This window comes from Aedes aegypti, chromosome 2 (genome assembly GCF_002204515.2).
Source record: "Aedes aegypti strain LVP_AGWG chromosome 2, AaegL5.0 Primary Assembly, whole genome shotgun sequence".
Taxonomy (NCBI): Eukaryota; Metazoa; Arthropoda; class Insecta; order Diptera; family Culicidae; genus Aedes; species Aedes aegypti.
In genome coordinates, this window is record NC_035108.1 from 74287001 (window position 1) to 74553686 (window position 266686).

The 266686-nt window shown below is 37.6% G+C and overlaps 4 protein-coding genes and 1 long non-coding RNA gene across 7 annotated transcripts; 3 read left to right on the plus strand and 2 right to left on the minus strand.

Annotated features, from left to right (window-relative positions):
- The first annotated feature begins 96246 nt into the window (after positions 1-96246).
- On the plus strand, positions 96247-98989 carry LOC5573763 (uncharacterized protein C12orf31 homolog). Its single transcript, XM_001654740.2, has 2 exons — positions 96247-96550; positions 98561-98989. Exons 1-2 carry the CDS (start codon positions 96380-96382, stop codon positions 98855-98857), a joined length of 468 nt encoding a protein of 155 aa, XP_001654790.1. The 5' UTR covers positions 96247-96379; the 3' UTR covers positions 98858-98989.
- An 8475-nt stretch (positions 98990-107464) lies between these two features.
- Positions 107465-111673, minus strand: LOC5573786 (syntaxin-17). Its single transcript, XM_021841221.1, has 3 exons — positions 111526-111673; positions 111082-111477; positions 107465-108353 (listed from the first exon to the last, which is right to left on the minus strand). Exons 2-3 carry the CDS (start codon positions 111395-111397, stop codon positions 107737-107739), a joined length of 933 nt encoding a protein of 310 aa, XP_021696913.1. The 5' UTR covers positions 111398-111477; positions 111526-111673; the 3' UTR covers positions 107465-107736.
- A 4128-nt stretch (positions 111674-115801) lies between these two features.
- On the plus strand, positions 115802-116769 carry LOC110677127. The gene is made up of 2 exons (XR_002500967.1): positions 115802-116043; positions 116099-116769. It is a non-coding gene; the product is annotated as an uncharacterized LOC110677127 (long non-coding RNA).
- A 3523-nt stretch (positions 116770-120292) lies between these two features.
- LOC5573764 lies at positions 120293-129842 on the plus strand. Its single transcript, XM_001654743.2, has 3 exons — positions 120293-120458; positions 120511-120747; positions 128529-129842. Exons 2-3 carry the CDS (start codon positions 120569-120571, stop codon positions 129676-129678), a joined length of 1329 nt encoding a protein of 442 aa, XP_001654793.1. The 5' UTR covers positions 120293-120458; positions 120511-120568; the 3' UTR covers positions 129679-129842.
- Positions 129768-223464, minus strand: LOC110675656 (epidermal growth factor-like protein 7). Of its 3 annotated transcripts, XR_002499680.1 has the most exons (9): positions 223292-223464; positions 222420-223121; positions 154110-154220; positions 145636-145736; positions 145335-145556; positions 145171-145262; positions 144779-144889; positions 144006-144179; positions 129768-130105 (listed from the first exon to the last, which is right to left on the minus strand). XR_002499680.1 is itself a non-coding variant. In XM_021841222.1 (7 exons), exons 1-7 carry the CDS (start codon positions 222971-222973, stop codon positions 144132-144134), a joined length of 1239 nt encoding a protein of 412 aa, XP_021696914.1. In that variant the 5' UTR covers positions 222974-223464; the 3' UTR covers positions 143913-144131. The 3 variants fall into 3 exon arrangements, 1 of the variants encoding a protein (XP_021696914.1); XR_002499679.1 differs by having other exon boundaries at positions 222420-223464; XM_021841222.1 differs by lacking the exon at positions 129768-130105 and having other exon boundaries at positions 143913-144179; positions 222420-223464.
- Between the last annotated feature and the right edge of the window lie 43222 nt (positions 223465-266686).

The following is a 266686-nucleotide window of genomic DNA, read 5'->3' on the forward strand; positions in this document are numbered from 1 at the left end:
TGAATGCGTCGAAAACAAAGTACATGCTGGTTGGCGGAACTGAGCGCGACAGGGCCCGCCTAGGAAGCAGTGTTACGATAGACGGGGATACCTTCGAGGTGGTGGACGAGTTCGTCTACCTCGGATCCTTGTTGACGGCTGACAACAATGTTAGTCGGGAAATACGAAGGCGCATCATCAGCGGAAGTCATGCCTACTATGGGCTCCAGAAGAAACTGCGGTCAAGAAAGATTCACCCCCGCACCAAATGTACGATGTACAAAACGCTCATAAGACCGATAGTCCTCTATGGGCATGAGGCGGGGACTATGCTCGAGGAGGACTTGCAAGCTCTTGGGGTTTTCAAACGCCGAGTGCTAAGGACGATCTTCGGCGGCGTACAGGAGAACGGCGTGTGGCGGCGAAGGATGAACCACGAGCTCGCTTAACTCTACGGCGAACCCAGTATCGTGAAGGTAGCTAAAGCTGAAAGGATACGCTGGGCAGGGCATGTTGCGAGAATGCCGGACAACAACCCTGTAAAGATGGTGTTCGCTACGAATCCGGTCGGAACAAGAATGCGTAGGGCGCAGCGAGCTAGGTGGATTGACCAGGTGCACCAGGACCTGGAGAGCGTGGGTCACAGTCGAGGATGGAGAGAAGCGGCCATGAACCGAGTGAATTGGCGAATTATTGTTGGCGAGGCTTTATCAAGATAATTGATGTAAAGCCAAATAAGTAAGTAAGTAAGTAATGTTTGACATCGGTGTAGTAAACCGTATTTTTCTGAGCGTCCGAAATCAAAATACCAAATTTTCACACGCGTCCATTCGTCGATAAAATCGTCAACAGAATGAAGAAAGCGTCTTGCATATGTTTCTTTTAAAGAATTCGTTACTCGCATTACACTTTACAATCGGATGCCAGATTAAAAATAAGGGAAAATAACAATTTATAATGTCTATTTCTTTACGAAATATACCGTTTTGATTCATATTACGGACACTTAAGGACTCAGTAAAGTATAACCCATCAGGAAGTATATAAAATAAATCAATCTGTATGATTCCTCGGCGCTACCGAGCCTTCAAAACACTTAACTTTCGAATGGTGGGTGGAAATTTTGTTTCTGATACATGAATAATTTTAAATAAATAGAAATGTGTGGACTTTTCATGATTCTTATTCCGGACGCTTCCTTACTTTTGCCCCATATTCCGGACACTTTGATTCAAATTCCGGACAGCTCATGAAAATCATAGAAAGACAAGTCAAATCATTATTTGAAATTGGCAAACCACTAAAGAGGTGTTTAATGCAGTTGAGTATTAAAATTTTTCATAGTTATCTATAGAAAATTTTGATTAAAATAAATCTCGAAAGTGTGAACTTTTGAACGGCAAAAACTGAAACATTTCATGCGAAATGTTTCCCATACAAAGTAGAGTGTCCGGAATAAGAAGCTGTCCGTAATATGAATCAAAACGGTACATATTTTCCAGCCTGTCAAGCTACGTCTACATGAGCAGTCAGTTTTGGTGGCTAGTGTGACATACATCTATTATTCAAACTTTTATTTATAAAGTGTGACGACAACCATATAAATTCGTAATAGAGAATATCGTAATATCGAAAAAATAGTAACACAATCAAAATTGAAATCAAATTGAAATATGAAGGGATTGTTGCGAATAACATTATAGAAAGATGTGTTGCAATAAAAGTTGCCGTTGTAACGAGCCTCGACTGTACTGCATGCTCAGGTTGAGCACCACTGCAGTATACCATTGAATTATTGATCGAGAGGTTAGTAATATTTAGTAATATTATAAATAATTATTTTCATCTTATTAAAACATATTGGTTTTGCTGTCAAAAATGTTATGTGTTTGAGTGTGTGGAGTTAACGGTTGTGCTTTTTTTTTTCGTTGGATTTGATAACAATATTAAAGCCATGCATGATAAACTTTGGATTATGGCCAATATCACCCTAATCAATGGTATGTCTTACGCACTTTATTGGCGGAGATTTCTACATTGATCTGATTCACGTTTGTCTCCAAAAAAGTCTCTATACAGAACTCTTCACACAAGCCTTCACCAAAGTCTCCACATGTATTTAAACAGAATGAAGTATACACAGAAGTCTACAAGTTTCCATACAACTATCGACTGATGTTGTGTCTCTACGAAGGTCTCCTAGAGGTCTCAACAAATTAGTGTATAGTAGTCTTCCGAAAAATTTCCAAATACTCACAGATATCTCCACAAAAATAATACATTGTACATTGAAGGCTCTTCAGTACCGTCTTAGAAAATGTGGAGAACAGCTATCTTTCATCAAACATTATATATGGAAAAACGACTTTGCTGCATTTTTTCTGCCCAATGCTATATTGCAACTTCTACACCCATTCAGAGTCACCCATAATATCTAATTATCACACTCGAATCTCGTACACGATTTCGCAACAAAAATTTATACAAGCATGTCTGTCATAAGATAGGTTGTTTCAGATTTTCGATAGTTGGCCAGTGACCCTACTTACTTAAACAGACCTTTCTGTGCTCAATTGTGTGATTTGTGCGCAGTAAATCGCACTGTAATACTGTTAAGTCTAATCAAGAGAAAATGTTGCGAAATTATGCTTGGAGGGGTGTCAAAATTATCACAGAAATCTGAACATACGTGAAACATCCAATATGTATTGAAATCCTTATTCCTGATTTTAAGAACTTCAGAGTAGTACTGAGAATCATGTTCGTTTATAATATACAGAATGACGTCTCCTATAACTAAATTATCATCTCCAATAGCCGTGAAAATTGAACACCACTGTAATAAAGCTAAGGTAAACAGTAATTTCATAAACGTGCATGATTCATTCGACAGTGTAGGTACACTGAGGATTCGCATCGAATCAGTGCGGTTCGGAGAGCCACGCTCAAGCACTGTAATTCTATTAGGATGTTGCCACAGCTAGTCATTTTTTCACCAAACAATTTATAATAAAGTGGTAGATTGAAAAACGTCATGTGCCACTCCTTCGCCACGTAGGTACCTGGTAGTGCCTCAAGGCAAATGGCAAACGACGACACTGTGGACCCGAGACCCAGCACATTGATGATGAACCACGTCTGGTTCAAGCTGCTGCTGCATGTGGCAGCAGGAAGATATCAGCATCATATTCAATTATCCTTCGCCGCTCGCTCGGATGGAAATTGGGATCCGCGCCGCATCCAACCCAGGCAGCGCTCGGCTCATCCGTCGGCCGTGGTGCGCATGTAGGGGAAAATGGTTCAAAATATTAACTTCGGCTCAATCGCAAGTTACAGAGAAATAACAAAGCTTTACTAGAAACAAGTGACGGAACACAGTAGTTTGGAATATTTTCTATTCAACGTGGATAATTTTCTTTGAAAATATCTTTCATTGCTAAAACAGCTGAAACCGAGCAAAAGTGTTAAGTTATCACAATATTTCACCAGTTGTACAATACTTGACGGTGTGGCATAGAAAACTCTAAGTTACTAACTGTGGAAGTGCTCATAAGAACACTAAGCTGAAAAGCAGACTCTGTTAGGACGTTAAGCTAAAAAGAAGAAGATGTAAACTGGGCCATTTTACCCCATTGGTGTATTTTGAACCACTTTGCTCTATTCATAGTTATTGCAGGCCCTACACGGGACGACCGGGGCTCGAGTTAACGCTGTTGTTGTCGTCTTTGACGATGTGGCAACTGGCTCCGTCTCGTAGAAAAGCATCGCAGGTGTGGGTTTGGTGCTCCGTCGATCAGGTGGATTGATCTTAACGACTTTGTGGCTATGATTTGCCTAAGTATATCCGCCGGGCCGACCGGTAATGAGTAGATTGGGCCAAGAATGTTAGCATAGCCCAGTAATTGAAGATGCACGGTATACTTTGAGATTGTTTTACGTAAACGAGAAATTGATGGGCTATGGGAAGATAGCAGACTCGATGATCGCATTGCTTAACAAAGCAGCAATTATATCTAAGCCTAGCGAATTCGTCACATATCGCTCCATATCAGTGATCTACAAATAAAGATTTTTGACACCCTAGAGATATATCAGGTAAGTCAGATGTGGAAATATTGTATAATATTGGTCCCAGAATGCTGCCTTGAACACCATATCTTAGAGGATGATTGTCAGACTTGGAGTTTTTATAATTATCCTGAAGTGTACGACTTGACAGATAAATTTGGACTATTCTAGCAATGTACGTTGGAAAATTAAAGTTTTTTTAATTTAAAATTCAAACCATCATACCAAACACTGGTCTTTAGATTTGTTAGAACGAATCAAATCCGAGTTTTTTGAATTTTACTTCACATTCTTGTATTGAAATGTGATTTGCTTTAACCATGAAATTTGCAATGAATTGTTATTGTCAAGATTACTATAAATTTTTCTCCTCATTCATCTTCTTCTTGGCATTACGCCCTCATTGAGATAGAGCCTACTTCTCAGCTCAGTGATCAATGAGCATTATTACACAGTTATTAACTGAGAGCTTTCTTTGCCAAAGTTGCCATTTTCTCATTCGTATATCGTGTGGCAGGTACGATAATACTCTATACCAAAGGATGTCAAGGAAATTTCCATTACGAAAAGATCCTGGATCGACCGGGAATCGAACTCAGACACCTTAGGCTTTGCTTTGTAGCCGCGGACTTTAACCACTCGGCTAAGGAAGGCCTCATACACCCGATTCTGTTTTTGCACGGATTTTTTTTACACGGCCGTGCAAAAAAAGTTTCCATACATTTTTTCCACCAAAACCTTATTTTTGCATGAAACGTCGAGAAAAGATGTTACTTTTTTTGCACGGTTTTTGAAATTTTGAACTGAAAACTTTTCAGAACAGAATCGGGTGTACTATCAATGTATGTTCTACAGTAATGTCCCGATTTTGTCAACCCCATGCTGAATTTAGGGTTGACAAAATCGGAAAAGGGCTAAAATCGGGAAAAAAAATTTCGACTGGTTTCAAGCTTTATTTTAACTTAAGGACTTAGTTTTAATATAAACATTGTGTTTTTTACTTCAATTTTGTATGTACCGTGATGCAAGGTAACATTGATCAGTTTCATGGATAATTATTGAATTATTATTTCAGATTTCAAATTTTTGGTCTTTAGATGATTGTCATAATTGACTTAATGCACCCAATATTGCCAATATAGACGAGCTTACTCTGATTAAAATAAATTTCAATTTTAAGGCTGACAAAATCGGGAAAAAAGGATGCTAAAATCGGGGGTAGTCAAAAACGGGTCAAAAAAGGTGCTAATATCGGGGGTAGACAAAGTCGGGGGCTGACAAAATCGGGTCATTACTGTATATAGTCGGCGTTAAGTCATGCCATATTTGGATGGGTGATCAGAAATTGCAACAATTTCTGTGCAGAAAGAGCGGACCAAGTGTTGAAAAGCAATAAACTGGTTGATTATTGCATTTTTGGAGTCAATTTTAGAGTCCGATAGATGGTTATGATAGTTCAATGGTGTATGTATCAAATGTCCTAGGACTCGCTTATTGGACCAGTGTATTTTGGTCGTTACTCAAGATTTTTACTTGGTCCACTCTGACTGAACGTATATTTGAATATGTCTGGTCTTCAATGCCTTGACCCTGCAAAACCTTAATTTTCAAGCTATCGTAATGCCACTATCTTTCCACGACTCAGCTTGATGCTCTTCAGGAGGCCCTGCTGCTAAAAGTGGAGAAACAGCGTAATGAGCCGATGAAACCAAAATTCTGCAACCTGCTCTACAAGTCTGGATACATGGTCCTTGTCTGCAAGGATCTCGAGACTGCAGACTGGGTAAAAGAAATAACTCCTTCACTCATCCCTTGGTAAGGTGCCGAGTTGGAAGCAATGGACGAGGAGAAAATTCAGCGTCCAGGATCAATTCGTGCGTTCTTTCCCCAAAGTGCGAAATACTGTGATGAGCGCATAAAAACGCTCATCGAGAGTCAAAACAAGATCACAACCTCTAGTTGGCGTATTCTCCAAAGAAGCACACCAAACGATATCCATGTCGAGTGGATATTTACGGTTGATGGGCCGTCTATGGCGAACCTAACAAAATCCAACTTTATCCTCAACTATCGCTTTGGCGAAATACAGCTGAGAAAAATAAAGGGCAAAACCACTCAGTCGAACGAAAATTCAACTAATAGGGTGCCCCAAGAGAAATCTAAGGCAGCCTCTAGCAAAATCCCACAATCAAACCCCATTAAAAAGGCCAGTCTGCCTGTCTCTAAAGATTCAAGCTCCAACCAAACTCCTAGCTCTAGCGGTGGCAGATTGGTGCCATCTAAGAGCAGTGGATCTGGTAAAAGATTGAATTCGACTACAGAGACAAAAAAGGCTGGCCTAGGGAAGAAGATTGACAAACACGAACACCCGAAACATCATCCAAAACAAATACAAGATGATCCGCAGCATCCAAAGAAGAACGACCTCCGTCCTGGAAACTGCGGCACACCTAAAAATGACTAAGATCATTCAAGTGAATCTCCATCATGCTCGAAGCGCAACGGATGTGCTTTGTCGGAGATTCACAAAAGAACTGTTCACTGTGGGTCAACCAATCTCGAATACAGGGTATTCATGTAAACTCATGCAAGTTGGTATATGATGACAGCCAGCTCTCTCCAAGAGCAGCTATTCTAATACGCAATGACACTAAATGCTTTCCAATTACAGAATTCATTAAACGCGACATCGTAGCAGTCAGGGTGGAGGTTCCTACCGCTAGAGGGATGGCTGATATCGTCATGGTCTCGGCGTATTTTCCAGGCGACACGGAAGATGTTCCTCCTCCAGAGATTGCTGCGCTAACCTCTTACTGTGAAACAAAAAACATTCCCCTTGTCATCGGATGTGACGCGAATGCGCATCACACTGTATGGGGAAGTACAAATATAAATCCTCGAGGTGAGTACCTTTTACAGTTTCTATCCTCAAACAACATAGACATATGTAACACAGGTGACAAGCCTACATATGAAAACGCCATACGACAGGAAGTGCTGGATCTGACTTTATGTAGTCAGTCCATCTCCCACAAAATAACAAACTGGCATGTTTCTGATGAAATATCTATGTCAGACCACAAACACATAGTCTTTGAATGGGAAGGGGGTCTAACTATTGCAAAATCGTTTAAAGATCCTAAGAAGACTGATTGGGAAACCTATTCAGCCACTCTCCGATCCGAAGACTACATCATAAATCCTAATATCAAAACAGTTCTAGAGTTAGAAATGGCTTCTGACTCTATACAAACTAAAATTCTTAATGCATATCAAGAAAGCTGTCCGACTAAAACTGTTAAGTCGAGCAGAGATGTTCCGTGGTGGAACAACCATCTTGAAAAGCTTAGGAAAACGGCACGAAGGGAGTTCAACCGTGCCAAACGCTCTACTGATTGGAGCCTATACCGAAAGGCTCTGACAGACTACAACAAGGAAATAAGCGGAAATCATGGGTCCTCATGTGTGAAAGCATTGAGAAGACTCCCGTAGCTGCCAGACTTCATAAAACTCTATCGAAAGACCACTCCAATGGTCTGGGAACTCTCCGAAAGACTGACGGTTCGCTCACTGTGGATCCCACAGAAACACTGAGTGAAATGCTGAGGACTCACTTCCCTGATTCAATCCCTGAAGCGATCGTGAACGCTAATGGCAACAGACATGGCGTCTCTGGTCAACAAGAGCTCCTGTCATGGGACTCAAGTACCAAAAGAGACGCATTGAAGGTTGCCAAAGAAGCCTTTACGCGAGCAAGGGTGGAAAGGGCAGTGAGATCCTTTGAGCCATTTAAATCTGCTGGCATGGATGGAATTTTCCCAGCGCTTATCCAGAAAGAGGAGCAAACGCTTATTCCTCCCATGATAGAGATTTTTAAGGCCAGTTTAGTCTTAGGACATATTCCAGATGGCTGGCGTCAACTTCGAGTTGTCTTTATCCCGAAGCCGGGAAAAAAAGACAAAACCAATCCCAAAGCATACAGACCGATTAGTTTGTCGTCAGTGATGCTTAAAATAATGGAAAAGGTCTTAGGAGAGTTCATAAATTCAAAATTTATGGAAGCAATGCCTCTTTCCAAATACCAATTCGCTTACCAAAGTGGAAAATCTACGATCTCAGCACTACACATGCTAGTCAACAAGATCGAGAAAACATTTCATGCAAAGGAAATCGCCATCGTGGCATTTCTTGACATTGAGGGTGCATTCGATAACGCTTCCTATTTGTCTATAGTGTCAGCAATGCATAGGAGAAAATTTGACCCATGCATTGCTACCTGGGTACATGCTATGCTAGCAAATCGCCGAATCTCATCCGAGTTGAGCGGATCGTGCGCCACTGTCATGGCCACAAAGGGGTGTCCTCAAGGAGGGGTACTTTCACCTTTGCTATGGTCTCTAGTGGTGGATGATCTACTTAATAGCCTGAAAAAAGAGGATTCGAGGTTGTTGGCTACGCTGATGATGTTGTCATCATTGTACGCGACAAATTTGAAAGCGTTGTCCTTGCAAGAATGCAATCAGCTCTCGATTACACGCTCTCCTGGTGTCTGAAAGAGAAACTGCGGATAAATCCTTCAAAAACTACGAAAGCGCAGAAAGGTACAGCTGCAACCTCTTTTCCTTAATCAAACACAATTGGTTTACTCAAATGAAGTCAAATTCCTTGGCATTACGCTTGATGCTAAACTCAATTGGAACACACATCTTCAAAACTTGGTAAATAAAGGTCTCAATTCTCTGTGGGTCTGCTCAAAGACCTGTGGAAAAAAGTGGGGCCTAAAACCTAATATGATCATGTGGATATATAAAACCATCGTTCGGCCTAGAATAGCCTACGCTTCCCTTGTTTGGTGGCCAAAAACAAGCGAGGTTACGGCTAGAGCCAAGCTGAACAAAATACAACGCGCCGCGTGCGTCGCCATTACTGGTGCAGTTCGCAGCACCCCTTCATTCGCCCTAGCTGCAATACTTAATCTGCCCCGGCTAGATCAATTCATAAAGCTGGATGCTGAGAAAAGCGCTCTGAGGCTAAAACGATCAATAAACCTGCTGCCAGGTGATTTAACCGGTCACCTAAGCATACTAAACGAATTTTCTATAAATCCAATTGTAAAAAAATGCAGTGACTGGATGGAAATGGTTGTGAATTATGACATATCATATACGGTGTTCATTCCTTCTCGCCAAGAGTGGCAAGAAGGTGGACCGAGTATTCCTCCAGGCTCAATCAAATTCTACACTGATGGATCAAGAATGAACAATCGTTCTGGATCTGGAGTGCACGGACCAAGAACCAAAATCTCTGTCCCTCTCGGACAGTGGCCTACAGTTTTTCAGGCTGAAGTGTATGCTATCATTGAATGTGTGCAGCTCAGCATAAAGAGGAATTACAGAAATGCCACAATCTGTATTTTCTCCGACAGCCAAGCAGCTCTTCATGCTCTGAAAGCTTACACTTTTAACTCAAAATTTGTGTGGGAATGTGCTCTTGCTCTAAAAACCCTAGCCATCCGCAATCGAGTTAAACTATATTGGATCCCCGGGCATATGGGTCTAGAGGGTAATGAAATTGCTGATGAGCTAGCCAGGAATGGATCGGCCAATACATTCATTGGTCCTGAGCCATTCTTTGGCATATCAAACTGCTCACTAAATATTGAACTGAACAGCTGGTTGTCCAGGCAAATTATATCCAATTGGAAAACAGTTTCCAATGCGAATCAATCTAAAAGATTCGTCACAGTTAATTCGAAACAAACACAAAAACTCATTGGTCTCAACAAAAGGGACCTCAGCACCTACACCGGTCTTATAACTGGACACTGCCCCAGCAGATACCATTTACAAAAGATAGGAGCCATCCAAAACCCAAATTGCGGTTTCTGTAGTGAAACGTGCGAAACCTCACAACACCTTCTCTGCTCCTGCAGTGCACATATACAACGAAGATCCAAAATATTTGGCAAGCCCTTTTTGGAGCCGGCCGATATTTGGAACGCATCTCCCAGGGAAGTGGTCGGCTTTATCAGGCTGATCGTACCAGATTGGGGGATTTACAATGCTGCAACTTAGGACTTCTGCCCATCAATGGCAGATGGCCAAAAGTTCAGTCACCGCGCAAAGTATTCCGGTGGCGTTCCCGCCACTGAGGGTCTTTGTAAAAGCAAAAGGGTATATCAAAATAGTTCTAAAAAAAATGGACGCAGTGATCTCACACCCGACAGAAGGAGAGAGAATGCCACTGATTTCGGTATTGATTATATGAATTATTCAAGAATTTACAGATATGCACCCAGTTTGACCATGGAAGCATTAAATGATTGTTATTTTACCAGAAAGTGTTCAGTCAGAGTGAGCCAACTCAATGAACGGTGGTCTTTAGTGCAGTCAGAGTGGACCAAGTACACATAGTCCATCAAAAAATTATTCTATCAGAGGTTTGGAATATGATTTTTCACGACTATCACTTCACATTATATTGTTTGAAAGTAACAAAATGATGTGTAGAAATATTGAACCAAAATTTAAACGAGTTCAAAAATTACAGAGCGTTAGACTTTAAACCCATTTATCTCAAAATATGAAAAATGTCACTTGGTCCACTCTGACTTAACGCCGACCATATGTATTCCAATTAGTTGTTAAATAACTGAAAATTGAGCTTACATGATTGTGAATAGCTTTCGAAATTTAAAATTTGAGGACATTTGAAATGTGACAGGGACATGTTAAGAGTCAAAGTCAGTGTGAGAAACAAGTTTGGTAGAAATTTGACAAGAGTCGGTCAAGACCAAATCAATCATATAAGGGTTTTGTCCACGCAAGGGAACCCTCTTCGACAGGTCTTTTCGCCTACAACGGCGGAACGGACAATCTGGGATAGGTCACTGGTTCACGGGGGGAGAATCACTTCACTGCGGGTTTTCGGTCGGGCGAAAAAGAAATTCACTTCGTCACTGCAACGGACGGGGAAAAAGTGCGATAATAACTGCTGATTGGGTGTAATATGCAAGATCGGGGTGCGATCCTACGATCGATTGGATGCTGGGGAGTACTTTTTGGAAAATATTGAGTGCAAGTGTTGAGTATGAGATCTGATGCGGGTGATCGTGTAAAGTGCAATAAAAAAATTAGTTTTGAGAATTTGTTGCGCATTCTATTACGGTGGCTGTGTGGTTAGTGTTACTAAGCATGTAGCCGCATCGTGTCCAGGAGTGTGGGTCCGATTCCCACTTTAGTCCGGAAAACTTTTGTCAGGAACATTTCCCGATTGTGCCACTGGGCGTTGCATGCTAGACCGTTGTCTATTGTGGTGCTTTCTTCAAAGAACAAATCGTTCACTTGAAGCATTGACATGTAGGTGTCTTTTTTAAGACAATTTGAAGCAAATGAACTTTCTGTTCAGTGCATTGAAAAGACAAATAGGCAGCTATGAAAGTTATATTTATCAAGCTTTGATTCAACAGCAACACACAATAAAAAAAACTAATTTGGTAATGGTGATCTTTTATAGAACTTAAAAAAAAATGCCCTCCATCGTCATTTTTGACACGTTTATCGGAGAATGAGCGAGGCTCTGGAAATCATAATGTAATATTGATTTGCTTGACATTAGAGATCTCAAAATCTTGTTCCTGAAGCTTTCGCACCACATCAGAATTTGATCAGACGCAGATCTAACGAATAGTTCGCAGCTATTGATCAGATCTTGTTATTCCAGGAGTAAATTTATATATTATTTCCAGATATTATATTTCTTATGAAGCCCACAAACGCTCAGACGCACCAACATCGACTCCGGCCCCAGGTGTGTTGGTGCTATGTTTGACCGTGTGTGATGCTGCTTGACGATCCAATTTGACAGTTTGTGACACCGATTTGATGGTTGGCGAATCGGTCGGCCAAAATTAAACGAGTATGATTTTGCTCAAACCATCGGTGGGTGGAACCAAATGTTTGACGAACTGATCGTACCGTTTGTTGGGATGTTGCACGAACATTGACGTCAGCATGTCAAATTGAAGCTTCAACGTCCCATGAACTGTCGATGCAGATGGGTGCTTATGAGTTGTTTCTTATATATTCCACTGGCGTTTACCCACAATATTTAACATATTTCTTTAGAAAATACACCAGCAATTTTACCGGTAATTCCATCAAAAGTTCTAAATGTACGGAATTCATCCATGGATTGAACCTTGAATTCTACAAAGAATCCATCAGGAATTTCACCAGGAATTCATTCAGGTAATTGGATTCCTTATAAATTTCTTCCAAAGATTTCACTTGCTAAAGTCTTCATGAAAATTGGTGGAACTCCATCCGGTCCATTATCATTGGTTGCATCCAAGTTTTTCAAACCATTCAATATTTCATGATCATTTATATGACTGATACCAACATCGTTAGGAAATTCAGGATGGAAATCGAAATATTCATAATCACGATCAGCTTCAGTGAATGTTGTGTAAACTTCTTGAAAAAAATTTGAAAATAAGTTACATATTTCTCGTGAGGTATGGCCAACCTTATCATTAAAATACATTGTAGAAGGAAAGTTATTGGATTTAAGTTTAGATTTAACAAAGTTGAAGAAACTTTTTGGACAGTTTTTGATTTCTTGCTCAGTTTTGGAGTTGTAGTTCTCATATGCCAATCGCATTGCTGAATTAAGTTGTTCGCTCATGTTCAGATATACTTGTAAATTCTCTTGACTTTTATGATTTTTGTGAATTTTATATAGTTTCTGTTTACGATTCTTCAAATTTATTATTTCTTTATTGAACCAGACAGGATGTCTTGAAAATCCATTACACCTTCTATTAATGATTAGTACTTCTTCTAATATGATTTTGAACAAACAATTGTAGAAAACTTCAGTTGAATTATTAACATCATCTCAACTTCTCAGAATCGATTCTTTAATTTATTTCTAATGTTGCCATAGTTTGCTGAATTATAGTCAAATACTTCCTTAAATTCATTGTCAACATATAAATCTGTATTAGAAATAAACTGAGAAAATTCTATTGCCGTGTAAAACACTTCATTTCTCTAAAAAGAAGTCAATGCCTTATTAACACAAAAGTCATCAGAGACGTTCGTTAACAAGAGATCAAGATAGCAGTTTTGTTGATTTTTTACATGGTTGATTTGATTAAGCCCTAAGTTTGCAATTTTGTCAAATATAAACTATAGCAATTTGCTTTCTCCAATGATTGGGAGTAATATATTATCATTGTTCATATCTGGTAAAAATTCAATATTGCGTTGATTAAAATCACCGTAAATATGAACCTTAACTTCAGGGGGTAAATTAAACATATCATTTTCCGCTACACTAAAAAACTTATCGTATGTTTCTTTGCACGCATTGTTAGGAGGAAAGTATACGGATACAAAAATATGTGTCTCACCAGACAATTGCACTTTTGCCCACACGTGCTCAAATTCTTTAAATTTAGTGGTAACGATAATTTCAGAGTTCAATTTTGCTGAAACTGCGATTAAAACTCCGCCACCCGACTTTTTTTCAGACCATTGATAATTACGGTCAGCTCTATAAACATTGTAATTATTTCCGAAAATTTCTTCACTCCGTATACTCTTATCCCAAGTCGTTTCAGTTCCCAGAATAACAGAGTAAGCGCAACCTAATACTTTGCGATGAATTTCAGTCAATTTGGCTGCGCTTCTCATCCTGTTAAAACTTTGATAATAAGTTATAATTTCTTTTACAGAGTTAGAAGAACCTGGTGAGTTAACAGAATTTCATTAAAACTATCTAACGCTATCTGGGTCGTTTGCTTATACTCTACCTCTGAAGATTGATTCAGATGATTCAAATTATTTAAAAGAATACGTTATCTTATCAACTTTGCAAAACTTAGAAAACAATAATCAATTTTACCAAATAATCTTTCAATTAACCATTTCAAAATAAACTTTCAATCTTATTTCCGTTCAAATAAACATCGTTCGACCAAAACAAGTGTTCTAAAGCCATTCGACCAAATGTCCTTTCGACCATATGTACTTTAGACCAATATCATAAAGCCGGATATTCCACGTAACTCAATAGTACTATACCAGGAAAAGGGCTTCAGAATCATTTTCAAATTTCATTTTGAATCCTCTGCAGAGCTTTCTTCTACTGCAGCCAGGGTATATGTACCAATAGTGGAGGCACTAAGCACGATTTAACTTCATTAAACCACCTAAATTCAAGAAGCGCAATTAATTTAGATGATAATGTTGTAACGGGAAGTAATGACCATTGACATAACGAAAAAAATGATTTCATCGCAGTAATCCACGGCATATCAGTGAAAAATAGTACCTCCACTATCGGTACACTGTTCCTTTAGTTGCAGTATATTTTTAATTTGTGTTCCTATAGTTGCGGTATCCGTTGTTTTCTTATGGGATCCTCCACTATAGGAACCCTTTACCGCAACTATTGGTAGGTACAAGTAAGAAAAGTTATAGCATTTTTTGTGATATTTTATCAGTTTTAAAGCAATTAGAACGCTCTTTGCAACTCTTCCGTGTAACAATAGGCCAATACGTCGATTAGCAGTGTCGGTTCTGTGGCTAAAGCAATAAATTCAGTGAAAATGGCACTACCGCAACTATGGGAACATCCACAACTAAGGGAACACTTACCCTAGTCCATATTTGTACAGCAACACTACATGGCTGGTCTGAAAATTTTTTTGATGAACACAAAGCTTGTTCTTAAGACAGAGATTTGCTTTTCTGTTAATAAGTGGGTAAAGACATTTTGCATATTTGTTACATCAAGCCAAAAGTACCAAAATGCCATCAATGTGATTTTTGAAAGTTAGATTTTTTCTAGCATGAGTCCTGGTACTTAACTTCATTTGACCAATTTATTGGAACCCCTCTCATCGTGACAACATGTCTACTCGAAGGTTTCAAATGAGGAGTATTAGGTTTGAGAGAAAATATTATAAGTTGATTTTTGGAAGCATTTGGAGAAATCTTCCATTTTTGCAAGTAGGTATTAAGAAAAAATATCCGAACTTTTTTGCAATCTACTACAGAAGACACGTAGGCTTCGCCCTTTGACGGAGAGGCCTGTGTCATCCGCAAATGAAGATTTTTGACATCCCTGAGGTAACTCAGGTAAGTCAAATGCTAAAATATTGAATAATATTGGTCTCTAAATGCTGCCTTGAGGAACATCAGCTCTAACAGGAGGAAGTCTTTCAGACTAGGAGTTCTGATAATTAACTTAATATATACGATTTGACAGATAACTTTGTATTATTTTAGTAATGTATGTTGGAAAATTAAAGTTTTTTAATTTTAATTATGTCAAACACTGTCGAATGCTTTTTTTATGTCTAGAAAAGCAAGACCAGTAGAATAGCTTTCAGATTTGTTGGAACGGATCAAATTTGTTACACGTAAAAGTTGATGAGTGGTCAAATGTCCATGTCCGAGGCTATACCTCATGATTTTGCAGAACACAAAGGGTAAAAGCCTATTCAAAGTCATTACCATTATTCATTCCCAAATAATACACCCATAGTATTGCTCAAATTTAGCAAAGATAAAATATTTCCTTTCATGTCATCTAATTGAGCACCACACTTGAAGATAAAACCTCCGTAAATTCCGATTCCCACATTCATGCAAATATCCCATCGGTTGGTATGCGCATAGAAAACATTAATCGCCATAGACCTTGTCTCTGTCACAGCCACCATACCACGCTTTTAGTCCCCCCAAAGAGCGCAACGTTGTCGCCGTCATCGTCACTTGAAATGGTGTCAATTGATATTAGCATGAGTATGCTAAAAGAAGTGAAGTGTGCTAGCCTTCTTCTGCCCCAACATTATTGCATTGCCCACGCTGCCACGACTATGGGCGCAATGAGCGAGAGGTCAATCCGTTAGGGTCAACCTCACTCACAGATCACCGGGCACTCAGAAGACAAGACGCAATATGAATATGAAGAAGTAGTTGGGAGTGTTTGATCAGTTAAACACAATTTAGATAATTTACCTTAATACATTCGTTGATATGGCCATGGAGGGACTAGATGACGAGAGGAAAGGAGCTAATGATTTTTATTGAAACCCACCAAACGAAGCCAATGCGGAAGACGATGATGATGGCAGCCTATTCAATGCACCAATAAAAAAGTAAATATGCTCCATATGAAATTTAAAACTGCTCGCTGGAGGAACCGAGTGCGATAGAGCTCACATTGTCAGACATGTGATGATCGCCGGAGATGAGTTCAAGGTGGTGGATGAATTTGTCTAGTTCGGATCAATGGTAACGTCAGCAGAGAAATTCGAAGACGTATCATAGCCGGAAGTCGTGCTTATTACGGACTCCACAAGACCTCACGGTCAGGTAAACTTCACTTCCGTACTAAGTGTACAAGACGCTGATAAGACCGGTAGTCTCTTACGGGCATGAGACGCAGACAATGCTCGAAGAGGACCTGCAAGCGCTAGGAATTTTTGGACGACGTGTGTTTAGGACGTATTTGGCGGAGTATGTGAGAACGGCATATGGAGGAGTAGAATGAACAAGAAGCTTGCGCAACTCGACAGAAAGTCGCCAAAGCTGGAAGGATACGATGGGTGAGACACGTTGTGAGAATGCCAGAAAACAATCCCGCAAAAATTATGTTCACCTCGAATCCGGCCGGTACACGACGAAGAGGGGCGCAACGAGCTATATGAAAAGTGAAGCAGGGTTTTGGAAATGTGGGACGATTGAGAAACTGGAGGCTGGCAGCCATGGACCGAGTTTGTTGACTAACATTGTGGTGCAGGTTATGACCTGAAGGACGTAGCGCCATCAAAAGTAAAGTAAGTAAGGGTGAGCTCAAGGATCCCCGAAGAACAAGTCTTTTCAGTCTCACTTATATTCATTTTTTTCTGTAGAGCATACTTCTATATTTATGGTGGTCTATGGACAAAAGGTCGAAACACAAAAAGTCGAAAGGACAAAAGATCGAAAGGCAAAAGGTCGAAAGGACAAAAGGTCGAAAGTGATTTGCTTGGTGGGATTTTTTTTCTTCTTTGAAAAAAATATTTTCGACCTTTTGTCCCTTCTTTTTTGTTCTTCGACCTTTTGTCCTTTCGACCTTTTGTCTTTCGACCTTTTGTCCTTTCGACCTTTTGTCATAGATTCCAATTTGGATTATTAATGGAACCTGATACAAATAGTAATGGTAAATATTTTTCTTTATCATAGAGCATTGTTCAATTTTCTATGGAGCATTTTATATTCCCTCACAGTCGTGAAAACCTTTTGCCCTGGTCCAACCGAGATGATGCTGGATGATGTCCATTTGGCTAAGGGTCACCGACGGTGGAATTTCTCTCTTCGATATGCGAAACGAGTCGGCTCAACAACAACAACGGTCGGGAAAGGGTTACGTTGCAATTTTCTTACATTTCTGCGGTTTGATGGTCTTTGGTGATTTCCATCGCATGGGCGAACCATAAATTCATGTGGGAATGACCCTCCCCGTTACATCCTAGCGAGACCGCAGTGATACGTAACAATTGCGCAAAGCATCGGTCGCCGTTCAATAACCAATTGATTAAGAGCTAATAAACACACTTTCTTACGGGGGATTAAAGCGAAAAGACACACTCCACATTGTGCTATGGCGAGGCGTTTAGCCCGACGGACCGTGACGGCTTTCAACGTGAAGGCGTGATTGGGTTCACTGGGATCCGAGGAGAAGACCTACATCATCGAAGTACAGACCACACGAAACAGATTAGGCCGGCTTAGGGGATCCTGGCCGTTTTCGGGTCATGGGTGTAGCCAGAAAATATATTGGCAAGTGGTGCTTCTAATACTTCATTTAAAACTACGTTTGTTCCAACTTTCCCGTATCAATATGAACAATGTGGACTGAGTTTTACCACTTTGAAATTACGAGCTACAATGCCAAAACGAACTACGGGCTACTTAGCCTTAAAGTGAATATGGAATTTTTCTTGATACTGCTTCAAAACTCGTTCAATCACACTGGTAAAATGTTTGGAAACAGGAATCATTCTTTTTTTAGAAATGGGTTTGAAGCAACTGATCCTTTAAGTGGTAATCCTATAGAGTGGTATGCAATACAAATATATTGTCAGTCAAAGAGCTCAATTTTTGAGAAACTGCGCAGCCTCGTCGAGCACTATACCCATTGTGCTATAGAGTGTACGTTAAATTTCCGCTCCATACTGAAATATTTGTCTGCAGTATTTTTCCGACCATGCCACTGAGTGTTGCATGCAAATACGTTGTTTAATGTATTATTTTATTTACAGGGCAAATTGACTATTTTCCATATTAAACTAAAAGCTTGTGGAAATTATCCTTATAAGATAGGTTTTTCACGAAGTTGCTCTGCACAGCTTCTAGGATTCGTAAACTGTAAGTATATAGGTTATGATCCTGTTGCACATAAGTACAAAAATCATTTCAAGACATTTTTAGATTAGTATTAAAAGTTTCCAAATAGAAAACTATGAAAGATTTAGCAGTTAAAATAAAATTATTTGCGATTGAATGAATTCCAATTTCGACAATATTTATGTATTATCTTATTAAGGTTTAACATAGCCTATGAAATTGAACAAAATCATGGAGCTTATTAATCAAAAATATTATGTTTTGTTGTTGGTAAAATGTGGTTTTATTTACGAAACTCAAATTCCTTGCCACCCCATTTTGCATTTCCGTCAAAAATCACACATTTTCATTTATCTCAGAAATCTGTCATAGGATCCTCATGATTGTATTTGGCTTTTGATATACACTCCCGTGCAAAAGTTTGGGTTCACCCCCTAAAAAACATACAAAAGTGTTCATTCCATATCTCTGGGATTAGAAGTCTAATTGAAACTCTCCTAGCCGCATTCGAAAGGCAAAGAGTTATTCTTACTTCGTATGTATTTTTCCAAACAGGTTTCTTTACTTGTTTTTAATTATGAATCGTGGTTTACGGCCAACCAGCCGAGTGGAAGTTTAACAACTACCGAAAAGCTAAACATTACGTATAATTTGCAATTGGATTAGATGGACAAATTGATGTGAAGATTTGCGAAAAAGTTACACGTCTTCTCAGTGAGAATCGAACTCACGACTCCCCGATCTCTAGTTGGGGCGCGTTACCACTACGCCATGAGAGGACTCATGAACGCATAAGTTAACCTGAATTCGATTTCAGCTCAATAATCACGTGGTCCTTTTTCGCAAAGTGCACCTCTTTCGGAAGAATTAGATGCCCATCCAAACACAACGCTTTCTGTATACATCCAATGCCTAGCCCAAGAGCGCATTGTTTTTTAGGTTTTTTTAATTTTGTATACTAATTTTTTACTTAAAGTTGTGACATTTTTCAAAAAAACACACTGAAAAAACATAGCTAATTTCCTCAGCATTGGATCGACCAAAATTTTACAACAAGGTGTCATTAGAATCCTAATCTTATATTCTTAGAAGAGTACTCACGAAATGTTTGCGGAAAAATCTGAAAACTATTCAAAATCAATGAAACAGTCATTCAAGTCATCGGGCCAAAATTGTTATGTTCACCCTTCAGTATGGTGTATCGTTCAAAAGTTTGGGTTCACCTAAACTTACTTAAAACACAAAAAATCTGTGAAATCTCAAACCATTCATGTACGCGCCATTAATTGCGTTTGAAAAAGCTATGAATTATTGAAATCGGTTGAAAAATGGCAGAGATATTGACAAAAATGATTTGCGTGAGGCTCAGGTGAACCCAAACTTTTGCACGATTTGCATCATACTGAGGGGTGAACCCAAAATTTTGCGCGATGACTTGAATGACTGTTTCATTGATTTTGAATAGTTTTCAGATTTTTCCACAAAAATTTCGTGAGTACTCTTCAAAGAATATAAGATTACGATTCTAATGACACCTTGTTTTAAAATTTTGGTCGATCCAATGCTGAGGAAATTAGCTATGTTTTTTCAGTGTGTTTTTTGAGGAATGTCACAACTTCAAGTAAAAATTTAGTATACAAAATTCAAGAAATGTTTTTTGGAAAAAATACATACGAAGTAAGAATAACTCTTTGCTTTTCGAATGCGGCTAAGGAGTTTCAATTGGATGCGTAATCACAGAGATATGGATTAAACACTTTTTTATGTTTTTGAGGGGGTGAACCCAAACATTTACATGGGAGTGTACACGACGAGGAGAGAATGGTAGGGCTGTCTTTTGTTCAATTATTGACGTACTGGAAGTTGCTTGAAATTTGATTTGATATTTGTTTCATCCATTAACTCCCCATTTTACGGTAATGAAAAAAAAAATGAGAAGATGACAAACTAGATAAAAAAAAAAATCCACAAATTTGGTCTTATTTTGCCAATAACTCGAAAGCAGTAGGCAGTTGAATTTTGGCGTCTTAGAGAGATTTGTTTATATTATTATTAAAGAAAAACTTTGCCGAACATGCTAAGTTTCTAAAACGTCACAATAAAAAGTTATATTGTGGCGCCACCTATGCGAACGTTTTACGAACTATCCGTTTATGTCAGTAGATGGTCTTCGAAGTTACAAAAAACTTTGCCGAAGACACTAAATGCCGCAAATGCTTCGTTATCATATTATTTATTTTGTCAAGCCATATTGCGTCCCTGGCCCATATTGCAGTGGTTTTTTTTTTTTTTTTGAGTTAAACCAGAAATGAAGTTCAAGTCTCACAGCTTTAAACAAAATAAGTTTTGGTAAATAGAAAAAAAGACTAATGTCTAAAAAAAACTTATAACTTTGTTTAAAACATTTTTTTTTTTTTCTATTGTTGCCATGACAAATGGCCCATTAAACAATCACCTAAGTATTTATTAATTTTAAAACAACAAAGTTGGAAACAACTAAAATTCAAGTTTGAAAAACAATACACAATTGATTGTTTAATGCTATACTGCCTTTTCTCTGTGTAAGAGGTTGCAAAGAACTCTGCAGCATCTTATAGACATCACAAGAAACTGAATATTTTTGGTGGGAATGTTATTGTCATAGATCTTCAGGCTTTTTTACGTTTGGGATGGGACTAGGTTTGAATCCATGACCCTATGCTTAGTAAACACAAGCAATTGCGATTAGACCACTGGAATCGTCAATTCGAGCATTTCTTACTGATAAAATCCGACAACTAATTCGAAAAGTCGAAGATAAGTGAACTCCAAGCCCCGCAGCATAAATAAGCCAGTGACGCCCATGCATTCCTAAACCGCAAATGTGCGACGAAATGTGTCAACCTCGCTTGTGGAATCGAAAACGCCGCGGTTTGCCGATAGAAGTGGTTGTGGTCAACGCTGGAGGAGAATTGTCTTCGATGGTGGTCATAAATATTGGTTGACGATAGGTGGAACAAAACAACGTGTTCGATGATTTATCTTCTAATCGCCACATTGAAAGCGGTCGAGTGTCGAACGAATCTGTCTCGTGTCTGCTGGGCCTTGCAAGAATCGAATTTCGTAAGCATCGCAAAAAAGGAAATAAACAGATGACAAATATTTATTATGTAGCAATTACCACAAGCTGTTCACACACCCTGTTCATGGGGTTCGCAGGTGTGGGCAGAGTCTTAATCCTTCTCCTTCGCGGGGCTGTAAACTATGCGCATATTGCATCGAACCGTTGGTTGATGCGCGTGAAGCCATTTAGCATAATGAAGCACCCGCGCGCGCGCGACTTTTCGCTCGGTTACGGTTCAACTCCATGAATGAACCCAGCCCCAGAGTCATAATGCACACCTCAATGAGTTTATTGGCTCACAGGGCCACGAATAATAATAGCATTGACAGCAGCCAGCCGCCACAAAGTACTGACGGAAGACCGCGGCGACGGTGACTTCTCCGTTGGCGTTTAATCCGCTCGAAGCATAAAATGAGCTTGGGGAGCGACTCAAGGGTATGCGATATATTTGAATGATTTCGTCAAAATTCTGCGGTATTCCATCGAATCCAATAAGGTTTCCCAATACAGTTTCATTTTGTCAAATTTAATATGTTTTCTCGATATAGGTGCATTTACGTATTCTCGGCAATCTAAGCCGATGACACGCTTCTTTTGTAATTTTCTCGGACATCAACAGACAAATTACTTGTTTGTCTGTTTGCATTTATGCGCTGCTCAATCCTCTATCGATTCACACCGACAGACCTGTTAGAAGCTTTTTGGATACGTTTTTACAATGCATCGAACATCCCATGTCCGTGTGACTATTGTCGGCAGCCCCATTATCTTCGACAGCTTTCCCATAAGAACTTCAGGCAAATCTTCCAGTTCCAAATCAGTCGCATTCTGAGGCGTGTTCATTTGAATAAATGACATCTCTGGTGAAAATGTATGTTCAATCTCGGGAATTTCGTCAGCGGGAAGCTGATAGAATAAAGAACCATCTGAGTGTTTTCGATGGTGTGTTTTTATGAAAATATAATGTGTATTTGGTGTTCGAAATTTGGTTGCCGATAATAGTTGAAAGGTGCCAAAGCTGTAAGTCTCCCAAATTAAAACAACGCAAACCAGCGTCAGAAATATAACAGCACTTCAAATACACGCCTACACTGAAATAAATCTAACAACTAATTCATTAGAAATTTCATATCAATTCAACTGAATTTTCGTTGCATGAAGTTTATATGGATTACTATGCGTATCATCTGCAAAACACTTCTTAATCTACTGCGTCTTATTGAACATCATAGTCCTTGGCTTACATTGAAGCTATATGCGTACAACATATAACTGGTACATGTTCCGTAAATAGTTTCGACAGGTTCAACGGCGTCGCGTTTGTTATATGCGTATTCTTCATATAATCTGTATGATTTCATTTAGTGAACGCAATGGATAGAGAGTGGATGCCAAACTAGCAGGATTACTACTCCCTTTGCTTTTGCTGTTCTGGAATTTTGAACGGTAAGTTTGGCATTTCAAAGTTTCATGTTTTTCTTTTCTTGTTCAGTTACAGGGCACATTTCCTTGGTGATTAACACCGAAGAGAGGTGGAACAGCATTGCTATCAACCATATTGAACTTCACCAACAGCTTGTCGATGAACTGTTCTTGGTCTATTGACACAACGCCGTCCAATCTGGTCACTTGAAGAACACCTGTTTGACCGGTCCCAGATCCTTCATCATGAACTCCGCACAAAGCTGCTGCTTGGTCTGGTTTACAATCCACTGATGATTTCAAAGTATCAGGAAATCTTCCACGTATATTGCGATGATGACGATCTTTCCTTCCACCACCCGATAGTAGACGCACGTGTCATATTTGGAAGGCTTGAAACCCATTTGCTTGAGCTTCTTGTCCAGCTTCCGGTTCCAAACTCTGCTTGCCTGCTTCGGGCCGTACAGCGCCTTCTGAAGCCTGCAAACCATCCCTAGTGCTCCATCGTCCCAAAACACTTCTGGTTGTTCCATGAAGATCTCTTAGTCGTCCAAATCGCCCAGCAAAAAAGGGATCATCGCGTCCGTTGTATGGTACCGTCCTTTCGTGCCGTATTCCGTTATTTTTCAAGAAATCTTGAAACTGCTTACCTCATACATTTGATCATCCTCCCCGTTTGGTTTTCCACGTATGCCTCGATAGCATCATCGATGCTTCTGCCATGTGACGCCTTCTCCATTGGTCCACACAGGTCGGAGTGGATTAGCTCCAGCACTATCTTCGCTCGAGCACCACTTGACTTGAACGGAAGCTTTCGGTGCTTGCCTTCCGCGCATGGTACATAGCTCTGCACAGTGCACTGGTACCACTGATGTCCATAATTGTCACCATCCTAGTCAACCGCTTCACACTGTCGACGTTGCGATGTGCCAGACGTCGATGCCACAGCTCCCAATAGTCGCCACGAGAGCTTTGCTAAAGCATCGGCCACGTAAATCGATTCAAATGTCTTCTTGGGAGCCATGAGATCCGTTTGGGATCTGCACATATGCCGCTTCGCTCCAGATTCCAGGATTCAGTCTTCCGTCTGATGCACCAACTTGTGCAACGCTAGCAACGCCACCTGCTTATGACGACCAGAACCTCCGACTGCCTTGCATTTCTGTTGACATTCTGATGCGAAATGCGCTAGCCTCGCACTTGAAACACCACACACTGGACTTGTTCTTCTTGCCGATGTTCTTCTACTTGTTGCGTACCAGCAACGCTCCGTACGAATCATCGCTTCCTGCATCTTGATCACAGGTTACACCTTGAAGAATTTTCGATTTAAACACATCTGCCGCCAGATTGACTCCTGGCGCGTTGAGCCCATATCACCTTGGCAACCATCAGCAATATCAGCGAAAGCCACTTGTCGTCCAATTTGAGACCAATTTCTTCGAGCTTGTGGCTAGTGGACATTTTCTAGTCCACGAATTTCTTCACCGACAAGCAATCTTCAAGCTCCAACCGAATCAGCTTGCAAAGCAAATAAATCTTCCGAGTTCTGCCGAGCATGTTCACCTTGAAAACTGTTTTCAGATTTGACCAAATCGTCACGAGGGCTCGCTCCGAAAAATATACATCCACCTGAGTGCTCTCCAGAGAATCCACTGTCCGCCTTCCTTAGCGGACCATCACGCCTGTCAAACGCCCACAAAACGTAATTCTCCCGTCCTTTTAATTTCTAGAAATCTCGGAACGCTATCCACTTTTCCGCCTCCAAGTCGAATGTCTCCTTACTTTACTTACTTTTGCTGGCTCTACGTTCTTCAAGACATGACCTGCGCCACAATGTTACGCCAATTAACTCGGTCCATGGCTGCTAACCTCCAGTTTCTCGATCGCCCCACACTTCCAAGATCCTGCTCCACTTGGTCAAACCACCTAGCTCGTTGCGCTCCCCTTCGTCCGGATTTGAGGTGAACACCATTTTTGCGGGATTGTTGTCCGGCATTCTCACAACGTGTCCCGCCCATCGTACCCTTCCAGCTTTGGCGACCTTCTAGATACTGGGTTCACCGTAGAGTTACGCAAGCTCGTGGTTCATCCTTCTCCTCCATACGTCGTTCTCACATACTCCACCGAAGATCGTCCTAAGCACACGTCGTTCAAAAACTCCTAGCGCTTGCAGGTCCTCTTCGAGCATTGTCCACGTCTCATGCCCGTAGAGGACTACCGGTCTTATCAGCGTCTTGTACATGGTTCACTTAGTACGGAAGTGAAGTTTACCAGACCGCAAGGTCTTGTGGAGTCCGTAGTAAGCACGACTTCCGGCAATGATACGTCTTTGAATTTCTCTGCTGCAGTTGTTATCCGACGTTATCAATGATCCGAGATAGACAAATTCGTCCACCACCTCGAACTCATCCCCGTCGATCATCACGCGTCTGCCAATGCGAGCTCTATCGCGCTCGGTTCCTCCAGCCAGCAGATATTTCGTCTTCGACGTATTTACCTTCAATCCAGCCCGATCTGCTTCACGTTTCAGCCTGGTATACTGTTCAGAAACCACCTGGAACGTTCTTCCGACAATTTCCACGTCTTCAGCAAAGCAGATGAACTGGCTGGATTTATTTAAGATCGTGCCCCGCATGTTGAAGCCCGCCCGTTCCATAACACTTTCTAGCGCAATATTGAACAGGAGCCAGGAAAGACCATTGCCTTGTCGAAGTCCTTTGCGTGTTTCAAACGGGTCCGATAATGCACCCGATATCTTCACACAGCACTGTACACTATCCATCGTTGCTTTGATCAGTCTAGTTTGTTTCCCGGGAAAACCATTCTCGTCCATAATCTTCTATAGCTCTTCGCGGTCGATGGTATCATAGGCCGCTTTGAAATCGATGAATAGGTGGTGCGTAGGGACTTGATATTCGCGACACTTTTGGAGGATCTGCCGCAACATAAAAATTTGGTCTGTCGTCGATCGCCCGTCCACAAAACCGGCTTGATAACTTCCCACAAATCTGCTTGCCAGTGGCGATAGACGGCGAAATATGATCTGGGAAAGCACTTTATAGGCTGCGTACAGAATGGTGATCGCTCGAAAGTACTCACATTCTAACTTGTCACCTTTTTTGTATATTGGGTATATTATTCCCTTCTTACAGTTCTATCGTTGCTGCCGTTGAGCACGGACGCAGGTAGTTGTATCTCTGGATCGGTTTCTTGCTCCCATCAGAAGAGTTTCCAAGCGCGCTTTGTTTGAAGGTCGTTCACTTGTGTGCTTCATCTATCGTTGCTGCTTTTTGTGGCACAGAAACAACATGAGTGATATGGTAATCAATACCGTACAGTTCCGTTTTCCGGCGGGTTGTCCACAACCGTCATGGGTGGAAATAGCGAGCTTCTTGAAGCTACTGGATACCGACGTGATGTTTATGGAAACCACCTATAAAACAGCAACGGATCGTTCGCTGTTTATTAAATTTACGTCCATGGAAGCTATGATGGAATCGTTGCGAAAAAACAAGGAACCACGGCAATTCGTTTACGCGAACGGAAAGTCAGTAGCAGTGAGAATGTCGATCGCGGGTGCGAATATGCAGTACGTTCGTGTGTTCGATCTGCCACCGGAACTGCCGGACGATAGATTGTCATTGATACTCGGAGAGTTTGGCAAGATAGAGTATGTGGTACGGGAAAAGTTTCCGGCGGACCTGGGCCTGGATCACATGTACACAGGAGTGCGGGGGGTGTACATGGACGTCAAAACGAGTATCCCACCATCAATTGACGTGGGGAACAGGAAAGCAAGGATTTTTTATAAAGGCCAAAAAGATACTTGTTTTCTGTGTCGAGAATTGGGACACCGGCGGGACACTTGCCCTCAGCGGCAAAGTCGTAATAAAAAGGATAAAGGAAAATTAAGAAACTCGGGATCCTGCTCATATGCTGACGTTGTGTCTGGCGAAGTAGGTGAATCGGAAGCGAAGGAAGCAATTGTGGCATCAGAAGATGACATAATTGAAGTACTTGAGGAAGAAGAAGAAGAAGAAGAAGAAGAGTTTATCGACCAATCCATGGAAGTATTAGAAGAGGAACAAGTGAAGCAATCCGACGGGGACCCAGGAGCAGGTTCGGAAAAAGAGCGACGGCGTAAGGAAAGCATGGAAAAATTGGAAGAGGTGGCCAAGGCAATTCATGCAGCAATGCTGAACTCAAAAGCTAATCAACGACGAGCGGAATTTGCGGCTTCACATTCTGGTGCTGGGTCCAGTACTGGTTCCGGACCAAAAATAAAGGTCGCTCGCAAGACCCGCTATTGACAGCTTAGCATGTTTTTTTTTTTAGAATAACAAATTATTCTGTATGAATATCGGCTCCGTAGAGTTTTAAGAAAACAAATGAGCCTTCCAAATAAACGTTTAGTAAAAAAAAAAAATTCCCTTCTTACACTCCTCTGGTAGCTGTTCTGTATCCCAGATCCTGGCTATCAATCGGTGTAGACAAGTGGCCAAACTGTCCGGGCCCATTTTAATAAGTTCCGCTCCAATACCAATTTCCAGCTGGTTTGTTGTTCTTGAGCTGATTGATAGCATCCTTAACTTCACCTATTGTGGGAGTTGGCACGTCTCCTTCGTCCGCCTTACTGATGAAGCCATTCCTCCTGCTATCTTGAGCTTCCTCCTCTGCGCCGTTTAGGTGTTCATCGTAGTGCTGCTTCCAATCACCTCACGTTCGTCCGTCAAGATACCTCCATTCTTATCCCGGCACATTTCGGCTCGCGGCACAAAGCCTTTGCGGGATGCATTGAGTTTCTTGTAGAACTTCCGCGTGTCTTGAGAACGATACAGCTGCTCCATCTCTTCGCACTCCAACTCTTCCAGGCGGCGCTTTTTATTCCGGAATAGATGGGTTTGCTGTCTTCGCTTCTGTTTGTATCGTTCCACGTTTTGACGGGTGCCTTGCTGCAGCATCATCGCCCGCGCTGCATTCTTCTCGTCCAAAACCGTCCGACACTCCTCGTCGAATCAACCGTTCCGTCGATTTCCTTCCACGAACCCAACGGCACCTTCCGCTGCGTTGTTAATGGCTGCTTTGAGACTACTCCAGCAGTCCTCAAGAGGGGCTTCGGTGAGCTCTCCCTCTTCCGGCAACGCAGCTTCAAGGCTTTGCGCGTAATCAGTTGCGACTTCGGGTAGCTTGAGTCGTTCCAGGTTGTACCGTGGCGGGCGTCGGTACCGAATGTTGTTCACAACGGAGAGTCGTTGGTGCACTTTAACCGTCACTAGGTAGTGGTCCGAATCGATGTTTGCGCCGCGATAGGTTCTGACGTCGATAATGTCCGAGAAGTGTCTTCCATCAATCAAAACGTGGTCGATTTGCGATTCAGTCTGTTGGGGTGATCTCCAGGTGTACCGATACGGGAAGCTGTGCTGGAAGTAGGTACTACGTATGGCCATGTTTTTGGAGGCAGCGAAATCAATCAGTCTAAGGCCGTTTTCGTTCGTAAGCTGATGAGCGCTGAACTTCCCTATAATCGGTCTAAATTTCTCCTCCTGGCCAACCTGAGCGTTGAGATCTCCGATAACGATTTTGACATCATGGCTTGGGCAGCCGTCGTATTCACGTTCCAGCTGCGCGTAGAAAGCGTCCTTATCGTCATAGTCACTTGCTAAGTGAGGGCTGTGCACGTTGATTATGCTGATATTGAAGAAACAGCCTTTGATCCTCAACTTGCACATTCTGTTGTCGATTGGCCACCACCCAATCACGCGCCTCTGCATTTCACCCATCACGATAAAAGCTGTGCCCAGCTCATGTCTGTTGCCGCAGCTCTGGTAGATGGTATAACCATCCCTATACGTATGTACCGTCGACCCTTTCCAGCAAACCTCCTGCAATTATACGATGTCGAACTTGCGGAATCTCAATAATTCGGTAAGAATGCGGGTACTTCCCAAGAAATTGAGAGACTTACAATTCCATAATCCGAGTTTCCAATCGTTAGTCCGTTTTCGATGCCTGGGACTATGCCGATTGTTCCGGTACGAATTTACATTGTGTGCTTCCTGTACTGATGGTTTTTACGGCTGGCTTGTAAGGCCTGCACAAACCCCCTGTCTCGCCGGAGGATCATCGTGCACAGCACTGTTTAGAGTTCCACGCTGGCACTAGGACGATGATCAGCCGCTCCTAACATGGAGAACAGACGCTGTTTTGAGCCGCCCCTGACATGGAGAACAGACGCTCTGATAAGCTACACTCTCAGAAGAGAGGAGCTCCCCTTCCCTGTCAGCATACGACCAAGGTCCGACCAGGGTTGGTTACCCGATCTTCCCTACGGTTACTCGTACCCCAGGCGGCACCACGGGGAGGTAGGGATAGGAGCTACTGGACAAAAGGCTAAGGACCACAAATGGGGTCTATTTTATACCTGCAGGTACGCGAAGTACCAATGGTACGCATTGTCCAGTCATTTACCACCCCATGTCTCCACTTCCGTCGATTTGATTTCCAGAACCCCTTTGACCTGCTGCATCACCACCGTTACCGTTTCCAGCTGAATTTCCTTTTCCGTCATTTGCTCTTGATTTTCAACTCAAATCGTAATGGGAAAAATCTTAAAGTGAAAAAATCTAGAGGTGAGAAAACATGTTCGGCTTGTTGACCGGCTGTTTCTATGGTTACTTTTGCTAGCGACCCATAAACTAGCAGATAGCAGAGAAAACTTGACAGGTCAGGCAGAGAGCTTACACAAGAATGACTTTGTTGCAAATTATAAAACGTAACGCTTACTATGCTATCAAAATTACTGCCGTGCATATTAATCTTCTTGTTGCTTGGGTTATGTGAGGGATCTATTCCGAAGTTGCCTTTCAATTATTGTATTCAAGACATAACATAACATTTGCTTACAAGTCCAAAGTTTTACGTATAAAATGTTGTTAACAGATCTTATACGTACAAAAGTGATATTCATGCACGTTTGATTTGATAAAATGTGGCATGTAGTATATAAAATGTGTGACAACAAAACCGTTTAGGCAGCTTCCAAGGACTGATTCGACTTGTTATGTACGTATATGTGAAGTGATGCGAACAAACTCAAAAAGTAGCGTTTGTTGCGAGAAGACTCATCTAAACTCATTTAATTCGCAATGTAGTGCGAGTGTGATTGCGTTTACGACTTTCTATATAAATTCTTGTGCGACTTTTTTTTTTATTCTTAATTCTTTAACCCCCAATAATACTTTTGGAAGCCCCTGATACCCTTTTATTAACTATTCAGATGAAGAAGAAAACTAAACTGAATAAACCCTTGTTTAGTAGTTCAAAATGTGTCAAATTCTCAGGGTTTCAACAATTTTCGTTTCGTCACTATCAGTGCTAGGAATTCCGTGTATCGTTTCGTTCCGTGTCGACTAGAACAAAAATTCGCATATCGCATACCCTAATGGAGCGTACGCGCATATCCCATACACGACTGTGACTCGGCATCCCATAATGCTGGCAGCTGAGCTTTGAGATGCTGATTAAGCCTCCCCATTCAGGGCATCCTGTGCGCACATTAATATCGTCACTCCGCATATCGGCACCTCCTTATTAGATTAGCTTTATTAGCATTATAAGTTATGACGATCGGCTGCACAAATGGGCGCGTTAATCTCGCGCGGTGGCGGAGGCTTTGGTTGGGATTTATGACGGGCTCGTGGAGTCGTGTGAATGCAAAAAAAAAAAATGGTATGCCTTCAGAGCAAATGTGCACCATCGATGCCATTGATGATCCGATCGCGATGTGCCCATTTTTAATTATCTTTTGTGGAACCGATGACACGGAAAGGCGCGGCACGTGAGTAATAAATATGATGAATTGCGTTGACTTGGGGTGGATACTTTGAAACCACATTAGTACATCTAATGTTTGAACCTAATGAAACATTGAAACATCTTTGCCATGCTCCCTAGAAGCTGCCGGCAGCTATTGGCATAGAATTCATACTTAGTAGAATTCTGCATGAAAGCAAGATGATTGGACGATAGATAGAGGCTTCTGCATGATTTTTCATTTGTCAGGAAATATGCCAACTGAAAACATTTGTTAAATATATCAACCAAGAATGATAAGATACTCTGCGGAAGTTTCTTGATAAGGATGTAATATATCCTATCAATTTCCTATTTCTCTTGATTGTGAATGCTTTCGAAATCCTGAGTAATTTGATTTACAATTAAACTATTGAGTCCTAAATTGAAAGTGTGCGAGTTATAAAATACATAGCAAGTTTTTGAGCTATTTCACAATTAGTAATTTAGTAAGTTTTATTTTCTATTATTTTTATTTGTTTTTTTTTCACATCCTGTCATACCATTTTCATAGAAGGATCGCAATTGCGTTAAAATTGCCTTCTCCTCACGTTTTAAGACAGATCAAATGTTTAAGATCATCATTTTAATCACGGATTCAAATATAACTGCATATTTTGGTATTGCAATGCCCCTTGCCTCAACGATGGAATCTGTTAACTTTTTAAGAGCATTGTCAATATCAAGTTTTGTTTGCAAAGAAATGTTAATATCAATATTAGTATTGATGTATACATGTTTCATATGTATTCCAGTCGGCTCGTAAATGATTACCGTAATTCGGGGTGTAGTTGATCAGTGGGGAAAAGTTGATCATTCCCGTACCCAAATGTATAAACTCTCAAGAGAGCTATGATCCGATTTTAATTATCAAAATTTTTGTGATGTCATATTACCTGATATCTGCTCTTTATGTTTTGAAATTCGTTTTTACATACAAGATGATTATACCATGTAAAAACAGATTTTTATGAAATGTTTGATGAACTGTTGAAGGGTTCTCCTTCAAACAATCGACTGTTGCCAAGGCTATATAAAAACACCATTTAAATAAACTGTTTCATACATTCCAGGTAGGGGAACTTACGTATTGTCGGCAGCCTAAGCAGTTGAACTTTTAGGAAGGCAATTATACACAACAACAAAGCACAACAATTACCAGGAGACACCTGAACTACACTTGAGCACACTTAATTTATTATTTAATATGCACAATACACTATTTTGTTCTCTAAATCGTCTATTTTTCCTCATCAAAGTCACGAGGCACTTGTTCTTTTATCGGCAATGCAATTACTATTGTCGGCAACAAAATTGTTCTCTTCGGCAATCCAAAAAAGTACAAAAACTAGGTTATGTATTGGTAACTTTTCGTATTTGTTGACAATGCCTGAAATTGAACGTCACTCATTATGTTCTACTCGTTGAAAGGGCCAATGCAGACAAATACAGACTACACTGAGAACAGCATTGCAGTTATACATAGAATAGCTGAGAGTCATGTTGAATACACAACGTCACTAAATTTGTGCAGACTAAGGCGCCGTCCACAAATTACGTAACGCTCTAGGGAGTAGGCTCAAACGTTGCGGCTCAAACACAAAATTTACTTTTTCATACAAGGACCGTTGTGGAGGGGGGAATGGTCGAACATGGTTCTCTTGATTTGTTCTTATTGCATATCAATTATACATGCGGCGATCTGGACTATAGAAATTCGTACATTTTGCCTTAAGGAATCTATGACAAAAGGTCCAAAGGACAGAAGGTCGAAAGACAAAAGGTTGAAAGGACAAAAGGTCGGAAGAACAAAAGGTCGAAGAACAAAAAAGGGGAGACAAAAGCTCAAAAATCTTTTTTCAAAGGAAAAATTTCCCACCAAGCAAATCATTTTCGTCCTTTTGTCCTTTCGACCTTTTGTCCTTCAACCTTTTGTCCATAAACCCGATAGACGAGGGGAGTGCGCACGAACCTATCGATCACAAGGTTCTTGGTTCGATTCCAGGTAACTGGCTTCAAATTTATCCCTCTCATTTAACATTATCACGTCTATCTTTTGATACTATGGGTAGTGATAGGGGTAGGGATAGGGAACCAAAATCTTGCGCATAATGGGAAAAGGCCAAAAAAATAAATCAAGGTATGTTCTTATGGATATTTTCGGAACGGGCACGACGAGGGAATGACGGCAATCGATGTCCGACGTCATTTCGAAATCTAAGATGGCGACCTCCGGTTTGGTAAAATCTTTGAAAATCCATGCAATATGAGTATTTTCAGAACGGGCACGATGAGGGGGGATGACGAAAATCGATTCCGGAGGCCGTTATCTTGGATTTCAAAATGGCGTCGAACATCGATTTTCATCATCCCCTCGTCACGCTCGTCCCAAAAATACCAATATTGCATGGGTTTTCAACATTTTTTTTGACCAGATGCCGCCATCTTGGATTTCAAAATGGCGTCGGATATCGATGTTCATCATCCCCTCGTCGTGCCCGTTCCGAAAATACCCATATTGCATGTGTTTTCAACAATTTTCCTTGACCAGATGCCGCCATCTTGGATTTCAAAATGGCGTCGAGCATCGATTTTCGTCATCCCCTCGTCGCGCCCGTTCCGAAAATGCCCATATTGCATGGGTTTTCAATGATTTTACTAATCCGGAGGCCGCCATCTTGGATTTCAAAATGGCGACGGATATCGATTTTCGTCATATCCTCATCGTGCCCGTTCCGAAAATACCCATATTGCATGGGTTTCCAACAATTCTTACACTCCTGAAGCCGCCACATTGGATTGCGGTTAAGTTATGTCACCATTTAAAAATAAAGATTTTCTCGAACAAAATTTTTCGTTTACATTTTGCCAAGTTGTAGATATATTATCCACTTTTTGTCCATCCTACTGTAAGTCAAACAGTACAGGAACAGTTTTACCATAAAGTTGGCCAAAGCACGAATAATGTATGTTATTTGGTTAGTTCATAGTGCTTTATGGTATTTTAACCGTATACGGTTCTGTTCTGATATATTGAAACTATATAATTATAATTATTTAATAAATTTTATGTAAAATAATGAAACAAGGAAATACGCGTAAAACATCTCTTTTAACTATTTACTTCTGAAGTAAATAATGATTGCTCGTATTTTCAGTTCCATTATTTTATTTTATGTTTTATTTTAAGCACATCTTTTCTTCCATCTATTGCATTTTTCAAAAAGGTAAATTTAACAAATATCATCATGCTTATCTAAAATTTACTTACCAGCCTACAATCGGTTGCTAATGTTACTACTTATGTTTATCTATATAAATAAAAATGGAGTGATGTTTGTATGTCACGAAATAACTTTGGAACGGATCAACGGATTGCTGTAAGTTTTTCATTGTTGCACTCGACAAGGGAAGCTACGTGTTCGTGCAAGGAAAAATTTTGGGAAAATCTCCGGAATAATCGGGAAAACGGGAGAAGACTCAGGTGTCGTTTTGTATGGGGGATTACATGACGTTTTGCAACAGCCTACTTGATGGCAAGACGAAGTTTGCCGGGACCACTAGTTTAAAATATAAATTAATTATACAAGTCAATCAATCTGAGGAATTCAAGTAAAACACAGTAGTTGTTCTCATCTCAGACGATGGCATACGGGCACACCTATTATGCTGATGACTGATTTACTGATGTCAACTCATCCGGAAGCAGGAATAACGGGGCAATTACGACATCTGTACACTAGCAACGAGTTCTGGAGGAAAAATAAAATACATGTTTTTAGAATATGCCTCTACACCGCAATATTCTTTTATGTTACTTACCAATTCTTCCTTCCATTGTTCGAATGCAGTTTCAATCTGCACTTTTTCGATGATTTCCTATAGGCACCCACATGCCCACCGAATTTACAGTTGCAGCATGTGGATTTATTTATTCCGCAGGAAAACGACCCGGTCTCCATGACGTTCCGGCTTGTGGGGCAAAAATACTCCTGTCTGGTGTGCAGATCACAGCGCAGCTTTACAATATTGTTTTTATTCATTAAATTTCCACTCACTTTTCGCTTATGGGCGAAGAAAACAAACATGACAGCACAGCTAAACGGAAATTTGGGAGTACACATCGCTTACGAACACAAATTCGTTCTACTATTTGCCAAATTGTTGTTAATTGATATTATATGTTGAAATGCACATGCGTAAGTGTGTTGTGCAATATATAAAAAATAACCATTTGGCAGAATGTGAAGACACAGTATCACTATTTCTCACACTTTTTGATATTTATATCATTTTACAATATTTGGATAATATATTTTATTGTAATTGTTTGGCATTTGGTATACAAACCGTTTCTAATAGTCTGAATCTTTAGTATTTATATTGTTCAACATAAATCAGACAGTTTGTGATACAGTAACAATAACGGTTAGAAGAAATTTATTGTTGACAATGTTAGACAAATTGTGATTTTCTATGCGGGCATTCTCTCATTGATACTATCAGGATGGACAAGAAGTGATAGTATCATCTGGCTGAACTGGTAGTATCAGTTGTCTATCAGATAGATGATAGTATCATCGTCTATCTGATAATTTTGATGCCTGCCCGTGAAATATATTTTTGCAATGAGAATACATATTTTTTTTTTTAGCCGAACACATCAAGTCAAATTGCGAAATTTGTTCAAAAATAAATGAGGACTTACGCATTTTTGGCCAAATCTCACACCCAACGACGCTACTTGCACATTTGTTTTCAATGTTCCATGATTTTTTTCTGGTTTATGAATATTGTTCGATCCATTCGGATCAACTTTGCCAGTAAAATTGATTTGCGTTCCTATTATTCTCAGTGTATGCGAAAATCAGAATAGGCCCTTTGCAAATTAATTCACTCATGACTTGACACAAAAACATCATCCTCTGATAGCCTGTAGAACAACAGGAGTATTGCCAAAATAGTTCAGCTATTAAAAGACGTATCTTTTATATGTTTCTCAGTATATTGAAGATGTAGGGCAATCTACTAATAAGAAAGTATTGAAAGGCTCAATTGTTACCAATGCATGCTTTGTTGGCAATAAATTAATTAGTTGTGTTCTATTTTTTCGGTGAATTTAAATCGTGAATAATAAATACACCGCAATTGAATATGGTTTTCTGGCAACCTAGTCCAGCAATAAAAATTGATTGCCGAGGAAATCAAAGTGCATTAATTTCCATTTGTGATTTAAAGCATAAAAATTAAGTATTTTCGAGTGCTTTATATACAAATCAAAAGTTCAATAGTGCATAAGTGAGCGGTGCGTAGCTTGTGTGAAAAAATTGGCATTGGAGCTGAGAATTGGACCTTTTAAAGTGGTGAGCTTTGTAAGCTGTTCTTGTGTTGTTTTATTCGGCAGCTCACGAATGACGATAATTTCGTAAGCATTTATTTGATTTAATGATAAAACCCATGTTATATAATATTTTTGTGAAAGATGTGATTTACATGGAAGATTATAGTTCAAGGAATATGTTGAGTACATTGAAGTTAACTCTTGTTCCATAGATAAATTTAAACAAGGACGATAAGTTAGTGTTGCCGAAAATACCCTCAGGGTGCCGAAGCCATCATTTACCCTATATTCTGTGAACTCAGTTATGAATTTGCATTGACGATAAAATTTCATTTTCAGAGAAAAAACACGTTCTTTTTGTGAGCGAGTTGTTAATTAAAAGGAAAATTGCATACCTTAAGGCGGTTAATGTGGTGTATTCTGTAATTCACAACTTACAACTCTAAAATTGACCGATTTATCAATAAGTTGTAAGATTTTTGATACTTTATTCAGACCCCAAATCTTTTGATTAGCATATCGCTTTATTTTACGACACCTATCGCAGTAATTAATCAACTTCACCGGAATCAAAAACTCCACTTTTTGGTTTCTAAAAACTATTTTTATTATTATGATAACATTTCGTCAAAATAACGTTTGTATAATTCAATAAACATTTAACCAGTACAGTTTTTGAAACTATTTGGATGATAATACATGGATCCTACTAGGAATTATAGAACAGAATGGCACACAAGTGATCAACTTCTCCCCATTTTACGGTATATATATTTTAATAATTTTGCTATTTCCAAAGCTTTTACATTACTTAAATCGCTTGAGTCAAAACATACTGAATTAAACTGATAATAAATCTTTGAGCTGTTTAGCGAAATACCTATACATAAATGAAAAACCTAATTTAGTACTAGGATCAGTGTTCCCTTAGTGGACAGTCCCCTATAGTCGCACTAGTGGCTTTTTACGGCCGTTTTGCTATGAATCTTTTCAAAATATTTTTTGACATGAAGGTCAGGAGCTATTTATCTAAGTACCATTGATACACAGCTTGATTTTGTTCAAAAAATGATCGAAATAATTAGTTTTGCTTAAAATTTGAGCTCCCTTGCGCCTATAGTTAACCTATTGTTCCTATAGTAGCACTACTGAGAGAAACTATTTTTTATTATACGAAATAATTAATGAATTAAGTACTTTTTTTTACATCAAACGAAAGCTTTTGATCCACACTTTGAAGGAAAAATATAAAAGCTTTGTAAAAATACGGTTTTGATTAGTATTTTGCCAACGCCGTGATGCTAGTGCTACTATAGGAACAGAAATTAGAAATAGTGCTACTATAGGCACATGTATTCCTATAGTGGCACAAGCGATAATAAATGCAAACATATGAATTTTCGAAGTTTTCATATTTTTCCCACAAAACCAAGATAAAAAGCTTTCAGATGATGTAAAAATAATGACGCTAGCGTTATTTTTCGATTTTATACGAATATTTGTTCTTAGCTATGCGGCTATTGGTACATCGACCCTATATACATTTTTTTTCCACTAGAATTTGTATCCTTTGACAGATGCGCGTATTTTGACCTCAACTGTAAGGCCGTCTTCAGTCTCGTGTACTAGACTCGAGTCTAGTAAAGACGTTTGCCTTATTAGGTTTTCTTACCGATTCGGTTAAAACTTCAATCATAGCTCCAGAAATACATGTCAAATCTCAAGTCTCATACGAAATAGAATGAACATCTATCATTTCGTAGATCCACCATCGTTGTGCGTTTCTCCATGATCAGGCAGAGAAAAAAATGCAAGATCCCGCTCCTGACAGATGGTCCGGAGTAAGTATCGAATTTCACCACACAAAGATTGTCCCCAGATTGATGGTACGAAATTTTGCACATCACATATCTCATCATGCATGAAACCACGGCACAGTCACCGCTCCTCAGCAGCATGTTCTGCGATGATCATGATGCAGGCTGTGTGATATGTGGAGCAGCCTCGGACCAAGGTGGTCCAATTGTCATCCACTTTGTTCGAGTTGTTCAAATTCCTGTCGATTGTCCTCCCCGGTCCCTCTCCCTGGCAGTGATCAAGTCTGCGAGTGGTGTTCTTTTATTGCGATCTCGACCGCTGAAGTGCTGCAATAGGGCGGCTAAAATTTCAAAATCGGAAATCCCATCTCCCATATACACCTTACATTTTTTAATGGTGAAAATAGAGTTCTTTAATTTTCCAACATTTTCTATGGTAATTTAAAGGTGGCCTTAAAGTGATATAGATTTGTATGGCAAATATTTTGAAGAAGTTAAGTAAAATGATTCAATCGAAATAGAGCTGATATATACACGGTGCTCCCCTGACCGTTATTATCAGAAAAAAATCTCCATCAAATCTGTGCTCACCAGTCGTTTCCTATAGCTAAGCTGCATGTCCGGGCAAAATAAAAAAAACCGTAGGGCCAGTTTTGAAGTTACGCCCTTTTGATTGTATAAGTTCACCAATTGATATTTAAGCGGATTTTTATTAGCTGAGAATATCAAAAGAAATATAACATCAAAATTTGGTTGAAATTTGGTGTTTTTAGTTATTTGAAACTTCTAGGTGGAGTTTTGAATGAAAATATCAACAAAATATGGAATTATGCCCTTTTGGAGGTGAAGCTATTAAAGACACTTATTTTCAATATATTAATTAGGCATTTTAATACCGTTATGTATATTTAAATTCAAATGACATATTGCACTTACATGCAGCAAAAGTCTTCCACAATTAACTGATTTTTCATAGGCTCAAGTGCTATAAGGCATTACGGAGCCTTATGCTCACGTTTCTAGTTCTGACGACTATATTCCAGAGTATTCTGGAATTGAGGGCAAGCATGACCAATAATATGTATTAATGCTTCATCAATTAACCACGTCTGAGCAACTAGGAGCAAACGTAATAAACAAATCACGATATTTATGCAAAACTTATCATTCCACAACGTTTCCATTGAGTTGTCTTAGAAAAAAAAAATTGCGTAAATTGCATTTACGTAAAAAATACTTTTTTTTAGTATCATTCCAAACATTACATTAATTTCTTATATCTAGGTGTTCTGTGTCGTTGGACAACTCTATCATCCTAATATGATAAAACAAATTTAATACGCAAAAAATACTTCGTAAAACAAGGTTTCAGTGTATATCATATCCCAATAAAGATTGTAGGAAGGATATATAAGATATAATTTTCAAACTTTTCTGTTATTTGAACTACCCTAGTGCTGCAATGGTGCAATTTCGATCCTCTTCCGCAAATTAAGTGCATGTTTCTGATTTTCTTCGGTCTTCTTCGCTGCCGAGCAACCACCGGTTCAACTTCCATTTTCGAAAGTAATTTTTCGATCTCTGATAAATGCCATACAAAAGATGACGAGAAAATTATCTTCAGTTAATTAGTTTGATACTGGCCGGCTCGATGATGCTGGCTGGGGTTTCGATTTCGGGCTCGGTGCGTTGAACCCACCGTTGAGTGCGTTGTAATTCCCTTTTGGTGTGTTTTAAATTGGTAAGGCTGTTAAGGAGTGGTCCTCTCCAATCAGGTTACTCAGGCCAGGCGAGGTGATAACAAAACTCGAATCGGACCTTGTTTGGGCGAAGGACTTTCACTTTGACTGTGGGGAGACACATGTACCACTCGTGAATCCGATGATAAAATTTACTCTTTATTTCTAGATCAATTGATCAAAGAGGTAAAACGTAATTAGAATTGGGAGACGCCATAATGACAGTAATCAGACCTTATTCGGGCTGGGCATGTTTGGTTTGCTGAATGAGAGGCAATAATTTGCTGTATCTGTCCATTGCTGGGAGCTGCCAATTAGATTTGCATTGGATGGACAGACAAATCAAATTTATATGGACGGAATGAATCGTATAGATGGCGGACGATGTAACAAGGAAGCATATAATTCACTACTTTGTGAGGCTTTGATATTTGCATTCTTCAATAGTTGTCAATTGATTGGTAATTGAATTTTATAAATTTACAGTTAAAAAGATCTGAGGATACAGTGCCCGTTCGATTTTGGCAACATGTCAAAAAATTTCATGTTGCCCAAATCGAACCGTGCCAAAACCGAACGGTTGTTTTTATTGCAACTTTTATCACTGTAATCTTCTTTTTCTTGCCATTACGTCCTCACTGGGACAGAGCCTGCGTCTAAACTTAGTGTTCACTGAGCACATCCACAGTTATTAACTTAGAGGTTTCTTTGCCAATGTTGCCATTTTTGCATTCGTATCTTGTGTGGCGGGTACGATGTTACGCTATGCTCAGGGAAGTCAAGGATATTTCCATAACGAAAAGATCCTGGACCGACCAGGAATCGAACCCAGACACCTTCAGCATGGCTTTGGTTTGTAGGCGCGGATTCTGACCGCTCGGTTAAGAAAGGCCCCATCACTGTAATATTGATCACGAATTAAATTTACCTATTGTGAACATAGTAAGCCGCAAAAAAGGTCCACAGAAACATTGAGATTAACAGGATTGGTGACTGACCCATGTTTTGTATATGCATTGCCGTGTTGTGGAAATCGAACTTCTTCGTTGTATTTCTTGCTACTCTTGTATTGCATGTGATTTTCATTCCAGATTTCTCTCGGTGTCGATATGCCCATTAGCAAAGGTTAGTTTTAAGGGATTCAAAACAATTTGCAAAGACGAAATGACGTCTATTTGTTTTCAATTTTCCTGGTAACAAAGTGATTTTCAATCTAGTATTCATTATTTTTTTTTATTTTTAATTTCTTTATTAGTATCATTCCAAACATTACATTCATTATTTCTTATATCTAGGTGTTCTGTGTTATTAGACAACACTATCATCCTAATTTGATAAAACAAATCTAAGATTTTATTAACATTTTGTTAACAACATATTACATTTCATTTGCCGTAGCAGTTCAGATTTTTTACAGGTGAGTTGATTTCACCTGCTTATAAGAGAAAAAAAAGCGCTTTGAATATACTTAACCTAACTTAACCTTGACGCATTAATCGTGGCAATAGAAGATTGCAACGATTTTTGCTTGAAATTATTAATGATTGTATTTGACATTTGTTCCAATGTTTCAACATTGGATATTCTATGTAACTCATTGGTACTATACCAGGGAGGAAGCCTCAGAATCATTTTCAAAATTTTATTTTGAATTCTCTGCAGAGCTTTCTTCCTGGTATTACAACAGCTAGTCCATATTGGTACAGCATACAACATGGCTGGCCTGAAAATTTGTTTGAATATCAAAAGCTTGTTCTTAAGACAAAGTTTTGATTTTCTATTAATAAGGGGATAGAGACATTTTACATATTTGTTACATTTGGCTTGAATGCCCTCAATGTGATTTTTGAAAGTTAAATTCTTATGCAGCATGAGCCCTAGATACTTAACTTCATCTGACCAATTTATTGGAGCCCCTCTCATCGTGACAACAAGTCTACTTGAAGGTTTCAAATAAAGAGCTTTTGGTTTATGTGGGAATATTATTAGTTGAGTTTTGGAAGCATTAGGAGAAATTTTCCATTTTTGCAAGTATGAAGAAAAAATATCCAAACTTTTTTGCAATCGACTACAGATGACACGCAGGCTTCGTCCTTTGGCGGAGAGGCCTGTGTCATCCGCAAACAAAGATTTTTGACATCCCTGAGGTAACTCAGGTAAGTCAGATGTGAAAATATTGTATAATATTGGTCCCAAAATGCTGCCTTGGGGAACACCAGCTCTTACAGGAAGTCTTTCAGATCTGGAGTTCTGATAATTAACCTGAAGTGTACGATTTGAATTCATTAAAAATTTGTTCTATGTCTCGAACTCTCTCTATCTCGATGGTCCCTTCGATATCGAGATGTGGAGAGCAGACTGTATTTGTTTTGCGAAATGTCATTATGCAATGGGGCTCTGCACTGTTTTGAATTTGTATGAGATTTTGACTTTTACTGGCCTTGATGTTTACAAATTCTGTGAAAGCGTGAAAGAGAAAGAAAGATTTTTATGCATAGCAGGGATGCCAGATTGGAAGACATGTTTTGCATTGGAAGACATTTGAGTAGTGTGGAAGACATTTAGAAGACGGAAGATTTTTGGAAGACTTTTCAGAATTTGTGAAGACATTGGGAAGACAATTTTAAATTATTGGGATTTTTAAAATTCCTAGATTTGGAACAAAAACGTATGAGTTGGAAATTACGGGAACTCTTCTTATAGATTTTTGCACGTCTAAATCAAACTATAGAGATCCCACTCCGAATTCCGTTGAAAATTCCCCAATGATTCCTTCATATATTAATCTGAGAACAGTGTTGATAGACTCGCACTCAAATGTCAATCAATACGCTCTCCCGAGAGAGCAAAATCATTAGAGATCTCTTTCGTAAATCTCACGCTTGAGATTTTGATGCGAAATCAACTCAATCAACTCAAACCATAAAAAAAGATTCAGTCGCAAAACCCGGCCAAAACTCGTGAAACCCGAATATTGTTGTTTACGGTAGAAATGATTACTATAATTTTACAAGACTAACAAGTAATTATTGCCGTGTGTGAGTTAACTGTTGAAATATTAGACAATGAGTCAAAAAGGGGAGCCAACTCATCCATGATTTTTTGACTGCTGAGTTGCGTGATTGACAACTCACGCATGAAAAATCTCAAGCGTGAGTGGTGAGAAATTGAGTTTTTCACAACACTGTCTGAGAATTCTGTCAAGGATTCTTCCAGAGTTTCTTCTAGGAACTCTTGAAGCGATTTATCAAGACATTCTAGTAATGTATTGAAGTATTTTTCTATAGAATCAACAAAGTTATTCAGGGATTCCTACAAGGACATTTTGTAATTTGTTTTAGTGTTTCTCGTGTATTTTTCACGAATTCATTAAAAAAAGTATACAGATTATTATACGATTTTGTCCTGAGATTGCTACAATATTTGCTCCTGAAATTATCCCAGGGATATTTAGAATATCTGTCAAGATTTTTTTGACTAGTTTTCCTGAAACTCCTCCAGAATTCCTTCAACAATGGGTAATCCTAGAACAACTTCACCGGTGGTCCAAATTTTTAAGCCATGTTATAAATTGGAGTTTGCACCGGTGTTGCAAATATTGTTCCAATATTATTTTATACCAGTTTTTTGGTCTATTTTTTGGAACAAGCTAACTGTCAGGTTCATTTTTGGTCGGATTTGGACCAAGATTTGAACTGTGGAAAAGAGGAGGAAACTGGTGCGATACATATTTGTTTATAAGTTCGGATTTTTCTCGCCGATACTGCCACCGTCTGTAGTTCCTAATCATTTGAGGTAAGTAAAAACAGGAACAATATTCCATCGCAGCTGTTATTTAAACAACATTTATTCCTCTTCCAGCGATTCCTCCGGGGATTTACTTCAGGAATTCCTCCAGAAAATTCGCTGGAGATTTCCATAATATTTTTTACCGGGGATTTGCTGCAAAAATTGATTCGGAGATTCTTTTGGAGCTCCTCCATAGTTCGCCCTCGATTATTTTATATCTCCAGGAATTCTCCACAGTTCCTCAAGTACAGTCAAACCTCTCTGAGTCGATATCTGAAAAGACCATCGACTCATGGAAATACCGGAACAGAAATACTTTGGAAAGTTGTATGAGGGGACCATCATAGTAACCATGAAATGATAGGTTTTTGTATGGTTTCATATGTCGATATCGAATAATAGAACATCGACTCATGAGCATAGATTCCTCGGAAATGTTCCAGAGCTCCTCTAGGAGTTCTTCTGTAGTTGCTCCGAAAAAATATCAGTCCGGGAGTTTGTCTAGAGTTCCTCAGGAAATTTCTTAAAAAAGTTCTCCGGGAATTTCTCTAGACTTCCTCCAGGAATTCATCCAAGTTCTTCCAAGTTTATTTTAAGTCCTTCGGATTTTCTCTGGCAATTCTTCTGGATTTCGTCGAGAAATTCCTTGGAATGTCCTTCGGATTTCTACAGGCAATTCTTCTAGATTTTTGACAGCAATTCTTCTGGAGTTCCTCCAGCAATTCCTCGAAAGTTCCACCGAAATTCCTGGAAGCTTCTTCCGGTGTTTTTTTCCCAACAGTGGGAATTGCATAGAATATTCCCCTTAGTTTCTCAAGGAATTTCTCCGGAGTTCGTCAAGTAATTTTCTCGAAGTTGCTCTAGGCATGCCTCCGGAATTCCTCCAAGAATTACTTCATAGTTTCTCCAGGAGGAACTCCAGAGGAAGAATTTCTCCGGAATCGCAAAGGAATTCATGGGGGACTCCGGAAAAAATCCTGGAGGAATTTTTTAAAGAACTACGCAACAAGTTCGCCAGATGATATCCTCCGTGCGATATCTCTGGAAGAATTTCTGGAGGAGAAGAAATCTCAGGAGAAATTCTATGAAAATCCTCAAAAGAATTTCTGGACGAAATCCTGGAGGAAATCTCCGAATGAATTCCTGGAAGAATTCTTAATTTAATGAAATCTTTACAGGTACTTCTAGAGTAAAACCCCGAAAGAATTTCTAGATGAAATCCACAGAGGAATTCCTGGAAAAAATCCCCGAAAGATTTGCTGTTCTGAATCTCCATGAAAATTTCTGGAGAAAATCCCGGAGGAGTTGTTGGGGGAAATCACCGGAACAATTCTTGGAAAAAATCTCCGGAGAAATTTCTGGAGAAAATCTCCGGAGAAATACCTGGAGCAAATTGCCCGAGAAGTTTCTGAAGGAAATTCTCAGAGGAAATCCTTGACAAAATCCCTTGAAAAATTTCTGGACGGAATTCCCAGAAGAATTCCTGAAGAAAATCCCAGGAGGAGTTTTGGGAGGAAATCCTCGGAAGTGCTTTTTGATGAAATCCACAGAGAAATTCTTGAAGGAAATACCTGGAAGTATTTCTGGACAAAATCCCTCGAGTAATAGCTTTTGATAATCCTCTGAGAAATCTCTGGAGAAAATTTTTGGAGGAGTTCCTAGAGGTATTGCCGGAGGAATCCTTAAAATCCCCGAAGGAAACCCCAGAAGAATTCCTGAAGAAACTAATCGGAGAAATTCCTGGTTTAAATCCTTAAGAAATTCCTGGAGGAAATCTCCTGAAATTTTTCTGGAAAAATCCCCGATAGAATTTCTGGAGAAAATCCTCAGAGGAATTCGTTATTAAATTTCTGGACGAAATCCCCAGAGAAAATCCTGGACCAAAACCCCGCAGAAATTGTTATCCGAAATCCTCTGAGGAGTTCCTGGTGCAAATCGTTGACGTAATCCTTGGAGGAATTGCTATTGAAATTCCTGGAGAAAATCCCGGAGGAGTTCTTGAGGGAATCTCCGGAGGAATTTTTGGAAAAAATCTCCCGAGGAATTTCTGGACGGCTCAATTGCGGATTCCATTCGAGCTCCACTTGGAGCTCCTTCGAAAAATCCCTTGAGCTACACCGGGAATATCTTCAAATTTTTGCCATAGTTCATCCATGAATTTAATCGGAGCTTCTCAAGGAATCCACCGGTAATTCCTCGGGAAATCCTCCAGAGTTTCTCCTAGAAATTTTCTAATATTTGTCCATGAATTTCTTACGAGTTTCTCCTAGAATTCCTTCAGAGTTCCATCTGAAATCCCTACGGATTCCTTATTTTCAAAAATACCTCCAGTAATTTTTTCGTAGTTTCTCCAGAAATTCTTCCTATGTTCCTATGGAGTTTCTCTGAATATTCCTTCAGTCTTCCTCCTGGGCTTACTCCAAAGTTCCTTCGGAAATCCTTCACAGTTACTTAGGGAATTCCTCCACAATTGATCTGGGAATTTCTCCAGAGTTTCTCCAGGAATTTCTCCAGGGTTTACCAGAAATTCTTCCAAAGTTCATCTGAAATATGCCATCAAATTGCAAGGAAATAGCAGTCTATTGGAACTCAATTTTAACGTCTTCCAATCCATTTTATACGTTATGAGTAGTCACGATTCTCTAATTTGAGACCAATAGAACCAGCTCAGATAAGTTTATTTGCGAAATTGTTCATTTGAATTCAAATTATTCCTGCTGTTCGGAACTTAAATCAAAGTGTTCGGAATATGAAACAGAACGAACACAGTGTTCGGCATTTGAATCAAAATGTGGATCCATAGTTTTACGTAAAAACAATACTTAACAAGTTTAAACAAACAATTTTATCGGCACACCCTACAGCTAACAGTTAGACTTAGCAGAGCAAATAAAATTTCCACAAATATCAGCTGATTTATGCTTATCAGATGCATTTGAAGTCGCTGTTGGCCTTAAGTGTTCGGAATATGAGTCAGCACGGTAATTCAAAACGCCAGGACAACCAAACAAAGCTATATTTTCTGAACAAACATCAATCAACGTTACAGCAAGAGGAGCAAATAGTGTTGTCGACAATTTCGATCAATTAGTGACAACGTTGCAGGGTAAACGAATCATATATTCGTTACCCAAATGCGCCATAAACGCATGATAGGCGCAAAATTTAATTTGTCGCGCTCGTTGGGATCAAATTTCGGTGCAATATTCGGTCCCTGGAAAACGGCAACGACGACGACGAGAACGACGCAGTCAAAGTTTAATGAATTCAACAAACTTCAACACTTTAGGTTTACTTTATCGTCACCGTGTCGCCATCATCAGACTAACTGTTTGTCATCATTCACACATGCCAGTTCCGTAGTAATTATATTTTCGCGCGTGCAAACACATAAACACGATGGGTGCTGGCACTCATCATCTGCGATGGGCTACGGGGGTGAGTAACCCACATGGATGCTCAAATTATGGAATTTTGCTTCCTTGATTACAAGAAATCTTACGACTCTGTAACCTAACCTTAACATTATCTGTTGATAGATTTGGCATAATTTAAATAAGAATGATATGTTTTTTTTTTCATGACATTTGTAATATTGATCACTTTCAAAACCAAAGATAGAGTTCGTATAGCAAGTTGGAAGGTGCATTAGATGTATTGAAATACGAGTTTCACAGTGGTTGTGCTCCATGGAGGAAAAAGGAGGAGCCCAAAATAGAACAGGAGCCATAAACAATTTGGTAATTTTCGCCTTGCGTAATTTTGGGGTGCTGTAATTCGATTGTCGGCTGCTGAAGGCTGTTTCCGCAAATAAGGGGTTGAAACATGGTTGGGTGCTTGAAGCAAAATCATGGCATCAATAACGTACAAGTAGATGACGTGGCACTGGATGTGAGTGAATTATGTTGTCGCCTGAAACAGATGACCGATTCCGGAAAAAAAGTGAAGGTAAATTTTGTAGGTTATCATATTTGAATAATGTAAAAGTCTGAGTGCATCACTTGAACATCTGCTTTTATTACGCCGTGTATACTACTTAGGGTTCAACGCCATAAATTTTATTTAAAAAAAAAACGAAAATCGCTCTTGGTGGTCAGTGGTGGTCAAACTTGTCAAAGATGACAACGTTCAGCTGCAAGAGTGATGACAATAAAAATGCTGAAACATTTATTAAGCGTGAAATAAACATGCAAATTACCCGAGAATGTATGTACTCAACGGAGCGCAAACTGTGGCATGCTTCATCTCAACAGGTTTATCCAGTGCAACCTTATATGTAAGAGTTTTCGATTGCATTTCGATTAAAGATTATTGAATTTTGATTAGAACTTCGATGAAATTTGTCGAATTATTCCATCGCTGGTCATTAGGCCATGTCGATTTTCACAAATTTTCTAAATCGCAGACCCGCATGGTCACAAACAAAACCATGCAAAATTAAAACAAAATCTAAAAAATCGTTAAGCTACTCGCCAAGCGACTTGAATTTAGTATGGGAAAATGATTTATTTAGTATAGGAAAACGGACCCTTTCATAATTAAATAGAAAAAGGTACTTTAAAGACGTACCGTAAACTGGGGGAAGTTGATCACTTTTGAGCGATTCTGTGCTATAATTCCTATTATCATCTAAATATTTTTAAAACCTGTACTGGTTGAATGTTTAACGAATTATACAAACGAAATTTTGACGAATTTTTATCATAATAACGAAAACATTTTTTAGATATCAAAAAGTGGTGTTTTTAATTCCGGGTGAAGTTGATCAATTACTGCGATAGGTTTCCTAAAATAAAGAAATATGCTTTTCACTAAATTTGGGGTCTTTGAATCTGAATCAAGACTCAAAAATCTTACAACCTATTGATAAATCAGTTAATTTTCTAATTGAAAGTTGTGGATTACAGATTACACCACATTAAATGCCTAAAGGTAGGCAATTTTCTTTGAAATTAGCAACCCTCTTGCAAAAAGATCATTTTTTCTCTAAAAAAAAAAGAACTTGTATCCTCAATACAAATTCAAAACTGGATACACAGAACATATCTGGAATGTATGAAACAGTTTATTAAAATTGTAGCTTTGTATAGTCGTGGAAATAGTCGATTGTTTGGAGAAGAACCCTTCAACAGTTCATCAAATATTTCTTAAAAAATCTATTTTTCCATGAAATAATTACCCTGAATGCCAAATCGATTTTATGAAAATCAAGAGTAGCTATCAGGTAATGCCACAACTCAGAAATTGTGATAATTGAAAAGGGGTCATAGCTCTTATAACATTCTATACATGTGGGTACAGGAATGATCAACTTCTCCCCGCTGATCAACTACACCCCGAATTACGGTACTAAAAATTATCTCTCCAATCACAATTTTCTATTAGCACTTCAAATAAACGAGTTAAAAAATTGGAAGCTCCGAAAGTTTTATACGCATGATTTGCCACTTTTTAGTCTGGCATCACGGTGCATTTTATGTTGGAAAGTGGGTGGCAGAGTCGTTTTCGGCATCACCGCCCGCTGGATGGAGGTACCAAGTAGCTGTTGATATTAGTTTCACTTCAATGTTAAATATTCTTGTGATTTTCACTAAGTAGAAGAACGGTGTCTTCAGCAAAGTTGTTTCCTAGTTTAAAGATTACCCCGTGGTGAGCCTATTTTTTGGGAATTCATCTAAGCATACAATCTATGCACAAACTGTACAGATATATGCTTGTATCTCAAGATCATGATCAGAAGATTTTTTCGACAAGTTTGTCCAGATTGAAAATTGCTTTCAATTGAACATTTTGGAATCCAAGATGGCGGCCTAGAAAACAAGATGGCGACATCCGGTTCATGAAAATCGTTATCTCTCAAGATACTGCTCATTTAGAAGGGCGACTTCTTCGACGGTAGTAGGTCATTTGGCATAGAGCCATTTGGCATAGAGCCATTTGGCATAAAACCGTTTGGCATATAGGGTCATGTGGCCTGGAAAACAAGATAGCGACTTTCGGTTCATGGAAATCATTAAATCTCAAGATCTTGATCATTTAGCAGGACGATTTTTTTTTCGAAAAGTTTGTCGATGTTGAAAGTTGCTTTCAATTGAATGTTTTGGAATCCAAGATGGTGACCTAGCAATCAAGATTGCGACTTCCGGTCCATGAAAATCATCGTAGCTCAAAATCCCGATTATTTAGAAGTATAATTTTTTCTACAAGTTTGTCCAGTTTGCTTAAATTGAAATTTCAATTGAACATTTTCGAATTCAAGAAGGCGGCCCAAAAAACAAGATGGCGATTTCCGGTACATGGAAATCATTGTGTTTAAGGTCCTGTTCATTTAGAAGGATGATTTCTTAAAAGTTTGTCCAACTTGAAAATTGCTTTCAGTTGCACGTTTTCAATTCCAAGATGGCGTCTTAGAGAACAAGTTGGCGACTTCCGGTCCATGAAAATCATTGTACAGTCAGGTCTGCTATTAGACACACGGTTGGGAAGCGTTATAGGAATCCGCATTATAGGAGACTCAGGGCTTATGGGATTTCATCACTTTGGGAGTGTTGTAGAATATCTCGTATGCCAAAAGAGATAGCACATTACTGTCTTCGGCGAAGTTTCAGTGCTAAGTACGATCTATCTTTAGGAGTTGAGGATCATCCTTTTAGTTTAGAACTTGGCCGGTAGGGACGCTTTTTCTGATTTGCACTATATGAACCATGAGGGATAAGAATGCAAAATTATGTAACATATGATATCTCTAGAGATTGATGTTTTGGAAGGATGGTGTCTTCGGAAGAGTTGTTCAGTAGCTCAAAGGCTGACAAGCGGTGGTCATTCTGATCAGCCTTCCAGTGCCCAATATAAACCTCTTGTAGCTGAATATTGATCATGCTTGAGCTTTTATTCAACAATGTCTAATCAACACGTGCTATGCTGATCAACAACTGAACAAGCGCAATACTTCTGCTGATGTTCAGTACTGATGCAAGCTGAATTCAGTCGGCTATTTATAGCGCACAGTGAGAAAATTTATGTCAATGCTGATCAAAAATAAAGTTTATTCACAAAGTAAAAACAGTCTGAAATGATTATTCGAATTTCCTAATAAGTTTTAACTTGTTAAAACTTTAATTTAATTGTTCATCTAACTATACTAAAAACCATTTATTTCATATATTGTATTTTAATTAGGGTAATATTTTAATCGTTTGTTGTATTTTTTCTATCTATTAAGTATTATAGATATATAAAAAAGATTTCAATAATATGTATGTTAAATGTGCTCTTTTTGTTTTTCAAAATAATCCTATATCAAAAGACTGATTTGAAATATTTTCTAAACATAATTGAATAGTTGTATTGAGAAAGTATCAGTTATGATTGTATCTAATATGTGTTTATACATTAGTAAGTAAGCGTCAAATTCGCGGCTAAAGCCACTTAAATAGAGATAAATAATAATAATATTAGTAAGTTGAACATTGCAGGAATACAAAGAAAATTTTTAGATATTTTGTCCATTCTTCGAAAGTTTGGCTATGGTGTGACCTCCTTCGTAAGGCTTATTTGTTGCTGTACAATGTGTTTATTAATCGTTATTTTGACCCACTTTGGATTAACTGCTCGGATTATGTATCTATGTTGAATTAAGATTTTATAAAATACCTAATTATCTTTTAATCATGTCCATGTCGAGCATGGAAACAGCTGATGTGTGAAGCAACCAAAACGTTAGTTCGTCTCCTATACATCTGTTTACACAAATATATTTGTTTGGTGGAATATTGGCTTTTTAATAGAAGGAAAAATGATTTGTTCAACTTATTATTCATTCCAATGGAAAATGTTGAACATTGACTAAAATTTGGATCTAAATAACATCTTCTCAGCTCTTTGTAGGGCATTTTTTCAGATGTCACCATTATTCATCAATAATTAAATATGTATGTTTATTTGTGACTCTGGACTGTTAGTTGGGTAACCACTTTCATGTAATTATTGTTAAATTATTATTTATTCTTCGATTATCATTAAAAATGTTACGATTAGTAACTATTTCCGATATCAATAACGTCGCAGATGATGATCAGCACATTTAGAAAATTTTAATTATGATCATTTTGATCCAATGTGATTCGAACTTCACCCTCGTTGATCCATACTCGCCTACATGTCTGAGATTTGATTTGAAACATTTGAAAATAACATAAAAAAGACATAATATGTTTAGCTTGAATAAAAGCATACTCATATACAGCCATTCCATGAAAAACCGATCTAGTGGGTCACCGAATTCCATTAAAATTTGCTATTTTGTTCCTTATCCGAAATAAGGATACACGTGTTTTTGGATTTTTTGATTAGGGTGACCATTTCCGAAATAAGATGACCAGAAAAATCGCGATTTTACAAAATTTTCATTTATAAAAAAATCATAACCGTTTGACCGATTTTCAATCTTTTTAGATGAAATGAGAGATTTTGACTTTTCAGGAAAAATATCAAATTCCACAAAAATTGTTTTTTTTTTACATGAAAATAAAATCAATAATTTCCGTTTTTTCGTGTTTTGACGGCCTCGGGACCAAAGGGGCTATTGCTGTTCTCATTTTTTCTTGAAAGTTCAAAAAAAAAATCACGTTTTCTGTCAAATTTTCAGCGATGTATGTTTTTTAGTTTTTTAGATATATTTTTTTCATAAAAAAACAGTATTTTTTCATCAGCACACACTGTAGGTCTCAGCGCATTAGATTTTTTATTTTAAAAAAATCATATCTTTTGAACATCTCGACCGATTTCCAATCTTTTTCTATGGAATGAAGCTTAAAATTTCAACTTTTCAGAAAAAAATATGAAACTTTGAAAAAATATTTTTTATTTACATTAAAATCAATGAAAATTCATAAAAAAAAACTAGAAATTTTGAAAATTTCTCATGTAAAAATGTACTTATTTTTTCAGTTTTTTTTAATTTTGTCTGAAAAGTTGAAATCTTAAGCTTTCATTCCATAAAAAAGATTGGAAATCGGTTGAGCTATTCAAAAGTTATGATTTTTTTTAAATAAAAAATTTAATGCGTTGAGACCTACAGTGTGTGCCGATGAAAAATGAAAGATTTTTTATTTTCAAAAAATAAATATATCTAAATACTAAAAAACATACATCGCTAAAATTTTGGCAGTAAACGTAAATCTTTTTGAACTTTCAAGAAAAAATTAAAACAGCAATAGCCCCTTTGGTCCCGAGGCCTTCAAAACACGAAAAAAAACGGAAATTATTGATTTTTTTTTTTCATGTAAAAAAATAAACAATTTTTGTGAAATTTTATATTTTTTTCTGCTAATTCAAAATCTGTAGCTTTCATTTCGTCCAAAAAGATTGAAAATCGGTCGACCGGTTCAAAAGTTATAATTTTTTTAAATATAAAATTTTTGCAAAATCGCGATTTTTCTTGTCACCCTATTCACCTTAATCAAAAAATCCAAAAACACGTGTATCCTTACTTCGGATAAGGAACAAAATAGCAAATTTTCATGGAATTCAGTGACCCACTAGATCGGTTTTTCATGGAATGGCTGTAAACTGTTATTCACATTGTTTAAACGTTTTACTAATCATGCTGGTCAACATTTTAAGTATTAGACACTGAAACTTTTGTACGATTTGTTGTTAATCAAATGTTCAATATTCTACTAAAGTGATGGCTACAACTTATAGAAGCTTTTAATCAGTCAATTGTTAAGCTTCGTATTTGTTGTAGAACAAAAGCTACTAGCACTTTCGGAGGTTTATTCAGCTCTTACTCAAAACACAAACTTCAAGTGGAATAACAGCTTTTTTATAAGCGGAAATTAATTTTATACAGTTAATGACTCAACTACAAAATTGTTCAGCAATGGTTGCTGCTATGCAGCTTGTATTAAACACGTAAGCTAAGATAAAAGAAGAATGATAAAAGCTACCAATTGTTCCTTGGGGCGTCCGGTCCATGAAAATTGTTGTATTTGTAGATCATGATCATTTAGAAGGATGATTTTTTTTCACAAATTTGTCCAGATTGAAAATTGCTTTCAATTGAACGTTTTGGAATCCAAGATAGCGGCCTAGAAAACAATATGGCTTTAATCTGTTAAAGGATATCGTGTTTGAGTTGAAGAGAGCAAAGTGCTAAAAGTGTAAAAATCTTTCAAAATTGCTTACGATATTCTTCATACATATTATGAATTAGAAGCTTACGTTTGTAGTGTATTTTAGTACATACTTTTCATTTCTATTTTATCAATTTCTATTAAGTTTAGTTTAGTTTAGTTTTAGTTTAGTTTAGTTTTAGTTTAGTTTTAGTTTAGTTTTAGTTTAGTTTTAGTTTAGTTTTAGTTTAGTTTTAGTTTAGTTTTAGTTTAGTTTTAGTTTAGTTTTAGTTTAGTTTTAGTTTAGTTTTAGTTTAGTTTTAGTTTAGTTTTAGTTTAGTTTTAGTTTAGTTTTAGTTTAGTTTTAGTTTAGTTTTAGTTTAGTTTTAGTTTAGTTTTAGTTTAGTTTTAGTTTAGTTTTAGTTTAGTTTTAGTTTAGTTTTAGTTTAGTTTTAGTTTAGTTTTAGTTTAGTTTTAGTTTAGTTTTAGTTTAGTTTTAGTTTAGTTTTAGTTTAGTTTTAGTTTAGTTTTAGTTTAGTTTTAGTTTAGTTTTAGTTTAGTTTTAGTTTAGTTTTAGTTTAGTTTTAGTTTAGTTTTAGTTTAGTTTTAGTTTAGTTTTAGTTTAGTTTTAGTTTAGTTTTAGTTTAGTTTTAGTTTAGTTTTAGTTTAGTTTTAGTTTAGTTTTAGTTTAGTTTAGTTTAGTTTTAGTTTAGTTTTAGTTTAGTTTTAGTTTAGTTTTAGTTTAGTTTTAGTTTAGTTTTAGTTTAGTTTTAGTTTAGTTTTAGTTTAGTTTTAGTTTAGTTTTAGTTTAGTTTTAGTTTAGTTTTAGTTTAGTTTTAGTTTAGTTTTAGTTTAGTTTTAGTTTAGTTTTAGTTTAGTTTTAGTTTAGTTTTAGTTTAGTTTTAGTTTAGTTTTAGTTTAGTTTTAGTTTAGTTTTAGTTTAGTTTTAGTTTAGTTTTAGTTTAGTTTTAGTTTAGTTTTAGTTTAGTTTTAGTTTAGTTTTAGTTTAGTTTTAGTTTAGTTTTAGTTTAGTTTTAGTTTAGTTTTAGTTTAGTTTTAGTTTAGTTTTAGTTTAGTTTTAGTTTAGTTTTAGTTTAGTTTTAGTTTAGTTTTAGTTTAGTTTTAGTTTAGTTTTAGTTTAGTTTTAGTTTAGTTTTAGTTTAGTTTTAGTTTAGTTTTAGTTTAGTTTTAGTTTAGTTTAGTTTAGTTTTAGTTTAGTTTTAGTTTAGTTTTAGTTTAGTTTTAGTTTAGTTTTAGTTTAGTTTTAGTTTAGTTTTAGTTTAGTTTTAGTTTAGTTTTAGTTTAGTTTTAGTTTAGTTTTAGTTTAGTTTTAGTTTAGTTTTAGTTTAGTTTTAGTTTAGTTTTAGTTTAGTTTTAGTTTAGTTTTAGTTTAGTTTTAGTTTAGTTTTAGTTTAGTTTTAGTTTAGTTTTAGTTTAGTTTTAGTTTAGTTTTAGTTTAGTTTTAGTTTAGTTTTAGTTTAGTTTTAGTTTAGTTTTAGTTTAGTTTTAGTTTAGTTTTAGTTTAGTTTTAGTTTAGTTTTAGTTTAGTTTTAGTTTTAGTTTAGTTTTAGTTTAGTTTTAGTTTAGTTTTAGTTTAGTTTTAGTTTAGTTTTAGTTTAGTTTTAGTTTAGTTTTAGTTTAGTTTTAGTTTAGTTTTAGTTTAGTTTTAGTTTAGTTTTAGTTTAGTTTTAGTTTAGTTTTAGTTTAGTTTTAGTTTAGTTTTAGTTTAGTTTTAGTTTAGTTTTAGTTTAGTTTTAGTTTAGTTTTAGTTTAGTTTTAGTTTAGTTTTAGTTTAGTTTTAGTTTAGTTTTAGTTTAGTTTTAGTTTAGTTTTAGTTTAGTTTTAGTTTAGTTTTAGTTTAGTTTTAGTTTAGTTTTAGTTTAGTTTTAGTTTAGTTTTAGTTTAGTTTAGTTTAGTTTAGTTTTAGTTTAGTTTTAGTTTAGTTTTAGTTTAGTTTTAGTTTAGTTTTAGTTTAGTTTTAGTTTAGTTTTAGTTTAGTTTTAGTTTAGTTTTAGTTTAGTTTTAGTTTAGTTTTAGTTTAGTTTTAGTTTAGTTTTAGTTTAGTTTTAGTTTAGTTTTAGTTTAGTTTTAGTTTAGTTTTAGTTTAGTTTTAGTGTACTCAGAACATTGCTAGCCAAGTACGGGTTTTCCCTTCTTCCATATTTTACCGGTTCAATCGCACGGTGGCAACCAATATCCCGTAAGCTATAAATAAATAGTTTCGATGGCTTTGGTATGTTATTTATGTTAATGCCCCTTCCGAAGAAATGAGGTCAACCCGTTTCGCATCGCATTTTTCGCAAGCATTCGGCAGGACGCTGTAGTCCGTTACTGCGAAGGAGATTTTTTTTTGCGGTCCTTTTTCTCAACAACAGGGAAGCGAGACGATTGGCAAAAAAACATATTTTTATTCCAGGTGCTCTCTCTGTGGCGGCCACTTGAGTTGAAGTCTCCTCGCTAAGAAGATCGCAGCAAAAACCGGCAAGCACTTTTCTTTAATGGTCGAGTGCTTACGCACACTTGGGCTGAGTTTTAAGGTGGGTATTTACAGAACGATGTTTTTGCCGGGCCTGATCCTCAAAAGCAAAGGAGTGTATTTCTGTAATTAAGCAGTTTATAATAAATGTTTGCAAATTATAATTATTAGAGAAATGTTTTTGCTGGCCACTCTTATGGGGAACCGATGATCATGTGCTTCGTTGGCAATTTGATGATGATATGATGATGATGGTGATGTTTATGGGACCCTTAAACATGAGTGTCGGGCTTTTCGCTGTTTGTATATTGTTACCACAAAACCCTTTTTTTTTTGCAACACCCGTATTGGTTTTCCACTGTGGTTAACCTTGTTTTTTCGCATTTATTTATTTTTTTTTTCATTTAACTACCCATATGTTCAATTTAGGTCGACGTCCAGCCATCCGATTTTTATGAATAAAGGATACGATGCATGGTTTGATAATAATCATGTGTTTTTTTGAATGGGAGTTTGATTGACGGGCTAAGTGGGGGTTGGGCTTCATCATTGCCGGGTATGTGATTGTTTTGATTTATTTAGATTTAAATAATGAGTTCTTATTGAGGCATATTGTTCGTGTGAGCTATTGAGTGATAGTTACTTATATCGCGAAATGTTTATGCTGTGGGAATGTTCATTTTTGATAATTTAACATCATCAAAGTCAAAATTTTCTTTATTGAAACAGGAATTTTATTTGTGGTGTAATTTGGGACAAAATTTCGTCCTTGATGAAATAATAATCATTTTCAGATAAACTTTAACAGTTAAAATAAAATAAATAACATACTATGCACTTTTAATCCATTGACTACAATTTCGGAAAGCAAAATTAAAGCATTTTTTTAAATACATTTTTAGCTATAAATATTTTTACATTTGATAGTCTAAAGCGAACTTTTACCGTGCACTCCCGTTAATTTGAACGGTACCTCATGCAAACCCTACAGCCGTGTTTCTAGTTGTTTCTTTAGCTATTTTGTATAGAATCTGTGCTTCGTTCGATGAGCTGAATGACGTTGGAACCACTTTCAATTTGAACGATATGCAAATTCAGCGTGCATTTCTATGCAAACATAACTTCATGGCTGGTATCAAATATTTCTGCTACAGACAATTTGCACATCGTTCAAATTAAAAATGAATAAAACGTGATTCAGCTCATGAAACGGAATACAGCGATTCATCGTGAAACGAAACGCAGAATCAAAATAAAACAGTGAAAGAAAAACACGGCTGTAGGGTGACTAAAAGTTAAATTTATGGATGATTTATACCCAAAAACCACTTTACTCTAATACCACAGTTGTTGACATAATTGCCTGTGTTAATACTACTAGCACTGTGATAATTTAAATAATCATTGCTACAACTTTAAACCACATTACATTGCATTGCAACTACCGAGCTTCTTCGCCAAGAACTAAAATTGTGAATAGCTTAAAATTTTCCATAAAGCTATGCTCTGCCAGATGCACGTTATTTACTACAAAAACGTAATAATCATATCTGATGATCCATACAATATCCAGCAGTTGATATCTTAGAATTGTCGAGGTGAACCAGCAGACAACTGAAAGCTTCGTTGGTTAAGACAATAAAAATAAATCTAAGAATTGTATAATCATTAGACCATTTCACAATTTCGAAAAGTTTGGGACCCAGCCAGTCCCCCTTTTTTATTTCCACGTCAAAACAAGCTTCTAGAAAAATGATCATCCAATTTGGAGAAGTTCGGAGAGTGCTTCAAGTCGAAATAGTGGTTTTTTAACTTTTTTTACTTTAAAAATTCTAACTAAAAATTGCACAAACGACAATCAAAACTGTAAAAAAATGTATGATGTTCAGATAGTTTCATAAAAAAAGTATTACAAGTTTACTCAAAAACCATCTCTAATTGTCTTTTAATGTTCACGAAAGTTGTTCTAGTGGTATCTAGATAGAATTTTTCAAAGGTAAAAGAACACAAATTCGACGTGCGGTACCTGATTATCTACCAATTGGATGAGATTTATCTGAAAGCTCTTTTCGGCGTGACAACTAGGAATAGGGGAAACTGATTAAATCCCAGACTTTTCAAATATTGTGAAATGGTCTAAGATTCAGAGAGACAGGAGTGTTGATTAGGGACCCGAATGATAGCCATAAAGATAAAATGTGATAGCCATAATCATATCCATGATCGATGATAATTACTATCGAACGTCTTCATCTTTGAGATCGCTCCAAACTATTTTGTCTGATTGCACAATAATCAACGTTACAAAATGGAACTGAATTGGTTTGTATGGTTTCCCAAACTGTCATCAAAACCCATTAGCAGCATTAGCGCGCACTAATGACGAGCACCATCACCATCCCAAGTTTATTCGTCGCTGTCATGCCAGTTGGGTGTTTATTGGTTATGCCATTGCATAAATATATGCATGCATTGATGTACAATAAACCCATAAAACCAGCAACAGCCTCGCCAACGAGTCCTTATTTCCACGAGTTTCAACTTTATTCAAACGTGTGCATTTGAGTGCTATTATTTATATCAACCATGTGATTCTCATCACTGCGTTGCGTTGCATCGTGTTGGAGCCTTGAGGAATGATCGTATACTTCATTAAAACCTACCTCTCTGATGGAAAGTAGCGTGGCACATGCTGATGAGATGTGTGAATGGTTCCTTCAATGTTGTTGGCAAATAATGCTGCGATATAAACATTTTATTGCAGTTATGGATGTTACGAGGGGCAATAACGATCACACGATGGCAGGCGCAAAATTGTGCTGGTCGTAAAATGTATTTGAAGTTTTTGACGATGGCTATGTTTCTGTGCAACATGCGTGCATCATAGGTATAGGATATCCCAAATGATGATGAAGATGCTATTAGTAATAGATATTGACAAAAACGTTCAGTTTTGTTTTCAGGAACTTACTCACGGTTGCGTCACATATAATCAGATGCATATCGAACGATCTTTCTGAACATTAAAAAAGAATCATATTTATAGTGACCCAAACTAATTTTCGTACGGGGAACTGCTTTCACATCAAGTTGGTATAAAACTATTAAACGATCTAATGGACTTCGATATACTTTATCGGTAACGAAGGTCATAGGTGTCATCCATTGTTCGGCAATCGTAAATTGTATCCATTTGGTTGCATCTTTGGAATAACGGAAATGTATTGAATTATATCTAAAATTAAATTTTACATTCGTACACCTAACAAGATTCAAACATACAGCATTCAAAACTATGTTTAATGTTTAATACTAGATGATTGCTCAAGTACTTTATTGAGTAACTCAGTTATAGTAGTACATTTGGAATACATTTGGACAATTTATAAGTTGGCTTTTACCTAAAAATTCCAGTAAGTTGAACAATAACGTACATTTTATTAAATATTACTTCCTTAAGAATGATTACTGCGAAAACTGAACAAGTTTCCAAAATTTATAATTAGTTTTTGAGTAGCTACGAGTGAGTATTGGCATCTTATACTTTAGAATCTTGAGTAATATAACATTCATTATATATCTAAAACTAAAGGTTTTAGTGAATTTCTCTCAGTTTGGATCTTAAAAAGATGCGACCTCTTTTTACGATCGTTATTAAGGGGTTGTAAAAAGAATCATTAAAAAATCAGGGCTAGGGTGTTTTATGTACTTGTGACAGAGCGTTACTCGTATATAATTTGGCCACCTCCATTTGATTATGCACCTGAAAGGAAAAGTAATCGCATATCTTGATGCGTGGGAAATTTCTTGCAAGAAATGTCAAGAAAACCATTTTTCATCGTTCGCAGCGCGCAGTTGAAAAGAAATGTCATTTCAAATGGAGCCTACTGTAGAAAATTTCTTGACCATTTGGTCGGCGTTAAGTCAGAGGGGACCAAGTACAAAATTTGGGAAAATTGGATTATTCTCTCATTAGATGCGAAATTACTTTACCTCCGTTTCACTTTGACCAGATTTGATAAATGCTGTAAACTACGAGATATATGTGGCAAATTTACTTTGGATGATCAATAAAAATCGATGAAGTGTGCAGTCAGAGTGGACCAAGTGCTTATTACCATCACAGCTAAAATGATTAAAGCGCTGAGGAATGCTAGGAAATGAAAAACATTTCAAGAGATTTGTCAGATTTTTCGACATCGAATGATTCTTTTACTTATCCATCAATAGAAATTTATGAATGTTACTTAATTCGATGCATTTGATTTTGATTTTTGACTATTTACCATATTTGGATGGGTGGTCAGAAATTGCAACAATTTCTGTGCAGACAGAGCGGACCAAGTGTTGAAAAGCAATAAACTGATTGATTATTGCATTTTTTAAGTCAATTCCAGAGTCCGATAGAAGCTTATGGTAGTTCTGTGGTGTATGTATGGAGTGTGCTAGAACACTCATATTGGACCTGTATATTTTGGTCAGTACTCAAGATTGTAACACTTAAATATTTTGTGCCAGTCTAAGAATATTCCTTTTTGTTCATAACCAAAAGATTAGCAAGCTTTCAGTGTAGCTTTTGTGCCCGAAGATTTAAGCTAAAGTAAGTGTTGCGCACGGTGCATAACCAAAGGCGAATGAACTGGACGCTTATTAACATTCGATAAGTTACGGAATTTTCCACTAATTAATTTGTACCTGGCCTTTTGAATTTGCTAAAATCACCAATCGGGAAAGCGAACCAGTGGAAAATTTTTAGATTCCTTCGAAGTTCTCCAGAGCTGACCAATAAAAATCATCGTACAAAAAAGAGAGTACACGATAAGGTGGAAATTGCGTCGTAGCTTTAAGGCTCGAACAAGTTTATTATGCGCTTTCCATTTTATTCTGGTAGAGTCAGTGAAAGCGAAAAGATCATTTTCCGAGATTGTGAAGCTTGGAAAGTAAAGTGAAGCCACAGTTATAAAGTGAGCTTTTAGATAATTTGGTGAACTTTTATCCGAATTCGAAGTAAGTTCGCGAGTTTTAAAAAGTTGCTCGAATAAATTAATTAATTGAGTTGTCTAGTTTTTCGATTTGAATTTACAGAGTTCAATAGTTTGACTTGGTAATATAGTGATAAAGTGAGTGGTTTATTGTGACTATTCAGGTAAGCCTTAGGTGGAGAAGAATTATGGAAATCAAATTAGTGAGAATTTATCACGTTGAATAGGCATCGTCAAGCCCATCCAACGTGGGCAGCTTGTCCAGGCTGGTGCAAATTGTTCCTGGATTGTCCTGAGTCACTTCGAATCCACGTGATCGGGAATCGTCCACGTGTTCCAGTAGAGTTCGGACTACGGAGTCCCTTCCTGTGTCTAGCCAAAGATTGTGCCGGCTAGTGGGCCATTGTGGGTGGAAAATCTCGTCCCACAATCAAGCTTTCCTCCGAATCGATAAGCTCAGACGTGAGCTTGTGCCCAAGTGTGTGCTCGAGTCGTCGGTCTGTAATCGAGTAGAATTATCGACGATTGGACTCGTTTCGCCAAAGCGTGAGGCGTAGAGCAACAGCAACCTGCTCTCACTCCACCAACCTCCAGGGACGCATCTACCCTGATGATATTGCCCACGCGCGAGTCAAACTACTAGCACACGTTCCAATTAGATTCCGACGAAGCTTTTCTGCCGTCGAGGGACGATCAAGCCATCGCCGTTGGAGCACCACACCGATGCAGCTAAGGTCAGATCCACACTAGCTCTTGAACTGATTAATAGTATCCGAAAATTGTATATATAGAATAAGAAAGCTAAATGCGTGACGTCACCAGACTAGATACTAGGTTTTAATGAATTTTCACAATAAATTGAGAGCTTGCATATCGTTTCAATAGGTCCTATGCAAATAACTCTCTAAATTCATTTTTCTAAAATAAATTCGTTTAAATTTACTTTGTTTCATAATATTTATTTCGAGTTCGGATTGAAAACGACTCTACTATTCTTTTACGTTTATTTTTAGTAATTATTTAGATTTGTTGGTTCCTTAAGTTAAGACCTTTTCTGCCGCTCAGTTCTGGTTGACTTTTTCTTTTCTTTTTTGGTTTAGTTTCCGGTTTACAGTTGGTTTGTAGTTAAATTTTCGTTCATTTGTCCTTTCGTGTGTGCCATTTTGGAGTTTTTGCCTCTGTATTGAACTATTTGCGACCTGCCCTGAGAAGGGTCGTCTCATACCGGGCTTAGACATAGTAACGGTCCTTCGGAAGTCGAAGGTGGCGCTAAAGCCGTTGCTTGAGGAGCAGAGTAGAACGTTACATTTTGGCGCCCAACGTGGGGCCTTCGGAAAGCAATAGTTTCAAATTTCAAATTTAATTAATTATTTTTCTTTGACTGGCTTTGTACATATTAAATTGAATTCATTGCTGAATTGAACTCTTACATAGTATTTTCAGTTACTTTTTCAACATATTCTGTCAATTTCATTTTGTTTTTTCAGTATATGCGCGGCTAGGTTAAAGTTTGATTGATAATTTCGGTAATTAGTGATTAAGTTCGGTCGGTTTTTAGTTTTGGTTTTCGGTTATTAGTTTCGGTGATAAGTATGTCCGGTTTAGTGTAAAATTTTAAGTGAATTGTGTTTGAATTTGTAAAAAAATCTTTAAATTAAGTTTTTCTTCTTTAGAATTGAATTTTGGTTTGTTTGACAATGGAGTGGTATAAAATAAACGCTTGTTACTTGGACGAAAGTGAACTTAATTATGAACTTTTGTTACGTGACTATTCTACGCGAGGATCGCTCGAAGAACGTAGACGAGATCTCCGTGCGTTACTTCGTGATCCACAATCGGAACGATTAGTGCGAGTAACGGAGCACATGATGGTTGATGACCTCTGCACAGTACCAAGGAAGTTGAAGGAGATTGCGGACATCCTGTTTCGTGGATCTGATCCTTCATGCCTTTCTCGCTTGGTGCACTACCATCAAAGGATTCGACGCTACCAGCCCCGTACTCGTCGTCAGCAAGAAGATGTGCAGTACTTGCTCGATCTGATTGCCAGGATAACCATGCATTACTATGGCCTTAACTTCGACGATACCGTGCGTTCAGTACCAATTGCTGAATCCACAGTTCAGGTACCTCGGTCAGACGAAAATACCGTAGGTGCACCGTTCAATGTGATCATTGAACCTCAATCCATTTCCGAAAATACCGCTGTTGAACATGAGATTACGCAGCGTAATCCAGAGTCTCCCTGGTTGATGACCTGGAATGAGGCAGAAGAAGCGGTTGGAGGAAACAAGGAACGATCGGATGATACGACGGGTGTGATACCAGCACTCGTTGAAAATCTTTTGAATTTTCGGAACCAGGATCGAACACAGGCCACCGGAGTGGTTCCGCGTCAAGCTAATCCACCGGATGCCTCCCCAGAGCAGTGTGGTAATCCTTCCTCAATAGCACATGGAGATGATCCTACATTTGACCATGTGCCGAATGTCCACGGAGTGGAGACTGGAGCCGTAACTGAACCAAACGTGTTCCGTCCTACAATTCCATTGCGGGGAATGTCGGCGACCATCGATCGTTCAAGGTCTGGTTTGTCAACGCCAGTTCCGAACCCTATCCGGTCTAGTCCGGTATCGAATGCCGTACCTGAAAATATAAATTTGCAGAATAATGAGTATGTCCATGTATCCGAGATTTCAACGTACGTCCAGAGATGCTTCGATCAGTTGGTTCGTCAGAGGTTCTCAACGGTTCGGTTGGACCCAGCCGTTGATGCACTTTCGAATAACCTGGCCGAAATGAATTTACATCCTAGGACTCAAGCTCTACGTGACAATCGGAATACCAGCGTAAATCAGACATTCAGATTCCCTGATCCTTCGCCTCCGTTGCAGTTATCTGGTCCTACTTTGGAACATCGTAGTACCCCTGTTCCAAATCCAAGTGGCTGGAATACGATGAATTCCACTAACCGACCAAGAAGTGATTTCCGATCTGCAGCTAACTCAGGTGTAGGAAACGTCACGTTTGCTCCGATGAATCAGATGAATTCTGGCAGATCGTCTGCTAGCGGTTACCCCAGACGTTTGCCGCATCAGCAGTGCAGCATAATCGAGAAGTGGCCGAAGTTCACTGGCGATACCAATTCGGTCCCTGTCACGGATTTCCTGCGACAAATAGACATTTTGTGTAGATCGTATGATATTACAAAACCAGAGTTACGAATGCACGCCCACCTACTTTTCAAAGATGGCGCGTATGTGTGGTACACAACGTATGAGGAAAAGTTTACGTCGTGGGAAATTTTAGAATCTTATCTTAAGATGCGGTATGACAATCCCAACCGGGATCGCATAATTCGCGAAGAAATGCGTGCAAGAAAACAAAGACCTACGGAGTTATTCAGCGCCTATCTTACGGAGATGAAAATGCTAGCCCAAAGAATGATGAAAAAGATGACTGAAGCTGAGAAGTTTGAAGTCATTGTGGAAAATATGAAGCAATCGTACAAACGTCGACTTGCGTTAGAACCAATTCACTCGATTGAGCATCTGGCGCAATTATGCTTCAAATTTGACGCTCTCGAGTCGAATTTGTACTCAACTGCAGCACATTCGAGGCCAGCAATCAATCAACTAGATTGTGACGAGAATTACGAAGATGAACAACGTGAACTTGAGGAGACGGAAGAATTGAACGCTCTTAAGGCGAGACTCAATAAACGGTTTCCAGTGACCAAGCAAACCCCCGGAGATAACAAGGATAAAACTAAGCAAACGATGTGTTGGAATTGTCAAGGCGTTGGTCACATGTGGCGAGAATGCGATAGAAGAAAGACTATCTTCTGTCACATCTGTGGATTAGCCGATACTACGGCCTATAGGTGTCCAAACAAACACGAGTTAGGCCAGAAAGAAGAATTGCCAAAAAACGAGTAGGCGTGGGCAATTCTGGGAATCCATGCCCTCAACGCAGCGATCCAGAGGTTCCCAAACCCTTCTATAACATCTTCAATAATGTTCATCAAATCAACACAAAGTTTCATCGTTGTCCACACTTGAAAGTCAAGATACTCTCAGAAGAAATCGAAGGCCTTGCAGATACTGGCGCAAGCCTAACGATAATTAGTTCGGTTGACTTAGTTAACAAATTAGGTTTGAAAATTCATCCGATAGCTGTTAAAATCTCGACAGCTGACGGTACAGCATACCGATGTCTAGGCTTCGTCAATGCACCTTTCACATATCAGGACAAAACTCATGTGATTCAGACAGTTATTGTTCCAGAAGTTTCAAAATGCTTGATATTGGGCGTGGACTTCTTGAATAAATTTGGATTTCGACTTCTTCCTCCATCTCCAGCAACAGTAGCAGGAGGTCAAGATGAAACAAGTAGTTCAAACACCATGCCATTTGCAGATGACTACTTTGGAGATCGCAGTAAAGAAGTTTGCTTCCAGATCGTGCCTAGTTCGGATAATAATTTGTCAGATCCTACGGAAAACATCGATGAGAGTTTGGAGATGCCAACCGTAGAATTACCACAGAAGACCTTTGAAACCTTAGATGACCTAAGTACAGAACATCTCCTTTCGGACATGGAAAGAAAAGCCTTGTTTGAAGCGATCAAGCAGTTACCAGAAACTCATGAAGGCAGCTTGGGTAGGACGCAGTTGATACAGCACCGTATTGATCTGTTACCAGATGCCAAATCCAAACGTATTGCATATTATCGCTGGTCACCTAATGTCGAAAGTGTCATCGATGCCGAAGTGGAACGAATGGAAAAGTTAGGAGTTATTGAGGAGTGCCATGGTCCAGTTGATTTCCTCAATCCGCTTTTACCCATAAAAAAGGCAAACGGTAAATGGCGTATATGCCTGGACTCCCGCAGGCTGAATCAATGTACCAAGAAAGATGACTTTCCATTCCCGAACATGATGGGAATTCTCCAGAGAATTCCCAAATCAAAATACTTTTCGGTGATTGACTTGTCGGAGTCATACTACCAAGTGCCGCTCGAGGCTTCAGCGAAGGACAAGACTGCGTTCCGTACGAACAAAGGTTTATACCGATATACTGTCATGCCATTCGGGTTGACAAACGCCCCAGCAACCATGGCCCGATTGATGACGCGTGTATTAGGTCATGATTTAGAGCCATATGTATACGTTTATTTGGACGATATTATTATCGTGTCCAACAGTATCGACGAGCATATAAGGCTTATTCAGATCGTGGCAGAGAGACTACGTAGAGCAGGATTAACGATAAACCTCCAAAAAAGCAAGTTCTGCCAAAAGAAGATCAAATATCTAGGCTACGTATTATCGGAAGAAGGTCTGTCCATGGACGTAAGCAAAATTCAACCGGTTCTCGATTACCCAGCTCCGAAAACGGTTAAAGATATTCGCCGGTTATTAGGACTTGCCGGATTTTATCAGAAATTCTTGCCAAACTATTCGGAGATTACAACCCCTATTACGAATCTGCTGAGAAAGGGAATGAAAAAGTTTCAGTGGACTGAAGAGGCAGACGCTGCTCTCCAAAAACTTAAAACGGCCTTAGTATCTGCTCCCATATTGGCAAATGCAGATTTTTCATTGCCATTCATAATTGAGACTGACAGCTCTGACTTGGCTGTAGGCGCAGTGCTAGCTCAAGTTCATGACGGAGTACGCAAACCTATTGCGTACTACTCCAAAAAACTTTCGAGTACTCAGCGACGCTATAGTGCCACAGAGCGTGAATGCCTTGCAGTTCTCTTGAGCATTGAAAACTTTAAACATTTCATTGAAGGGTCGCAATTCATCATCCAAACTGACGCGATGAGTCTAACGTTCCTAAAGACTATGTCCATCGAGAGTAAGTCTCCAAGAATTGCTCGATGGGCGTTAAAACTCTCAAAATACGACATGCTCTTGCAGTATAAGAAAGGGAGCGACAACGTACCTGCCGATGCACTCTCTCGTGCAGTTAACACTATTGATGTGACTTCTAGTTCGGACCCGTACATCACCCAACTAATGAAGATGATTCAAACCGTACCCGAACGTTATCCCGATTTTCGTATATCAGACGGAAAGGTCTATAAATATATAATTGGTTCTACTGTATCTGAAGATCCATGCTTCCGCTGGAAATACGTTGTTCCAGTTGTTGAAAGGAGAGACATCATCAGAAGAATTCACAGCGAAGCCCACCTAGGGTTCGTCAAGACACTTTCCAAAATTCGCGAAAGGCATTATTGGCCACGCTTAGCTTCAGACGTTAAGCGGTTTTGCAGCCAATGCGAGATATGCCGTGAATCAAAAACACCTAACATTAACGTTCAACCAATTTGCGGAAAGCCCAAGCATTGTTCTCGCCCTTGGGAACTAATATCAATGGACTTCTTAGGCCCGTATCCAAGGTCCAAGAGAGGTTACGTTTGGTTGCTTGTGGTTAGCGACTTTTTCTCAAAATTCGTCATGGTACAATGCTTGCGTTCTGCGACAGCTGCGTTCACTTGCAATTTCGTTGAGAATATGATTTTCAATGTATTCGGCGCACCATCAATTTGCATTACAGATAATGCAACAGTTTTCAAATCTGAGCTGTTCCAGAAAATGTTGCAAAGATTCTCCGTGACCCATTGGCCCCTGTCTGTCTACCACCCCAGCCCTAATCCAGCTGAGCGTGTCAATAGAGTCATCGTGACAGCCATAAGATGCTCGTTGAACAGAGAAAAAGACCACCGCGATTGGGATAAGGATGTACACCAAATCGCGAAAGCTATACGGACTAATGTTCACGAAAGTACGGGTTTCAGCCCCTACTTCCTTAATTTTGGGCGAAATATGACAAGTTCTGGTAGTGAGTACGAAGCCCTGCGAGAAAGCGAATCACCTAAAAGTCCCCAAGAAGTCAGCAAAGACATGGAACTTCTTTACAGCAAAGTTAAGGAAAACTTGCTTAAGGCGTACCAAAAGTACAGCCATCCATATAACTTGCGTGCTAATCGGAAACACCAGTTCGAGAAAGGAGACGTGGTGTACAAGAAGACCATGTATCTCTCAGACAAGTCTCGAAATTTCGTAGGCAAGTTTGCTAACAAATTCGAGAAAGTTCGCGTGAAAGAAGTCGTTGGTACGAACACCTACGTCTTAGAACGTCTGGATGGCCAACGAATAGCAGGAAGCTATCACGGGTCATTCTTGAAACGAGTGTAATACGTAAAGCTATGTCGGTCCTTCGCGAAAAGGTACATAAACAACGAAACTATTACTGAAAATACTCAATGAGGTTCCTAAACTACGTCCAATGTTCGAGATGTCAGCTAGTTCTGTTTCCTCACATTGTCGACTAAAAATATTCTGTCCAAAAACACAAGCTATGACTGCATTACGGCCGCGTAATGCATATACTAGTCAAAATCTAAAATACACATCTTTGGTGCAACGATGCAGTCCGATCTGAGACGTCCAAGTGTTCCCTCGATCGTTGACGAACTGATAAGCACTAGAAAACAACAAGCTATGACGGTGCATCGTAATAGGCACATAAACCAAAAGTCTGCAATGAAACACTCTTTGAGGTGAAAAACACATATTTCCGATGTTCGAGAAGTCATCCTAAGGGTTTCCTCACATCGTAGACCACTTTTATGAAGTAGGATAAGCCAAACAAACCTAGAATAGAAATCCAATTAGAATTTTGTTTAACTCATTTCGTTTATGTTTGTGTTGAGCTGTGTTGCATTGCTTGCAACTTATATAGGTCAATGATGCACTTCGTTGACCTTGACCCAAATCGAATAATTTCACTTTGTTTACAAATTGCAATAGCCCGGAATCACAAAATCTGGTCAATATTTCCAATCTTTACCCATAAATTTCATCCACAATTCACTCAATAGTTAGCATAAAGTCGTTTTAGAGTAGTTTCCGTCGTCGAATCGCAGTTTAAATCCTTAATTTTGAAGAAATTAGGTAGAATTAGTTTACCTCTATCCCATCAGCACAGCTCGCGTTCGTTTTTTGTGTTGATCGCTTTCGTGTTTCGCTTTTGACAGATCGTCTAAAAGCTTTCGTGTTAGAACCCGGTACTGAAAGTTCGGGATATGTGTGAAGCGTTTGTCGAGATGTTTATGCGTTCGTGATTCGTGTTTTTGCTATGACATTTTGATATGAATGATTGCGGTTAATTAATTAATGAGTGATTTTGCGTTAGGTAAGTTCTTAAGAAATCATGTATATTTTCAGACCATTGTTCTGAAGTACGTTGGTTATTCGGAAGAAAATATGCTCAGACATTTCTGAGGGTAATTCGGTTTTAGTCGGTAATTCGTTAGTTGAAGATGCTCAGACATTTCTGAGGTAAATTCGGTTTTAGGTATTAGTTTCTCAGACGTCTCTGAGGTCATTTCGGTTAAGATAAGTTGGTTGAATGAGTACGGTTGTTTGTAAAGCATGTGAGAGTTCAATATGGCATAGCAGGACCAATCATTTGTCGTATTTGTTTAGTTTACTAGTTCAGAATTATTGTATGTTCTTCGATGTAGTTTGAATCAAATTAGAGTTTTTAATCTGTGAAATTAATAAAAATTTTGAAATTAATTTCAAAATTTTTATTATTATTAGTGTAGGCGAATATGTAACACTTAAATATTTTGTGCCAGTCTAAGAATATTCCTTTTTGTTCATAACCAAAAGATTAGCAAGCTTTCAGTGTAGCTTTTGTGCCCGAAGATTTAAGCTAAAGTAAGTGTTGCGCACGGTGCATAACCAAAGGCGAATGAACTGGACGCTTATTAACATTCGATAAGTTACGGAATTTTCCACTAATTAATTTGTACCTGGCCTTTTGAATTTGCTAAAATCACCAATCGGGAAAGCGAACCAGTGGAAAATTTTTAGATTCCTTCGAAGTTCTCCAGAGCTGACCAATAAAAATCATCGTACAAAAAAGAGAGTACACGATAAGGTGGAAATTGCGTCGTAGCTTTAAGGCTCGAACAAGTTTATTATGCGCTTTCCATTTTATTCCGGTAGAGTCAGTGAAAGCGAAAAGATCATTTTCCGAGATTGTGAAGCTTGGAAAGTAAAGTGAAGCCACAGTTATAAAGTGAGCTTTTAGATAATTTGGTGAACTTTTATCCGAATTCGAAGTAAGTTCGCGAGTTTTAAAAAGTTGCTCGAATAAATTAATTAATTGAGTTGTCTAGTTTTTCGATTTGAATTTACAGAGTTCAATAGTTTGACTTGGTAATATAGTGATAAAGTGAGTGGTTTATTGTGACTATTCAGGTAAGCCTTAGGTGGAGAAGAATTATGGAAATCAAATTAGTGAGAATTTATCACGTTGAATAGGCATCGTCAAGCCCATCCAACGTGGGCAGCTTGTCCAGGCTGGTGCAAATTGTTCCTGGATTGTCCTGAGTCACTTCGAATCCACGTGATCGGGAATCGTCCACGTGTTCCAGTAGAGTTCGGACTACGGAGTCCCTTCCTGTGTCTAGCCAAAGATTGTGCCGGCTAGTGGGCCATTGTGGGTGGAAAATCTCGTCCCACAATCAAGCTTTCCTCCGAATCGATAAGCTCAGACGTGAGCTTGTGCCCAAGTGTGTGCTCGAGTCGTCGGTCTGTAATCGAGTAGAATTATCGACGATTGGACTCGTTTCGCCAAAGCGTGAGGCGTAGAGCAACAGCAACCTGCTCTCACTCCACCAACCTCCAGGGACGCATCTACCCTGATGATATTGCCCACGCGCGAGTCAAACTACTAGCACACGTTCCAATTAGATTCCGACGAAGCTTTTCTGCCGTCGAGGGACGATCAAGCCATCGCCGTTGGAGCACCACACCGATGCAGCTAAGGTCAGATCCACACTAGCTCTTGAACTGATTAATAGTATCCGAAAATTGTATATATAGAATAAGAAAGCTAAATGCGTGACGTCACCAGACTAGATACTAGGTTTTAATGAATTTTCACAATAAATTGAGAGCTTGCATATCGTTTCAATAGGTCCTATGCAAATAACTCTCTAAATTCATTTTTCTAAAATAAATTCGTTTAAATTTACTTTGTTTCATAATATTTATTTCGAGTTCGGATTGAAAACGACTCTACTATTCTTTTACGTTTATTTTTAGTAATTATTTAGATTTGTTGGTTCCTTAAGTTAAGACCTTTTCTGCCGCTCAGTTCTGGTTGACTTTTTCTTTTCTTTTTTGGTTTAGTTTCCGGTTTACAGTTGGTTTGTAGTTAAATTTTCGTTGATTTGTCCTTTCGTGTGTGCCATTTTGGAGTTTTTGCCTCTGTATTGAACTATTTGCGACCTGCCCTGAGAAGGGTCGTCTCATACCGGGCTTAGACAGAGTAACGGTCCTTCGGAAGTCGAAGGTGGCGCTAAAGCCGTTGCTTGAGGAGCAGAGTAAAACGTTACAAGATTTTCACTTGGTCCACTCTGACTGAACACATATTTGAATATTTCTGCACGGTGCCCCGACAGACCGTTATTATGCAAAAAAATGTCCATCAAATCTGAGCACAGGGCTCGATTCCTGAGGTCATTCTGCACCTCTGGGCCAAATTTTAAAAAAATTCCTAGGAGGAATCTCAAGAAATCTTGATGTGAAGTTTTTTACTTAAAAAATTAATATAATCCATATTAAAATTTTGCAATAGCATTGAAAAAAACCTACAAAAATGCTCAAAAAGTTGACCAAACTGTTCTCGACTGGTATATAATTGATACCGTTGTTATAATTAGAAATATTTACAACTGACTTAAATTACCAGAGTAGCTTAAATATGTGTTTACATGGCTTAAACCAGTAAGCTTAGATTAATAGAACGAAATCTAAAAAATAAATTTGAGTATAATATTGATGGTATGTTCGATGAACGTAAAACATTCAATGCTAAATGTTATTTATTCAAAGCTTATTTTTTGGCTTTCACACTACGTGACCAGCCCAATAAAGTCTGCCGTATTTATTTTACTTAACAACATTCGTTTCTTTGTGCATCTGATGCTACTTTTGATGTTACGTCAAGTTTTCCACCGAGTATTGCTTTCAGCATTTAACGTAAAACTTATCATGTTCTTAGCCACAACAGGATTTTAACTACACGGAACACATGATTGTCATATGTCGCAAGTGTTCGAAGATTAACTAATTCTTTAACCAATAAGTACTACTTAACTATCAACATCATTCACGGTGTCTCTGGTAGAACAACATTAATATAAAAAAATCAGTATCGCTTAAACATCCACCAAACGAAAGCTTAGGCTTTCCCCTTTCATTTGAGACCTGTTTGGAAATGTTCTATCGGGGGGTCCTGAACATTTTTTTCAAAACAGTACAATGCCGTTTTTTCAGCACTGATTTCTTAATTATGGTTCACACAGTCATTTTCTTTCATGCTTATCTAGGTAGCCATGAGAAATTTTACTACGAATAGTTAACCAATTAATAAAAAGGATTTAGATTTAGCATTATACCATTCTATTCAAACCAATTATATACACGACATATCGATAAAGTAAATACGGATAATACGGCTTACAAATGCTCACTATTGTACATTACTACAGCTCAGAGAAGCTGTCGATCATATGCTTCGGAGTTCTCCGGAACCTTAACATGATTCCAAGCAACTTGAAAATCGAAATGCACGGTTTCACTGGCTTGTTTCTCGTATTTGCTCAAACCACTTCCTGTGATTTCACAAAACTCCGGGATATGATAGCGGATATATGGAACTTTGAGCTATTGGGTAAGCAATCCACGTTTTTGAAAAGTTCTCAACTTTTCTGCAAAATCATCATCCAGACTCGTTTGAAAACAACTTTTATGTACTTGATCAGAATGATCAAGCGCCTGAAATACATTTTTTTCATATAAAAGAGATAATTTACAGAACAGTACGATAAATTACAATTGCTAGCAAACTTAGATCCCATTACACTTCCAAAACATGCCGATTTTTCAAAAACTTCTGACAGTTTCATCTGGTGAATCCACATTTGTTGTGGCGTTGGCAACTGATGATCCTCACCTGTGATAAAAGAATTATTTTAAGGTCATCTTTATGAATCACACAATCAAACTGCTGATACTTACCCATTCCTCGACATTATTTGGATCAATGTATTATACTTTTTTGTCAATTGGATTTACAACACCTAGTGTCATATGCAAGGAAGATGGTGGGCAATTTGTTCATCGGGTGATCCATCGAGCAGTGATAGTAAATACAATTGAAGACCTGCTCCGGCAGTTTATGGTCCGAGCCGAGACTTTTCCATTTCGCGGACGCGTATGTGACAAAGTATTCGTGGATGACCAGCTAAATTGGATAATTTTTTTTTGTGTGGTACAGTATGGGCAAGGAAATGTTGAACTACCTCCCATTATTACGAAAAACAGATTGACGATTTTCAAATCTCCAACAATGGAGCACCAAAAATTATTTAAAAGAAACAGTGTCTTCCACATTTTCTCAATATTGCCATATTTTTCTGGAACGCCAGAAGCAACAGCAAGCAGCAACAGTATTTTTACGCCAGTATCCTTACATCGGCCTTGAGTCCCGATGACGTCGGAATTATGCTCGATAATCGACAGGGTAAATGATTAAAGGACCCTTCACCATCGCTTGCAGATCGAACTGCCCAAGCCAACCCCCCTTTTTGGACGTCACATAATCAACTAACCCCTGAACGTTCTTCTTCTTGGCATTCACGTCCTCACTGGGACAAAGCCTGTTTCTCAGCTTAGTGTTCTTATGAGCACTTCCACAGTTATTAACTGAGAGCTTTCTTTGCCAATGTTGCCATTTTCGCATTCGTATCTCGTGTGGCAGGTACGATGATACTCTATGCCCAGGGAAGTCAAGAAACTTTCCTTTACGAAAAGATCCTGGACCGACCGGGAATCGAACCCAGACACCTTCAGCATGGCTTTGCTTTGTAGCCACGGACTCTAACCACTCGGCTAAGGAAGGCCCCTGAACGCATTTATATGCATTTACATTTACGTTATTACAGTTTCTGCATTATCGCTCAAATCAAAGTGCAAATGTGTTACATCTAAAAACCCCTGAACTGATTGGTTAGGTCTGCTGATTTTGAAAGCGATGTTTGGGCGATTGTAACATCCAGACCCCTTAGACAGCTGCTCAACTGCAACGCTCATCTGGTGCTCAAATCAATTTTTTTTTAAATCAGAAACAAGTCATCAGCGAACAAATGGGTTTTTTAGGTTGCACAGATGTTGAATATGATTCTCAGTTGGGTGGTAAACCGTGTAGATTTGACAACCAACCAATTCAATTGGCACTTACTTTTTGCATTACTGGTGTCTACCACGTTTTCCATTTAGTTTTGGTGAGATTGTTGTTCTCACATCATTACATGCTTCGAGTGGTAGGTTTTAAATTGTATTTATATTTATACAGTGCTATATTCAAAAGTTTGAACTGGTTACTGAACGAATAAACGTGCAAGTTCGACATATTTTTGTAGGACAATACCAGACTGTAATCCTAATGTCGTGAAGAATGTGCTGTTCAATTATATCAACCACTATTGCTGATAACGGTTGCAGACACAAATTTTTTAAACACAATACGCAAATCTTCGAACGATTGTCTTCATGGCTTTTCGGTTTCATGTTTCAGGTCTCCTGACAGAGTGTAGTGTAAATATATATATATTTATTATTAGGTATGAAATTGGGATATATATTTATTGTAATTATTAACAGGCATACCTCTAATCATCAAACCAAAATGTTGACCCAAAAAAAATGAATTTATAAACATATCACGCGATACAAGCACCAATTTTCGCTATACCACCTTAGAATGCGACAACTTAAGCAATGAAGCGTTATAACGCAGCACCGATTTCCCTACCATTGATGCCAATGTAGTTGTTTTCTGCAATCTGTGAAACCATTGGTAATGTAATGATCCATGAGTAAATGTTTTCAAACGCTTTGGTTATTACTAATCGTAAAAAGCAATATCTTATAAAAATATATTTGAATTTTAGGACGGTAGCATACAACTGAATCTAAATAATGGTTATTTATTGGAAATCTTTCAAATCTAAACATTTTTTTATTCAAAATTTTAAATACTATTTACAACCATTTTAGTTTTGTATAAATGAATACATTTTGATTATTGTTCTCTTTACTGAATTTATAATCAACTGAACAGCAACACTGCCAAAACAAAAACAAGCTTGTTTTATGGAAATCTGAACAAACATTCAAAAAGGGCACATCGACATAGGTAAACAATGTCTTTGACAACAAGACGCTGTTGAGCCCAATTCAACTCGATCACGCTTACCAATACATTGCTTATAATACTAATCAGGAAGAGCTAACACTAATCTTTCTGATAGTGGTGTTAGTTTGTATGGGCGAGCTAAAAAGGGCTCAACAGCAACGTTTCTGAAAAAAGGCTCAAGACCTCACCAGCCCTTTTCAAATGTTTGTCCAGAAATATTTGTCATGGCCTTCTACGGTTCTATTGAGTTGTCATCATATGGTACAAGCGATTCATTGTATCATACTATTGGACGGATTTCACGCCAACTCGACACGCGATTGGCAGCACCCCTTCAGAATTCAATGAAACTTTCTGGATGTCAAAAGTATGTGAAACTAAGATACTTTGCATACTTTGTTTTTCAAAATCGATCTAGACTAACATTTGGGAAGGGTCAAAGTTTTTTTTACTTTTTTTAAAAACCCGTATAACTCAAAAACGGTAAGACCTACAAAAAAGTGTTGTATGGGGGACTGTCGTGATATTTCCTGACGTTTTATAGAAAAATATTAAAAAAATAAAAACACATTTTCTACACTGAAAAAAAAATATTCAAAACTTTAAAGTCGATTTAAAAAAAACGGCCACTTCAGATTTTGATCATCCTTAAGCAAAAAGTTTCGTAATTAAATTTACTAAAAGTCGCCCATACATTGCAAATTGGGCATATTTTAGAGAAAAAAGTTTTTCTAACATCGGAAATGGACGACTTTTAGTAAATTTAATTACGAAACTTTTTGCTTAAGGATGATCAAAATCTGAAGTGGCCGTTTTTTTTAAATCAATTTTGAAGTTTTGAATATTTTTTTTTCAGTGTAGAAAATGTGTTTTTATTTTTTTAATATTTTTCTCTAAAACGTCAGGAAATTTCACGACAGTCCCTCATACAACACTTTTTTGTAGGTCTTGCCGTTTTCGAGTTATACGGGTTTATAAAAAAAGTTAAAAAAAAAAACTTTGACCCTTTCCAAATGTCAGTCTAGATCTATTTTGAAAAAAAAAACAAAGTATGCAAAGTATCTTAGTTTCACATAGTCTTCACACCCAGAAAGTTTCATTGAATTCTGGAGGGGTGCTGCCAATCCCTTTGTCGAGTTGGCGTGAAATCCGTCATTGGTGGAAGAAGATCACCTATGGTACGTATCTCTTACTAAAATTAAAAAAAAAATGTTCAGGACCCCCCGATAGAACATTTTCAAACCGGTCTCAAATGAAATGGGAAAGCCTAAGCTTTCATTTGGTGGATGTTTTATCGATACTGATTTTTTTATTTTAATGTTTTCTACCAGAGACACCGTGCATTAGGACTTCCGTTATCTATACATGCAATCATTCACTTCGTTAATAATAGAATTCATCGTCAATCTGTCATAGGTCTTGCTCGAGTCAGTAACGAAAATCTAGCTGTGGCATGTAATATCATAGACTTTAATAGAAGATGGTAATATCTTAACATGAACTGGGAAAAGTGATTACATGCAATCGAGTGTGAGAATTGTAGACGATGTGCCTACTTCTTTTTGGAAAATTACATGGAATGAAAAGGAGATCAGTTTCCGAATTTACTATTCAATATTGCGTTTTGTCGCATATACTCTTTGATTTGGTAGACGATGACTTTATTTGAATTGATCGCAGTGCTAAGGGCAGGGTTTCACTATTTTAAAGAGGGACAAGCTTGTAATGCCATTTACTATACCCAAACGTATATGGTTGCATGTAGAGGAAGAAGCAGGTTCAGTTGTGTTGGTGCTTGATGGCAGTGCTTGATGGGAATGTAGTTATAGAGTCATAGAACACTTGTGACGTGTGAAAAAGATGTTTCCCGTATAGTAAAAAACACGTGTTCTTGCTGCGACCACGTAACCAGCTTAAGATACCGCAACTTACAATGGGAAACGAAATGTCTACACTATTGCTTGATGAAGGCTCATCTGACTTCCCCTTTTGTTTATTTTATTAAGCTGAATTCGCCATTAGGCATCACGCCAGCTGAGTACAGTTTGATATCTGAACACTTGAACAGTGTCTGAATACATACTACTACTACTATGATGGTCTATTTTTGGATCTGACCGCGACGATGATGCTTCTTTACCTCTGTACGCAGGTAGAGTGAAGATCACGTAGATGTTGTTTGTGATTGTTGCCTGTCAGTCCATCAGGAGGGAACGATGAGAATTTGTCCATTTTTCATTGCCATTGGTCTGGTTGCCGATTATCAGGATCATTAAGAGCAGATGCTCTAGAAGAGGGGCAAGGTGCCAAGCCGCTTTCATGCAGCTTGACGAAAAGTTGTGTTGGGGGGGCTGGGAATCAATCCCATGACCATCCGCATATGAAGCGAACGTGCAGCCAACTACGCCACGTCGACCCCCTAGTCATCTGACTTCATAGATCCATTCTTTCATTAATAAGTTCGCCAAAACACCTCGCGATCCTTTATCGTACAACATTGAAAAGTTTTTCGAAAAGTAAATCAGTTTTCAATAATAATGCAAAGATATCAACGAGGAATGCAAGTGTGCCCAAATGAAACATAATTGTCTATTTGCCCTTATAAAATGCCGATGCTTGGCTCTCTAACCACATTTATTTAAAGACTATTAACACTTCAGTCGTCGCGCTGTTGTTTTTTGTACAACACTGCTGAAAAAACCTCGCTTTCCGTTCACAACTGCAGCGCGGTGGCTCTGAAGGTGCTACACCGCGCGACGACTGGAAGGTTAAGCAAATAAAAAACGGCAAACTTCAATGGGCTGGTCATTTAGTGCGAATGCCGGAATAAAAAGTTGCATCAATCAGATTAAGGTCAGCAGGCCTGTGGAAGACATTCGCGTATGTTCATTATTATATTGACGTGAGTGTACCAGAGCAACCAAATCATTACAGATTTGAAACAAGCATTTGGTCCGTGCTCTAATCTACTATAACCGTAACCACACATGGTTCATCTTCTAATTATAATTGTGTTACATTCATATTAAGGTCCTTTTTCTCGAAATAACGACTATGTTAACTGTTAATTTATTTGTTTGACCTTGCAATCGGTTAAACAGAGAGAACAACAATCAGTTAAACTTAAACTAGTAAATTATGAAAAAAATAACATACTCAAGTCACTCCGGTAAGTCAAGTCAGTTGTAAAAAAAATCAAATTATAACAACGGTAACAATTGTATACGAGTTTGAGAACAGTTTGGCCAACGTTTTGTGCATTTTTGTGCGTTTTTTAGCGCTTTTACGTAATTTTAATATGAATTATATTGAATTTTTAAGTCAAAAACTTCAAATCAAGATTTCTCAAAATCCCTCCTAGGGATTTTTTTAAAAATTGGCCCAGAAGTGCAGAATAACCTCAGGAGCTTTACTCAGATTTGATGGACAATTTTCTTTCATAATAACGGTCTGTCGGGGCACCGTGTTCTGGTCTTCAATGCCCTGACCCTGCAAAACCTTAATTTTCAAGCTATCGTAATGGCACTGATCTTGGTATTGACCAATGGAATATAGAAGAATTTACAATACTGGTGTCGAAGGGTCTTGATAATCTGCTTTTCCTAGAGATATGTACCCAGTTTGACCATGCAAGCATTGAATGATTGTTATTTTCCTAGAAATTGTTCAGTCAGAGTGAACCAACTCACCGAACGGTGGTCTTTAGTTCAGTCAGAGTGGACCAAGTACACATATTCCATCAAAAAATCGTTCTATCCAGTGGCGCGGGAAGTGGGTAGGACAGGTAGGACATGTACTACGCACGAAAACACCTGCGTAGGACAGTCAATGGATTGTCCTACCCACGGTTCAACCAAACAAAACGCTAGATCAGCAGAAACACGATCAACGTCGAAAAGTTTATCATTGTATACTCATGTCCTGTAAAATATGACGTGGTTTGTACATGACTCCCAAAAGATCTGGCTCTTGAGAAGAACGATTGAGAATATCTGTAAGGAAAAACTTTTGAAACTTACTGTAATAATTGCTACAATAAACTTCTTTAACCATAAGAAAAACAAATGGAGCAATCCTCTATGGCATTCCTCAATTAATCAATAATAGTTTCTTAAATATATCTACGGTCAACAACATTGTCGTGAACATGGGTTAATCTAATACCAGTCGCATCGTGTTATAAACAGCGCAAGTGTTCAGCTTGCGATTTCTGAAAGTGCGAACTTTCTTGATATGATCTATCAAAGCATTGCTGAATCTTTTAATGATTTTCAGAGCAATTCCTATCCCACAGCATACTGCCTATAAATTCTTGGTTGATTCAGAATTGCCGTAGAATTTTTTGGAAGTAATTTTTAGTTCATTCCTTAAACATAATTTGATTAAATTCCTACTGACCGTTTGTGGCATCATTGATAGAAATATTTACAACAGATTATGATGATTTTTCAAAAGATTTTTTTTTTGTTCAAGAAATTCCAGTGAAATATCTGTTGGAATTTCTGGGCGATGAAGCATTTTTCGAGCATCTTCGGTTTCTCTTAAAAACTTTTGCGAATAGTCGAGTCTCTTCGGTGCAAAGAAAAAAAACTACTCAAACTCACATAAATTTTGCTGTTCATCCATATGTTGTCTAGAAATAAATGAGAAAATTAGCACAACCTCACTGGTTGTAAAGGCAAGAAGTATCTACTTTTAACGGAAGGTCCTCAGAGTATATATTTTAACCAAAATGGTCTCCAAAGTCTCTGTGTTTACTTATTCTGCTTGCATTGAATTCTGATTGTACAGGCTCCAAAGAAACTTTCAGAGACTATAATGGGTTCAACAGGTACTTCAAGAATTTCATCTCAGATATCCCGAGGAAAAACTCCAGGAATTATCAAAGTGACTTTATTTAAAAATCTGTCAGGGTCTTCCAAAGGGTTCTCTTCAGAAGGTTTTTCTTAAGATTTCTCTACCATTTCGCACAGAAATTCTTGCAGCGATTTTTCAAACGATACTTAGAATAATTTCTCCAGAATTTTCTCCAAGAAATCCTTGGGCATTCCAAAGCAACTACCTCCAGTAATTTACTCTGGTATTATTTTTATTTTTTTTTTTCAAAACTATCCTGGAATTTTTTCCAGATATTTTTCACTAATCATTCAACCAAATTATCCACTTGTTAGTCTTTAAGAAATCCGGCAAGAATTCATCCATGTTTCCTACCTGAAATCCAATATTCCTTTAGGGGATCTTCGAACAAATCTATTTTTTTTTTAGGAATTTTTCCAACATTTCATCCAAGTATTACGCCAACAGTTTTAATAAACATTTAAAAAAAAATTCTCAAGAAAATTCACCACCAACTAGTGACCAATCGATTAAGTTTTCAGCCTAAACGGATGTTTGGTTCTCCATCCAGATCCGTGCTCTTGAAAATTTGAACTTTGGCTTCGATCCACCTTCACCTTAAGTCTCCACACCAGCTTATTCTACAGCAATTTTTACAACAATTCCTCCGAATATTCCACAAATTTGTATAGAGCTTCTGTTCATTATTTTTAAAGAAATTTGTTTAGAAAATCCTTCAGTACTATCCCGAGATTCGATTGATTTTTTTATTATCTTAGCAAATTATCTGGGAAATCTTCTGAAATTTCTTTAAGAGTCCAGGTGTTATTTCAGAGATCCTAGTACATTAAGGGTGACTTCAAAGTTTTTTGGAAATACCTCACTGAATTATTTTTCGGAAAAAAATCCTTTGCATTTCCCTGGAGATATTCCTGAAAAAAACTTTCGCTTTGACGGGGAATCTTTTTTTTTTCTTAAACATTTATTTTAAAGGCTCAAGCGCCGAAAAGCATAACGGAGCCAAAAAATTGGATATAATTATTATTACATCATATTTTGCTGTCTGATGATTTCCTCAATACGTCTGGATTCCTCATCAATGTATTCCTGCCGAAGCTTTTCATCCTCTACAAACGAAAATGAGTTGCGCCTCCAAGTCCGATAGCCATACGGTGCAGTTTCAGGTACTGTTGTCACGCTGCTTTCGCTTCCACTTGAGGTTTGAGGTGCCGGTGGTGTTTTTTTCGTTACTTGCTTGTCGGTATCTGAATCGTGTGATAGTTGTCGCTTTGTTTCGGATTTCCTATTTAACGCTGAGGGTTTGCTGGTCCCTTTGTCATCATTCGCAGTGGTTGGTTTGGAGAGATGTGGCCATTCTTTTTCATTTACAGCCAGTGGTTGTTCGACGGAGTTTTGTTTGGTGGCTGGTATCGCGGTTTTAGAAATGATACGCTGTTTTTCGGCGGCAACAATTTCTGTGCAGCGCTGTTTTGGGTGGGATTTACGATCGCAATGTTTACAGGTGCGAATCTGGTTAAGATGACTCACCATAGTGATTTCCTGGTCCACCGTGATGTATGATGGGATTGGTTTCTCAATTTTCATTCTAACCACACGTACGCCGTTGCTAAGGCCCGGAAAGAAGTCTCTCCATACCTCACTTCTTATTCCAATGACCTCGCCATATTGTCGCATATGATTTACGATGACGAGATTATCCATCTCTTCAGGCAAATCATGCAAACGAACGTCGATCGCACTGCTCTCCACGTAGATCGGTAAGGGAATAGTAGAGCGTTTCCCTTCACAAACCATGTGGTGCTCGAAGCAATTCTGGTGGCCACATCCTCACTTAGAAAGCTGATGTACACAATGTTTTTAACATTGTGTGGCTGAACGGTTTTGACGACGGACATATCTAACTGAAGTTCATCTTCTAGAAATGTCTTGATTTCGCCAAAGCTCGGTCGTTTTGGGAGCAACGATATATCTATCACGACACAATTTTTCCTTTGCACCGGCATATTCACGGCAAAATAAACCAAAATTGGGAAGAAAGAGAGAAACCGAACACGACTGATCTCGTTGATTGTTGGAGAGCAACTGACGGAGAATCTTGAAGGATGTTGCATAGAAATCAATGGATGAATCACGGGATATAATCTTTGAGTAGTTATGACTTTCTTGGAAAATTTCTCGAAGAATTAATTACAATATGGTAAAATTACATTTCAGTGTCAAAATCCAGGTTTAGGGAAATATTTGATGCTATGAAGATTCAAACTCTTATCTCCTGGCTCCTATTCAATTTCTTTTTGTTTTGTTGGATCCTATTTGGTCTCTTTATGATTCCTTTTATATCTCTTTTTGGCAAGAGGTCTATTTTTAAGGCACTCAGTCGCTACCAGCCCGACAAAAAGTTTTCTTAGGTAAAGGCTGGCATGAAATTGAGAAGTTGTCTGCGACAAAAACCTAGTTTTGTGATAATCTTCTTCTTCTTCTTTCTGGCGTTACGTCCGAACTGGGACAAAGCCTGCTTCTCAGCTTAGTGTTCTTATGAGCACTTCCACAGTTATTAACTGAGAGCTTTCTATGCCAATTGACCATTTTTGCATGTGTATATCGTGTGGCAGGTACGAAAATACTCTATGCCCTGGGAAGTCGAGAAAATTTTCAACCCAAAAAGTTCCTCGACCGGTGGGATTCGAACCCACCCTCAGCTTGATCTTGCTGAATTGTGATAATCTACTTTGAAGTTTTTTCAACTATTTTCATTCTACCAATATTGTATGGTAGTCAAAAAAGAAACAAGTCTTCCAAAATTAAGGCTCCCCCAAATCAATGCCATTTTTATCAGCGATAGCGATGCAAAATTCCGTCGTTGTGTCGCTGCAAGCACTGTTATTTGATACTATCTAGATCAACGCGACGAAAATCGCTGCGAAATCGCGTCTCCGTGGCTTGGGCACGCTCATAAAACTGTGCATGCACTGAACCATCAGTAAAATTGCGGCGATATTTTGTCGCTGTCGCCGCAAAAAAATCGCCTTGATTTGGAGGAGCCTTTATGCATTTTTTAGTTGAGCGGAAAAGTTACCTGAAAATATCCTTAGAACACTGTACACAAAAAAATCAAACGTTTGTCCTACCCATGGTTTCGAACGTGGACGCGCCTCTGGTTCTATCAGAGGTTTGAATTACGATTTTTCATGATTATCACTTCACATTATATTGTTTGAAAGTAATACAAAGAGGTGTAGAAATATTGAACCTAACTTCAAACGAGTTCAAAAATTACAAAGCGTTAAACTTTAAACCCATTTTTCTCAAAATATGAAAAATGTGACTTGGTCCACTCTGACTTAACGCCGACCATTTCTTCCTCGGAATGTTTTACTTTTCTTGAGCGAAATAGCATATCCAGCTAAAAATGATCAAACTATATAAGGACTGTTCATTTTATAAAGTGGACACCTTGTGCATGCTGTATCTTTTTAATTTATCAATGAAATTTCAATCGGTTTTCTATACATCGTTCGACTTGTGTTGTACAATGTTGTACAGTGGGATTCCGTTTTTGGCATGCTCCGTTTTTGGCATGCTCCATTTTTGGCACCCCCCCGATTTTGGCAACAAAATGGATCCGTTTTTGGCAACATTTTTGAATACCATATAAATTTGTAATTTTTTTGTAAATATTATCGTGTCTGTTGCTTTATTTATCTAAATGGCAGGTAAAAATACGCACCGATTACATTCTGGAGCTCTATTTCCGTCGATATTCCTCAAAATATCATTAACAACTAAGAGCTCCCGTACGTGCTAATTTACTTCAGAATGGTCATTGGTCATGCATTCGCAGCGTTTCATGAGGCCATTAATCTCCACCAGCATCTCAACTAGAGATTAATATCTTAGGCATTCATACTGAGTGACCAGTCCACTTAAGTCTGCCAGTTGGTGATACACTAAAAACACTTCTCTTCAGATTTGGAACAGCTTGTTTGAACAAAACACAAGCACATAAGGGCAACAAAAGTCTATGACTCACATTTTAAATTTTGTCTCACCTTTCAGCTCACTGTTCTTATTATTATGGAATTACAATTATTGCGTATGAAGAACAAACTGCAGTAATAGATGCAAATACAGCAAAATGTCGTGCTCATAATTTTTGAGGAATTTCATTTAATAAATTGCGTTATTCTAGTGAATTGCAGAAGTGTCAACTTATAATCCATAAAAAAGTATATATCTTACTATTTTGTATATTATTTTTCAAGAATTCTAATGTTCCATTCAATACCTACACCAAAACGAATGCAAACACAGTCCAAACTAAACTTTATTCTCAAAAATATCATTGAAGCGTGCGATAAAAACGATTGAGAGTATTTTGTTTGTGGTTTTAATGTGTATATTAATCTTTCTGCGAGCTTCTTTCCCTATTTGTTAGAGATTCTTTAAGACGTTAGATTTGTTAAGAGATGTGTTTGATACAAGATTTTTAATCAAGGATACGGGTCTCAATATAATTAAAATGTTCTTTGCGAGCTGGGACTATGAATTTCCTAACTGAACCCTGGAGAATCCTTATGGAGTTCTTAGTTCATAAGGGACTTCTCAGAAATTTTAACGGTTTCTTGATAATGTCTGCAGATTCCTAGCGTACACTGAGGGTTTCTTGCGGGATCCTGAGAATATATTGTTATTGAGGATTAAGTCCGAAGGGTTTTCTAGGGCACCAGGATGCACCAGAATTCCTAGCTGGATAATGTGGATTTGTAGTGGTATTTTGAATATTTCTGGCAAAATCTTTTAAATTTTGGAAAGGTTTCCAGAGAAATTTGAGGAGTGCTAGCGGTAGCCTAAGAATAATGAATTTTTGAAAATTTTTATTGAAGACTTGAGAATTTTCGGTAATATCGCAACAATATTTCTAACAAAATGCTTCTGAGCCCTAGCGGTTTCTTGTAGATTACTTTTTATAGTTGTTTATGTTTGCCCTTTTGATTGCAGTTAATCATTAATTATGAAATGCTTTACTTTATCAGAAACATAAATTAAAGGAGGGTATTCTAAACTTACCGAATATTGTAAAATTTTACGCTAAAGCCTTAAAGTTAAACTGATTTTCAATATTCATTAAATAAAAAAAACTCATGCCGTTTTGCAATACCCAGCGCATTTGTTTAGTAAATACAGGGGATAGGCAAAATGATTGAGATAGGCAAAATTTTGCCCAAATTCAAATGCTTATAACATTATGAAAAATGGATGAAATTAGATGCATCTGGAAGCAGTCAACGGCAAATTTGGTCCAGTTTTAGGAACTTCCTTGGCCATGCATATTGGCCACTGGACACCGGAGATGTTCCGGATTTTCTGAGATCATGTCCAAATGTCATTTTTTTTTTGTCGCTTGTATTTTTGTGTGGTGTAAAGTTAGATAGATGTTTGCAATTTTCCTAGAAACTAGAACTAATAGGAAGTTGAATGCCACCGGACGCATTAAGATTGGTTGGAAATCTTCAGAAATATGACCATTTCCGTAAAACTGGTTCCGGAAAGCATGGTCAGTCATGTTTGTATTTCCAATAATGTAAATATTATCCGGAGCTATATCCAAGCGGACACCAACCTTAAAAATGATGTTTCCTGCAGCGTATTCAGAACCATTAGATGCTCAGACCACTCTATAGAACGTTCCAGGTGCCCTGGGGGAAGTGGTCAATTAGGAACATATCCGGAACATATCAATATGGGCATCAAACTTCATGATTTTCAAAGGTTATGCTTTCCGAAGCATTTCCAGCATCACCGGCTGCCATAACCACTTTATAGTAGGTTCCAGGTGCCCCGGGGGATGTGGCCAATTCGGAACATGTCCGTTCATCTGTTTAGAATCACATTCTACCATAAACAGTAAGATCCATGTGACTTGGAAAATGGCGAGCATTTTCAGAACCACAAGATATAATAATCACTCTATAGTATATTCCAGGGGCTCCTAGAGATGTGGCCAACTCGAAACATGACCTCATCCCCCAGGGCCCATGGAACCTACTATACAGTGGTCATATAAATAAGTTGCGCTGTAAATACTTCTATTAGCATCACCTTCAAAAATCTTGATGTTTTTACCCATATTGATGTGTTTTCGGACATGTTTTGAATTGGCCACATCCCCGGGGCACCTGGAATCTACTATAAAGTGGTCATGTCAGCCGGTGGTGCTGGAAATGCTTCGGAAAGCATAACCTTTAAAAATCATGAAGTTTGATGCCCATATTGATATGGTTCCAGATATGTTCCTAATTGACCACTTCCCCCAGGGCACCTGGAACCTTCTATAGAGTGGTCTGTGCATCTAATGGTTCTGAATACGCTGCAGGAAACATCATTTTTAAGGTTGATGTCCACTTGGATATAGCTCCGGATAATATTTACATGATTGGAAATACAAACATGACTGACCATGGTTTCCGGAACCAGTTTTACGGAAATGGTCATATTTCTGAAGATTTCTAACCAATCTTAATGCGTCCGGTGGCATTCAACTTCCTATTAGTTCTAGTTTCTAGGAAAATTGCAAACATCTATCTAACTTTACACCGCACAAAAATACAAGCGACAGAAGAAATGACATTTGGACATGACCTCAGAAAATCCGGAACATCTCCGGTGTCCAGTGGCCAATATGCATGGCCAAGGAAGTTCCTAAAACTGGACTAAATTTGCCGTCGACTGCTTCCAGATGCATCCAATTTCATTCATTTTTCATAAAGTTATAAGCATTTGAATTTGGGCAAAATTTTGCCTATCTCAATCATTTTGCCTATCCCCTGTATCATGTTATTTCTGGAGCAACAATTTTACAGATATAATAAAATCGTGTTTTCCCGATATATAACATTGCCTTTATTCGACATATTTCAAGAGCTGTCAAGCAATATAGCATTAACTCTACATTACAAATGTATCAATGCACTAATATCACTTTATAAATTGCACTGCTGCACTAATGTTACTTTATAAATTGCTTCATTGCTTTATCGTCATTTTTGCATTAGTGAAACTGTAAAAGGGCCCTTTTCCACTTTTAAACTACTTTAATGGTAGGCTTACGACAATGCGGCTACATTATGTATGCAATGATATAATGCTCCATGGTTACTTGGGTTATATGTCTATAGCATTGTAGATTAACAGTTGAACGATGCACAGAAAACCGATTACGACTTTATCAATAAATAAAAAAGATGCAGAATAACCAAAGTGTCCACTTCATAAAATGAACAGTCCTTAGGCGTCACGGTCTCTCCAAATTGGGGCCGTTATTATTGGGGCCTTCCTTCCTTTGATTTTGCATTAGAATCAATATGATTTGCTTAAGATGTTCATTTTACCACCATTTCCCCTGAGCTGAATATAGTCAGTTCTCCTATAAGACATATGGTTGGAAGGCTTTAGAGGAATACGCATTATAGGAGCCACAGAGCAGAGAGCATTGTTGTATATCTTGTATGCGTTAGCAGATAGCATTTAGGAGTTGAGGATCATCCTTTTGGTTGGGAACTTGGCCGGTTGAGGCGCTTCTTCGAACTAGCATCATGTGAACCTTGATGGATAAGAGTGTTACCTTTGATATCTCTAGATACTGATTTGAAAGGTAAGTGTCTTCGGGACAGTTGTTCAGTAGGTCGAAGGCTGACAAGCAGTGGTCCATGAGATACGGAATACCGCCGCCAAGCAGCGCTATTGATTCAAAACTTTGCCACAAGGTGACGCTAAGAAGTATAAAACTTTTGTTTTGATTATTTCTCGGAAGCCTGACTACTTATAAAGATCACCATCTAATCTAAATCTTTCGGCAATGTTGTTCAGTAGCTAAAGAGCTTTCATTATTAGAGTTAAGATATTCGAAACATTGGTACCATGTGGTAAGAATGAAATTTTTTTTACAAATATCTCAGTATTCTGACCATTTAAAGAAATAGCGTCTTCGGAAAAGTTGTTCAGTAAGTCAAGGCCTAGGTTCAAGCCAGATAATACAAAATTTTGCCATACGGCGCCAGTAGAATAAATATACCAAAGAAGCCACATTTTCACGTAGTCAGCATCCTGAGATATCTACCAAGCAAAAATTTAATGATCATTAGCATCACTTGGCAAAATAAGAAATTAATCTACTGTATCGGAAAAACAGTTCTTTACTTACGTGAACACTTTACCACAGACAAACAGACGTAACTCCGAAGAAATTTCTTTCAACCATTTATTTATCGTTTGACGTTTCATACTATCGCCATCTGCAGGTCTTGTTGCACAACACAGTAATTCGTGCAACTAACTGATGATGGTATGAACTGGGCGATGGATTTCTATGAAATTTGTTCTTAGTGTTGCGTCGTTTGTCGCGAGAGCTCCTTTTGTTACGAATGAATATAAATTCAATACTGTACACACTTAAATTATTTCACCGACCTCAGTAAAATTTTTCGCCGAGAACCCAACAACTGAGAATTCGGTAATTTTTAACACCGAATCTCGGTACTTATTTTACCGAGATTTCGGCAATCCGAATTTTTTGCCGAGATCTCGGCAAACGTTACCGAGATTCGGTAAATGTTAACCGAGTTCTCGGTAAAAGTTTTACCGAGATTTCAGCTGTTGGGTTCTCGGCGAAACCGTTTAAGTGTGTATACGAATCTTTTTTCTTTTTCCAATAAAAATGAAAACTAAATGCTTGGAAAACATTGGCACTTTTTCCACTTTTGTCCAGAAAGATCGAAGGTACACGAAAGAAAACTAGCGATTTTCATCAAGTCTGCCTTGATTGACGTTGGCAAGTTTTCTTGCAGTTTGAAAACACTTTGTTAAATTTTTCGTGCGTAGTATTTGTGCCTCCCTCCCAGGTACCACATGCTCGCAAAATTTTGAATGACATGGTTCGAACATTGATAGCTCTTGAGAGCTCTTCATAGTTTACAAAAAGTGTCATATTTACAAGTAAACAGGATCTTGAGATATTTGCAGAACAAAAATTCGATGCTTACTAGCTCACGCCCACCAAACATTTTTTTTTATTATAACTTCCACTCACAAGAAATTTGAAGTTATGCCTTTTTCCATACAAAACCAAATGGGCCCATTCACATATTTCATAACGCTAAAGGGGGTGGGTATGTGTCTTCAAGATGTTACAGGTCATACAAAATTCGGAAAATATTCTTACATTTTTATTTTTGAACCTGATAAAAATCCTTTATTAGTAGAAAGTAGAACAGCTATCAGTTTAGTATCGTGCCTTCGTAAACTAATGGAAAGAATTATTTTAAATTGTCTTGAATTATAGGCTGAGAAAAAATAATATTTTTTATCATATAGGGTTTTATTCTACTTCGTCGTAAGCGCTACAGTTCGTCGTATCAAACTTTAAATGTTCCACTACGGCGGATATTCAAACTTACCTGCAACATAGATTCATTATCCAAGTGTAATTTTGTTAAAGCTGTTATGGTTTGTACACTTGTACACTACGGATTTAGAATAGGCCGTGGAACTCGAGATTGTATTGCTAAACTTGCTTTACATATTATTTTTTTTTTTTGCGTTAGGGATAGTACACAAATTATGTCACGGTAAATTTCAACTATTTTGACCCCCTTCCCCCCCTTTGTCACGTTTTGGTATGAGTCCTCCAATTTTTTTTGTAAGGCTTGTCACGCTTGGCTTGATCTCCTCCCCCTCGGAGCGTGATGTAATTTGTGCATGACCCCTTATGAGAAGGTGGGTGGGTGTTTAAAATGGTCAATTTTCGCGTTATGAAATTCGTGAATAAACCCAATGAGGAAACTCCTGATGATCAACTGTGGACAAGCGCAGAGCAGGTAATCCATTCTGTTTATGTTTACTTTCTCACAGCAAACAAAAGTAATATAGTGACAGTTCTCACAGCAAACAAAAAAAAGTTTTTTTTTAACATTACACCACTACGCAGGCAATTGGATTGGTGCATATCACGGCGAAAGTCTCTCTCTTTCGCTCTTCAACAAAACTTGAAAACAATGGTGCCAGTACCTGTCAACTTTGACAGGTACTGGCACCGTTGTTTTCAGATTTTCCGAAGAAGGGAAAGAGAACGATTTTCTGATGACGTCACCGTGCAATGGGCAATAGGCCATTTCAGATGACGTTTTAAATAAGCTGACTGGGGAAGCTTTTTGACAGTTCTTCTAATGAAATTACAGCCTCGTGTTTGCACCGGTTCTCCATCGATGTAAACAACTGCATAGACGGACCTGTCACATGAAAAGGCCAATTGGGCAATGTCTGGGAGTGTCATCGTGCCAAAATTCTGGACAAACTTTTGAAAAGGACATAAGAGGTCTTGAACCTTTTTTCCGACACGTTGCTGTTGAGCCCTTTTTAGCCCGCCTACGCTAACTACACTATCAGGAAGCTGGAAGATCAATGTTAGCTCTTCCTGATAGTGGTATTGGTGAGCGTGATCGAGTTGAATGGGGCTCAACAGCGTTTTGTTAAGCCATTGTTTACAGGCGACTGACAAGACTGTCATCCTGCATAGGGTAAATCTGAGAGAGACTCGCGAAGAGGAAAAATATCAACGTCATATGCAGCCCAGATTCCCCTCTCACGAAACGTCAAATGCAGCCCACCGTTTTTATGGCTGAAAAAGTGAAAAGTATTGTGTTCAAAGTAAATTGTTATTAAAAACCTCAGTCAGCGGAGCAGTTTTTTCCAAATGATAAATCTAAGCAGAAGATTAATTATTTCTAATTTCTTCTACGTTTGCTGGCATGAAATTTCACTCAAACGGCTATTTATGATTCGATGTGATGCAAACTCAATCATTTTTTGCTGAGAGGTTCATGTGAGGATTTGAACGGCTTGCGCATAATTGGTATAAACACAAAGTGGAATAAGATAAAAACTCAGCAATCACAGAAAAAGAAGACCGATTTCGCGAGTCTCGTCTCAGGGGTAAATTATGTATTTTGGACAGGCTAAGCATATGTCTGGAAACGGCGATCGATTAACTGCCTTAGATACTAATATTTTATTACGTTATGACTTATATGCTTAATGTATCATTGTTTTTTGAGTTTCTGGAGAGAAAAAGCTTACAAACTGTAGCAATAGGTGTCAAAATAGCGTTTTTTAATTGCCTGTCTGTTATACATTTCGGACATCAAATATACATTTTGGACACCCTCATGTGAATATAATTTGGACAGGGGCGTTATCTCACTATCTATTCAATGGTTTCTTAAAAGGACGATCATATAATAATGTTTGAAGAGTTTACATGTGACTTATGCATTTTTTCGCTTATTGGTTGTATATATTGGTGATAATCAATAATTTCATTTAATGCAAGCAAATATCATCAGATCCACGAAATACGCCTGCAAGTATGCATGCATGCGACATTCCAGTGCGTTTCATCAGATGGCCAAAATATATCAACTGAACAAAAACCGTAATCTATTTTGGACACCACCTGATTTATGCTTTATATACTAATGTTAAGATTTTAGATGAACTTAGGGCTTGTTCACAAATATCATAACGCCAAAAGTGGTCATTTTTGACACCCACCCACCCCCTTGTAACGCATTTTGTATTGAGATTCTACACAATTTGTATGAGCTGTAACAATTTCAGGATACCCATATTGCTGCCTTTAAACTTTTTATGAATGCCTATTCTGAGAGGTATTATCAGGCTTGATAATTCTCCTCAACATCATCAGAGTTCGGTGACATACTCTAGAGCAGCGTGCTGCCAGTGCCTCTTTGCGAGGGAGCCAAATAATGCTAAGCAGCGAGGCAACGAAAAATGAGCGAGGAAGATGCAGCGCAAAAAAAAGCCGAGTTAAATTCCATCAAAAAAGGGTGCTCTCACAACTCCCCGAGGACTGTCTGTTCGGGCGGCAGACTCGAGAGTTCGTTTGAAGTGTGAGTGATGGTGAGCATCGCAACGAGAGAGAGAGAGTGTCTGAAAAAATCCTCGCATTTTTCTGCACTCTCACTCGAATCGCTTGACGATCTGTGTTGAAAATTTTGAGTTTATTTTTTTTCTCCTCAAAAAAACGGCAAAATCGCCTCCTCTTTGCATCGCAGAGGAGTTTCTATCAAGCCTGGGTATTATTGCGTTTAAAGTAAGTTCTTGAAACGTACATCCTCTTGCATTCGTAGGTTTCACAGGTGTTCTTTTGATACAATTTAGGGGAACCTGGTCCAATTCGGACTAGAGATGGGCAAATTGGTCCAATTTTGGGAGCGAATCGTGGGTGACTCACTCACAAAAATGAATCGACTCTTTTTATTGGTTCAGTGACTCATTGAAAAAAATCAAAAACAAATCATGAACAAAAAATAAATAAACATAACGTCACATTTTCTGAATGATATCATTTTTAATGTATGAAGCTACTCCAAACATTCATTATGTCTAGTACTCTTGATTGCGATAAATCCAACACAAAAATTCTTGAACTCCCTTCCGAATATTGCAGAGCTAGTGAATCGCAACTCTTTTGAAAAGAATCGTGATTCGTTCACTCATTTTTGAGAGTCGACTCTTTTGAACGATTCGCGAGTGAGTCGCCCATCTCTAATTCGGACCCTGTTCTAATTCGGACCATCAAGCATTTCTCAATACTGGCAAAGATCGTGGGTACCGTTTTTCTGCTCACCGTTTGGCTTAGATCTAACACAATAAATTTGACGCCTTTCAGTTATTACGTTTGCTTTTTATATTAGTTTATTGTTTTGAAGTGCTCAGGTGTACTGTCGGTTGGCGTTATTTCCAAGCTTCTATAAGCGACAATAATTCTCCAATCTCTCTGTTATTTTATAATCGAATCACCCTAGCCTAAGCTTTCATCTGACCATATGGTTTTGATATGTTTATGCACCGTTTGTGCTCAACGAGTTTGAAAATCTCAAAATGTGTGTTGGTCCAATCCGGACCTTTTGATATGGTTCAATACGGACCTCTTGATTTTCAACGTGTACTCAGTCTATTCTAAGAGCTCCACCCCGTGAAAATCTTCCTGACTCGATCGAAATTCACAGAAGTTGTAATATTGATTAATAGTGCCTTTGTTTCTGTTGCGGTCAAGAAAATGGCTTCGCAAAAAATCTAAGAAATGAGGTAGATTAGCAAAGACTAAAGGAATCAATAAATCAACTACTTGAAAAGCATCTCCATCAATACCACAGCCAAGCTTTATCCAAAATAGTTTGGCAATACGCTATTAAAAACGTTTACGAGTACTATATAAGAACAATACAATCAACTATCCCTTGTCCGATTTACTGTGTTTTTGTTCACAAGCTCGAAGGAAAGCGCAGTCCCTTCAATATAGTGTACTTTAATCCATAAATATAAGTAGGTACTTCTTAAACTTGAATTTCCGAGACTTCGAGTTTGTTTGTTGTCTGTTGCAGTTTCCCATACAAGTTCACCTTTTCAACCCGATATTTCATAGCAAAGTTTTAATGTTTGGAAAATTTTACAATATTTAACTTCACAATTACTTTTTTTTAATGTATTTTGTCAAAATAAATAAAAAAAGCTCTAATATTTGAAAATATGTGTACTTCATCTCGATAGCTCCCATACACGATAGTCTGTTCAAAATTGAGTCAAGAAGAGTTGACTGTACCCAATTTTGAACAAGTTTCTGATATATTGTTCAATTAAATTCATATTTCACTTGAGCTTGTTCTGACTCGAATTAGTTTGAAATTTCTCACACATTGAGTTTATTTTTTATGCTTGCGCTTGCAGAAAAAGTTCAATAAGCTTTAATACCAAACAAATCTGAATTATATTTTGTTACTAACATTGCAAATAACGATGAAATATAGGGTGGTCCGAATTAGAACATGGGGGGTCCGAATTGGAACAGGGTTGGTCCAATTCTGACCTTTTGGAGAAGTTGGTTCAAACATGTCTAGCCATGTCCTGGTAGGAGCTATCACAAAACTCTCTGAGAGAAAAATGTGCGCGCTGAATTGCGCTTTCACGAAAACATAAAACTTTTCATGCCGTTAATCGTGCTGAAAAGATATGGCCAAAAAACTGTTACTAGGTCCGAATTGGACCATGTTCCCCTACAATTTTGGTATTTTTGAAGCTAATTTGTAATTGTTATGAAATTAGCCATCATTAATAAGTAGCATACACTGAGCTGAATCTCCAGCTAGATTATATGTGCAGCGCACATATATTTTTGCAATCAAGCTTCGCATTTGAACTGTATTAATTCTGCACATAAAAGTAAATGTTACGTAACCGTTAGCTCTTAATTGCATCACTTTTATAAATTAAATGCGATTGCATGTGATTTCAATAAATCACGCCAATATATTTAACTTGCGACAAAATGTTTATTTTCCCTTATTTCTCCAAATAAAAAATAATTTAAAAGCTAAATAGACACTCTATATCGAACTCGAACGCATGTTTATTTACACTCCAAGGAAAACATTTGCGGGTGGATTTCAAAGGTTTTCAGCAGCAAGTTCGTGGCCTGTGAGTAAAATGAGCAGCTTTAGCAAAGACAAAATTTGTCTCTGCCTGTAAAGTTCATGGGATAGCCTTAATTTCTGCCGGAGTACGGGTAGCGCTACATAATGCTAGAATTTGCGCTAGCATTCATTCGGAATCGACTCAAACTTCCTTTAAGCGTGGCACTGATTTCACTGTAATCCATGTCGTCCATCGCCGCAGAATTTGGATCTGGTGCAGTCAGATTCAGAATCTCTGGAATAAAAGAAATGGCTAATTCGTCAATGAGTTTTTTTTTACCATTTTCACTTATAGAAACATACCGTACAATCTAACCGCAGACAAATTTTAACGAAGGTCCACAATCCATCGCGTCAATCGTTTGAAGGGAACATTTGAGAAACTTTCGCAAATCATGACAAGACGATGCAGAAGACGACATGTTTTCTTCCCGTGACTCTACGAGTTTGTTTTCTAGAATTCAATTTGCACCCTACTAGGTTGTAACAATCTCGCCTTTAAAAAGTATTAAAACACAAGTGAAGAATATGTGCATTGATATTTTATTTTATTGTTATCTAGTAAGATTTATATGCGGCACATAAAATCAAATTTGAAGCAAAAAATCAGCATCTATCTGGTTTCTGCACATAAAATATAATGGAGATTTGATTTCAGTGTAGTGTATTAATAATGCAATACATGATTTTCCGTACATAAATTCCTCATCATCTCATTGTAAATGAGCATAGAACAAGCAGCCTGTCCAAATTATATGCATGTCCAAGTTATATACGTTACCCAACATTTCGGCTCTTTCTCACATCGTTATGGTACTTCGCGTTTTGGTATCCACTTTCTGGTCGGTTTGCCCTAACCTTGCTCCTGATTTTCGTGTATACGCTGCTAGTGCTAGATTCTGGCAATTTAACATATCGCATTAAATCGTCGTATTTTAATACGCTTCTCATTTGTTCATCATTTTGTTTATTGTTTTATGCATCAGCGAGGTATCATTGATGTCTCCTACCCATAAAAACTTTGTTTTGTCCATCCCAAAATAATCAAAACAAGAACACTGGACGCCATGTTGAATTGATTTTGGGTTGGTAATGGATCATTAAAATAACCAAAACGGCCGCTATGGAAAGCATAGATAGCGCCACCGTAGCCTTGTGTGTTTGACAGAACAGCATTGCTGTCACAATGTAAAATCCCATATACAGTGGCGCCTTTGTTTTGATGCGGTGAGCACTTGCAAAAACTACCTTCAATGATCCATTATTGGCTCTTGCCACCCCCCTGATTGTTTACCAATGTCAATGTGCCCTTTTCAAATGTTTGTCCAAAAATTTGCTTTTTAAATTAATCTCTCGTCAAACCCCCCGTCAGACAACTACTACCGCAAAACAAATCTAGTACCGCATCTACACAGCGGACTGTCATCCAGCTGCGCTCCTGCGCATTTGTCTCGCACTTTCCTGCTGTCACTTTCTTTCAAGTCAAAACCGCAACCGAACCAAAACACGTTTCCGTGTTGTTCGTGCCGAAATTCGGCCTTTTCAAGTGATTTTCTTCCGGTAAATTTGTGCGTAGATCCCCGACCATCATGACTGCCCGTTCCAAATCCCGGCGGGACAAGAATAACCGCATCCGCCGCGCCAAAAACAAGGTCAAAGAGCTGAAAAAACTTAAGAAAACCCTCGGCCTCATCGACGAAGATGGGATGGATATTATGGAAAAAGTGAAGGACATTACCGAACAGCAAAAGAAGAAGGAGGCAAGTATTTTATTTGTGATGACGATGTTAATCCTTTGTCGTTTTCGTTTTTAGGAGCTGGGTCGGTGATCAGCATATAAACAAACCAACGTTAAGCAAATTGTAGTTCGGTCGAACCTGAATCGGGTTGGGGTTGAAACTGTGATTCAGAACGGGTTTCGTCAGTTCCAACCTGGGTTCAAATACGAATTCGACAAAATTCAAAATTTGGGCTCTCGCCCAGGGATGCCAAGTAAATTTTTCAAAAATCTGGAACATTTTGAAAATTTGTCTGGAAAAGTCTGGATTGCTAATGTACATGGAGAACCTTACAAATTATTTACAAAACCTTACAAATTCATTTCAAATTTTATCTGGATCTTCCAGATTTTTGTAAAATGGGACCTCAAAAATCTGGAATATTCCAGACAAATCTGGAAGTTGATAATAAATCTTTGAGCTGTTTAGTAGAATACCTATAAGTAGATGAAAAAACCGAATTTAGTACTATACCATTTAATTCCACTAGAGTTTGTATCCTTTGACAGATACGCGTATTTCGACCTCAACTGTAAGGCCGTCTTCATTGTCGTGTAGTACACGGCCTTACAGTTGAGGTCGAAATACGCATATCTGTCAAAGGATACAAACTCTAGTGGAATTAAATGGTATAGTACTAAATTCGTTTTTTTTTCATCTACTTAAATCTGGAAGGTTGGCAACGCTGCTCTCGCCCACTTCACTTTTTGGAGTGCCTTCGATCCCCACAACTGCAAAATTTCAGCTCGATCGGTAAAACTATTTTATTCACACAGTTGAAATCCGGAATTTTCGACACGCGAAAAACGGATTTTCTCGGGCAAGGTGCGCTGGGTAGCCCAGCAGATCCGCTGTCCAGTGCACTATGCCCGACGTTAGGTTCAACGCATAGATTTTGAAAAAAAAATGTTGATAATTGCATCGAAATGAGCTGATTCGAGACTTGAGATAAATTTTCTGAACAGCCTCTTGCCCAGGCTATTTGATTCAAGTGAGAAAACAGAGTGTCGCCTATCGTGGTCAGTTGTTGCAGGAGATCTTGAACTCCATTAGGGGAATCAAGGTTTTCTTCCAAATTGCAAAGAAAGGAAACTGTCGCGTTTTGCCTAGAACTTATAAAGATCTCAAACATCTTAAAGAAAAAAAGCACTTTTTTTTTACTTTTAACGTCAAAACTGAACGTTTGTTCAAGGTAGCCTTGAAAGGTGTCTCGAGTGACTATAAGGGTTCATTCAAATATTGCGTAACGCAAAATTTGGCAATTTTAGACCCCCTCCCTCTCCCACGTAACAGCTTTTATATGGACAATTTTAAATTTTTTGTATGGACCGTAACACTATTTGAGATCCCATCCCTCCCCCTGTTGCGTTACGTAATATTTGAACGATCCCTAACTCACCTGAAGAGATCAAATATGGAATATATGATTTACTTGGACTTTCCCCAGTCCAAGAAATCATTATGAAGAAGAGAACCCTATATGGCATTCTTCGGAAAGGGCTTTCTCAAGAATATTATTTAGTTCACATAAGTGATCTAAATAAAATTGAAGCTTTGAAAAAAGCAAGACTTATGTCCGCAAGATGTCCGTGTTACATTGGAACATTTCCTGAAACCTGGAAGAAATTTTCCGAACCCTACTTAGTGCCATCGGTGTCAAAAGTGGGGTCATGGTACATAACATTGCCGCATCTGTGCTAAATGTATGTTTTGCGAAGGTTCTTCTCACGCTAAGGACGTCTGTCCTGTGAAGGTACCTTCGCGTACACGAATCGTTGAGGCTCGCACCAGGCAAAAGAACGTTTTTCGTTTACGGAATTCCCAAGCAGAATATCCTCGCCTTTCAAATTGTCTTCCTACGGATAAATTTTCATTCACATTTTTTTTTTAATTTTATGTTTTTAAGAAAAGAAAATATTCTGGTAGAATAATGCTAGATATCCTGATTTTGGAACCCAACCAGATTGTAACCCTTCAATTTTATCATTTCAGGAAGAGGAAAAAATCAAGCAGGAAGCAATGGAAGAAATTATACGCAAGGAAACCAACGAGCTCGGCCTGGAGACGGAAGAGTACGTTGAAGTAGAACATCAGGAATCAAAAGTAAAACACAAGTACAACGCCAAAACGAAACGCGATCAGTTCGGACAGTATCCGGTGTGGTATAATGCCCGCAAGGAACGCAGGAAGCAGCTGTTGATCGAGGGTAAGATCAAGAAGAAGCGCGGCCGCCCGGGAAGGAAGACGCACTTTATCGATGCCACCTGCAATTGGAGGGGTTCGGTTTGAGTTTCTCGAGCGATTCAAACACCACTTTCTTTAATTGTCTTGGCTAATTATTTGGTTTAAGTTTATTCTTACGCGCTATTTCTGTAAACTGGAGGAAACACTTATAAATAAACAATGTTTCAAAAAATCAAATAACTAGTAATATCAATATCCTTATGATTGAAACACCTATAACTTTAACTATCGCAGCGTTGAATTCCTCTCCAATTATTGTTTGCTAGTATAGGAAATATTTAACTTTACCGCGGTGCTTCATTTACTGTTACTATCGAAAAAAAAATGCATCGAAACATTAAACGCCAGTATGCTTACATGATTATTCTGCTCTTCTGAAACTATTAAAAAAAAGCGTTAGACAAAATTCTGAGTTCCGTGAAGTGGGGCACCTTTGATAATGCAGGTAACTTTGATAGTGCGAATCCCACAACTTGTTGATCAGTTAAACAATGTGAATAACACTATGTCGGTGCTATTTTTATTTTAGTAAGAACATTATTACTGTTCTAAAATTGAAAATATCATTCTCAAAACACAATCAATAGCGTACACAATGATATCAAGTTCACCCATGAAAAGGAGAAGGGGGGAAACTAGCGTTTTTGGATCTACTTGTTAGCAGGGAAGACTTTGAAATCTACAGGAAGCCTACAAACACCCAGCGAGTCATCCAAACACACATTGAATCATTCGTTTCAGCGAAGGATGGTAGCGATTCAGCACATTGGGGGATTTAGGCAGGAGATCTTGAACTCCATTAGGGGAATCAAGGTTTCCTTCCAAATCGCAAAGAAAGGAGACTGTCGCGTTTTACTGGAAACTCTTAAAAATCGCGAACTTCTTCTCAAACATCTTGAAGAGAAGAAGTACAAATTTTTTACTTATGACGACAAAACTGAACGTTTGTTCAAAGTTGTCTTGAAAGGTCTCTCAAGTGACTATAAGTCACCTGAAGAGATCAAAAATGGAATAAATGATTTACTTGGATTTTCTCCAGTCCAAGTAATCATAATTGTTCGGAAAGGGCTTTCTCAAGAATATTATTCAGTTCACTTTAACAAAAAAGATCTAAATAATATTGAAGCTTTAGAAAAAGCTAGACTTATGTTCGATGTCCGTGCATGGGAACATTTCCAGAAACCTGGAGGAAATTACCAGAACCCCACTCAGTGCCGTCGGATCCAAAGAGGGGTCATGGTACAAAAAATTGCCGCATGATGCATGATTTGCGGAGGTTCTTCTCACGCCAAGGACGTCTGTCCAGTGAAGGAAGATACCGATAAGTTCGTGCCAGGCAGATGAATGGTAATATCCGTTACGATAACGGTCGTTTCCGGAATTTCCCTGGTAGCCACAGGAAACTTCTACTCCGCCTCTTCGTCTACCGAAAATTCTATCGGAAAATCATCAGATAATTGTGCTTATTCTGCGCGGCGAGACGAGTCGGTCTCATCTCGGGTGACGTGAGACGACTAATGCTAATCAAATGAGAGCGAGTCGACAATTGTCACCCCATTCGACTCGTCTCACTTCACACGCCGCGCAGAATAAACATAAATGTACCCACTGTAGGGAATATAATTAATGGCTATTGAACAATTTATAATTGATCACAGCAATCGCGGAAAAGAAAGATGATCTTAGGAGTCGAGTATAGGAAACGAAATTTAATAAATCAGTCTAAACAGAGATCTTGGAGAGAAAGCACGAAAACTCGTTGTTCTCATTCTATAATTTTGTCCGTTTGTCCCGTCATCAAGATTCATTTCAGTTCCTGTTTGTCGTCTGAAGTTCGTTCCTGTCGCTACCTGCCGTCTGAAGTCCGATCTGTCCTGTCGTTGTCCAACCGTTAATCAAGTTCTGTCCACGCTGCTGACGAGCATCTGAAGTTTGGTAAAATCTCACCGTAGTCCAGTCAAACAGTTTGCCTGTCCGTTCGTCAAGATCCGTCGTAGTTGCAGTTCGTCGTTTAAGTTCCGCTTATCCTGTCCGCTAGCTCATCGAGTCTATTTGTTGGCCGTTTGCCAGTAAAACCATGGGAGGTCACCACACCCACTTCAAGTGATATGTCTTTCTCTGATTTTATTTTTCTAACTGAACAATTGAATCAAATGATTGATGCAATGTTCAAAGCCACCACTATGACTGAAGCAGTCCAAGTTGGTGTAGATTTACTAATCAAATTGTTATTGGATAACGTTTTTCTGATGGATCCAATAAATAATAATTTAAATATTTTAAATTGGAATGCTCGTTCTTTGAATGGTGAAGAGGACGAGCTATTTAATTTTCTTGCAACTAATGACGTGCATATAGCAGTTATTACTGAAACATATTTAAAACCTGGATCTAAACTTAAAAAAGATCCTAACTTTTTTATTTATCGTAATGATCGATTCTACCCCATTACCCCGAATGCCATTTCCCCGATTGCCATCACCCCGAATTCCATTACCCCGATTGTACCATTACCCCGAATTCCATCACCCCGAATGCAATTTCCCCGAATTTACAATTATCATGACATGATGATATTGATGACATTTCCCCGCGATATTGGAATTCGGGGTAATGTCATTCGGGGTGATGGGACGTTCGGGGTTTTGGAATTCGGGGTAATGGCGTTCAGATTAATGGCATTCGGGGTAATGGGATTCGGGGTAATGGGGTAGAATCGTAATGATCGACTTGATGGGGCATGTGGGGGAGACGTATAAAACATCAACTGTTTTCGTCATTTGAATCTAAAGTTTTTGAAACTTTAGGTGTTTCTGTCGCAATAAGTCAAAAAAAATTGTCATTGGTGACTTTAATGCCAAACAACGGTCATGGAATAATTCTCAAAGTAATTCCAACGGCAGAATTTTATTTGATGAGTGCTCTTCAGGATATATCTCAATTCAATACCCTGATAGCCCTACATGTTTTTCCTCTTCTAGAAACCCTTCTACGATTGATTTGGTCTTGACCGACTCTAATCACCTTTGTAGCCAACTGGTCACTCATGCTGATTTTGATTCTGATCATGTCCCTGTACATTTCAAATATTCCATGAAGCAATTCTCAATCCTATCAGCTCCACTTTCAATTATTTTCGAGTCGACTGAAATATATATGAAACATATATTGACTCTAATCTTGATGTTAACTTTTCTTTACAAACAAAACTTGATATTGACAAGGTTCTTGAAACTTTAACAAATTCTATCGTTGAAGCCAGGAGCATTGCAATTCCAAAACGTGAAGTAAAATTTGAATCCGTGATTATAGGCGATAATATTAAACTCTTGATCCGCCTTAAGGACATATAGGAAGGAATCCCTGTCATGGCAGTGAAAATGGCTTCCTCACATATACAAACACATTTCTTGAAGTCCACATTATTTCTCAAAATATTTCGCTTACCTTCACTAAATTCACTCCCAAATTGCTAACGAGACATCAGAACACTATTACCTCACGATTTCCGTAGTTTTAACACTAGTAGCTGGTGTAAATTGCATGAACCGTGCTAATTTTAAACACGGACCATTAACTTTGCTACCATTGTTTACAGTTATCCGCATGCGAACGAAGAACACTTTTCGCCGAATTTTACCGCTTTCGCTAAATGTAGAACCTCCAACACAGTTTACTTCCACTACTTGTTAATCAAAGAACAATTACTGGTTGATTTTTGATGAAAACAACTCAAAATTTCACCTAACCGTGCTAAAAACAATTACATGATCACAGTGTTTCGCTTTTTTTTATTTTTCTAATTTTACACCGGCTGCTTGCTTGCAGGGCTGTCAGATACGTTGATGGTTACGTACGACAGCAAGCAATCTTATTTAGTCGAAGGGGAAAAGACTCAAATTGAAGTAGCGATTACTGGCAACAACGTCTTATCAATTATAATTTCACTATTACCAACAAATAGGAGAATATTATTTGTGTACCACTACTTGTACACACTTAGTTTTTATTTCGTTGTTCGGTAAACATTCTTACCGAAAACGCACTGTAAATCAATAACCAACTGAAGTTTCGGTATTGCTAACGAGCTTTACCGAACAAACTTGAAAAAAATAGGAAAGTCATAAAAATATTTATCTTTTTTACCGAAATCGTCATATCGTTCTACCGAAAAACTGTACACCGTCCAGATTCACTGTAGACTGTAAACTTTTACCGTACTTCAGTACCAGGACTACAAGGGTTTACCGAGCAAATGGTAATTTGTTCCAAACACCAAATATGCCGCCATACTTGTTTCGAAGTGCAAAACGACGCGTTTGGATTGTTTCCGATACTTTTTAAATTGTGTGTTCGGGATGATAGACACCGTTTTTTAAAAACTAATTAAGATGACCAAGATCAGTGTTTGGTTCTTCGTAAGTATGATAAGTAGATTTGCCTGGAGTTTTAATTAAAGAGTTGTATTTTAGGATGGACTTTGATGTTTCGTTGTGGGATACCAATTCACATTTCGGATTACAACGTCCTATCAAGCACATTCGGATACATGTAGTAATCCTGCCCATACGTACATTTATTGTACTTCTGAACTTCTGACGGTAGAATAGTAAACAGAATATCCATCATTTTCTACACGAAGTGAACACGAGAACCCAAAATAAATGAATATCATCAATATGAATTTGCTTTTTTTTATCTTTTTTAATCATCTGGAATAAAATACCAACTGCCTGCTGATATTAACAATACGTTCGGTAATTAATTTTACAATCTGCTCGGTAATCGATAACGAACAGTTTGTAATATTTTGACAGCTGTGTTTTGATTTATATTACTGATCGTTCGGTGATTCTTAACTTTACCGAAAGCATTACTGAGCGCTCAGCGGTTTATATTTCGGTAAAAAAATCACCGGAGTCGGTGATATTTTCTAAGTGTGTATATAGTTATTAGTGGATTCAAAGGAGTTTCACCTTAAAAACGTGAGGAGAAGGCAATTTCAACGCACTCGCGATCCTGCTGTGAAAATTGTATGACAGGATTTGCAGAAAGAAACCAAGAAACGTTTTTCACAATTAAGAAACAAAAATTTTGAAAATAAGATTTCTGAATTGGACCCTAGCTCTAAGCCCTTTAGGAAATTTTCAAAAATTTGGAAAAAAAACCTCAAGCCAATGCCGGGATTGAAAGAGGAAAAGAAATAATTACTAACTAATTGCGAAAAAGCTCAAAAACTTGTTATGCAATTTGAAAGCGCGCACAATTTTGAATTAGAACTTACTACTCCAATCAAGTTACTCAGGACTTCGAAAATATTCTCAATCAAGAGAACGTTCTCGAAAATTCCTGGGAGACTGATTTGGAAGAAGTGAGAACTATTATTTAAAAAAAAAAACGAAAATATGAAAGCCTCTGGCGATGATGGAATTTTTTACATTCTTACAAGAAACTTTTAGATAGAAGCTTGTCATTCTAGGTTGGTTTAACAAATGTTTTCAGTTGGAACATTGTCCTGACAAATGGAAAAATGCTAAGGTTGTACCAATTTTAAAACCAGGCAATAATCCTGCACAAGCTTCTAGCCATCGTCCAATCAGTTTGCTTCCTTCCATCAGTAAACTTTTTGAAAAGTAGATGAAGAACCGAATATAGTACTACCGTCGTTGGGGGTGACAATGGGTCAAAAACGGATATGTGCGATTTATTTTTTGAATAACTATCGCAATTCAACTCCAATAAACTTCAAATTTGGTGTGTATGTACTTTAATGGTACATTAACAACTGTTCAAAAAATTAAAGACAAATATTTATTCACAGCGGCACCACAAGTGAATGAAAAATGACCCAATCTCACCCCATAGAGGGGGTGACATTGGGTCACTGTAATTGAAATAACTTGTTTTTGAGAATATGATTTCAAAACCACTCACAACTGAAAAATATTGACAAAAAACGATGCAAACAAGACAAAAAGATATCTAAGATGTTTCACAAGTATGATAAACCCACATAAAAGAAAGATTATACTGAAAATTGAAGAGCAATGAGAAAAAATATGTAAAGCCAACATTTATCGTCAAGTTTACATAAATTTTCTTGGTTTTTCCCTCAAATTGTCTTCAAAGTCTCATTCCCATTGCTATAAAGCCCATTTAGTTTCCCCAAAGGTGTACTGAAACAGTGATTATTTTAAACCTTCGCAAATAGTTAAATTTCGATGCGACATTCCACGATCAATAAATTTCAGGCAGAAGTTGACGTCATAATCCCAGTATTTCAGCGATGCAACTCATTTGTACTTCGGTGAGATGTTTCTATAATATGAAAACACTGATAAATAATCAAATTTAGAAAAAAAAACACCCTTTTGATAAAAATTTACGATGTAGCTGAGCACGAAACACAGTTGCTGGTTTGAGAAGTTGTCAAAATGCGTTGTATTGTTATTCAATGCACGGAATACTCAAGTAGACTTGTTTGATGTTTCAGAGATGATGTATTTAGAAAGAATAAACACATCTTAATGAAAAAAGAGAACACCCGGCACCGTAAAATGTCAAAAAAGTGGACTTGGAATATCATTTACTATCGTTCTTGCTTGACCCAATCTCACCCCCATTTTAAATGTTTTAGACATCGTACCGAAAAAAATGATTTTTTTGTGGGAAAATCAAATAGATTCCGGAAAATACCTGTGATGTGTAATGAAAAGGCTTTCAACATTCTACTAATACAACGATAGAGGCTAGAGTACATGCGTGATACTTTGTACAGGAGGAATTTAATGTAGTAAATTTTATCTAGTTTCAACATGCAAGTTCATAGATGTAGTACACAAAAACTACTATTTCTAAAAATGTATATTGTTATGAATTAAGTGTAATAATATGTTCCCTAACATATGAATTATTAATTTTAGTAATATCAGCGTTATTAGCTGAAATATTTCACAAAACATATTTTTCCGTTTTGACCCAATCTCACCCCCTAGACCCATTGTCACCCCCATCGACGGTATAACATTTAATTTCACTAGATTTTGTATCTTTTGACAGATACGCGTATTTCGACCTCAATGTAAGGCCGTATTCAGTGTCGTGTACTAGACTCGAAAAGGTCATTTTAAACAGAATGATGGCCCACATCAACGAAAATTCAATTTTTGCAAATGAACAGTTCGGATTCCGCCATGGACATTCGACCACTCATCAACTCTTACGCGTAACAAATTTGATCCATTCCAACAAATCTGAAGGCTATTCTACTGGTCTTGCTCATCTAGACATAGAAAAAGCATTCAACAGTGTTTGGCATAAAGGGTTGATCGTAAAAATAAAAAACTTCAATTTTCCAACATGCATTGTTAGAATAAATCAAAGTTATCTATCAAATCGTACACTTCAGGTTAATTATCAGAACTCCAGGTCTGAAAGACTCCCTGTAAGAGCTGGTGTTCCTCAATGCAGCATTTTGGGACCAATATTATACAATATTTTCACATCTGACTTACCTGAGTTACCTCAGTGGTGTGAAAAATCCTTGATTGCGGATGGCACAGGCCTCTCCGCCAAAGGACGAAGTCTGCGTGTACACTGTAGTCGATTGCAAAAAAGTTTGGATATTTTTTCTTCATAGTTGCAAAAATGGAAGATTTCTCCTAATGCTTCCAAAACTCAACTAATAATATTCCCACATAAACCAAAAGCTCTTTATATGAAACCTTCAAGTAGACATGTTGTCACGATGAGAGGGGTTCCAATAAATTGGTCAGATGAAGTTAAGTATCTAGGACTCATGCTAGATAAGAATTTAACTTTCAAAAATAATATTGAGGGCACTCAAGCCAAATGTAACAAATATGTAACATGTCTCTATCCCCTTATTAAAAGAAAATCAAAACTTTGTCTTAAGAACAAGCTTTTGATCTTCAAACAAATTTTCAGGCTAGTCATGTAGTATGCTGTACCAATATGGACTAGCTGTTGTAATACCAGGAAGAAAGCTCTGTAGAGGATTCAAAATAAAATTTTGAAAATGATTCTGAAGCTTTCTCCCTAGTATAGTACCAATGAGTTAAATAGAATATCCAATATTGAAACATTGGAACAAATGTCAAATAAATTAATCAATAACTTCAGACAAAAATCGTTACAATCTTCAATTGCCAGTTAAGTTAGGTTAAGTAAATTGAAAACGTGTTTTTTCTTTCTCTCATAAGCAGGTGAAATCAACTCACAAAAAATCTGAACTGCTTCTTCTTCTTCTTATTAACTGAGATGCCCCTTCTGGGTAAAGTCTCTATAAACTAAAAAAAAATTAACTGGAAGCTTTTTTTGCCGATTGACCATTTTTGCATGTTTATATCGTGTGGCAGGTACGAAGATGCCCTGAGAATCGAGAAAAATTCCTTTACGAAAAGATACCAGCGGGATTCGAACCCACCACCCTCAGCATGGTCATGCTGAACAGCTGCGCGTTTACCGCTACGGCTATCTGGGCCCCGTGAACAAATGAAATGTAATATGTTGTTAACAAAATGTCAATAAAATCTTGAATTTGTTTTACCAAATAAGGATGATAGTGTTGTCTAATAACACAGAACACCCAGATATAAGAAATGACGTTTCAGCTCTTGATGACTGTTTTTCTTATAACGCTAAATGAAGCACCGTATTTGCTTGACACCAAAGGATCGTGTGGGATGTAGTTCAGTATCTTTTGATTGACTCTGCTTCAATGCTGCAACAATTTGTTTGTTATTCACAGTTTTAGCACTAGAAAGCATCTTACCTAACAAAAAAAATCGATTCGCGATGGTCAACAACTAAAAATCGACGAAATCTTTACACACGATCCTCTAGACAGCCTAAATTGCAATAACACAATCTTTTTACTGAATAGAGCAGAGCCTCCCGAAATGTCATTCCTTCCGCACGCAAATGGCCTGGTCCATATCCGCCGTCAAGGCCGCACCATTTGCTTCCACTTCCAGTGCCTTGTCTCCACCGTCCAAAGCATCCACAGCCTCCACACCTTCCTCTTTGATGTACTTTCCACCGGCGAAACCAACGAGCCCTCCTCCAAGCGCTGCCAATCCGCCGGCCTTCAATCCCACGATCAACCCAATGGGACCACCTATACATGACCCCAGCAGCGCCCCACACATCGGGTAAATGGCTTTCTTGTACTTCAAAGCCTTTCTCAGCGCAGTTTCGCCTTGCTCCACGTGGACTTGCGTCACCTCGACATTTTCCTCAACCGCATCCACCATCTGACCTTGATCTCGCGCCATCGAGTGCACCGTCTGAAAGAGATCCTGGATGTCGACAATCTCCTGCTGAAGCGTTTCCATCTCTTTGAGGCATTCTTCCCTCTGGCGCAGTTCCTCCGTCTCACGATTATAATTGCTCGTTATCTCCGGAACGTGTGCCAACTGGCGACCATATTGGTTGTCCTGCTGTTCCTGTCTCGTGTAGTATTCCTCATCCGTAAAACTGTACGTTGACTGTGTCCGAGATACTATTTTCTGTTGCGCTTCTGAAATTAGAATACCATTAAAAAAAGGTTTACAAGCCATTCGCAATTGGGGGCTCAGATAGCCGTAGCGGTAAACGCGCAGCTATTCAGCAAGACCAAGCTGAGGGTCGTGGGTTCGAATCCCGCCGGTCGAGGATCTTTTCGGGTTGGAAATTTTCTCGACTTCCCAGGGCATAGAGTATCTTCGTACCTGCCACACGATATACGCATGCAAAAATGGTCATTGGCACAGTAAGCTCTCAGTTAATAACTGTGGAAGTGCTCATAAGAACACTAAGCTGAGAAGCAGGCTTTGCCCCAGTGGGGACGTAATGCCAGAAAGAAGAAGAAGAAGCCATTCGCAAGACCGGTGACGTCTACATATCTAGAAAATAAAAACTTAAGAACCATGTTTCAATCAGGATTTCTCAGAGTATTTCTAAAATTTCTTTGGAGATTTCTTCTGAAATTACACCAAGGAGGTATTACTTTGTATTATCAATGATCCGTCTCAGAACTTCAATTAGAGGTAATTCTCGGGATGAACCGCGATTCCTTCACAAACTTTCGAAAGACGCCCTTCCAAATTTTCATTGAAAATTATTTTAACAATTCAACTCTATTTCTTTGGATAAACCCAGGAATTACTCAGGGATTTCCTTCAAAGATTCATTCAGGAATTTCCAAAATTGCTTGAGCGGTTCTTCGGACAATTTTTTTTTTTAGAAGTTTTCTAGCATTTCTTTCAAGTATCACTCCTGTAGTTTTATTTAACATTTCTTGAACAGTTTCTGAAAAAAAATCTCATGCAATGTTCAAAATGTTGTTCGAGGTTTCTCACCAGTTTATACTACTGATTTTTGTTCCAATAATTCCTCAAATAATTCCAACACAATTTCTATAGAGATTCTGTCCAATGTCTTTCAAGAAATTTCTTTAGAAAATCCTGCGGAATACTTATCCCAACATCCGACTGATTTTTTTTTCGAGTATCTCAGCAAATAATCTAAAAAATCTTCTAAAACTTTCTTAAAAGTACAGGAGTTATTACAGAGATTCTTGTTCATTAGGGGGGACTTTAAAACTTACACTAGGATTTTCTTTAGAAATATCACACGGACTTATTTTTCAGACAAATTTACTTGAGAAAATCTTACAGAATTACTGGAGAAATACTGTAGAAATCGCAGTAGGAATCTCTGGAGCAAGGTATTTTCAGAGAAATCCTTAGTTGAGTATTACTAATTCTGAAAGACAATTTTAAAAGAAATCAAAGAAATCGATCGAAATATCTAGAGAAGTTATTGATTGAATTTTAGAAAACCTTTTGAACGGGAATTTTGGATAAAATTAAGTGCTTTCTTGAAACATTTCTCAAAGAATTTCCGGAGGAATTCAGACGATTTCTGAAATAATCTTTAGAGGAATTCCATTTCTCCTTGAGAAAATTCAGGTTAAATACTTGAGGTATCATAAACAAAATTCTTCAAGTAAAATTTCCGGAGTAATATCTGAACATTTGTAATACTTGTCGTAATGTCACGATGAATTTTGAAAACAAAATCTTAAATCTTAGAGAAATGTCTGCTCTGATGCTATGCAGAATCAAACTCATGGCTCCTATTAGGTACCATTTTGTTTTCTTAATTCCTATTTGGTCTCTTTTCGGCCTCTTTTTGGCTCTTATTAGGTCATTTCTGGCAAGAGGTCTCTAATATCCACTCACTCAATCTATTACCGCTGTAAATACGATTTTTTTTAGTCTTGTTGTAACGACTGGCATCTTCATGAGGGGGTTATAAGCAAACCTTGTTTTGAGAAAGAAAATCTACTTCGAAGTTTTTTCAGCAATTTTTCATTATATACAAAAAGTATGGGAGTAAAAAAAAACCTTCTTAGACTTGTGTTATTTTTTTTCTGATGAGAGGGAAAATCAACTGAAAACATCGATAGAACGCTTTCAGTTAGAATTTTCTAAACTAAACTCAACTCAAAACCGACCAAATTGTCACTTACACCCGTTTGCGTTTGAGCCCATCAAATATAGTTACTTTGAATTTCCAACCCAGGGTTAAACATTTGATTAGCTTCACTGTGCACAAAATATTTGCCAACGTTTGTCCTATCCAGGGTTTCGAACGTGGACACGCCTCTGATTACAAGTACAAAAAATCGACATGAGAGCTTCTCGAGGAATTGTTGTAGGATTACCTTGAATAATATCTGTAGGAATTTCTTAACGTTTAGAATAAGAATATTTGCATGGTATCTTTGAGCAATGAAGAAATCGAAGAATAGTTCTATATTCTTTTTTATATTTTATGTATTTTGTAATTTGTAATGTAGAGTAATTTTGGCGTTGGACTACTAAAGGATTTCCTGAGACAAATTTTGAAAGATTGCCTCTAGGTAATCCTTGAGAAGCCACTTAAGAAATTTCAGGATCAACATTTGAATCAATTACTAGAGGAATCTTAAGAAGAATTTCTCTGGGGTTGTTTTTAAATGTATTCTTGAAGGATGAAGAATTTGTGAAGCTTTACCACAGTTCATCTGTGAAAGATATCCTGAAGAGCCTATGGAATTGTCGTAGTAATCTATGGTGTCTTAGAGACAGTTATGCCTAAAAAAGAGACTTTAGAGACCTTCCATTACGATTAGAGGCTTGTATCGCATTGAGCTTTGAACTTTGCTTAGTCATTAGCTTAACCAACCATCAAGGCCATCCCGAACTTTCCTCCCCACTTACCCAAATACTCGCCCATCGCCCCGAAGGCATTCTTCTTCGCCCCATCTATGGCCTCGTCGAACCGTTCCAGATCGCCCTGCCGAACTCTGGACCGCACTTTGTCGATCTCCAGGATCAGATACTTCATCTGTTTGATGACCCGCGTCGCATTAATCTGTTCCCGCTTGATCCGGTCCCAGTCCTTCAGCGAGCTGGCCTTCTCGATGTTGCACTTGTGGTTCTTGAGCAGATTCAAATACTGCGGAATGGTTTGGTTGAACTTGTGGATCGATATCTCGGCCAGCTTGAGGCCGATTTTGTCCCCATTGTCTCCCATTTAGAGGAACGTCCTTCCAAGACAATCAATCGATCGATGGATTATCCTGTTTTCCAGCGGGTGGGAACCTGAAATTCCAACTTAACACCACAGTTAGCGAACTTAGCACAAATCTTTATCAATTTCACCGATAACTTTGTGGATTTTTGAGTGGTTATTGTTTATTTTCTCGAAATTAATTGCGCTTCGTTGTAATAAAACACTTTTCGAACTGATTTTTCTTTCTTTTTGTTATGATGATGTTGATGACGAGCTCTGTTGGTGACCATGATGATTGATGATGACACAACAAAGAAAGGGCTTAGTTCGCGCTAAATTGGTATAACCGTTTTGTCTCGAATTTCGAACATGACTCATATTCCGATCAGTGGCGATTTATAATAATTATTCTCGATTACATTTTCAAATCGACGTAAGCAACTTTCACACGGTTTGAAGCAATGTTTGAAAATTGAGAAATTGGGAACAATTAAACACTTATTCCAATATCTATTTCAAAATAAATCTACATTTTGACATTTTTTCTGCAAGTGTATCCTCCTCAAAACCTACATGCAAACAGCACGCGTCCAAGCATTTTGATTTTCTGTTATTATTCCATAGATACCAAATGACAAAATTCAACACCTTTTTTTTACTTACGACGTTTTAATACCCCAACTAACAATTCAGAGCCACAAACAAGCATGCATGTTTAATTATTGTTCAATAATGGTAATGGCAGCTGAATAAAAAATTTGCTCTATAAAGAGCTGAGAAGGTGCTTTTTTAACACAAACTTAGATCAATGTTCAACGTTATGCATTAGAATGAACAAAAGTTGAATCGCCACTTATTAAACGTTTCCAAAGATTCTCATTCGACTAGTAAAGATTGTTCTACAAATGAGCTGAACAAGACATGTTTCCCCCAATTAAAAAGCCAATATTCCACTAAACAAATGTATATGTATAAAAGGATATTCAGAAGACGAACTAACGTTTTACATGCGTCGCACTTCAGCTATTCCCACATGTTTAACATAAGCATGAATAAGAGCTGAATAAGTATCTTATAAAATCCTAATTCAGCTACAGTATATTATAAGAACAGTTGATCCAATAGAGGCCAAAATGACGATTAACAAACACATTGTTCAGCAATAAATAAGCCTTGTAAAAGCGATCACACTATAGCTAAATTTCATAAAATGGACAAAATATCCGAAATTCGTGTTGAGTTCCGAATGCATTTCAAAGCTCATAAATTATGCTTTCTTAAAACTTTTGAAATAGCTGTTCAAAAAATAAACATGGTCAGTCTCCAGAAATGCAGAATTATTGTGAAAAACAAGAATAAACATTTAAGCTAAGTATTCCGAGTAGGAGCAAAGTACTGACAAACAAAGCGTGATATTGACTTGATTGACATAATAGATAAAATATCTGAAGACAATATCAAAATTTTGTTCCTGGAACTTCTAAACCTATGAAAAATTCGATGTACGCAGATCTAATGAATAGCTCGCAGCTAATGGTAAAATCTTGCAGAATCTAAATATGACATGCCAATTTTGTTCTAGTAGTTTATTTAAGATATTCCAGATATTTTATATAATATATCTATCAAGTTAATATCACTTTTAGCTATCCATATTATATTTTCTATTGCTAAGCTTTTTTCGCCTGCTCGGGATGTTTTTCCGTACAAGAAAAATGGAAATTTCTTTCACAGAATCGATTAAATAAATTTCTATAGCCAGCTACATTTGAAATGACATTTCTTCACAACTGAATAAATACTGCGCTCTAAGAAAAATGATTTACTTGGCCATTTCCGAAAATAAAAATCGCATCAAGATATTCGAATATTTTTCTATTCAGGTGGGTTCTGAGGACTAACCCTTCAAATGATTCAAATATATTCATACATAGAACTTATACTTCAATGCATATGTAATAGGTTTATGAAAAATACAGATAAAAAATAATCAAACTATAATTTATAAAATTATTTAAGTTAATTAATCATTTTTGAACAAACTAAAATTTATTATGAAATTATATTAATCATTTCAGACTGTTTTTACTTTGTGTAAATAAACATTATTTTGACCAACATCGACATAAATTTTCTCACTGTGCGCTAAAAATAGCCGACTGAACTCAGCTTGGATCAGAACTAAACAGCAGCTGAATAATATGCTTGTTCAGTTGTAGATTAGCGTGCCATGTGTTGATTAGATATTGTCGAATAGAAGCTCGAACATGGTCAATATTCAGCTATGAGAAGTTTATGTTTTGCACTGGACGGTATAATCATCAATTCTAGGATGACGCAGATGGCAAGGCATACCGCTGACGATTGGAAGGTCTCGAGTTCGAATCCAGTATACAGGCGGTTTTTAAGGTGAAGATGAATCGAAGCCAAACCTCAAATTTTCAACAGCACGGATCGGGAGAACTGAACATCCATTTGAGCTGAAAGCCTAATCGATTGGTCACTTACTGGTGATGACCAATCGATTAGGTTGTCAGCTCAAATGGATATTCAGTTCTCTAGATCCGTGCTCTTGAAAATTTGAGGTTTGGCTTCGATTCATCTTCACCTTAAAATAAGATTGTTATACTATCTTAATAATAGTGCACACTACATTTATAAAGTGCCTAGGAAAATATTTTTTTTTGTTTTTATTAGTCTTTAATTATTTTTAGACCAGCCGTATGAAAGCTGAACTTAATGCTTGTAAAACGTTTTTAAAGCTGAAAAATAAAGTTGGTATTCAACGACATGCTTTAAAGTTTCTCCAAATTTGTGTGAACAATGCTTTAACAAAGGTTGGCCATGGAAATTATTAAAATGTTATAAAACATGATGCTGGATAAAACTGCCATAATGGTGTTTGTTAAATGAGTGAATGTTAGTTGGGACCAGTGTAAGATTAACTCAAGTAGTTTTTTGTTTCGATTCGTGGTTAAGGCGAAGTAGGCCGTCATTGAAATTTGTACGCATCGTTGATGATTGTTGCTAATTCATCTCACAATTTCGAATCAAATAAAATCAGTTGGTTTTGCACTGACACACCTGAAAAAGTATCAGCATACTTTATGCATGTTAGCGCGTACAGTGATACTTTTTCAAGTCAATATAAACTATCAAGGCTGAGTTTTATCACTTTGAAATACAAGCTGAAAAGTCATCATTGTTGCCAAAACGAATGACGGGCTACTTAGCCTTAAGGCGAAGTAGGCCGTCATTGAAATTTGTACGCATCGTTGATGATTGTTGCTAATTCATCTCACAATTTCGAATCAAATAAAATCAGTTGGTTTTGCACTGACACACCTGAAAAAGTATCAGCATACTTTATGCATGTTAGCGCGTACAGTGATACTTTTTCAAGTCAATATAAACTATCAAGGCTGAGTTTTATCACTTTGAAATACAAGCTGAAAAGTCATCAATGTTGCCAAAACAAATGACGGGCTACTTGGCCTTAATTCACCTTGTTTCTGCATATAACACAACGTACAGCCTTTTTTTTGTCGTATTCTTTCAAAATAAATATCACATTAATTTTTCAATTGCAACATCAGAGTTTTTTTTTATTTTTGCAAACAATATAATATGTATTATTTTTACACGAAAGTTAGGGTTTATTCACAAATTTCATAAAAAAATGGCCATTTTCAACACCCTCCCACCCCCTCATAACGCATTTTGTAAGAATATTTTCCGAATTTTGTATGACCTGTAACATCTTGAAGACACCCACCAACCCCCTTCAGCGTTATGAAATATGTGAATGGACCCTTATATGATTTCGTTTATGATAACAACTTCCATTGGATTTCATATACATAGTAGTTTCATTTGAAAGTTATGTGATTTTCACAATGAACTCTGTCTATAGGAATTCTTAATTATAGTTACCCGCATAGAAAAACACAGTTTGTCATACATTCGAAACAGTAATTTTCTTGTATCTGTTAAGGTCAATGTTTCACAAACAGTAGCTTTCATGTTGGACAATAATAAATTCAAAGCTTTGGATTGTTAAAAATGGTTTGAGTAATCTATATCAAATGGCGACGTTATGTCAAAATAGACGGAAACGGTTGAATTATATAGGGGTTAAGACTAGTGAGAAACGGTGGAGCTATAAGGCCACCATTTGCCGAATTGTTTGCGCTTCTTCTCACGCAAATCACTTACACATGTATTTTTTTTTACCATATATTACCAATTGAATACATTACAGGAAACCGTTACGAGCAACGTTTATCATACACGCTTACAAAAAAACAATTAGTGGTGTATAAACGTATTCAATGATTTTTCCAAATAACTTGACCGAGCAAGTGCATAATAAGCAAACAATTTTTTATTATTGTTTTTTTACTGTGGAAAACATGTGAAATAAACACAAACATTGTTTTGTCAATCTTGTCCAGTAAAGGTGTTTAAAAAATTATGTTTTCGAAATTTAAAAACTACACCTGCGTGGTGTTTTTTTTTTAGCGTGTTCCTAAGTCTGCCAAAAACAAAAACAAAATCTCCTTGGTGCGACGGCCACAAAATTTTCATCTCCAGTTGCTGCTAGTTTTGTGCGACCAAATCTATGGCATTATTCGCATCATCCGGTACCGGATCCAGGATTGCTGCTGGTAAGTAACCTGTTCCAAATCGATGTACAGTGTGACTAAATTTCCTTTTCCAAAGGGTTCGAGATGCTGCCGCTGAACAAGAAAGCAGCTGGAAAATCAACCGGCAAACCATCCAAGGCAGCCGCCACGGAACGATATAAACAACGTTTCCGTCTACAAATCTGCATAGACGACTTGACAGGATAAAATACCGAAATACGGACAGTTCCATTCGCCGCCTAGGTAAGCTACAAATTCGAATGGAAACTGGAAAAGGACCGATAAGTGATACATTTCAGTCTCCGCAACCAGGGATCATTCGGTTTGCAGCTTTAGGATGGATACTTACACGAAGTGTTTTATTTTGTGCAAGGACGGCGTGAAGCTACTGGACAGACAAACTTCTGATTGTCAAGAGTTTTGGTGTATTTATAGTGTTTATATTTCGGGGAATTAAATAAAAATGTGTTGAGCAATTAATTTATAACGCACAATGAAGTAAGTACTATGTGTAGTCTAAATTTTCTTCAACCTTAAAAAAGTGTCACTTAAAGCCATACATTCTCGAATATAGAATTAAATATACTCATTTTTTTTTATTTGAAGTGAGTTTTTCTACACATTACTTGTTTCAATGTCTCATCTACAATATTTTAATAGCAAATTCTCTAATGGTATAAATGTATCTGGATAACCCAGTGTATGGTTCAAATACAACAAAGAACAATAAACCAACAATTACACATACATTATTCCTTTTCATTAGAATGTTATGGTTTAATTGTTTGTAAACTGTTAGCCATACAGTGAATTTGGCAAAGAATGTACAATATATGTACAGTTCGGCAAACAGTCTTCGAAAAATTTTGTTCGAGGAATTCGCCATTTTGATATGGTCACATAACTTAACCGCCTATTCCCCACATTGTTATTTGTCCAATTAACATTTCCCAGACTGTTAAAACGGTTTGCGGTACTGTTCGTTTATTGTTAATTTGGATGTTGTGCGGTACTGTTTAGATATTGTCATAAGTGGTTGTGGATAGTTTGGGTAATAGTACCGGTATGGTTCCAGTTTATGCGGGTATATCACAGACAAAACTACGTGTTTGCATTCAAAAACTGGTAAACTGTGACAAAAATATTAAAGTTTATTCACAAATGGTCGGTGTTCAGACAGACTGGACTAGATGTTTTTTTGGCCATGTAAAGATAAGCCAAGAACTCCGTCAATTCTGATTTTTTTCGCTGCTAGTTTGATACAGATGTTTCATCAAACAGGTAAGTTCAATTATAATAGTAAAAATGCAAATATTTTGTTATTTCGGACACTTGGGGTCAGGGTTCTGAATTTTCGTATCAATGATGTGAAATCTACGATTTTTCGCACGTAAGGAGAATGCTTTTTTCGCTTCCTCACGTGAACATCTTTTATCGCTCACACTAATTTTCCCTGGAGCTACGATGGTGGATAACCGAAAATCACTCCACTCCGGGGATAATAGATTTTTCACTCCATCATATTTTCGCTCACCAACTGCTCCCGAGAATTATCACTATGTGGATAAACAAAAACTAGTGCCGGCGACGGGATTCGAACCTAGAACATTGCTAAAAACAACCGCGATGCGTGCAAGCTAACCGTACTACCACACCAACTTGACGAAAAGAGTGGTTAAATTGGTGCATAAAAGCAACTGCTGCTTGTGGCGATGCATACAGGAAAAGTTCTCCATGGATCGGAGAAAGAGAAAACAAACTTCTCACAGCTGCGGAAATGTGCAATTATCTATTTTCGCTTTGTTTTGTGGACGGATAAAATCGCATGGCAGCTAATCGCTGAAAATTGCTGTGAGGGATAAATCCATTATCGTGAGAGTGAGTGAGAATTCGGAAGCCTGCTTGGGGTACGTTTTTCTGAAATCATTAAAAAAGCACTTGGTTCAGTCTGTCTGAACACCTACCAAATTTATTAACGACAAAAATGGCCATTTTTGACACCCACCCATCCCCTTCAACTTTATGAATTTTGTGAAGGGCCCATTCACAAATTTCATAACACTGAAGGGGGTGGGTGCCCGGATAAAAAATACAATACAAAAACAATATAACGTATTGAAACAGTACCATTCAATATATTAGAAATACAATACAGTATATTGTAAAATGACAATACAATTACAGTACAATATATTGTTTTGAACAGTTCACTGTATGGTATATAAGATTTTTGGAATATAATGTATGGGTGGTTAATAATCGTAACAATACAAATATAGATATTTTCTCATACAAACATTTTGAAAATACAATACGATATATTGTTCATGTATTGTCTTGATAAGCAATTCGTGTATTGCTGTACAATACAAAAACAATTCAACAAACTGTATCATGTTTGCATTCGTCGTTACAGCTAATGTCAAGTAACTTCTAAAAAACTACTTATTTTTACTTTTTGAATATTTTTCACCCAACATTTCTTGCTTTTTGAACTTGTTTTGTTTATTTCTTTCAGCAAAGCTACATAGAAAAAAGCAACAGTTGTTTTACGCGAAATTAGGAATTTGACCAAAATTGTAAGGTATAAAACCAATTAAAAACAATACAATGTTCTGTTACAATATATTATATTGTTTTTGAATTGTATATCCAAACATGAATAATATTGCTTCGACATTCAATTACAATACGCTGTATTATATCCAATACGTTATATTGTACATTAATGGTTTATTCCATTCACTGAATGATACGTTTTTATCCGGGTGGGTGTCCTCGTGATGTTACAGTTCATACAAAATTTGTAGAATATTAATACAAAGTGCGTTACGAAGGGGTGGGTGGGTGTTAAAAATACTAATTTTTGGCGTTATGAAATTTGTGAATAAACCCGAATGAGCCCTTATGGAATGCCTTCAGTTAAAAAACTAACCCGTTAGCTGAGAGAGAGGAGACAGCTCACTGACAACTGGCTTGCTTTCTTGGCTTCTTTGATTTCTTCTTCTCTTGTTTGGGTTGTGCACAATGGTTCAGAGAGCACAAGCTAGGTCAAAACTATTTTCACATCCCATTTGTTATCAAAAAGATCACAAAATTCATAAATATTAATAGCAATTTGAGTACAATTGGCAATAATTAAATAATCATCGATTTTGTATGCGGAAGCACAGGAAAACAACCTGAATTTTCAATCTCATCCAGCTTTAGTTTGGCCAAATTTTGACGGTTTTTCACGCTCTGCCCTTCGAATGTGCGGATTTCCAGTGACAGTTGATTACAGGTTCCCTTGACTTTTGGGAGCTCGCAATCTAAGCCAGCTGTCTCCTCTCTCTCAGCCCGTTAGTAACTCCAAATAATCTTTTTTGGGATCGCTCTCGAATACACTGTGATAAGTTTGGGAGGATGGAGCGGAAAGTGAAGGGAGAAATAAGGTGCCATATTAGAGGCCATTTTGGTACTCAAGCAACTATGTCCTTAACGTTTGTAATGTTATAAGCCATTTTATGAGACGTTTCGAATCATATGGTTTCCGTTTGTTTACCAGCTTTGAAAGTTTCTGGCGGGCCGATTTATTTACGTTTCTTCTAGCGCTACATTTGGAAGGAGCATATTCAATAATGGTGCTGGTGGCAATGCAACAAAGTTTTTAATGTTCGCATGTAAAATTTAAATCAGTAGGCAGGGAAGATATTTTTCATCTACGTTACCTGTAATACATGTAAACCGGGCAGAAACATGCGCTGAAAGAGACGGGGAAGTCATCGGCAACAAAAATGTGACCAGCGCCATTCAGATATCATGCTAGTTTTTTCAACAACAACAATGAGCGGCCCGCCAGAAAACGTCATTCGAACGTCTCGTAAAATGGCTTATTGACAATTCGGGTGACAGTTAGAAGTTCGGCAGTCAAAACTTCGGCGAAGTTCGGCGTCGGCATTCTAATTTGGTGCTTCGCCGACGCATAAGGATTGCCTTTGGTGGCGTCGCACTTCGGTAGAATGCCGACGCCGAACTTCGGCGAACTTTTGTCGGTGGTATTTCATTTCTCTTATGAACTTCGGTCTAAATTTAATCTGAATGCACAATATAAGTGTAGACAGCGGTTTGATTTGAAAACTTAATCGATTGGTCACACGCTACGGTGGTGACCAATCGATCAAGTTTTCAGCTTGAACGGCTGTTTAGTTCTCTAGATATGTGCTCTTGAAAATTTGAGTTTTGGCATTGATGCATCTTCACCTTAAGAATAGATTCGCAAAATCTTGGCTATCGACAAAGAAAAATAAAGTTTTCACAGTGCCTGTAACCAACGTTAGCCCTTGGAATAAGATTTGTAACGTCTGTTTCAGACGTCATCCCGCAAAACCGTCCGCCGCCGAAAGCGAAACAGAAAAGCCATCATTCGTCGACGAGAGGGCAAAGATCTGCACCAGGTAAACAAAAACATTTTCCTAAAAATTCTCCGCCTAATTTTGAAATTTACAGCAATAAAACCCCCGTTAGACGAAATACGGTGAGCAGTAAACGTAGAAGCATACAAAAGATGTCGATGGAAGTTGATACCGGTTACGTGGTGAACGACTCCAGCTCGCTGCTTCCGGGCGGTGGCTTCACCAAAGCCTACTCCAACAATTTGCCGAGCGTCGGAAGCGAAATGCTTTGGAACTACGTGGTCAACTTGATGCGGTCGGCCAGCGAGAATCCGGATCTGGTCAAGATTCTGTGAGTACCGATATCGTAACATGCCTCCATACCGGAGTTTCAACGAACTTTTCTGTGTCAAATCGAAAGATGTCAATCCAAAAAGTGACACCCTTCATGTCTGCCAAGTTTTTTTTTGCTCGTCGATTGGCAGTGACAGCTTGGAAGTCAAAATCATTTTGATTTCCTTCTGTTTCGGATCGGGAGGATTTGGTATGGAGGATATTGTTTAGCTTTGGACGGTAAAGTGACCTGACGTCCCGCTTTTCGAGGACAGTCCCGCATTCTGACCATTTGCAGGGCTGGTAGCGGGTGTCTTAGAAACGGTCTACTCTAATGCAAGTCTCAAAAAAGACTCTATTTTGAATACAAGGTCCCTAAAGTCTCTGGTTTAAACCAAAAAGGAACCTCAAGTCTTTATTTTTATCTACCTTAGTACCGTAAGGACGCCATTCACCGCTCATTGAATTATTTTGAAAAATATGAACAAATTTTCGCAATAAAAGTCATCAACATGTATTAGTATACCAGAATGGATTTTATCCGAGTGAAATTCATATGATTTATTTTATATACTATTTATAAAAAAACAATTTTAGGCTGTTTAAGGCGGTAAACATGAGTTGAACAATGATTTTATTATGGCAGATCGAAAAATGCTTTTTAGCTGCCACGCTTTAATATATTGTTGTACTATAGTACAAAGATAACAACCAGCTAATGAAAGTAAATTAATTCCAACTAGCTGTGTATATACCCAAAATACCCAAAGCCAAGGCTGATCTCATTATCCAATTTAGTTATCACATGACGTCCGTATTCAAAACAATAAAAACAATTTGAAATAGTCAGATTTATATCAATTAGTTGGGTGGAAGTTGATTGAAATGGAAGTTGGATTATCTTTTACCCGACTTAAACCAGTGACCCCCCGGGAATAATTCCAAACCGGTTGAACAAAGACATCCAGACGATTCCATTCGAACTGAGGCAATCCATCAAGAATTTCCGAAATGTTACCAATTTGAACTTTTTCTTGCTGGATGGATACGGGTTTAAACGACATTTTATGGCCCAGAAAATTAAGGATTTTTTGGCTCTAAAACTTAAGATTTGCACTATAAATCAATGTACTTTTGTTTACAATGCTCTACACTAAAACTACAGATATCACCGCAACACCGCGCGTCCCAACGCGGAATCTATAAACTACATTCAGTGAACAACAATGCACATGGTGAAAAAAATGTTTATTTGTTTCAATCAATAGTGTTAGACGGTTTTCATGTATTGCATTCATTTATGCATTATTCCTGAATTTTAAGATTTGTCGAAATAGAAATTCCTATTTAATTACCTAATTTAATAATCCGAAGTTGAGAAGTAGGCTTGATTCCAGTAGGGATGTAACGCCAGGAAAAGAGTATGCGTAACCTGTTTTAGTGGTAGCCTCAAAATTCAACATGTTGAGTGCTAACAAGGTCAAAATCCAAGATGACCGCCAGATTTTTCATTCCAAATAACATTCTTTTGAAAAATCATCCACAACAACAGAATTGCTTAAAAATTTCTCAAGGCGTTATTCGATGAGAACAATTATAAACTTTTCCAAGAATTCTTAGATAAACTCCACCTGGAGTCCTCATTATGTTCTTCAAAAAATGTCTCTAGCATTTCATCAAAATATTATTGCTGCGGTTTAAACACTTCACTAATAATTTTTCAAATACAATTTCCTAATCTCCATGGTTTCTAAAAATCGTCATTCAAGGTTCCACACCTGTTAATACTACTGCAATTCTTAAAGTTATTGCTCCGATAATTTATAGATTAATTTCTTCAGAGATTATGTCTGAATTTCTGTAAAATGCCTTGAAGGACATTATTTCATCAAGGCATACTTAGAACTCACACAAGTTTCATCAGAAATTACTCTGATTTTTCAAAATTTTCTGCAAACAAATCTGAAAATTTTCTTGACATTTTCCTGGAAACATCCTTGGATGAATAACTGGAAAATAATCTTTGAAGACTTCCTTGGGGTTTTTACTAAAAAAAATGAATAAAAAATGGAATCAATCCTAGGGAAATCAATTAATGAATCAACGGATAACTTTCTTAAGAATTTACGACTTTCTTGAAAAATTTCTGAAACGATCTTTGGAGGGATTCTTGATTGAATCTTCGAAGTAATATATTCGACATGATAAAGAAACAACCAATATGATGAACTTTTGAGCTAAAATCATGATTTGTATTAAGGAAACCAGCTGTGGTAGATAAAAAAGTGTAGTTTTAATAGTGCGTTTTTTCTTAGAATAATGCCGATTGAATTCTTGTAAGAATTACATAAAAAAGTTCGAAAAAATCAGAAAACAAGCTCCTGAAGAGGTCTTTGGAGTAATATGTGAAATCAGGGTGGCCACCGAACCGGGAAAAACGGGAAAAGCGGGAAAAAGACGGGAATTTGAATCCATCGGGAAAATGACGGGAAAACCGGGAATTTGACATGATCACCGGGAAAATCATTCTGAACGAACATCTTCAACCTCTAAATCTACAAACCACTAAAATAAGTTGTAAACGGTTGATATGGTTGATGGTATTGCCATTAGGCATCGGTAATCTTGGTATTTAAATAATTTAAACATTGATGATTTATCTTCTTGTAGAAATAGTTTAGTTTGGTACACTATAATTTAAAAAAAATATTTTACACTTTTCTCATTGGTAGGCAATGTTTCGAAATATTTTATGATTTTGTTCTCTTACTATCAGGGCTTGATTTTGTTCTAACTCTCGCATAACTTCTGATCTCGCCCTATAAGCCATTGGTAACCATGTGTGTAGCTCGTTGTTTCTGAGCATTTGAATGGATTTTCATGCTATTTAACAACGCTATGGGGAAGAAAGGATCATTATCTACTTGCCCGTGATGTTGGTTTGGATGCTTATTATTTCTTTTGCTCAGAAACAACGAGCTACACACGTGGCTACCAATGCACACTGGGCCAGGAGCAGAATTTAGCCAGACAAAACCTCTAGCGCTTTAGGAGTGCATTTTTTCGGGTTGGTGTCAAAGGAGACTTATCTTGAATTTGTTTGTTCTTCAATTTGATGATAAAAGTTAGTTGGAAATTTCGCCGCATAGGTGGCGCTGCGATGCAAACTTTTTTGTTTTGCGTCCTAGAGCTTTCGCGTCTTCGACAATGTTTTAGAACGTGTAAAAATACGACAAGTTGTCGAAGACACCAAAGTTCTAGGACTTTAAATAACAAAGTTATGGTACAAAATGTGTAAATCACTTAAATTTAACGTTTTTTCTACTTTTTACGTCAAAAACGTAAAATGTTTCATTTTAACAACCATGCGTCGCTTAATTTCCATAACATGCATATACTTTATGAAAAAAAAAATCTTATTATTGTATAAATATTTGAATTTTTAAACAAATTATTGTAAAAATATGATAATTTTTAACATAACTTAACTCAAAAAGTTGCAAATTTTTGCAAAAACTTATCAATGATCCCAAATACGCTATATTTCATCTACCAAATGTCAAAGTTTGCCGGATGTATATTATGGTATATTGGATATATCTGAATTCAAAATAACCACCGTTTTCATATAAATAGAATAGACTTATTATCAATTTTATCATTGTACTACAAGATTGTTAGACACATTGCGTCAGTCAAGTTTTATTAATCAATTACTTTTTATTAGTCAGGTGTTACAGTATCTAGATATTTTCATATTGTTGTGTCATCTCCAGCAACTGTCTAATTAGAACTTCGCTATGGCATGCTATAATTCATTTTTTACATCCTGTTATGACCGCGTCGAGACAGTTCTCTCTGACATAAATCACAATTTGCAAATCACTAGTATCAAAATTAAAGTATTTGATTAACAAATCTTAACTGACGCAATGTGTCAAAAATCTTGTAGAATAATGATAAAATTAATAATAAGTTTATTCTATTTATATGAAGAGATGGCTATTTTGAATTAAGATATCTCAAGTATATCAAAATATACATCTGGCAAACTTTGACATTTGGTAGATGAAATATAGCGTATTTCGGTACATTGATAAGTTTTTGCAAAAACTTGCAACTTTTTGAGTAAAGTTATGTTCAAAATTATGATGTTTTTACAATAATTTGTTCAAAAATTCAAATATTTATATAATAATAAGATTTTTTTTTCATACAGTACATGCATGTCATCGAAATTAAACGACGCACGGTCGTTAAAATAAAATATTTTACGATTTTGAGGTAAAAAGTAGAAAAAACGTAGGATTTAAGTGATTTATACATTTTTTACCATAACTTTGTTGTTTGAAGTCCTAGAACTTTGGTGTCTTCGACAACTTGTCGTATTTTTACACGTTCTAAAACATTGCTGAAGACGCGAAAGCTCTAGGACGCAAAACAAAAAAGTTTGCATCGCAGCGCCACCTATGCGGCGAAATTTGCAACTAACTTTTATCATCAAATTGAAGAACAAACAAATTCAAGACAAGTCTCCTTTGACACCAACTCGAAAAAATGCACTCCTAAAGCGCTAGAGGTTTTGTCTGGCTAAATTCTGCTCCTGGCCCAGTGTGCAATGGCTTTTAAGGCGTTATCTCAGAGTATGCGAGAACTTATCAGATTCAATATTTGGAATAAGAGTTTCAAAACTTCCTGCAGAAAGTTTAAGTACTCAAACATATTGGATTAATAATATTCTCAAGTTAATCAATAATAATTCAATAAATCCGAATATTCTTGACAACAATGCTTCAATTAAGAGCTACTAATAAATCATTAGTTATCTAAACGACTGAAAACATAATAAGTAAGGAGATAAACATACTTCAACATGTGCGGCTTTGTTTCATCCTTACCTTAATAGTTTAACCTAACCTTAATAGTTTTAAATTCATCAAGTTCAATTTCACATTTTAGTTTAAGATTTCACAAAACTTTGCTTCTTGTATGGCGTTCTAATCCACGGTGATGGCGTCGAGATGGTGCTTCACGGCGAGAAAGAGACCGATGTCGCTATCCTATTCCTCTTTTATAGTAGGTGTTCCGGAAGAAGGTTGTTCGCCATGATGAGCTTCTACCTACGTTTTGGGCGTTTATCTCAACCGATGTCGACTAGATGTGATGCTGTTGCTGACATATAGGTGGCGCATAGTTTCGCTTCGTGGTATGCAAGAACAACTACTATATAAATGAAAATGCAATAGTGTGTGTATGTCTTGAGTTGGCTTGAAAACGGGACTACCGATTTGAACAATTCTTTTACTTTTGTTTTTCTCAAGGGCTCCGACGTGTTGTGGGGAACAATATTTTTGAAAATCTTCCGAGAAAACGTAAAATGCAAATTTGACATAAACTTGGGGATTTTTTTGTTGCAGAGCCTCTGCGGCCTACTGAGCAATAAAACGTATGCCTGGACAGCTAGTTGTTGATAAATATGGGCTTGGTAGCTTTTGGTAGTTTTAAAAAATCAACTTTATAGTTGTTTCAGTTTTTTTTTTATTCCATGCTAATTGTATGGGAGTCAAAAAACAAACCAATCTTCTACGATTTTTTTTTCATATTGGACGGAGAATGACCTATATAATACTGTTAAAAAGAGAAGAAATATAAATACCGCTTGAAACAGAATTTTTAAGTACATTCAATAAAAAACGCCCAAAGCGTCACTTTTTTGTACTTGGGCCCTTCAATTAATAACCAGGAAAATTTTGAAAATTATACCGGGAAAACCGGGAAAAAAGCGGGAATTTCAAAATGGATATTTGGTGGCCACCCTGGTGAAAGAAATTTACAGTAAAACGACCAGTAATACTAGTCGAAATGTCTCAAGAAATAAAAAAAAATCTTAGAGAAATGTATGTTTTGAAGAATCAAACTCTCTTGTCGGTTTTCCTCGGTCTTTTTTTAGTTCATGTTCGATTTTTTTTCAGGCAAGGGTTCTCTAAAGTTCTCATTTCCAAGACTGTCTGTCGCTACCAGCCCTGATTTTCACAAGATATCAACTGAACTGGCAAAAAATAAAAAAAAGCCCTCCAGAGAAATATTCTGAGTACGTCGCTGGATGTACATAAATCTGAATCCCATTTTAAGGGAAAGGTCATTTTTTGTTCAAGATTTGTAATTCATCGCCAGCTTTTCAGGCGAACCATGACCTAATACTTTTCCCAACCTCCTCCTCCGTAGCACTTATGAGGGCGTCGCTGAGTCGGTGGCCTCTCATTAAGTAAGTGCTACATCAACATTTCCTTCCCTTATCCCAAGTTTCGGTAAAGGTGGGCGTGGCCAAGAATAGCAATATTCATGAGCTTGGTAATATTGTCCAAGATTGGGTCCAGGCTTTTTCCCCAGCCTTGTCTCTGAAAGCGGTCTGGATGAAATTATCAAACGAAATATTAATGTTGCTAGTATCCAATCTACGAAGTATACCGTAACTACGCTAACGCTAACGCTAAGATTTGTAATTTGTAATTTGAACTTTATTATAAACGATAACCTGTTAGTTGAACTTTACATCAAATCAGAATCAAAATTGGATCAAATAGAATATTTTTTCAAATCTGATTTCGATGATTTCAGATCATTTTATAAAAATTTTATTGTGACAATTATTTAAAAATCACCAAATTTCTCTCGTATTTTGTGAAATTTAGAACAAACAGATAAAACAAAATATTAACCCTCTAATACCCAACCCCGCCTTTAGACGGGGTACACTTTGGAATTTTTTGTATTTTTTCATAGCTTGGAAATTAAAATGATTTTATTTTTGGCTTAAACCTTAACTCATAACACGCATATAAGAAAAGTTTTTTATGATTTTTGAAACATATTTGTATTATTAAAAATTGTTTGAAAAATTGTATTCTTATATAACCTACAAATACCTGGGATTCATTTAACGTGTATTATAAAAAATCGTACCTTTTATATTTTTCTACGATCAACCTACCACAGAAGAAGAGCCTGATGGTATTGAAATGATTTCAAATCTGTTTTTCCGTTAGTTACACGGAAAATAAAAAATGTTCCAGAAAAAAAATTAAAATAATCATATTTTCAAAAGTATAGTAAAAACTCAAATTTTTATTATTGTCAAAAATCAGTATCCAGAAGAGGCTTCAAGAAAAAATTTAAAAGGATAGGGATGTTCAAAAATAAAAATAATAAAAATCAAAAACAAATATTCATAAATTTGCGAAGAAAAATAAATCATTGCCCAAACCAAATATCAGACAATTTCATTTCACCCTGGTGCGCTAAGCGTGCGTATAGACTACGATACGATGCCTCTAAGTAAGGAAAGACCTATCAAAAAAATAGAAAGAAATCACCTACAAGTTTATCAAAAAATTGCCTTTTTCGCTAACGGATTAGCTACCTGGTGTACGAGGGGTCCACCAGCTTGTGAAAACCGAAAGGACCTTCTCGAGTTTTAGCATATACTAACGATCAGTGACATAAATTTGGAACTCTAACGAAGGGTTCCGATAGCGGCCTGGTTTCAGCGATATTTTACCTTCTGATCTAATGATTCTTGTCAAACTACTGCATAATGCAGCGATCATTTATCGAAGTCATCTATACGCCGGGAAAATATAATTTTAAGCTGGTGAGCAGATTATAAACTGAGGGTAGGTTATGACTTTTGGGCACAATTTCACATTTCAGGTTCAACAATTAGTTACATAGGTAGATTTCCCTATATTCCCCTGCTTTGATGTAATGGATATTTTTAACTGAATTGTATTGAATTTTCAGGCAAACAATTGGATCCAGCAAACCGGATTTCAACGACGACTCAATCTGTTACGTCCACCTGAAGCGGGATGATCGAGTTTGTGTGGTGAAAGGTCAGCTCACCGTAGGATCCGACGGTGGCGAGGTCAAAATCTATCAATTGACCGCAACGGTGGATGAGAGCGAGGACCGGGTTTTGTCGGTGGAATGTAGCGAATGTATGGAAACCGGAGACTGTCGACATGCGATCAGCTTTCTCACTTGGTTGCACAGAAAGAGCGAAGGGGACGAGAGTAGTGAAGTGGTGTGCTATTTCCGAGGTCCACTCTCGGCCGAACTCGAAAGCATTCCTCCGAAACCACCACTGAATAAGACAAAAGCGAAGAATTTCATCCGGGAAATTGTACGCATTCTACAGACTGAAGACATTGATTGTCCCCTGAGGTGGAACTTCCCCGGCCCACACAAAAAGTTTAGCAATCTGTCTATTCACGAAATGATCTTGATGGCCGTGAAGAACAAATTTGACACAGCTCAGTTCTTCGAGGCTGCCCATCAGATCATTACGGCGTCGCAAAGCGCCCTAGCAGATAAGACTAAATTCACTCCAAAATGCAATCCGTGGTACCTAGAGTTGCGCTATGCCCGCATCACCAGTGCCAAAGTGTCTGACTGCATCAATCTGAACGTAACCCAATCGGTCCTGTACGAAACCATCCTCGGCTGTCACAAAGAAATCGATCCGAACATCCAGCGGAAAAAGCTTGCCGTTCGTCAGAGACTGGAAAAGTACACCAAAACCAAGTACGAAAACTGTAAAATCACACTAAACCCAAACTATCCCATAATCTTCGATGTCCCGGACGGTATTTGCCAATCGCACGTCATTGAAATCAAGTGCCCCAAGACGCGCGATCACATGCAAAAGTACGTCACGGAGAATGGCTCCATCTGCGAGAAGTACTACATGGAGATCCAGATCCACATGTACATGCAGGGCAAAACGGCCGGAGTGGTCTGCGTGGCCGATCCGGATTTTGAGAACAACAACGAAATCTACATGCACTCGTTCAACCTGAACCGGAACTTTGCCGTCAACAAGCTGAACAAGGCGATGGACTACTGGAAGAACATTGTGTACCCGGAACTGATCAACAGCTGGACGGAATAGGAGTCACAACCGAGATAACAAGTTGGAATAGTGAGGCAATTTCTTTCAATATAGATAAGCTACATTTTAGTCGACAAAAATACTGTATAACTCTTCGATGATTGATCGCGATGACCTTCGGTTTTGTCTTTCTTCTACAGAACACACGCTCCTTTAGTTTGATATGGACAATAAATATCTACGGTGAGGCAAACACTTGCTACTCAGAGTTTCTCGCGTCCTGATTTGCTGCATACAAATACAACATTGTAAGCAATCTGATATTCACGTCGTTAGGTGTTTTATTTCGATGACTTTCCTTGATGAATGTTTGCTCCTGAACGGCGTTGCACATGGACTGGACAACCTCTAGCTACGGGACTTCGCGGGCAGTGGTGTTTTGTTGCACCTGGTGAAATCGGCTTGGAAGCACACATTTGGTGATAATCTGTAGGAAAATGAAAAGAATAGCATTAGTTTTAGAAGCATTATTGTGGTGGTCTGCAATAATAATATCTATTCCCTTTTGATTTAACCTTGAAGAAAAACGAAGTAGGTTCCTCATCAATCCTTTCGAACCTTTCAGTCTACCTCTATATTTGAGTATAATTTTTGTCGATTTTTGAACAAATATATGTATTATGTACAAGCTTTTCAATAGTATTTTGAGGTGATTTGGGTCTATTGTAATCTAATAACATTGTTTACGTATGTTCAGATAGAAACAACCAATCAGTCAGACTGTAATGTAACCGTAACTTAATATCATACAATTGTTATGCACTCAGTCACCGCCACTTAGCATTATCTGCGAGAAACTTTCAGTAATAGGTGATTGACCGCTCTATTATTGCCTTAAGATTACTTGTGCACAGTTCCCAAGTAGGGACGTTCCGATATTGCGAAATATCGATATTTGTTTCGATACGATTATCGAACCAAAGTATCGATACCACCGATATATAGATTCAAAATATCGATATATCGGAATATCATATGATATATTTCAATGGAGCAAAATACCTATATCATTTAGTGACCCTCCGTTGAGTTTCCTAAAATTCGACAAAAAAATCTTTGAATACTCAAGATTGTTGCTTTTTTGACCGAAATTACCATAAATATCTTTTAATAACATATATTCTAGTAGAGGTGTCAGCTACTCTCGTCCAACCATGCAAAGAATATCAGATCGTTAAACAGATGCGTAACAATCCGACGAGTCTACTGTTGGGTGTAAATAGGTATCAGGTTAATTTTCCTTTCCCATCCCTCAGCTTTCGCAAGGACATGACCAAGACAATTCCCGACTGCTGAAGGATGCGTCAATTTCGTCTAAATTTGTCTCAAATCTTTGTCTATAGTAACTGACGAGAAAAAGGGCAACCCTCATACAGCGGTCTAGGGCTGTACAACACGAATCCTTAATGTTTGTGCTTGAAATGACCGACTGTAAGCATTCGATGTCACGATGTAGGGCGAACTGTCAACAATCGTACTTTAGATATTCGTGTGTGCACTAAGGACAAGCGAGGGTTCAAGGAAACATAAATAAACCAGACGATTCATTCGTATTGTAGACTCTCAACCGACTAGTTATACAAATTACAGTAATATCACAAATAAAGTTAAGATAAAACAATACTAGAGCTAATGCTAAAATCCTATAATTTATTTCCATATATCAGTTTACGATATATCGGAAGGATCGATATCACCGATATATTGAATGGAAAATATCGATACCAAAATATCGAAAATCGAAAGCAAAATATCGATATTCCGATATATCAGAAGTATCGGAACGTCCCTATTCCCAAGTAGCCAACTAGCACTATAATTCGCCCTGCGTGCTATTATAGTGCTATTATAAAGCTGACATGCTCTATATTAGCCGTATAATAGCTCTATAAGGCCAAAAAGGCGAATTAGCGGGCTAGTGGTTACTTGGGTTAGTCTATAGACCAGGAACATATAAAAGCCCAAATTTGCTTACACTGTAGTTAATAACCGAATAAGGTAGTCGGGGCGGTTTGGCCAATGGGGTGGAATAAGCACCCCTTGAAAAGTGCATAGAGTAAGGTGGGGCAAAAGTTCGAGTGGGGTAAGAGTTTCTTTTTAAGATTTCTAGCTCAATTCAAAACAAATCTTATACAGTCACCCCACGCAGTTGAATCACCCACAATTTATGAATCAGCTGACTTCAAAAGACAAAATTATTATCAAACTTGTCACAAAACATAACAGAATTATTTTTACTGATGAGAAACTATGTGTAAAAATAATTCTGTGATGTTTTGTAACAAATTTGATAATATTTGATTTTGAAGTCAGCTGATTCATAAATTGTGGGTGATTCAACTGCGTGGGGTCACTGTAAATGTCATGGTGGTTCGAGTGCTATTCAAGTAAGAGATATTTAAATAAAAATATCATAAAAATCGATTGAGATTTGGAAAAGTTGTGGCTATTTGTTGTTTTTCGACGTGAATATTGTAATTTTCGGTCAAACTTTCGTTGCATGGAACCAATTGAAGATAAAATCTTTTTCAATATTTTATGTAAGGGCATTTCTAGGCCTATCATAAGGTTGTTTTGAGGTGTATTAGTTTTTGCATAAATGCTTGAAAACAATTTTTGGCCCATAGTGGGGCAAAAGTTCGACCCATGTATAAAATCACGGAAAAAATTGCAAATTGCCTAAAATCCACATAAGGTACCGTGGGGCAAGTGGGTAATGGAATTCGCATAGTTGAGATTCTTCAAATTCTAGAGACTTTAAATTGAAACAAATGAGGTCGTGTATATTTTTTAGTTTGACTCCCACCAAATATAAGCAGCATGCTTAAATTGATTTTTATGAAAAATTAAAGAAAAAAATATAGAAAAAGTTTTTGAAAAATGTCTCCTTACTTTTCACTTGCCCCAAAAGTGGGGCAAGTGAAAAGTTTACCGTTTTGAACAATAAATTCAAAAACAATCAGTTATATTCACGATTTCTATTAGCTTTAACATTTGTTAAGGCTTCCCAATGAACAATAACATAAGTAACATGTAAACAAAGAAAATGTTATTCTTTACACTTGAATTTTCTTCGGTTCAGTTATGTTAGTTGAAATGATTCGACAACATTATGACTGCAACATTTCCAATGTTAGTTCTTACATTATAGGACAGCAATTGCATTTCTGCTCTGTAGAATTTCCACCGCTCGTTATTTGTTTTTGAGAAAGTCGGATATGACGTCGGATAACTCTTCGGGAGGAATCAAATGGAATCCTTCAATAACGTATTTAGAATATTTTTTATGTGGATAGATCTATACCCCATTTTTATGTTTTGAACTAGCTTTACATAGACATTCCACGAGATTTCCGTGTGTTCTATAATATTGCAACTTTTCAATCAAAGTCTTCCTTTCAATTGGCTGCCCGAAGTAGACATATTAATATTGTAATGTTTGGCAACATATTTTAGAGAATCCATGATTTCTAACAGCTTTTAACACTATACTCCAGTGTTTCTTGAATTATCAGCACGTTATGTTTTTCTATGATAATTGCGAACCATGTTTACTTATGGCTACTTAAAGAGAAAACACAAATTTAATCTCTAATGATAAACTTTTCACTTGCCCCACCTGATTAGAAGATTGACGGTGTTTCAAGTTGGTTATTTTTAAGTCTATGTCGAATTAATTCTAAAACATTTTTTATTGCAGTTTGAAACTGTCACAGAGGACAACTAAGAAGTGGTACAGGAAATTATTTTCCGCAACTTTTTTCCACTGAAAATATTAAAATAAGATTGTACGCCGCCAACTTGTTACGGAGTAACAGTTGACAGGTTAACAATTTTTCGCTCTATTATACAATAATGGCTGAAAAATTTCAGAAATTTCTTACCTATCGTAATGTTCTCAATTTCCTCGAAGGTTTACACATGAGTTTGAAACATTAATTCACATATTCAGTAAAATATATCAATTGTTTTCACTTACCCCATTTACCCACTTGCCCCGCGGTACCTTATTATCTTCAAATTTAGTTAAATTTGTCTGATCGTGTGAAAACTGTCACTAAAATTTTGAATTTCCACTTAGTTTTGCGAAAAACTGCTATTTTTGAGTATATTACAAAGAACCCAGTTTTGGGCAATTTTTTGATGAAAATTTAGTGTGTATTTTTCGTCAAACTTAAGTTTATGGCTGGTGTAAAGTATGCCTGTCATAAAAGGATCGATATGTTGTGTTTTAGCCAGCGAACTTTTGCCCCACACTAGATTCGAACTCTTGCCTCACTCGTGGGGCAAAAGTTCGAATAAGACAATCAATTTTGAAACTGTTATAACTAAAAATGGGTAAATATTTTGACATAAGTTTGTTCAGCAAAATTATAGCCAATATGTTGAAGGTACACTGTATGGTATTTGTTTTGTTTTAACTGCTATTGTTTTCCTGGAAACTTTGATTATACCACTAAGGTCGAACTTTTGCCCCACCTTACTCTAAATTCTTGAAATTTCATCTGGAATAACATGCAACCCCAAAGCTGGTGAGGAAATGAAACAATAGACATGTTATAAGTCAGTGTCCAAAACTCAAAGAAAAAGAAATAAATGATGTTTGAAAAAACTGCCCATGTTGCCCGAATGGTTTTTTTAAATTTCATCATTTCAAAATGATGATGTTTGAGTGTTAGAATGTTCTTAAAAAAATATATCTTCTTGCACGGAGTGTTCATAAATACTAATAACTTTCAAGTGTAGTAACAAAATTATTAAATTTTTAGATTATATGAGATTATTTTGCAATCAAAAATGGGGTGCTCATATTACCCCATCAGTGAAAAATCGACTCGAAAAATGACAAATTTTGAAAAATCAATCATTCGTCCGTGAACTTTGTAAGACAAAGGAAATCGTGCGGATCTAGTGTATCCATCTAAAAATTGTTGGAAATCATGCAAACATTCGAAAAATTCATAATATTTTCTGCACTTTTAGAGATGTACCGAATAGCACTATTAGGCCTTCGGCCGAATACCGAATATTCGGCCAAACAAAATCTGAATATTCGGCCGAATAACACCCGTATATTCGTCTAATTTCTGTAAAACAATACTTTCAATCCTGGATAAAGAAAAAAATGAGTTTGCCAAAGTAGGGAAAGCTTCTACGGTGGAAAATTGAACGAATTATGAATGCAAATGAAATGCAATGAATGCAAATGAAAAGCTTTTGAAACCGGTTGTAATCACAAAAATAGTAAATTCCAAAGATTTTTCTTATTTCTAAAGTAAGGGATCTGTACACTCATAAAAATCCAAACGTCATTGCTACGTGAAAAATCACGTAGATCATTCCAAATTCATTTTGTCTCATCTTCACCTGACCAAGGTAATTATTACTAGAGCATATATATATATATATATATTTTTACCGAAGCTACCCGTCGCACTTACGTGAAGATCACGTAGGCAATTAAATTCATTTTGACATCGCGTTCATTCTCATTTCAAGTTTAAAAATGGTGGCCGCTTGTTTTTCCAGGAGTGGCTGGACTTTAAAACAACTTTTGGATTGATTTCAAGGTAAATACAGGGACTCAATTTCATTTTCGTACCGGGCACTGTTTCCATATCAAGTTGGTATAAAACTATTAAATGATACATGGACTTCGATATACTTTATCAATAACGAAGGTCTCAGGTGTCATCTATTGTTTGGCAATGACAAACTGTAGTAATTTGCTTAAATCTTGAGAATAATGGAAATGTATTGAGTTTGTGTCTATAATTGATCCAATTCCATTTTCGTACACTTAACAAAAAAGATATGTACAACATTCAAAACAAATTTTTAATGGACTAGATGATTGCTTAAGTTCTTCGTTGTGTTGTTTAGATGCAGTAAAGTAAATTTTGAAAATTTTTAAGCGGACATATTTGAAATTTAAGTAAATTTATGAAAAATTCCACTTTTTCCATGTTTTTTGCTATAATATTTGGTAAGTCTATTGTTTGCCTTACATTTTTTTCAACATTACGTCCTTAAGAATAGTTGCGGAGAATATTGCACAAGTTTAAAAAAATTATTAATTCTCATAATTTTACCTAAATTTCATATATGTTCGCTAATAAATTGTCCAGGTGTACTTCACTACATCTGAACATCATAACAAAGCACTTCAGCCATCAAATAGAGCTTTTAAATTAAGTTTTGGATGTTGTGCGTTTGAATTTTCGTAGGTGTACGACTATGGAATTGGGAGAATTTTAGACATAAATTCAATACTTTTCCATTAATCCAAAGATGAATGTAAATGGAAACATTCTGTGATTGCCAAACATAAGATGACACCTATTACCTTCAATGTGATTAAATTATTTTAAACTCAATACATCATTTAAAAGTTTTTTACTAACTTTATGTGAAAACAGTGTCCTGTACGAATATGAAATTGGGCCACTGTATGTGTTAGATACCGGAGAATATCAATATTTTAAAGCTTTTTTTTATATCTGTTATAGCTTTCGAAACATAGAACAGCAAATCCGAACAAATTTGTGTCTGTTCTAATGCAGTTGGACCATGGATGCCACCGTGTCGGTCAGTGGATATTGGACACTATCAATTGAATACAATATTAATACATTTGATTCGCAATATCGATTGAATACAATAAATACTCGAGTTCTTCTTGTTTGTTTTATTTTTTTTTTCAAATTGAAATACCGTTTTGTCTCAAATTCCGAACAGACTCATATTCCGAACACTCGGTTTTTGTATGGCGATTTGGTTGAAATATTTCGCTGAAATATGTCACCAAATAACAAGGAAATGGCAGTCAGTTGCAATTCAATTTTAACGTCTCCAATATAATTTATACCGCGGGATTAGTGATGATACTCTAGTTTAAGACCAGTAGAACAAGCTCATATTAATTTATTTGCCAAATAATTCATTTGAATACGATTTATTCGTGCTGTTCGGAATTTGAATCAAGGTGTTCGGAATATGAGACAGAATGAACACAGTGTTCGAGTTTGAATCAAAATGCTGTTCCATACTTTTACGTAAAAACAATACTAAAACTAATAAAATCAAAATTTTCATTGGTACACCCAACAGCTAACCGTTAGACTTTGCGACGAAAATAAAAATTTACACAAATTTCAGCCAATATATGCCAATCATATCCATTTGAAGTCCCTGTTGGCCTTAAGTGTTCGGAATATGAGTCAAAACGGTACTATTTAATTGGAGAAGCCAATGCAAAGCAGAATTGGGTTTCATTTAACTATACCGATAAAAATAAATGAAAATATCATCTAGGATCCACTAAAGCACTTCGTAGAAGCTACGTGAAAATTCATGTGGCAGCTACGTGAAGCTTCGATGGAACTGATGAGGTCTATTTGTTCATGCGTTCATTCAGTGGTACCTATGATCCACATAAGTGCTACGTGAAAAGTGCGATGGAAAAAAAACCACGTATGTTTTCACGTAAGAATGACGTTTGGATTGTTTTGAGTGTAGTCTATTGCTAGCACTTTTTATCCCAGGGTGGCCACCGACCCGGGAAAAGCGGGAAAAAGACGGGAATTTGAATCTACCGGGAAAAACCGGGAATTTGTGAAGATCACCGGGAAAATCGTTTTGAATGATCATCTTCAAGCTGTAATCTACAAACCAACCTCCAAAATAAGTTATAGAAAGTAGTTACAGTTAACTCTCCCTTACTCGATATTGAAGGGACCATCGAGTTAGGGAGGTATCGAGTTACAGAACACAAAACCAGTGCAACTGCGATCCAAGGGACCATCGAGTTAGCCATAAAAACCACTTTTTACTATGATTCTCTAACTCGATATCAAGATACGGAATACCGAGTAAGGGAGAGTTAACTGTATGTTTAATGATATTGCCATAAGGCATCCGTAATTTTGAACAAATATCTTTCTAACATTAATGATTTAATGTCTACATATTTCTTAAAAAATGTTTCACTCTTTTGCTAGCAACGTAGTAATTTTTTTTTTTTGAATTTTTGGTCTTGTTTTGTCAGGGCTAATGTTTTTTCAAATTTTCTCTAACTTTTTGTACTCAACTTTTTGAATCGAAGTTTAATTACTTATTGCAAATTCGTTTAGCACTTTTCTGTAATTGCTGAATACCACAACTTGAGTGAGCTCTAAATAAGTGCTTCTATAAGTGTGGCCTTGTTTTATCCATACTTGAACTTATTTGCTTTAGAGAACTCTTTATTTTTATAAAGAAAATTCAAAGGATTAAGAATTGAAATAATTTCAATGACGGTAAAGAACTACTTGGGCATCTTGATGATTTACTTAGGCACCTGGGGCTTTTGGCGACCAAATTATCTGAAATTCAGCACTAAGATGCACTTTAGATGATTATACACCAAAGCCAAACCTTGAAATTTCAAGATAACGAGTCTAGAGAACCAAACAGAGCTCTGAGCTGAAATTTTGATCGTTTTATGATCACCAGAATGCAACCAATCCATCAAATTTTCAATGCGAACGGTTTTCAGGTTCTCTAGATCTTGAAACTTGAACATGAAAATTCGAAGCTTGGCTTAAATGTTATATTGTAGGTACATATGGTTATAGCATTCAAATTAAAATCAATTCAATTTCATGTAGTGTAGGATCTGTTTTATTAGCGCAATTAACAATATCTTTCCTATGATATAAAGCTCCAGAGCTCCATTGATTTTCGACGAACGCGAGACAAATCGATTCAGATGAATACTATACTATGCCATAGTTTTCAGAATAACATTCTATATAGATTAGAACAATCTAAATTAAATTACTATGGAAAAACAACTAAAAAAATTTAAACCGATTTAAAAAAATGTTGCGGTGGTTTTCATGCAAACGGTTTAGGAATAGTCAATTAAAGTCGTTGGAAAGAATGGGTCAAAAACCGGGAAAATTTTGCAAAATATACCGGGAAAAAAGCGGGAATTTTAAAATCGAAATTGGGTGGCCACCCTGTTATCCATTTCATGTTTTATTAAAGAATAACCAAATATACGTCACTAGATTTCTCATCCGAGTTTTGGAAGTGTTTCAAAGAAATTGGAACAATTAGACTGCAGACCACTGACTAGCATAATAAAGGAAGAACGAGAGCAGGTGTCTCGAACCAAATAATATTGAAAGAATGGAAAGTGCTAATATATGTTAAAGGTTAAAATTAAAAGTATTGAGTCCATACGCATCAAACTAGTCTAGTGGTACCTTACAGCCCCAGAAAAATGATTATAAAGTTATCAGTACACTATGGCAATTATTTGGCATGGATTGATACAGAGCCACCCAAGTAACCACTAGCCCGCTAATTCGCCTTTTTGGCTTTGAAGGGCTATTATACGGCTAGTATAGGGCATGTCTGCTGTATAATAGCACTATATTAGCACGGAGGGCGAATTAGAGCGCTAATTGGATACTTGGGCAAACAAATGTTTGTCATCGCATAGATTTGGTTGGTGTTGAAACCGATGTTTGTCTGTTGCTTTATGCCTAGCGAAATACCTATTTGCACCTTTGGCAATGCTTGTAATTTTAGCTTAAGACTCAATTGCAGAGAGCACCTTATGTATTGAGCAGCATCGTAGTCACCTAAATGCCATATATTGGAGCAATTCTCACATTTATTAATATTTGACATCAAACTCCTTTCATAGAATGCATGAAACGAAAATTTTAATGTACCACCATTTGAATAAATTCTTTGATTTTTTTTAAATTTTCTTAATTAGTTAATTTTGTTACTATTCGGTCACTATTCGGCCTATTCGGCCGAATAACAGAATTCATTATTCGGCGTACCGAATATTCGGCAAAAACAAAATATTCGAGATATTCGGCCTGAATATTCAGCCGGCCAAATATTCGGTACATCTCTACTTTTATCGACTTTTCCTTAAAGTGGCCAAACTGCCCCACTTTTCCCTAACAGTTAATGTAGTTAGTCCGTACGCGTCCAGTTTATGTGAATAGTTTACAATACAGTACAGTGGTTGAATAAAAAAAAAACAATCAGAATAGTAGTTGAAGCTAAGTTTGCAATAAATAGCAGTATCAATATAGCACACTTTGTGTGCCAGTTCTTCGTCAAATGAACGTTGTGTAATCGTTCAGTCAATTCGTGCAGTAAATTCTGCTACAGTTCCCATTGTGACCGCGACTATGAATGAAAGGTGTCGGATAGATTACGACTACCACACAGACGCTCTTATGTGCGTAAACAAACATAATTGTAGAAAATTGGCATGCTTTTTGGCTCCCATGCAATTAGTATAAAACGGAAAATATTGTGTATTTCTTTCACAACTATTGTATAAGTTTTTATAAGTGTGGAAACGCTGATAACAGTTTGCTGTTGCATAAAATTGAGCTGGTGTGTTTAGAGGATTCATCGATTTCATTAGATAACATCTAAACAGATAACTTTGAATCAACAATTTTACGCCACAAGGCTTGGTTCGTGGCATTTCTGCCTCCTCGGTTATTCCCCATGTTTGCTAAATCGTTGGATACTTGATCCGTCCACCTAGCTCGCTGCGCTCCACGCCTTCTTGTACCAACCGGACAAGAAGCGAACACCATCTTTGCAGAGTTGATGTCCGGCATTCTTGCAACATGCCTAGGCTGACCATAAGCTAACCAGATAAAAACGGGACAAATGAGGAACAAATACGGGACATTCTTAAAATGTAAATAATGCTCTCAAAGAATACCTACACAGCCCTTCCTTAGCCCAGCGGTAAAGTTCACGGCTGCAAATTAAAGCCATGCTGAGATTATCCGGATTCGATTCTTAGTCAATCCAAAATCTTATCGTAATGGAGTTTTCCAAGGGCATAATATCTTCATACTTGCCACAGGACATACGAATGCCAAAATGACAAGCTCTCAGTTAATAGCTGTACAGGCTCTGTGCCATTGGGGACGTAATGCCCACGAAAAAAAAACAACATTAAGACTGCATCTTTTTATGTTTCATTTAAAAATAGTGCGATTTTTTCTCATTCTAGGTTAGAGAAATTTCCCCCTTAGGCAAATAAGATGGACATGTTTTCATTATAACGACCATACAATACGTAGATTGTTCTTATTCTTTAAAACAATCCACTCTTTTCAAAAGTCAGTCTAAATAATCAAAAGCAATAGTTAAATCGTCCTTTTATATAATTCAAAATGATTGTTAGGTAGTGTATCTATGACAAGATCTATAGGTTTTAGAAGATAGATTTGAAAAATGAATTAAATCTATCAAATCTACATTATTCAAAATCTTTTTTTTTTATTTTCATTGAAAACCAATAGTTAGTTGATTTTTTATCAATAGTCAATAGTCCGTTGGGTCACTTTTTATGTCTAGTGAGACAAATGAGTGTATAAATTCATTCCAATCTACAACAGCGATAGGCGTGAGCAAGGTATCTAGAAGGGAGGTAATCCAATCTGCCAGATTCTTCATTCCACCATTTTTAAACAACAAGTGACAGCTGGCGACTTTGTTGTGGTTGCAGTTCAAGCCTCGACAAGAATGTTCATGGACGCGCGAGAAAATTTTCACTCAACTGCTGTTACTGACAGTAAACAACCCCTAACGATTCCATAGAAACGATTGATTGAAGAACAGAGTACACAAACCGGCCAGCCAACCAGCTCGCCAGCTGTCACTTCTAATTCCCCTGCAGCTGACCTCACTTCGCACCCACTGACTGCTTAGATTGCTGAACCTCCCTTCAATAAATCTTGGGCGTGAGTTTCACTGGCTTCGCTGACCGTGATTTGCTACCGTTGCCTACTGTAGTGTGAATCTCAGAACTTTTCCCAACTCTGGTTTCCATCGCCCGCAGTACTGAAGAAGGGATTTCCCTCGTCGCCCTGACCTCAGCGCCATTAAGGTTTTTGTCGACCACCTCACGAGCGTCAAAATGCTCCCATCCTTATCTCTGCACATCCTGTGGCACGAAGCCGTTGCGGGATGCGTTGAGCTTCTGATAGAACTTACGTGTTTATTGAGACCGGCACAGCTGTTCCATCTCCTCGCACTCCGTCTCCTCCAGGAGGCGTTTTTTCTTCCGAAAGAGGCGGGTCTGCTGTTGTCATTTCCGTCTATAACGTTCCACGTTCTACCGGGTCACTTGCTGCAGCATGACCGCCCGCGCTGCATTCTTCTCCTCCAGAATCTGCCTACATTCCTCGTTGAACCAATCGTTCCGTCGACTCCATCCCACGTACCCGACGTTGCTCTCAGTTGCATTTTTGACGGCTGCTTTTATTGTTCTCCAGCAGTCCTCAAGAGGGGCTTCATCCAGCTCACTCTCTTCCGATAATGCAGCGTCTTTATCATCATCAGTGCATTCGAAGTGTGCACGTTCATTATGCTAAAGTTGAAGAACAAACCTACGATGCCGAATCCGCGATCCTTCAGCACATCAGCGAGTATGCGTGTGTTTCCGATGAAGTTGGGAGATACACAGTGCCTATAACTGCGTATTTGTAACATTCGACAAAAGTAGGCATTGAGTAAATGGAATACCAAGTGTGCTTTTCATAGCAGTATGGGAGGAAACCAAAATTTCTAAAAATTACCAAGAACTCAAATGTGCTTATCTGAGGCTAAAAGTTTGTACAACTCATATCACATACTACCGTTTTGATTCATATTACGGACACTTAAGGCCTTAGTGAAGTATAACTCAGCATAGAGCATACAAAATAAATCATTCTGTATGATTTCTCAGCGTTATCGAGCGTCGGAAACCCTTAACTTCCGAATGGTGGGTAAAGAATACAGATCTGCAACTTCAATAATTTTAAATAAATCTAAATGTGTGGCCATTTCATGATTCTTATTCCGGACGCTTCCTGACTTTTGCCTCATATTCCGGACACTTTGATTCGAATTCCGGACAGCTCCTGGAAATCATTATTAGAAAAGTCAAACCATCAGTTTAAGTCGTCAAGCAGCTAAAGAGACGTCTAAGGCAGTCAGACACTATCAGTTTGCATAGATTTCTATGAAAAAAGGTTATTATAACAAGCCTTAAAAGTGAGAACTTTTGCACAGCAAAAATTGAAACATTTCGTCTGAAATGTTTCCCATACAAACTAGAGTGTCCGGAATTTGAAGCTGTCCGTAATATGATTAAAAACGGTAGGTGAATAGTCAGAAAATAGTTCTGGTGGAAATTTCATAGCTACTACATTACGGGGCTCATGTATAATCTCAAAGTGACTGTTATGCGATTACAATAGCCAATGTGACAAAACAACTTGATATTTTTTTCAAATTTTTTAGAACAATCTCACAGATTTCAGTAAGTTGACCGAAAGTATTTATCATTTGATGACGCTCCACGGTATTAACTCGAAATTGTCAAAAATGTCGAATATGACAAATATGCAGTTAGTTATGGGCAGTACAGTTCCAAGTTCCACACAAGTACAGACACTCCAGGTTTTCAAAAGCAAACTCCTTCCTTTCCTGTCTGGTTACACGATCTTCCCTAAGGATGTTCGCACCCCGGCCAGTACCGCAAATAGGTAGGGATAGGAGTTGCTGAGCAGGAGGTTAAGGACCATACAAAGGGATCTATTTTATTCCTTCAGGAATGCGAGACGCCATACCCAGCATTTACCAACCTTATGCTAATCTTATTTTTACATCAAAAATCTTATATTTAAGATTTTTGTCGTAGGCAGTGTTGACAAACTTACACTCAAAGCTCGATCAATGAGCTTTCCCGAGAAAGCAAACTCATTAGATATCTTCAGCGAAAATCTCATGCTTTATTCCAGCAGTGAGTGTCAAAGAGCAAGACAGTCAATTGAGCGTGATGAAAGAGTGACAGAGAAGAAAAATTTTTCGTGACGTCACCATGCACGCTTTTATGAGTCGAACAAATGAGCCAACTCATCCATGCTTTTGACTGCTGAATTGCGTGATTTACACATGAAAATTTTCAATCGTGAGCTATGAGAATTTGAGTTTCTCACAACACTGAAGGAACAAATTTTAATATTTTCGTGAATAAAACAGTTTTTACATATTTTTTACGGTTGTGGCTAGTTGAAGCATCCTTTATGAGGTCCTAAGATAATCGGGGTCATTGTTTTATACGCTCCTATTGCCCCGTATTACTTGCATGGTACAGAGAGATGTACTATAATGCTAATGTTGTGATAATATTCAGATTTAGTATATTATAAGCAAACATGTCTATTTTGTATGAAATATCGCTATTGGATTTCATTGATTAAACGCTAACTGTCTAAAACCACTTGTTTTTTTCTTACCTTACTTAAAATAACTGCGTTTAATTTACAATAAATACATCCTACGTCAAAGAGAGATTCCGGACTTGCTCAACAGCCTACGGGATGGCGGCGGCAACTAAATCGCCGACAACTCCTCGAGCTCCATCAGTTGATCCGGTTCCCATAGTCCACCGTAGGAAATAGCCTTTGCGTCTGCAATCATTATATGGTTGTGGTGAGACATGTTGGCAACAAAGTTGAAATTGAAATCAGATCAGTTGAATCAGTAAATAACATGGGTGGGTACAGTATTGGACAATAAATTTTCAATTTTTACGAGTTTCCATACAAAATCATCAATTTTAGAGTCCGTTATAAGATTTTGACGTTTTGAAGTTTACCTGTACACGATGAAACACGTGCCAAATGTACAAATTGAAATTGAAACTGCGAAAAGAAACCACGTGCTCCGGTGGGGATCGAACCCACGACTCCCTATTCGTGTTCAGGTAAACTTCAAAACGTCAAAACCTTATAACAGCAAGATTCCTTAGGCGAGAATTGCCTACAACTTGATCATTGATTAACTGTGCAATTTTAGAGTGTTAGATTAGAATCGTTCATAGATCAATTTCAAAATATTTGTTTGAGTTAGTTCTAAAATCACACATTCAAAAGCAATAACGGCTTTACTGTAGTGATATTTTTTTACAAATCGGCCCATACATAACTGAAAATACCGAAGTTGATCATTGGAAATTCCGAAAAGTTGTCAATTTTTGTTCATCACTGTACGTGGGCTTGATACTAACCAATCGGGAAACTTGCGCCCTCAGCGACGAAACCGCATCCATCGTGTACTGGACCTTCTTGCTCAGTTCATGGGTCTCCGATATCGATCGGCGATCCTCGTTGAAGATTATCTGGTTCGATGGGATAAGGGAAAAAACAGAGAAAACAAGATACAGCTTAGTGATGAAATTATACACCTTTGGAGCAATGCAAATTGCACCGCATGAATGGGGCTTCATGTTAAAAGCACAGACAATCAGACGTAATACAATTTTCTATAAAAAGCCTGGTGATCTTGTTGCACGAAATACTGTTTTTGTAACATAGTGAACTTGAAATGAGTGATCGATGGAATTTTCGTCATTGCTACGTCTGTTTGTCTGTGCTAAAAGGGTCCCAACGACCGCCGAACCTTCTCTAGTTTAGTTAATCGCGTATCGAGGCTATCGTAATCGACGTCGTTTTCCATATCTCTGGCTTCGAACGCCACATCGTTGGTTGGTTCTGGAAAAAAGCGGATAGACTCTCAGTATTGCAGCTTTTCATCCTTTATACGCAAATCAGTGATAATCGTACCAATTTTCTTACAGCTGTGGCGATCCGCCTGGAGCATGAATCCGTCCCGACAGGTGCAATAGTAGGATCCATCCGTGTTGTAGCAGGTCTGGTCACATGGTTTGTGCTGTTTGCACTCGTTGATGTCCACCTCGCACTGTGGTCCGGAGAATCCCGTAGAACAGGCACAGGTATCCGGAGCCGTGCAGCGACCTCCATTTCGACACTGGTTTCGACAAATGGCTGTTGAAAAAATTAGAGGGTTTTGGAGGTCACGACGATTAGATCTGTCAATTAGATGATAAATCAGCGTGCCACTTACGTTTATGACACCCTTCGGCAATAGTGCCGGTAGTTTCCCAACCGGGACAGCATGCGAACACCTCTCGCTTGACCTGGTGGTAAGTTGGCTCATAATTGGTACTGCTCGATCGCGATTTATATTTTTTTTTTGCAAGGCGAGAAAGACATGGAAAAAGAGTAATAGTTATCGCCATTAGCCACGCCGCTGGTAAGGTGCCCGATTAATCTTGATTGATTCCATCAATCGTGTTGACAAGTGGAATGTATTTGCTCGTACAGCTATCCCCTGATGTAGGACGTAGTTCATCTACGCGGTTTTCATGTATGACGGTTTCGAAGATTTCCATATAGGACGGAACCGCGTAGATGGAGACCCGTAGCTTATGGGATTTTGATTTATTAGTTCTAACATGAAATTTCTTGTTAACGAAATAAAAGGCCCATATCATCGACATTTTGGAATCCCATATAAGCAGCACTATTGTACACGAAATTTTTGATTTAAATAACTCAGGATCCTGACTAATTCTGCAAATTTATTCAGTATGACTAGGGCTATCATTGATTCGGATCGCTGTTTCTCCCGACGCTATCATCGGGTGATTTTCCATCGCTCGGTAATGTGAACGGTACGATCCACGCTGCCTGTTCTTCGCGAAGAGCAGGAAAGTATTCATTTCGATCATCTTCATACGGGCTTGCTACAATCACGCTAAACTTGCTCCGCTCAAAAATGAGTGCCGAGCGCACAAAATTGGCCTCTTTCGTGCAGCACAGATTCTGTGCAAAGGGGCTGTACACAGTTTTGTGCAAACGGTGGTAAACAAAACTGAATGAATGAAATGAGCACAGATGAGGAACGCTTGGAATGCGAAATTCAGTTCCAATTTTAAAGTTTTTCAGAGATTTTTTTCATTTGAATAGCCGAAGTGGAAGCAAATGGGGAAAAAAACTTTCGCATTTGCGACCATCTTCCGGCTTTTCGCTAGAAAACATCTCAGAAAACTCCCCATCTTACCAACGGTCTGTTTGCTGCCGCGCGGGAGATCATTAACAGTTCCGTTTCCATCGATCTCCGCACAGCCGAAGGCCAACACGTCGGCAACTCACAGAATGAGTGCGACCTACACATAATTTTCACTCAGTCAGCCAGTTCTGCATTGGTTGCCTCATTATGTGTAGTTTTAATACATGCGCTGCGTGGAGCTGGCTTAGCGTGGAGTGTTTGCTTGACTTTACGAGAAGAAGCAACCTTGCAATGAATCACCAGAATGAACAGCGCGTGGATAAATGAATCCTACGAGTGGAAAGGCTTCGCGAACCACTTATCGGTGTGTCATTTTGCTTCTTCGGCGTTGCATCCGTTCGCTTTTTGCGATGCTCTTCTGACTCAAAAATGAAAATGAATTTTGGAATGTGGATCGCGAAGATGCGTCGATCATTGTTCACAAGAAGATCCATCGCAACACTGGATATAAGATTTAAAATTTTGCCACTAAAGTTACGCAAATAGGCGAAAACTTTATGTTAAAACGATTATTTCTTCCGGTCAAAAGTTTTACAATCTTTAACCGATTTCAATAGTATCTTGACACAATAATTTTCAAGTTTCATAACCTTTACTGGGAACTCCAATCAAACGGTCGGATTCGGATATACACGAGGGGTTTGCCCGAAGTTTCCAACTCGATCATACCGCATAAGTATATTCCGCCCATCATTAGGAACCATTCTGGCCGGATGAGGATTCCCTGGAACCGGTTCCTGGGGCATCAATTGGGGACCAACATTTGATCAGCATAAATTATATCATGCGACACATCAATTTTAAAGACTTTACAACGGAAGTATAATACAATGCATCTTGAGTATTTGTATAAATCATAGGGCCATCTACAAGTGCTTCCATGATGTGGGCTCCGATAAACCTTCATAGAAACCACAAAAATCCGAATGCAACTCTGTCAAAGCAACCAGGATTGATGCCGATAAGATCCTGATTATGGCATACTGCTCGCGATATCCCGTCCCGTAAAACCGTGGCAGGCCTTAGAGTACGTTTCAAATCCGTCGCCTCGTTGTTCCAACTGGGCGGGAGTAGGCTCAGATGCCATTACCTGACTTGCGCCGATCCGGCTCCGAACATAGTACCCCATGATGGACTATGTCAACCCTAGCATGGCCTAGCTGCTTCCATGGACAACCATGGGATCATAAAGGCGACTATTCCAGCGGAGATGGATAGCGGCTCTTAGGAGGACCCATAAGAAATGATCCATCAAAACAAACAACTAGCGGAATTTGAAGGAGAGGCTTCTAGTCCCATCACCAACCGGCTAAGGTTCCCGCCAAGAAAGGAGGCAAACAACATCAACTTACGTGACGTGTGGGCAAAAGCCTAGACTCTGTGACGACGGCAGGCACTGGCCGCTCCAGTGCAACATGTGAGGTGATCGATGGCCCGGGACTTATCAAAGCCATGAATAGCAATAGGGAGTACCTCCCGAAAATGCAGGTGGCTGCTGTGCAACTCGAAGTCATCATCGAGTTTGTTAAGAGCAAAAGCAATATCAGCAAGGACTTGGAAACAAGTCTGCTGAAATTGTGACAATCTAGCTGCAAAGCAGAACTATGCGAAAGCCTAGGCACAACTTGGCAAGGTAGATGGCAAAACGACACTAAGTCGAGCCAGACTGAAGTGTTTTCCTTAACAGGCAACACGAATATATCAGATGGTATTATTAGATACGCGATGCGGAAGAGGGGACCTTCCGAGGATGAATACGTGGCGAAAAGACGTATGTTTGCTAAGGGAAAAGTGACCTACGCAGCCGTCCTCCAGAGCGGAAAAGCTGGCACGAGCCAAGCTCCGCGATCAAGAGGACATGGCAACAGTGGAGAGGCCAACACCAAGTCTAAGGCCAAAAAAGCCAAGAAAAAAGAGCCCGAACCAGGCAGTGCATCCACAAGAACCACGAGCGCAAGGCAACAGCACCCCGTGGATACGAGTTTGAAATAAGAAACACTAGAGGAAACCAAAAACGGAGCCCAAAGAGATGGCTAAATCGAAAGCAGCGAAACGTAGAAATTTAGACGAGGCCCTCGTTATCAAAACGGAGGAAGCGAAATACGCCGGAGTTCTGAAGGCGATGCGAAGCACGTAGAAGGTATCGCCATTTGGGCACAGATGTGCGGAGCATAAGGCAGACTAGGATTGGTGAAAGAAGGACGTCAAGCAAACGAGTGCAGCCTAGAACCAACTGGCACAAGAAGTACTTGGCGACGAGGTTGATGTAAGATCCCTGACTGCAAAAGCGACTCTCCAGTGTAAAAATCTGGATGAGGTCACCGATGCAGCGGAGGTCTCAGCTGCCCTCAAAGAGCAGTGTGACATCAACGTAGCAAGTAAGTCCATCCACCCTAGAAAGGGCCTGCAGGGCACCCAGGTGGCAGCGGTCAGGCTGCCGGTTGCAGAGACCAACACAGCGAAGAACTTGGGCATACTCAAGGTAGGCTGGTCGGTTAGCCGTCTGAGCATGCAACAGCTTCCTGAAGTTTGCTTCAAGTGTTTCGGGAAGGGCCATAAGTCGTGGAATTGCAATGGTCCCGACAGAAGTAAGATGTGCAGAAATTGCGACACCGAAGGCCATAGGGCAAGCGATTGTAAGTGCCTAATATGTGTCGACAGAGCAGACAACGGACACTTAACGGGCGGACCCAAATGTCCGGGCACAAGCGGAGTATCAAAGCAGCCAAAACGGAAGTAACGCAGTTAAATTTAAACCACTGTGATGCAGCCCAGCAGCTTTCTTTGGCAGCCAGTCTAAACCAAGACTGACGAGGTGTTACTATCAGACTCATACCAGACAACAACGGGAACTGGGTGGCGGATAGGTCCCAACAGCTAGCAGCTATAGGGACGACAGGACGATACCCAATCCAAAAATAGTTTCCATCTCAAATGATGGTTTTGCGTTAGCAAAAATCTACAGCGTATTCTATTGCAGTTGTTACGTGTCCTAAAGATGGGCGATTGAGAAATGTTCCCACATGGTCGACAGGATGATAGCTGAACTAGCTAATCGGCAGCCAGTAGTGATAGCTGGTGGCTTTAATGCATGGGCAGTGGAGTGGAGTAGCCGCTACACCAACCAAAGAGGCCAACTATTGTTGGAATCCATGGCCGTATTAAATGTAGAGTTGGCAAATGTGGGTACAGTGAGTACCCAAGCAACAAATAGTTCGGATAAAAGGGCATGTTTTGGCTTAATCAGCTCACTTTTTAAGTAGTTAAACGAACTTTACAGTTTACATCAGTGATGCATTTTAAACCGAACGCGAGCCAAAAATGAACTGAACGCGTTCTAATTTTGCACGAGAACCTAGCAAGCATTGAACTCTTGTGCAAGATTCTGCACCTGCTCAAGAACGGCCCGTTCACTTCAAAATGCACAATGAAGTAAAGAACCCGAAAAAACTTCACCAGACTATAATACATTCATATCACTCAACATATATGGAATTTCAAATGTTTCCCAATATCTAGCAAAACTTCCGCGTTGAAATATGTCGTGTATCTGCCATGAAAACAGTTTTCATTTCAAGTTCAATTTTCAGCTCGCTCGGGTTCAGATTTTTGAACTGCTCAATGAGCAAGCCTACTTGATCTCTCGTTCAAAAGTTTGAACTGGAACGCAAACTGAACGCGTTCAAATGCAACACTGGTTTACATAAAGTTCGTGAAGGTTTGATTGTTACCTTCAAGTACAAAAGAAGTTCAGTTCAAACTTGTTCTGAACTTACAAGTTGTTGATAAGTTCATTAGTTACTTTTGAGAATGAAGTTCATTTAATATCCATGGTGATCTCTTAATCCGCGAAAAAGTTTCACTGAAACTAAATTTATACCAAGAGTGAACTATGGAGTTCACTGCTTAAGTACAATCCGAACTATTGGTTGCTTGGGTACCTTCCGCAGAAATGTTGCAGAATCGATTAACGAAGTGACGTTTTGTAGTCCTAACCTTTTAGGTACCATGAACAGGCGCGTTGATGACGGTTATACTCATAGCAATCATCAATCGATTCACTATAGTATAATACCAGGCGGGCGAAGGGCAGTGCGATGTAACTCCACCCAAGCCCGAGGTTGGAAAACAGAGATCTTCAACGGCGAAGTATGCACCGAAGTCCTGAGGCGCGAACGGAACACTCTGGACCTAAACGGTGAAGAGCTAGTTGCTGTGATATCACGAGCGTGTGATGCTTCCGTGCCGATAACAGGCCGCTGGTGTACTGGTAATGCGAATCAATGGCAACAATCTGACTTCGAGCTGGACGAAGAATGCAACGCACACGCACAGAAGCACAAAGAGAAGAACGTGGTGCAGCATTCAGAGAGGCAAAGTTGGCTTTCAAAACGGAAATCAAGAGTCGAAAACGAGCATGCTTTGATAGTCTACGCCAGAGTGCCAATTCAAGTCCGTGGGGTGACGCCTACAAAGTGTTAATGGCTAAGACCAAAGTTGCCATGGCGGCCCAAAAAAAGTCGCTTGCCTTGCTGCGATCGATAATCGATATACTCTTCCCGCATCATCCCACAAACCCATGGCCCCAGCGCCGTATGTGGCAGATGAAGGAGAAGAAGTGGCGAGGGTGACGGCGAAGAGCTGGCAGAAGTCGTGAAATCATTCTTATCAAACAAGGCACCGGGACCAAATGGTATCCCGAATGTTGCCCTAAAAGCGGCAGTGAAGGCGGATCCGGACACCCAAGTAACCACAAGCATTATAACATTGCACGTATTCTACTGCATATCAACAACATTAATGCAACATTGCTTTTATTCAACAAATTTCAAGAGCTGTCAAGCAATAAAGCATTAACCCTACATTACAAATGTATCAATGCACTAACATCACTTTATAAATAGTACTGATGCATTAATATTACTTTATAAGTTGCTTCATTGCTTCATCGTCCTTATTGCATTAATTTAACTGTAAAAGTGCCCTTTTCCACTTTTAGACTACTTTAATGGTAGGCTTACGGCAATGCAGCTGCATTATATATGCAATGATATAATGCTCCATGGTTACTTGGGCATGTTCAGAACCACGATGCAACGCTGCATTGATCAAGGAATCTTCCGAATGTATGGAAGCAACAGAAATTGGTGCTACTAACAAAGGCGGGGAAACCGCCAGGTGACCCGTCGGCGTAAAGACCTATCTCTCTACTAGATACAACGGGCAAGTTATTGGGCAGGTTGATCCTCAACAGGCTAGTACCGTATACGGAAGGTGCGGACGGCGTGTCCAATTACCAGTTTATATTCAGGAAAGGTAAATCTACTCTGGACGCTATCCAGTCGGTCGTTCAGACAGCTGAGGTGGCAATCGAGCATAAAAGGAGTGTCATTCGTTCCTGCGCGGTTGTCACTCTGGATGTGAAGTAAGCGTTCAACAGTGCAAGCTGTGAATTGATGCCCACACACTTCTTCCAGCTTGACGTACTCAAGCTGCCCATTCCGACGGGAGTTAAGATTGTTGGCTTCGCCGGCGATATCACCCTAGAGGTCTATGGCTAATCGAGGTAGGAAGTAGAGTTGACAGCAGTGCACTCTATCTCCATAGTTGAGAAATTAAGGAAGTCTAGGACTGGATTGTCGCAAGACTGAGGTACTGTTGGTCCAAAACCGCAAGTCCGAGCAACGGGCGCTTATATCGGTAGGTGATTGCACCATAAAGTCCAAGCGATCTCTTAGGCAACTTGAGGTAATAAACGTTGACAAGCTCAGCTTTGCTAGACACGTTGAATATGCCTGTAAAATGGCATTTACAGCTATATCGGCGCTTTCGAGGATGATGTCTAACAGCTCTGCTGTAATTGCTAGCAAATGCAAGCTCCTGGCAGGCGTGGCGCTATCCATTAGGTATGGAGCACCAGTCTGGTCAAAAGCGCTTAGAATGAGCAGAAACTTAAAGCGGTTGGAACGGTATCTAAAGAGGTCGTGTACATCATAGCTGAAATGACGCCCATCGGACTCATTATCAAGAAAGATGTTCAATGCGTCAACCAAAGAAGTACCAGAGGAGTCCGCGACACGTGTAAAGAGGCAACGCTTATAAGTTGGCAGCAGGAATGGGATAACTCCGCTAAGGGTAGATGGACCCATCGGCTAATACCGATGGTATGCAAGAAACCATGGGGAAGTGAACTTCCACCTGACGTAGGTTTTGTCAGGACATGGTTGCTATAGGCAGTACCTGCATAGTTCGGGCACCCAGAATCTCCTCCGTGTCCCAATTGTGCTGGTGCGGAGGAAACAGCGGAGCATGTCGTGTTCGATTGCCCTCGTTTCATTGTTGAGAGAGATCGCATGCTCGATACATGCGGAGGGGACACGTCCCCCGACAATTACGAGAGAGAATGTGTGCGGATACCGAGAGCCGGAAAACAGTAACTACGGCTGTCACTCACATTATGTTGGAATTGCAGCGCCTATGGCGCACAAGACCAAGACTTGGCTGCAGAGGATTAGCCTTGACTAGGCTGATCTCTTGTAACATTGATTAAGTCGGCTAGGACAAGCAGTTTGCCTTGGCTACTTCTGCTTCATGTGTTGTGGTATATGCACTGGCCCCTCTCCGAAGAATTACCGTAAGGTGGTTCCGGGGAGATGAGGGTCTGAGGCCAAGGGTAGAGTCGGTGCACTCTGTCACCACTTGAGCAAATCAACAAGAATTGCTCAAATACAGCGCATGGGCTGGTTTTAGTGGGTCGTCGTTGGTGCGACATCCCCACAGTCCCTGAGTTAAATTCTGAGATGTCTGTTTGCAAATTTCCCCCTTGTAAAAAAAACACTCCCTCCTGATCGAAATTCTAGCTACGCTCACGACTGAAATTCGCCATCTTGCTTGCCATGTCATATTGGATTTTAAAATGGTGCCAAACCTCGATTTTCAACAGCTTTGCGTAGAGTCCGTTTCAAATATGTCCATTGATTGTCATTATTCGGAACAGGAGTCGCCATCTTACTCTCTGGTCCACTATATTAGGTTTCAAAATTGTGCCAAATATTGATGTTCGTGATCTATTCATCGAGTCCGTTCCCACAATACACATATTACATGCATTTTCAACTTAATTTCTTGGGTTCCATCGGAGGTATGTAGAATAGCTGAGAAATTACGGTGGGTGGGAAGTGTATGGAATGCTCCTAGAAAGATATAAAGCCATTTTGTTTTCTCGTCCTCCATCTTAGATTTGAAGATCAACGCTTTGCCCGTTGAACAATTTTGTCCAAATCAGAGACTTTATACGTCGTCAAGATATCCAGATATTCCGTATTGCAACCAATTATCCAAAATCCCATGAGTCAAGGATCTCCATCTACGCGGTACCAATTACCGTCCTACACCGGGGGAAAGCTGTATTATACGGGTGATGGAGGGAAAGATAATGTTGGAATTTGTGATTTGCAATAGCTTACCGTACGGCGGCGCACAGCTTAGGGTCCGAACAGGGTTGGACAAAGTGTTTCACGGTCGCCTTTCTGTAGATTGGTACGCTGACGGTTCGCTTCTCGGTGCACACATTTTTCCTGCAATTTGAGACAAATCGAAAGGAGACGTATGATTAGATGATTTGCAATGGACACACTGGTGAACATATCATTCGAGTGGAATTGAGTGCTAAGACAAATGCAGCTGTCCGCGAGGCTGCATTTCCTGGTGACGGTTAATCATATGTGAAGGTCAGGATTTCCTTCGTTGCAACGTGCTTTGTTGTTGGCAGACTGGTTCGAAGCTTGCAATCTATTTCCTAAGGCTTTGTCTAAACCAGTCTTAACACGTTCCAAAACGGATCGTGTTTCGCCAAATAAGTCACAAGTCATAATTCATAGCGCCACCGTTCGAGACCTCGGTCATCAGTCAGAAGTGAGAAACTCCAATAAAATCGAACCCAAGCGTCTGGGCATGGATCAAAACAACCTAGCCGTGAACGGCACAGAAGTTAATAAATTGCTCCTCACGATCGGTAAGGATCCATTAAATCCGCATTATTCCTTGCTGATGTGCGTTTACCAGTAAAGTGGCTCATTGTCTTGGCTGAGCAATGCTGGTACATCGTGAGTCGATCTCCCAGAATAGGAGCGATCGCCCGACGAAACGGCTGTGAATTTACATAAAGATCGTCGTCAAAGATCGTAAAGCGACAATTGAGTTTGTACGATCATAAACTAATAGCTTCAGGGCTTTTGTGTACATTGCAATTGGTTTAATAGTCTATACTAACTAAGTCGGCTGGATAGTTGTAATCGGTAGCGACAAAGCAGATTGCAACTGAGAGGGTAAGAAGCAAAGGTATGTAAGTGAAAAGAGAACTGCTAATAAAATAAACGAGTTTAATTTTTTTCAGTTATATTGCAATCCATACAAATAGTATGGGAACCAAAAAATACTCAATCACAATATTTTTTTTCTGTTGAACTTCCAAAAAGGAAAGCTTGTAACAGTAGAATTTTTCAGAATGTCTGACTCCAAAATGTCACTTACATCCCTTTGTGTTTGGGCCCTTCAACCGTTCACTGTTCGACAAAAGAAGAGTGTCATGTTAGATCGGAGGAATTTTACCACACATTCAGTTGCAAATACTTACGTTGCATTGCGTGGATCAGCGAGGTAGATTATTGTTTGATGGACGTTATAAATTTCTTCATTTAAATTAATTCATTAAAGGGAAGTTAATATGAGAGAGCTTCTAGCTTGGAACTGGAATGTGTTTATGGAGTTTCAATCCATTGAATAGAGACTTGTACAATATTAATTATTTTCTAGCATCTATATTGTATTCAAATGTAGTCATGTTAGCCGGGTGTCTTGACTGAATTAAATTTGTTCCAATGTGATGAGTCCAGAAGAACGTGCTCAGCATTGCAAACGACCCTAGTATCATGTGTTTAGTCACTGCATCTGATTTATCTGTACCGTATCTAGGAGTTTTTGAACAGTAGGTCGAAATTGATTATTATGGATCAAATTACAATTTGTTCCATATTGTTTTATTGTATGTATATCGATCAACCCTATTCGTTACAAAGATAATACCCTTAAGGTGTTCATTTTACCACTCCTTCCCCTAATGTTTCATGTGCTATTATTACTCTGTGACAGAAGAGTAATAATAGACCTATGCACGGGTTCACTATTTGACATTTTAGCGGTGCCGTGTCAAATAGTGAACTCGTGCATCGGTCCATAGCACATGAAACATTAGGGGTGGTAAAATGAACACCTTGATACGAATAGTTTCGTGCCTTAAATATGAATATTGAATATTCATTGAATACTTATTGCATTGAACATTCCTAACGATTTATTCTATACAGCTGACAGTCAATAGAAATTGAGTTGTATGATCAATGTGGAGGTGTTTATCGCACATAATGGCACAATTTATTTGTTGTGTGTCTGCTGTAAGAATCGGTCCGAAGATGATATTCAACGCCTCCCTCAATAATCTTGTTTTTGATAGAAAAATGAGGAATATGTACAGTTGATAGATACAACATAAAAAATAGGGATGTTATCTCAAGCAGCTAAAATAGCCGAATTTTCACATATTTTTATCGCTAACAAAAAACGATGCAAAACAAATATTTTTGTAAATTTTCTTTACATTTACGAAATTATATCCATCAATGATTGTAACTCATTCAAAAAGAAATCTAAAGGTATTAGTTTTGACATCATAACGATATTCACCTCACCGGAAAACATGACGAACTCTGAGCTAAAAGTTACGTCAGTTCTAATTTTCAAACGTGGATTTCTAAAATCTTAGTTTTCGTTGATGTTTTCCCTTCAACTGACCTCCGTATCAACCAGAACACTCTTATTCATAAGTAGATGAAAAACTCCAACTTCAACTCTAGTGGAAGTAAATGGTATAGTACTAAATTCGGGTTTTTCATCCACTTATAGGTATTCTACTAAACAGCTCGAAGATTTATTATCACTCTTATTCATGTTCTGGATCGCCTGTGCGTGATAAAAAATCATTTAAATTTAATGTTTTCTCGGTAAAAGGCACAGGGTTCATTTCACCACCCCTGTTCATTTTCCCACCACTTTTCCTACCATGTAACCGCTTCAACGTCAATATAATTTTTATAACAATACATTCACAATAATCAGGTACTAGACGATCCAAATCAGCTTTTCAATGCTTGTACAAGGCCAATTGATCGTTAAGTGGTGCTATATTAGCATTAACGATCGATTAGCAAAATATAGGACAATCTGTGCTTATTTATTAGGGTAGAAGGAATAGCTTTGACCAGCGAAAGAGATTTCTTTTTAATACATGGGAAGCCCTGTATGTATGTAGAACATTTACGTTAAATGAAAGCTCACCATATTTTTTTTAGAAAAAAATGTAATTGCGCAGACCATTTGGTTAAATGAAATGGCCTTATGAATTTTTCACGTATAACTTATGATCTCGCGATAGCAATTGGTAACCAAGTGAGTAGCTCGTTGTTTTTAAGCAAATTAATTGACAACGATTAAAACTCTTGCCTAGAAGATGGAGGAGGATCTTCTCTTCATCGTAGCATTGTCTAATAATATTTAAATACATTTATTTGCAAAATAACAATAAGCTACACACTTGGTTACCAATGGCTTTTAGGGCGAAAACATACATGAAGCCAGTAGTTATTATAAGGGGTCATGCACAAATTACGTCACGCTCCAAGGGGGGAGAGGGGTCCAGCCAAGCGTGACAAGCCTTACAAAATTTTCGGAGGACTCATACAAAAAGTGTGACAAAGGGGGGGAGGGGGTCGAAAAAGTTGAAATTTAGCGTGACATAATTTGTGTACCATCCCTAACTAATTTTAACAACATGTTAAACTTTCACTTCTCAATAGGTTAAACACATTAATTACTTATGGAGCGGCTAGTTTGGGAATACCCTTATTCAATAAAGTATAAAGGAACCATAATTTCATAAGCTTTACCATGTGAATATCGAAATGATATATGCTGATTTGTTTCGTGAGATGGTGTACAATCCACAATGGTAACAACTTGGCCTATGGCCAAGACCGGTGATTCTACATTTTGGAAAAAGGTCCCCCAGTACCGGACAGCACCCAATATCAGGCATCGTCGAAAAATTGAAACATTTTGTCAAATTTTACTGAACACACGTTGTGAAAAAAATTTGAGGACATTTGACAGATGTGTTCAGAATAATAGTAATGAAAGCCGATTTCATACAAAATGCTCAAATTTGATGTGCTGTAACTTTGTTTCCCTATGAGCAGTCTGCATTAGATTGTAACAGACAAATATGCTCAATTTTATTATCACAAAGTTTGATTTTTTTTAAACACCGGGTAAAAAGTTAGTCATCAGGTGAATGCTCAAAACAGTAGTAGTTTGACGTGCAAACCATGGCTAACTGGGCTTCAAGGGCGTTAATACAAATCAATCAAAAGGATACTTAGCAACCATGATCAATATCATCGCCAACCTAGCAAAGAAAATCAAACTTTGACTTCGCCTTCCTTGTGAAAAATCTTACCGTGTTTGGTTGTTCCCGCATTTGATATTTGCGGTTCAAACGCACACAGCAATAATTTGTATATCTGCTGTATTTTGAGTTTTTAAATTTATCTTCACTCATTTCAAAAATTTTCACCCAAGCTATGAGCCATTTTACGAAGCAGGTCAAATGACAGGAGGCCTGGGACTTTTCAATCATCGTCGTCAGTTTTCGTGATGATGATGGTTGATGACTGTGCGCATTTCTAGCGTAAGTTTTCATGCAGGCGAAAACTTAAATGGAGAAAAATTATTAAAATATTTCTGATCACAAAAGTGCTTTTTTATGTGCAATATGGGTAACAAAGAGGTAGCTGATACAATAACTAGGTGTAATGTTGCAGTAACGAACATTTTTGTATCTCATTTTTGTCATTTTCTCCATGTCCACGTTTGGTAAGATGAGGCGTTGTTGAAAATCACGCTGGATTTAATCCCAGGTCTCCTGTCAATTGACGCCGTTGCGGCGATCAGCTGTTCCGAAACGTCTCGTAAAATGGCTCATAAACGTATAAATCAGCCATTTTTTTCTTACAAATTTGTTGCTGAACAAAAATTTACAAAACAAAACTACTATTTATTTTGACGATTCCACCTGGTTCCCTAACTTTTTTAAACGGTTCTTTGAAAAAAAAAAAAAAAACTTCGAATGAAATTGAGCATACTTGTAATTCTCTGTCAAAATTGTATATCGATAGCACCTAGCGAAACAATGAGCCATTTTACGAGACGTTTCGGAACAGCTGATCACCGCAACGGCGTCAATTGACAGGAGACCTGGGAAATCCAGCGTGATTTTCAATAACGCCTCATCTTACCAAACGAGGACATGGAGAAAATGACAAAAATGAGATCCAAAAATGTTCGTTACACCTAGTTATTGTATCAGCTACCTCTTTGTTACCCATATTGCACATAAAAAAGCACTTTTGTGATCAGAAATATTTTCATAATTTTTCTCCATTTAAGTTTTCGCCTGGATGAAAAGCTACGCTAGAAATGCGCACAGTCATCAACCATCATCATCGCGAAAACTGACGCCGATGATTGAAAAATCCCAGGTCTCCTGTCATTTGACCAGGCTTCGTAAAATGGCTTATATTACAGCATGCCAAAGTTGAGCATTTTGTATAAAAATCGGCTTTTACTACTATTATTGTGAACACAACTGCATGGGGTGCAAACCAGTTACTTCAATACCTTGAAACGTATGGAGTAGTGACAATTGGGTTGCTAAAAGATTGAAATGAAAATTTACGTAGCTTGATCGAAAGTGTATCTTTTTCTTAGTACAGGTCGGACTCGATTATCCGAAGACTCGATTATCCGGAATTTGTTTTTGATGTTCTTGTTTTTTAATTTTTATGCATAAATCTGAGATAATTTGGTATTACAATATACAATATGAATGATTTTGCAGTTTTGAACGTATTCAAGAAAAGGGGGGTTTGAAAAAGTGGTTTTTTGTGTATGATGGTAATTTTTTTTTTCTTGTAGAGACCCCTACCGTTCCTATAAATAATTTCTGGCTACGTCACGGCATCATATAAATAAAACAACAAAAAAAGATAATATTTAAATTCTATTATCGAATATTTCATTTATTTTCTTAGTGATTCGATTATCCAGAGGATTCGATTATCCGGAGTGAAAAAAAAATCGATACTCCGGATAATCGAGTCCGACCTATATAACACAATTTTATTGCTCAATACTATTACTATTTACAAAATGACAGCTCGTTCCGTGTTCAGGGCTAGTAGCAAGCCTCTTTTTAATGACCTGGTCACTTTTTTCGACCTAATCACTAAGAAGTTACTATTTGCAATTAACATTAGTTGCTTTGACTCTATGACACTACCCCGAACGCCACTACCCCGAATGCCATTAAGCCGAACGCCATTATCTCGAAAGCCATTACCCCGAATGGGTCATTACCCCGAACGCCACTACCCCGAATGGGTCACTACCCCCGAACGCCATTACCCCGAACCCATAACATTTTGAGAGTAATTCAAATCAGAAGGTTGGGAGAAAATTTTACTATTCCTTATGAGTATTACACAAGTTTGGCTGAACAATGAATTTTTAAAATATTAGGAAATGAAAAAGGAGCTTTCCATAAAAAAATATTAAGTTTCATTTAGGCTTGTCCTCTAGTTTTGATGAGATTAACACAGCTACTCTGCAATGCTACGAAGAACAGCCAATTTCAAAAAGAAGGGTGAATTAGTTATGGACAAGTTAGCTAGAAAAAGCACAAAATAAGGATGTAATAAAGTTTCGTTTTGGACGCTGCTATCCACTTCCTCCACTCAATTTATTTTAGATGTCGACTACTAGCATTAAGATCTTCTAGAAGATTTTGTTTCATAAACGATGGTAATAGAAGATCACCCTGATATTATCGCTGCAAGTGTTGTTCTATGGAACCCGTTTAAAGATCAACCTTATAGACAATCATTCCACGGTGGCATAGAAACGCTATACACTTGTACATGTTAGAAAAACCGCGGCCTCTGATCACCATTACAGTAATACTTTCGTTCTTTGTGGGATCATTCAGCTGAATTTCAATAAGGTAACCACAAAAATAGATGTGTTTGATTCAATACAATGAATAAATGATGATGGCAGAAAAGTGGTGAGCAGCTCCAAAAACGACTTGACTGTTTGAATGCACCATAAAGAAAGGAAAATTTCTGCTCATAATTAGCAGGATTAACTTCAATGAATGCCTTAAGGATATCCTTCTTAAAAAAAAAGCTGTTTCATATGGAAATATTAGAGCCTAGCTTATCCAACAAAAATTTGGAATATTAACACCACCAAGAAGTCCATATGCCGGCGAGCACGCAGCTGTTTAGCAAGACTATATTAAGGGTATGGGTTCGAATTCCTCCGATGGTGGATTTTATTGCATTGAAAAGTTCCTTGACACATCCCTGGGCTTAGAGGCACTTGTACAAGAATGGTAAATTGACAAGGAAAGCTTTCAGTCAATAAAAGGCTTGTTTTGTTGAAAGCCTATTCACAAATTTCATAACGCTGAAGGTTGTCATTGAAATGTTACCCCCACACTTAATTGTAGAATTTCTATACAAAAAGGTTACGAGGCGGTGGATGGGTGTCAAAAATGACAATTTTGGGCGTTATGAAATTTGTTAATGAACCCTTTAACTGCGGAAGTGCCCACTGAGCTGATAGACAGGCACTGTCTCAGAAAGAAAAAGAAGAAGATAGTTGCCAACAAGATATTTCGAAAGAATAGCTGACATATGAAAGAAGGGAAAATATATGATGAACATTTTAACGAGAACTTTTACACACCATTGATTACCAGTTTACATCAGGGATGCATACATGAATGGTCAATCCTCTATAACAGTATGGTCATCATTTTTGCTCGCATATCAAGATACTGCATTGTATCTCATACTATTTGGGGTAATGGCGTTCGGGGTAATAACGTTCGGGGGTAATGGGATGGAGCCGTTACTTTTTGTTGCAAATAGGTAATGACTTTTTAGTGACCGCTGACTTTCTAGTCACTTTTTCAGAAAAATGATTTTTTTAGGAAAATGATCTGATGATAATGAAATTTAAGGCTGGGTTAGTTTTCCAAACACAAACAGCAGGAAATAGATATTTCTTATTATAATTGTGTGATTTGGAAATCCAAGTATCGAGAAAGAAAAGGATTCCTGGCTCACTTTCTGGAAAAAATGGGATAAATATTTCGCAGACATTTCCACTAAAATTCAAAAAATTCTATGGCAGGTGTACCAGTTATGGTCATAGTGGTTCCCTATTTCGCAATATGTAGATTCGTGAGATGCGCATTACGTAGTTTACCCTGGTCTGACCCATTACGGCTACCGCCCTACGAGCATCGATGCGCACTGCTGGGTATCGAAACGCTAGAGGAGAGGCGAAAGATTAACCAAGCCGTCTTTGGTGCTAAAGTTCTTCGCTCCGAAATAGACAGCCCAGCATTGCTTCGCCAGCTTAGTATATACGCTCCTCAACGTGTGCTGCGTTCTAGACAACTACTGTATCAACCACCGAGGTGAACTATGTATGGATCCAATAATCCCATTGACACGATAAGCCGGAGATTCCAAGATAATTACAATTTGTTCGATTTTAACATCTCAACTAATACCTTCAAAAATCGGTTACGCAATCGCCAGGTCTAATGTATCCTGTTAAGTGTAGTCCAAGAGTTGATGCTTAGTTTAGTTTAGTTTTAATTTTATTCATTAAGACCATGATGTCGGATGAATCTTCAATACAAATACAAATACAAATACAAATATATTAAAATACAATTGTTTTAAATTTCGAATTGTTCAGTGTATTTTAGATGTAAGATGCCGAATACATCTTCTTGTTAGAACGATCAAAATGATTCATAATGTGGAAGCTTTCGAAGTTTCACATATTGTCAATACGGGAACCAAAATGGCCATAACTGGTACACTTTTCATATATAAAATGGATATCAAACGATTGCTCGCGCATAATTTCAGAACGGCTCATCAGATTTGTAACGGGTCTATTTCGTATGGTTGGTTTTCATATGAAGAAGGTTTATAAGGTTAAAAGTGTGGTAAATTTTACGGGAATTGTGGCAGTTCCGAAATGTTTGGTTTTTCATACATTTGGTTTTTGGGTTAAAAAACATCACAGCAGACATCACGAAGTTTGCCGGGTTACAGCTAGTATTTGAATCAATTTACTTATTCGTTTATTTGAAGGCTCAAGCGCCCTAAGGCATTACGGAGCCGAAATCATGATAATCATACAAATAAAATAAATTATTTGATAATTGAAAATTATTGTTTTCGAACATTCTTCTTGGGTGGAGATTGCAGTTGATTTTCCACCGGAAGTGTTCGATGATGTTGAGACAGATCTTGTTTATATTTCTCTTGCCGACTTTTCCTCTCCGCTTCACATTTCTCCCAGTGCTCCTTCTGCTCCTTTTCCTGCCTTCTCAAATTTTCTTGGTACCGTCGCTGCATGGATTTTTCATTTTTCCGGTATTCTTCTTGACGTCTCCGCTTTTCTGCTTCGTGCTTCGCCCAATTTTCTGCCAAAATCTTTTCATATTTGTTTCTATAAACAACCGGTTCCGTTTCTATCGATGCTCCTTGATCTTCGATGTGTGTAATCTCCGTTGAAGCAGGTTCCAACTGCACCTCTTCAACTACTTCTTCCTCCAAAACTTCTATGATTTCCGGTTCAGCTAATACGGGACTGCCCTGAATAACGGCAGCAGCATAAGTATTAACTGATTTATTACCTTGTCTTTCTTTCATATGTTGCTTCCGTGCCGCATTTTGTGGACAGGAATTTCTACGGTGACCCTCCTGTTGGCACAGAAAACATTTATTTTTCAGCTCCTCATAGAACACCTTCCCTCTCCATTGAAGAACGTCCACCGTCGGGGGGATGTCTTTGTCAACTTCCATGTACACGCCTCGTACACCATTGAACATATGGTCGAGGCCTAGGTTCGGTGGGAACTTCTCTCGAATCACTCTTTCAATTTTTCCATACGCTCCTAGTACCAACGCCACATCCTCGTCAGAAACCTCTGGAGGGATATCAAAAACCCGCACGTAACGAACGTTGGTTCCTGCTGGAGACATAAGAACGTCTACCGTTTTTCCACTGGAATAGCTGAATTTGGCTGATTCCAGGTTAGACTGCAGTGCATCCTCCATTGCGGCAGTAGTTCTGAATTTAATGCACAGACTCCTGTCCTCCCCCATCTTATACACGGTTTCCATGTCCATTACATCGGCATTTAACTGCTTTACGAACACAGAAATTTCGATCCATGTTGGACGTGGTGCCGACGTAGGAAAACGAAATTTCACCGTGTTTTCAATCATTACGATAATCGATTGGTGTTGAAATACCGCACAAAAATAACGAGCAATACGAACTTGAATACAAAGCCGTTTGATAAAATGCAAAAACAAACTACTGTGTGCTATTCATCAGCACTCCGTGTACCGGCTGCTGCTGCGTCTGAATGCGACGAGAGCAAAACAACAACTGTTTGAATCAATTTACGCGAAACCAGGAATCTTAAACCTGCTTTCTGAATGAACCTCATCAAAACCTCTTTCGGAAGATAAGCCATAGACAGTTGAGAATACACACCAAAATAAAATCATTGAGTATGTTAGACACTCGTTTTGCACTAATTTTGCTGAAAATAAATTCTAGTGTGAATTAAGTGGTATAGTACTAAATACGTTTTTTTTTCATTTACTTGGAAATAATTACAAAAATTAAATTTGGGTTGCCAACCAGTCTTCCCAAACGAACACCGAACACGTTGGATCAGGCGGTTTCGTACTCTCCTTGCACTCTGTTATCGTGTGTAAACCCAAAATCTCGAACCTGAACCTAAACCCAAACATGTGTAAAGTGAACATTGGTTCAAACGCCGGTTCGAAAACCAGTCAATTTGTACCTAGTATACATCCGTGGTTCAAATTTTGGTGCAATTCTTCGCTTGCATTAAAAGTTCGGAACGAAGACACAAACGGACAGACAGAAAACAGTTGATATCCACGCTTAGTAATTTCTACTTATCGTATCTTGTTGTTTGATATAGTAAAATCATTGTTTTTTTTCATAAAGTTACCGTCAAATGTTATTGAAAGTATTGATCTTCGTTGATCTGCTTAAATAAAACATTTATTCAAGCCTCAAGATAGCATCTTATGAAAGAATTCATGGAGATAATATGATTTGAAAAAGTGAAATAGTGGCAACCGGAGTGCAATTAATATGGCAGAACCATAATTGATAGATTGTCATAGACAAATGCTGTTTTGTCATCATTAATACACGAATATGAGCACACTGTCATGATTCGGCATTTGTGGATGTAAAATTGTCTTAAAAAATGCTTAGAGCATTTTTGGGGCAAAAGTTCGACTTTAGGGTTATAATCAAAGTTTCCAGGAAAACAATAGCAGATGAAACAAAACAAATACCATACAGTGAACCAATATGTTGGCTATAATTTTGCTGAACAAACTTGTGTCAAAATATTTACCCATTTTTAGTTATAACAGTTTCAAAATTGATTGTCTTGAACGAACTTTTGCCCCACCGGTGGGGCAAGAGTTCGAATCTAGTGTGGGGCAAAATTTCGTTGGCTAAAACACAAAATATCAATACTTTTATGACAGGCATACTTTATATCAGCCGTAAATTTACCACAAACCAGAGATCATATAAAGATGTTAATTTCAAATTGTTAAAGTGTGCAGTTTACGTTAGAATTGGATACGATGCAAAATGTAATTGTTTGAGATTGTTAATGGAGTCAACAATATGATCTGATCCGAATTTGCATCTTATCAAACTCAAATTTCATTTGGCAAAATATGTAACTTCAAATTGTCATCTTCTTAAGATTTCGATTTTACTTTGTTTGAGTCTATTATGATCTTCAATATGAAATTAGATATGAGTTCATCTGACGCAAAAATTATATCATACGGAGGAAGATCACTCATCGCCGGATGCATCTTAAACCAGGCATAAACCGAAAAAGAGATATTCATGCTAAAATTAACTAACATCAAAGTTTTACAGCAACAAAATGGTATCCCTTTGTACAAGCATTTCTGTACATTTCTGTTTAATGCCTTCAATAATTACATCACACTGAGGTGGATACACTGAGGGCGGCTACGGTCACTAATCGCACCGTATTTGTTCGGCAGTCTTACAGTTCTGTTACAGTTGCATACGTTTAATCTATGAGAATACAAAACACACAAGAAAATACCGTAACCATTTCACTAACTAATTATAAGAACTCTATTTGTTTTAATTTTGAAACTGTAGGTCAGAAATTGTCGCCTCGTATCACAATTTTGTATTCGTGTTTGTTTGTAAAAATTAAGTCATATAAACTGCAATGCACAGTCATACACAAAGTTATAGTAAGCGCCACATCATCTTGTCTCAAGTTGTATTGTCCATGATGAATATGTATGTATGCATATGGCTTCCATATTTGTGCGAGTAGAGGGAATTCATGGATTTTAATATTAAAACGTTTGATAATAGTTAATGTATCATTATCAAACATGGAACAAATCAATCACTTCAAAACATGGTACAACTGTGTCAAGTATTGGTGTAATTACATAATGTATCGACGATGAATTCACTTGAACATGGGTGGCATGGGAAGGAAGCTTTATTGTTGGATTTATGTTTGCCAAATTTCCGTGTCATTCAACAGAGACTGTATGGCATAATGGTAGCCTATATGATTAGCGATCTGAAGATCATTGCATGGAGGCTTGCACCTACTTGTTATACCTTTTTTTGTTTGTTTAAACTAAGTCATATAAAATGCAAAATACTATTATTTACGAAATAGTAGAAAACTCAAAACGAACTCCTCTGAAGTTGTATTCATCACACTGAATTTTCTGCAATGTACGTATATGGCCTCCACATTTGTTCACATAGAGGGAATCTATGTATTTCAAACAATCTTTTATTTCCGATTAAGCGTTCACTTAAGTGAGTTGAATCTCAGTTATGTGAACAAATTTGTTGGCTGGAAACTTATGTTTGCCGAAAAATACACACTAAATTTCCATCAAAAAAATGCCCAAAACAGGATTAATTGTAATACACCCAAAAATAGCAGTTTTTCGCAAAACTAGGTGAAAATTTAATTTTTTGTGAAATTTTTCGCACGATCAGGCAAATTTTGCTTAATTTGAAGATAATGTGTGGATTTCAGGAAATTTATTTTTTTTTCGTGTGTTTATACATCGGTCGAACTTTTCCCCCACTATGGGTGAAAATTGTTTCCAAGCATTTATGCAAAAACTAATACACGTCAAAGCATCCTTATGATAGACCTAGAAACGCCCTTACAAAAAATATTGAAAAATATTTAATCCTAATTTGGTTCCATGCATCGAAAGTTTGACCAAATATTACAATATTCTAGTCGAAAAACAACAAATAATCATAACTTTTTCACATCTCAATCGATTTTTATTATATTTGGAGTGAAAGTCTCTTACTTCAGTAGCATTCGAAACACCATGGCATTTCTAAGTTTTGTTTTGAATTGAACTAGAAATGTTAAAAAGAAACTCTTGCCCCACTTTAAATTTTGCCCCACTTTACTCTATTGAAGATGATTCAGCTTTTTTTTCGCTTTTCATGGTAACCAAGCAGCATTTAACAAAGTTTGCAGCTACATTAGTTTGTCCTTATTCCGTCAGGAATAAGTGTTCGCAATGCATCTGTAGAGCCCAAGTACTGATTTATAAAGTATAAATAAGGTAAGTTATCAAGATTCAAGGGCAAGTCAATCAGTTTAAAAGCAGTTTTTATGACAACAAGGTGTATTATATCAATCTTTAATCATAGCCGTACAAATAAGTGTAATTCAGCCACCACCAGCACTTTAAAATGAGGTATTATATGCTGCAATAAAGCTGGTTTTGTAGCCACAAAATTTTAACTTTATAGTTTGTCTACAAAAGGTTTTTGAAAACAATTAAGAGCTGACTTACAAAATATCATCTTCTAGCAACGTTAAATGTCGCCTCTAGCTATTACAGCATTCACGTAACTGTTATAAAACATTAATAAATCCACACGAATGCCAAATTGGTGTGGAATTGTTACTTGGGTGCATTACTTGCATTGAAGGGTATGTCCCGAAAACGAAACCTTGTCAAACACTGCCTACCTTTCCATAAATATACAGTTAGATCTAGTTTATTTCGGATTGCATAAGCTGCTTGAAGGCTAGACGAATGTGCGTCGTCACATCCTGTCTAGAAAAACACATCATTCATCGATTCATATTGGAATCCACCTGCATTTCAGACGAGTGCTCATAACGTTCTTCCACAACATGTCTGCAACCGTTTACGACTCTGGCTAATAGGAGCTAAACTATGGAAAAAAACGATGAGTGTTTTCGTATTTTCCAATCCGTTGCAATCGATTCAAATTTGTTGTGCGCCAACGCCTATAAAAATATCCCAGTTGTTATGAAGCTTGTCATAATCCCCAATCTTGGCATTGAATGGTTAATGGTCCATCGGTGGGATGACAATTGTACACGATACGAATTGATTTGCACGATTCGGTCGCTAATTATAGCGGGAAAAACGAGAGAAAACTCTCAACGTCTAGTCTGCCTGGTTAGGTGAATCGATCGAATCTTGTTTGGCGTAGCGGAAGAATTCCGAATGAAGAAAATTGCTGTTTCTGTCTGTCGCGGAATGATATTTTTATTTATTCCCACGTGACGATCGACTTCGGTGACGCGCGGTTATCTGACATTGAATTTTTGCGACATTTGGAAATGTAGGATTCGAAGAAGGAGGATTGTCGGAAGAGTTCTAAGCCAGCAATGATAAAAATGTTTTCTCTTATGTTCAATGTACCTAGCTTGATGAACGGCAACGTTTTTGTTCCCGGAATTTCCCAGGCAAAATCTCCAACACTGCTCATTTTTTAGTTAAAGATCGTTTGCTAAAGAATCATACCCATCAGGTAAATTATAATCATGCTCATTCATAAGATAATGTTCTTCCGTCGAGTAGCCGTTCGAATCTTTTGATTTCAAATGGATTTACCCAAGGATGCCGATATTATAGCAGGCATTTTCCTCTAATGGATCCTATTTTTAAATATTTTAAATTGGAATGCTTGTACTTTGAATGATAAGGAGGACGAACTTTTCAATTTCCTAACGGTCGATAATATGCATATAGCAATTATTAATTAAATTTATATTAAACCTGTATCCAAACGCAAAAGAGATTGATTGATGTGGTCTCAATCGACTCTAGTCGAAAAATGAATGGAATGTTTGAAATGATTACAATGACGAAATTTAAAAAATTGAAGCAATTCACAGTTTGTTACTCCATCGGCTCAGCACTCTACCAATTACACTTTTTCGTCACCATCATCATCGTTAAAAAAATACATCCTCGAATCATTCGCCATTTATCAAGTGTTTGACTTTTCACGAAAATTGCTCTCGTGCACGCGTGGACCAATCGCGGATCGCGAGTGGATCCCGCCACATTCGGATTGGATTGAAGCGTATGTTTGAAGACGGCGTTTCAGTATCGCGACACGCCGCGATTCGTTTTGATCAATCCGTTAAGTGTCGTGTCGTCGCGATCGCGGTTGCGTTGTCTTCTTCGCGTAGATCGTTAAATTTTGTATGACTCAGACGGTGGGGATCACGGTACTATAAAGTGCATTCCATTTTACGTGTTTGGAGTCATGCAGTCACAAAGTGTTTAGAATTTCAACGAGAGCTTTCCCCGAGAATCATGATGTGAAGTGGATGACAACGAAATGGAAACAATGTTGATCGAATGGAAATACGACCAGCTGTTGGGATCAGAAATGTTAATTATGTTGATCCAATGAGTTACGCGCATCGTGATGATCTTAGATTGAACCGGTCTGCGATCTACAACGCTGTCGTTGGTGTTAATGATCGCCATTAAGAGGGGTTACGATCGCGAAAAGTGATTCGAATAAGTGAGAAGATGAGTGATACTTGAGATCTTCATGGCGTTGATCGACTCATCCGGAAGAAGTGTGATTTACAGCGCAAAAAGGAGAGTTTGTTGACGCCATTTTAATGCAGTGTAGAGGTGAAGATCTATATTGGAGTGCATGAGTCAGTGGTAAGGATCATTCCGAAATTAATTGGCTAGAATTCCTCAGAAGTTGATCACGGCATTCTATTAATGCCATTGAGATAATTCATATGACAGACAATAAATTAGATCACTGTCTGGTGATGTGAGCGTTAATAATTCTGTACGTGCCAATAAAGATCCCCAACTTTATGATCCATATCTAAATATTGAATTCTAAGAGGGTGGTAGTGTAATTCAGCATGATTCATTACATTTGGATAATGTATAGCAACAAGCCACAGATAAACAGACGTCACACTCTCACCATTGTCCATAGACCACCTTTTTAACGGTTGATTCGAAAATATGATTGGTGGCCAATCCGCCACCCGCAGCGTTCGCATCGTTTTTGTTCGAGTTTGACGTTTACACACTATCGCCATCTGTTGGCCCGTCGGCCAAACACACCGATTTTAGCATTGGGCGTACATGTCCTCGTGACTATGATTCTGATCGAGATTTGCTCTAAGTGTTACGTCTGTTTGTCTGTGAACAAGCCTTATAATATTAACAATATTGACTAGCCAATGGTGCAAGATGTTTATTTTTTTTGAAAATCTAATTAATCCTTCTGATAAAGGAAAAGGTAATAGTAGGGCGATTCAAAATTAAAAAAAAAAGTTTTTAAATCTATCCCCAATATCTTCCTTATTATCTTTACCATAAAAATAGTGTCCTGTGAAATTTTCAGCTTTCTCGGTGGTGATTTAAAGGTGGCCAAAAACAATGTAAATCGAAATTACTATGGAGAAATTTTGCAAAATGTTCCTAACACGTTAGTACTGTAATGTAAGTACAAACTTATCATCTCATAGTCAAAAATCATTCATCAAATCTTAATGAAGGATGTTTTCGTGGAAATAAATCCCTTTTTTAGCTAATTTTGTTTGAAATTTTTGTAGATGTTTGCAGGGTCAGAATCCCATATGAAGCTAAATAATGGCAAACAAATTTATGAATATCTCTTCTCCTATCCGTCGCAATTCACTCTTCAGATTTTTTTTATTATGGGTTGAAGAATGAGTTTTTACTATGGGATGATGAATTTGTACTTAAATTCCAGTACTAACGTGTTCGGGACATTTTTCAAAATTATTCATAGTAAATTCCGTATAAACCTACATCGTCTTTAGACCACCTTTAAATCACCACTGAGCCACAGCTGAAAATTTCATACAACACTATATTTTAAGTAAGAAAGACAAGTGAGATTGTATTTTACAACTTTTTTAAATTTTAAATTGCCCTAATGTGACAGTGTAAGTTAGAAAACCATTAATAGCATATTAGTCGCAATATGGTATGATATGATAATTAGAGTTAAAAAGTGTTTTTTTTTTCAAGGAAACTAATAAAGGAAAGGATTACTATTGATATATTACTGGATTTGTCTCAAGGCGATATTTCAGTGGATTAATTCTTATTGTAATCCTTGAAAATTTCAATGAGAGATGCTTGGAGAAGTTTATGAAGATATCTTCAACTAGAATTTCTCAGAAGGAAATGATTTATGTTTTTAAGTCATACCCTTGATGAGAAATTTCTGAAAGAATTTTCACAGGATTTACGAGACAAATTGTGATACAGTGAAACCTCCATGAGTCGATATTGAAGCAGGATAACCATCGACTCATGGAAATATCGAGTCATGGAACAGCAATCCTTTGGAAAGCTGTTTGAAGGGACCATCATAGTAACCATGAAATTTTGTTTCCAGTATGGTTCCATGAGTCGATATCGAGTCATGGAACATCGGCTCATGGAGGGATCACTGTATCTTGAACAGGATTGAAGAAAAATTCGAAAATGGATAAAAGGGCGGAAGCTAAAAGAATTATTTGCAAAAAGGGGCTGGCAAAATCGGGTTTGTACTGTAGCAGCAAAAGAAACCCTTTCTCCCTAAGCTCCCATTCTCCCATCATTATAGCACGTCTTTTCATACGCCTGATAGAATCTATGACAAAAGGTCGTAAGACAAAACGTCGAAAGGACAGAAGGTCGACAAACAAAAAATAAGGGACAAAGGTTGAAAATATTTTTTCAAAGAAGGAAAAATTTCCCACCAAGCAAATCACTTTCGACCTTTTGTCCTTCCGACCTTTTGTCTTTCGAACTTTTGTCCATAAACCCGCTTGATACATAGGCAGTCTGCTAACCAAAAGCAAGCCTCTATGCCATAAAATTTCATTATTGGGTGATTAATGAGATCAACATTTCCATATAAAAACTAAATAATAAATAACGCCAAACGGGAAGTCATTATAATCACCCTATCCATTTGAAGAAGCAAATCTCAAGTACCATAAAATGGGGTAACTTTGATAGTTTTTTTCGAAGAAAACTTGAAAATTTATGTATGCTGTTTCAAAGTTTTATAATTTAAATTTTAAATCAAGTACTGGCATCCTAGTTATCGATTGCAGTTGTAAGATTGCCAAAAGATTTATTTTGAATGAATATATATTTTTTTATATGATCGAAAGCCGGTTTTCTGTTTTAGGGTTACTTTGATAATGGAGTATAAATCGAACAAAATTGAATGAATTACGTAACATTCATAGGGCATTGCATACCTCTAGATGAAATCCATGTCCAATCGGTCAGTCGCAGAACGTGACCATCTTTGATTTGCAGCAAATTTAGCACATGTTTTTGGTATGGCACAATATGTGTTTTCCATAGGAAAATCAATCATTTTGACTCGAGAATAACTTTTGAAAATGGCCTATACATATTTTCATGCAACTTATTTGAAAAAATCTAACTCCGAAACTGTTGATTTTAGAGAAAAATGTTCTATGAAGAAATTGTAGTGAAACGTTTGGCCTAGTAAAAAATACACACTGAAAAAATATTTCATGTTTTTCCATGAAAAATTCAAAAATAAAACTTAAATTTTTAAATTACACAAAAACAATTTTTTTTTTATTTTCACCATAGATTCTAGATAGTAAACAGATGTTTGGGACAAAGTTTCATGATGGAGGAATTTTTAATAAAAAATGTTTCAAAGAACAACTTTTAGTCGATTTTCAAAATGTTGGTGTTTTGTCAAAATAAAAGCGTTCTGATGATACAATAAGAATCTTGAAATGATTCTAATTCATAATGATTGAATGAATAGATTCTCAATAAGTAGCCATTTTTGAATTATATCGAGTTTAATGCAAAATATATTACAGGTCGGACTCGATTATCCAGAGACTCGATTTTCCGGGGACTCGATTATCCGGGATTCTATTATCCGGAATTTTAGACTCGATTATCCGGAATTTGATTTTTGATGTTCTTGTTTTTCAATTTTTATGCATACATCTGAGATAATTTGGTATTGCAGAGGCGCGTCCACGTTTGAAATCATGGGTAGGACAAACGTTGGCAAATTTTGTGTACACAGTGAAGTTACAAAAAAATACACAGGGCAGGAAATTGAAAGTTACTGAGGGGAAAAATTCTCCAAGTATTTTGTTTAGGATACCTCAGGAATTCAACCTGAATTTTACCAAGGCAAATCGCAGAAATTAAATTTCTTTGATTATTTCAGAAATCATCGGAATTCCTCCTAAAATTCTTTGAGACTTTTTTCAAGAAAGTCGTAACTTCTTCAATATTTTATCCAGTGATTCATTCATCGATTTTCCTGGGACATCTTCCAAGATTCCCAGTCAAAACGTCTTTTATAATTAAACCAATAACTTCTTTAGAAATTTCTAGGGATTTTCCTTTAAAACTGTCTTTTAGGATTTAAAGAAGATTTCAACTAGGGATTTCTCTAAGTATACGTTTAGTTATTGCTCCAGAGATTCCTTCTAAGATTTCTACAGTAATTCTTTGAAATTTTCTTAAGTAAGACTTTTATTTTTTTTTCAAAGGAAATAAAATTTCCTGAAAAAAAAATCGTGAGAAATTTTCAAATGAAATTCTAAGATAGGATTTTATAAAAAAAAAATTCTGGGAAAACATTGGATAGAATCTCTGTAGAAATTAGTGTAGGATTGTGATAGGAGACATTATAGGATGAAATGCTGTAGTATAAACTGATGTGAAAACCTTAAAATAATAAAAAGAGTGCATGGGAATTTTTCGGGAAACTTTTTTTAGAAATGCTTGTTAAAACTGCAGGAGTAATATTTGGATGAAATGCTGGACAAGTTCTTAGAAAAAGTAGATATGTTTCCATAGGCTATTTATTCAATCATTCTGAAATAAGCCTTTGTGGATTTCCTCGGAAGAAATTCTGTAGAAATCTCTGGAAGATCTCCTAGAATAATAACTTGAAAATTCTGGAAAATATCTGCAAGAAATTCTAGGATAGTTTTGAAAACAAAGAATCAAAGTAATGCCTTAGGAAATCACCGCAAGTAGTAGCTTTGTAGTTTTCTAGGATTCCCTGGAGCAAATTCTTCTAAGTATCCTTCGAACAAATGCCGGAAGATTTTCTGGGAGAATTGGTTGAGAAATCTCTTCAAGAATTTCTGGAGAAATCCCTGTAGGAGACCCTGAAAGTATTCTAAAAAAATCGCTATGATAATTCCTGAAGCTTTTCTTCGAAAAATCTACTACTTGAAATTTCATCAGGATTCTATGCAAGTAGAATAAGTAAAGAAGAGAAGTCTGAGACCATTATGGTTAAAATAGATACTTTATAGACTTTCCATTAAAGATAGAGTCTTCTCAGAGACTTGCATCAAAACAGAGACCAAGTATCTAAAAAGAAAACTACAAACAGTTCTGTCTTTAGTTTTATTCATTGGATCAACTTCTGTTAACATTCATATTAAAAAATGAATGTCAATTTTATTAAACAAATTTAACACAAATATACAAATATACAAATACACATATATATATTTTTTTCTGTTGAATCATGGGTAGGACAAACCTTTGACTGTCCTACCCAGGTGTTTTTGTGCGTAGTACATGTCCTACCTGTCCTACCCACTTCCCGCGTCACTGTGGTATTGCAATATACAACATGAATGGTTTTGCAGTTTTGAACGTATTTAAGAACAGGGGGGTTTTGAAAAGTGGTTTTTGTGTATGCTGGTCAACAAAAAAATTGTTTTCTTGTAAAGACCCCTACTGTTCCTAGAAATAATTTCTGGCTACGCCACCGCATCATATAAATAAAACAACAAAAAAAAAAGATAATTTTTATGTTCTTTTATCGAAGATTTCAATTTTTTTTCTTAGTGATTCGATTATCCGGAGGATTCGATAAAAAATCGATACTCCGGATAATCGAGTCCGACCTGTGTTTAAATATTAAAATAGGCCATTTTTATTAGTTATTCGCGATTCTATATCAATAATAGTAGGTTCCGAGAGTAAAGATCATATTTATTTCCACTTATTTTCCTTGATAGAGAATCGCGAATAATCAATGAAAATGGCCTATTTTAATATTTTAATTATATTTTTCATTAAATTCGAAAATGGCTACTTCTAGAGAAATTATCCGTATCCGTAATCATTATAGTTCAGAATAATTTTAAGATTTTTTTGTATCATCAGAACGTATTTATTTTGACAAAAAGTTGTTTTTAGAAAAACTTTTTAATAAAACATTTCTCTATCATGAAACTTTGTCCCAATCATTTGCTTACTATCAAGATTCTATGGTGAAAATTTAAAAAATATTAAAAATGGTGTTTTTGTGTAATATAAAATATAAGTTTTATTTTCGATTTTTTTTATGAAAATAAATAAAATATTTTTTCAGTGTATATTTTTTTCTTACAGTCCAAACGGTTCACTACAACTTCTGGATGGAATTCGTCTCTAGGCGTTTAACGTTATATGGAAATTTCTGACTTAGATTACAAAAATGGCCCCAGTTTGTAAAAGTTGTTTTCGCTAAGAGATTTGAGACCATATTCGTGTTATATGATAACTAGGCTGTCAAAGATAAGTGACCAACTATTCAAAACTACTTAAAATAGTGATAATAGAACAGATTGTTTGTAAGCGTTTCGAAAATACTAAAATCGTATCAATTTTTAATATTTGTATATAAAGCCTCAATTCTCGATTCAGCTCTTACATGAAGTAACATACTTATGTTGTTTAGTTTTGTATTCGTTTTGCTTAACCGATTAACAGAAATTATGACATTTTGTTTAGTATGTGATGGGTAATGCACTATAAAACTTACCCACATTATCAAAGATACCCTGTTTTACGGTACCCCATATATCATTCTATACAGTTGTTTCTCGATTTTATAACTGCACATTTTTATCTTGCTTTATTATATCACGGTAGATTTTAACACGGTTTTCAATTCGATTATATCACACCTCTTGAATTGTATGGTTTTCATACATTTTATCTTTAACGATAACCCTCAAACAATCCATATTTTGATACTTGATTTGTTACTAATAAGCTATTCATTTGAATCGCTCGATTTCTGCTTTGTTTTAGGGGGATTGCAATGAAAACCATATGGTAAGAAAATACATTTCCATTATATTACGCTCTAGTATATCACGCAAAAGTTTTTTTGATCCGTGATATAATCAAGAAACTACTGTATATGTTTTGCACAACTCGTTAATTTTTAAGCTTCATCGGTTCACTAAGATTTACTTCTGCAAAGTTTTGATGATAATTCAGTGAAACAAAAGACATTGAAAATATCACGGTGTCCTGTGTTACCTTAAACATTAAACTTTACTTTGTGACATAAAATACGCACAATATGTAAAAATGTATACCAACACTGGAATTAACGTACTATTATATTAGCAAATAATCTAATTTTTAGACATCTTAGACAATTTTTGAGGTTTTGACCTACTTGTGTATGGAGGTTCACCACTGTGCGTGGGTTAGAATCTTTGATGTCGAGGATCTTTTCGTAAATGAGATTTTCTCAACTTACCAAAGCAATGAGTATGTTAGTGCTTGCCACGCTAATAGTGGTCAATTGACAAAGAAAGCTTACAGTTAATGTTACGTGAGAATGGCACTACTTGCGATTGAATATTTGTCAATCTTCGGTGTTTTCGGCTCTGTTTTGTTGTTGTTGATAGCTTGATCAACTAGCAATATGATCACAAACAACAGCAAAAGCACCAAGGCGGCGTCCATTTATTCCGTAACGCTAAAATTGTAACGCTTTTTGTATGAAAATTTTTAAATTTTTGTATGAGCCGTAACGCTTGAGCCTACTCCCCCCTCCCCCTAAAGCGTTACGTAATTTGTGGATGCCGCCCAACTTGTTCTGAGATGAAAACACTGAAGCTGTAAGTACTGATGTTATTCATATGTGAAACTTATTGTACTAATAAACATGTTTTAGCTTTATAGCATGTGACAATAGAAGCCAGTGTGTTCGAATTTATTGCCCTGCTGAAAGAACAATGTCTTTCGTTGTTTGTAACAGTTGATAACTGTGGAAATTTCCATAAGAACTCTAAGCTGAGAAGCAAATTCTGTCCCTTTTGGATTATATCCAAGAAGAAAACACGAAGTACGAAAGCGATCAGGTGTACCACATCAAATCACGGAAGCATTTCCTTAACGAAGGGTGTCACTTTAACACCAATTGGTCGCCTAGCTTACTAACCTATATTTTTAATTACACATGTCCAGCTGTCGCGGGCATCAGAAGCGTGAAAACATGTGCCAAAATGAAGCGTCTGATGTGTTTTGCATTTCGTTTACAGCTGCTCCGCTCCGCACTTCATGGATCATTCCATTCTAAGTTCGGCAGCGGGGGTGCTAACACGCGTTTCTGAGCAAACGGTCACGTTTCTGCACGGCTTCCAACGGCGGCATCAGTTTCGTGATGTCTTAATTAAAAGTATATTATAAGATGCCCACACTGCAGGCAGCGATGAGCCATCCGCAGTGCATTATCGCAGCTGGATATTTATAACTCCTCACTGGTGGTGTTTATGGAGCCCCGAATAAACGATATGATTTATTCGTTAGTGCAAGCAACCGGTAGCTAGGACGCTGCAGGCAAACCAGCCGAATGAAAAATGAAACCGAAAACAAACCATTCATCATTGGCACGTTATCACATAATTCTGCCAACGCGCAATCCGATCCTCTCATGTCCGTTGCAGCATCTGCAGCAGTCCATGCCCTAAGTGGATGTAAAAGTGCTTGAGCTCAAGCTGAGCTGTATCTCAACTCGCGTAGGGGAGACTTGATCCCCTTTCCTTAATGTGGCTGTAACTCTGCAGATAAACCAAGATAATATGACGAGATTTCTACACAGGTTCTTAAAAAACATGTTTGCAGGATCTTACATTACGAAATAATATCGTCATTACCCAATTCGGACTCAACAAAGTTGATCAAGCTCTTCGCCTAAAAACTTCTTAGGTCAGGAATAACTCCCAAAATAGCGCTAGTGGGAAAACATTTCTTTTGTTTATATGTCAAGTCAGAGATTGGATACAAAGTTTGTGTCCTTGACTTAGTTGAACAACTAAATGAGACCTTTTCGCCTGGAAACTTATTAGTTCGGAAACCATCAAAATGGCACTAGTGGGCAAACATTCTATTAACCTGTATATCAGTCCAGAGAATAAATCGAAAGAAATCTCTTCGCCTAAAACCTTTTTAGATTGGAAGTCACTCTCATGATGGCGCTAGTCGACAAATATTTTGTTCGCCTATGAAGTCCAGTGATGAGAAATGAATATGGTGTCTTCGCCAAAATTGAGCAAATAAATGAAATATTTTTGTTAAAAAAAACTTATTAGCTGGGAATTGGCATAATGTGCGAAATATCAAGGAAACAAACAAACGGAAATTGGTTATGAATACCAAAATAATGGATACTTACTATCGAGTCGAGCAATAATAAACTATTTTCGATGCAAAGCTCCTTACAGTTTTAGATGAATCTGGATACCATTTATGAATTATTTTGAAGAACGGGAATACCGTGATGCATCAAAACCCGGACGGTACCAATATCCGAACACTCATAAGAATGTTATAACAATAAATGTAAAATAACTGTTAAAACGTTTGAATTTGTTCGTATCTTTTACTTTCAACATCGTTGCTCACTTTAAAATCATTTGCAATCTGGTAACCATTGTCAATCAAATAATAAAAGTAAACCAAAAAATTATCACTCCGGTTGAAGGTCTTTACGTTGCAGTACAAGATGTTTTGGTAAAATACTCGACAATATATTGATGGTTATTAATTTGCGATAATGTGTCTGAATTGTATTATTCAAGAAGAAGAAAAACTGAACGGTGTGATAAAAAACTGTCCGGGATTAAGTGCAAGTGTTTTTGATTCCGGACATTACGATATTACCCTATGTTTAACAGGTAAGATTATGAAATTAACATCTGTACCATAAAAAAAACTTATGGAAAAGATTGTATAAGTGATAGAATTGATTATAGAAATTTTAAGATATGCAGAATAACAGTGAAACTCCCAATTCGTAAAGTTTGAACCTCGAAGCACTCCCTTCAAGTAATCAAAAAGCAGTTTTACTCATTTATCACAAATTGAAATTTTTTATGACACTTGCAGACAAATTTTTTTAATTAGATCCTAAGAAAACTAACTTCAATTAGAGGGTAAACATTTGTCTCTGATTAAGCGTCCAGTTATTGATGCAGCACGGTATTGTCAAAATAAAAAAGCTTGTCTTGTCTTTTAATCCGGACACCTGATGCTAGTAATGTGTTAAAATCCGGTCACTATTGGATCAAAATCCGGACATTTGGGTATAATAAGAATTATTTGTATATTTTCGATATAAACCGAATCAATTTACAATGAGATATCAATCTTCAATTGATTCATTATTTGTATTTGCCCTAAAATGCTGAGAACAATAGCATGCAAGGAATATTGATTAAGGTACCGTGGGGTAAGTGGATACAGAAAAATCAATAGGTAACTTCATTGTTATGCCCAGCTAACGTGAATTATGTAACTCAAACTTTTTTCTGTGTATAACAAATAAGGGACTATTATACTTCAAATCGTCATTTATTTCGATTTTTCTGATTGTTATGTATTGAGTATGAGAGACTTGAAAATTTGCACCAAATGATCCACTTGCCCCACCATGGTGGGGTAAGTGGATCACCATTAAAAAAAATCTGGTCTCGAAACAAATGTAGTGTTATTTTGTTTAATAAGAATGATATTACCCTCGTTCTTGTTACTAGTGCTATAAATGTTACAATTTAATACTTTAAAATTAAAAAGTATCTTCATTTAATCAAAATATAATAAAAAGTTTGTACCGTAATCCGGGGTAACATTGATCAGCGGGGTAACATTGATCGGTATGATCCTTCTCGTAAAAAGTTCGAATCATCATTTAATGATGAAATATTTTCAAAGCATGAATGGTGCTTCTCTTTCTTACATTCATAAGCCAATGAATATTGAGGGTTTTGTGAAAATTGTGTTTCGTTCATGCGTAAATTTGTCAACTTTTTGAATCAATGTTTTTTATCATCATGGATGACACTTCCAAAAATTCATGTTTCACACGAGTTCTGCAAATGGTATGAGCAAGGAAAATGCGATTGCAACGAAAAATGGCATCGCCGAAAACGATTCCGTTCTCAAATCTTTCATAAGTTTATTAAATTAAGCAAAATTTACGAACTACTGTTAAGAATGCAGAATTTCCTTAGGGAATTGCCTACCTTTAGGCGTATTGCGCGGTTCAATGTGATATTATTTTTGAAATAACTTAAAAAGTAATTGACTTGTAAGAGTTTGGTCTTCAAATTCGGCTTCAGGGGCCACGATTTAAGAAAGCAACGATATTTTCAATATTACCGAACGTTGTTTACATGGGTGATCAATGTTACCCCATATCAGCTAAATCAAAAAATTACCTAAAACATTTATTTAAACATACTTAAATCTTTTAATAACCAAAATACAATATATAGTCTCGAGCGGTGGGTGCCAGTACTTGTTTTAAAAATATAAAACTTGCGACATTTGCATTTTCAAATAAAAAATTTAAGAAATAACGAAAAAACTGATCAATGTTACCCCGGATTACGGTATATATTAGTTCATATTAATTTGAACAAACAAAAAAACATTGTAACGAGAAAAAAATGGAGAAAATTCATCCATTTATACGCATAAGTTATACAGAAGTATTGTAGGATTATTCCCAACGATATTTTCAAAAAACACTCTTGGTTTAAAAATATTATTTACATTTACTTTTGAATAACAAACTGAAATCCTTCGATTTAATTTATGAATATATGTGTATCATCTATCTAGAACAATTTATATGGTCAAATAAGGTACAATACTATGCTTTCGATTGGAAAATTAGTATATTTTGCTCTTTTACAACTCAGCTTAAATAAACCACGAAAAGTTTCGTGTGAATTTTGAAATAATTATTCTCTTTATATTTGTTTATACCAGAAAGGTTAAAAAAACTTTTAGGTGCATTAATTCAAATTTTATATGGTCAATTTAATAAACTCAAGCTGGTAATGGAACAAAATAAAAGAAAACAACATTTGCGGATATTTAACCTTACTAAAACTCTCGTAAGCAGTCGGCCAATAAATGATAATTATTCTTGATCCACTTACCCCACCCCATTAAATAGTAGGGGTAAGTGTACCATGTCCAGGCTTGATAATTCTCCTCAACATCATCAGAGTGCGGTGACATACTCTAGAGCAGCGTGCTGCCTTTGCCTCTTTGCGAGGGAGCGAAAAAATGCTAAGCAGAGAGGCAACGAAAAATGAGCGAGGAAGATGCAGCACAAAAAAAAAAACGAGTAAAATTCCATCAAAAAAGGGTGCTCTCACAACTCTCCGAGGACTGTCTGTTCGGGCGGCAGCCTCGAGAGTTCGTTTGAAGTGTGAGTGATGGTGAGCATCGCAACGAGAGAGAGAGAGTGCCTGAAAAAATCCTCGCATTTGTCTGCACTCTCACTCGAATCGTTTGAGGATCTGTGTTGAAAATTTTGAGTTTATTTTTTCTCCTCAGAAAAACGGCAAAATCGCCTCCTCTTAGCATCGCCGAGGAGTTTCTATCAAGCCTGATCATGTCCAATATATTTGTATTTATTTATAAAAATGACATATTTTTCATTATGATTCATTCAATTAGAACTGAAATGCTCACCATGTATCGATAAAAATAATAGAATTCGATTTTAGACAGAGATACAATGGATTTTTGATTAATGAAAAACATTTTTCTCATTAATTACTTTTTGCAGCTAACAAGTTTGCTTGTGTTAGTGTACGTGTAGTACCAGTTTTGCAATAGTATCAGTGTGGGCGTAAGAATATAACCTAAAACGAAGCAATGGTGCAAAAACATTCAACATATGCAAGTATTTATGCTTTATATTGACAAGTGATCCACTTACCTCACTGATACACTTCCCCCACTGTACCTTACGTGAACTAGGGTTGCAAAATGGTGAGTCGACAACCAGGAAGAAGCGTCCAACATAGCTCTGGTCCTCACAAGCCCCTACCTCACGCTTCCACGGGTCTAACGATGACAAAGACCGCCAGCAAAGGGTTGCGTACTTAGCTGGTAGTGCAACCTGGGCACTGTTGTCCTTCTGACATCAGCTAGAGTGAGGAGGTGCCAGGTGGGAGCTTGGGATTTTTACCCTTCCCAAGCGAAACTTGTACATACAGCCGTATGGAATACCACCTTTAGTACTTCCTTCGGGAGGTGGCCGAGCGTCTGGTCCATCTGACCAGGGGCTCAAGCACGGTCTACCTAGGATGTGGCGGGGGTTCATCAGTGGGCTCTGGTGAATCTCTACAAAAAACCACATATCTGCAAGTAACCCTGAACAAGCGACCTGGTACCGCTTTCAAAGTGCCTTAGCCCAACCATTGGAGTGCCAACCGGCACATTAGGATCGATGCCAGTAAGATCCTAATTACGGCATACTGGCTGCAAGGACAAGGACAAGGTCAAGGACTGTATCAACACGACGCTATAGAGCTGACAATCGCTCTATTCCACTTCCTTAGTAAGAATGGGTGACACTATTCTGAAACGGCAGGTGGGCTAAAGGAACGGTTGTCCCCGTCCCGTTAAAACCGTGGCAGGCCTCCTAGTACGTTCAAAGCTCGCCACCTTAGCTGGTGGAAGTAGGCTCAGATGGATATTCCTGACTAGCGTCGATCTGGCTCTGAACCCGGTACCCCATGAAGGACCGTGTCAGCCCTCGCGTGGACCTCACTGCAAGCAAATATACCCACGGGATCACAAGGACGACTACTTACGACGGGTGGAGATAGCGGCTTGGAGGGGGGACCCTTAAGCATGGAAGTGAATAACATCAACGTAGGTGAAGCAGCGAATCCGTTCGCAAAAAGTGGCTTGCCGAGGTCGCCACCGAAGCAAGGCCAACAGCAGGAGCTGGAACAGCAGCAGCTGGAACACCAGCATGGCGAAGATGAGCTGCACGAGCAGCGAACACGTGAACAGGAGCGGCGGGATAAGTCGCAAAGTGAGCAGGAGCAGCGTGAGAGACAGCAGCAACATCAGCTGCAAAGTGCGTGGAAGTTACCCCCGAGCCAATCGAAGGTGGAAGCGGCGAAAACCGTCGTAGATGAGCTTCGGGAATTCGTCGATAAGAGGCACAACGTGCACAAAGACATTAAGGACCTCGTGGCAAGGATTCAAGGAACCCTCGGATCCGCCGTGAAGGACTGGAGGAAAGTGATGCAGAGGATTGATGCTGTTGAAACCGAGTTAGCGGCGACCAAAAAGGCCCTGGCAGCTGCGGTAGTGCAGCCGGCAAAAACCGGCATAGCCCCTCGGAAAGATAGCAAGGGGAAAGAAAGGTCAGCGGGAATAGGAACTACGCCAAGTTTCACACCTAAAAGACATAGGTCGTCACCAGGAGACGAAAGACAGGCTGTACCCAAGAAGCCGAAAAATGCAAATCCAAAACCGGCGGATGAAGTGCTCAGTGGGGGACCCGGCGATATCCCATGGCAAGAGGTCCGGAACAAGAAGAAGAGAGGCAAACAGGAGAGTGCCAGAAAGCAAAGGCCAATCAGGAAGAAGGCAAAATGCGAAGCTGTTGTCGTCAAAACTAGCGAGGACACTTATGCTGAAGTCTTGCGGGCCATGAGGACGGACCCTCAACTAAAGGAGTTTAGTGCCGACGTTCAGAAGATCAGACGCACCCAGACGGGAGACATGCTCATCGAGCTAAAAAAAGACTCGGTGAACAAAAGCTCAACATACAAAGAGCTAACCGAGAGAGTCATGGGCGAAAAGGTGCAGGTGAAAGCCATGTGCCCTGAAGTGACACTCCAATTGCGGGATCTGGATTGGATCACCACCAAAGAGGAAGTGAGGACCGCCATAAAGGAACAGTGCGATCTGGAAACGGTGCAGATGACAGTACGGCTAAGAAGAGCACCGCTTGGTACACAGGCGGCGTCGATAAAGCTCCCAGTAGACGCAGCCAACAAAGCGCTGGAAGTCGGGAAAATTCGGGTCGGTTGTTCAGTATGTCCACTGAAGATCTCCCAGAGACCGGAGGGATGTTACAGGTGCCTGGAATACGGCCACCTGGCACGAAACTGCGAAGGACCAGACAGAAGTAAGCTCTGTAGATGGTGTGGCGATGAAGGTCACAAGGCGCAGGATTGCAACAATAAGCAAAGGTGCCTGATTTGCAAGGACAAAAGTCGCAACAGACACGCGACGGGAGGCCCTAAGTGCCCGGCCTTCAAGCAAGCGAGAAATTCTAAACCGCAGTGGAGGTAACTCAGCTAAACCTCAACCACTGTGACACAGCGCAACAGCTGCTGTGGAAGTCCGTATCGGAATCGAAGTGCGACGTAGCTATCCTTGCCGAGCCGTATCGAGTACCAGCTGGAAACGGTAACTGGATCGCTGATAAGGCGAAGACAGCGGCAATCTGGACGATGGGGAGGTATCCTATCCAGGAAATAGTGTTCCAGGCGGACGAAGGCTTCGTTATTGCAAAGGTTAACGATGTGTACGTGTGCAGCTGCTACGCACCCCCCCGCTGGACATTGGACCAGTTCAACGAGATGCTGGACGAGCTAACCGATAAGCTAGCCGACCGGAGACCAGTCGTCATCGCTGGCGACTTCAATGCTTGGGCAGTTGAGTGGGGCAGCCGTCTCACCAACCCAAGAGGTCGTAGTCTACTAGAAGCGCTGGCAAGGCTGGACGTAGACTTGGGTAACGAAGGAACAACCAGCACCTACCGTAGAGATGGCCGGGAATCAATAATCGACATCACTTTCTGTAGTCCTGTGTTGACGGGAAGCCTGAACTGGAGAGTCTGCGATGGGTACACTCATAGCGATCATCAGGAGGTCCGGTATAGAATTGGTGGAAGAACACAATGCTCACAGAGAGCGAGTACACCTCATGAGCAGATGTGGAAAACGAAACGTTTTAACGAAGAGCTTTTCGTGGAAGCCCTCAGAAGAGAAGAGCAGGTTCTGAACTTGAGATCGGAGGAGTTAACGGCTGCGATGGTACGAGCATGCGACATTGCCATGCCACGGAAGGTCGAGCCGAAATACAGACGTCGTCCGGTATACTGGTGGAATGAGACACTTGGCAACCTCCGCAAAAGATGTCTCCAAGCAAGGAGACGGATGCAAAGAGCCAAAACCGATGGTGAGAGGGAAGAGCGAAGAGTAACATTGAGGGCGGCGAAAGCCGATCTGAAAAGAGAAATTTCGCTGAGCAAGAGAACGTGCTTCAAGGAGTTATGTCGCGATGCCAATGCAAATCCGTGGGGAGATGCATACAGGGTGGCGATGGCCAAGATCAGTGGTCCAGCCGTACCCGCTGAAACATGCCCAGAGAAGTTGCAGATTATCGTCGACGGGTTGTTCCCACAACACGCGCCAACGGTCTGGCCACAGACTCCGTATGGCCAGGAAGGTGAAGAAAGAACAATCATTACCAATGAGGAGCTCATAGAGGCGGCCAAGAAAATGAAGCCGAAGAAAGCGCCTGGCCCAGATGGTATTCCCAACGTAGCGTTGAAAGCAGCTATCACGGCCAACCCAGATATGTTCCGGACATCACTCCAGATCTGCTTAGATGAGGGACATTTCCCAGCACAGTGGAAAAGGCAAAAACTGGTTCTGCTACCGAAACCGGGTAAGCCCCCCGGTGATCCAGGCTCGTTTCGGCCGATATGTTTGCTCGACACACTCGGAAAGCTGTTGGAGAGGATCATCCTCAATAGACTGATGGCGTTCACTGAGGGAGAGCGTGGACTGTCGGAGTGGCAGTTTGGATTCCGGAAAGGAAGGTCAACGGTAGATGCCATCAAAACAGTGATTGACACAGCCGACAAAGCAAGGACAAAAAAACGAAGAGGTAACCGTTACTGTGCTGTCGTGACGATAGATGTGAGAAACGCCTTTAACAGTGCAAGCTGGGAAGCCATTGCTGTGGCGTTACATAAAATGAAGGTTCCGGATTATCTGTGCAAGATACTAGGAAGCTACTTCGAAAACCGGGTCTTGAGCTACAGCACTAGCGAAGGACAGAAGTCGAGGTCGGTAAATGCGGGAGTTCCACAGGGCTCGATCCTGGGTCCAACGTTGTGGAATGCTATGTACGACGGAGTGCTGACGCTTAGGCTGCCAACAGGCGTAAAAATCGTTGGATTTGCAGACGACATCACGCTTGTGGTCATTGGTGACTCACTGGAAAGGGTGGAGGTTCTCGCTACAGAAGCAGTGGACGCAGTCGAAAACTGGATGTACGAGAAGAAACTGGTGATAGCCCACCAAAAAACGGAGCTGTTGCTTATCAGCAACCGAAAAGTGGTACAAAAGGCTGAGATTACAGTGGGAGAACACACCATAGCCTCAAAGCGGGAGCTAAAACACCTCGGCGTAATGATCGACGATCGGCTGAACTTTAACTGCCATGTCGATTACGCGTGCGAGAAAGCAGCGAGGGCAGCCACGGCGCTGTCCAGGATCATGCCGAATAACTCGGCGATTTGCAGCAGTAAGCGGAGGCTATTGTCTAGCGTGGCTACGTCGATCCTGAGGTACGCTAGCCCGGCGTGGGGAACCGCAATGAAGACGAAGAGGAACCGAGTCAAGCTTAGCAGCACGTATAGGCTGATGGCCATGCGGGTAGCGAGTGCCTACCGAACCATATCTTCGGAGGCAGTATGCGTGATTGCCGGAATGGCCCCTATCGGCTTCGTTTTGGAAGAGGATAAGGAGTGCTACGAAGCTAGTAGTACTGGAGGAGCCCGGAAGATTGCCCGAGCCGACACGATGGTGAAATGGCAACGCGAGTGGGATACCACTGAGAAGGGAAGGTGGACTTATCGCCTTATTCCAAATCTGGCGAAATGGGTGAGCAGATCCCATGGAGAAGTCAACTTCCACTTGACGCAGTTCTTGTCAGGTCACGGCTGCTTCAAGAAATATCTGCACAGGTTCGGCCACGCAGAGTCGCCGCTCTGCGCTGAGTGCCCAGTCGTAGAGGAGTCGCCGGAACACGTCATTTTCGAGTGTCCACGTTTTGCTGCGGAACGTAGCGAGATGACAGCGGTCTGCGGTGCTGACGTAACCGTAGACAACGTAGTGGATAGAATGTGTAGCGATGAGATGATGTGGAACGCGGTGAACATGGCGGTGACGAAAATAATGTCATTGCTTCAGCGGAAGTGGAGGGAGGAACAAGCAAGTGCGCGCGGCGACAACTCGGGTCGGGTTTCGTAGCCCGGTCGTATACTGCCCGAGCCGCGCACAAACTCAGTCTCCAACCGGAATCGCCGAACCGACCTCGGCACCCAACCGGTAGGTATGAATGATCGGGGACCGGACCGAGTAGATCGTGGAAAAGCACCGGAAGTTGTAGGCTTCGTGGCCGTGCGGTTAGCGGCGTCAGTCGTTTAGGCATATTGTGCCATGAAGTGTGGGTTCGATTCCCACTCCAGTCGGTAGAAACTTTTCGTCAAACGAAAAATTCATCATTGGGCTACTGGGTGTTTCGTGTTGTCCGTTGCCTAATGTTTGTGATTGTTCAGTCTGTGCAGCCTTGAGCTGAAGACGGTGTGAATTGTCTTGCCAAATTGGTCGTCAGGGCACCTGTGAACCGGAAGTCATCCACCAACCGGAATCGCAGGATCGACCTTGGCACCTATCCGGGCAGCATCGGTACCGGAAGAACTTCCACCTCCGGGGAACTCTTCGTCGGGGTAGGGTAGATTCACCGCCGGGGACTATCCGAGTAGTGCGCGAGAACCTGGAGTGCTAAATGGCACGCGTCCAGCACCGAGAGAACTTCCTTCGTCAGGGAGTTTCTGGCACCCATGGTATCGTGAGCCGAATGGCTGAATATGGCATGTTTAGATCACAAACTAGGAATACTAACAAATTATTAATGGGAGCCGAAGGGCTCAGCATGGCATGGATTAGGAACTAACAAATTAATGATGGAGTCGAAGGGCTTAATGAAGGGTGCGCGTAGCATGTGTCGCCTCTTCTTCGAAGTAATACCGCAAGGTGGTGCCGGAGAAGAATTCTTTACGGTGACGGTGTACCTAGGAGACTGTTTTTTAGTGGGTAGGCGCCCCATTGCGAATCCCACACAGTGCCAAACCATACACTGTGGCATGAGCATGAACAAATACAGGCCAGTCTTGAGAAGATTTTTTAACTCCTAGAGATGCATGAAAAAAAAAAAAAAAAAAAAAAAAAAAAACCTTACGTGAACTGATGTGTGTTATGCTAGAACTGAAGTAGGGGAACTGGGGGTAAAATGAACGCCCTAAGCAATTTTCATATTTTCTTGCTTATAAAGCTGTCAGATTCTTTTTCAATCGCTCAGAATTGAAGAAGGATGTTTTTACAATGGAACAAGTTGAAATATTGTGATAGAAATAGAATTTTATCAACATTATTATAATTTTGAAAATTTCTCTCCACAGAGTCAATGTTTCAAACATGTGGGTGAAATGAACATGTAACGGGGATAATATAAACATATACTTGGGGGTAAAATGAACATACAATGGGGATAATATGAACATATACTGGGGGTAAAATGAACATGTAGTGGGGGTAAAATGAACACCATTCAAATTGAACGAATTGCGGCATGATTTTCGGCATCTGGTACATGATCGATGCATATCGCACAAACATTCCAGAATCGATGGAACTTTAGCTGCGACTATTTGGATGGCAGTCCATGTCTGTCTTTTTATTTCCTCCGTAAAACTCTCAGCATTTGAAATAAAATCCGGTAGTATTCGTCCTGCCATGGTGTTCCTATAACCCCCATCTCAAGTGGTTCATTTTACCCCCAAAGAATCAACATATCCAAATCATTTGTTCTAAGAATTTAGAAGATAAAAATACTTTCAATTTCCGTCTACTTCTCATAAATACTTTAAAGATATGATGTGCTACGCTGTTCAATAGATTTTTCATGATTTTAGTCATTTAGTCAAAACGGAGAGGCGTACTTTGTTTTTGTTTACTTTTCCAGCTTTTGACAGTTCAATATCGTGCTAGAGTTGTCGAAATAGCTCCTTAGTCTGAAGATTACGGATGGTGCTGTCATTTTATACCACCCACCCCCCACCCCCCCCAGTTCATTTTACCCACAGTTCCCCTACATGCGGCTTGAGATGTAATAATGGAAGATACGCAATTTATCCCACACTGAATCGATGTCTAACAACTGTTAACGCTTTGTATGATCACTATTCAAGTCTTCCTTTATTTTCTCTTTCACAAAATTTACTATCACTAGTTAAAAATGGGCCTTTCAAATGAAGTCCGGATTCAAAATCACTGGCTCGTAGTCCCAGACAGTCTCGTTGCACACCATAATACACTCATTTGCTTCGAAATTTACAACAGTAAGTGCAATGAGCATTCTACGTATTTCTCCGTAAACAATTATGCTAAAAACACTTCATACAAATAAGTTTCACATACAGTTTCATTAACCAAACCTTGTAATGCCTTGTTTGTGCGTTCGTCGACCGTTCTACTGGAATTAAAATGAATCGCGATGTGAAATGATGTCGAACAGAAACAACTTGTTTATTTTCAATTTTATTCATTTTTTTCAAAGGTAATTAGATATAAAATTATAGTAAAATGATCAACGATGTTAAAGTAAAGAGTACGATTGAAAACCAATTAGAATATAGTGCAATTAAGGTTTAAATTGTGATTTTAATCAGAGTGTCCGGATATTGGTACCATCCGGGTTTTGATTCACCACGGTAGAGCTTACTCAAATTCTGACAAAAACATCATGTTGCGTAATGAATTCCGATAGGTAAGATCCCTGTTTTTTGTGAAATTATTGTTATATCTGAGATTCTACTGAAAATCTTGATGTTTGGGGAATCTTTTGGTTTTTGAGGTGCCAATTTTGTCAATTTGTTCACAACCCTGGAATTCAGGTGGGAATGCTAAGATTTTATTGTTGAAATTATAGTAACTCCTAGTGGTAATTTCTCTCTGTTGAATGCCCGGCATTTTCACCGAAACTTAAATATTTTCACCCATACCCATCGATATCTCGAATACTCCTGCCGGTATTCAAGAGGTTATTACCAGAATTTCCATTTTCCTTCTCAATCCTAAATAATATTGAAATTGAAAAGATTTTTATAACAATGACATGGAATTTCATAGATTCACAACAGATGGCAGAGATCCTATCGAAATCTTGAAGATTCTCTACGAAGTACCAACGATTCTGATCTTAGTTTCAAAGATTCCCTCGAGATCACGACAGTTTCATAATCAGAAGCAAATACATACCCATCCGAAACATAGCTTGTAGTTAATGCTACTTTTATCCATACCAACTCGGTGGTTTCAGTATGTTCCAAAGATGTAATAAATTAAAATGATATAAACATGCTCCCCTCGTGTACCATACGTAGCATTCACTACCAAGAATGTAGTGAATATCTGTTGAATTTCTAGCTCTGACATTGTCTTTCGTATAGACTAAGTGTTGTACAAACTTACTTTGAACAAACCTGTTTTAGATTTCGTGAAAATAGGATGGGATCAAGTCCTCCCCGCGGATCAAGTCTACCCAGTCTCCCCTAAGGATTATTTTAAGAACTTGATCTTGAAATAAAAACCCTTCAACTGCATCCCAACAGCATGGAGCTCGGTGTGCCTAAGAGTGGTAGGGCACTTAAGAGTCGATACACGATCCATCGTTGGACATCATGACAGATGATTTGTTTGCGTGCAGAGTGAGCTTGACCTACGCTACTCGTCGATTTCTTCTGGTTCATGCGCCGAGGTGGGTTGGGTATAGGTGGGTTTAACAAAGAAGATATAATGCATCGCTCTATCATGCCATAGGAATATCAACAACCGATGTGCATACTAAACTGACTGACTGCACTTATGCATTAGGACGAAGATGAACGAGAGTGAGCGTTGATGCGATATACGAACGATGTAAAACATTTGTTCTGCATTATGAATGCAAATACCCCGTATCCAATAAAACGGAAACTCCTCACTGCAAATTGAATGGTTTGACAAGGGTGTGAAAGCAGCGAGATAGATCATTTGGTGTAGATTGAGTTGCTAAAGTGATTCCGTGGATTGAGATATTTTATATTGCTTTAAAATAAAGGAGGAGTTTCTGAGACATTTGTGAAACAATCCTTGAAAAAAATCTTGAGGAGGAACTCAAGGAAGTGTGTGAATATCTGTGATAGTTGATGTTACTGTCAAAAGAATCCAAGAAGTAAACCCTAAATAAATTTTAAGTTGTATTTTCAGATATACTCTAGATGATATTTTGGATAAACTCTTCGATGTTTTTCATTAAAAATCACCGGACAAATTCCTCATCAAAGAAGCATAAAAGAGGCTCTGGAAGATATCTTAGGATGTTATCGGACATCTAACTACATAAAAAGGATGCTAGTAGTGTAGAATTGCCGTTTCGTTGAAGTTGGCAAAATAGCCATTTTAGGATGCTGGCCACAACTTTGCCGAAATGTGTGCAGAAATAACTTCACCTTGAACTGATGTGTCAGAATAGAATAGATGATCTTGACATGATGATGAGGACCAATGGTCAACAAGATAGTGAATTAAAAAAACCTTACTCATACCGTTTTACCCAAATTTACAACATTCTCAATTACACCTACTTTACTTCCTCCGCAAACTGGAATCATCTGGAACAAACAGTGAAACGGACCGTTATCCCAATGTTGCAACACCCAATGAAACATCCACCATTTCTCCGACCCATTTACAATGCTCGACTAAAGCAAGCACAGCGCAATTATTGACAATTGGCGCTATTTAAACTGCAATATTGTATCCCACAATCTTATCTTTATTTTTCCAGTTCATCCCAGGCGGCAGCACCAGGACAAGAAGGGTGCTTGTTTAATTCCGCCTCTACGTAAAATTATTCATCATCCCACGGAGAGCAGACGATGGTTTTTTTTTTCGCGTCACTATTGCAGTGATCTTCATCAACGGCCAACTGTAAGCTAAGCCCACAGCACACGACTCATTTTTCCACCATTATTTCATTGATGTTCTTCACCTGAAATCGGGCGGTTCTACCCGAGGCCAGGTTCATCCCTCTTATTGAGTGAGTGGAATCTAAGGTTATGCGATATGTTTTTTTAGTCTTTTTTTTCTCTAAATGTAATTTTGATTTTCTCTATCAGTTTCATTCCAAACATTACATTTATTTCTTATATCTAGGTGTTCTGTGTTAAAAAATTCTATCATCCTAATTTGGTAAACTAAATAGAGGCATTTATTAACATTTTGTTAACGATATATTACATTTCATTTGCTGAAGCAGTTCAGAATTTTTACAGGTAAGATGATTTCACCTGCTTATAAGAGAAAAAACGCTTTCAATTAACCTAACCTTGAAATGTGTATAACGCATTTATCGTGGCAATAGAAGATTGCAAAACAACAAATTATAATCCTGTTCAACTTTTGGCTGTACTCAAGAGGGTATTGTGATTGATTTTTTTAAGATTTTTGATTGAGATTTTCACTGAATTATAACGGATCTTTTTATAAAATTCTGGTCATAATTCGCGCTCAATATAGATTCTTCGAAACGACATCTGACGGAATCATTCGCTATATCGCATACCCTTAGTCAGACCGTCCAAGGTTTCATTTCCGAACAAACAACATAAATGCTCCACGGTCCCGTTTCTCGGTGTGGCTTACCTGCGTTTGCCACACAACATGCTCGGAGGAGGATTTTATTGTTTTCGCGTGTCGAATCCCATCAAATTCAATCAGACTCACATGTACTTAGCATTGCAAACAATGGTAATAACCGGTAATTTCGAAGCGAAAAATACCATCTTCTCAGTTTGCATCTCGAGAATGGAGTCCATATAGTCTTGGCCCCAAAGCCACCCATCCTTTGAAAATTTTGCTTCCTGTGAAGATGATCAATTAACTCCCCACGGAATGCAAACAAATAAACACACGTCGTTTGAATAGTTTATGCTTCCATCATCTCCACCAGTGGAAAACCTTCAGATTCCGGAGCCGAATAGAGATCGCCGTCGAAGGACTATTTTTAGTCAACCGCAACGTGTAAAGTGAATAAATAAGTTCTTTTTCTTATTAGGCCCCACCGTAGTAATGCTTCCTCTTTTCTCGTCGTCGACGAAAAACGCTGCTCGAAGTCGACGATGACGGCGACCCAAGATGTTGATCTAGTCTAGACAGTCTTCCTTGTTGAAGATGTTGTAGAGTGAGCTGAGGTGATTTGTCAGTTGTCTGTCGTCTAGGCTCTTTTTTGTAACGTAATGCAGGTTGTGTTTTCCAAGATGCAATATGCTACCACTTTTACGAGGCAGGGATGTTCAATGTTTGAGCTCCTTGAGCGAGATAAGCTCTGGTTTAATTATTGTTTGTTACATGATTTGTCGAGAAGTTCAGATAAGCTGCAATCGTTGATTGCAGGTTTGGGAACAGGCGTTTGCTTCAATGATATCACACTCTATCCGCGAACAAAGGCTCTAGAGATTTCACCTCATCATAACAAATGTGTAATCATTTCGATGCTTTAGACAGATTTTCCGAACTTCAAATCGAAGCAGCCTCTAGCCCAGGCTCTTTGATTCAAGTGAGGAAGCAAAGAGTGCCGCCTATTGTGAACAGTTGTTCCGAATTCGGGGGATTTAGGCAGGAGATCTTGATCTCCATTAGAGCAAGGTCTCCTTCCAACTTCTTCTCATAAATCTTGAAGAGAAGAAGCACATTTTTTTTACTTATGACGATAAAACTGAACGTTTGTTCAAAGTTGTCTTGAAAGGTCTTTCAAGTGACTATAAGTCACCTGAAGAGATCAATAATGAAAAAAAAAATGATTTACTAGGATTTTCCCCAGTCCAAGTAATCATTTTGAAAAAGAGAACCCAATCTGGCATTGTTCGGAAAGGGCTTTCTCGAGAATATTATTTAGTTCACTTTAGCAAAAGAGGTATAAATAATATTAAAGCTTTAGAAAAAGCTAGACTAGATGTCCGTGTGACATGGAAACACTTCCAGAAACCTGGAGTAAATTTCCAGAACCCCACTCAGTGCCGTCGGTGCCAAAAGTGGGGTAATGGTACAAAACATTGTCGCATGGATGCTAAATGCATTATTTGCGGAGGTTCTTCTCACGCTAAGGACATCTGTCCAGTGAAGGAAGACCGATAAGTTTATATGCGCAAATTGCGGAGGCAATCGTAAGTCACATTTTTGGGCTTTCCCTTCGCGTAGGCGAGTCGTCGAGCCTCTCTCCAACATTTATACCTTGTTAGAATTAGAGTTACTGTGCACGTTCTATAGCCTTAGGTGCAGGAGCCTCATTGCTTGCAAGCGCACGGGCGCTCTATACATTGTGAGACCTTTTTTGATGCGCCTCATTTTTCCTGAGATGTATCTCACTGCGGGCTCATGAGCTATGTGCTGTTTAAAATTCAGCGCAATAATTGAAGTGATTACAAAAGTTTTCAACGAGGATCGAAATTGTAACTCTTGGCTCGCAAGTCTTCGACCATATCATGTAGGCCATCTAGACGCCTGCATAATGAGGTGAAAATAGTTGTAGAGGCTCTTCGTTACTAAGTACCGTAAAACGGGGTAACTTTGATAATGCGGGTAACTTTGATAGTGCGAGACCCACAACATATTAAACGAAATGACGAAGTTTCTGTCAATCAGTTAAGAAAAACGAATGCAAAAGTAAAGACTAATAGTATGACACTTCATGTCAAAGCTATTTTCGTTGGAATCAAGCGCATTTGAGGATTTCTATGCAAATATTAAAAATTTACAAGATTTTAGCATTTTCGCAACGCTTACAAACAATCTGTTCTACGATCACTATTTGAGAAAGTAATCATTTGATAAAGTTTGTCACTTATCCATGCCAGCCTAGTTATAGTAGAACATGAATTCGGTCTCAAATCTCTTAGCGAAAACTATTTTGACAAACTGGGACCATTTTTGTAATTTAACCCGTTAACGCCCAAGGTATCTCACAATTGGAATTCAACTCCGTTTTTGTTACTCATAGTCGTATTCCCATAAATTAAACCTTATTTCACCAAAAAATTGCAAGTCTATGGTGGGGATCCAAAAAAAATTCTTGAAAGTGTGTCGTCCATATCTAGCTGTTCTATATGTTTATTTTCGAGATTAATCAAATAGATTTTCATGCAGTTCGACCCATTACAATGTAAACAAGTTGGAAAAAACTACTGGTGAGGGGTAATTCATAAATTACGTCACGTACAGAAGAGGAAGGAGGAAACGTGACTACCCATATAAAAATTGGAATCCATACAAAAAGTGTGATACAGAGGAAAATTGAGGAGGATGAATATGGCAAAACTTTGCGTGACGTAATTTATGGATGTACCCCGATAAAGAAATTGCAACATAAAGAATAAAAATTTCAGAGGCGAAAGGTGCATGCCAGAACTAAATCATTTAGTGACTTCAATTCAATTTTCTACTCTACCACGTAAGTAATATACAGACATACATACATTTCCATACATGTACATGTACAATAATGCACACTTAAACCATTTATACCAAAAACAAAATAAAATCTTGCATCAAAAATTTTGATTTAGAAAAAAACCTACAGATGTTTCTGAATAGTCTTTAAAAAGATTATATAAAACTTGCCAGCTGATAATGGAAACATAACTATCAAAATATTTTTTTCTGGTTCAAGTTATTAGTATATAATATGACTCTGATCTGACAGTGATCGAAATTTATATTAAATTAAATGTCAGAATTTCGTAAGTGGTGATCAAAAGTTAGTCCTTCAGACCAATGACAGTCAAATATTGGACTCCATCTATTACATGCTTTACAGATGTGAATATTTGAAGCCAACATTATTCGGCTATAACGTTTAAATTACTGCATCACTGATGCATATAGTCTTATTCACCGATAGAACCTAATCCACGCGGTCCAAGATTTTTGACACTAGAGCTGGCCAGAATACCTGGGGAGCATACGGAAGCGTGCCCGCTCAAATGTCACAATTCTTGAACCGAGTGAGTTCAGCAAGGAAGGCTCTTTACTACTACCTCAACGCGTCGCTGGTTCTAAAAAGTAAACAGCCATACAAAACTACGATCAAACAATGGCGAAGGCGTAATCAATTTTCTCGAAAACATTCATTTTGGGAATTAAGTAGAATTTTCTGATTAAATTGGCAACGACGCACTGCAGTAGCGCGTAGTAAAAAACTGCTTGCAAACAATATCTTTCAAGCGCATTTATTACCTGTAATTTTGCGAATAATAATTTTTACTTTTCCACGTTTAAGTCATAAAACTGGTTCTGGACTTAGGGTGGCGGCTATTCAATTTTACTCTCATTTGACAGCCACCCTTCATCCTTGGAGTTCAGTTTATGGATGGATAAGTCAATTTGTCGGTTTTTTCGATCTTCAATCCCTTCAAAAGATCAAAAGATCTAAATGGTGTCAAGGTTCATCTAAAAATGTTAGGAGCATTGCATCCGAAATAAGCGATTGTTGCTCGAATCGATAGTAAGTATCCATTGTTTTGATCTAGGCAGACCAATTTCTTATAGGTTGTTTCCTTGATGTTTCGCACATAAAAGCAAATCCCAGCTAATGTTTTTTTTTTGCGAAAATTCTCCTTTAGTTGATCATCGTTTTCGAAGATACCAAATTTTTCATCACTGGACTTCAATCATGAGAATGACTTCCGAACTAAGGCAGCATCCATTTATTACGTAACGTTTTTTGTATGAAATTTTTTTAAATTTTCGTATGAGCCGTAACGCTTAAGCCTACTCCCCCCTCCCCCTAGAGCGTTACGTAATATGTGGATGCCGCCTAAGAAGGTTTTAGGCGAATAGCTTTCTTTGGATTTAATCAGTGGACTGATATATAAGCGAAAAAAATGTGTACTCAGTAATGACACTTAGGTAATTTCCGAAGTAATAAGTTTCCAGGCGAATAGGTCTCATTCAGTTCTCCAACTTTGTCAAAAACACTAACTTTGTATCCAATCTCTAGATTGAGATAAAAAGCAAATAATATGTTTGTCTACTAGCGCCACTTTGGGAGAATTTTCCAAACTACTATGTTTCTGGGCGAATAGATCCCATTCAGTTGAACACTTTTGTCGAAGATACCAATTTCGAGAATTAATTAACCCATTACGCGTGGTAAAGATGGACAAATTTCGAGAGTTCGATTTTTTTCAGTCCCATCGCTGGACCGATATAAAAAAAAATATTTGAATACTAGTGCCACCTTGTGAGTGTTTTCCGAACTAATATGGTTTTAGGCGAATAGAATTCATTTAGTTGTTCAACATTGTCCATGACACAAACTTTGTATCTAATCACTTGACTGAGATATTAGCTAATAAAATCTTTGCCCACTAGCGCCATATTGTGAGTGTTATAAGGTTTTATGTGACTAAGTATCATTTAGTTGTTCAACATTGTCGAAGACAACAATTTTGTATCTCATAACAGAACTGAGATGCAAGCAAATACAGTATTTGCCCACTAGCGCAATCTAGTGAATGTTTTCCGAACTAAAAAGTTTTCGGGCGAATAGATCTCATTCAGTTGAAAACATTTGTCGAAGACACCAGTGTTGTATCTCATCACTGAACTGAGATATAAACAATCAAAATGTTCGATCGCTAGCGCCATCTTTTGAGTGTATTCCGAACTAAGAAGGTTTTAGGCGAATATGTCTCATTTAGTTGCTCAACTTTGTCGAAGACATCAATTTTGTATCTAATAACTGGACTGAGATACAAGCAAATAAAACCTCTGCTCACTAGCGCCATATAGTGAGTGTTTTCCCAACTAATAAGTTTTCGGGTGACTAGATCTCATTCAGTTAAACACATTTGTCGAAGACACCAACGTTGTATATCATCACTGAACTGAGATATAAACAATCAAAATGTTCGACCATTAGCGCCATCTTTTGAGTGTTTTCCGAACAAATAAGGTTTTAGGTGAATAGTTCTCATTTAGTTGATCAACTTTATCGAAGACAGCAATTTTGTATCTCATATCTGAACTAAGATATAAGCAAATTAAATTTTGGCTCACTACCGCCATCTTGAGAGTGTTTTCCGAATTTGTAAGGTTCTATGCGAATAGGTACTATTTAGTTATTGAACTTCGTCGAAGACACCAATTTTGTATTTCATCGCTGGACTGAGATATAAACGAAGCAAATATTTGTACGCTGGAAAGTTGTTTCATATGTTGCTTATAAATGCGACATTTGTTGGCGTCTGTGCGCCACCTGGTGAGTTAATTCTGAATTAAAATAGTCACCAAGTGGAAGTCAGCAGTCCTGTGATCAATTTTGCTGAAGACAGTTTTCTCCTAAACCTCTTTATTTTCAAGATATTTGCTCTACAAGTACTGTCCTATTTATAGGACGCTGGGCATTCGGGGCTTCTGTCCTATTTTTAGGACGCTGGCGGATATGGGTTAAGCCAGAAATTTCCATATAGCATTAAACGCCTAGAGGTATGCAACGCCCTATAAATGTTCCGTAATTCGTTCAATTTTGTTCGATTTATACTCCATTATCAAAGTTACCCCAAAACAGAAAACCGACTTTCGATTATATGAAAAACAATATATTCATTCAGAATAAATCTTTTGGCAATTTACCAAGTGCAATCGACAGCTAGGATGTCAGTACTTGTTTTAAAAATATAAATTGTAATTCTTTGAAACAGCATGCATAAATATTGAAGTTTTCTTCGAAAAAACTATCAGAGTTACCCCGTTTTACGGTAGTTGTTTCACAACTTGGATACCGATGGCGAGCTGTAGCGCCGAGCAGCGCATGAGACGAGTCTCCCCGAGAGCACATCACCTAGCGCGCGCTTTTAGAATTTTAGCACACTAGGATTCCGATGAGCTGAGAGACGGTTTGGTTGGAGGCTCGTCCGTCAGTACATTTTATGTGCTCCTGAGATATATGTAACTCTAGTTAGAATAATTCAAAGTTATCTGTCAAATCGTACACTTCAAGTTAATTACCAGAACTCCAAGTCTGAAAGACTTCCTGTAAGTGCTGGTGTTCCTCAAGCATTTTGGGGCTAATATTTATTGTACAATATTTTCACTCTCATTTACCTGAGTTACCTCAGGGATTTCAAAAATCTTTGTTTGCAATTGTCACTGGCCTCTCCGCCAAAGGACGAAGCCTGCGTGTCATATGTAGTAGATTGCAAAACAAGTTTGTTTTTTTTTCATACTTGCAAAAACTGGAGGATTTCCTTCAATAATTCCAAAACTGAACTAATAATATACTCAGGCAAATTCAAGACACATGTAAAACATCTGAACTACTGTGGCAAACAAACACTTCTATGTTTATACTATGACAGTGGTTTGATTTTTTCCATTATATTAGGATAATAGTGTTGCTCATCTCAATGTACCTAGATATAAGAAGTGAATGTAAAATTTGAAGTGATACCTACCTACTAGTTAAAAGTTTTAAAATAAAAAAAAAGGTTCAGGCGATATCGCTTCACGATCGCTCGTCATACCGGAGACTGGTTTCAGTAGCTCAAGTAGCTACTGGCTATAATCAGAGCCAGGGCTATTGTTGCGCATTGCGTCCAAATAAGGCTCGATCGCACGGATATTCATTTCAGTGTTAATGGGTGGAACCAGCTAAATAGGATGATTGATTTCTTTCCAGACGGGATCGCTTCAAATTTTTTGTTTGTTGGAATGGTGTGAGCTGGCTATTTAGTCTAGGGGGCAAAGACGGTCGGGTCAAACCATTTAGAGACGGTGAGTTTGTACTCGGTTCGGTGATTTTTTTGAAGTTCTGGTCACTATGTTTCATTGTGCTAGCTAAACATTACAGAATGGGCCATAACAAAATTCAAAAATCATATTATGTTTTATAGTATACCTTCTAATTTTATCATGCAGTCAACGGATAAAATATCTTTGTGATAAAAGGTTTTTAAACATCTACGAAAATGTGAGGTCCTTCGCAGGTCTTATCTGGAGCATTACCGCAAGTCAAATAATAGAAGGGATTTATACCTCAAGGGATAGATACTTGAACATATTTAAGCTAAATTTGCTTATTCTGAAGTACCACGATAAATGTTTCATAGTTGACTCATGACTCAGTTAACTCATGTTCGAAAATTTCCGTTTTTTTCATAGGCCATGCTGTACACAAATTTGTTCTACGGCAAGTTGGACAAAAAGTACCCTTGCCGTATACAGAACACCGTGTTGAAGCAACAGGTCAAGTTCTAGAACGAGCGTTAGGCCGACAACCTAGTGGAAGAAGTGTGAATGGGTCCATAATTTGCGCGTCAATAATTATCGCTGCCCGATAGTATCTAATGGTCCACTTAGCGGAATGAATATAACCGGCGGAAGAGTATCCCCTGGGTTCAGCGAAAATTATGTCTAATCATTTTCGTTTTCGGACATAGTCGTTCAAGTTTTGCTGTTTGGTGCAGTAATTGGAAACTATGATGTGCTAAGGAGCTAAGGATGCTAATTGATGACTAACAACAGAACAACGCTGCTCCAAGGACAATTTAAGTTCAGAATATTACTGGAATACAAATAAGGTAAACTTTTTTGGACTCATTGGAGCTCAGTTAGTAAAAGCACAGCTGTGGAGCAAGAGCAAGAAAATAATAAGTTGAAAATTTATTTTAATTTGGAAATAGTGGCGCAGGTAAGATTTTATTCTGGAAGAGGCCTAGGATCCTTGGAATTCTTTATAATATTCTATCTTCTATTTTATATCTACTATCCTCTATTTTCTATCGTCTTTCTCCTATATTTTTTCTTTTACCTTTTTTAAGCTACTGTTAATTTGATATTTCTTCAAACATGACTTACATTAATTATTTTATCATACACAAAAAAGAACTTTTCAACTGAAAAAGCTGTAATTTCAGTTCAGATAAGTCTTTCTACTAATGTAATTCCCTTCTCGGAACCACAAAGCAATTTGTCTAGGAATTTACCCTCTTCACCCCGTGTAGAGAGTAATTAATGGTCAGCCCACAAATTAATCTTCTGCGAGACCTCAGCCATTGGCAGCATCTCATCGGTGGAGTTCATCCCCATGGATAACGAGTTGAATCACCTCAAGCGGTGGCTCCACCATGCCGTCACACATTGCAATGGTCTTTAAACTTCTTCGGAATCTTTGGATGGAAACAAGAAAACCTGCTTGACCACAAGACGTCAGACATCACAGACCGGCAACAGTGCCGTGGTGTCAAAACAAAAACAAATTTTTCGCAAAGTCGACAACCATATGCGTCTGTGCACTCTGTGCATGACCGATGTGAGAGATGTGAGGTCGAAAAAGGATCATAGGGCAGACGGGTTTAAAATGCACCTATGGGTTAAAATGGCCCAGTTTACATTTTATTGAAATTAATAATATTTATGATTGAAATCACTTCATTGGTAGTATTTTCATTCCTAGAAGAATAACCTCTTGCTCTTCCACGCTAATGGAGAATTATTACAAAAATTAGCAGCTTTTGATAAACACGCACACACAGACCTCAACATGAAATTTTTACACTATCAAGTATTGTAATATGCAGAGGGATAAGGGGCACAATGAACACACGGGGCAAAATGGACACCCTCTTATTCTCTGAGCAAATGCATATTTCGATGAAATTTTAGCCACTATATGAAATCTGTATGGTATATGAACTATTAGACGGTATAAAAGTTTATGACTTGCTTCAATAGTGCTCTGAAATTTGACCCTATTTTTTCTCAGCTTCAAATTGAGTTATAAGCAAGGCGGTGGAAGAATCTAATTTTTGAGAAAAGTAACTAACCGAGAGATGTTCCTTCTTGCTGTTATGATAGAGAGGGATATAGATTTCCCATTCCCATAATAAAGTTTTTACTAAATTCCACAAAGGTGTTCATTTTGTTTTGTTTCGTGCGTCAAATTTAAGAATTTGCATTTATTTTACCATAGTTGAATATTTAAACATACGCATCGAGCAGTAGTGCAAATTGTTCTTACTAAAAAGATTTTTCGGGGAAGCGATAAAAGAGGAGCAATGGAAAATATGTATAGACAATTGAAATCCATTGACAGTGACTCAAAATCTCTGGGTGGCAATGGAACCTACGATAATTTGGAATATTCGTTGTTGCGGAAAAAACAGAAAAATTCAACACTTGCTTGGTTCAGTGGGCAGTACTGGATCACTATGGATGGGCTATCGTTTCAAGCACAGTTAAGTTGCTGTTTCCTAGAACGGTGGATTTCCGTCAATGTGTGAATCCGAGTTCAGACGAAGAAAGTGGCCTTAGTTTTGCGGATAGACCAACAGTCAGTCTTGGTCCCGGGTTACATTAAATTTTATAGCAAAAGGAACAATGTGCCAATAGCCCAAGCTCAGACAAACAGACGTAATACTTAGAACAAATTTCGGGATCCACGATTCTGGAGTACAAAAACATCAAACGTTGGTGCAGTATTGAAATCTTATTATATTGTTTTTAGTTCTTTATATTATCATTTTTGTACAAATTGTACACATGGTCTCATTTTTGGTGAGTTAAACCATTCTTGGCATTCTTAATTTTTTTTTGGGAAATAGTTTCGGTTTCTGTATAGCAGAAAAAGGACAAAATTAAAGTTCACTCGTTTCAGAGAGCGAGCAAAAGCGCTTGAACCGAGGCTCTAGAGCCAGGACATGAGGAAGAAATGCTTATGTCCCATCTTAGGAGAACAACAATGGAGTGTGCATTAACTTTCTTAGCAACGCCACTCCCAACGATTTTACCTATAACACTGAATCAAAACGGTTGGTACGGTTGTCCCCGTTTCTTCTTTCTTGAAATAAAAAATGTCTATCAGTTTATTCATGCGTGAATAACCTTATCGTGACTTTTGTGTCTACGACCTTCAGGTTTTTTGTTATCGTCATGATTTTTTCAATCGTCTTCAACCCCAAAGTCTACACAGTAGGCCTGACCATTTTAATATTTGCATCATATCGTTGATATTCTGCAAACATTAATACTGGCAAGAAAATACCAGGTCTTAAAATTAGCATTTGCTTAATGTGTCCATTCCCAAGTAACCAAATAGCACTATAATTCACCCTGCGTGCCAATATAGTGCTATTATATTGCTGTTTGCATTTGACGTGCGTTAGGGGCCCAGATAGCCGTAGCGGAAAACGCGCAGCTATTCAGCAAGACCAAGCTGAGGGTCGTGGGTTCGAATCCCACCGGTCGAGGATCTTTTCGGGTTGGAAATTTTCTCGACTCCCAGGGCATAGTGTATCATCGTACCTGCCACACGATATACAAATGCAAAAATGGTTAATTGGCAAAGAAAGCTCTCAGTTAATATCTGTGGAAGTGCTCATAAGAACACTATGCTGAGAAGCAGGCTTTGTCCCAGTTAGGACGTAACGTCAGAAAGAAGAAGTAGATTTGACGTGCAAATCCAGTTCAACTGGGCTTCAAATGCGGTAACACAAAGTATTCAAAGGATACTTAGCAACCATGATCCATCGTGCCTCTAACCTCGTAAAGAAAAATATTTGACTTCGCCTTCCTTGTTAAAAATCTTACCGCCTTTGATATTTGCATTTCAAACGCACACAGCAATACGACTGACAAGTCCAATATTAAAAGTATAATAGCCCTATAAGGCCAAAAGGGCGAATTAGCGGGCTAGTGGTTACTTTGGTTATGTCCCTAATTTCCCTACTGTTGAAATATTTTTTCACACAATTTACTTTTTACTAAGGGAGCCGGACCCAATTCTTGGCACTTTTGATTCACTTCGGCAGTGGGTTTTTTTTTTAAGCTTCAAAGCTCATATTTGGCTCGTTGTGAAGTGCTCCTTATTGCAAAGTTTCAGACAATTCGGCCGAGAAAAACCCCCCATGCCAAAGTGAATGATGGAGGTGCCCAAGTGGTTCTGCACCCTATTTTCTCTAATAAGCAATGGCTTAATATTTATGGTCCGTTTTAGCCAATTTTCACATAGGAATAAATAAATAAAATACATGATCACAAATAAAAACACGATAAGGATGTTCAGATAGTCCCAAAATATCGTAATATCGATACGCTTTCTGTTCAATTCAATTTATTTTCAAACCTAAAACTTGAACTGTACAGAAGCGAGTTCCAGAGCTGGTAGAGGGGTGGGAGGAGGCTGTATAGATACCAGTAGGAGCATAAGAGGGATATTAGCCGATTGTTTATTTTTCTATACCGTACTATCATCCCTTATCAATTTATTTTCTATTTAAATTCTCTTAAAATACCGTTAGAATCAATTTCAACCTCCTTTCCATTATAATTCTTTTTCAATACTTCTCGTGGGGATTTTAGGGGAATTATAATTGTTCCCCAGGGCTGTTTTAATAGTTTTCAGAAAGAGATTCCAGTAGGGGCGTAAGGGAGAAAGTAGCTGTTTTAAAATAATCTCTTTCCTCTTGATGTTTTTATGTTCATCAATATCTTCAAAAATACTCATCAAATTCATTATGAACCTTCCTCCTTCTCCTATACATTCCCTTATGAAGTCCAGGGAGAGCTATTAATGTCCGAGAGAGTTCTAGGGGTCAAAAATTGTTTTCCAGGATTATTTGAGGGGTTTTTAATGGGCATTAAAATGACAGTAGGACCGCAAGGGGGAATTAGTGTTAATAGTGTTCAAGAGAACTTTAGAGGACCAAGATAGTGTTTCAGGGCTGGTTGCCGGATTTTCTAGGAGGGCATACTAGATTTCAATAGAAACGAAAGCAAATTTTTCATTTTTCTTTTTGACCTTAATGTTTTTCATGTTAAACAGTTAAAATTCTATTTAAAATCCTCTTTGAATTCATAATGAACAGGGGGTCTTTTCATTATGAACACCTCTTTACTTCTCTTCATGAGTTGCTACAAATATCATAGACTTGCAAAGGCTATGACAACGTTAGCCAAAAGAATTGTTGAATAATGTACACTGTTAAACACAATGAAGATTACACGCCATGTACACTTCATATATGCGATGTAAATAATTAATTGTGTTATATGTCACGTAATCACACAGGATCCTGCTAGATTACATGACATGTAATTGAAGTTTTCATGAAATTTCATGTTGATACTCAAGACATACCATGTTTCAATTATATGCATTATATATCGCAGAATTTTACACGTGTTTCTTAGAACTGTTTAGCCAAACAAGCATGACGTTACGATTACAATATCGACCAATGATTGTGTGACGTCATATTTGCACGATACACATTATGACCCTCTCCACCCTTCCATTACGGCCTCCTATAGACCAATCCAATTGCCTGCGTAGTAGTGCAATGTTGACAAATTTTTCCTTGTTTGCTGTCAGAACTGTCACAACATTGCTTTTGTTTGCTGTGAGAAAGAAAAAATAAACAGAATTGCTGCCGAGCATTCACTTCAATGTTGGGCTGTCGTTGACTGAAAGTTCAAATAACGTCAAACAAACATCGATACATTTTCATTCTGAGGAAATTGACTTGTATAATGTCGTTTTTCTTTATTTGCACCGCCTGCACCGTTTTCCCACCGGTGTAGCAAAAGTTGCACCCAAACCGTTCTTTTATTCCGCAGGTAGCACACCGTTTCTACACCCGATTGCCACCGGTGCAGAAAATCCTACACCCTGATCGAGCTGGGTGTAGCAGGTAATGCACTCTTTTTACCAATACATATATGGTTCTTAACTGTCAGTGGCGTTCTTGTTTTGGTCCTTTTGGCAGATTTTGTTGTTTTCGGTAACGAACAAGCAAGATCTTCATTTGCGCTCATTATCGACTGCGTGGATAAAATTGATTTGTTTCGGAATTGTTTTTTTTTATTCAGTAAAAGAAGAAATATTCTAAGCATTTATTAATGCTACAATAAATACAGGTTTATAAGAATAAAAAAGGATACTGAGTATGTTTCATCATTAGTAGCTTGTACGGCTTATATTAACAAAAGGAATTCTCTCAGATGTTTGGATTGCATGTATACCAGTAAGTACTATATTAAAAACACTTGAGTTCAGTCAAATTTTCCGAAATTTGCTCATGGATGCATATATTTAAAAATATTGACGAGTGATCGATATTGATTTTCCATTAGAATTCTATCCTAATGCAATGATTGATTTCCGTTGCTCTCTTCGCCTTATTACAAAAAAAGATTCACCTTTTGCATCGTGAGCTAGAAATATTGCGGAAGTATGAGTTTACAAGTACAAGTTCTTAAGCCCCAAGCACAATGTGAGCGGCAGCGCGGTACAGCGGCAATACGGCAATCCCATCTTGAGCTACACTCTACTTGTCAAGTCAATGTTGAAAAGGATTTAGTCAACACTGGATTGATAAGTAAAGTGTAGATCAAGACGGGCATGCCGTTTTGCCGTTGTACCGCGTTGCCGTTCACATTGTGCTTGGGGCCTTACAGTATTGAAATATGAAAATTCTGAATTTTAAACATATATTATTCAATTACGAAACATGTATCATGGTATCAATTCTAAGGAAAAATAAATTAATGTACATATACCAAACATTTATTTAAACATTTTTTATTCAGCCAGTGCTGTAAACACCATTAACAAACTATACAAAACACGAACGAATCTAATGGTTCCGAATCCCTTACAGCAAATTAAGAATAACAGAAACAGCTGTTCTAACTGTTTGAAGAATGACATTTTGTTTTGATTGATGCCTTCACTAATACTATCATACGCTGTCAAAATATTGCACCGAAACCGTTCTATTTTCCGGTGTCAATTGTTACACTCGCGCGGTACACCGTCGGGTATAATCGAAAACGACATAAGATTGATCGTGCATTAGTATTCGTGGCAGTTTGCTTGTAGACCTCTATTTGTATTCCCTTTTGAGGTTCTGGGGGAGGAGAGATACACGGAAGCTGACATTTCTGTCAAAAGGGCCGTTGTTAATTGTACCACGATTTTCTGGTGAGTTTCAAGCTTAGTGTCAATGATGATGTCGCGCTACACGATGATTGTTCATCTGCAACAACCAGACAGCTCACCAATCCACCAGGAGGTGGATCGTGCTGAGTTGTTGAGATGAAGGAGAGCGAAAGAAGGAAGGCACAAAAGTCTGTTTGACAGCTCTGCAGAAAGCGCGTGCGCACGGAAAGAGCGCCAGTTCGGCTCGGTTTGCAATGATCGGTTATTATTATTTTTCCGCTATTGGATATTCTATGGTTTGGTTGATCGATGTAAAAGTTTGTTTTAAAAGCAGCTCCACTTATTTTGAAACATGTTGCCGTGTACAATAGTAGACAACACAACTAATTTAATTAACATTATTTTAAATTATAATTAGTACATAAACAAAAGGGGAAGAACGTTTAGGCTAGTTGTGCATTACGATAAAATCTCTTAACATAAGCAATGCTCGTTGTTGGTTCTTGTGGAAGGAACAACAAGTTCGGCTTAACGAATCTTATTTTAAATATCGAATAACACCACATGCAAAAAGGATGTGACTACAATAGACTTTTGATATTTTCAATTCTGAACCACCGCAAAAAAAATATTGGGAATCAAAATTCTCCTGAGAGGGATGATGTGGTGGAGGCTCATTCTAATTAATGTTGTTGTTCAATTATGGGGATAAATTAAAATTGTTATTGTTCTATACATACTTATTTATTATAATTACCTGTAAATATTGATACAGCACAATTCAAGTATTTAAATATCAAATAGCAAACATAGATATGGTCGGTGTTCAGACAGACTGAACCAAGTGTTTTTTTTTTCAATCGAGTAAGAAAAATGTACCCCAAAGATGTGAAACATCATATTTACTGTAATAATGGAACTTATATATTTGATGATACATTTGTATCAAATAACATGGAAGATTTAAAATTTATGGAGTTCTTTACGTATCCGTAAAGCTCCAAAATTCATCTAGTCTGGTCTGTCTAAATACCGACCATATGATCCTCAAAAACTCATGAGAATGGTATTTTACTCTTTGAACTGTTATTTAATTTGGATGTGCTTAAAAGATTTATAAATTAAATTTATTATTGATGTTACAAGCTGTGTCTGCACTGAAACTTAATGCTACACAAGAAATATATTTGAATCAAAGTATTTTTATAAATAATTCATATGAAAAAAAATTGTTCCAAAAATTACTATAGAATTCTTTGGGAGCGTCTCCTGGGATTCTTCCTTAAATCACTCATGAATTCTTCAAATCCTCTCTGGGATTGTTCTGAAAATCTTGAGATTATTTCTTAATTTTCTTCCAGATATCGCTTTGGGATTCATAAAAAAAACCTTACCTTTCCGGTATTACTTTTGAGATTCTTTCGGATATCCCATTGCGATTCTTCTGGACATATTTTTGGATTTTTTTTGCAGAACTCTGTATGTGATTTTGCGTGTATCTCCTTAAGGATTACTTTTGATATCCTGGAAATGAAATTCTTTGAAATTCTTGAAAATTGTTTTCGAAATACTATGGAAGATTTTACCAAAAATCCTGATGCAATTCATTTGGATATTCAAAGAGGATTTTATCAAAAAATGTACGACTCTACTAGATTTTTTTCGAGAATTCCTCCGAAAATAACTCTAGATTTTTTCCGGAAATACTTCTGGTATTCTTATGAGAATGCCTCTGGCATTCTTCCGGAAATGACCTGAGATGCTTTCGGAAATCTTTCTGAAATTCTTCAAGAAATTCCACTGACATTTTTACGCCAATATCTTTGAAATACTTCTGGGACTTTTCCAAAAATCCTGTTGGAGATTTTTTTCGTATATCTTTCTATTCTAAATTTTTCAATAAATTTTGCTGGGATTGTGCTGTAAAACCTGCTAAGATTCATCCAAAAATACGACTGTCATTCTTCCGGATATCATTCAAGAATTCTACCGGAAGTTTTCGTGAGATTCAACCGTAAATCGTTCTGAAAAATTTTCTGAGAATTGCTTTTGGATTATAGAAGGATTTCCAGAAGAATTCCAAGGCGATTTACAGAAGCATCACTTCTGTATGAAGGATTTTCGTTAATATCTGAAATAATCCCATGAGAATTTTAAATCCAAATTACAGTGATATTCAAAAGAATCCCAGAAGTTATTTTGCCAGAATCCCTGAAAAATTTAAAGGAAATTCACAGACATCCAGAAGATTTCATGAATATCTTCCAGAATAATTCCGATGTCCAGATGAACTGCAGAAAGATTCACGGAATAATTTCAAACGGAATTTTCGGAACCATTTGAAAGTAACTTTTAGAAGATTCTCAGAAAAAGAAATCAAGTAATCAAGTAAAGTAATCAAAGTAATCGAAAAAATCTCATTATTTCAAGCAATGCTCGTTGGTTCATGTCGAAGGATCAACATGTTCGGCTTAACGAATCTTATTTTGAATATTGAATGACACCACATACAATTAAACTAGTATGTGATTACAATTCTGAATCACCGCAAAAAAAATATTGAGAATCACAATCCTTCTGAGAGGGATGATGTGGTGGATGCACATTCTAATTAAAATTGTCGTTCAATTATGGCGATAAATTAAAATTGTTACTGTTCCATAAATACTTATTTATTATAATTACTTGTATATATTGATACAGCATATAAAAAAAACATTGGTCCAGAAATTACTCCAGAATTCTTTGGAATTACCCTCCTGGGATTCTTCCTTAAATCACTTATGAATCCTTCAAAACCTCTCTGGGATTGTTCTGGAACTCTTGAGATTATTTCTGATTTTTCTCTAAGTTTTTCTGGAAATCACAGATATCGCTTTTGGACTCTTCTAAAAAAAATCGTTAGCATTCCGGTACTATATCTGAGATTCTTTCGGATATCCTTTGTGATTCTTCTGGACATCTTATTGGAATATTTGCATAAATCTGAATGTGAGTTTGCGTTTATCTCCTTAAGGATTACTTTTGAAATCCTGGAAATTAAATTCGAATCGAAATTCTCGAAGATTCTTTCGGAAATTCAATGGAAGATTCTAACAAAAATCCTGATGCAATTCTTCTGGATATTTTTAGAGGATTTTGCCAAAAAATGTACTACGACTGTACTACAAATTCGTCGAAAATTCCTCCGAAAATAACTCTTGCCTTTTTCCGGAAATACTTCTGGGATTATTATGAGAATACCTCTGGTATTCTTCCGGAAATCACCTGAGATGCTTTCGGAATCCCTTTAGAATACTTTCGAGCATGCTTCCGAAAATCTTTCTGAAATTATTCTAGAAATGCCACTGAGATTTTTACGTCCATATTCTTGAAATTTATCTGGGGGAAATCTTCCAGATATCTTTCTAGCATTCTTTCGGGAAGCCTTCTGGGATTCTTTCGAAAATCTTTCTGAGGATCCTTCAAATCCTTCTGTTAAGGATTCTTGCAGAAATTCTTCCCGAATTACCTCTAGAATCTGGGAGTATCCTGAATTTTTAAAGAAAACTGTTATTCTTTCGACTATCTCTCTAGGATTCTTTCGGAAATTCTTCTAAAATACCCCCAGATTTCTTTCTGTTATCCTGCTGGAGGACTTCAAAACATCTTTCAAAGATTCTTCCAGAAATTTTACTGGAATTTTTCAAGAAATTCTGCTGGGATTCTTCCGTAATACCTACCGAAATTCATCCGGAAATACGACTGGAATTCTGCTTGAATGATAAGCATTCAAGAATTCCACCGGAAGTTTTTGTGGGATTCAACCGTAAATTGTTCTGGTATTTTGTTTAATTACATTGAGATTCTTAGGGAAAAATATACAGGATTCTTAAAAATATCCTTCTGAAAATTCTTCTGGAAATTGCTTTGGAATTAAAGGAGGATTTCCGGAAGAATCCCAGGTCGATTTACAGAAGAACCACAGAGAAATCACTAAAATATTATCAGGGAGATTTCTAAAGGAATTATTTTAAGGATTCTCGTAAATTTCTGAAACAATCTCAGTTGAATTCCGAATGGATTTTGAATGTTTTTTACAGTGATATCCAAAAGAATCCCAGAAGTTATTTCGCAAGAATCCCTGAAGATTCAAAGAAAAGTCACAGACATCCAGACGATTTCATGAATATTTTCCAGAATAATTACGATGTCCAGAAGAGCTCCAGAAAGATTTACGGAATAATTTCAAATGGAATTTCCAGAACCATTTAAAAGCCACTTTCAAAAGATGCTCAGAAAAGAAATCAGTAGGGTAGAAGCAATGGTTTTAGCCATACGTCAGTTGTAGCCATAAGGGATTATACACCGTTTTACAAAGCCAATCAGCATGAAACCTTTTGTGTTCAGTAGATCACATTCACATGATACAGCTACATTCATTTATTCGTCCAAATTGATTCAAAACAAAAGAAAAACAATTCATTTTCCTTATAATTTTAACTCCCATACACCTAAATTGGCCAGAGCACTCCTAATTTGGCCACTCTCATGAGAAATCAATGCGATTGGCCAATTTAGGAACCGAAGTTAAATCTCTGGCCGAAACTGGTTCCGGAATTTCAAAGCGAAAAAATGGAAATATAATTTTTATTTACATTTTCTCTTAGGCTGGCCAAAACCGGTGCTTTTACCCTAATCAAAGAATCTCATAGGTATTTTTTTAAAGTCTCAGTGGCTGTCCGGTAGTAGAAGGATTTCCATTTGAACTCAAGAGGGATTTTCAGAAAATTCTGCCAAGGATTTTAGAAAATTTCCAAGGAAAATCACTGATAAATCACGAAAAAATCAAAAACACTTCCATATGAAGTTCCAGGAGAATCACAGAGTTTTTTTCTCTAAAAATCTTAGAAAAAAATTCTAAAGAATCACGAAGGAATTTTCGGAAAAAATCTGGATATACAAAATTATCTCAGACAGAAACAATAAATAAAATCAATAGCTATAAATCTGTAAGAATATAAGAAGGATTTCTGTAAGAATAGGAGGATTTCCAAACAATTACAGAGGAATTTTCGGATGATTTCCATAAATAAAGATTTAAAAAAATCCCCGTCATCTGGAAGCTTCTTAGCAGGATTTTCGGAAGTATTCCACAGGAATTTCTGGGAGAATTCCATTGGGATTAACAAAAGAATTCCAGAGGAATTTCCGAAAGAATCCCAAGAATTTGCACGGAAGAAAGTGAAGTGAAATAATAGAATTTTTTTAATTATAGTCTCAGGGGTCTTTCCGAGAGTATTCTAGAATAATAGGTATAATCTAAGACAGTTGTCGGAAAGAATCTCAAAGGGATTTTTGAAGAACTTTCAAATAGTTTCACGGAAGAAATACTGAAGGATTACGAGGAAAATATCAGAATTTAAATAATAATTTCGATTGGATTTCCAGAAAAAATCCCGAGAAATTTTGTGAGAATCCCCGAACCCAGATTTTTAAAATAGATTCCATTACACTGGAAAGCAATCATTAAATTATTTTCGGCAGAATTCCAGAATTTTACGGCAGAATTCCAGAATTTTACAGCAGAATCCTGAAAGGATTTCCATAATAACCCAAGATGGATTTCTGGAATAGTCCAATAGGAAGTCCCAAGGAGGTTATTGGAAAAATCAGAGCGATCAAAGAAATAACTACATATAATAATTTCAGAAGGGTTTCTGAAAGAATCTCAGTGGATTTTCAAGATGTCCTCTAGAACCACAACTAATATATACTAATATATACAACTCAATACTTAATTATAAATTGCGTTAAGCTGAGTGTACGCCATCCAGTTTGGGGGTGGATTGACGGTATAGAAGTGGATTAAAAACAATTATAGGAGAACGTGTGGAAAATACATATGAACTTCGCAGAATACATCAGACCGATTTACCATTGCTGCGCACTTCTGCATTTTATTTTTATTAAAATGTTTGATAATAGTAGAACGACAATGATCATCAGTTGATTTTCCGCTACTGTTTTTTTTAAAACACAATTGTTATTTCTTTCCGTGCACGCGCTCGGGAAATGAATCTGGCCATGGTGCAACAACCGCGCTACATTCGATGAATCCTATGCGACAAAAATTGTCGGCGCTATCCGTCAAAATCACTCACCAAAGCGATTTTGGTGGATTTACCATCACAGCTAAAGTGTTAGCCAATCGAGCAGCGAGAGCTGTCAAAGCGTGAGCCAAACGAACATGCGATAGGGTAACGTATATAATTTGGACATGCATATAATTTGGACATGCATATAATTTGGACAGGCTAGTCGTTCTATGCTTATTTCCAATGAGATGGTGAGGAATACATGTACGGGAAACCATGTATTGCATTACTAATACACTATGCTACTTATTAATGATGACCATTTTTATAACAATGAATGCATACTTGCATGCGTTTTTCGTGGATCCGATGATATTTGCTTGCATTAAATGAAATTATTGATTTTCACTAATATACACATCCAATAAGCGAAAGAATGCATAAAGGCCCAAACGCAATGATAGCGGAACGGCAACGGAATGCGGAACCGGTTCGCCAGCATGAACTACAACATGCTTGTCGACTTGGTGTTGATTCACTTTCATTCGTTGATGGGTCAGTCGAGATGGTGTGGTTCATGCTGGCGAACCGGTTCCGCATTCCGTTGCCGTTCCGCTATCATTGCGTTTGAGCCTTAAGTCACAAGTAAACTTCTAAAGTTTTATGATATGATCGTCTTTTCAAGAAACCATTGTGTGTATATTGAGATAACGCCCAAATCCAAATAATATTCACATGAGGGTGTCCAAAATGTACACGAAGAAATATTTTTACCTAATTTTTGAGTTTACTTTACCCAAAATTAAGTATATCGATTATAGTTTCAACCCAAAATCTCTCGGTTTTCTCTTTCTCCCACACGAATGTTGTCAAAAATAGAGAGAGCTGCATCTACCCAATGGGGGTACTTTGGCCCAATAAGCCAAATTTGGATAAATGCAACTTTTCTTATGTTTGGGTGGAAAGAACTCAATTTTGCGTTAAATCAACCCAAAATTGAGTATATTTTTATAATGGAATTAACGCCAAACTACCTAGTGGGGACCATGGAAATTTAGCCAAAATTGAGTTATTGGGCTTAACTACGCAATTGCGTTGAAACAACCCAAAATTGAGTTGAATTCCGTCTCCGTGTATATTAAGTGTCCGAAATGTATGACAGTCTGTAAGCTTTTTCTACCCAGAAACTTAAGGTACAATGGGACATTAAGCATATAAGTAACATTACGTAATAAAATATTTGTATCTAATGCAATTAATCGATCGCCTTTTCCAGACATATCCTTACCCTGTCTAAAATACATAATTTACCCTATGTTTGTTTTGAACTTTTCTTGAGGAGTAATTTGTAATCCGCTTGAAATTAATTCAGTGAATTTTGTTTTGCATTGTTGTCAATGCAATATTTATTTGTTGATTTTTTCTACAGTTTATTAGTGTGAAAATGTAGCTCAAAAGTCTATAACGAAACAAAATACACTTTTTAGCAATGAGGAAATCATGTCCGCACTAGGGGGGTCTGTAGCCTTGAGGTTACGCTTCCGCTTCATAAGCGGAAGGTCATGGGTTCGATTCCCAACCCCTCCACAAAAAACCCGTCCAGCCACCAGAAGACGCCTCACGGAGCACATCCATCCTCCGTCAGTATCAGATGGTGACTGAGACTGAGACAAACTGACCCTCTTCGCAGGCAGCTAGCCTCACTAATAGCAGAGCTCTCTTCTACCTGCTCGGTGTGAGAATAAAGAGTAGGAGAGAGTGAAACTAGATGTAAATATAGATAAGTTGAAAGGGTTCATTCAAATATTAAGTAACGCAAAATTTGCCAATTTTAGAACCCCTCCCTCCTCCACGTAACAGCTTTTTTATGGAAAATTTTAAATTTTTGTATGGACCGTAACACTATGATAGACCCCCTCCCTGCCCCTGTTGCGTTACGTAATATTTGAACGATCCCAAAATAGATCTGTATCGATAAAGCAGCTACAGATCAACTAAGTCCGGCACAGTAGTGGCCACGAGCACGGAGTGCCTTTAAAAAAAAAAATCATGTCCGTGTTATAATATTATTCTAAACTAAACACGTTTTCCCTATTGAATCCTGTTTCCCAACTATTGCTTATGAAAATCTTTTGGATTATTAGGAGGAAGTCTTACTCATTAGAGTAACACCTGAAGCTTTTTTTTTTTTACATGAAGTCCTGAATATTTTTTGCTGCGAGTTTTTCAAGCAATCATTGAAGAAGTTTTGAGAGTTTCTTTTTTTAAAGTTTCGTTTAAGGAATTCTGAAGAGAAACTTCAGGAAAAGGCAAAGTTGGAAAAACTGTTGTTGAGTTTTCTGAAGAATTTGTGGAAAAAATGGTGGTGGTGATCTTGAAGACAATTTTTGTAAGAATTCATGTACTATTTCTTGGAGAAATCCGTAGTATTTCCAGAAAATTCTTAGCCAATTTCTAAGGACCAACATGATTATACGGGGCCTTCCTTAGCCAAGTGGTTAGAGTCCGCGGCTACAAAGCAAAGCCATGCTGAAGGTGCTGGGTTCGATTCCCGATCGATCCAGGATCTTTTCGTAATGGAAATTTCCTTGACTTCCCTGGGCATCGAGTATCATCGTACCTGCCACACGATATACGAATGCGAAAATGGCAACTTTGCCGAAGAAAGCTTACAGTTAATAACTGTGGAAGTGCTCATAAGAACACTAAGCTGAGAAGCAGGTTCTGTCCCAGTGAGGCCATTATGCCAAGAAGAAGAAGAAGAACTTGATTATATTTCAAACAAACAATTGGAATTTATATGTTATAAGTACGTAGAGCGTGTTCCTGGAGCAATGTTTAAAATATTTTTAAAGCATTCTGTTGTGAAATTATTCAGGAGCATTTTTCGATCATTTGAAAGAGATTGTTTGGAAAAGAATCTAGTGAGATCAGAAAATCTTAGAAATTGCAGAAAACAATTGTTGAATAAAAACTAACCCCGGAAATGATTATCTGTAGAAATCCTAGGAGGAACTCAGTGAAAACTAGTAAAGGCGTTCTTGGAGAAAGCACGGAAAAAGTACGGAAATATTTCATGATGAAATCCCCGTGAGAACTCTCAGAGGAATCTCTTAAAAGCACATGGTTTGTGGAGCAATTACAACGGATATTCCTGGTGAGTTCTTTGGAAGAATTCTTGAAGGGTTTACAGCAGGGTTTCTCAACCGGTGGTCCGCGGACCTCCAGGGGGCCTTGACTAATTTCCAGGGGTTCCGCGAAGTCATTGAAAATAAGTGCAGTGCTTTTTGATCGATGAAAAGATGGGTAAAATCTACCTAACTTGTTTTACTATTGTTAATTATTACAGAATTTCAGATTTTTGTATTTCGTTGCTCAAATATTATTTTTCTACAAGCTTGATAATGAAAATTACATCACTCCTGGAGGTTCATATGCAAAACTCCTGGCATATTTTTTGGTTCTTCTTGCAAGATTTTTCCAAAAATCTTTGCCACCAACATCAAGGCCAGAAATAGTCTCTCTTCCCACTCAAACCATTGGTGGATTCTTCATGAATCAGCAGGAGTATTAGGTAGACTTTGAAATGATTTCTGCAGTATTGAGCATCGGTAAATTTCGGCTAAAATTCTGACAAAGTTTTGTAAGAGTTTTTGATGGAATTTCTAACTGTCAATGGTTGGCCCATAAGAATAAGCTTATGCAGCCAATTCTTGGCGGACACCTAATAAAAATTATGATAAAGACAAGAAGAATATCCGAGGAAATATTCAAATTTATTCGAAAATTCCGTGACATGATTTCAAATCAAATATTCAACAATTTTTTTGGAATACTATTGATAAGTTGCTGGCAAGATATCTGGTAGTATCTTCTCAGCACTCGGGTTTTTATTTTTATTTTGGAAAAATACGTTTTGGAGGTCAATAATTGCCCAATAATTGTTTTTTTTTTACCCTGTCTAAAATACATAATTTACCCTATGTTTGTTTTGAACTTTTCTTGAGGAGTAATTTGTAATCCGCTTGAAATTAATTCAGTGAATTTTGTTTTGCATTGTTGTCAATGCAATATTTATTTGTTGATTTTTTCTACAGTTTATTAGTGTGAAAATGTAGCTCAAAAGTCTATAACGAAACAAAATACACTTTTTAGCAATGAGGAAATCATGTCCGCACTAGGGGGGTCTGTAGCCTTGAGGTTACGCTTCCGCTTCATAAGCGGAAGGTCATGGGTTCGATTCCCAACCCCTCCACAAAAAACCCGTCCAGCCACCAGAAGACGCCTCACGGAGCACATCCATCCTCCGTCAGTATCAGATGGTGACTGAGACTGAGACAAACTGACCCTCTTCGCAGGCAGCTAGCCTCACTAATAGCAGAGCTCTCTCCTACCTGCTCGGTGTGAGAATAAAGAGTAGGAGAGAGTGAAACTAGATGTAAATATAGATAAGTTGAAAGGGTTCATTCAAATATTAAGTAACGCAAAATTTGCCAATTTTAGAACCCCTCCCTCCTCCACGTAACAGCTTTTTTATGGAAAATTTTAAATTTTTGTATGGACCGTAACACTATGATAGACCCCCTCCCTGCCCCTGTTGCGTTACGTAATATTTGAACGATCCCAAAATAGATCTGTATCGATAAAGCAGCTACAGATCAACTAAGTCCGGCACAGTAGTGGCCACGAGCACGGAGTGCCTTTAAAAAAAAAATCATGTCCGTGTTATAATATTATTCTAAACTAAACACGTTTTCCCTATTGAATCCTGTTTCCCAACTATTGCTTATGAAAATCTTTTGGATTATTAGGAGGAAGTCTTACTCATTAGAGTAACACCTGAAGCTTTTTTTTTTTTACATGAAGTCCTGAATATTTTTTGCTGCGAGTTTTTCAAGCAATCATTGAAGAAGTTTTGAGAGTTTCTTTTTTTAAAGTTTCGTTTAAGGAATTCTGAAGAGAAACTTCAGGAAAAGGCAAAGTTGGAAAAACTGTTGTTGAGTTTTCTGAAGAATTTGTGGAAAAAATGGTGGTGGTGATCTTGAAGACAATTTTTGTAAGAATTCATGTACTATTTCTTGGAGAAATCCGTAGTATTTCCAGAAAATTCTTAGCCAATTTCTAAGGACCAACATGATTATACGGGGCCTTCCTTAGCCAAGTGGTTAGAGTCCGCGGCTACAAAGCAAAGCCATGCTGAAGGTGCTGGGTTCGATTCCCGATCGATCCAGGATCTTTTCGTAATGGAAATTTCCTTGACTTCCCTGGGCATCGAGTATCATCGTACCTGCCACACGATATACGAATGCGAAAATGGCAACTTTGCCGAAGAAAGCTTACAGTTAATAACTGTGGAAGTGCTCATAAGAACACTAAGCTGAGAAGCAGGTTCTGTCCCAGTGAGGCCATTATGCCAAGAAGAAGAAGAAGAACTTGATTATATTTCAAACAAACAATTGGAATTTATATGTTATAAGTACGTAGAGCGTGTTCCTGGAGCAATGTTTAAAATATTTTTAAAGCATTCTGTTGTGAAATTATTCAGGAGCATTTTTCGATCATTTGAAAGAGATTGTTTGGAAAAGAATCTAGTGAGATCAGAAAATCTTAGAAATTGCAGAAAACAATTGTTGAATAAAAACTAACCCCGGAAATGATTATCTGTAGAAATCCTAGGAGGAACTCAGTGAAAACTAGTAAAGGCGTTCTTGGAGAAAGCACGGAAAAAGTACGGAAATATTTCATGATGAAATCCCCGTGAGAACTCTCAGAGGAATCTCTTAAAAGCACATGGTTTGTGGAGCAATTACAACGGATATTCCTGGTGAGTTCTTTGGAAGAATTCTTGAAGGGTTTACAGCAGGGTTTCTCAACCGGTGGTCCGCGGACCTCCAGGGGGCCTTGACTAATTTCCAGGGGTTTCGCGAAGTCATTGAAAATAAGTGCAGTGCTTTTTGATCGATGAAAAGATGGGTAAAATCTACCTAACTTGTTTTACTATTGTTAATTATTACAGAATTTCAGATTTTTGTGTTTCGTTGCTCAAATATTATTTTTCTACAAGCTTGATAATGAAAATTACATCACTCCTGGAGGTTCATATGCAAAACTCCTGGCATATTTTTTGGTTCTTCTTGCAAGATTTTTCCAAAAATCTTTGCCACCAACATCAAGGCCAGAAATAGTCTCTCTTCCCACTCAAACCATTGGTGGATTCTTCATGAATCAGCAGGAGTATTAGGTAGACTTTGAAATGATTTCTGCAGTATTGAGCATCGGTAAATTTCGGCTAAAATTCTGACAAAGTTTTGTAAGAGTTTTTGATGGAATTTCTAACTGTCAATGGTTGGCCCATAAGAATAAGCTTATGCAGCCAATTCTTGGCGGACACCTAATAAAAATTATGATAAAGACAAGAAGAATATCCGAGGAAATATTCAAATTTATTCGAAAATTCCGTGACATGATTTCAAATCAAATATTCAACAATTTTTTTGGAATACTATTGATAAGTTGCTGGCAAGATATCTGGTAGTATCTTCTCAGCACTCGGGTTTTTATTTTTATTTTGGAAAAATACGTTTTGGAGGTCAATAATTGCCCAATAATTGTTTTTTTTTTTTTAAATGGTCAAAAAGAGAGATTTAAAACTTCGTATTTAGGAATTTAGAATACTGAGGCCTGGATCTTCAATTCATATTTTATTTTGTCCACAACTGTCCTTGTTAGTCTTCTGGCTATATTTTTACTAAAGTTTCCCAAAGAATCATGGCATATTTTTGGCATTACTTGTGGTGAATATACGGCGCAATTTTTAGGTTTGTCTGCCAAGTATCACGGGAAGAAATGCGGCACTCGCAACAAACAAAAAGAGCAATGATTTCTGGAGGAACGTGCATTTTTATTTCATGAAAATACACCATGAACAAAAATCATGAAATCATGCATCCTTTCACCGTAACGCTACCTTAACGTTACGTTTTCAATTCGCAGTGATCATGGAATCATAGAATCATGAAGCATCTGATCTGGAATGATGCACACAGTTCATAAAAACATAAGCACTGCTCATGAATTTAGATACCTGTCATTTATGATTCCAATTTTTGATATGAAAACTGGCAAATTCCGTCATTATTTCATGAACTATCTGATCTGGATCCAAGAACACAATTCATGAAAGCATAAGAACCATTCATGAGTTTCGGTGTTTTATGATTCCAATTTTGGAGACGAAAAATGGTAGGTTGCGTCATGCATCTTTAGATTTTCAGACCCTTAAGCCATAATCACAAATTCTTACGAAAATCCCAAAATTTGTATTTACCATGGTTTTCGGCCAGACCCTTCCCTCCATTCATATATGACTACGAGGTTTATTGACTGCCCTTCATTGGTTTAACTTCAATTATATTATTTTTATGTTATCCATTATAACATTTAAAACACAGTTCATTCAATTGATTCTAGTAAATCTCTCGTGCTCTTGGGGAGCTCAACGTTAGAGGCTTCTATTTTAAAAAGATAGATTTGGATGAATAGCCATAACCACTGACTCTGTACGTGATGGGCCAATTGCTACAATCCGCGGTTGCAGTCGAATATTTCCGAACGTGGCTCGGCGGAAATCCAATCGCTGAGCTGAGCTCGACATCACCTGCGGTCTACATACAAAATAAAACAATAACAAATATGAAAAATGTAAAAATAATACTACAACAATTAATTAAAACTAGTTCATTCATTCTGTACACAATATTTCGTGTATAATACAATTGTAGTTTAAAAAAACTTTACATTGAGCACAACTGTTTTTTTTTTTACAGAATAACTCACAGTAAAACACCGCCGATCACAAAAACCGCTCTGATTTGAATGCAAAAAATGGCTGATTATTTTGATTCATGATTATGAATATTAAGGTTATGAATTCATAAAAGTCCAAACTGGTTCCATGACTCAGTGTCATGATTCTATGGCGCAACGTCTCTTTTGAAAGCGGAAATATATTTGGCATTACGCTTTGGACGATTATGACTTATGGTCATGAAACCAGTGTGATAATCATCGTTTGCATCATGATATATGATATGACTCGTGGTCATGATATCATGAATCAGAAAATTTTATGATTACATGACTTTTTGTCCATGAATCGGAAAACGAATTTCTCCCTTGTATCTTTTGCAGTTTTCCACTAACCTATTGAATAGAACTCAATGGTTTTTCGCTGATATCCCGCAAGATATAGCTGTTTCAGTCATTCAGTTTGGTTCTCAAGTTGAGTTTTATTAATTCCACTTAATGTATTATAAGGGATAACCATTCGTTTTCATGATCTTCGATTTCAATATCTTCTATTTTAGCAAGATACATCGAGTTTTTTATTACACGCATCAACTCAAGTATCGGAAAATTTTGTACATTAGAGCACCCGTACTGCACGACAACAATGTATTCTACCTCTATGTTTTGGTCCGCCGTATCCAAATATTTTGTTATGTCCTATCCCATAATTTTGGTGCGTTTTGTCCCATTCATTTGACACTTTGAATTACACTCAACTCTCCATAACTCGATATTGAAGGGACCACCGAATTAGGGAGATATCGAATTACGGAACATAAAAATAGGAGTATTGTTTTTGAATACTTAAAAAAAAATCAGTATTTCACGTTAAATGTTTTTTGTTTATAATACTATTGAACTACTGTCATACACTTTTCTTGCAAAACTTTGCCATTTCCCTGGAAGATACGATTGAGCTGTTGTTGACATTTTGACCCATGTTCCCCTACCTGACCAAAGTGAGGCCGAAAAAGGATCGCTTTGTTTTGCTTACCCGGTGATGTTCCTGTGGTGGTGGTTGTTGGTCTTCAACATTCGTTTCACCGGTCGGATTCCGGTAGTGTTGCCAGTTTGATTGGTCCTTGGGGCTTTGGAAGGTGTGTTTGTGGGTCGCCACCGGATGCTCGGATTATCCATCCTACGGGCATTATGCTGCGTTGTTATCGACGGTCTATGTGGTTGGACATGATGATTATGGTGCTGAGGATGGATCCTTTGATCAGTGTTGCCGGTATTGTGAGGTTGATAGTGATAATGATTCGTTGGGGGCTGATAATAATTGTTTCCGGTACTGCTCGTGCCCGTAATTAGTGAGTAACGAGAGGAATTTCTGCTGCCTAAGGACACCGAGTCCAGTTTGTGGTGCTGCTGGTGATGCTGATGATGTTGATGATGATGATGACGGTGAGCTTGCTGTTTTGTTGGATGTTGATGATTCAGATTTTCACTATAATCACTGTTGGAATGCTGATATGCTTGACAAGCAATTGCACTAATCACCACAATCACCATAGCCACTAAGCACAACCTATTCTGCAATTTTCCCATTTTGTATGCTATCCTCACTCTACTGATCGCTGTACATACGTAAAGATCTGCAATTGCACTTAGACGTGTTGCACAAACCCGGCGTCCATCCACGGTCAGGATTTTCAAGATCGTCCGCAAGATCAGCACACGGTCGAGTGAATTTCAGCTATAGGGTTGAAGATTATAATTATTTCTAAACACTTTGCAATCAGCACTCAATTAAATTCCAAAAGCAAAACCTTCTCTATAGGATTGGCAATACACACGCTCTTCTCCAACGTATTTGCGCCAGACTGCACCGTACCGAACAATTTGGCTAGCAAACCTGCAATTTACCCCGGCAAAACACGGAAGACGTCGATTTTTGCAAAAAACTTTTCGCCTCTTTCTGCGTCTGTTCGAAGGGTTATTCGCGCCTAGAGATCACGTTCCTGCTGAACGCCGGAGATTCGCTGTTCGCGCACGCGGTTCAGTTATCCGACCAGACCGACAGTCTCTGTCTTACTAAAGCCTCGTTCGGTCGTAATCTGAGAATTTAATAATGAAGAAGGAGGTATGGCGAGTGCAGTTTTTTTTTTGCTTTCTGCTGGCTTAGATCTCGCATGTCTTGATGTTTGAGTTCCTTTTTGTCTTTCCTCCTCGTGCTGAGGTTTGTATTCTCTCAGAAGCCAATTGCGCGGGACAATTACAAAGTCTCTCTGTACATTCAGCATACTGATTTGCGTGGAGTTAAGCGAAGACTCTCGGAGTGCGTGTATCGTTCTCCAAACAGAGCTATGCGAAGAGAAAATGATGCGCGTAGCCCTTTGAAACATTGATCGTCATGCTTTCACGCGTGTATTCTCAGCTTTGATTGAGAATTTTGGGAAATGTCCCGTTTAACGGAATGGCTCCCATTATGTTTAAAATTTTGAATGTCTCCGATTTAGATTTAAGACTGCTTAGATTCACATTCCAAAAATAAAATTTATACAAAGTTAAACCTTAAAAGGCGTGGACTACTTTTTTGTGCCTACAAAGTTTTGAATACCGGTGGCCAATCTGAATAAACGGCCAGAAATGTAGTGTACACCACCTGTTCCACCAGTGATTCTTGGTAAAATTTCAAAATGTTTCGATTTATTTTATGTACGGTCAACTCTCCCTTACTCGATGTTTCGCACCTGGATATCAAGTTAGAAAGCCAAAGTTGGTTTTCATAGCTAACTCGATGGTCCATTGGATAGCAGTTGCACTAGTTTTGTGTTCTGTAACTCGATACCTCTCTTACTCGATGGTCCCTTTAATATCGAGCTATGGAGAGTTGACTGTATATGAATATAGCATGAGCCAAGGCTTGCGATATCATGTGGAAACTTTTAAATCACATCTCACAATCAGTTATCTCTGTATGTGCTTCAGGAGATCCAACCCCATTCTAATGTTGATTTCCATACTGTTACATGTAAAATAACATTTACTCGACAAAAGGCCAATGGATGCTAATCTAATCATATTTCACGCATTTTCCATACATGTAATCATTTTAGGTCAAGCTTCAGAACGCCGGTTGTGGTAAGAAAATACAAAATTTTATGAATAAAAGCACCCATTATGGGAATCAGCAATCAACGCTGTTTCAGCAAATTGGAACTGTTTCATAAAAGAAAAATTACCGGGAGGTCAATTGATTTTCTTTTGGAAGCGGTCGATATTTATGTCGTTAGTACCATGACATGCCCTATTACCGTGAAGTAAAAAAAAAATCAATTTCAATAAATCAGAATAAATAATGTATGATTATTTTCAAGCTATTTAAGTTTTATATAGTGGACCGCTTTATACATGTTGAACAAAATATAATATGTACTATTCCAAAAAAATTAACCATAGTTACAGTTGCTGTTTTCAAACATGCCATTGTTCCAAATATCGGGCACCTGACCCCAAATACTGGATGACTATTGGAAACAATTCTCAATTGAACTAACCAAGCGCATCATAATTATAACATTTGTATCAAACAACGCCTTGCGGTTTGTATGATTTTTGGAATTATAACTGAAACACGGTATTTAGAATTAAGAAGCAACCGTGTCTTGATACATTTTTTCACCACATACTATCATTAATGTATGTATCCAAATAGTGAATATCCGAATACGATTAAAATTCTGTAGCCTGAGAAATTATCGGAATTCCCCAAGGAATTTTCAAAACCAGATAACCAATGATCAATATTGACACCAGAGTTTGGGCAGTTCACGGTATCAAAATGATGGTTTAGTAGCAAAATTCCAAGCAAATTTTTTTTTATTTGATTTGTGAGAATCCTGAAAGAAATCTAATGAGAGTACTGGAAGGAAGCTTATAATAATCCTGTACAGATTATGTTGAGAGTCCTTAAAGGTTGCTGATGAGATCCCTGGGAGGTTTTTGATGATAATCCTTGAAGCATTTCTATGAGAACTTTGAAAGGATTCTGACGTAGCCCTGGGAATAATTATAATGAGAATTCGGAAAGAATTTTGATGGGTATTCTGAAAAACAAACAAAAATTGAAAAGGTTCTGATGAGAAATTTGGAGGAAATCAGTCCAGGACGGATTCTAAATTGAATCCTGGAAACATTCTTATGTGAATCCGGAGAAGATATGGATGAGAATCTCGAAAGTATTTTCATGAGAATTCTGATGCAAACCTGGAGTTGATTTTGATGTTAATCCTGAGACGATTGTGAAAATAATTCAGGAACAAACCTGATGAGAATCATAGAAAAACTATGATGATGAATTTAAAAAGATTCTGATGTATACCGGTATTGAGAATCTCGAGAGAACTTTTATGAGAAATATCATTGAATGCATCTAATGTTTTTTTTTACTCAAATGGGCTTTTCCCTACTCAAATAAAGAAGAAAGAAAAAAAATTCTGGGAAGTAATCTGATGAGAACTCTTGAAGAATTCTGGGAAGATTCTGACGAGAGCGCTTGGACATCAGTCAACTTGATAAAATCTCGCCAATATATAGGGGAACTTACGAATTTTCGGCAATCTAAGCAGCTGAACTTTTAAGAAGGAAATTGTACACAATAATAAAGTACAATAATTAGCAGGAGACACCTGAACTACACTTGGGCATTCTTCATTTATTGGTTATTATACACAAAACACTATTTTGCTATCTGAATCATCTATTTTTCCTCACCAAAGTCACGAGGCACTTGTTCTTTTATCGGCAATGCAATTACTATTGTCGGCAACAAAAATGTTCCATTCGGCAATTCAAAACTGTGCAAAAACTAGGTTATGTATTGGTAACTTTTCGTGTTTGTTGACAATGCCTGAAATTAAACGTCACTCAGAGTTCTGTTTGATCTTTCGACCTTGACACTTGCTTTTCCCGGGGCAAGCGACGAGGGCTGGATCAAACATGTCGCGCGTCGGTCTCGTAAGTGAAAAAGTGGCGTGATCGGTGAGTTCGGTTGGAGTAACTGAAAAAGTGCCGCGATCGGTTAGTTCTGTTTGATCCTTCGACCTTGACGCTTGCTCCTGGGCAGTGCGTCAAGAAAGCCCGAACAGTTTTTTTTATTCTTTTTGGGTCGCGCGCTTATTTTTTTTTTCCTGAGTGCTTTTTTATAGCCGAGCAAACGAGTGAAGCCGAAAGTGGATTGTGGCTGCTCAGTCAAGGATAACGGATCAATTGGTGAGCTCGTTTCATGCTACTATTTCTAATCTATAAAATATGTATGACTGCACATTCAATCGTTACAATGGTGGGATGTAAATATGATTTTTCAACAAACTATGGATGGTTCGTCACTGTGAGTGTCGGCACAAACTCTGATTCATGATTTATTTATGTTTAACATTTTTTTTTCAGAACACCTCTTATATACCTTTATTTTTATAATTAAAAAAACTTTGAATGGTTCGACACTACAAGTGTAGACTTGCGAAAGGTTCACTTTATTCAACAAACTTTGGATGGTTCGCCACTGTAAGTGTCGGCATAAGAATAAGAGTGTTCTATGATGTCCCAACCAATTGAGTTTTTTGTTTCTTTTCAAATGAGTAAAATATAATAACACATGCTTTCGTCCTGACAGCTGTAGGAATGTTACATTTAGGTATTTGTTCAACAAACTTTGAATGGTTCGTCACCTCAAGTGTCGGCATAATTTTCCTCTACATAGAAATTGTTCATATCAAATGAAAATATTATATTTACGTATAAGCATGTATATATCTCACAAATCATTGTTAATCATGGTCTAATCGCTTATCAAAGTGAATCCTATGACCCAACGATCCTCCCCATTAACAAACATCCCTCCCAGTAACCTTTGTGGAGATGCAGCAACAAACACGGTCTCCAAAAAGCAAAGGTTACACACTAACATTCCTTCCCCCAATCGCACCTGACTGCAAGGACGTGGCCGGCGCCGTTATTGACCCTGTATAAATAGAGGCACTGAATTATGCACACTGAAGAAGATTATGGCCAATCCCAGCCGAACTTCTAGTTGATTCTTTGTGCATTATCACTGACTTCGGTCAATCACGGAACAGCAACCATTGATATGTGTAGTCAGTCTAAGCTAAGCTAAGCTAATGCCTGAAATTAAACGTCACTCATTATGTTCTACTCATTGAAAGGGCCAATGCAGAAAAATACAGACTACACTGAGAACAGCGTTGCAGTTATAATTAGAATAGCAGAGAGTCAAATTGAATACACAACGCCACTAAATTTGTGCAGACTAAGGTATTGTTCACAAATTACGTAACACTCTAGGGTCTACTCCCCGGCTCAAACGTTGCGGTTCATACACAATTTTTATTTTATTTTATTTATTTTGTTCTACATCAGTCAACTTGATGAAATCTCGCCAATATATAAGATATATCGCTAATTCACTCGATTCATGGCCATCTCTCTTCATCCTCGACGCTCTCCTGGTCCTGGTGCACCTGGTCAATCCACCTAACTCGCTGCACCCCACGCCTTTTTGTTCCGACCGGACTCGTAGCAAATACCATCTTTACTGAGCTGATGTTGTCCGGCATTCTTGCAACAAAACCTGCCCAGTGTATCCTTCCAGCATTGGCCACCTTCGCCGTCCCTTTAGAGACCCTTACTTTAACAACCTATAGTTTCAAACCATATCCGCATTCGTACCCGGTTTCAGAAACTCGGAACATCCGAAAAGCGAGTTTTCATCGTAGTTTTGTACATGTAACTCACATCGGTACTATTCTTAATAATAATTTATCAATATTTTCTCCGCAATATTTCGGTCCAGTATGGTCCATGTGGAACCGGTTACTGCCATGCTGAAACAAATATGACCGATAAATCCTTTACTTTAAGAGATAGAGAGGTGCGATGTTCAGCAAAAACACGCGTTTTAAAATATTTAACAACTTTGCAGAAGACATGAAAAATGTTAAAATTTTAGTTAAAAGTTATGAACAAAACTAATTTTTTGACGAGTTTTTTCTTACAATTTGTGTACATTCTGTTAAAAAATTCATAACCCTTTCAAAAGATTTTTTACGTTATTCATGTCGTCTACAAAGTATCTTCAAACGCGTGTTTTCGCTGAACATCGCATCTCTCTATCTCTTAAAGTAAAGGAATTATCAGTCAAATTTGTTTAAATAAGGCTTATTCGTTTGATAGTAAAGCCCATGAAAAAAAGCTTATTGTGTTTGTCAACTGCCAAAAGGAGAGATATGGTACTTTCATGATTTGTAAAAGTTGTCTGCACTATTGTGCGCCGAAGCCAGTTATAGGGGCCTAAACTATCCCTTGATAAAAGAGTAATTCATGAATAACTTTGTTACTTAAAAAAAAAGCGTGATGATATGTTTAGTAAAAACACGTTTATTCATGACATACAACTTTGTAGAAAACACAAAAAATTTTAAAAATCTTGGAAAAAAGTTATGATAAAAAAATGATTTTAGTGGTCATTCTCATACTACGGCATATATCTCAAAAAGATAGAAAAATCGTGTCTTCGACAAATTTATATCAAATGACCGATTCTACAACTTTGCCGAAGATACCATGTGTCTATCTAAATGTTATAAAAAAAAATAGTTTTCTATCTCAATAAAACATAGTGCACTGTGTTCATTCTGTTTCATATTCCGAACTAGTCTCGAACTGGTCTCGAACTAGAGAACCATCACTATTCCCGAAGTATAAAATAGGTTGGAAGACGTTTAAATTGAATTGCAATTGACTGCCATTTCCTGGTAATTTGATGATATATTACAGCGAAACATTTCAACCAAATCGTCATACAAAAACCGAGTGTTCCGAATATGAGTCTGTTCGGAATTTGAGACAAAACGGTAGATAGAAACTGGTTCTTCTTGCCAACCGTCGTCTGAATTTTCATGATTTTGAATGACCACTTAAGTTCTCTTCGACCACCGAAATAACCCAACAATGACCTTCGCAGATACCCGTATTGTAGGAAACATTGTTTGATACTGCGAAACAAACTTTAACTAAAAAAGTGTCAGTTTTCTTCTACCATTTTGTGTACCTTTTGTTTTTCTGGTACACAAATATTTTTTTTTTAGATTCTGCATACATAGGAGCTGATCTCCCGTTTTGTAACATTCGAACTTCGAATACGTATTTTGTAATCGCAAATTAACATTGAAATGGAACGACGATTCAAAATTTTAGTGGAATCGCCTTCAAAAGAAGAATCAAATGCATGAAATTTCTTTAATTTAATCTTATTATATATATGTCATCTGCTATACACATGTTGTAAATTGAGTGAATGATTGTGAGTCACCAGTCGTTATTCATAACTAAAAACTTAAACAACTTAATCCACGTCATACCATATCAATATCCTTGTCAATCTTAAATTTTATCACTTTAAAACGGACCGAACGCCAGTTCATTGTCTCCACTGCCAAGATACAAGAAGTATCTATCTACAAACACTCAGAACCACCAGAAGAAAGTGCTTCTCCAACAAGTGGCATCCCGTAGTAACTGCCTGGCTGGTCGGTGCATTCTCCATCTTAATATCCGGAAGTGCAATTCGACTCTCGATGTCATGTTTTTGTCTTTAAAAAGAAACCCCACTAGGATGAACAAAATCTTCCTCTCCGCTCGAGGAGATTCTACATCGTTGACTGTAATACGTACATACAGTGGCCCAATCTCATATTCGTACAGGATACTGATTCCACATCAAGTTAGTAAAAAACTATTAAATGAAATATTGAGCTACAAATACTTCATCCACATTGAAGGTAATAGGTGTCATCTATTGTTTGCCAATCATAAAATGTTTCCATTTACATTCATCTTTGGATTAATAGAAAAGTATTGAATTGATGTCTGAAATTCACCCAATTCCATATTCGTACACCTACCAAAATTCAAACGCACAACGTTCAAAACTAAATTTAGAAGCTCTATTTGATTACTGAAGTGCTTTGTTATGATGTTCAGATGTAGTGAAATATTGCGCATTTCTTTCACCACTGGACTATCGCAGAAGTTTTTACAAGTGCGGAAACGCTAATAAAAGTGCGCAATTGAGTCAAATCAGGTAGGTGACTTCGGGGGACTTATTCTTCGTAAATCAAAGAATAAGTGCTCTAAAGACACCAACAGGATTCATTGCAATCCCGCACTTTTATTCGCACTTTCGCACTTATGAGACCGCACTTCGCAGTCCAGTAGTGAAAGAAATACACAATACATTTGGACAATTTATTAGTGGACATATATAAAATTTAGGTAAAATTATGAGAAATGCCAGTTTTCCAATGATTTTTGCTATAAAATCCAATAATTCGAACAATTACGTTTATTTTTGTCATTGGATCCAATCTATAGATTATACTCGTAAGCTCTGATAGAAATTTAGTTGAAATATATACACTTTACAGAAATCATAAACAGTTTTTATCCCTTTTGAGTTCAGAAAATTGTTGTGCCATAAGTTCAAAACTCTTCTAAAATGATATTTTTAATCAATGTAAACCAAATTTTCATTCTAAACAACAGGTAAATGTTAATTTCGAATTTGTCTGTAAAAATAATTTGAACTACGAACTTCGTTTTACAATAAAGTACCCTAAACTACGCTGTACATACCTCCACATAATTGATGTCATCGTAATATTCAATTATCTTTGAAATAATATTTAAATTATATTCAAAGTAGCACCCTATTTTGCAATTTATTGATTTTATAAGAAAAATACAAAATAACTTGAATGAGCAGAAAGCATTGATACACTATTTAATGGAATATATCCTGTTGTTTTCACTATTTTAAAAACACGTTTGTGTTGCGGTTATGGCATTAATATTTATTCTATAAATCTCTATAATCATGTTTGGTAGTAAAATGTAAATTAAAAATGATAATTACGAAATATTTTGATAGGAACATTAACTATGGATTATGTATATACATTTAGGAGCCAAACATAAAGAAACTGACTAAAATTTTTGGTTTAGGATTTGTTATAAATATTATATTACCTAAGATTCAAAAGTATAAGTTGTCGATATCCACTCTTAGCTACTCTAAAACTGATTATAATTTTTTGAAACTTGTGCAATATTCGCAATTATCATTCTTAAGGAAGTGATGATGAAAAAAATGCAATTTTTTGTTCGACTCACCGAATATTTTAGCAAAAAACATGGGAAAACTGGTATTTTTCTTAAATTTACTTAAGTTTCAAATATATCCGTTTATAAATTTTCCAAATGTATTCTACTGCATCTGAACAACACAACGAAGAGCTTGAGTAGTCATCTAGTCCATTAAAAATTAGTTTTGAATGCTGTATATTTCTTTTTTGTTAGGTGTACGAATATGGAATTGGGTCAATTATAGACACAATCTCAATACTTTTCCATTATTCCAAAGATTTAAGCAAATGAATACAGTTTGTCATTGCCAAACAATAGATGACACCTATAACCTTCATTATTGATAAAGTATATCGAAGTCCATGCACCATTTAATAGTTTTATACCAACTTGATATGAAAACAGTGCCTCGTACGAAAATGAAATTGAGCCACTGTATAGCTCGTTATAAGCCAAATGGCAATGTTATAGCTCGACCAGTAAGAAATCCGAATCGTATCGGAGATGTGGTGTTTACATCTCTTGACACTTCCTCGAGACACGATTCAAGCCCAGCGATTTTGTTTCCTTAACCGCCCTGCTCCGTCGTTTCGCGCCGATGACAAACTACAAAATTCATACTGGTCCGCCTATCGCCATAGGGTACATGTACCGGTATTCGTGTGGTATTCGTCATCTCAGATTATATACCGTTTTTGGACAAAGTATGCATTGAATCACTTTGAAATGATTTGAAATGATAGACATTTCAAAATTGTCTGAGAAAAAAAATATTATCCTTAAACTTTTTGCTCCTTTGAATCTTATTTTGCCACCCGCATTTTAGGATACAGAAACACGGTTGATTATATTTTTTATTTTTTCTGCAAAACATGGATTGAAAGATTTCGTTTAACTTAAGGCATTTACATTTATCATATCTTTTCACTTATTTTAGAAAATTGGTTTCCCTTATGATGGCGAATACTGGTACACCTACTCTACATTGCCATATGAAGCACTCAACAGCACACCACCCGATCTGACTGCAACTACTTAGTATCCACGGATGGCGTATTTATTTACAAATAAATTAGAGAATCGCGGAAAAAGGCCGCTTACGTTGCCGGGAATTTGTCGTGCAGTGAGAAGGACGAGTTGGTTGACGGCATGGCGTGGGTAAAAGTAGCTTTATCGATAGGCAGACTGCTTGCCTCCATTGACTGTTAACTGTAACTGCATATTAGTCTCATATGAAAAAATAGACTATGAGAAAATCGCAGTCAAAGATTCTTACAGTATATCTCATGAAAATATATTGAATCAAAAACTGTGACTAACTTCAAAAGAAATCTTATGGGCCTTATTTGCAGTTACTGACAGCGTACAAATGTGTAAGAAAATAATACGTATAATAATGATGGCGGGATTCAGAGTGGTGGTCGCTTATTGAACCAATGAAGTCGAAGCTACACTTGACTCCAGTGAGCAATAAAACAATCCATGAAAAAAAAAAATATCAAAGGATTTTATGTTACCAGTTTGGACTTTTTTAAAATTTCAACAGAGACATATAAAACCCGCACAAGTTACGATTTCTATTGTAATTTATTTCATGTACGTAACCCCAAAATCATGGTGAATATTTCCAATAGCAGTGAAAATTTAGTTTTTAACAAGCTAAAATGTGTACAAATAGGAAAAATCATGTTTAGAGGGGCCCCTATAGCATCCAGTTATATTGATCTGCACGTATTACTTCACACATAGGAAACTTCATTTGGGAACGATACTCTTTCAGGATTCCTATTGAACAGCTCACCCTGCCTAATATTATGGGTGGTCTCAACTTGCATCTCCCAATGCATAAGTGCAAGGCTTTGCTGATCACGAGGTTTCTCAAAGATCAGCAACACACACCGTTCGCTAGATCCTTCAATTACTGCCTTCAAAATCCACCAAATGTAGCTGCGATCCCCGCTCTCTATCCTTGTTTAAAGAGCATCGCCAAGGAACTTCCTTACGGGCCTGGACAGCTTAGAGAAAATCCTTCGACATCTGCTCTGCACAACTATTACCGTGAGAAATTAAGGAGGCCAAAAGTGGTTGAGGAATATACAAGAGCAAACTGGAAGAGAATTTGGAGAAATATTCGTACAAAAGGACTTACATCTCTGGAACAATCTACGTATTACCTACTAGTGAATGGGAAGATTCCTCATGCTGAACTTCTATACAGACAAAACCGTGCACAAAGTCCTATGTGTTCGATGTGTCCAAACAGCGTAGAAGACATAGAACATAAATTCACTACTTGCCTTCGAACGAATGCCTTGTGGAACTATCTTCAGCCACGGTTGGAAGCAACCCTAGGTAGGAGGATAGGATTCAACGATCTCCGGTTACCAGAGCTGGAAAACGTAGCCAGCAGCAGGAAATATCGGGTGCTGAAACTATTTATTTGTTACATAAATTTTGTTTTAGATGCCAACAACGATCTCTCTGTTCATGCGTTAGAATTTGTTTTAAATTGTTTTTAAATGTTAAATGTGTATGCGTCTAGTTAAATAAAGTTCCAATAAATGTGTTAAAAAAAAAAAAAAAAACAAGCTAAAATGTGTACAAATAGGAAAAATCATGTTTAGAGGGGCCCCTATAGCATCCAGTTATATTGATAAAAAGCGTTTGTTTCAACCATATGGAACAGTAGTTTGTAACAGAACGTCGTGTTTTTTTTTTATTCAAACATATATCATTCTGTTGATCAAAAATACCCGGGGGCCCTCTACAAGTTGAGCTGGAGGAAGCCAGGAACTGCTATATTCTAAACGGTATCCAAGCCTTTCAAAATGAATGTTTGAATTCCTAAGAGCAATTATTCCATTGGTTTATATATTCATCATGAAAAAGCTTCAGGAATTCTTCTGGTCTTGTTATTCTTGCCATTACATCCTCACTGGGACGGAGCCTGCTTCTCAGTTTAGTGTTCTTAATAAAAACTTCTTATGAGCACTTCCATAGTTATTAACAAAGAGCTTTCTTTGGCTTAGTTGCCAATTTCGCATTCGTATATCGTGTGACAGGTACGATGATATTCTATGCACAGGGAAGTCAAGCAAATTTCCATTACGAAAAAATCTTGGACCGACCGGGAATCGAACCCAGACACCTTCAGCATGGCTATGCTTTGTAGCCGCGAACTCTAACCACTCGGCTAAGGAAGGCCCCATTCTTCTAGTGATTTTTCTAGAACCTTTTCTTTAGGAAAACACATATAGATTCCTCCAGGGATTGTTACAAAGATTCCTCTAATGTTTCTCTCAGAAATTTAAAACACATTAAATGATTTCTTAATTTGAATTGAACGATTTGAAAAACTTTAAATGATTTCATCAGTCCAACAATGTGATTACTAGTTTTTAATTAAATATGATTCGTAGTTTACGGCTAAGCCGAGTGGAAGTTTAACAACTATCAAAAAACAAAACCTTACATATACTTTGCAATTGTAACAAATGGAAAAATTGATGTGAAATTTGCGAAAAAGTTACACGTCTTCTCAGTGAGAATCGAACTCACGACTCCCCTTTTTCAAACATTTCTTGAATATTTTGTGAAGAAATTTCTCAATAGATTCTTCAATTCAATATTTCATTTGGGGTTTTAGACCACAAAATTCTACAGCAACTAAATATTTCAAGAGTTGGGATTAATTTTTCAATAATTACTTCATCAGTTTCTCGGGAAGCTTATTCAAGACTCTCCCAGGAGTCTAGAAGAAATCCGAAGATCTTTGAAAAGCTTTTTCCTTGTAAGAATGTATCATCTATTTTACCACAATCAGTGATATCTCTTGGATTTAGTTTGGAAATATGCACCGGATTTTTTTACAGTAATCCCTTACAATTATTTCCGGAATAATTCATTAGCATATTTTTGGAGGCGTTCTTAGAGAAATCTTGGATGAATTCATTTAGAACTTCTTCTCGAAAAAATATGGAAGAGCCTGTTGAAGAGTTCTGATAGAAAAATCCCTTAAGTTAGTTTTAGATCAATTTCTAGCTGCAATATTAAAGAAACTATAAAGGGAAATAAGAGAAAATTAAAAAAAAAGTCCCAAAAGAAACTCAGAAGTAATTTCTGAATCCCATGGGAAAACCGCTGGATTAGTTCCGAGAAAGATAACTTGCTTGAGTAATTAATCTTAAAAAAACCCTGAAATAATATCAGATGGCTTCTTTTTTAAAAAAAAATCCTGGATGAAGACTTCTTTCCGAACGAAAATCTGGAGGGAATCCCTTGTAAAATTTATGAAGGAATCGCATAATGTACTGCAAAAGAAATCTTCGACTTTCTGACTGAAGAAAACTTTAAACAAACACCTCAATTTCATTCTCAAACATCATATTTTTACCGCCAGCTAGACGAGGAGTTGGGAAGAACCAAGCTTTTTTTAAGATGCCATCAACTCTGTGACTCTGCGAACTACATCACAACTACACGGGATGTATTTAGCATCAGTCAACGACAAAGACGAAACAACTGATTCGATGAAGAGTGCCAGAGAGTGACAGACTAAAGAACGACACAAAGAGCCATATGCCAAATGCTGGTACCCGGTTGAAGAGAGAGAGAGGTGTACCGTAGTGGCCAGGGAAAGCAAAAGAAAAACGAATTTACTGCAGACATGAATGGCAACTTAAAGAAAGCTATAATTTTTATATTGTTTTAGGAAATATTTTCATGATTGCTCAACGGGTTTCACTAAACAATCCCCAATAACTCCTCCTTCGGATATTATTTTCTAAGTCATCCAAAAATATCTAAAAAATCATATCAATTTATTCTCGGGTGACCATGCCTCCAAAACTTCGTTGGAAAAACAGGAAAATACGTCCAAGAACTCACTTAGTATTTCTTTTGAGAATTTTTAAAGAAATTCTAAAAGGATTTCTTAGGAAATAACATAAGTAACTAATCCAGGACACTTTTTCCAGCGTTTTCATGCCTGCATTATTTTTTCTAGTAATTTCTGAAAGAATTGCTTCGGACGTAAAACCACTATAATATAGCTAGTTGCAATCTAATTGTTCTTGTATGGACGTACATTTTTTAAGGAATGAAAAAAATGACATATATTAGAAAATTTCCAGCTGGATTTTTTCAAGGATTCTTCATGAATTCCTACAAGAATCATTCTAGGAAATAATCAAAGTTTCGATCAATATTTCCACAGAGGAGACCTCTGAATATTTTCTGCTGAAAGCTACTGAAGAGGCTTCTTGGCCCAAATATCCCTTTACCAATAACTCCAAGAATTCTTGTACGAATTATTCTTCTTCTTTCATATATGCCCCTTGAGATTAAACTGATGATTTTGTTCTGGTATAATTTTATAAATGTGCGAGAATGCCTCAGATAATTGGAAATACTTTTTTAGGGAGCACTTCTTGGATTTGTCCATTACTACAAGCAGTTCTTCAAATGATGAAAGAAGTAATTTCTCCAGAAACTCCTCAGCAATTCTACCGGATTTTTTTTTGTCAAAAATTTTTCTAAATATTCTTGCAAGATTTCTTCTTAGGCTTTTCTTACAAGTAGTTTGAAATATCCAAGGATTTAATAATTTTCAAATGTTATGAAAAAAAAAAATCACTTCAGTTCTTCTCTGCATGTTTTTTCGAGGTACATTCCATAATTTTCCTTAAGTATACCTCTCGTGGTATCGTGGTATCACTTCTTCATATAAAAAAAACAAACGGTTCATCCCGAATGCCTCCTAGATCTGCGCAACAATGAATTCTTCAGTGGTTTGCGCAATACTAGAATCTCTGGAATTTTTCCTGAAAATATTTCCAAGATTTTTGTCACGAGTCTTCATATAGTTCAACTAGGATTAACCGTGAGCATACTTCTATGTACAGAACATACAGAAAGTTATCCAGGAATGCCTTTAAAGATGTTCTTAAATAGAAATTGCTGGGAATGGTAATAGTAGTAGGCTTGAATTTTCGCGAAAATCACGTGGCTCTCCCAGTACAGTAGTTCAAAAACGTGAATCTCATCAAGTAGCCTATGTTGGGTGCACGAATTTTCTAAATCATGAGTGTCATTGAAGACTCTATATGCGGGAAATGCAACGGGAAATAGAACATTTTTCTACAGTAGTTTTGGGTTGCCCTTAGCAACGGGTGTTTTGCTATTTTCAAGGCATTTTGCCTACAGCAGCGATCTAAGACAAGACGTGTCAGGTCAAAGTGCAAAAACGAAACCAATTGCCTGTCAAAAAAGACCACTTCTCATTGGTCGTTTTGGCAAGGGCCTACTTTCATATCGTTAAGTTGGATTGCAACAGGGCACTTTGTTGGTAGTGCGGCCGTGTTGCTAGTTCATAAATTAGAGTTTTCATCAAAAGTTTGGAAATTTTTTATGAAATCTTTTGGTTTCAAAACTATTTATATTAGATGTTAAGTGGACCGCATGTGCTCCTGCAATACTAAAGTAAGAAAAAAATACGTAATCAAGAGCAAAATAATGGAAATTGTTTCAATTTTCTTAAAAAAATATCACCGGTTTTGAATATAAACCTGAATTTTAATAGCGATACCATCCTCTATTGCACTAAATGAGTGAAGCGGACAAGAGGCAATTACAGTATGAGCTTTTGTGTTTGAGTTTGTTTTAAAGATTTGCGTATAAAGAATACTGGTAGCACTGGATTTTGTATCGTCAAGGTCATCGACTGAAAAACAACTGGGCAGTCTCAGTTAGGCTGTCACGTCCTGTCCTAGGCAGCGATGGGCGTGAGTTTCACTGGCTTCGCTGACTGTGATTGGCTTTGCTTGGCTACTGTAGAGTGAATTTCAGATTTTTTCCCAACCCTGGTATAGATATTTTTTGATTCCACAAGACATAACAACAATAACTACTTCCTGGTGGAAATCCTGGCCGTGCCCCCGAATGGATAAACTCTTAATGACAGAATATTTTTTCACCTTTCAATAAGGAAATTTGTTTCCAAATGTTGGACATTTTCAGAAAAAAAAATGAAGGTACGTGTGAGTTCGGTAATAAAAGGCATATTTTGCAGACCTCTTTTTTTGAGAGGCCCTCAAATCCACCTCCGCACCGGGTCCCCAAAACTCTAGCTACGCCACTGGGTGACAACATTATAATTCGAGAAAACATTAAAAATAAGAAGGATTTCTATTCATTCAGAATATTGAAATGTATGAAACCATAACAACTATATGTTTCAAAAACTATTCGGGAAAATGCGTTATTCTGGGTAATTCTGGGCAGGGAACCATTTAACGGATTAAAGTCCCTCATTTGAAGAACGGATTCAAGGTACTAAATTTATGAATCCTACTGTAAATTCATGAAGAGGCTCCAGTATACCATTCAAAAGTATGGCTATCACAATTATTCCAATGTTAATTGCTTATTGACAGATATTTATAGACTGTTCTTTGACTCTTCGCAATCCTACCGGTAATGCAAGTATTCTATTAGTTGAACAATATTTCTGTCGCTAATTCCTTATCCTTTCCAAATCCCAATTTATGCCAAATTGTCGCAACAGAAGCCAAAATTGCTAATGTTTTGCATAACCATACATCATTGCCGTATCACTATGCCTGTGCCAATATTCCGCCCCATCATCCGCAGTAGCAACCAGAACTCAGAAAAGTACAAAAATGCAATAAGCTCCCTAAAAGCTACTGACCGCACTCGAGGTTGTCTCTTTTTGTGACGACGTCTGTTCTCACCATCATCATCGTTCAGTTGGGGAACTGAGGTTCCGTTCTCAGGTACCGTAAAATGGGGCATTTTTAGTAATGCGTGTAACTTCGATAATGGTGGAGATTACCAAGCAATCAGTAGTTGTTTTGAAAATATGACATAAAAGCCTTTCAGGCTGAATTCACAAATAGACTTATATTGATAAATATTCCAAAGTTACCCCGTTTTACGGTGCCAACAGCTGAGGAGCTGGAGTGGAGACGAAGGCAAACCGTAGTATGGAAATGCAAGTCGATCGAATCGGAACGAAAAAGTAACGATCATTGGACTGCTCGTCCGGATTACGTGCCATTTGGGATGGGATAATACTCATTCAAGTCTGAGCCTGGATGGGAGTTTTATCGAACGATTGCGATTGGCTTATTTGAATACGATCGACATAAACTTTCCTAAATGGTAATAGCGGGTTCTTGTCGTTGGTTGCTTCATCTTTGTCGGCTGTCCCGGGAGTTGTTCATGAATTAAAGAACACGATGACATTCGAGAGGCTTGTAGAATAATACGATGAGTTTACACTTTTAACGGTGATGTGTAGGGGAGGTTTGTGTTTGTGTACAATTTGTCCTATTGCTGAGAGTTTGTTGTAATCAGGATCCACAAGTCCTGTACCAAGGAACCAGTTTCCAATTTCTCAACATTAGGACACGCTCCAACCATATTCCATTATCAGGCTGATGTCAGAGCCACTCAGCACCAACCATGCTTGGGCTCGTATTTAATTAAACTTGATAGTGTTAACATGAGAAGCAAACTTCAATCGAGAGCCGATTGGAAGCCGGAAGAAATGAAATAAAAATAGCCACTACAGTCCTTTCGGGCAGTGGTGCTCAAACTCTAGAGAAATATTTTTAGAGAAAACAAGAAAAGTATAGGTTGGACCAACATGAACCATTATTATGTATTTTGATGTTTTTTTTTTTAAATCTTTGATTAATTTTTGACCAACTGATGAAATCTTCGCAAAATATTGGAAACAAAAAAAAATCTTGCTGGACTCAAATTCCTGACCGCTTTTTTCCAACGATTGTGTAACGTATATGTCAAAGGATACACATTTTAGTTGGAATTTAAAGGTACAGTACTAAATTTAATTTTCTATTTACTTACAAGCTCGAAGATTTATGAGCAATGATATTAAACCTAATTTCGGATCCTGTAAAATAGGAACTATTTTTCGGCTCACATAAAATTCCATCAAATGATTACCCTTGACAACCAAATGTTGAGAAACCACTGCTCCAGCATCATTCTTCCACTTCCTCTCGGACGTTTCTCGTTTGGGCGAGCAACCGATGCATGCACTACGGCCAGCAACCATGACGCTGCGCGTTCCCTTCTATGGAAATAATTCAATTGAAAATAATTTGATAACAGCCATCAAGCTCCCGATCAGCCAACGAATGGCTAGAGGAGCCTTTGGTCGTTAGTTTCAACCTGCTGTTGCTGATGCTGCTTGCTACTCGGGTCTCCAATAGTTGCCAATAACGAGGCAGAATCAATAACATAGATACGGGAACAGGTTTTCGACGAGACTCTCGTAACAACTCTGCTCTAGTAGGGTATACACTCCCGTGTAAAAGTTTGGGGTCACCCCGTACACACAAAAGTGTGTCTTTCATATTTCTGTGATTAATCGTCTAATTGAAACTCACTATAGTTGATTCCAAAGGTATCCTGTTGTTCCTACTTTGTAGGCATTTTGATGACTTTTTTTATTTTGTTGACTTAACTTTTACTTGAAGTTGTAACATATTTCAAAAATTACACTAAAAACATGGCCAATTTTCTCAGAATTTTCAATGATTGATACAATGCTGAAAATTAGGCTGAAACAGTCCAATTTTGTATAAAATTTACTAATAAAATTGTTATTGGATTGCGTTTTTCTAATGGATCCTATTTTTTTTTTATATTTCGAATTGTAATGCTTGTGTTTTGAATGGTAAAGAGGACGAGCTGTTTAACAGGTATTATCATACATACAGCAGTTACTACTGAAGCTTAAACAATAAAATTGTGTTAAACTTTTTTGTTTGTCGTAATAATCAACTGGATGGAGCATGTAGTGGAGCTGCTATCATCATTCATAGACGTATAAATTAGCAACTTTTATCGTCATTTGAAACCAAAGTTTTTGAAACTTTGGGTGTTTCTGTTGAATTACAGCTTGGTAAACATACTTTCATAGCTGTCTATTTGCCTTTTCAATACTCTGGACAGCAAGTTAATTTGCTTCAAACTGACTTGTGGAAATTGACTCGCAATAAGTCAAAAAAATGTCATAGATGTCTATAATGCCAAACATCGCTCATGGAATAATTTGCAAAGCAATTCAAAACGCTGAAATTTATGTGATAAGTGCTTTTCAGAATAATTCTCATTTGGATACCCTGATAGCTCTACTTGTTTTTCCTTTTCTAGAAACCCTTCTACGATTGATTTGGTGATAACCGACTCTACTCACCTTTGCAGCCAATTAGTTACTCACGCTTATTTTGAGACTGAACATGTCCCTGATAATAGAGGCCCAGATAGCCGTAGCGGTAAACGCGTTGCTATTCAGCATGACCATGCTGAGGGTCGTGGGTTCGAATCCCGCTGGTCGAGGATCTTTTCGTAAAGGAAATTTTCTCGATTCCCAGGGCTTAGAGTATCTTCGTACCTGCCACACGATATACATATGCAAAAATGGTCAATCGGCAAAGAAAGCTCTCAGTTAATAACTGTGGAAGTGCTCATAAGAACACTAATCTGAGAAGCAGGCTTTGTCCCAGTAGGGACGTAACGCCAGAAATAAGAAGAAGAAGATGTCCCTGATAATAATGAGGGTTACCCCAAACATTCGTACGAGAGTGTAGGTATCCCTTACGGGCCAACTTAACAGCGACTCATCTCGTATACTCCCGGGGAGCTTATTGAATTGGCGTTTTACGAGAGGGCATAAAGTCGTTCCGAATTTAATCGATATTTGAATGGCCGGTCCTTGTTTGGTCTTCTCTCCGGTTGAGGTACTCGAGTTGGGTCTGGCGTCGAGGAAGTGTTTTGTTTGAGTTCAAGTTAGGAACATGTTCCGATTTGGATGGTCATCAATCAATCGGCTCACCTTGAGGATCCATAATCATTGAATGATCGATGGCTATTGATTTGGATGATTCAATTTGCTCGTTTAATTCACCTCGTACTTGATCTGTTTAAAAATCAGTGAAAGTGACACTTGTTTCGAACGGGAGTGCCCAGGAAGCAAGTGTGAACCGAGGTGTGTTATCAGATCATTGCTTGTTACAATTATCCGTAGGCTACCAGATTGTCGAGTGGTGTAAATTAGTGTAATTATACGATCCGGGCGCCATGCACCGATGTAGACGGCAAGTGTTTTTTTTCTCTGCATTTTGCGATAGACAAGCACAGATAACGCACTTGCAGTTCGCGTTGTTGCAATTTTCTCATGGAACTGATTCATTGGTAGAGCCTTAAGCCTTTTACACGATGCAATGCGTTTGAAAGAATGGGATAATACGTGGGTAGCTATGTAGCGTAGAATATGTTTGCGGTCGATTCACGACCGGACTTTTTACCGTTAAACTGCTCATTTGGCAAAGCAAATAATTGTACGTTATGTAATGGCCAATGGCTTGACGCACCTTCAACAACTGCGTCACTGATTCAATTTTGTGTTCAAATGATACATGTTTTTTTGTTGCTAGTTATGAACGGCTTATAAGCTAACTGAACGTGAGCCTTGGTATATATGTCTGACTCTAAGGTGATATTTATTTGTCATTCGCATTTCAAATGTGAATGAAGAAACTCTAAAACATATTGAGTATCCTTCGAAATTGCTTTTTATATCTTTGAAATCCATTAAACTATTGTGATCTTGATAATCCCAAAACTTTGAAAACCTCTAGGATTTGAGAATACCTGAGAACTTCTGAACACTTCTAAGAATGCTTCGAGAATTCCTTCGGAATGTTTTGAGTGTACCGTCGGTGGGGGTGAGAATGAGTCAAAACGTAATTTGAAATATCTAAGAAAATATTTGAAATATTGATGTACAATTTTAATAGTGTATTATTGTTGGATTGCAAAAGCTACCAGATTTCTAGGAAAAGATGTTTATTTCCAACAAAGCGTCGAGAGCAGCTTGAAAATAACGACTCTTTAAAATGCTCATTTTAGGGCACCTTAGAATATCAAACTTCAAGAAGGACTAAACTATATTTCAAATTCTTGGACGATCTCTTATAAGAATAGTGGTAAACATAATCCTAGATCTGTTGCGAATACATTGCTACATTTATTCTTACATATTTCAAGATCCCTCCTAGACCGGATTACTCAAAAATTTTGTAATGTTTCTCTGCATGTTTATTAGTGTAATTGATTCTTATTTTATAGCGGTATCCTGACATCATGTGGATGCTCTCTTTGATATTCTACTTTCCAGATGAGATTACACTGTGGAACATGATTTTGTCTCATACACCAAAATACCGCTATTTGCGTGAATTAGAATTGCTGAATCCATTGCACACTGGTTCAGCAAGCTAGTTAAGGCGGAAATGAGGGTTCGTCTCAATTTATTGATTTTAGGGCCATAATTGCTTCTGAGAATATGGTCAGAACTTTCAGCACCACAAAATGTATGTTTGAAAAACACGGTGATTACAAGATTCACGCATACGTAATTTTTTTTATTTTAACGAACCGTGAGTTGGTATGTTCAGCAAAGTTATTTGCTACAACATATCATGCAAACAACTTGGCAAAACAAACTTTTTTTTCGTTTTTTTTTTATTAAAAACCAAGTTGATAAAGTATTTTCAATAAAACAATGTTTTTTGTTCTAAAGTCTTTTATTTTTTAAATTTATGCCCAACTATGTTCTACAAAGTTTTTAAACTTATCATTTGCTAGAGTTGTGTTTCTTATGGATTTGATACCATTTGAGTTTTTCATCTTAAAACTTACTATTTTGAATGCCTAGTATCTCAACCTAAAAAAATACTTCTAATGATTTTACAGTCTTCTGGGTACCTCTGAGTAAAATTTTGAAAAGATGATATTTTTGTATCTCGTTTAAAATTGATTTTACTTATAGACGATATGGAATAAATCTTGTTCAACTCACAAAAGTCATGGCTACCTGAGCTTGATGTGCTTACCAAAGGTAACGCGTGTATTAATATAGAAAGAAAAATTACATCGTTTCAATTGTTTTTGATTAACTTAAAAGCTTCTACGGGAAATTCATCTACTTTTCCTCTACCAGTAATTTGTATATTCATCAGTTCAGAAGTCAACATCTAAAACATTTACAGTCCGATGGAATTTTGTGGCAAGGTTTTTCTGGAATCTTGTGATGGATCTATTCCATATTGCTTGTGCTTCCTCGCTAATGCAGCATGCCAGAAAACATCACTTCCGTCCAAAAATAGTTTTGCCCCCATTAGAGAGAGCTCGTACCTGAATAAGTGGGACCTACCAAAAGCAAAAATTAGAATCAAACAATATTCGGCAAATTTCAATCCTTATCGTACTGCCTAGTATTGAAACATTTAAACAGTCAATGTTACCAAAAGTGATCCTTTATTTATGGCGTAATAGTTGGACAGAGAGAACTTCTTTAAACCATTAAACTTATTTTGATATTTTAAAAATTCATCAAATACGGATCAAATACGAAACCTTACCTCCAACTTTCTCCATTTTTAGTATCCACGAAAAATAAATTAAATCAATAAATAAGTGATGTTCTGCTAAACAGTACAGTATTTATGCTGTAATAATTGAATGTTTTTAAATGTGATTTATAATAACACAGCGTAACAAAAATGACATTTTTGCGTGTCTCAAGGAGCAAATTATGTGTCTCTAGTAGATTTTGGGTCGCTGAATTTGATGCCGTTCTCAGAAATGTTCTAGCACGTCCCAATTTTTAGCTACAGGACGCCAAAGTTGTATAAAACACAGGTTTTATTAATGTTTACATGAAATTTAATGTAAAATTTATCGAACTTTTCTGTTATTCAATCCACCAATCATACAAAATAGGAGTGAAAAAACTGCAATTTTTTTTATTTAAAAATGATGATTGTAATAAGCCAATATTTATCAATAAACAACTATAATTTCATTAAATATGGGCTTACGGGGAAGTTGCCATGTGATAATGTACCATCCTCTATGGATAAATGCACAAATTCACTAATTTGACGTTTGAGCGGTGCCGTATTCACTCGTTGCCATGGTCACATAATTCACACGGTACCAAACGTCAAATAATGAACTTGTGCATTGGTCCATTGGGAATTCCTTTTCGTGTAGGAATTTGAGTGTCATTGACTAGAACTTGGAGGCCATACAATGCATGTTAGGCTTTATATGACATTAGGAAAAAAATCATTTGAAATAATTCATTGCTGAGAAAATCAGAATTTAATTTTATGCGACTTTAAGTGAATATCCCTATTATTTTTATTATTCAGAGTAGAGAGGACCGGTTTTGACCAGCCTAAGAGTCAATATTATCAAAAAATATATGGAAGGCCTTACATGTACTGCAAATATGCCAAATGAAAGCTTTCAATCCATATTACGTATGAAACATATTGAAACTCAGAAAAATCTTGTTTTCGCTTTGAAAATCACGTTGGTCAATATAGGCCACTTGAACCAGTTTCAGCTAGATTCCTAATTTCGGTTCCTAAATTGGCCAATCACATTGGTTTCTTATGAGAGGGGCCAAGTTAGGAAAACCAAATTAGGTGTATAGAAGTGAAAACTATGAGGAAATTTATTTTTTTATTTTATTTCAATAATCTATTTCAACAAATAAATAAATAAAGCGCTCTCATATGAATGTGTTTTGCTATACACGAAATGTTTCATGCATATTTTCTGTGTAAAACGATATATAATCCTGAGAAAGAGGAGACAGCTCACTGACAGTGGGCATGTTTTCCTGCCTTCTTTGATTTCTTTTTTCAATTCTTGGGTCGTGCACAACGATCAGATGAACTTATATTGGCAAAAATCATATTCACTTTTGGTTGTTTACTATGTAAAAGGATATGAATAGAAGAAAATCAAATCAGTTTGCAAACACACAACTATATTTAGGTGTTCAATTTTTTAAATGTGAAATCATCGAAAATCACCTAGAAATTTCAAATTCTTTTAGTTGAATTCTGACGGTTTTTTAGACTCAACCCTTCGAATGTGCAGGTTTCCAGTGACAGTTGATGACCGGTTCCCTTGACTTTTGGGAGCTCGCAATCCAAGCCAGCTGTCTCCTCTCTCTCAGGTATAATCCGATGTATAATGGCTCTATTGCCAAAACAGGTGTTTCTACCCTGTTTAAGGTGAAGATCGAATCGAAGCAAGAGATAATTTTCAAGAGCACAAATTTAGTCAACCAGACAACCGTTCGCGCTGATAATTTTATCGATTGGTCACCACCAGTAAGTAACCAGTTAGTTGGATTGTCAGCACAAACGGTTATTTGCTTCTCTAAATTAGTGCTCTTGCCACTTGCCAAAACAATGTATTCATTATTCCATCTGCAATCCTAAAAGTTTCTCCATAAAACAAATAGAATACAGATAAATAAGCTGCGCAGCAGACTGGTTTTAGCATTTGAGCAGCTTCTTCCCCTAACAAAAAAGGTTGGATTACTTTGCCTGCCTTGAACCAGCAGAAGCATTGCTTTTTAAAACCTCTCGACTGTTAATTAACACTTTCACTGCACGGGCTGATTTCGTCGCAGAGCATTTGCAATGCTTGTATGTTGCTGTGTAAATGCCGAGAAAGAAGAGTACAGATAATGTGCTACTGACAAGACGGATTCACTAAGGTGACACATTATGCTCACTTTGTTGAGAAATACTGAGCATGAGCATGAGCATGATTGACCGCCCGCAGTTGCTACTCCGTTATTGCAAGAACAGCTGTACTTACACAGGGAACCAATAAATGATACTCAGGATCAGTAGCATCCTCAATGTGTAAGTACTGGTGCTCTCATTATTGTAATAAACAATACCGGCGCCGGCTGCGTCCGAATGCAGGTCAATATGGGAATGGGAGGGAAATGTTGACGTGTACTTGCTTTATGGAAGCCGAGGAGTCCTCTGCACTTCCACAAGAAAACACTGGGAGTTTGGATATGGGAAAGGATTCGTTTTGGTAAACGATAAAGATATAATTTCAAATGAATAGGGTTTTGTCCTACTTCCTCGTAAGCGTCAATATTCGTCGTATCTAACTACAGCGAATATTCAAACTTACCTGCAACATAGATTCATTATCCAAGTGTAATTTTGTGAAAGCTGTTATGGTTCGTACAGTTGTACACCAAAAATGCAATAAAACTACTGCATTTCGATAAATAACTTCAGTTCAATTATCCATTTTGCACTTTTTCACCGAAAATGCATGGACGAACACGATTTGAGAGAAATGCTTAGCGATCGACTGAGCCACACCACTTTCCAACACAAGTTTCTTCTCGCCCCCGTGGGTGACTTACTTCATCGGGCACTTTCATTTTCACTATGGAAAACCTTCGTACTTCTTCACTGAAGGATTTCATTCCAATCTCACGCCGTAAAACTTCAATAAAGCACAAAATTTTAAGAAATTTCCTCAACGACCGCGTAAAATTTAGAATGTAAACAAAGTTTAATCCGTCGTATTTAGAAGAAAAGCTTGTGCGCATCAATGTGTGCGCGATGCTCGACGTAAAAATACGGTTCCTTTGATTGTGTTGTTTTCGCTGCACTGTGAGCAAATGCCATAATTGTACGGTCAAAAGGAATTGTGTGCATATGTTTGAGCGGAATTTTGATGACGAACAATGATTTTTTTTTGTTTATATAGAACATGAGACAAGTAGACGTAGAAGGGCAGCGTGGTCTATAAGGTTTACATAGAACATGGGATTAATGATCAAGTTGTAGGTAATCGATCGGTCGAGATCCGATCTCGTCGGACGATGCTGTTTAAATTTCCTGACCAAAAAGTGATTGGTAGGTAGCGATTTGGTCACGAAACCGATGTATTGCTGTGTGCATTTGAAATGCAAATATCAAATGCGGGAACAACAAACGCGGTAAAATTTTCCACAAGCAACCCGATGCTTTTCATTGCTAGGTTGGCGGTGATATGAGTAATCGTTGCTAGGTGTCCTTTGATTGTTTTGTGTTACCGCATTTGGAGCTCATTTAGTTGAGATTTGCACCTCAAATGCAAACAGCAATATACGTGTACACGACGATGTATGTGTCAAAGTACTTACATCTCATACACTACCCACCATATGTATGGAATCGCGTATTGCAACACTCATACTGAATATTGCAGCACCTTGAAAAATTTAGCATCACCTAAAATGAATATTATCTCGTGATTCTAAGGTGCTAGATCAACATATTTTTGAGGCAATCTTCAACAATACGTCTTACAGCCCCTGAAGTTTTTTTTATTTTAGTTGAAAAAACTTTTATCACTGGATTTTGGGTGATGCTAAACTCAAAAGTGCTGCAATACTCTGTATTGCAATGATTCCATACTTACACACTCAATCACGATTTGCTTGTTCGGTAATTTTTAATACTGGGTACGAATTGTAAATCATAAAAAATACCGAACTTTCAGCTTTTTGATTAAAAACTTCTGATGTCCAGTAATATTTTTTGTTTTTTACTGAACTACGGTAGCTGTCAGACCCAATTTTGCTACATTACCGAACAGGCCGAAAAGTCAGTAAAAACAATTACCGACTATTCAGTAGTTGATGTTTTTTACTGACTTGTCGTTAAAATCAAATCAAAACAAACAGATGCGCATGCGGGAAAGTGTCAAAAGAGAATCTCCTGCTGTAAAATCGTTACTTCCGCTGAGATATGAGCATACCGTAGATGTTTATTCGCACGAAAAATGCATGTCGATGTCCATGTTCATGTTGGTTGGGTTTTAATTTGTATTGATTTCTGAAAAAAAAAACAGAATCCGGAGAAGCAAAGCATGAAGCACTGGAAACTGGAAAGCCAGTAAAAACGCTCTACAATTTTACTGACTAAGTCAGTAATTTCCATCAATCAAAACATATTTTGGTTTACTGAGTTTTTTCGGTAATCATAAAAATTACCGAAAAAAACCGTAGTTCCAAAACCCAGTAAAATTTTACTGGGCTCGGTAATCTGAATTGGCTGTGTAGTGGGAAGTGGGTAGGTGGGTAGTGTATATCCGAACGAAGTTTAGACTGCAAAATCATGATCCCATGTGCTTTGGGGTAATCGAGTTCAGTTTGCCTTCGAGCGTCGGGGTCTCTCAAGGGGCTCCGCAGCAAGTAGGTTGAAGCTCCGATCTAGCGAATAGGGAGTCGTGGGTTCGATCCCCACCGGAGCACGTGGTTTATTTTCGCACACGGATAAAAATCTGATCCCTACACCATGATTTACAAATCATGAAATTCATAAATTGGTTAGGTCATAATATCAGGATCACAAATCATGATTCCTCTTAAGCGTAACATCCAGTGTGAAAACGCTAAGCGGCGCACTTTGCTTCATCTTATTCGTATTGATCACTCCTAATTCAAGATGGCGAAGCGGTTGAGTGGTAGAGTACGTGGCTTACAATCGGAAGGTCTTGGCTCGAATCTCAATGTATGCTATTTTGAACTTTTTTTTATTTTGTCGACCATAAACGGATGCACGACTCAGCATTTTTGGCATTTGAATCATGATTCCGAGTGTTGCGTTACGGCAATCTGACTCATAATATCATGAGTCCAAATCATGATGTATTTTCATAAGATGAAAACACACTAGAATCATGATATCATGAGTCATAATCTTGTTTTTGAATTCTGATTTCTACCAGTGCACTCTATTTCCCAAATAACCGGGTACTTTGAGATGTATTCTCAAAAACAACTATAATCTGCAGTGCTAGGGAAGTAATTTTGTTTTTTTGCAGCATCACCATGTTTTAATCATATTTTGTTCTGAAAAATGACTCTTAGTTGATCCATAACTGTGGGGTGACTGTACGTGTCGATATTACCGAAAAAGTGCCATCCATCAATGAGAACGTTGTCGATTTTTAATTCTATCTTATGTGCTGTTATCCAAGCATACCGATACGGAAGGCTGTGTTAGAAAACTATGCTGAGAATGACGATTTTCTTGAAGATGACGGAATCAATCAGTCATAGGTAACACAGCGTAACAAAAATGACATGTTTGCGTGTCTCAAGAACCAAATTATGTGTCTCTAGTAGATTTTGGGCTGCTGAATCTGATGCCGTTCTCAGAAATGTTCCAGCACGTCACAATTTTTAGCTACAAGTCGCCAAAGTTGTACAATACAATGCTTTTATTAATGTTTACATGAAATTTAAAGTACAATTTATCATACTTTTTTGTAATCTAATCCACCAAACATGCAAAATAGAACTTTAACTTTCATTTCAGACATAATTTGATTGAAATTGCGCGATTAAATTTCGATTAAACCGATTTTTTCAACATGCTTGCAGTCTCCATACAAAATTCTTCGTTTCTTCTATTTGGCAAAATACAACAATTCTCTAAACCATTAAAAAATAACTTTTCCGTATCGAAAATAATACAAACTTTGATGATAAGTATTGTTATACACATAAAGTTTGAATTCAGTGGCATATTAAGCCAATATATTACCTTACAAGCTGGGAAACTTGCATGCAAGTTGGCTGAAATAGTCATTTTTTGCATTTTCAACAGTCAATATCTCAAAAACTGGACGTGCTATGATATTTCTGAAAACGGTAATGGATTCAACAACCCTTAATTAAGTGAATAGCGGTATTTTGGTGCTGGAGACAAAAACGTGTTCCGCAGTGTAATTCTAGTTCGTCATTCTATTGCACCTGAATTTTCCAAAAGTCACTTCTTGTCAGTTGATTTGTTTTATTATGCAATGGTGTTCAGTCCATGCTATAACCAACATAACAAACATATAGAAGCGAAGATGAGCTAAAAAATGTGTTAAACTATCCATTTCAACCTGTAAATTATATCTCAACGAAGCACATCTGGCTAAAAGCTACATTTTTCCACACATTAAAATCAGAGTGGCACAATTGCTACACTCACAGAAAAGTTGTAGCGCACCCTCAAAGCCACCCTCGCAGTACGTACCGTGCCATGTCCTCATATCACAGTTTCTACATGATTGCATTTACGACTTTCTCCCTTTATCGTTTGCCATTTAGCAAAAAAAAAAAGTTCATGCCGCCGTAAGCGACGAGGAAATGCATTCCAACCACCCACCCACATAGAGCATAGATACACAAATATACTCACGAGCGATGGAGCAGCCGATGATGTGAGATACTCGCTATTATCTCTATTCTTCTTCCCGAAGGACGCTTCAATGGCCTTCTGTGAAAGTTCACCATCTAGCTATAGATTGAAACTTCTGCATGATACGACCATGAAGTAGGTACACCACCTGCGAGAACAGATAGCTTTAAAACTAGGCACGGAAGAACCGTTCTTCCAGAGAATGATGATCGGGGAAATGGCATCCTTTTGCGACATGTTTGGCGCCGATGATGTCGTAGGGGGCGCTGGTGGAAGTGTTGGTCGTTAGGGTGGGTTATTCGCGGCGTGGAAAATCATTCACTGAGTTCAGTTATCGTTTTGTATTCTACAATGATTTTTTCATTGCGATGAAATATCCATTTACATAAAGTATATTAACGTTAATTTCATTTAAGGCAACGCAGCATTAGTTAAGCACATATTTATGAAACTTTTGTATACTCGAAACAATGATTCTTGTGCTTAGTCAATGGAGAATTTTAGAGGACGTCATCTTTCACTAATAATAGGTGTCTATACTGGTTCGTCAAATAAGTCTGCAAGTTCTTGGGAAAAAGATTAGTAGCGCAAAGAACTAATTGGGCTAATTAACTTATTAACTATTCATACTAATATCGGATCATAGCCCTTGGTGTTGAAGAAACGATCATAACGCCTCACTCTAATGCTCTCAGACAGCGCATAGTCGCTGTCAACATAGCGGCGGTACATTAACCAGGTCAACAAGTGCGTCATAGATTTGTGGGTGGGATCTGCTCTCCACGGTGCATCGCAATGATGTTGGGGGTGTGCACTTCCTATGTAGCAATGAACAGTTTTTCCCCGGTGTGGCACTCGAAGTTTCGCTGGGAATAGTTATATTGAAAACGGTTTGTGACTGAAACAAACTTTGTCACACCGAATAACTTTGTTTTCACAAACATTCGACTCGTTCATGTTTTTGTCCTTATCGAGAACTCAAAGCATCCAGCATTTCCTGTTTTCGTAAAACTGGGGGAGGACAACATTTACGCTAAAAACAATCAAACCCCCAACCATGCTATCAAATCAGTGACGTCATTCCGGCCCGGGAAAACCGGGGAAACTCGTGAGAGAATAACTCATCACTCGTTTCCAACTCGTTATGGAAATTTTCTCTGAGCGTGGGTTCAATCCGTAAAGCGAAGCACGGCTTTTCCAGTGCCGCCATTCATCAAACGCAAAAGCTATCGATGTAGCGAGTGTCGACACTCCTTGGTTCAATAGGGAAAATCTCATTTTTCCACGTGATTTGGGGGTTAACGTTGATTGCACGGGACTAACGAGCCTGTGGTCTTGCAGTGCGGAAAAGTTAAGGTCAGACACCAACGGGAGAGAGTGGTGTGCGTGGGGACTCACGTTGATTGAATATCGTGTGAACCCTCCTTCATCCTTTCTTTTGACCGTTCTCGATCGACAACTCTCTCGCATACGCTAATGGTAACTTCATCACGTCTTTCTTCGCAAGTTCACAATTCAGCTAGAAGCAATAAAATTTGATTTTATTGAGTCATTCATCAGTTATATCCTCTTATATCTTTCCTTTGTTTTCGATGAAAAGGCTAAGCCGGGATGAAGCGCTGAAGTTGTTTACATGTATCTCACAAAGCTGTAAAAGTTTGTTTTTAGTGGTCACGTTGCGTCGTTCAAGGATTATAGGACGATTGAATTGGAAAACTGTCCTAACTCAATAGCAATGCATCTTTGTTTTATTTTTCATTTTTTGTATTGTTAGTCGAAGCCATAGTCTACCTTCAACTGATCTTCCTCTTAGCACCCTTGATTAGACTGGTCCTTAAACAAAAAAGTTGTAAAACTCAACGGGGCACCCCCCTCGATATGAGAATAGGGTAAGAAAAAAGCTCTCTCAAAATTTCAACTCAATTGGTTGCTCCACCAGCTGGCGCATTCAATTTGAATTTCGTATGGGATATTCGTCTCAAATATATTGAAAATTGACCCTATGTCACTGTTTCGTTCTGTATACTAATTGTTCGCGTTCAATTAAACTTAGAATGACAAATACACTAGTAGATACCCTAATGAACATGATTGCAGAAGGTTGTATCTGGATTTAATCTCATTTTCATCACTCTTTCAGTTGTTGAAAGTTAGGCTTAGATCAGCACTCCCGTACAGTCACTTATATGCATGCGACATGTGCCTCAGCTCGCCCAGCGTCATAGGTGGCTATGATGCGCTTAGTGGCTACCTCCAAGCTATGTTTAAGAAACACAAAGCAGTATTGCATTATGTACTTCAGAGAGTTAAAACACTAACTTTATCAATTTTAATCATGATACAACCTTCTACAATATTGTTCGCTATTATGACAAGTAGTGTTTTTGACATTCTGGGTCTAATTGAACGTGATTAACAATTTTTCTGAACCAAACAGTAGATGATGTGCTGTTTCCCATATGTTTGAGCTGAAAAGCCCATATTCGAATGCGCCAGCTCATGGAACGACCAAATGAGCTGAACTTCTCAGAAAGGATTCCTCTAACCCCAAGGAATAATCCTGGAAGGTGCCCCGTGGAATTGTACAACTTTATTTTTCTCCAATACTACGCTGGGCCAGTCTAACCCTTGATTTGTATGCCGTGGGTAGCTGATCATCGTCTGATTGCCAAACTGTACGGAAATACGAGAGGAGAATGTCCGGCCCTGCGAGTCAGCCATTACAAATATCAGTACCGTAAAACGGGGTAACTTATATTGTTTTTTCGATGAAAACTTGAATATTTTTGCATGCTGTTTCAAAGAATTATAATTTATATTTTTTAAACAAGTACTGGCATCCTAGCTATCAATTGCAGTTGATAGATCGCCAAAAAATATTATTTTAAATGGATATATGATTTTTCATATAATCGAAAGCGTTTTGGGATTACATTGATGATGGAGTATGAATCGAACAAAATTGAATTACAGTCACCCCACAGTTATGGATAGCACACAGATATGGATCAAAGTTGGATTAAAACGACAATATCTCATCAAATAGAGTTGCAAATACTCAGAACACATTTTATTTACGTGAACCATAAATCTGTACAGCATCGAAATCAATTATAATATGCTTAAGCATATTTTTTCCGTCCATAGGAAATAAAATGTGAATCGTTTTCCCAGAAGCGTTGATTCATAACTGTGGGGCATTGAAAACCATACCACAGTTATGAATCAGAGATAAGACGATTCCGAAACAAACGCCAGAACGTATGCTTTCACTAGCACACCATTCGTTTACTTTGCAGATTCATTGCTGTTATAGTGTTTTGATCCATAATATGAGTCGATTTGATCCATAATAGGGAGCCTCCTCTCCCATTGATCCACATCTGTGGGGTGGACATCGTTTGAAATTTCTATCGAAATCGACACTTTTTCGAAAATAACCGGGAATTTTGAGGTGTATTCTCAAAAACAACTACCGTGGACGTACCATATTTGACGCGGTTAAGAAAATTCTAAATTCAAACACTTGTCAAATCGTCTAAATCTTTCCGATTTTGTTGAAATTTGAACATATGCTAGCTCAACTATTATAGAATTAGGGAAAAATCAGTAAAAAAATATTAAATGTTTTTTCTTCATGTTTGATTGACTTTTTGTGGAACACATTAGGTTCCTTAATTGACGCATCAATTCTTCAATGTGCCTAATTTGACGCAATATGTTCCTTATTTGACGCACTTACAAATAATTGCTAAAGTTCAAAATATATAAGAGTATCAGTATTCAATAGTTCATCTAATTGAAAAAAAGCGCTTTAGAATGGACATAAAAGTTAGAACCTTTGGAAAAAGTTTTGAATGACGTCAACCGGTAGTAGGGGAATTAGGGGCATAATGGACACGTTAAGCAAATGTTCGTTTTAAGACCATACAATGGCAATGTTTTTAATTTACGCCCGGCTAGTTTTCAAGTTTGAAGTTAGTACGACGTGCTACATTTGTTCATAATGATAAAAATCATATCATATGTCAGAAAAGCGAGATAGAAAATTTGGTTGAAAACAAGGCTGGTAAAAAGGTATCGGGGCGAAATGAACACCTGCATGAAATTTAATGATTCCAATATATTTAATGACTGTCAATCGTTCCGATATATAAAAAAGCTCTCCCTCAATCATTATAGCTAAAAAGAACCTTTCTGGGTTCATTACTTTGCTCAAAAATTAGATTCTTCCACGGCCTTGCTTATATGCCAATTTGAAACTGAAAAAAAAAACTTTTAGTCAAATTTTGAAGGAAAATGAGGGCAAAAATTAAATTTTATACCGTCAAACATTTCAAATGCAATACAGATTTCATGCAGTGTATGAACTTTTGATGAAGTATGCATATTCTCAGATATTGAGGGGGTGTCCATTTCGCCCCGTATGTTCATTATGCCCCTAATCCCCCTACTTTTGCTATGCGTTTAGTTAGTGTGGAAAAAAAGCCGGCGATTGAGTTCAATCCATAGTTAAGCATTATTGTTTAGTTTAATGTATTTTCGTCGCGATATCAGACAAGGGAAAGGTTTGAAAACTACGCTGAAACGGGGAAGATAGTTGCTAAAATAAGGACAAATTGGACAAAAACTAGAACGAAAACAACCGGTTCCAAAAATGGCCGTTTGAGAATCTTCGTTACTTATAACACGTGAACTACGCCTACTTGTCCCATGTTCTATGTAACCCTTATGGACCGCGGGACAAATATGCATAGAACTAACGGCAGTATGGGCCTCGAAATAGATCGAGAACCATATATGGGGTCATCCATAAAGTACGTCATGTTATTAGGGGGAAGGAGGTGTTCTGCAAGATGTGACGAATCATACAAGTTTTTTTAAGGCTCCATATAAAAAGTGTGACGTAGGGCAGATGGGCGGGGTTTTTCTAAAAAAAATGTATTTTTTGTGACACGTATCTCATGGACACCCCCTATTGTATAAATTATACGAAACAAACCATTGAACCTACACCTCACCTGCTGACGCATTTATTGAAGCTTCCTTGAACCATTAGGGGACGTCCATAAACCGCGATAAATTGTTCAATTTTCAACCCCTCTCAACCTTGGGCACACTTATTTTATGAAAAGTGCGAATATTTTGTATGAATCGTTGCGTTTCCCTGAACCTCCTCCTCTTCCTGAAAACGTGACGTAATCTATGGATGACCCTTTACATGTGATAACATAAACATTGGGTTGTTCTGCGGACGGATTTTTTGAATGCAATCACCATAAATATTTCTTTTCCTATTTTCGATTCAACAAAACATGCTAAACAAAATAGCAAATAATTAGGAGCATTGTGTGCCTAATTTGACGCACAAGATTTTGATACAAAAATATGTCTTAAACCTTAAAAATAGACAAATTTCGACGTCAATTTATGAATAAAAGAATATTACTGACTGTTGTTGATGATATTGCTGTAAAACAGCACAATATTTTCATGAAAAATGATTAACAATATTTAGCACATTCACTAAGGAATGAAAAAATTGACGCACTTGTCGGATGCATTTTCTAATAATTTATATTTTTTGCCTATTATTAATCAAAAATAATATTTTTTTGATTGAAATCTTACAATAACATGTAAATGAAGATTAAGGAATAAATTTTTGAATGCTATTCTGAACTAGAATTAATTTGTAATAAAAATAATTAGAAAATGCGTCAAGTTTGGACCTGCGTCAAATATGGTACGTTCACGGTATATTGGTCAGTGCCAGGGAGGTAATTTTTTTTTGTACAGCGTCACCATTTTTTAAATCATATTTTGTTCTGAAGTTGATTCATAACTGTGGGGTGACTGTAATTGCGTCATATTTATAGGGAATTGTATACCTCTAGGCCAGGGTTTCTCAACCGGTGGTCCGTGGACCCCTAGGGGGCCGTGACGAGCTCTCAGGGGATCCGTAAAACCATTGAGAATAAGTGTCGTTTCTATTGATATGAGGAATCTGTTCCTAATATATTAGGCGCCGTCCACAAATTACGTAACTCTGTAGGGGGAGGGGGAGTAGGCTCAAACATTATGGCTCATACAAAACAATTGAATTTTACATAGAAAAAGCGTTACAGTCGAGGTTCATAGATTTCCAATTATAGCTTTACGTAATAAATGGTCTTTCAAATATTTTTAAGCCGTAACTTTTTGTGTCTCTTTCAACTGTGATAGTACTGGGAATTGAACGTTAAATGTCATTCTGTCAGCTTACATAGCAAGCTAGAGATAATTACTTAAATTTCTCACTTGTTGGTTATTGGAAGTAGTGAACAAAGCAAGATTTTTCACAGATTTTATAAAAACCGTTCGTGGAAGTCTTGTGATTTTTTCAAGAGGTTTTCAAGTAAAACTTATTGGTCGCTGTGATCTTTGGTATCTTTCTGCGAAGATTTCTCGCGGATATCTGAAAAAGCTTTCGACGATTTCCTGGCGAAGCTTTTGACAAATTCTCCCCACAGCAGAATATAGCGGATCATAAAAGCTCATTAGCAAATCTTTTGAAATATTCAATGCATCCGCTATATTCTGCAGTGGGGAGAATTTGTCAAAAGCTTCGCCAGGAAATCGTCGAAAGCTTTTTCAGATATCCGCGAGAAATCTTCGCAGAAAGATACCAAATCTTTAATTGGGTCCTAAAACTTATTTTTTTTAAATAACACGGTAGGGCGTGTTCTTGTTACTATATGGCAAATTCTATCGCGCAACTAACAGATATAACATATCATATTTAAATTTTAATTTAAAAATGGGTTCAAATTCTAACCTTGATACTTTTTATCGTGTTTGATGTTCACTAAGTCGACAAATACGCCACAGGGGCTCAACTGGGGTTGTTTCTATCTGACATGTCAGAACCCAACATTTAAATATAAACCAAGGAGTGTGACAAACTCTCATAAATCAGGAAACAATGTTTTTGGCCGTAAGCCAACGAAATGCATGTACATATATATTGAGTAAATATGAGTTTCTGGCCTATACTTAAGCGTTTAGTACTAAAATCAGCACTTTTGTTTCACATCGGCAGGATATTTTGAAAGCTACTGAGCTCATATTTGGGCTAAAATGCGTTGTTTTAAAGAAACATTTTAATTGCCAAGTTTCGAACGAGAGAACTTTACCACCATAAAGTGAATCGTTGTTGTCCCAAGTTATTCTTTACTCTAGTCTAAAACCGGACATAAATGCGATTCACTGTAGAGTTTCAGACCTTCGGATGGAGAAAAATCCACTAAGTTAAAGTGATAGATGACGGGGCCCAAAGAGTTTATCCTACTTGCCCTGCATTATTTTTTGTTATCTACATTGTTTATGGAGGTTCCTTGTCATACTTTTGAATAGATGCTAGTAGCCAGATATCTACATTCCTGGCTCAATTATTATTAAACTCCTCCAAAGGATCAAAGCAGGATTCTTGCATTTGGTTGATCGCATTTGGTATCTAGAACATTCACTTTTGAGGGTCCGTGAGACGTTTGTAAAGCTTCAAAAGGGGTCGCAGCACCGAAAAGGTTGAGAACCACTGCTCTAGGCGTTGACTTTATATGGAAATTTCTGATTTAGATTACAAAAATGGTCCCAGTTTGAGAAAATGCTTTGCGTCAAGAGATTTGGGACCATATTCTAGTTCTATGATAATTAGGCTATCAACAACAAGTGACCAACTATCATCAAATAGTGATCGTAGAACAGATTGTTTGTAAGTGTTTCGAAAATGCTAAAATCGTATCGATTTTTAATTTTCGTATATAAAGCCTCAAATGTTCTTGATTCAAATGAGAACAGCGCTTAAATTAAGTGTTATACTAAAATTCTTTAGTTTTGCATTTGTTTTGCTTGACCGATTAACAGAAATTATTATATATATCGTTTAGTATGTAGTGGGTAACGCACTTTCAAAGTAATCTGCATTATCAAAGATACCCCGTTTTACGGTACACACGATTCTGTTTTTGCACGGTTTTCGAAATTTTGAACTGAAGCCTTTTTTGCACGATACGCATACCCCATGCAACAACAGAATCGGGTGCACAGGAACGCCGACGAGAGAATATGAGCCGCAGAACTTGCATATGAAAATTTGAAACATCAAACTGCAATTCTCTCAGCTTTGCTGCTGTTGATGTTATCAAAGTATATTATTAACCTACGATTTCCCTCAACTTTTTTACTTCCAGATATTAATTTAAAATTCTCCTATGAATTCCTTCGAAGACCTTGCAAACATCAATGCAAGAATGTTAAGAATTGTGTTCAGTATTGACCCGATAAAAATTGACGAGGAAGTCCTTTGGATATTTAGTCGGAAACTCAATAACTTCATGATTATTAGAATTTCCTCCAGGATATTGTTCATTGAATGTTTCATCGATTCCTTCCGAAACCCATTAGACTCCTCCAGGAAGAACTTTTGTTCGGTAGCAGAATTTCTACACCGGTTCCGATAGAGCCCCAGAAATACCTCCACCAATTCGTTCAGGAATTTCGCCAGGAGCTCCTCAAAGGATTATTCCAGAAATTGTCGCAGAGATATTTCTACAGGGATTCCTATACCGTGGTAAATCAAAATCCGGACGGTACCAATATCCGGACACTCTGATTGTATTTACCAATTAAATATAACATTAAACAATAAATGTAGGTTTATAATTTATATTCATAGCTTTAAATGTTGCTCTTCATTTTAATTCATAATATCATCTAGTAATACTTTGCAATAAAATATTAAAAATAAAAACAAATAGGCCGCACCAGTTGAACGTCGTTCCTCCAAAGCACCAAATCCTGTAGTGAAGTTTTCGACAAGAATGTCAGCTACTTTCGACTTACGATGAAGTAACTTAATCAGGCTGATACAAATATTAATTTTCTTTTATGTCACCCCCCCCCCCCCCTTCAAAAATCCGAAAATTTTGCAGGGGAGAAAAAAAAGATTCATCAATTTTTTGGCTTCAGTTGGGATTTTTTAATTTTCGAAGTAAAACACATGTAAAATAAAGGTCCAGAGGACGATTGAAAAAATAATAAATATTTAAAATATATAATAAAAATAAAAATTCGAAAAAATAACTTTTTTTCTATTTTTATTTTTTTGTTCCTTATTTATTTTTATACCACCCCCGCCCCCCCCTCGTACCTTTCAAGTGGTCTCGGACATAAAAGAAAATTAATATTTGTATCAGCCTCATGCAATTTTAATATTGTACGTCTCTGAAAAGTGTTCGGAATAATAGTGTTGAAGTGTATTGCCCATAACTGCATATTTGTAACATTCGACAACAGTAGGCATTGAGTAAATGGGATACCAAGTTTGCATTTTACTGCAGTATGGGTGAAAACTAAAATTTCAAAAAATCATTGAGAATTCAAAAGAGCTTATTTGAGGCTGAAATTTAATACAACTCATATCGAATATTGTGTGAATAGGGTAGGTGTACCAGTTATGGACATAATGGTTCCCTATTTCGCCATACATGATAAATTGATAATTTTCAAATTTTTAATCATTCTGTGTGTTTTAGTAGTTTGGTATCAAATGAATCTTGATGTTTAAACATTCAAAAATATTCAAAATGTGAAAGTTTTCGAGAAAACCCATATGGCCAAATAGGGTACCACTATAGCCATAACTGGTACACTTTCCCTAGTCATAGAAATAAATCTGATAGGAATTTCGTTGCTTCTACATTATGAGGCTCATGTATAATCTCAAATCGACTGTTATGCGGTTACAATTGCCAATGTGACAAAACAACTTGGTATTTTTTTTCGAATTTTCTAGTACAATCTCTCAGATTTTATTAAGTTGATCGAAAGTATTTATCATTTGATGATTCTCCATGGTATTAACTCCAATTTGTCAAAAATGTCGAATGTGACTGTTATGCAGTTATGGGCAGTGTAGTGCACGAAATAGGGGGAAAACTTGTGCAAATAAGCATTTGCGGGGTGAAACTAGGCTGCCTCGAACGCTGTCCGAATTTATAGCCTAGTGATCATTAACCCGGACGCATCAAAAAACCTTATATTTATTGAGCTTTTGTAAAATATTTAAATGTGAATTGGTGCAAAACTGTACAATAACATAACAAAAAGTGTAGCAAGTTTCCAGATAATGGATTTACGTAATATTGAGGATAATTTCAGTGAACCTAAACTGCGGCTGTTGGCACGGGGTGCAGGTAAAACTATTGTAATTTTTGTTAACGTTTTGGCCTTTCATATATTTTTAAGCATACGAATGCATCGAATTCTATTGTATTGAAGATTTTAGGTTTGAGTTATGTGTCTTTTATTAGTTTTACATATTTTTTGTCTACCTAACGCTTCTGTCCGGATTTCGATTCAAAAACGTCCGGCATTTTGGTGCATGTGACCGGATTTAAGAACACGACATGCTTCAGTAATTTAACGTTTTACATGTTATATATGTATTTTTAACTATATTTTTGGTCCATGATACAAAGTTTAGATGTGTACCTATGTGAATAACAATAACACTTGTACTAAATGTAGCAGAAACATATTTAAACTAGCGTTTGAACTTTCGGCGTTGCTTAAGTGTCCGGATAATGATGCATCACGGTAGAGATTTTGAAAAGAGTTTCTGCTGAAATACCTCCTGCGATTCCACCATAGATTCATCCAATAAAATCTTCATCAAATAAATGGAATACCGTGATGAATCAAAATCCAGACGGTACCAATATCCGGACACTTTGATATCATTCGCTGATTTTTGTGTGAATTTGTATGATAATATGGTTTTAATTATTCACATCTAAGTTTTGTAACATTGCTCATCACTTTACTACGATTTTGGATCTAGTAATCATTGGCAGAAAATTAATAAAAATAAAAAAAACAACTGTCGCTTCAGTCAGACACCGTCTTTTCATGGTGCAGTTTTTGTGGCTCAAGTTCGCCATCGAACGAAGAGCAACATTGAGATAACGATAATTCATTGAAAATTATAGTATCTTTGAATTTTTGCGATCATTAGTGTATAAAAACTATTGAGTGAACAATTTTAGCATAAAAAAGTGTAGAAAAGAAGTGTGAAATTGTGTTTATTGAGCAATTAATGAGTGTCCGGTTCGGTGAACCATTGTTTTAAAATCCGGACGCTAAGTGTTCGAGTTATATTTTGCTTATAAAATAGCTGCTCGGGAAGAAAAATGCAAAGAAATTTTGAGATAAAGTTAGAAAAAGGATACATTTGGCTGAAAAATAAGAAAATTGCGGAAAAATGCTTTTATGGCAATGATTATTACAGGTAATCTGTGTCTACCTTCATCCAAGAAAAGTAAGTAACCGAAACAAGGAACAATCTTTAAAGCTCTCAATTGCAAGCATTATTATGTGTGTCTATGTAATGGACTACAAAATATGTAGTATTATGGCCGAATTTGATGCATTTATTAAAATTCATAGTGAATTCAGCTAGCTAAAGAACAAGTGTCCGGAATGTGATTCAAGGGTGTCCGGCATTTTGATTCATATGTCCGGTTTTAAATACAAGACTAGTGTAATTATTGTCGTGATTTAAGTAATAAATTTATGATTTTAACAAGAATACTTGACGTTTTCATTAAGAATAATGTCTAAACGATTCGTGACATGGTAGTGAATTAATAAAATCTAACGGTTATCAATTGAAATTAGTACCAGAATATTTGACTCTGCTTAAGCGTCCGGGTATTGATTCATCACGGTACCCAGGAATATTTTTCAGGAATCATCAAATACTTGTTCAGAGATTCCTCTAAAGATTCAAGCGATATCTCCATATACCGTGGTGAATCAAAATCCGGACGGTACCAATATCCGGACATTCTGATAATATTCATCAATTAAAGGAAAAATTGAAATGGTAACATGTTAAATTTATATTTTAACTTTAACTTTGAACGACGCTGATCGTTTAAAATTTATTTATCATCTAGTTACCATTTGCTATTAATTGAAAATAACAAATCAAAAATGTTGCTCGAGTTGAACGTCATTTGTACGCGGTGCAAGTGGTTTTGTTGGTGGTGTCAACGAACGCACTCGAAACGTTTGGCTGAGAAATTATACGGTTCATGTAGTGATTTAAAAAGAATTGTGCCCGAAGTGGTTGCTCAAGTGATTAGTGACAAAACATTGCTAAAATATCGAGTAAACAAGCGTTCGAAACAGTGAAAAGGTCTACAAAAAAGGGCTGTCCGGAAATGGAGCCAAGTGTTTCAACTGTTTCATTTATAAGGTGTAAGAACATAATTCACAAGCAAAACTGGAGGAAAACTTTCAATACAATATGTATTAATTGTGGAATAAGTGATGAAAAATATACAGAGCGTTGTTCTATGCAGAAAAAATGAACTACAAGTGATTGTTCCAGTTCAAATCACAGCTGTCTCAGCCCAGGTAATCAAACCACACATTTGCTCACATTTTAATGGGTTTAAACCATTAGAAATCCTTTGCATTGCTGAAAATTGTAAGAGCGTGATAAATTCAGTTGTTTCGAAAAGTTTTACATTTTTGGATTTATTAATTGTATGTTAATACATAGCTGTCCGGATTTTGATTCAAAAGTGTCCGGATTTATAGAAATGATTTGCTGCAGGTGTCCGGATTTAAGGACAAGATTACCCTTCATTGTTTTAATTATTTTTATGGTAAAATCTTCAATTTTTTCGGAAAACAGATCATTTTTGCTTAGATTAAACATGAAAGTATTCGCTGCATAAAAACACTTTCATATTTTTTGAAGAAAACCTTTTCAAAACATTTTTTTTCTATCTTTATTAACGAGCTTTTAAGCCCTGGGCTAGTTCATCTCGGGACCAACGGCTTTACTTCCCTTCCGAAGGAAGTCGTCACTGAAATTTTTTCAGTGACTATCTCGGGGATGGGATTCGATCCCAGGTCCTCGGCGTGAGAGGCGTGTGTTCTAACCACTACACCAGGTCCGTCCCCTCTTTTCAAAACAAATTTTGAACATTCATGGTAGCTTAAGTGTCCGGGTATTGATGCATCACGGTATTCCTTCTGAAATTCTTCCAGAAACACCTTAGAATTTATCTAGAAAAATCTTTAAAGGGAACAGACCCCCCCCCTTAAAATGAACACTCAATTTATGGACGGTTCCACAGTATAGTAAAGGAGTTGTTCATAAACCACGATATTCCTGGAGAAATAGCTGGTAGATTGTAGTACAGTGAAACCTCCATGAGTCGATATTGAAGGGACCATCGACTCATGGAAATATCGAGTCATGGAACAGCAATTCTTTGGAAAGCTGCTTCTAGGGATCATCATAGTAACCATGAAATTATGTGTTTAGTATGGTTCCATGAGTCGATATCGAGTCATGGAACATCGACTCATGGAGGTATCACTGTATCAATAAAATCGCTTATTTCAACCATTTATATCAAATATTCCATCATTTGCAATACTTTAAAAATGGGGAGGGTACAAAAAAGGGGGGAGTCCATGCAAATCTAAGTACAACTCTTCATATTGGATTTCAAGTTTAAAACTTAATATGGCACATAAATTCTGCTGTCCTGAATATAATATACTATGTCGGGTTATTGATTACATTAGATTTTGCAATAAAAAAATGCAAAATGTTCAAGTATATTTTAAAAATGACCTGGAGCAGACACGAACATTCTGAAAACGCCATCATTTTTGTTTATTTCCATACTTTCAAGCCCGGGGTGTCCGGTCTCTGTGCATTCAGATCGACTTTTTTGTCGAACAGTGTAATGGATGGGGCCTTCCTTAGCCGAGTGGTTAGAGTCCGCGGCTACAAAGCAAAGCCATGCTGGAGGTGTCTGGGTTCGATTCCCGGTCGGTCCAGGATCTTTTCGTAATGGAAATTTCCTTGACTTCCCTGGGCCTATAGAGTATCATCGTACCTGCCACACGAGATATTATGAATGCGAAAATGACAACTTTGGTAAAGAAAGCTCTCAGGTAATAACTGTAGAAGTGCTCATAAGAAAACTAAGCTGAGAAGCAGGCTCTGTCCCAGTGAGGAAGTTAATGCCAAGAAGAAAAACATACAATAATGGATTGGACTGGATTTTAAATGATAACAATGACCATGACAACAGTCTTTTCCATATCTTGCGATAATGGATTTATTGTCAAATTCCATAACACCGAAAATAGACATTCATAACCAACAAATTAATTCACTCCCTCTTCAGGTTTTTTGTAAGAATTTTGCACTTTTTTATGAGCTGCTACATCTAAAGGACACCCACCAACCCCATCAGCGTAATGGAATTTGTAAATGGACGCGATCAATTTTCGATATAAGACGACATCCATTATGCCTAACATCCTTATACCTAACATCTTTATGCCTAATGGGGTAAACTCAAGCCTGCGTGTCATCTGTAGTAGATTGTAAAAAAGTTTGTATATTTTTTCTTCATACTTGCAAATATGGAAGATTTCTCCTTCCATATGCTTGCTTCCAAAACTCAACTAATATTATTCCCACATAATCCAAAAACTCTTTATTTGGAAGCTTCAAGTTGAGTTTAAGTTGAGCTCACATCGACCGATCTGATGTTTGTCATAGCTGATCTGGCCCAAAAACAATATAAATTTTGTCGTAGAAGTTGACAAACCAACATCTGTTTATGTAAACTTGATAAAACAATAAGAAAAGGAGGGAATGATCCTGAAATTGTTCAATTTGCATAGTTTGTGGCAACGACCGTGACCTGAAAAACAGCCACATTCAAATTTCGGTCCAGAACTCATCGGGTTGAAAATTTTCAAGGCTCTCGTGGCACAAAGTGTTCGTCAACTATGGTCCTACCCGTGGTTTTGAGCGTGGACGTACCACTTGGTGACTCTTTTGCCTCATGTTTTCGTAATCAATGAATATCTACGA

Bases quoted from the DNA above. Each gene is read 5' to 3' on its own strand.
- LOC5573763 (XM_001654740.2), top strand. From the start codon at position 96,380: ATGACTGCCCGTTCCAAATCCCGGCGGGACAAGAATAACCGCATCCGC. The intron at 96,551-98,560 runs GCAAGTATTTTA...TTATCATTTCAG, and splicing joins AACAGCAAAAGAAGAAGGAG to GAAGAGGAAAAAATCAAGCA.
- LOC5573786 (XM_021841221.1), bottom strand. From the start codon at position 111,397: ATGGGAGACAATGGGGACAAAATCGGCCTCAAGCTGGCCGAGATATCG. The intron at 108,354-111,081 runs GTAAGTGGGGAG...TTCTAATTTCAG, and splicing joins GGCGATGGGCGAGTATTTGG to AAGCGCAACAGAAAATAGTA.
- LOC5573764 (XM_001654743.2), top strand. From the start codon at position 120,569: ATGTCGATGGAAGTTGATACCGGTTACGTGGTGAACGACTCCAGCTCG. The intron at 120,748-128,528 runs GTGAGTACCGAT...TTGAATTTTCAG, and splicing joins CCGGATCTGGTCAAGATTCT to GCAAACAATTGGATCCAGCA.
- LOC110675656 (XM_021841222.1), bottom strand. From the start codon at position 222,973: ATGGGAAAATTGCAGAATAGGTTGTGCTTAGTGGCTATGGTGATTGTG. The intron at 145,557-145,635 runs GTAAGTGGCACG...TTTTTTCAACAG, and splicing joins TGCCGAAGGGTGTCATAAAC to CCATTTGTCGAAACCAGTGT. The intron at 144,890-145,170 runs GTTCGGCGGTCG...CCATCGAACCAG, and splicing joins GATTAACTAAACTAGAGAAG to ATAATCTTCAACGAGGATCG.